General features: G+C 50.5%; 15 protein-coding genes and 1 long non-coding RNA gene across 38 annotated transcripts; 9 read left to right on the top strand and 7 right to left on the bottom strand.

The window, feature by feature from the left end:
* Positions 1-9543: 9543 nt before the first annotated feature.
* Cyc1 (cytochrome c1) lies at positions 9544-11957 on the top strand. The gene is made up of 7 exons (XM_034517363.2): positions 9544-9712; positions 10317-10513; positions 10596-10722; positions 10829-10986; positions 11073-11233; positions 11493-11593; positions 11676-11957. The coding sequence occupies exons 1-7, from the start codon at positions 9584-9586 to the stop codon at positions 11778-11780; spliced, it is 978 nt and encodes a 325-aa protein (XP_034373254.1). The 5' UTR covers positions 9544-9583; the 3' UTR covers positions 11781-11957.
* A 1145-nt stretch (positions 11958-13102) lies between these two features.
* Sharpin (SHANK associated RH domain interactor) lies at positions 13103-17146 on the bottom strand. The gene is made up of 9 exons (XM_034516510.2): positions 16552-17146; positions 16126-16300; positions 14340-14474; positions 14124-14265; positions 13934-14042; positions 13696-13849; positions 13511-13626; positions 13288-13416; positions 13103-13216 (listed from the first exon to the last, which is right to left on the bottom strand). The coding sequence occupies exons 1-8, from the start codon at positions 16747-16749 to the stop codon at positions 13300-13302; spliced, it is 1146 nt and encodes a 381-aa protein (XP_034372401.1). The 5' UTR covers positions 16750-17146; the 3' UTR covers positions 13103-13216; positions 13288-13299.
* A 449-nt stretch (positions 17147-17595) lies between these two features.
* Positions 17596-20532, top strand: Maf1 (MAF1 negative regulator of RNA polymerase III). 2 transcript variants are annotated; one of them, XM_034516511.2, is made up of 9 exons: positions 17596-17739; positions 18076-18173; positions 18572-18704; positions 18811-18939; positions 19012-19177; positions 19290-19411; positions 19492-19611; positions 19740-19874; positions 20001-20532. In XM_034516511.2, exons 3-9 carry the CDS (start codon positions 18622-18624, stop codon positions 20020-20022), a joined length of 777 nt encoding a protein of 258 aa, XP_034372402.1. In that variant the 5' UTR covers positions 17596-17739; positions 18076-18173; positions 18572-18621; the 3' UTR covers positions 20023-20532. The 2 variants fall into 2 exon arrangements, with proteins under 2 accessions (XP_034372402.1, XP_034372403.1); XM_034516512.2 differs by lacking the exon at positions 18076-18173.
* Positions 20533-20666: 134 nt separating this feature from the next.
* On the top strand, positions 20667-29311 carry Wdr97 (WD repeat domain 97). 5 transcript variants are annotated; one of them, XM_076912228.1, is made up of 24 exons: positions 20667-21137; positions 21278-21383; positions 22032-22153; positions 22289-22398; positions 22576-22988; positions 23081-23223; positions 23308-23544; positions 23621-23711; positions 23867-23999; positions 24087-24208; positions 24402-24462; positions 24627-24776; positions 24857-25093; positions 25181-25303; positions 25380-25463; positions 26415-26543; positions 26630-26857; positions 26936-27115; positions 27243-27440; positions 27530-27651; positions 27726-27882; positions 28153-28745; positions 28830-28891; positions 28997-29311. In XM_076912228.1, exons 1-24 carry the CDS (start codon positions 20975-20977, stop codon positions 29206-29208), a joined length of 4176 nt encoding a protein of 1391 aa, XP_076768343.1. In that variant the 5' UTR covers positions 20667-20974; the 3' UTR covers positions 29209-29311. The 5 variants fall into 5 exon arrangements, with proteins under 5 accessions (XP_076768343.1, XP_034371917.1, XP_076768341.1 ...); XM_034516026.2 differs by having other exon boundaries at positions 20667-20825; positions 21001-21137; positions 21278-21906; positions 22289-22988; XM_076912226.1 differs by having other exon boundaries at positions 20667-20825; positions 21001-21137; positions 22289-22988.
* Positions 29312-34896: 5585 nt separating this feature from the next.
* On the top strand, positions 34897-37735 carry Hgh1 (HGH1 cochaperone). 2 transcript variants are annotated; one of them, XM_076912279.1, is made up of 6 exons: positions 34897-35539; positions 35671-35719; positions 35875-35973; positions 36175-36266; positions 36343-36465; positions 36540-37735. In XM_076912279.1, exons 1-6 carry the CDS (start codon positions 34955-34957, stop codon positions 36690-36692), a joined length of 1101 nt encoding a protein of 366 aa, XP_076768394.1. In that variant the 5' UTR covers positions 34897-34954; the 3' UTR covers positions 36693-37735. The 2 variants fall into 2 exon arrangements, with proteins under 2 accessions (XP_076768394.1, XP_034371907.1); XM_034516016.2 differs by having other exon boundaries at positions 34898-35568; positions 35671-35771.
* Positions 37736-37799: 64 nt separating this feature from the next.
* LOC117719345 (testis-specific serine/threonine-protein kinase 5) lies at positions 37800-40894 on the bottom strand. The gene is made up of 8 exons (XM_034517514.2): positions 40311-40894; positions 39902-40009; positions 39504-39706; positions 39365-39420; positions 38919-39051; positions 38724-38839; positions 38220-38348; positions 37800-38133 (listed from the first exon to the last, which is right to left on the bottom strand). The coding sequence occupies exons 1-8, from the start codon at positions 40512-40514 to the stop codon at positions 37967-37969; spliced, it is 1116 nt and encodes a 371-aa protein (XP_034373405.1). The 5' UTR covers positions 40515-40894; the 3' UTR covers positions 37800-37966.
* Positions 40895-45415: 4521 nt separating this feature from the next.
* Mroh1 (maestro heat like repeat family member 1) lies at positions 45416-122252 on the top strand. 6 transcript variants are annotated; one of them, XM_034517310.2, is made up of 44 exons: positions 45416-45534; positions 55045-55146; positions 58125-58203; positions 59543-59688; positions 66737-66868; positions 67282-67444; positions 67622-67720; positions 73113-73264; positions 73608-73748; positions 74091-74183; positions 81407-81485; positions 82691-82804; positions 90741-90814; positions 92843-92962; positions 96379-96492; positions 96779-96923; positions 97175-97215; positions 97507-97648; positions 97909-97961; positions 98407-98514; positions 99070-99189; positions 99439-99561; positions 101315-101461; positions 101546-101572; positions 102424-102546; positions 102758-102837; positions 103031-103145; positions 103237-103332; positions 103862-103966; positions 104964-105099; positions 105199-105311; positions 106399-106551; positions 112834-112988; positions 115953-116118; positions 116600-116796; positions 119380-119517; positions 119793-119907; positions 120252-120398; positions 120521-120709; positions 121004-121159; positions 121258-121392; positions 121467-121569; positions 121640-121705; positions 122050-122252. In XM_034517310.2, exons 3-44 carry the CDS (start codon positions 58182-58184, stop codon positions 122133-122135), a joined length of 4929 nt encoding a protein of 1642 aa, XP_034373201.1. In that variant the 5' UTR covers positions 45416-45534; positions 55045-55146; positions 58125-58181; the 3' UTR covers positions 122136-122252. The 6 variants fall into 6 exon arrangements, with proteins under 6 accessions (XP_034373201.1, XP_034373202.1, XP_034373203.1 ...); XM_034517311.2 differs by having other exon boundaries at positions 96379-96486; XM_076912223.1 differs by lacking the exon at positions 45416-45534 and adding an exon at positions 45563-45705.
* A 112-nt stretch (positions 122253-122364) lies between these two features.
* On the bottom strand, positions 122365-146295 carry Bop1 (BOP1 ribosomal biogenesis factor). 2 transcript variants are annotated; one of them, XM_034517315.2, is made up of 16 exons: positions 146136-146295; positions 143784-143957; positions 136002-136082; positions 125104-125258; positions 124914-125031; positions 124724-124825; positions 124435-124647; positions 124191-124352; positions 124039-124119; positions 123893-123962; positions 123671-123803; positions 123398-123578; positions 123032-123320; positions 122858-122942; positions 122678-122785; positions 122365-122601 (listed from the first exon to the last, which is right to left on the bottom strand). In XM_034517315.2, exons 1-16 carry the CDS (start codon positions 146226-146228, stop codon positions 122448-122450), a joined length of 2199 nt encoding a protein of 732 aa, XP_034373206.1. In that variant the 5' UTR covers positions 146229-146295; the 3' UTR covers positions 122365-122447. The 2 variants fall into 2 exon arrangements, with proteins under 2 accessions (XP_034373206.1, XP_034373207.1); XM_034517316.2 differs by lacking the exons at positions 136002-136082; positions 143784-143957; positions 146136-146295 and adding an exon at positions 125471-125675.
* Positions 125751-128580, top strand: Scx (scleraxis bHLH transcription factor). Of its 2 annotated transcripts, XM_076912283.1 has the most exons (3): positions 125751-127352; positions 127801-127955; positions 128238-128580. In XM_076912283.1, exons 1-2 carry the CDS (start codon positions 126768-126770, stop codon positions 127912-127914), a joined length of 699 nt encoding a protein of 232 aa, XP_076768398.1. In that variant the 5' UTR covers positions 125751-126767; the 3' UTR covers positions 127915-127955; positions 128238-128580. The 2 variants fall into 2 exon arrangements, with proteins under 2 accessions (XP_076768398.1, XP_034373209.1); XM_034517318.2 differs by lacking the exon at positions 127801-127955 and having other exon boundaries at positions 125798-127352; positions 128238-128573.
* Positions 146296-146374: 79 nt separating the features above from the next.
* On the top strand, positions 146375-170693 carry Hsf1 (heat shock transcription factor 1). Of its 7 annotated transcripts, none has more exons than XM_034516115.2 (14): positions 146375-146730; positions 165689-165797; positions 166159-166295; positions 166543-166667; positions 167326-167401; positions 167475-167536; positions 167659-167755; positions 167861-167994; positions 168126-168398; positions 168836-168919; positions 169663-169768; positions 169845-169910; positions 169981-170050; positions 170129-170693. In XM_034516115.2, exons 1-14 carry the CDS (start codon positions 146614-146616, stop codon positions 170332-170334), a joined length of 1662 nt encoding a protein of 553 aa, XP_034372006.1. In that variant the 5' UTR covers positions 146375-146613; the 3' UTR covers positions 170335-170693. The 7 variants fall into 7 exon arrangements, with proteins under 7 accessions (XP_034372006.1, XP_076768378.1, XP_034372007.1 ...); XM_076912263.1 differs by having other exon boundaries at positions 168138-168398; XM_034516116.2 differs by having other exon boundaries at positions 168141-168398.
* Positions 170694-171850: 1157 nt separating this feature from the next.
* Positions 171851-182182, bottom strand: Dgat1 (diacylglycerol O-acyltransferase 1). Of its 2 annotated transcripts, none has more exons than XM_076912273.1 (17): positions 181687-182182; positions 176674-176761; positions 174482-174522; positions 174302-174387; positions 174165-174217; positions 173930-174035; positions 173669-173776; positions 173512-173586; positions 173330-173433; positions 173202-173240; positions 173086-173127; positions 172959-173003; positions 172761-172803; positions 172621-172655; positions 172446-172533; positions 172295-172357; positions 171851-172194 (listed from the first exon to the last, which is right to left on the bottom strand). In XM_076912273.1, the coding sequence occupies exons 1-17, from the start codon at positions 181929-181931 to the stop codon at positions 172061-172063; spliced, it is 1395 nt and encodes a 464-aa protein (XP_076768388.1). In that variant the 5' UTR covers positions 181932-182182; the 3' UTR covers positions 171851-172060. The 2 variants fall into 2 exon arrangements, with proteins under 2 accessions (XP_076768388.1, XP_034372013.1); XM_034516122.2 differs by having other exon boundaries at positions 172621-172686; positions 172761-172873.
* A 4425-nt stretch (positions 182183-186607) lies between these two features.
* On the bottom strand, positions 186608-192104 carry Scrt1 (scratch family transcriptional repressor 1). The gene is made up of 2 exons (XM_034517474.2): positions 191972-192104; positions 186608-190062 (listed from the first exon to the last, which is right to left on the bottom strand). The coding sequence occupies exons 1-2, from the start codon at positions 192084-192086 to the stop codon at positions 189131-189133; spliced, it is 1047 nt and encodes a 348-aa protein (XP_034373365.1). The 5' UTR covers positions 192087-192104; the 3' UTR covers positions 186608-189130.
* Positions 192105-193033: 929 nt separating this feature from the next.
* LOC143434193 (uncharacterized) lies at positions 193034-203249 on the top strand. Its single transcript, XR_013103533.1, has 3 exons — positions 193034-194024; positions 196029-196122; positions 202102-203249. It is a non-coding gene; the product is annotated as an uncharacterized LOC143434193 (long non-coding RNA).
* A 1662-nt stretch (positions 203250-204911) lies between these two features.
* Positions 204912-207145, bottom strand: Catsperq (catsper channel auxiliary subunit theta). 2 transcript variants are annotated; one of them, XM_076912285.1, is made up of 5 exons: positions 206354-207145; positions 206045-206139; positions 205757-205952; positions 205502-205587; positions 204912-205217 (listed from the first exon to the last, which is right to left on the bottom strand). In XM_076912285.1, the coding sequence occupies exons 2-5, from the start codon at positions 206096-206098 to the stop codon at positions 205035-205037; spliced, it is 519 nt and encodes a 172-aa protein (XP_076768400.1). In that variant the 5' UTR covers positions 206099-206139; positions 206354-207145; the 3' UTR covers positions 204912-205034. The 2 variants fall into 2 exon arrangements, with proteins under 2 accessions (XP_076768400.1, XP_076768399.1); XM_076912284.1 differs by lacking the exon at positions 206354-207145 and having other exon boundaries at positions 206045-206308.
* A 150-nt stretch (positions 207146-207295) lies between these two features.
* On the bottom strand, positions 207296-210249 carry Fbxl6 (F-box and leucine rich repeat protein 6). Of its 2 annotated transcripts, none has more exons than XM_034517502.2 (9): positions 209858-210249; positions 209432-209590; positions 209233-209296; positions 208819-208950; positions 208622-208729; positions 208428-208541; positions 208129-208324; positions 207803-208049; positions 207296-207543 (listed from the first exon to the last, which is right to left on the bottom strand). In XM_034517502.2, the coding sequence occupies exons 1-9, from the start codon at positions 210247-210249 to the stop codon at positions 207384-207386; spliced, it is 1572 nt and encodes a 523-aa protein (XP_034373393.1). In that variant the 3' UTR covers positions 207296-207383. The 2 variants fall into 2 exon arrangements, with proteins under 2 accessions (XP_034373393.1, XP_034373392.1); XM_034517501.2 differs by having other exon boundaries at positions 208129-208360.
* Positions 210250-210345: 96 nt separating this feature from the next.
* Positions 210346-212814, top strand: Slc52a2 (solute carrier family 52 member 2). Its single transcript, XM_034517582.2, has 5 exons — positions 210346-210709; positions 210820-211067; positions 211159-212038; positions 212131-212254; positions 212352-212814. Exons 2-5 carry the CDS (start codon positions 210938-210940, stop codon positions 212562-212564), a joined length of 1347 nt encoding a protein of 448 aa, XP_034373473.1. The 5' UTR covers positions 210346-210709; positions 210820-210937; the 3' UTR covers positions 212565-212814.
* The last annotated feature ends 5927 nt before the right edge of the window (positions 212815-218741 follow it).

A 218741-nucleotide genomic window follows, 5' to 3' on the forward strand; every position in this document is an offset into this window, starting at 1 on the left:
GGGGTGTAGCTAAATGGGAAGCTCTACTACCCCAGGAGCCACCCCATGATCACACTGAGTGTCCAGTCAAGACCCCACTTCTGATGTCAACCCATGTATTTCCACTTCTTGAATGTGACAGAGTAGTTTGTCCACTCCTTGTCTTGAATGTCCCCTTCTATCTAGTGCCCTCACAGCTCCCCAGACCTTACGGGGAGCCTCTCCTGTGGAGTCAACACTCCATCTCCTAAGAGTCCACACTTAGTTTGTGGCTATTTCCTCTTGGCTTGATGCAGTCCGTGGCAACTTGAAACAGATTTGAGTGGCTGTGGTGACCTACAAGATCTTGGCCAGCCAGTGAGAGCAGGGGCTGTCCCTGACTCTTTTGTCTGTTTGTAGGACCCTTTTCCTCCTACTGGGTTGCCTCATCCAGACTTGATGTGATGCTGTGTGCCTGGTCTAATTCTAGTTTGTTATGCAATGTTTGGTTGATGACCCTGGGAGGCCTGCTCTTTTCTGAGATGAGCCAGAGGAGGGGTGGGTCTGAGGGAGAAGGGAGATTGCAGGGAGAGCAAGGGAAGGAGGAGGAACTGCAATCAGGATGTAATGTGTCTGTCACACAAGAAGAAAGAAAAAAGATCTTGGCCGACAAACATGACAATGAAGTGAGCAGAAACATACCCAGCAGAAATCTAGGGCTACGGTAATGGGGCAATTTACATTCCCCTTGGAGTAAGAGGGTCCCAATACCCTCAGGGGCGTCTTCTTTGACATTATAGTTATCATCCCCTCATCCCCTCTGCACATTGTGCTAAATTACATGAGAAAAAAGTTGGCAGGCTGGAGCATAATGGCAGCCCTGAAAGTAACCCCAGGCTGCTCACATACTCACCAAGCTGAACTGGCTCAGATGTGAGTGAAGGGGAGGCAGGTGGCAGGTCTCTAAACCCAGAGAGCTTCCCCGGGCCCAAGTCCACATGTGTATTCTCAGAGGGATAGACTTGTTTCATCTGGCTTTGGTGCTTGGGCATTTCGTTTTCTGTGTTAGAGAGAGCCAACTGACAGTGAGAATGGTGGTGTGTTTGATGGATTTTCTCCAGCTGCTGGGCTCCTTCCTGCGTCACTGAAGGTGCTTAGTCTCTGTTGGGCTTTCTCTGGGGTGAACAGACACATATTGTACACACCCATGGGGAGCTATGAAACAATGCCCCTGTCACTTGTCTTTCCTGCTGGCAGCCTCCTGCTTCTTCTCTACCTGCCATTGTGGGGACTCACTGCTCCGATGCTTCCAAACCAGGCTGCCTCCTTATGGGCTTCAGCCATCACAGAAATTTGTCATGGCAACCAGTGCAAAGCTCTTCACTGAACAACTGTTTTCCCCGAGGGACTCAAACGCTCACTTGTCTCCTAAGCCAGCAGTCAGCTCTCACCTGCCTTGAAAGAACATTGTCATCACACCCCAAAAAAATCCATGTACCCCTCAGCACTCACTGCCCACCCTCCCTTCCCCTCCCCCTTCCCCTTCCAGCCACTGGCAGAGTCAGTCTGCTTTTGTGTATTCTCCTGCTTAGGCAAATGGAATCAAATGCATGTGGTCTTTTGTGTCTGACTTGGACTGAATGTGATGAGTTGGAGGTTGATTCATGCTGGGGCTTCTACCATGCCTCACCTCTCATGCTGAAATTAAAGAGCCCACCCATGCCTCTTTGCTCCTCCCTGTTCCAGAGACAGCTGCATCTTCTTTTGTAGTGCCAGCCTTGTCCCATAGACAAAATGGTGAAGGTCCGTGTGAACAGATTTGGCCATATTGGTTACCAGGGCTGCCTTCTGCTCTGCCCTTGGCAAAGTGGAGATTGTTGTCATCATCGACCCCTTCATTGACCTCAACTACATGTTCCAGTCTGACTCCACCCATGGCAAGTTCAGTGGTGTTGCAGTAAATCTCCTGCCCATAGGGAGTCCATAGAATAAAGACACAAGTCAATAAATATCAAATGAATGCTGCATGCCTAGATTGGGCAGATTTACCATTAAACTACACTATTCCCCGGCTAAAAGAGCTCTTAACAACTTGCAGTTTCCTAGGTCAAGGTCTTCTTCGTCTTCTCTCTCTCCACCAACTGCTCTCTGCTTCCACCAACTGCTACTCCTCCCTTCAACGGCTCTCCTGTTCTCCTCTTTCCCTGCCTCTGGCTCCTCCCACTCCTCTTCCACTGCCCAATCACTGGCTGTAGCCTTTATTTAACAAATTTGATTGGACAGAAGGTTTACAAGATTCACTCCTTCGCAGCCCCTCCCAGGAGTGGAATTACCATGACAACAAGAGGCTAGGGCTATCCACCACATTTCCCCCTTTTTGTCCAATAAGTCAAGGCTGAGAGTGGGAAGCTCGTCATCAACAGGAAGCCCATCACCATCTTCCAGGGGCGAGATCCCACTAACATCACATGGGGTGATGCTGATGCTGAGTATGTCATGGAATCTACTGATGTCTTCACCACCATGGAGAAGGCTAGGGCCCACTTGAAGGGTGGGGCCAAAAGGGTCATCATCTCTGCCTCTTCTGCAGATGCCCCATGTTTGTGATGGGTGTAAACCATGAGAAATATGACAACTCACTCAAGATTGTCAGCAATGCATCCTGCCCCACCAACTGCTTAGTCCCGCTGGCCAAGGTCATCCATGACAACTTTGGCATCATGGACATGCTCATGACCCCGGTCCATGCCATCACTGCCACTCAGAGGACTATGTATGGCTCCTCTGGAAAGCTGTGGCATGATGGCTGTGGGGCTGCCCAGAACATCATTCCTTTTTTGTTTGTTTGTTTTTTTGGTTTTTTGAGACAGGGTTTCTCTGTATAGCCTTGGCTGTCCTGGAACTCACTCTGTAGACCAGGCTGGCCTCGAACTCAGAAATCTGCCTGCCTCTGCCTCCCAAGTGCTGGGATTAAAGGCGTGCGCCACCACCGCCTGGCCAGAACATCATTCCTGCGTCCACTGTTGCTGCCAAGGCTGTGGGCAAGGTCATCCCAGAGCTGAACGGGAAGCTCACTGGCATGGCCTTTCATGTTCCTACCTCCAATGTTATCTGTCATGGATCTGACATGCTGCCTGGAGAAACCTGCCAAGTATGATGACATCAAGAAGGTAGTGAAGCAGGCATATGAGGGCCCACTGAAGGGCATCCTGGGCTACCCTGAGGACCAGGTTGTCTGCAACGACTTCAACAACAACTCCTAATCTTCTACCTTTGATGCTCGGGCTGGCATTGCTCTCAATGACAACTTTGTAAAGCTTATTTCCTGGTATGACAATGAATTCGGCTACAGCAACAGGGTCGTGGACCTCATGGCCTACATGGCCTCCAAGGAGTAAGAAACCCTGGACCACCCACCCCAGCGAGGACACTGAGAGCAAGAGAGAGGCCCTTGCTGAGGAGTCCCTGTCCCCAACACTGAGCATCTCCTCACAATTCCCTTCCCATAATAACAGGAGCAGCCAGGGGAGCCCCCCTACTCTCTTAAATACCATCAATAAACGTTTGCTGAACCAAGAAAAAAAAAAAAGCCCACCCATTTGGGTATGCCATATTTTATCTCTCCACTCATCAGCTGATAGACATATACAGGTTATCTATCTTGTCTATTCTGTCTTGAGCTATTAAGAATAATTTTGATGTGAGTATTCATGCTCAAACTTTTGTGTGGATAAACTTCCTTCCTTTCTGAGACAGAGTTTCTCACCTTATAACCAGGTTGGCCTGGAACTCTCGGCAACCCTTCTGCTTCAGCCTTCTGAATGCTGGGATTAAAGGTGCAGGCCACTATGTCTGCCCAGCTTCTGGACATTTTTGTATTTCATGGGAATATGTATCTAGGAATGTCTTCTTCAATTTCTTCAAACTAAAACATTTGTTTGAAAAAGGAGGGAGAGGTCCATGTGATTTGGGAAGTAAACATACTTTATTATGTCTGAGAAAGCTGAACTGTACAAGTTCCTTTTCAGGATTATAGAGGCCAAAAACTGCTTAAGGAGGAGCCCTGTAACAAAAATGTAGCAAGATTCAGGAACCTATTGAGTTGCCTGTGAGAGCTCACCAGAGATACAGCTTTTGTTAGCTGACAGGGTGTTTGGGTAGGCTTTTTAGACATATAGCTGCCTTGTGTCATCCTTGCTCCTGTAAGTGATCCCTTACCTCTACTACTGTTAGAAAATAAAATAATAGGAAATGCAGTAGTTCAATCAGGTGATGGAAGCGCACACCTTTAGTTCCAGCACTTGGGAGGCAGAGGCAGGCAGATTTTTATGAGTTCAAGGCCAGCCTGGTCTGCAGAGGGAGTTCTAGTACAACCAGGGCTGAGCAGAGAAACCCTGTCTACAAAAACAGACAAATACAGTAGTCTACCAAGTTGGATTTTGGTATTAGATCATGAGCTTCCTTTCTTGGGTAAGTAGATGTGTGTGTGTGTGTGTGTGTGTGTGTGTGTGTGTGTGTGTGTGTGTATGTGTGTGTGTTGTGTTGTATCTTACAGGAAAAATTTCTTACATGACTTGTATTTAAGGTTGTGAAAAACTGCCAAACTATTCCCATAGGCTCGTATAATTGAATGCTTGGTCCCTAGTTGGTGGAATTGTTTTGAGAAGGATTAGGAGGAGGTTTGGCCTTGTTAGAGGTGTGTCACTGGAGGTGAGTTTTGAGGTTCTTTCTTTTTTCTTTTTCTTCTTTTTTTGGGGGTTTGTGTTTGTTTGTTTTTTTGGTTTTTTTTTTGTTTGTTTTGTTTTGTTTTTGTTTTTTTTTTTTTTTGGTTTTTCGAGACAGCGTTTCTCTGTGTAGTCCTGGCTGTCCTGGAACTCACTCTGTAGACCAGGCTTGCCTTGAACTCAGAAATCCGCCTGCCTCTGCCTCCCAAGTGCTGGGATTAAAGGCGTGCGCCACCACTGCCCGGCTGTTTGTTTGTTTATTTGTTTTTTCAAGACAGGGATTCTTCATGTAGCCCTGGCTGTCCTGGAATTCTGTAGACCAAGCTGGCCTCAAACTCAAAAAGATCCAATTGCCTCTGCCCCACAAATGCTAGGATTAAAGGTATGAGCCACCACTACCTAGCTGAGTTTTGAGGTTTCAAAAGCCCAGGTCAGGTCCAGTTACTCCCTCTCTGCTTCCAACTTTCAGATTAGGATATAAGGTCTCAGCGACTGCTTTAGTGCCATGCCTGCTCATCTGCTGGCTTGCTTCCTGCCATGATGGTCATGGACTCACCCTCCAGAACTATAAGCAAGCCTCCAATTAAGTGCTTTCTGTTATGAAAATGCCTTGGGCATAGTGTCTCTTCACAGGAATAGAAAACTAAAAAAGGCACTAATCAGCACCTGCTGCTGTCCATCTTGTGGCTCAGAGCACATCTAGTGTGTGTGAAGTTGTGAGGCTGACGCTCTGGCTTGTAGTTCTCTAATAGAGCCAATGGACATCTTCTCATGTATTTATGGCTACTTTCTATCTCTCTGTGTATAGTTTTCTTTCTCTTCTTTTAGTTTTTGTCAAAATAGGGTTTCTCTGTGTATTTCTGACTGTTCTGGAACTTGCTCTGCTGACCGGCTGGCCTCCAGCTCACAAAAACCCACCTGCCACTGCCTCCCAAGTGCAGGACACTGAAAATGCAAGCCACTGCCGTCGTCCAGCTTGCATTTTTCATCTCTAGATCACACCAGAAAATGTTGTCATTTTAGCAACAGTAAGTCAGCCAACCCCTGAGCCATCTAACCCATTTTTCCTTGTTTTTATTAGTTGTAAAAGTTCTGAGCCAGGAGTTGTGGTGCACACCTTTTATCCCAGATCCTCTGGGACTGGAGTTACAAATGGTTATAAGCTGCCATGTGGGTGCTAGGAATTGACTCCAGGTCTCTGGGAAAGTGGCCAGTGCTCTTAGCCTCTTACTGCCCCTCTATCTCCATTGTTGCTCTAGTGCTCTTACTGCCCCTCTATCTCCATCATTGATCTTTACATTTTTGAGTTATTTGATTCGAGAAAAGTGATTTAAGAAGTCTAATTTATTAGACGTTTTTTGTTATTTTTTTCGAGACAGGGTTTCTCTGTGTAGTTCTGGCTGTCCTGGAACTCACTCTGTAGACCAGGCTGGCCTCAAACTCAGAAATCTGCCTGCCTCTGCCTCCCAAGTGCTGGGATTAAAGGCGTGCACCACCACCGCCCGGCTTTATTAAACTTCTTAATGTTTCTTTGGTTATTTATGGCTTTGGTGTCCTGTTTAAGAAACCATTGCCTAAAGCTAGGCTAGGCGGTGGTGCTACATGCCTTGAATCCCAGAACTCGGAAGACAGAGGCAAGAAGATTTCTGTGGGTTCAAGGCCAGTCTGGTCTACAGGATGAGTGTGAGAATAGCTGGGGTGGCACAGAAAGAAACCCTGTCTCAAACAAACAAACAAACAGGAGGAGGAGGAGGAAAGGAATGAAGGAAGGAATGAACAAACCAACTGACCAACCACTGGGACCAGTGAGATTGCCCAGTAAGTGAAAATACCTGTTGTCATGCCTAAACATAGAGGGGCTGGTGAGATGGCTCAGAGCACTGGCTGCTCTTCCAGGGGTACTGAGTTCAATCCCAGCACCCACATGATGGCTTACAACCATCTATAAGAGGGTCTGATGCCCTCTACTGGTGGCATGACTGGCAAGCCATCCAAAAAGGAGAAACATACACATACACACACTCTCTCTCTCTCACAGACACACATATACATCTCTCACACACACTCTCACACTCACACGCTCTCACAGACACACACACACAGACTTGATAAAGCAAAGTGCCAACGTTTCTGTTTCTTCTCCCACAGCTTATATATCTCAGCAGAATCTTTCAAGCAATGTAAAAATTACGATATAGTTATATTCTGTTTTTCTTTAAGTGAATAATTTCAATGGGATTTTTAAAAATGGCATGCTCCTTAATATCTTTACATGATTAAATATTTTACATAGTACAGGTAAAAGAAAAATTATTTCCAAGAACCTACATACAATTGTATCTAAGCCACTTGTTAATACACTAACAAAGTGTAAGCAAGCAAGATATTTTCTTCTCAGTCAGTTTCTCTTACTGGAAGGCTACAGTTTGCTGTTACAAAGAAAGGGTCAATTATTTTATTATTTATCTTAAAAAGCAATCTTATTAACATCTTGAAAGAATCACAAACCTAAATTTTTATATATAAAAAACCATCAGTCATTTCTATTTTAAATCCTCAGGGTACATACCTACTCATTAACAATTTTTTTTTTTTTTATTAAATCGTATCAGGAAGCTTAAGGCAAAAATGGGTACAAGAAATTAATCATCATCTTGCTCACCAGCCCAGACTTAGCAAGAAAGGCAGGTCAGCTAGGTCAGCTAGTGCTCTATGGGCTACCATTGTTCTTGTCCCCTGACTTCAAAACATCCCTGGCTCAACTATTTAGACTGTGCCTTTCTGAAAACTTTAAAAAATTGCTCCCCAAGATTTTCTACATTAAAGCCACTACAAAACAAACAAACATACAAAACCCAAGTGTTGGGATTAAAGGAATATGCCACTATGGTGAGCTTTATTTTATTTCATTTTGTATGCATGGTGTGTGTGTGTGTGTGTGTATGCATGCTGTGGCATATATGTGAAGATCGGAGGATCTACAAGAATCAGTTCTCAGCTTCCATCATGTGGATTCCAGGAACTGAACTCAGGTCCTCAAGTTTGGCTGCAAGCACCCTTACCTGTTTTATGAATCTCACTAGCCTTTTTGTTGTTATCTGTTTTTTTTTTTTTCAAGGCAGGGTTTTTCTGTGTAGCCAGGCTGTGTAGACAAGGGTGGCTTAGAGGTCCGACGGTAATCTGTTTGCTGCTCTCACCATGTTGTCTTGGCTGGCCTGGTATATTTTATGTAGCTCAGTTCTTGGCAGTTTTCCTATTTCAGCTTTCCTGATGCTGGAACTATATGGAGAAGCCACCAGGACAGTTTTGTTTTTACTGTACTTTAAAAGTTAGATTTTTTTTTTTTTAATGTGGGGGAGCATATGTGTGTGTTGGATATGGAACTCAAAGTTTGTGCACACTAGGCAAACACTCAACCAAATTACATAAAGTTAAGTATCCCTCAGTACTTAGAACATTTTGAGAACAGAGGATTTGAGTCTATTGCAGGGCTTCCTCAGAGATAGTTTCTAATAATTTATTCTTCATTTCCAGTTTACAAGTCAGGCTTTCTTGTTTCTTGAAGACTGATATATCAGATAAATTGCTTCATGCGGCCAGGCGGTGGTGGCGCATGCCTTTAATCCCAGCACTTGGGAGGCAGAGGCAGGCGGATTTCTGAGTTCGAGGCCAGCCTGGTCTACAGAGTGAGTTCCAGGACAGCCAGGGCTACACAGAGAAACCCTATCTCAAAAAACCAAAAAAAAAAAAAAAAAAAAAAAAATGCTTCATGCAGCCAGGCAGTGGTGGTCATGCCTTTAATCCCAGCACTTGGGAGGCAGAGGCAGGCGGATTTCTGAGTTTGAGGTCAGCCTGGTCTACAGAGTGAGTTCCAGGACAGCCAGGACTACACAGAGAAACCCTATCTCAAAAAACCAAAAAAAAAAAAAAAAAAAAAAAATTGCTTCATGCGGCTAAACTCATCATTAGAGTCACCCTAAAAGTAATGGCAATGGAGGCATTCCTGCATTGCAGGACTTCAAGCCACCCATACATGCTGTCAATTTAGATTTTAAAAAAAGCAAAAAGTAGCACCAAGGGCCACTGTGATCCATCCCTTACTATAAAAGAGCTTACATCCAGAGGGAGCTGCAGCTTATCTTTGTGACGGACAGGTACCCCCATTTAGATATGTTCTCAGTAAGAAAATTGAATTATGGAGTTTATATGAGGGTTTAAAAAAAATTAGTTAGGGGCTGAAGAGATGGCTCAGCGGTTAAGAGCAGTGATTGCTCTTCCAGAGGTCCTGAGTTCAATTCCTGACAACCACATGGTGGCTCACAACCATTTATGATGGGGTCTGATGCCCTCTTCTGGTGTGTCTGAAGTTAGCTACAGTGAACTCATATAAATAAAATAAATACTTAAAAAAAAAAAAATAACTGAGAGTATGATGGTGGAACTAATTTTAAAAAAATTAGTTAGGGAGAGTTTTCTATGCCTGGTCGCCTGTGCATCAGGGGAGCGACGCAGGGAGCCTCTACTAACCCCACACTGGGCATGGATGGGCAAGTCACTCTTAGCTCTCAGAAGACTGTCCAGTGGCTCAACTGGAGGGGCGGGATTCGCGGGGCCTAGGTGAAAAAAACTGGGAATATAGTAGAGAAGATATATAAAATAAAATTAAAAAAACAAAACAAAAACAAACAAACAAAAAAACAGGTGGTGTTATTGTAATTAGAATTGCGGCCAAGCTCAACCTGGACTAGAGGAGCTGAGCAAGGGACAGCCCTGGTCCACTGATGGACAGCTCCCTATCCAGCTCCGCCTCGGCCCGCCCACTGTGTTGCTCTCGCGTGGTCTGAGTTCTCGTCGGCCCGCAGGGGCCGACGGGAACGGCGGCCGCACTAAAGGGGGCCGACATGGCGGCAGCGGCGGCTTCGCTTCGCCGGTCGGTGCTGGGCCCGCGGGGCGTGGGGCTTTCAGGTGCAAGTGCTCCGGGCCTGCTGGGCGGCGCGCGGCCCCGGCATCTTCCATTGAGGACACCGCAGGTGAGTACTGGCGCGGGCCCTGTCCATCGCGCGCCCCTCAGCCCTGAAGGTCACGGCGGGGAGGCTCAGGGCGCGCGCCGGCATCGGTCTTCTACGTTCCTCCTACGACTCGGCAGGGTCCCCGCTGACAGGCCGGCACACTCGGGAAGCCAGTCTGGGTGCCCACGCCTTGGAACGACAGGGCACGTTGCTCTGAGCTCAGGGTCCGGCTGTGATGGGGTCGGGACGGGAGATGCCTGCGAAGGGCTCACCCAGAACGACTCCCGAAGCCAGCTGTCTTGACCTGGCTGATGCCCTCAGGTGACCCCAGCCTGACCTCAGCGGGCTGCGGGTGACCTTGGTCTGCTGCAGTGCTCGGTCACTTAGGCTTGTCTCCCGGTTTAAGTTCCACGAGCATTCTTCATTTGCCCTACAGAGCCGAGCTATGGCCGAGGAGTCGGCTGCAGTGAGAGATCCAGCAGGCAGTGGGCATAGTGTGCCTTTGGCGCTCTGCGGGCGGTGGCGGCCAGTGCTGGGCGGAGGTTGAGCCTAAGAGATGGGCGTTCATTCAGATCCCCAGGTGGGCTGGTGGGGTCTTGGCAGGTGCTGAGCGGGGCTCTTGCAGGCAGTGTCCTTGTCCTCGAAGTCTGGCCCTTCTCGAGGCCGAAAGGTGATGCTGTCAGCGTTGGGCATGCTGGCAGCAGGGGGTGCAGGGCTAGCTGTGGCCCTTCATTCTGCTGTGAGTGCCAGTGACCTGGAGCTGCACCCCCCCAGCTACCCATGGTCTCACCGTGGCCTCCTCTCCTCCTTGGACCACACCAGGTGGGTGTGTAGCGGCGGGCTGGGGGTGGAAGTTTCTGGGTGAATTGGAATCTTCAGTTCCTTTAATCCTTTCTGTCTTTAGCATTCGTAGGGGTTTCCAGGTATACAAGCAGGTGTGCTCTTCCTGCCACAGCATGGATTATGTGGCTTACCGCCACCTGGTGGGAGTGTGCTACACGGAGGACGAAGCTAAGGCGCTGGCTGAGGAGGTGAGGGGGGGGGGGAGTGTTGGGGATCAAGAGAAGGTGGAGGATATAGGGATTGTGGCTTCAACTGTGAGGGACTGAAGGATTGTGATGGAGTTCTTGGTGGCAGGTGGAGGTCCAGGATGGCCCTAATGAGGATGGAGAGATGTTCATGCGGCCAGGGAAGCTGTCTGACTATTTTCCAAAACCATACCCCAACCCTGAGGCTGCAAGAGCTGCTAACAATGGAGCCTTACCCCCTGACCTCAGCTACATCGTTCGAGCTAGGTACTTGGGCTGCCCAGAGTGTGGGGCTAGAAAATGGAAGGAAGTCAGCTTCGTGTTAAAGACTAAATCCACGGGTCTGGTTCTAGGCATGGTGGTGAGGACTATGTATTTTCCCTGCTCACTGGCTACTGTGAGCCCCCCACTGGGGTGTCATTGCGAGAAGGCCTCTATTTCAACCCTTACTTTCCTGGCCAGGCCATTGGCATGGCTCCTCCCATCTACACAGACGTCTTGGAGTATGATGATGGTGAGTGTCCTTCTCCACGGGCCCTCTCCTACTCTTAGCATGCTTCCCCAATATTTCTGGGTCTGGAGGTCTATCTGCCTTCTCACCTGAAATGCTTGTTAACTGCATATCTAAAAAGACTTTGGGGACAGCTTTCTTAGTCCTGTAAGGTTCCTATCCCTTTGAAGTCGTGGATATGGCTAATTCCTGCGTCTGTGCACTGAGGGTTACCCTGGATTGGCCCAAGCCCCAACAGGTAGCCTATTTTTTCTTGGCCCAGGCACCCCAGCTACTATGTCACAAGTAGCCAAGGACGTTGCCACCTTCCTTCGCTGGGCATCGGAGCCAGAGCATGACCATCGGAAACGAATGGGGCTCAAGGTAAAGGGTTTGGCAAGGGTCACAGTGGGCAGTGAAAAAGGGTCTTTCCTGTGTATCTTTTCTGAGCTTTCTTTGTTCCCAGATGTTGTTGATAATGGGCTTGCTGCTGCCCCTGACCTATGCCATGAAGCGGCATAAGTGGTCAGTCCTGAAGAGTCGAAAGCTGGCTTATCGGCCACCCAAGTGACCCTGTTCAGTATCTGCGTGTCATCTTGCCTGAACAAGCTCTCAGCAGCCCAGGAACAGTCGGAGGCCTTTTCAGGCCTGGCCCCTTTTCGTCAGATATGAGGGCCAGGAGTCCAGACTCTTGCTTCTGATCTTCCTTCAGCCCTCATTGTGGGAATAAATTAAGTTTCTCAACATATACATTTTAGCTGTTCAATGACTGAAACACACATTTCAGTGGGAACCCTGGAACCCATATTTCTCCACAATATTGTTTCCTATACTGCCCAGTATCTGGGACTTATTGAATGGGACAGAATTCAAAAACTGGCTAAGGGCAGCATTGTTTGCATGGGAGAGATGGCTAGGTGGTTAAGAGCACTAGCTGCTCTTCCAGAGGACCTGGGTTCAGTTCCCAGCACTCACACAGTGGCTCAAAACCATCCATAACTCCAGTCCCTGGGGCTCTAACACCCTCTTTTTGGCCTTCAAAGGCACTGCATGAAAATAGTACAAAGGTGTTCATACAGGCAGAACACCCATGTACATTTAAGCAAACATACAAACAAACAAAAAACACCTCAAATTGTTTTTTAAAGGAAAAGGCAGCACCATTCAGCAGAGTGAGTATGCCTTGGGAGAAGTAGAAAGGGGCTGTTAAGTGTGTGAACAAGCCTTTAGCAAGAAGATCTGGAGCAGCAACACTGTCTAGAGAGGATGGGAAAGTTCTCAGACATGTCAAGCAACTGGGAGTAGACAGAAGGTACCTGGATGTCTTTTAGTCTTGGCTGGACAGATAAGAGGGTTGTGCTGGAGATGTATTTGTCAGAGAACAATACCTAGTAGTCTGCAGTGCAGCTACATAGTACATGTAGGCCAAACTGACAGTCACTAGATTCATGAAGCATCTTGGTACCTAGAGCAGTGTGATAGATGATTGTCAGGAAGATCACAAAGGCAGGAGATTCAAGACTCCCACCGATAAAACACGCTAAGTGGGGAAGGAAACATACTCAGTTCTGCTATTGGTATAGTGGCTGAAGCAGCTAAAAATAATGTTGATTGCAATACAGGAGGATTTGAGAAGGGCAACAATAGGGCCAGGGTTGGTAAGAGGAACTCTTAGCAGGTCAGCAGCATGGAGAACCCCCATATGCTCAGAGGCTCTGTAACATGGTCCAGTGTTATGTTCGATGACCACTAGGACTTGATTCTAAGTATACTCTTCAGTAGTCTCCTGGTTGTGGTTTGGGGAACCCCACCAGCTACTGTGGGCAGCACCTTGTTTCCTTGCTCTCAGGGAGCTGGAGTCGTACAACTCTACACCCAAGAATAGAACACGGCCACATCTTACGTGTCTTTAATCACTGCCTCGTGTCCCCGACAAGCAGGGGGTCCCTTGCAAAGTTCCAGTGGTGGTATTTGGGTCTGTGACAGGAGGCCCATATTCTCTGTAACCTGAGGAAGAAGATAGGTTACTCCTGTTTATTCCACACTATATCCCCTCACCCCCACCCAGCCTCTTGTACCTTTGGTAGCTTCTAAGTGGAAGCTGAAGTAAGGGGATCCCAAGCACAGGGCCTTTGGGTGCTACACATCTCACAGCCAGGGCGATTTGAGGCATTGATGAAGGTGCAGGAAGGGCAAGACCAGCCAGGCTAGGAAGGCGGGAAGACCATTGATGCTTCCTAGTTCTTCCAATGCCCACAGCTGCCCATATCTGGCCCACACCCAAACTGGTTATTTGCCCACCTGAGGGGGACCTGGGAGACTGGAACTGGATGGCTGGAGGTTATGAGGCAGCTCCAATGACTGAGGAAACAAGCATCCTAATTTCCTATCCATCTTGGAGTTTTGAAGGCTGTGTCCTATAATAGAAAAGGCTCAGGGCCACCTCAAGACTACACCCCACCTCTCTTACCCTATTAAGTACTAACCTGAAACTTCTCGGGGGGCTGATAGCAAGTAAAGAAAAGCAGGGTCCCCATCTTGAGAGACTCCATAGGAAGCAAGGCTTCGTTCAGGCATACACAGACACCGCCCAATGACCCAGCGCTGCACAGCTGGCGGGAAACCGAACTCTGAGAACACCTGAGGCCAGAACATTAGGGCTAGGCAGTGTCACTCACCCAGGATCCCTGCCGTACATGTGAGATTCCTGATGCCCATGCTTACCTGTTCCTGGAGGGCTGCAATGGAGCAGTGTGGGTGGATCTGCAGTGAGACATGGGCAGACGATGAAGAGGACAATACCGATGTAGCATCTTCAACTGTGACTTGCAGCCTGGGTCAGAATATAGATCAGGGTGTTGGACAGTTAACCTGGGAAGGTCAGGAAGGCAGAGTAAGCAAGACCAGACATTACCTTATGGGACCTGGTGGGAACCAGGCCTCCATGAGCTGGACATTGAGAGCCACATGATGCTGTGCCAGGATTGCTGCCACTTGGGCTGCTGCTTTCTCATCCCCACCTGCAATGGCCTGGGCCAGGCGTGTAGCCAGCTCTTCTACAGGGAGAAAAGACAGCTATCACAACTAGATACCAGCCACAGCCCCCCAAGTCCTTCCAGTCTGTCTTTACCTTTTTTCAAGTTTCCAGAACTTAGAGGAGGATCCACCTCAGGTTGGGTTGCGTTAGGTATTTGAGCCATAGAAGAACATGGTGGAGAAATGGGGCACACTTCTGCAGCTGAAGCTGGGGCTGGGCTGCCACTGCCTAAGAGGGAAGATGTGGATTAGGCTAGTGGTCTCCAACCTCAGATTTTTAGGACCTTTGCTTTCTCTGCCTCATTCCACTACCCTTAGGCCATCATTCAGGCTAAATCTTTCTTTCCAAGCCTTGGCCCTCAAAACAAAACCAACTCTCAGTTAGAGAGAGATGGGGCTTTTTTTTTTATGTCACCTGCGTGTTTTGGAACTCACTCTGTAGACCAAGCTGGCCTCAAACTCAGAGATCCGCCTGCTTCTGCCTCCTGAGTTGCTGGGGTTAAAAGCATACACCACCACTGCCTAGCTTAAAATGCTTTTCATACAGACACAGACCTGAGAGTTCAAATTCCCCCAAACCATATAAAGCCAAGCATGGAAGTGTAGATCTGTAATCCTAATGTTTGTATGAGTTGTGGGTAGAGACAAGAGAATACTCAGAAACTCTGTGGAGATTCAGGAAACTACCCTGGCTTATAAAGAGGCTAAAACAAGTAGAGACTCTCCAACAAGGTGGAAAGTGAGGACTGACACTTGAGGTTGTCCCAAGATTGCCTATGCACATGCATGCCTCTATACAAATGCATGCACACCACAGACACAGACAGACAGACAGACACACACACACACACACACACACGAAAAAGAAAAAAAGTAGTGCCCAGTTGGATGGTACACATCTATAATACCAACACTCTGGGTGCACAGGTAAGAGGCTCACTGACAGTTCAAAGCCAACATGGACTACACAGTGAATTTGAAATTTGAGATCAGCCTGGAATTCACATTGAGACCTTGTCACAAAGAACAGTATTAAGGGCTGGGTATACATTATCTGGCAAATGAATTGCAAGAGAAAGTCTCCTTTCAATGATAAGTTACCCAGGTCTCTCTTATGTCAGTCTCAAGTCTTCCTCAGGTATTTGTAGGCTTTTCTACCTCTTCCCAGGGCACTGTCTACATCGGTGGTTCTCAATCTGTGGATTTCAATGCTTTTGGGAGTCGAATGACCCTTTCATGGGGTCACCTAAGGCCATTGGAAAACAGATACTTACAATTCATAACAGTAGCAAAATTACAGTTTGAAAGTAGCAATAAAAATAAATTTATGGCTGGGGGCATCACCACAACGTGAAGATCTGTATTAATGGATTGAAGCATTAGGAAAGTTGAGAACCACAGGTCTACATCCAAGGCCCTCTTTTCTCTATGCTTCTTCTGGTGACTTTGGGTGACCTCTCCAACCCCCAGCCTTTACCTCTCCAGAGTCCCAGCCATGTCCATGCTTTTCCAAGCAGGCAGTGTGTTAAGCCTCACACTAAGTGGTTCTTCTAGCTCAGTCTTAATCACTAACTCTTCCATTTGAACAACCACAAGACCTATCTAATTCCATCTCCTAAGATCCTCTGGCTTTTGCAGCCTTGTCTACACCACTCCATATAACTGCATAGTCTCTATAAGTCTCTGTTATTTTTCCTCGGAACACAATCCCATTGTTCTAAAACTCTCAGTTCTGCAGCACTACCTGCAGCTCTTTTTTCACTTGTCTGGTACTCCTGGTGTCAGCACTTGAACCTCTTATTTCTCCACTTATCACTACCCCCAACCACGACCAGGAGGCCCGGACTTATTCAAATAAGCATTTATTCCACAACACTGACCATTTTGTCCTTCTACGGTGGCATCTCGCACCAGTGCTGCCCACTGCTGCGCTTCCTCAGAGTCAAGGAAGTGCACACTGAAGGTTCCAGGGCCTCCAGGTGGAGGCTGCAGTTCGTGTTGGTTAGGCCCGCGGACGGTATAGCAAATGTTCTCCAAGGGCCATTCTAAACTGACCTGAACAGGGAAAGAGCACTCAGTCAGTCGTTCCTCTTCATTACCCACACGAACATGAAAAGAAAAGGAAATAGGTAATTTTTACGGTCCTAAAACTTTCTTGCCTGTTATCTTACGAATTCTTCACAAGATTTGTAAGTCGGGTGTCAGCATTATTCCCACTTTTACAGGCAATCAAAGGAAAATAACTGCTTAAGGACTGTCGTCAAGGTAATCGAGAGGTTGATTCCAGCATCCCGGCCCGCACTCACCGCCCCAGGCTCGGTGCCTAACAGTTCCAGCCGGAAGCGTCCAGGCCGCTCAGGGTCGGCTTTCAACTGCAGCTTCCGCAGCTGCGCTTCGGCATCCTGCCCAGCGCCTAGAGGTCTCACCGCGGCGTGCACTGCCAGGAGCACTACAGGTGAGTCAGGGTCTGCAGCCACTGCCGCACCGCCGGCGGGCGGCGACATTTCTGGTCCGGCGGAGTCCTGACTCTCCGAGAGCGCTTCCGTGATTTAGAACTGTTGAGTGCTTCCGCCGTCCAGAAACTCGGACTGTGAGCCTAGGTTCCGGATGCGCCAGAGCGTGGAGAACAAGAAGGACCTAGTGCTCCGCACTACCAGAGCCTGATAGCTCACTAAGCTATAGAGATGGTCCAAGGATCTCCAGGCACAATCCGGCCACGCTAGTCACGTTTCAGCAGGACCCGGGGACAGTGTCACAGACCGATCACCGGTCACAAAAAGAAGGCAAGGATGGACTTTTCTCAAAGGTTCAAACGAACGATAGCTGCTGCCCGACATAAGACAATACCGGTTCTCGGAGCGAACCAGGCGCCAATACACACAAACACACACACACAAACACACTAGAGACGCACTTCGTAACCGTGCACCACTCTAGGAAGAGGGTTGGCACCTGGGGGCGGGGCGGGTATGGCCCTAACCAATGAACACTAAGAGTGGAGGCGGGTTCGTAAGCGAGGGCGAGACAGACAAGCTATACAGCCAGTAGAAGTGGAAGGTAAGGCTGAGTGGCGGAGGACTCCCCCAATAAGATTTCTCGTGGTCTGGACCCTGTGGCTAGAGTGGACCATTCAGAGGAGTGGGGTTGGGCCCGTCGGACGCTTGTTGTTGTCGGGTCGGGGGAGGCGGAGGTCGCTGTTTCGCTCTCTGGCTGGTGCGATCTCGGCGGTCCGCGGCAGGTCGGTCGCGAAAGCGGGCGCTGCAGGGGGGCGAGGCTATGTCGCGGCTGCAGCCCGTCTGGGCCGGCAGGGCCTGGAGTAACGGGACGTCGCCGCGAAGCTTCTTCCCCCGGATACAGTGCGGCCCGAGTGGAGGCCGCGGCGCCGCCCTCCAGTCCTGAGGAACCCGCGCTGCGCAAAGCCCGCGCCGCCGTCATCTCGGCACCGACACTAAGCAACCCGGCTAGCCTGGCTTGATCTAGCCTATTTCTGGCAGGTGGGTGTCCGCCTTGTGCTCCAAGCGGTCCGGGCTTGCGGGAACCACAGTCCCCGGCGGGCCTCGCGCTGCTGCAGTGCCTCATGGGACTTGTAGTTCTAACGCTGCCTGGGGCTGGAGCACCTCTCTTGGTGCACTGCCTCCTGGGGCTTGTAGTTTCCCGCTGCGAATCTGCTGGTGCCTTTAGGCTTGCAGGGCAGCAATGCCAGGAGACCGCTGGCCTGAGCCAGCAAAGGTGGTGTATCCTTCCGTCCTACACACTTCGACATACGAAGTACGAATTAGACGTACTTGCAAATAGAACTGAATAACTCATGGGTTTCCTCTTCTTGCCAGGAAGCAGCAAAGCAACCCATAGAACCAGGGAAGAGCTCCCATACAGGTGACCCTCAAGGCTCGAAACCCCAGATGCCCGGTTCCGAACCGGATAGCAGGTTCTTACCCTATTTAAGAGCCTTTCTACAGTCTAAGGGTGCCTACAGAATGCTGATGTGGGTAGGAATGTCGATAGTGGATGGATGTGGGTAGGAATGTCGATAGTGGATGGATGTGGGTAGGAATGTCGATAGTGGATGGGCCCACCAGCCAGTACTCATAGGTGTGGGAGGATTTGGGATTGAGCTACAACCTGGTCATGCCATCTTCAAGTGACAGGATCATCTCCCTCTCAGCCAATGCTGAGTTTTCAGGGGCAAGTAAGGTGAGGAAGAAGAGCTATGTGATGGACTCAAGGTTAGATCGAGCTGCAGACAGTACTGTGCTATTGGTTGGAAAGGCTGGAAGCAGAGCCCTTTGGAGCTAGGTAGCCATACCTGGCTTCTTACATTCCCAGGTAGTGCTGCACTAGTCCCACTCGCACAAGGAGCTCCCTTCCCAAAGGACATGAAGCTATTGGAGAACTCCAGCTTTGAGGCCATCAACTCACAGTTGACAGTGGAGACTGGAGATGCCCATATTATTGGCAGGTGAGGCTGGAGGCTCTGGGGATCAGTCTTTCAAAGGTTGCTATCTTAGGCCCTGAGTTAAGTCCTCAGGGTTAGCATGCTTCATGATTCTCTCTGCATTCTTTAGGATTGAAAGCTACTCATGTAAGATGGCAGGAGATGATAAACATATGTTCAAGCAGTTCTGCCAGGAGGGCCAGCCACACGTGTTGGAGGCACTGTCCCCACCCCAAACTTCAGGCCTCAGCCCCAGCAGGTAAGCAGAGATGGAGACTCCCTTCTGGGGTATGTGGGACGGTGGGCAAGGCTGACATTTTTCTCTATCTAGACTGAGCAAGAGCCAGGGTGGTGAGGATGAAAGTCCTCTAAGTGACAAGTGCAGCCGCAAGACCCTCTTCTATCTGATCGCCACCCTCAATGAGTCCTTCCGGCCAGACTATGACTTCAGCACAGCCAGAAGTCATGAATTCAGCCGGGAGCCAAGCCTCCGCTGGGTAAGGATGGACAGAAGGGCCCAAAACCATGTGGTCATTATCATTGCCTTCCCCACTTGGGTTCTACCTGCTGCCCTGTACCCTTGTCATCCCTGACTGTAACCTCCTGTAGGTGGTAAATGCAGTCAACTGCAGCCTGTTTTCAGCTGTTCGGGAAGACTTCAAGGCCCTGAAGCCACAGCTGTGGAATGCAGTGGATGAGGAAATCTGCTTGGCTGAATGTGACATCTACAGGTGGGCTCATATCTTTGCAGCTGGACTTGGTAGGTATGAGTGGCAGTGGGAGCCTCATACTTGGCTTTTTTGCTCTTCAGCTATAACCCAGATCTAGACTCAGACCCCTTTGGGGAAGATGGAAGCCTCTGGTCATTCAACTACTTCTTTTACAACAAGCGACTTAAACGAATTGTCTTCTTTAGCTGCCGCTCCATCAGGTTGGTACCATCTTACCTCACCTTCGCCAGCTCCCCTTTCGACTCACACCATTCCTTAACTGGGTCTACTCTCCCTGGGACAGCCTGGGATAGGAGATCCTAAGTCTGGTGTCTCTATCCCCACCCAGTGGCTCCACCTACACACCCTCAGAGGCAGGCAATGCACTGGACTTGGAACTGGGGGCAGAAGAGGTTGATGAAGAGAGTGGAGGTGGAGGCGGTGAGGGCAGGGCAGAGGAGACCAGCACCATGGAGGAAGACAGGTGTGGTGGTAGCTGTGGCCATGGCCCTGTCCTGGGGAGCCTGGAATGGGTGGGACAGATCAGGGTTCCCTCTGCCTGGACTAGGTGCTATCTCTAAAGGCCTACTGTGTGTGAACTTCTGCCTAGGGTTCCAGTGATCTGTATGTGATGAGAAGAAGTGGAGGTCTCAGCTTCATCCAGCTTCGACCAGTGCCTGGACCTGCCTACCTGAGGAGCTCCAGAGCCTTCCCAGATGCCGACTACACCTTGGCACTGCCACCAACCTGGCACTGCCCAAGGCTATACCTGCCTAGCCCTTTGGTTTCAGCCTGTGGATGTCCACTTACCCCTGCAGGCTCCTACTGCCCATGCTGTGGCTGGATTAAACAGCACGGGGTCTGATAGAAAAAGTGACTGCTCTGCACCAACAGTCTGTCACAGACAGGACAGCTGGACCACAGAGTTTATTTTTGTATTTCTTACTGGGCCTGTACACTCCACTCTAAGGGCCAGTGGTTTGAAGCCCTGTAAGTGGTGCCCAGTGTGTATGGGACCTGGTCTTTGACCAGCCCCTCGTGCCCACTTTTGCCCCCCCCCCCCACTTCATCAGGTGGGCCACATGCACTGAGTGTCACTTTGCTGCAGCTCATTTGTTTCCAATAAAAGTTTCTGTGACTTAGATGGAACTTGGGAGTTTGTGGGGGCGGGGCCTGCATCATGGGGCGGGGCCTGCGTCATGGGGCGGGACTGGTAGCTTTTGGTATCTTAGCAACAGCTGCTGCCTTTCCGTTACTTAGTCTCAGAGCTGTTAATCTCTCACCTCTGGGACTGTGATTGAAGACATGGAGGACAAGATAATAGAAACACCCAACCTCTATTCATCAGAGGGTGACAACTTGGCTCTGGATGTAGACTTTTATGATCAGGACATCTATGATATCCCAGATCCTGGGGTGCTCATAGAAAAGAATGGTGAGGGCAACTGGCATTATTCAGGCACCTCTCTAGGAAGCAGACATTTCTCAAGCTTTGTTCAGTCCTGAAGGTGTAACTCCCCTGGGCAGTCCTTGACCCAGCATGTCCCTCAGAGAAGGGCTCCTCGTTGCTTTGGGCACAAGGCCATGGTGACACTGCATCCTCTTTACAGAATTGGGTCTGTTGGGGGGACCAGAGGTCCCACAACTCTTTACCAACAGTCAGAGATGGCGGAATATGTCACTGCATTCCCGAGCCAGGCTGCTGTGGCTGCACCTGCGTGCATACCTCCACGACATCGTGGAAAAGGTGTGCTTCTCCATGAGGTTTCTACTTGGGCTCTTCCCTAGAGATCCTGGGCACCAACTCTACTGGTCCTTACCGGTTTCCCTAGGCAGAAGAGCTCATGCCTCCATTGCTCACATACATCTCTCTACTCTGGCCTGCAGGAAAAGAGAGCAGAGCTGCGAGTCGCTCGCATGACACATGGGCTGGAGCCACTGCGTCACCTCGAAGTGGAAGCTGGACTGTGCTCAGTAGCACAGGATCCAGTGGGTAAACGCTTCATGGTACTAGATGGTGACGGTTACCTGCATCAGCATACCATGGATGGCTGGGAGCAGGCAAAGCTGAAGCCTCCTGTTGTACTTAATGGGCTAGTGACTGTGCCTGGCCCTCTGGGAGAAATAGGCCGCTTTGTCGGCTGGGGCCCAGCTGGACTAAGCATATTAGGCCAAGACTTCCACCTGCTTTGGCTGAGCAAGCCACGGGTGAGCAAGTCACTGGACCAGGAGCCTTTCCGCTGCTTACCAGTGTCCAATATGGGTCTGTTGATTGTGGTCCAGATGGGTGGCAGCCTGGAGCTCTGGAAGTTCCGCTCAGGAGGTCGCCGTCTGGTACCCTGTGGCTCACCTCTGCGGCCACCACCGGGCTTATCTGGCTCCTTCAAGTGTCTGGCCCTAGGGCTGGAACCTGACCACTGCAGTTGGCATTGCTTTGCTGCCTATGGCTCGGCAGTGCTCACTTTTGATCTGGACGACTGGGCTCTCATAAATGTTAGCCAGGATCTGCATAAAACGTGAGGGGAGTCGGGACAGGTGGATGGGAGGCAGATCCCCTAAGGAGAGCCAATTATTGCAGGGGTTATAGGACCCACAGACGGGGCTGTGCTGAGTCCACTGGGCTTCCATTCCCCACCTCTAGCATCATCTCAGATATGGATTACTGTGAGGAGGTAGACGCCATGGTGACAGCTTCCCGGGATAGTACTGTGAAGGTGTGGGAGGCCGACTGGCAGATCCGGATGGTGTTTGTAGGACACACAGGTGTGTCTTGTCTGGCAGCTCTTGCAACCCTTCTCTTTCTCATCCTAAGCTTGCCCCTCTCCAGTGTTGGCTACATCCCAGGAATTCCTCCTTAAACTATGACATGTGCCAAAATGACCAGCACCTTTCCTGCAGGCCCAGTGACAGCTATGACAGTGCTTCCAAACAGCACGCTGGCAGTGTCTGCCTCACAGGACGGGACAATTCGCACATGGGACCTGAGGGCCGCAGCTCAGGTGGGAGAGGTAACTCTGGGTTGCTGGACCGAAGACGTAATCTCTGAGAAAGTGAGCCATTTGCTGGCTCCTGCAAGTCCTGGCTGGCCGGTGCTCTCTCTCTGCTCGAAAAGCATAGAGCTGTGGCGTGTGCGTACCCTCTATTCACCATTAGCGCAGCTATCCGCAACAGTTCTCCATATACAGGTGGCGCCAGTACTGCCAGCGCCAACTGATCCATCTCTGCCTGCTCGCCTTATATGCGCCTGCGCAGATGGGTCGGTCTACCTGGTGTCAGCTACTACAGGACGAACTGTGAGTTCACTGCTGCTGGAGCCGGAGGACTGTGCAGTTGGGGTGGTTTATTGTTTGTCTCGAGAAGCACTGTGGGTGCTAACACAGTCAGGGTACCTAGTGCGCGCCAATGCCGCACGCTGCCCGATGGTGGTAGTGCACCGCCTGCGTCCACCTCCACCCCCAGCGCCACAGCCCTGCTGCCTGCATCTCTATAGCCATCTTACAGACCCTCGTAGTGCATTTGCTTGCTGGGAGATTGTACGCCAGAATCAGGGTGACATGCTCCGCAGTGCCATTGCCTGGGCCTGGAAAAATAAGAATAGGTGGGCACAATCGCCATCTGAGGCTAGTTAAGGCTAACTGTGGCTGACTTCGTGACAGAGCCTTGGCCAACAGGCTCCATCACTTCCCATAGGTTTCTTCCAGTGATGGGGCACTCAGATGGCACACTGTCTGTGTTGGATTGGCGCACATCAGTGACAGTCTTTCATACAGAAGCACACAGCCCAGGACCAGTGACTGCTATTGCATCCACCTGGAGCAGCATTGTGACTTCAGGTTACTACCTTCTCTCCCTCAAAGATAGCCTGGGGGTCCCCCGCACTATCCTGAAGTCCCAGCCCTGACTCCTGCCACCCAAAGGTGGAGATCTGACAGTAAAGATGTGGCGTGTATTCCCATATGCTGAGGAGTGCCTGAGCCTGCTGCGTACCTTTTCCTGTTGCCACCCGGTGGTAATGCTCTGTGTCCTGGGGAAGCGCATCACTGTAGGCTTTGAGGATCCAGAGAGTGCCACCTATGGCCTGGTGCAGTTTGGCCTGGGTGATAAAATGCGTTTTGACCACCGGCCACAGGATGACCCTATGGACCATATCACTGGTGAGCATGAAATGGAGCCAGAGTGAAGCCTGTGCCCTTATTCTCAACTGCTTCCTAACCTTAGTTCTGCCCCTAGGCTTATGCTGCTGCCCCACCCTTAAGATATATGCCTGTTCCAGTCTGGATTGCACCATCCGAATATGGACCAGGGAGAACCACCTGCTGCGGTGGGCTGGGGCTGTATGGTGGGGGGGGCAGCTAGTGGGGGCTCTTCTGACCTCTGCTTGCGAGTAAAGACCAGGGGCTGGGCAGGGTCTTACCCTATCACTGCCTCAGATTCCTACTCTTTGAAACAGTGGCTAGATCTTAGGTACTCTTGCAGGCTCCTGCAGCTCGATGGCCCCCCTCAGGCCCTGGCCTTCTCCAGCAACAATGGAGACCTGGTCTTCTCACTAGGCTCCCGCCTCCACATGGTGTCCTATAAGACCTACTTACCTACATCTTATCTAGTTAAGGTATACAGTGAGGTCAAGGTAGGAGAGGTGGGACTGGCTGCTGCACATGAGCCAGTACTGAGAACAGAGCCCTGTCTGCTTCTTCAGAAATTATGTCTGAAGCCCCCTGATGTGATATATGACCCTCCGCTACCACTGACCAGCAAGAAGCCACTGACATCCAGCCAGCTGCAGAGGCTTGCCAGTCTACATGGAGCAGCCAGCCTCAGGTCTACTTAGCTGCTGTGGCAGCCTGGGGCAGGGTTTGCATAGCTATAGACCCCCAGTATGAGTTCTCTACATTCCCAATTCCCTCTGGTATTCAGCCCCGGAGTCTTTTCTCCTGGCTAGTTCTCACTCTAGCTTCTGACCTATCCCACCAGTAATGCCCAGAGTCCTACCTTTGCCTGTTCCTACCTACAGTGTGGCCTTGCCCTTCGGCTATTACCAGGCAACAGAACTTCAGCAGACAGTGTTGAAAGAGGTAGTGTAGACCCTGACCCTTTGCCAGCCCATTGCCCATCCATGCCCCATGCCCAGTCTCAGGCCACAATCTCTCAGCCTCTGGCCTGGGGCCCTCATGGTTGCTTGGGGAGCACATGGCAAGTCTTCAAAGAAGCATAGGCTGACTGCTGATGTCCACCTCAGGACTTGGAGAGTATCATAGCCCGGGATCAAGACCTTCACGAACTGAGGCAAGGACTGATAGCCCCAGCAACTCGGCCCTCACTCTCCTTTAAGCAGCGCCAGGAAGCCTTTGACAATTACTTACAACTGATCTACGGGTCTGACCTGATGGTAGGTATGAAATCAGTCCCAGGCTCTGTCATGACCTTTACCTTGTCCAACACAAGCTTCTGGTTTTTTTCCTGTACCAGGACATGAAGTCTGAAAGGGAGTGGAGCGCAACAGAGAAGGAGCCGCTGGACACAGAGGTCCAGCCTGGAACTACCGTCATTGCTGGGCAGGCTGCTTTTAGTAGCGATGTTCAGGCAGTGTCCCTACCCTCAGCCTTCCAAACCCCAGGAGCTCCAGGAAGGCGCTTTGCCCGCCCTCCTCGAGTCTCCTTGCCCATCCCACCCACCTACCGGAAGGTGCATAGCCAGGCATCCCAGGTGAGGTCTCCATTACTTCCAATATCCACCCATGCCTGGACGTTGTGGTCCCTGCCTCAAGCCCTTCTAACTCCTTGTATACCCTAGCTTCTAGCACGTTCCTCCCTGAGCTATGAGCTGGGCCTCGGCTTGGATCTTCAGGTGCAGTGGGATCAGTTTGCAGTTAATACCATGAACCTGGACACATCAACTGACTACACGCAGAATAGGGTGAGGGCCCCTGTTCTAGGGCAGTTTCGGGGGCTTTGGTGGTTGTGTTTTATTCTTACTTCCTATCCCTCCCCAGGTTCCACTGTTGCTGCAAAGAAGGCCCTCAGAACCTCTTTCGAAGCTCACGGGCTTCTTTCCTGCAATCATAAAGCCCTACAGGGTGAGACCCGACCCCTCCATCTTTCTAGAGGTGACCTCTCTCGGGGGTCACTTTTTGCATATCCCATCTCCCTTTGCTGTAAAGCCTTTGCGTTCCACTCTGACCCAAGGGCCAAGCTTACCTGGAACCTATAGAGTCAGGGCTGAAGAACCCTGTACCTGCACAGGCACGGTGGTACACACCTTTATTAATCCCCGCACTCAGGAGGCAGACACAGGCAGATCTCTGTGAGTTCAAGGCCAGCTTGGTCTACAAAGCAGGTCTAGGACAGTCAGGGCTCTGTTACACAGAGAAACTCTGTCTCGAAAAAACAAACAAACAAACAAATAAACCCCATACCTCTACAGCCTGGCCAGTTCTGGTGCGGACATGGACTCTTTGTTGCTTTCTAGGATTAGGCCTGAGCCAGACGTCTACTGTCAGTGTTTGTTTCTGCATACCGGTCTCTCCAGCAGGAATGCAATGTTTCCTGTAGACCTTTTCTGGAAGACCAGAGTTCTTGTGCTTCAGGGGAACAAAGCTCAGTGGGGCCAGTCCCTCAAGATTCACCATCTTCCCATACTTAGTCATACTGGCCACCCAGGCAGGCCCTGTGCTTAGCACACCAGGGTCCTGCTCGGTTGTATTATTCGCCCTTCAAGCACATTGACCTCTCTCCGAGTTCCTTTCTTCCTATCCTGCCTCCCTCTCCCAGGTTAAGTTTCATGGAGAGAATGTGCGGTGTGCAGTCAGTGCTCACCAGGAACCAGCCACTTCTTCATTTACAGTTCATAGCCCGCCAGACTACACTTTTCCTGATTTCCCAAGCTAAACTGTCCATTTGCATGTTGAGAACAGAGGCTACCAGTCCGGTCTGGCTTCTGGAGGCCCATGGTTATGGAGCTATTCCCTGGTAATGTCCCAGTTCAGTGATTTCAGACTCTCAGCCCAATTTGTTGCTTTTACATCTAGATACGTTCTCGGCCCATCAAGTTTCCTGGCTGTGTGCCCAACTCCGTGGTACTGAGGCAAATGTGGTTGCATGCGGAGGTCAGCTGCCTTGGCTCCCTAGCAGAGCTTTCCAGCCAGAGCAAACTCAAGGCAAGAAATGGAGTTTGGGGTTCTCTGGGAGGGAGGGCCCTGTTATCCCTACAGCCTGCCATGTGTTCCTTCTTGTCCCTCTGCAGTCTGGAAGCGAAGATGACGAATGGTTGAAGCATCGGAAGCATTCTTCTAGCAGGTGGCGAAGTAAACTGTTCAGTTTGCTCCGTCTGACAAGGAGGAAAGCAGTCGAGGAAGAGGAAGAGGAGAAGGAAGTGGAAGAGGAAAAGGAAAAGGAGGAGTCGGAGATAGAGTGGGTCTCCACTTCCCCACCTTCTGAGGCGGAGCCAGAGCAATGGGAACCGGACACAGAAGTAGGCACTCTAGGTTCTCAGGGGAAGGGTGAGATTGGTGCTCAGAGGTGGGTCTGAAGCTTCAGTCATTTCCCCTAGAGCGACACAGACTTGATCTCAAAACTTTGCAATGAAGCCTCCAAGACTAAGGGCCACTCTCGCCCCCGACAACTTGGACGCTCACTCTTGGAAGAACGCTATGGGCATTTGCCCAGCTTCCTGCATTATTTTGTTGTCCAGAACTGGTTCAAAAAACTGTTCCCTATCTTTACCCTGGAGGTTAGGAGACACTGGGAAGCCTAATTTGGGAGGTGGGAAGTGGGGGAGTAGAAGAGAGAAAGCAGGGGCTAACTTGCATGTTGAGTGGAGTTGGGGGCAGGCATGGAGTGAGTAAATCTCCTCACAGGCCTATCCAGAGATGGGCACAATAGAAGGTTTGGCCTCGATGTTTTTGGACTTCCTGTTACAAGCTTCCTGGGCGGACCGAGTGAACATTCTAAATGCCCTGCTGAGGTTGTTGCCTGATGTAACAGGCGACCTCCGAATCCGGTTGCAGGCCAAACTCTTATACTTGCTCAACCAAGATGATCCTCCCAAGCTCCAGGTGAGTCCCTCCCTCCAGAGTACCCTATATCCTGAGGTAATCCCAGAGCCGACCAGAGTCCCCTACCTGCATCCTACTCCTGAGCATAGGACAAGACTCAGAAGGAGTTTGTGATGCTGGCGCTGCAGCTGCTCCTGGCCTGCAGCCTGGATGTCCTTGACGTGGTGCTGGAAATTATCTCCTATTACCTGTATTCTCCAGTCAGCTGCCGGTGAGCTGGGCTCCGGCTAGGTTTTCCCTCCTAGTTTGGGAGGACTTGAGTTAAGCCTCATCTATCTGTCCTAGGCAAGAGCTCAAGAAGCTGCTGGAGGGGTTGGGACTCCATGACCCAGATGGCGTACTGTTCAAGGAAATTATGACCTGGGTTGAGGAAATGAAACTTGAATCCAAGTCTGAGATACGCACACAGTGTCAACAGAAGCTTGAAGAAATTTATCTCCAGGTCTGGTGGGCCAAGGGCTGGCGGTTCACTTACTGGAAACCTACTTCCTTCAGAGGTCTCCCAGAAGACCATGAGTGGTGCCCACAGGAATTCCCCGAGTTTTTGAAATCAGAATGTTTCTTGAGAGACTCCCTACACGCGGAAGGCTGTACTTGAGTTGGGGTTGGGGGCTGGGTGAGGTACCCTTTCCCTGGGGCTAGGACTCTATAATAGAGGGAGGTTTCAGAGGTCCGGGTGCAAGGGTCCTTACTCAGGGTCACTCCCCTGTAGGTGAATGACGACGTGGAGCAGTCCACAGTCAGTGTTTTTGTGGAGCCTTTCCGGAAAGTCTCACAAACCTCCCTCATTTCTGGGGCAACCTTGCCTGCCTTGAGCACCTCTTGGACATACTCACGAGCATCAGAAATGTCCTTGCATTTTCAAGAGTCGTTTGTGCCTTCACCTGTGCCGTCACCTGTGGAACCTGTGGAGTCTATGGAGAGGGTGGAGTCTATGGTATCCATCCAAGAACTCCAAGCGGCAAGCGCACATGCACATTTGCGCATCCAGAAAACCAAAAAGGTCCTCGCTGATATGCTGCAGACCTTCTGTCTGGACGACTCCGAGTTTGCAACTTTGCGTGATGAACCAAGGAAAGCGTCTCCGCTGGCGCAGACAACATGGTCACAGTCTCAGATGGTGGACCTGTTTCATATTGATATGCTTAATTTCTTCTGTGAGAAGCGGAGGGCACAGCAGCAGAGATCAGTGGAGGAAGAAGAGGAGGAGGAGGAAGAGGAAGGGGAGGAGAAGGAGCACTTACCTGTCTCACAAGACCAAAAACTAAGGCCCAACGCTGTGTTGCGGCCGAGCCGGGAACGCTGGTGCGCATGACAGTGGCTCTGTTGGGCTGACCCTGTATGGGTGCACTGAAGGAAGGTCTTAACTAAATCTTTTCCCTTCTTCAGGCTCTATCCAATCCTCCGTCTGCAGGAGGCCAAGGCACAAGACATTGGTGTGTTTTTCAGGAGTAAGTAGACACGGGCGTAAAAACTAGACTCTAATGCTACCCTGTCTCTCCCATCCCCACCCAACCTCAGCCTATAGCTTCATTTGCCTGGCTTCCCACATCTAGGTCACAAGAAGCAGAGGAAGGAGCTAGCTCCTGATGGTTCTATCCGAATGCTGAAGCTGCCGTTGCCACGAGTGGACTTGCAGCCCTTTCCCCCAGGCTGGCCTGCACCCCCACGGGCACTGCCCCCGCTCCTCCTTCAGCCTTCACTTCAACGCTACTTTCTGTTTAATCATACAGACCCAATGCCTACAGTTGACCTGGGGGACAAATAGCCACGGCTCCATGGCTAAGACCTAGTCCTACCACCTTAGCAAATCACAATACTATGCTTTGCTTAAATTAAGAGATATATAAACACACACATTAATATATTTACTTATTGTGTGTATATGCGTGTTCATTTGTGTGCAAGTACATGTGTGGGCATGCTTGTGGAGACCAAAAATTGATGTCAAGTGTTTATGGTTCTCTACCCTATTTTTATTATTTTTTTGGTTTTATAAAACATTTCTCTATATAGCCCATCCTGGGACTCACTATGCAGACCAGGCTAGCCTCGAAATCACAGGGATCCACTTGCACCTGCCTCCTGAGAGCTGGCATGTGCCACCGCACCTGGCCCTATTTTTATGCTTCAGCTGTTGGAGTGTTTTCCTTTATGTATGTGCCAAGTGGGTCTTGACAGAAGGTTATCTGCAGTAGGTACAACAATGACTGAACCAGTTGACATTTGAGGAAAAAGAGCCAGGTAGGACTTATGCCCAGTTTGGTGCCCTCTTCCCTTCATTCTCCAGGTTGATGGGTGAAAGCTGTTTCTTTTGTTTGTTTTGTTGCTTTTGTTTTGTTTTGCAGGCTGTTGGGGTTTTTGTTTTTGCTTTTTTTCCAGATAGGGTTTCTCTATGTAGCCCTGGCTGTCCTGGACTTGCTTTGTTGACCAGGCTAGCCTGGAACTCACATAGATCTTCCTGACAGGCTGCTGTTTTTATAGGTCATACACCATCCTGATTACCTTTTGTTGTTGTTGGTTTTTGTCAACTTGATACAAGCTAGAGTAATTTGAGAAGAGAGATCCTCAATTGAAAAAATGCCTATCACACTGACCTGTGGGCAAGCGTATTCTTGCTTATGACTGATGTGGAAGAGCTAGCCCACTGTGAGTGGGGCCACCCCTGGGCAGATGGTCTTGGGTTGTGTAAGGAAGTAAGCTGAGCAAGCCATTAGGAACAAGCAGTAGCAACCCTCCATGGCCTCTGCTTCTGTTCCTGATTTCAGATTCCTGCTTTGAATTTCTCTTCTTTCTTCCCTCTGTGATAAATAAACCATCACCTGAAAAGTATAAATGAAAGTTGGTTTTGGTTATAGTGTTTTATCACAGCAAGAAACCTTGCTGTGACACCTGAAGGATAGTTAAATTCTATCCTTCAAAAGGGTAGTCGCATTTCTGCCTTGATCCAGATAGGTACTGGTGAACTGGAAAGTTATTGTTTCCTTTATATGTTAGAATTGTATGTGGTCACTCGTTTCAGATCACTTATTTGTGCAAATGATATCACTTCTATCATGGATTGCCTGAGCAGTCAGCCATAGCATAGGCAAAATTCCTGTTTCCTGTTGCCAAGATAAAAACACCCTAACAAACCCAGCAGTGTTGGTGCATATGTCTTTAATTCCAATACTTGGGAAACAGAGGCAAAGACAGGTGGATTTCTGCATTTGAGGCCAGTCTGGTCTACAGAGTGAGTTCCAGGGAAGCCAGGGCTAAACAAAACAACCAAAAGCAACTAAAGTATTTGACTCACAATTCTGGGTTGCAATCCATCATTGTGGGGGAGTCAAGGTGACAGAAATCTGGAGCTGCTTGTTATGTTCAAGGAAACTGTACAAACCGATGGAACTCTGGTCTCAGTATTAAAGGAATAGTTTAGTGAATGCACACCCAGGACTGATCGATCAATCAGGGATACAACCTAGACTCGGGGAGCTAAGACTGCGACCCCAAATACTTCCCAGGGCCAGTTTATAAAGGCAAAACCCACAATGAGCTCATATGCAGGTATAGAAAGGGCTGCAAGGGGGTGCTGGAAAGATGGCTCAGCATTTAAGAGCACTGACTACTCTTCCAGAGGTCTTGAGTTCAATTCCCAGTAACCACATGGTGGCTCACAACCATCTGTCCATCTGTAATGGGATCTGATGCCCTCTTCTGATGTGACAGAGACAGTGGACTCACATAAATAAAATAAATATTTTTTAAAAAAGAAAGGGCTGCAGGGTGGTTGGTTCTTACTTAAGCTATTTGACAGTTTAGACATAACAGTTCAAATTGATCTTTAATTTGATTGGTCCTAAGTGGAGCCTTTGGTTGTGGAGTTTCTTAAGAATAACAAGCCTTATAACAGGATATGTGGTCAACTTGATCCTGCTCTGAGTCAAACTATTTTCTGTGTCAGGAATAATATGAAATGGTTGGCAGGCACGTAACAGCATGGCTACAGCTGCCCTAGGGAGCAGGCCTCAACATGGCTAGTCACATTCCACCCACAGTCAGGAGAAGACAGGGATGATTCATACATCCGAGTAAAAGTTTACTTTTTCCACTCTTTTTTTTTTTTTCCCCTTCCCTTCTCCCTCTCGCTCCAGCCCTGAATGCTCTGGCCGCCGCTCACTGTAGCTGTCTTCAGATACCCCATAAGAGGGCATCAGATCTCATTTCGGGTAGTTGTGAGCCACCATGTGGTTGCTGGGATTTGAATATATGATCTCCAGAAGAGCAGTCATTGCTCTTAACCACTGAGCCATCTCACCAGCCCCCTGCTTTTTCCATTCTTATAAAGCCCCTTTCCTAGGGAATGGTAACACTTACAGTGGTCAATGTCTTTTCACTAAGATTAGCCCCCACAGACATGCCCATAGGCCAACTTAATTTAGACAGTCACTGAGATTCCCTTTCTAGGCAACTACTTTGTGTCAAGTTAACAAAGTTAACTTTGTTTATAAGAAAAATAAAAATCTGGTGGCACATGCCTTTAATCCCAGCACTTGGGAGGCAGAGGCAGGCAGATTTCTGAGTTTGAGGCCAGCCTGGTCTACTGAGTGAGTTCCAGGACAGCCAAGGCTATACAGAGAAACCCTGTCTCGAAAAACAAAAACAAAAACAAAAAAAAAGAGAGAGAGAGAGAGAGAGAAAGAAAAAAGAAAAAAAGAAAAAAAGAAAAAAGAAAAATCTTTGAGACCATCTCATTTTATAGCTCAGGCTAGCCTCAAACTACACTGACCTTCCTGCCTCAGCCTCTTCAGTTGTGAGGTTAGACAGGAAGGACTATGTCCAGCCGATTTACATTTTTTTCTTTTTAGATTTATTTATTTTATTTACGAGTACACTGTAGCTGTCTTCAGACACACCAGAAGAAGGCATCCAATCTCATTACAGATGGTTGGGAGCTACCATGTGGTTGCTGGGATTTGAACTCAGGACCCCTGGAAGAGCAGTCAGTGCTCTTAACCGCTGAGCCATCTCTCCAGCCCCGCCGATTTACATTTTTGTTTTGTTTTTGTTGAGATATGGTTTATCTGTGTTATAGCTCCTGATGTCCTCTCCGGGCCCATCTATGTTTTTATTGGTATCTAATTATACATAGGTCCTGGGGATATAAACTCCAGTCCTCACACTTGCAGGGCAAGCTCGTTAGCTGCTGGGCCCCTGTGTGATGAAAATGTATTGAAAACGTTATTTCAGAAGATAAAGCTATTCGATCCCCTGGTTGACATCACACTCCCTGGTTCCCTAACATCCTTAAGCAAAGGACTGCATGTCAGGCAGCTGGTTGTGCTACCCTTATGCCCATACTGGCTGTTTCGAACAGTCCACAGATGTGCAGAGCTAAAATATAACCTCATTCTAAGAGGCGTGGCTTCAGCAATGACTGTTTAAACAGTTTTGGGAAGGTCTTTCCCAGCAGCCTCTTGTGCCAAGTTGGAGGAGCACGTCCCTTTACAGTCTAGCAAAGGAGACTGTGACTGGTACAAACAGTGCCTTGGCTGGTGTTACCATCATCCTTCATTTGCATAATGACCTATCCTGATTGGTGCAAACACCGCACGTCTTAGAGGAATATTATATTAGCTGTATTAGGCTGCTTGGCCCACTGTGTAAACAGGCTGGAAAACACCTTTTGAGAGATACATGTGTACAGCAGATTGATCTCAAACATGACCTTGGAATTCTGAATCCCTAACTCAGCTTCCTAAGTGCCGAGATTATATCTGGCAGGAGTTTTTATACCATCCCACTGTAGTAGTCCAGGCTGAATTTGAACTCACTGAGATCTACCTACCTCTGCATCCCAAGTGTTGGTATTAAAGGTATATACCACCACCATGCTCATCCTTTTTCACCTACTTTCTTGGTTGGGATGGGCTGGTATGGCAAAGAAAGAAATGATAGCAGTAGAGACAAGGAGACACTGGGGCAGAGCTGCAACAGAGGCCGAGATGGGGGTGGGGCAGCAGTTGTAGAAACAGAGGCTTTAATGTCTCTTTATTTTATTTTATCTATTTATTTATTTATTTATTTGTTTTTGGTTTTCCTTGTGTAGTCTTGGCTGTCCTGGAACTCACTCTGTAGACCAGGCTGGCCTCGAACTCAGAAATCTTCCTGCCTCTGCCTCCCAAGTGCTGGGATTAAAGGCGTGTGCCACCACTGCCTGGGGAAACAGAGGCTTTAAGAGGCAAGGGTCTTAGCCTTTTCTCAGAAACTATCACTAGCCACTGTCAAAGGCTGGGAAATCTGGACAGTTAGGCCTACACAAGAGCTAACCACTTGCCACTGTAGCCCGAAGGGTCCCAGTCGGTATCTAAGGCTGCACAGGATCTAGAACCGTTGCAGCTCCTCGCTGTCTCCTTTGCTGTCAGAAGTAAAGGGTTACAAAACCTGCCAAGGACCAGCCCTGAAAAAAACTCCTAACTCAAGATTTCTATTTTGAAAGAGCAAGGACCCCAGGCAGCTAATTGCTAACAGAGGCACAAGAAGCACCAAATAGAACACTTTCCCAGAACAGACCCCAATACTGAAATTATCTTCTGCTAGGGTTGTGTAACTAAGAAGGCCAGTGTCCTGCCATCTGTGCTAATAAATGTGCCCGTAGAAGGTAATAATATGGAATCATTGAGGAGTAAAAAACCCCAGAGAGGTATGGGAGAAACCGAACAGCGTTCTACTAGAGAGCTGTGCAGCAGTGTCTGTCGCCAGGGTCTTCAAACTTGCAAACTATAGATTCATTTATCAGTTCCCTTTGCCCAAGCCTGCTTGACTCAGACTTCTGTCACTGGAGAGGTCCTAACACACATGCCCTAAAGTTAGCCCCTCTGCAAAGTCAGAGGCTGGTCCAAAGCTGCCTTCTCACCGCGGAGTCCTGCGCCATCTGGTTCCGCCATCTGGTTCCAGGAAGCAGAAACAGAATCTGAACCCAGGTGGTTTGTTTGTTTGTTTTAGATTTATTTATTTTATGTATATGAGTACACTGTAGTTGTCTTCAGACACACCAGAAGAGGGCGTCAGATCCCATTACACATGGTTGTGAGCCACCATGTGGTTGCTTGGAAACTGAACTCAGGACCTCTGGAAAAGCAGTCAGTGCTCTTAACCACTGATCCATCTCTCCAACTCTGAATCCAAGGTTAAAAGGCAGCAGCAAACACTCTGGACACCAGGAGCACAGGCTTCCGAGTTACGCTCCAAATTTTGCGTGCTAGCCGCGTGGTTCTGATGCCTGACAAAGCAAACACCCAGTAGGCAGCCGGAAAAGTTCTGCAAGGATTTAGTGGTGGTGGTGGTGCTGGTGGTGGTGGTAGTGGTGGGAAGGGAAGACACAACTGCACCAGCTCTGACCCTAGGAGAAAGCCCAATACTGTGGCCCACAATGCCTCGCGCCAAGGCCGGCCCCGCCCCCTTCGGCTGGGTTCTTAACCACTTCCGCTTTTCCGGTAGTAGCTCTCGTTTGAGAAGCGACTGCTGGTGGCATGCGGGGACCGGGAGTAGGTTCGGGGCTCTCTGATGAGCGACGGTTGTCAGAGCAGGAGGCTGGCGCGGACACGGAGGCGGCGGAACTGCTGCCCTTCCTGGTGCCGGGAGCGCGAGCAGATCTGCAGGCGGCCGCGGCGCAGCATGTGCTGGCGCTGACTGGTGCGGGCTCGGGCCGCACGCTGTTGGCAGGACAGACAGCATTGTTGCGGGCTTTGGTCGACCTTGCGGTGGCCCCGGCCCCAGCTCCTTCCCGCGATGCCTCCCGCGCGCTCGTTAACTTGGCTGCTGATCCCGGTCTGCACTGGCAGCTGCTGGCGGCGGACCCGGAGCTGCCTGCCCGCCTGCTGCGTCGCGTGTTGGACCCTCAATGGCCCTGGGCTGAAGAGGCGGCTGCAGTGCTGGCCAACCTGAGTCGCGAGCCTGCTCCGTGTGCTGCGTTAATGGAGAAGCTGATGGCCGCTGAGCCGGAGCGGCTGGGTCTGGAGCGGCTTGTCAACGCACTGTGCATGCCTAGCTACAACGCGGCCGCACCCCTGCATTACCTGGGGCCGCTGCTCTCCAACCTTAGCCAGCAGGCGGAGGTGCGTGCTTTTCTCCTGGACCCGGACAGGTGAAACCCAGTCGCCTGCGCGGGCGGGACGGGACGGGACGGGACGGGACGGGACGGGAGTGGAAGTGAACAAGAACAGCAGTGAATATCCTCTTCCAACAGGTGCGTGGTCCAACGGCTGCTGCCTCTCACCCAGTACACAGACTCCTCGGTGCGCAGGGGCGGGGTGGTGGGAACACTTCGGAATTGCTGTTTCGAACATCGTGAGTGACAAAGAGGGGGTTGTGCCATTGCTAAGGTGGGGGACTGGACCCTAGGAACCCAACGGACCAATCTTCTGAACCTCTTATTTGTCCCCACCTCCAGGACACCACAAGTGGTTACTCGGGCCCCAAGTTGACATTCTCCCCTTCTTGCTACTGCCCTTGGCTGGGCCTGAAGAGTTTTCCGAGGAAGAAATGGACCGTGAGTGACTTGGGTTGTTGCCCTAGGGATGTCTGGGCTAGACGGAAGACTAGAGGAGGAGATGGGAAAATGTGCAAGTCTGGAGTCTCTTCAGCGACCTTTAAGGAGGGGGTCATTACAGACACACATGATGCTCGTCCAGGCAGAGCAGGGCTTGGGTGTCCAGCACAGGGATCAATAGGTTCCTATCCTCACTCCTAGAGCTGCCTGTTGACCTGCAGTACTTGTCACCAGACAAGCAACGGGAGCCGGATGCTGACATCCGGAAGATGCTCATTGAAGCCATCATGTTGGTGAGCAGGGGCCCGTGATGTTAATGCCTCTCCACAATTCCTATCGGCATCTGAGTAACCTTTTCCACCTTCCTAGCTGACAGCCACTGCACCCGGTCGGAAGCAGGTACGGGACCAGGGTGCTTACTTGGTCCTTCGAGAGCTATACAGCTGGGAGCCAGAGCCGGATGTGCGACTGGCTTGTGAGAAGCTTATCCAGGTGAGTGCAGGGTCAGCAAGGCCAGGCAAGTGCCAACAGCTTGTGAGCTGCTCACCTGCCTCCTCTTCTTGCAGGTGCTTATTGGTGATGAGCCAGAGGTTGGCATGGAAAACCTGCTGGAGGTGCAGGTACCTGAAGCCGTGGAACGACAGCTACAAGAGCTAGACCAGCAAGAACAGCAAGAGCTTGCTCAAGAGCTAAGAGGCAAGGGTGCCCCTCGGACCTGAAGTCCTTTGGCCTGTATGCCAGCTTCAGACCCACCTTTGCCAGTGTTGGCACAGGGTTCTAGGGTAAATGCCCAGTAAATGTTGAGAAGCTCAAGGATACTACCTGATCCCGTGCCCTGTTGCAACCAGCAGTAATACACATGGTTCAGAACTGCACTATTGAACCGGAGCTGGCCAGCTCCTGTGTCACAGCTGCCTACAGGTGAGGCAGGATGCCGTTCGTCACTGGAGCTATGAGGAACCTATTCCCAGACAGTGACACAGGACTGAACTGAAAACACTGCAGGCCCTGGGAAGCCAACTAGTTTTTCATTCCTGAAGGCACTGAAGGGTCTGGACACGGTAGGCCTAGAGATGTAAACAGTGCTATGAGCTGGAACCTTTGGAGTCCTTTTGCTTTCCTTGCCCAAGACCTTAAAAGACAGATTACACTTGGATCCTAGGGTCTTCCGAGAATGCTCTGCCCTTCTAGGCCTGTCTTTGGATCACTTGCTGGGTTTGCCATTTGCTATCTCTGTTTCATCTGTCAGCTTCCTTAGTCCCAGGTTGAACTGGGACTTAGCCATTCAGATACAGCCTGCTCCTTGGTTAGCTTTCTTGAGCCTCAGTTGCCTTTCAAGACATCCAGACCCTCTTGCTGGGCACACCGTGCTTACCTCTGCAGAGATTCTTGTGTGTGCTCTTGCGGCATTTACCCCGTACAATCCCCCAACATTTGGAGCCCGCTCCCTGTATGCACCCCTTTCTAATTTTGTAGATACCATGGCAGGTTTCGCCCTACTGTGTCCCCTCTTCTGAGCCACAGATCTTGCTCCACCTGTGTGTGCTGTTTTCCTTAGCGACAGGTCCCTCCAGGTCTCTGAGACCTGTAGTCTCCATGGGAGTTTGCAGTGTTCCAGTTCATACCTCTGAAGCTGGAAGACTGGTGTTATGTGTTGTCATGCGTGGCTAGGTGTTTTCACTGGCTACCAGGAGTCTTTTCCTCTCCATCCCCCCACCGATGGTACTCTCCAGCACTCCTTAAAGCTTTGACACTGTTGGCACATTTGCCGTGTAGACTGGTGTTTTCCCTTTGACCTAGGTCCCCAAGGAGGTACCCAAAGGCCACTGGCCCTCCCTGTGTAGGTAACTGCATCCTTAATTCAACAGAATGAACATTTTTATCTGCACACACCCACCCTCCCTCAATTCACCAGATAGTGCCCAGCCATGTTCCTCTTGGGGAACACGGGACATGGAGAGCAGCCACCTGCCATGGTACGCCCAAGCCCAACCTATTGCTCTGGTGCAGGCTTCCAGGTGCTGCACAGCTGGGCTAGAGACGCTCTTCTCGGAGATATCCTGCCACTGGAGGGGCTGGAGCCTTTGCTTCTGGTATACCTGGTATCTCTGTCAGGCTTTGTGTTGTCTGGTGCTATTGCAGACCAAGGATGCTCCTGTTCTGCTATGGAGCAAAGCAAAGGGTCATGTAGTGTGCTAGAGACACCGCCTGCAGCCCAACCAAATTACCTGTAAGCCATTCCCCACCTCGGGGAGCTCCAAGTACAGACAGCATGTGTTCTGCAGGCAGCATCCAGCAGTGAGCAGCCACCTGCTGTAGGTCCAGGCGTTCGCACGGGTGCAGCTGAAGCAGCCCTCGGATCAGGTCCCGGCACTCTACAGGGGAGGGCTCACTGCTGGAGCCTGCCACAATCCTGACCCACACTCAACTACTGTCAGAAATGTTGGCAACTTGAGAGGAATCATTACTAGTCCTGGCAAAGGTTCAAGGGCCATTATCAAAAAGGGGACTGAGGCACAGCGGAGGGGTGAGGTAATCCGGACAAGTGCCATGTTAGATATTCAGTGGGATTGGTACCCTTCAAGCCAGCCCCACCCTCAGCCCAACTTTTCCAACATACAGTGTGTGGACCGTACTTTTCCAGTATATGGGGCTAGGGTGATACCGTATTCTCTTTGCCGTGGTCCTGGTCTCTCTGGCTGCCCTCCAGGCTCGAGCTGGGCCTTGGGAGGAGTGTGGTGTGTGCTCACCTGGGGACAGCCCTGGCCTGAAGATGGGACCTCGACGAATCAAGTGCAGCATGCGATGGGGCTGGTGTTCCTTGAAGGGCAGCTTCCCAGACACCATGGCATGGAGGATGATCCCTCTGGGGACCCAGCTTCTTCAGGGTGTTGTCCCTCCTAAGCCCACCCACGGGTCCTGCAGGGGTCACCTGGGGTACTCACAGGCTCCACAGATCAGCCTGCTCACCGTTGTACTTCTTGCTCATGAGAATCTCTGGGGCCGTATAGGCCACAGAGCCACAGAAGGTGCTCAGCAGAGAGTTCTTGAGCCCCACCCAGTTGGCAAAGCCAAAATCTGCACACAGTGTACCGGCAGGGCGGGGCAGGGAAACACAGGTGATGAACAGGTTGGGGAGAGTAGGTTCAAGAGGACATCTGTTAGGATAGTGGGGTTTGCGGAAGGAGGGAACTTGGACTGTATGTTGTAAGAATGAGGGAGAAACTAGCCAGGGGCTCTTGTGGACGTAGGTCAGTGGGTTTAGGCTATAGGTAGGAGATGAAGGTCAGGGCTGGGTCATTATTGGGGGCAGGTGTCTGTGTGGGACAGGCAGAAGTTGGGAGGTAGGAGTCCAGAATTAAACTGGATTGATGGAGCAGTGTGAGCTCACCTGTCAGCTTTAGGAAGCCCTGGTCATCCAACAGGATATTTTCACATTTCAAGTCCCTGTGGGAGAACAGAATGTGGGGCTGGGCTCAAGTGGGTCAACAGATACCCAGCTAGGCAGATAGGCCAGATGGCACCCTCACCTGTGCACAATGCCAACATTGTGGCAGTGGGCCACGGCACTGACCAGTTGCCAGAACAGCCTTCGGGCCTCTTCCTCCTCCAGCCCTGGGCAACATCGGAGGTCTGACACTGCATTGATATGCTCCAACAGGTCACCTCTAGCTGCCAACTCTAGTACCAGGTAGGAGCGCTGGCTGTTCTGGTAGGTCTCATACAGCTGAACCTAGCAAACACCCCCCCGATACTCCATGTATACGGTCATCCTGAGGAAGGCTGGGCCAAGAGTTCTGGGAATGTCAGACATGCTAGCTCTCAGGTGCAGGGTGAGAGACGGCTCTTCATGCAAGGACGAAAAAGAGATTCCAAGTGGAAAAGAGGGACATAGGATAGACAGCAGGCATGGTAAGGACCGTCTTACTATGTTCATGTGCTTGTAGGTAGCGTTGAGTGATAAAATTTCCCGGGGCAGGAACTTTCTGGAGTACTCTGCTGGGGCTTCAGCCATGGACACAATCTTAATAGCCACCTGAGGAAGATGTAGTGTTCAACTGTGTGTAGACTCCTTAGAATGGGCCCACTGTTATTTATACACATTGCTCAACGGGCAAGCAATATCCTTGGACGGATAGTGCCTGCCTCACATTGTGTCCTGGGTGCATATATGTTTGAGGGGTTGGGAAGCTGAGAAGAAATGGGACTTAGGAGGGAGGTCCTATAGAGGAAGCTAGGAGAACTAGAAAGTACCTGAAGGAGGTTAGGACAGGCCCACTGGAACCAGGCTAGGGTACCCCGAGGAACCCACAGAGAAGGTGTCAGGCCTGGCTCACCATAGTGTGGCGCTTGCCCCGCAAGTCAGAGGATAGCCTAAGGTTGTGCTTCAAGCGATCACGTGTTGCATAGGCCAGGTAGACCTTGGAGAAAGCACCAGATCCAATCTTCTTTGAGGAGAGCAAGTAGCCATTGTTCATGCATTCTCGAACCTGTTCTATGAACACCTTCTGATCCAACTTGCGCCGGCTGTTGCTCCTCATGGAAGGCAGGGTGCCACAGAAATGGGCTTGGTGGGCCAGCTTACTGCCCGTGAGCCAGGGAAAGGGACACAGCTGAGGTCTAACTTGTTTCTGAGGGCAAGGGACTGGGGAAGCAGAAGGCCAGGAAGGACCTGCTGCCCCTTGGAGAAAAAAGTCAAGTTTCTGAAGACTTAATGGGTTTTAGGCTAAGAGTGTAGGTTGAGAGCCTCAGGAGGAGGCTTCCACAGCTCTGGATTGATTGGAGAGTAAAGACTCCAAAGGACTGGGTGTAGGTTCTAGAATAGAAGGTTCTAGAAATGCACTTGCATTGTGTCCTCAAAGGTATCATCTTAAGCACTGTCATCTCTGAGGCTATCTTACTGGATTCACCCTCTCCAGTGCTGTGTTCTCCTTTTGTGGGATGAGAACACATATGAAGAGCTAGCACCAGGATGAGGCTTCTGTGGGCCACTTTGAATAGAAAGGCCTTTTCATTAGTTTGAGAGAGAATGGTGGTGGGGACACCATGGGGGCTTTGCATCTCCTGGAGCTGAGGCGACAGGTGGCTGTGAACCACCTGATCTGGATGCTGTAAACTAAACTTGGGTCCCTTGCAAGAACAGAATGTGTTCTTAATTCCTGAACCATTTTTTCCAGCTCCTATACAAGGTCTTTAAAGAAACTATGAAGGTTAAGTCTTCTAAGGATATCAAGAGGTCAAAAGAGATCAGCTGTTGTGTCATACTTTGAGGAGATACCAACCAAGGTCATTGCTAAATGAGTCAGGAATGGCAAGAGTCCAGGATCCTCTAATCTGGTCTTCCTCTACTGCAGTGGTTCTCAACCTGTGGGTCTCAACCCCTTTGAGGGTGTCAAACAACCCTTTCATAGGAGTCACCAAAGACCATCAGAAAGCACAGATATTTACATTATGATTCATAACAGTAGTGCAACTACAGTTATGAAGTAGCGATGTAATGTCATTTTTGAGAATTCTAGAATTTTTGTTTCCTTTAAAAAAAAAAACAAAACACAGACATATTACAAGAACACACTCTCTTTTTAGTCCCAGGTGTAGGGATGCAGGACACTTCGACTGTCTGCAGCAGGTGACCATGATTTGCCTCATGCTTTAGCAGAGGCAGGGTTTTGCCAGCTGCAGATAATTTCTGCAATGGTGTGACACTTGGAATTTTGAGAACTTTTCAGAGGGTACATAAATGTGAGGGCCCCCCAAGAGGTGGGGTGACTAGTTGTTGGCCATTTAGGGAGGTTGGTTATGGTTTGTTAGTAACTGTGGTCAAAGAAGAAACAAAAGGGAAGAAATCAGAATCAGGGAATTTCTCTCTCTCTCTCTCTCTCTCTCTCTCTCTCTCTTTCTCTCTCTTCTCTCTCTCTCCCTCCCTCCCTCCCTCCTTCTTCCCTCGTTCCTCCCTCCTCTATCCTAGTTTCTCTCCTAATGTTAGGGGGTGAAACAGGATGGTGGTGGAATAAAGAATGGGAAAAAGAACCCACAAAGTAGTAGACCAGTTACAGCAATGAAAATAATTTTATGGTCTGAGGTCACCATACCACAAGGAACTGCATTAAGTGTCAGCATTAGGAAGGTTGAGAACTGTTGCTCTGCTGGATCTTGATGTTGTTTGTTAGATTTATTTATTTTATGTATGTGAGTACACTGTAGCTGTCTTCAGACACACCAGAAGACACATCAGATCCCATTACAGACGTTGTGAGCCACCATGTGGTTGCTGGGAATTGAACTCAGGACTTCAGGAAGAACAACCAGTGCTCTTAACCAATCAGCCACTTCTCCAGTCCCGTTCTTATTCTTTCTGGATCTTGATTTTTGACCCAGACCAGACCTGCTGCAGGAAGCCTGCCACACCCGGGGCTTCCTGCAGATTTGAGTACATCTTCAGGGGAAGCAAATGCCACTACCCCAGACTACTCTTCAGGACATGGGAACTACTGCTGCTTCTTGTTTTCAACTCCAGAGTCACAGCTGACATTTACTTAGCATGTGACATCTGCCAGTTGCTTTTCTAAGTAGTCAGCTGTATCCTCCTGGTCATGCCTCACTCCCTGAACACACGGAAGTGCCAAAGGGAGTTCATACTCAGAATTCCAAATCTGAATGCAACAGAGCAATGCATGTTTTACAGGTGAATTGAGGTTCCGTAGTGGCAGAGTCCAGGCCAAGTGTGAGATGCCTGGTGGGAACTGGAGGGACCAGCATTGGCTAGTGGGCAAGCTGTCCTGAAAGGACTCAGAAAGGCCTAAAATGTGGTTAGAGGTCTAATGAGCCCCAGAAACTTGTGTCTTCCTGCACTGAGATCTATAGGTAGATGTGGAAGGCTTTACATCAAGGCATTGCAAAATCCTGGCCTGAAATGTCAGGTGTGTCTTCTCATCCACCTCATCTGGTGACTTTTTGGAATAAATAGCCCATAGCTACAGCCCTTGTGTGTGAGAGAGAAGAAATATAGAAAACATGGACACAGTAACTGTCCTGTGGGTAATCTGGGGCTTAAGTAAATTAGGAAATTGCTCCCGGGGACTGAATACAGGTTGGCTATCTGGGAAGCAGGAGGGCTGTGGGGACGTGAGTGACAAGGTGAAGGTGGGTGGCCATTTTACATTTTGTTAGAGAACAAAAGGGAAGATCACATGACTCTACCCTGGCCCAGCAGTGCCACTGAGCTACTGCTGTCTACTCTGAGTCTCTCAGCTGTGAGTGCCCCTTTCACTGTCCCGGCTTCCACCCATGCCAGAACCCAAATGGAAGTTAGCAACTGTTAAGCTGTGTGGTAAGAGTCTGGATCCAGAAAGATCACCTTCCTTTTGCAATATTCTTTAAAAACCTAATGTTTTTATTTTATGAGTGTTCTGTCTGTCTGTCTGTCTGTCTGTCTGTCTGTCCACCATGTGCATGTCTGGTGCCTGTGGAGTTCAGAAGGGTACCAGATCCTCTGGAAATGGTGTTCAGCATGGTTGTCAGCCACCATGTGTGTGTGGGGAACTGGAACTGAACCATCACCCACAGTCGTTTTTTTTTTTTAGATTTTATTCTTGCCAGGCATAGTGGTGCTCATCTTTAATCCCAGCACTCGGGAGGCAGAGGCAGGTGGATCCCTGAGTTTGAGGCCAGCCTGGTCTACAGAGAGTACCAGGGCTATACAGAAAAACAAAAAGTAAAATAAAGATTTTGCGTGTGTGTGTGTGTGTGTGTGTGTGTGTGTGTGTGTTGTGGGGTATATGTGCACTTGTGCGTGGATGCCTGTGGAACTTAGAGGCTTTGGTTCCACCTGGAGATGGAAGTTGGAGCTGACTGTGAGCTGTCCAGCATAGGAGACAGCAGGATGTGTTCCTAACTGCAGAGCCATCTCTCCAGTCCCTTTGCGTTGGTTGTCTTGTCCTTCTTCCTAACTGGCACCCTTACTAGTCCATCAGTCCAGTACCTCATGTGCTGGGCCTTCTGCTGAACGATAAAAGATTGAGTTGGGATACATGCTGGGCAGCTTGTATGTTTGGGGCAGGGGTAGCTGACTGCTGTGGCTCTGGAGGAGCACAGGACCAGCAGGCGTGTTGGACTGCAGCCAGAACATTGCCACTGTCCACTGCAAGGCTTTTCAGGCTGGAGAGAGAGGTGGGGCAGGAGAGGGGAGTGGTCCGGGTGTGAGCATGGAGAAGACCTCCTTCCCTAACAGCTACCCAAGATAGTCCCCTCTCTGCTTCCTAGGCCATGACCGGATGCGCAGAATGCCTCACTCTCTTGCTCAAATATGTCCTGTCTTTCTCTCTCCTCACAAGAGAAATAGGTCCAAGTCCATCTCACCGTGGAAAAAGAATATTGGCTCTCAGTGTTTGCCTCTTGGACCCCCCTCAGCTTGCTGCGCTTCAGGACCCGTTCAACCACAGCTTAATTTGCACATCTAACGGATGCTGTCAGCCTAGATACAAGATACTTAACTGTTTTCCCTTACTCAACAGATTCTGGGCTCTTTTGCTTTCAGAAGTCTACCCACAACTTTCTCTTGTTTACACACATCTGGGTGATTTCAACCTCTGGTTCTTTGCAGCCAAGTCTTCCTGGCATGATCCTCCCCCAACTCTCCCAGGCACAAGCTCTTATCTAACCTTGCTTTCTCGGCAGCAAACCCAAACCCCTTCATAGCATTTCCTACATCCTGTACTGTGGCTTACTTTTACTTTTTTAGTCACCTCTTCCCAGGCTTAGAGGCTTTAGTTGCACCTGGAGCTGGACATACCAGCGAGTAGTGAGCAGCCCAGGATGCTAGGACATGCTCATCTTGATTCCCAATGTCTTGTTGATAGGTTGGACATGTACTCCTAATGAGCATGGCCATGTGTACGTTTAGGGGTCCACAAATTAGGGGCTTTGAGTATGTTTTAGGCGTTTAGTGTGTGACCGATGTAGAACATAACAATACCTGTGTGTGTTCATGACTGCTGCATGAGGTGTGCTGGGGCTGTTTTTTGTTTGCTTGCTTGTTTTTCCCCCAAGATAGGGTCTCACGCTGTAGCCCAAGCTATCATAGAAGACACTATGTAGACCAGGATGGCCTCGAATTCATAGGGATCTACCTGCCTCTGCCTCTCCAGTGCTGGTATTAAAGACGTGCGCCACTGCTCCCGCCTGGTGGAGTTTTCTGCAGTTGGAAGCGAGTCGGAATACTCTCGAGAACGGCGCTTGCGCAGACAGTGTCTGGCGCAGCAGCAGTGCTCACACTTATCTTGTGAAATGGTCACCGGACCGCTCTGGGTACTCGGCAGAGCACAGGAAGGAGTCGGTGTACCTAGGCTCTCTAGGGAGTGGAGCGTGGGCGGAGCTAACGTGAGGGACAGAACTCTGACCAATGAGCGTGGAGATCGTATGGAGGCGGGGCCAAATTGCCTCGCGCCAGGCCGCAATTGGCCAGAGGACTGCGGGGATGGGCTTGGAGTGCTGCTCCGCCTACTCTGGGACGCTTGGGGCATAGAGGGCGGCGCCCGGGCCGTGGCGGTGGCGGCTCCTCAGGTAAACGGCTTGTTAAGGCTCGTCTTTGGTGGCGGGGGCCAGGTACCCTTTGGGGAACTTGGACCGGAGAGCCTAGGGGCCTTCCCATCTGCCAGCAGCAAGAGAAGCTGTATCAAGGCGCGCCTCCCCAAGGTCAGCGGGCCGGTGCCAGGAGGTCCTAGGAGATCTCAGGTGTGCTCAGCAGGCCGGGCTTCGCGTGTAACACCTGGAAGGGATCTAGGAGCTTGCGATTCAATTCTGACTTGTCAGATATCGGCGCGTGGTCCCCGGACCCTGTCCCTGCTGTCTGGTGGCTCGCGTGGTCCATGTCCTAGTCCCTTCCGGGAACTCGGTGACTCAAGATCCTGGTCCTCTGCGGGCTAGGGGACAGTGTTCAGGTCTTTGAGCACAACTGGGCCATTGGCCACTGTCTCTTTCATAAAACTGAGCCTTGATTCAGAGACTTGCAAAGCCGGTGCGCACCACAGCCTCTAGTCTTTCTGTGTTCTCTTTGCCGATTAAAGGAGGCGGTGTAGAGCAGGAAAGTGATTTGTCCAGAGTCACGAGGATTGCTGGCCCCAGGGAGAAGGCCACAAAACTCAAAGAGTATAGAATTCAGGCAAGCTGAGAGCTAGGTGAGGTTGAGCCAGTGCTAGCACTCTAGGTTTGGGGTTCCGATTTCCAGCCAAGTCAGTGTAGTTATGTAGCAATACTTTCCTCTACCGTGTACAGAGCTCAGGGTAGGTAATGGATGGAGCCATAAACTCAAATGCAGTGAGTAAGCATAAGGAGCTGCGGGAGAGGGATAGAGGACGGCTTCTGGAGACCTGGGGCTGTGAGCTGGAGGTGCTGTTGAGGCAAAAGCCAACTCAGAGGGCTTGCTAGTCTTGGTTGGAGGCAGGAAACACTTTGGAAGGGGATGGTAGCAGAAATGGAGGAACTGCCGGTGACCTAGTTAATGAAAAGGTGAAAAATTCAGGAAATAAGGTGGGGCAGGGCTGGGTTGAAGGTGAAGGGTTAAGTCTTAGCTGCTCTGTTGAACTTGATTGGCCATGATCATCTAGACAGAGACCCCCCCCCCCCAGCAGACACAGGGTTGATGGGGCAGGAGAGCAAGAGATCCTATGCAAATCACTGACTGTGGGATATTTCCTTGGAGCATGTGTTTATGACTTGGTTGGCTGTGCAGCCTCTGCACCTGCAGGCCAGGGAGGTGCTCCTGCCAGCAGGCTTTACTCTTAGGCCTTAGGTTGAACCATGTGGCTCAGATGAGGAATGTCTTTCTGGTCTCTAATGTCAAAATCGAATCAGAATGGCTGAGGCCTAGCTGCCTTTGCTAACTTGAAACTGTTGTCCAGGCAACTGTCCTACTCAAACCTGTGTCTTGTCATATTTCTCTCCCTCAGAGTTGACTGTTGAGGGACACTAGAGGCCAGAGGTGGGACCTGTGCCTCATCTCAGTTCACAGTCATCTGTGTGTTTGGTGCGGGGGGATGGGGGGGGGAAGGGGAGCAGCCAGGGGTTGTAGATGTTCTCAGAGGCTCAGGTGAGAGGCAAAGTCACTGCTGTCTGATGAGCAACTCCAGGCCTCCCGATGGCTTTTTACTGGGCTGAGTTGTTTTGAGTCAAAAGACATCCTTACTAGTGTCAGGGTCCACAGCTTGATCCACTTTGGGAGGTAACACCAGGAAGGGTTTCTGTGACTCTTGTAAGTACTTGACTTCTGAATATCATATGGATGGTGCTTTCTTCCCTGACCTACAGGGAACAGTTAAAAACTTTTATATTTATTTTATTTTACGTGTCTAAATGTTTTGTCCACATAAATATATATATATATATACCATGTGGGTGCCTGGTGCCTGTGGAGTTCAGACAGGGCATCCGATCCCCAGGAGCTGGAGTCATGGATGGTTGTGAGCCATGGAGTGGATGCTGGGAATCAAACTCCTGTCCTCTGAAAAAGTGTATGTGCCTTTCACTGTGGAGCATGTCTCTGGAGCCCCAGGAAATGGCCTTTTTGTCTTTTAAAGTTGTGTGTACACTAAGATACAAATCAAAACCTTGACCCTGCTAATTGGGGCACACTGAACACTTAGTGCTGATCCAATTTGTCCGTTCTCTGTGAGCAAAAGGACATGGGACTATCCAGCATAGCTCAGAGATTCCTGAATGGGAAGGACAAGACAGGCTACTGGCTTGGACACAGTGGAGCTTAGCTCAGAACCAAAGCCACCAGCCTAATGCCTAGGCATGAAATGGGCTTAGGGGCAACATTAGGAAATGAATATAGTAGAAATACATATATAGATCTGTTAGAGAAGTATTGGTGTTTTTGAGCAGTATATTTTAGCAGCATTCAATAGTTTTAGTGTGTCCTGAAGCGCATATTTTGTCATTTATCCCTAAAGATGTTTTGTGACATCTTTTTAAAAGATCGATTTATTTATTTATTTATTTATTTATTTTATGTATATGAGTACACTGTTGCTCTCTTTAGACACACCAGAAGAGGGCATCAGCTCCCGTTACAGATGGTTGTGAGCTGGGAATTGAACTCAGGACCTCTGGAAGAGCAGTCAGTGCTTTTAACCGCTGAGCCATCTCTCCAGCCCTATGTTGCATATTTTTGTTATGCTCTCCAGCAAAAGGTCTGACTCTTTCAACTGTTGTTAGTATGTAGAATAGAGTGATACTGTGTAATGCCTCTATACTCTGTGACCTCTGTGAAGGATCTGATTCTGCTCCCAACTGTAGATTCTGTAGGCTTTTTTTTTTTTTTTTTTGCCTGTCAATACAATTTTAAATTTTTCTTCCTCTTCCTCTTCCTCCTCCTCTTCCTCCTCCTCTTCTTCTTCCTTTTCTCTTCTCCTTCTCCTCCTCCTCCTTCCTTTGAGACAGGGTCTCACTATATAGCCCCTGCTGGCCAGGAACTCCCAATGTAGACCAGGTTGGCCTCAAGTTCACAGAGATCCACCTGCCTCTGCTTCCCATAATGCACACCCACACCCTTACTTCTTTTTTTTTTGTTTGTTTGTTTGTTTTTCGAGACAGGGTTTCTCTGTGTAGTCCTGGCTATCCTGGAACTCACTCTATAGACCAGGCTGGCCTCGAACTCAGAAATCCGCCTGCCTCTGCCTCCCAAGTGCTGGGATTAAAGGCGTGCGCCACCACTGCCTGGCACCATACCCTTACTTCTTAATCTAAATGTCTTATGCTGTTTTTTTCCTTGCCTTTTACTATGCCAACCTGACTTTTCAACACGCCCGGCAACATGTCCTTGGACAGAGGTGGTGCAGTGTCAACTCAGTCTTTTTTCTCACCTTAGATACGTGGACATGGTTTCTCACCAGTGATGCTGATGTCTCAGATCCCTTCCCCCCCTTCTCTTTCTCCTCTTCCTTAGATACCAGTAGCCCTGGTTTTAGCCACCCTGGCTAGTTAGGAATTCACTGTTACATCAGTTACTTTTCCATGGCTGTGGTAAAACATCATGACTAAGGCAATGTATAGAAGGGAGGGTTCATCTGGACCAGTGGTTCCAGGGGGTTAGAGTTAATGATGGTGGTGCTGAGGCCTCTGTGGCAGGAGGCTCACATCATGAACTGTAACAAGAAGCTGAGAGAGCCAGCTCGGATGGGCTTGGCTGCTGCGGCACTGATCCTGTTCTTCTGTGCACTGTTGTTGAGTCCTCCTGGCTTCGTCTTGCTGTTCCTTTTCCCATGACTCTAGGTAATGGTATCTCTCATGCTTCTTGTGTGTCTTGTAACCTTTGAACTCTTCATGATGTGTTAAGTTATGCTGCATGAGGATCAGCAGCTCCAGGTCCTGGGCCTCGAATGGGTGTTGGTTCTGAGTTAAGGAGACTGAGGTAGCCACTTGTGTATTAAACGTCCCATCCTTGTCACCCTTGAGCAGCATTTGTGACCGCAGTACCTCCTGTCACTCCAGCTTGATGCAGACATGCCAGCTAGAAGCCCAGCTCTCAGCTTAGCTCCTACTACTGATGTCTTTGTTGTGAGCCTGTGCCCTGTCTCTAGCTGGTCTATCTGTAGTGTGTTGTTGACCTTCTGGAAGAATTGATGGTAGTGCAGGCCTGTGTCTAGGCTCTCAGTGGCATGGCTGACCTCCTAATGGGATGACCTGTGTGTGCTTTAGTAAGTCAGCTAGAATGGTACACCACATCAGAAGTGCTGGTAAGAAGAGAAAGGGCTCTGTGAGGGCACACAGGGAGGCCTGAGGGGGAGATGGCTCTGTGGGGGCACACAGGGAGGCCTGAGGGGGAGATGGCTCTGTGGGAGCACACAGGGAGTCCTGAGGGGGAGATGGCTCTGTGGGGGACACAGGGAGGCCTGAGGGGGAGATGGCTCTGTGGGAGCACACAGGGAGGCCTGAGGGGGAGATGGCTCTGTGGGGGCACACAGGGAGGCCTGAGGGGGAGATGGCTCTGTGGGGGACACAGGGAGGCCTGAGGGGGAGATGGCTCTGTGGGGGCACACAGGGAGGCCTGAGGGGGAGATGGCTCTGTGGGGAGACATAGGGAGGCCTGAGGGGGAGATGGCTCTGTGGGAGCACACAGGGAGTCCTGAGGGGGAGATGGCTCTGTGGGGAGACATAGGGAGGCCTGAGGGGGAGATGGCTCTGTGGGGCCACACAGGGAGGCCTGAGGGGGAGATGGCTCTGTGGGGGACACAGGGAGGCCTGAGGGGGAGATGGCTCTGTGGGGGCACACAGGGAGGCCTGAGGGGGAGATGGCTCTGTGGGAGCACACAGGGAGTCCTGAGGGGGAGATGGCTCTGTGGGGGACACAGGGAGGCCTGAGGGGGAGATGGCTCTGTGGGAGCACACAGGGAGGCCTGAGGGGGAGATGGCTCTGTGGGGGCACACAGGGAGGCCTGAGGGGGAGATGGCTCTGTGGGGGACACAGGGAGGCCTGAGGGGGAGATGGCTCTGTGGGGGGACACAGGGAGTCCTGAGGGGGAGATGGCTCTGTGGGGAGACATAGGGAGGCCTGAGGGGGAGATGGCTCTGTGGGGGCACACAGGGAGTCCTGAGGGGGAGATGGCTCTGTGGGGAGACATAGGGAGGCCTGAGGGGGAGATGGCTCTGTGGGGGCACACAGGGAGGCCTGGGAGAGAGATGGCTCTGTGGGGCCACACAGGGAGGCCTGAGGGGGAGGTGGCTCTGTGGGGGACACAGGGAGGCCTGAGGGGGAGATGGCTCTGTGGGGGCACACAGGGAGGCCTGAGGGGGAGATGGCTCTGTGGGGGCACACAGGGAGGCCTGAGGGGGAGATGGCTCTGTGGGAGCACACAGGGAGGCCTGAGGGGGAGATGGCTCTGTGGGGAGACATAGGGAGGCCTGAGGGGGAGATGGCTCTGTGGGAGCACACAGGGAGTCCTGAGGGGGAGATGGCTCTGTGGGGAGACATAGGGAGGCCTGAGGGGGAGATGGCTCTGTGGGGGCACACAGGGAGGCCTGAGGGGGAGATGGCTCTGTGGGGGACACAGGGAGGCCTGAGGGGGAGATGGCTCTGTGGGGGCACACAGGGAGGCCTGAGGGGGAGATGGCTCTGTGGGAGCACACAGGGAGGCCTGAGGGGGAGATGGCTCTGTGGGGGCACACAGGGAGGCCTGAGGGGGAGATGGCTCTGTGGGGGACACAGGGAGGCCTGAGGGGGAGATGGCTCTGTGGGGAGACATAGGGAGTCCTGAGGGGGAGATGGCTCTGTGGGGAGACATAGGGAGGCCTGAGGGGGAGATGGCTCTGTGGGGGCACACAGGGAGGCCTGAGGGGGAGATGGCTCTGTGGGGAGACATAGGGAGGCCTGAGGGGGAGATGGCTCTGTGGGGTCACACAGGGAGGCCTGGGAGAGAGATGGCTCTGTGGGGCCACACAGGGAGGCCTGAGGGGGAGGTGGCTCTGTGGGGGACACAGGGAGGCCTGAGGGGGAGATGGCTCTGTGGGGGCACACAGGGAGGCCTGAGGGGGAGATGGCTCTGTGGGGGCACACAGGGAGGCCTGAGGGAGAGATGGCTCTGTGGGGGCACACAGGGAGGCCTGAGGGGGAGATGGCTCTGTGGGGAGACATAGGGAGGCCTGAGGGGGAGGTGGCTCTGTGGGGGCACACAGGGAGGCCTGAGGGGGAGATGGCTCTGTGGGGGCACACAGGGAGGCCTGAGGGGGAGATGGCTCTGTGGGGGACACAGGGAGGCCTGAGGGGAAAAGAGCTCTGTAGGCGCACACAGGGAGGCCCAAGAGGGCTGCTTTTTCCTGCCAAAGAATCTCCCTGATCTCCCTGCTCTAGATCTCATCTAGACTAGCCTTATATTTTTTGTGTAGCTAAGGATGACCTTCAGCTCCTGATTCTCCTCCTTCATTTCCCAAGAGCTAGGATTTTTTTTTTTTTTTTTTTTTTTTTTTTTTTTGTCATTTTTTAAGACTGGCTTGGGACTCAATGTATGGCCTGGGCTGGTTCCAAACTCTTGGTTGCTGCTTCTAAATCCTGCTCAGCTGGGATCGAAAGTGCTCCACCATACCTGGTTTATGCACTGTTCAGGGTCAGACCCATGGCTTCGTGCATATTTAAACCTTGTTCATCTTTTTGCCCTTGAACTCCTTTTCTCAATATGACTATCTCCTGTAGTTTCCTGCCTAAATGAGAGGCAGATAGGAGAGCAGTCTGAGCATCCCTGTCTACTAGTTCTTTTCTTCCTGCTATTTCCAGGTCAGTTTGTGTGACTGAGTAGTTTGCATTAGCTCGCTCTTTCTTTCCTTCCTTCCTTCCTTCCTTCCTTCCTTCCTTTCTTTCTTTCTTTCTTTCTTTCTTTCTTTCTTTCTTTCTTTCTTTCTTTCTTTCTTTCTTTCTTTCTTTGTTTTTGATCAGGCTGTCACTATGTAGCTTTTGCTGGCTCCAAACTCAGAGATTTGCCTGTCTCTTCCCCCTAAGCACTGGGCTACCACACCTGGCCATGAGCTGTACTTTGTTTTCCTGCTGGTTTTTGACTGGATGTCTTATCATTTCACCTTGTTGGCTCTGGATACGTTTGTATTCCTATTTTCAGCCTTGAGCCCTGTGACAGGTGACTTGGACATAGTCTGAAGCTTTTCGTCTGCTTAGGTGAGACCTCGGCAGCACTTTAGCTAGGATTACTTTATTCATTATTATCAGGGCGTGAGTGTGTATGAGGTGCCTGTGTGAAACAGGCATGTGACTGCCACGTGCTTGTGGAGGTCAGAGGACAGTTTAGGGGAGTAGCTTCTCTTCTTCCGGTATGGGTTGTGGGTCATCTGGCTTGCATAACAATTGCCCTTATCTTTTGAAGCATCTTGGTAGCCCAGAACTAACTTATTACCAGGGCAAAACCCCTGGGAAAATTCTACCCTGTGTCTGTGAGTTATGACACTTGTCACTCCAGCCTTGAATGGACACTGCTCCTGCCCTGTGTATGCTTCAGATGTCTCTGCTTGCCCTTTTGGGTGGGTGTCTCTTTCCCTGGACTTGGGTAGTTTCTCATACATACAGTACTTGGATTAGGTTTGTTTTCTTTCTTTCTAAAAATATCTTTTAAAATTATATACATACCTGTATATATGTATATATGTCTATGCGTGGGTATGTGCCCATAAGTCCCTGAGGAGGCCATAGGTGTCAGATACCCCTGAAATGGAGTTACAGACAATTGTGAGCTGCCTGCTGTGGGAACCAAACTCAGGCCCTCTGCAAGGTCAGTTCATACTCTAAATTGCTGAGGCATCTCTCCCACCTCGTTTTCTAAGGCTGTAGTAACAGAGATTTTGTGACAAAGTCCTTTGGGTCACAAGTCTAGGACTAGGGGCCTGTACTCCCACTAAAGGCTGTGGAGACGATCCCTTTCCTGTTTTTAAGTTGTTGGCAGAATAGGCACTTTGCACCTATAGAACCAATGTTCCTGTGTGCTAGGTTTTTTGTCAGCTTGGTACAAGCTAGAGTCATCTGGGAAGAGAGACCTCAATTGAGAAAATGCCCCCAGCAGATTGGTCTGTGGGCAAGGGTATGGGCCAGTCCACCCTGAGCTGTGACCTCTGGACAAGTGGTCCTGAGAAGTAGCTGAGCAAATCAGTAAGTAGCGTTTCTCCATGGTTTCTGCTTCAGTTCCTGCCTCCAGGTTCCTGCCTTGTGTTTCTGTCCTGACTGTGATCAGGCTGTATAAGCCAAACAAACCCTTTCCTCTCCAAGTGATTTTGGTCAGTGTTTCATTATAGCAATGGAAAGCAAAGTAAGACACCCGTTTTCTTCTGACTAAACTGAGGCTATTGCAGGACTGCCTCAGACTCGCCAGCTCCCAAATGACATGGAGACTTATTGTTATTTACCAAAGTTTAGGCACTATAGCAAGGCTACCTCCCAGCTAGCTCTAACTTAGCCCTAGTTCTAGTCCATGTCTGCCACGTGGCCTGTTAACCTCTCTCTTGCTCACAACCTCCTCCTTATCACTCTGGCCAACCTTCTTCCTATAGAGCCTCAGAAGTCCTGCCTTTCTTCTTCCTGCCTCAGCTATTGGCAGTCATATCTTTATTAAACCAATCATAAGGTTAGAGAGGTGTATGTTTACAACACTGACGCTGGTAATGATTCCTAAACATAGCCATAGGCTCAACTCTCTGCCTGTACAGAAATCAACGTTTGAACGATACAAAGACGACCTTTACACAGTGTACGAAGAGGTTGCCCCACCAGGAGGCCATCACACTCCTTGTCTTGGACCCTCCTTCCTCCATTGTCAAAGCCTGAAGTGCTGGGTTAAGCCTTTTTCAAGGTTCCAATTTCTTCTTGTGTCTTTCCTGTCTCTCTTTTCTGACCCTGCTGGGAAAAGTTTTCTGTGTTTAAAGACACAGATGACTAGGTTGCTTTCTGACATATGAGGTAATTCTCACCACTTCTAGGGCAGTATCTTTATTTTTTCTTTTTCCTCAAGGCACAGTTTCACTGTGTAGCCCTGGCTATCTTGGAACACTCTGTGTAGATCAGACTGGCTTCGAACTCACAGATCTCCCTCTCCCTCTACCTCATGAGTGCTGGGATTAAAGATGTGTGCCACCACAGCCAACACAAGGTTTTATGTTTTATCCAGGTCTTTGGTTGTTTTGATCAGGAGGCTAAGTTGGTTCCTCTTGTACTCATCCACGCCAGGGACAGGTGACCCGCGGTGGTTATTGACTTTTGTTTGCTCATCGTTGCATAAGTTTGAATACTGCTGTACATGTGTGAATGTGCATCACACACACCAGCTTGAGAGGGATACAGTTGCCTTTCCTTGTAGCTTTTCACAGGGAAGAACAGCCATCCCTGACACCTGTACCTTGTAGGCTTATCGCAGACCTGGGAGGTCAGAGATTGAGGGTCTGTGTCGTTTAAGCCCCTGTGTTTTTCATACTGCCTGACAACTGATGCTATCTCAGCCATCTTGTGTCTTGGGATCATTTGCTTTCTCTTTGCTGGGGCCCAGATGGAACGTGCATGTTTATCTCCTGTCTCTTTGTTCATTTTAGACGCTCTCCTGGACGACAGTGGGGATGCTGTGCTGATGCCGTGGTCCTCGAGGCAGCGCCCTCTGCCTGCCTTCCATCCTCTCTGCCATCTGGGACTTCCTGGTCTGTTGATTTTATCCTGTTTTTAAATCTCAGTTTTCTAAGCTATATTTTATTTTCACTTGTGTGTATAAACTTATGTGTATTTTATTTTTACTTATGTGCACTTGAGTGCAAGTGCCCGTGGAGGTTGGAAGAGGGCATGTGGTTCTCTGGAGCCAGAGTTACAGGCAGCATTGAGCTACCTAATGTGTGTGCTTGGAACTAAATGCCAGTCCTCTGAAAGAGCAGCAAGATCTTAACTCTTGGACCATCTTTCCAGCCTCTTGGTTTATTTATATACTTTTTATTTTTTAAACATTTTTTTATTCTATTCTTTGTGCATATGGGTGGTTTGGTCTGCATGTATGTCTGTATGCCACCTTTGTGCCTGGTAACCACAGAAGCTAGAAAAGGGTGTCAAATCTTCTGAAACTGGAGTTATAGACCGTTATGAGCCACCATAATGAGAGTGCTAATAACTAAACCAGATCGTCTGGAGCAGCAGCCAGTGTTTCTAACCTCTGAGCCACCTCTCCAGTGCCCTCAATTTATTTTTTAAAATATGCTTTTAGGGCTGGATATGGTGGCATAGACCTGTGATTCTTGTGCTTGGGAGGCAGGGGTATGATTATTGCAAATACAAGGCTATCCTGGGGTACATAGTGAACTGGAATCTGTAGGTCTGGATAGGGATGGGGAGACTCAACAATACAGCCTCCACTTAAATCCCCTGCATCTCTTCTGTCATTTCACTGGGGAGAGTGATATATGGAGTCAATCTGTTCTGTTTCTTTAACATTTTTTACTTTATTAAATATGTTATTTTATTTTGTGTGTATGAGTGTTCTGCTTGCATGTGTGTAAGCATACTATGTGCATATCTGATCTGTGGAGGCCAGAAGTAGTTTGTTGAAATCCTCCTCGGACCTGGAGTTACAGAAGATTGATAGATGACATATGGGTGCTGGGGACTAAACCTGGGTTCTCTGCAGTAAGTGTTCCCTCTCCCTCTCCCTCTCCCTCTCCCTCTCCCTCTCCCTCTCCCTCTCCCTCTCCCTCTCCCTCTCCCTCTCCCTCTCCCTCTCCCTCTCCCTCTCCCTCTCCCTCTCCCTCTCCCTCTCCCTCTCCCTCTCCCTCTCTTTTTCCCTCTTCTTCTCCTTCTTCCTTTTTCTCTTTCTCTCTCTCTATAGATATATGTATTCTTTATTTTTTTACTTTATGTATGTGAGTACACTGTAGCTGTCTTCAGACACACCAGAAGAAGGCATTGGATCCCATTACAGACAATTGTGAGCCACCATGCAGTTGCTTGGAATTGAACTCAGGACCTCTGGAAGAGCAGTCAGTGCTCTAACTACTGAGCCATCTCTCCATCTCTTAAGCACTGTATCATCTCTCCAGTCCCTGGCCACATACATATTACATGTGCATATGGGTACTCTTGGAGGCCAGAAGAGTGCATCAGATACCTTGGAGCTGGAGGGGTTTTGTTTTTTGTTTTTTTAAAAACACACACACACACACACACACACACACACACACACACCGTCGCTGTCTTCAGATACACCAGAAGAGGGCATCAGAACCCATTGGTTATGAGCTACCATGTGATGTGGTTGCTGGGAATTGAACTCAGGACATCTGGAAGAGCAACCAGTTCTCTTAGCCACTGAGCCATCCGTCCAGCCCCCTGGACTAGAGTTTACAAGAAGTTTTACGCTAGGTTTAGAGAACAGAACTTGGTCCTCTGCAAGAGCAGCAAGGACTCTTAACTGCTGAGGTATATAACTCCCTGTGTCTTTCTCAAGCATTAGTTTTAGCATTATTCTCTCTCTCTCTCTCTCTCTCTCTCTCTCTCTCTCTCTCTCTCTCTCTCTGTGTGTGTGTGTGTGTGTGTGTGTGTGTGTGTGTGTGTGTGTGGACAATTAGTAGTAGTTACTTTTCTCCCTCCGTGTAGGTTAGGTTCTAGGCTGTCAGGTTTGGCAACCAGCACTTTCTTTACCCACTGAGTCATTGAGTCATCTTGCTGTCCTGCTCAACCTACCTTCCTTCCTCCCTCCCTCCCTCCCTTTCTTCCTTTTTTCCTTCCTTCCTTCCTTCCTTCCTTCCTTCCTTCCTTTCGTGTGTGTGTGTGTGTGTGTGTAGACAGGATATCTTTCTTGCCTGTCCTGGAACTCACAGTGTAGACCAAGCTGGCCTCAAACTCAGAGAGATCTGCCTCTCTGCCTCTCTGCCTCTCTGCCTCTCTGCCTCTCTGCCTCTCTGCCTCTCTGCCTCTCTGCCTCTCTGCCTCTCTGCCTCTCTGCCTCTCTGCCTCTCTCTCTGCCTCTCTGCCTCTCTCTCTGCCTCTCTGCCTCTCTCTCTCTGCCTCTCTGCCTCTCTGCCTCTCCTCTGCCTCTCTGCCTCTCTGCCTCTCTGCCTCTCTGCCTCTCTGCCTCTCTGCCTCTCTGCCTCTCTGCCTCTCTGCCTCTCTGCCTCTCTGCCTCTCTGCCTCTCTGCCTCTCTGCCTCTCTGCCTCTCTGCCTCTGCCTTGGAGTGCTGGGATTAAAGGCATGAGCATGAGACCACATAGTGAAGAGGTGCAGGGCTCGGTTATCTGAGGGTTTACTCTTTGCGACCACCTGTGCAGCTGAGCTGACACAGTGTGCGAGAGCTGTGGTGCCCACTGCTCACCTTAGAGTGAGAGGACGTTGCTTTGGTTGAGAAAGTGATCGTACTTGCCTGGACTATGAAGGTAGAGCCATGTGCCTGCCCTGAATGCACCGTGGGCTACTGCTCTGCTGGTGGGGGCTGGCAGCTTGGGAGTGTAGGAAAGCTGGGGGTTGCTGGGGATCATGGAACTTTCTTCCTTTCTTCCTGAGTGGATTGGCCAGCTGTGATAGAGATCTTTCCTAGGACAAATGAGTCTGAATTGTGTGTTCCGGATGTGAGCAGCAGCTACTCCTGAGCTTATGAACAGTGAAGAAGTTGGATCAAATCCCCTGTTCTCATTATTTTAGGTTGGGGAAGAAGTTATCCATGCTCACACTGGACAGGCGGAAGCCGAGACCACAGAAATGACCAGGCCCTACATAAAGAGTGAGTACACGCGGGAGGCCCCTCCTGCCCACCGGCCCTCCTGCTGTCAGAGCAGCTGAGGCTGCGTTGTGTTGCAGTGGGACTCCATTGCCTTGGCAGCAAAGGCAGAAAGTTGATGTTGGAGGGTGGTATCTACATCCTTGTTGTCCCTGGAGGTCAGGTTCTATATGTTCATGATGGTTTGAGGATGTGCCGGCTTCCATCAAGCTTACAGCCAGAGAGCTGGGGCTGAGATGTACTTTAGAAGGGCCAGGCCTGGTTTATGAGGTCAAACTTGGCCTTAGGTGCAATCAGATCTTAGTAATTGGATCAACCTGTTTGTTCAGCTGTTGAGACTTGGAAATGGAGGGGCCCATCTCAGAGGGGAGGCAGATGCTGCTCTGGTGACTCTCTGTTCTCATGCTGTGAGTGCTTCCAGATACCCAGATATAGCAGTGTGGGTATAGGCCTGGTGTCTGGGGAGGGAGCAGAGACCCAGTCTAGTCTTGTCTCTGGTTTGCCTGTCTTGCCTTTATTACAGAGAGCTACTCTCATTTACTGACTGCTTGATGTATAGCTGGCCTCGACAGGCAGAGTCCTATGGGACAGACACTATGTCCCATTGACTGTTTACTGCCATTGTCTGTACCCTTCTGCCCAGTGCCACCCTCCTACATGTAGAACTTGGGTATGTTCTGTGTCCCAGGACCTCAAGGAACTTTTTTTTTTAAGATTTTATTTATTTAATGTACAAGAGTGCTCTATCCAGAAGAGGGCATCAGATCCCATTACATGGTTGTGAGCCACCATGTGGATGCTGGGAATTGAACTCAGGACCTCTGGAAGAACAGCCGGTCCTCTTAACCACTGAGCCATCTCTCTAGCCCTTAGGGAACTTTCCTGAAGTATCTTGAAGGATCTGCAGATCCTTTGTGGAGCACTATGGGTTTGTGGGTAACTTGGATAAGGTGATGGCCTTGCAGAAGTCCAGGCCTTATGGTAGTTGGAGTAGCTTTGGGACCTCATCCAGGGCCATAGCTTCTCAGTGATAACCAGAGTCTGAGCCCTGTATCATGCAGCCCAGCAGGCTGCACACTGGATGTCCCTGATCCCACAGTATGGGAAGCACTGGAAGGGACAATATGGGAATGTGATCAGTACGGTGGTTTTTATGAGAGAGAACAGCTTCCGGTCAGCAATACTCCTTAGGCAAGTGGCCATGCCTATTGGCCTGGAGACATTGGGTTTGGATGTGCCATCTCCTGTGTGCTAACTGTGTGATCCCAGAAGCTGGTGCCAGTCACAGGGAAGGCAGCTATGGTGTGCTTGGACCTGAACACACTGGACTTTGTCACTGCAGGGCTGTCTTTCACCCTACTGGACTCCATCACTGACAAGGATCCTGTGGTACAGGAACAGGTCTGCAGTGCACTATGCTCCCTTGGAGATGCACAGCCAGACGAGACACTCCACGCCTGTGAGGAATACCTACGGCAGCATGACAAGGTACCTGTCCCCTTGGTGATGGTGAGGTCCTCAAGGAACATCCTTGTCTGTAATGGGTGATGAGCCAGACTGTCAGCAGAAAGTGCCCTGTAGATTCTCTTTAAGGCAGTGTTTAAGGATGAGGATAGATGGGTCTCTACCATATGGAGAGTGGTTGTACCCTATGAACTGGCAGTCCCATTAAGAGGGGACTAGGTTGTCACTTCAGTGGACAGCATTCATTAGCAGAAGCTGTTGGCTCTTCCCTTTTGCACATTGAATGGAGATAATTAATGTGTTTCCCTTGCCTAAGGGAGTACCGTCTAGGGGACCCTGGTAAGGGCTCTTGAGAGTCCATGCCTTCCCTTGGCCTGGGGAGATGCTCCAGGTTTTCAGGCTGCTAGCCTACTCTCCATCCCTTTCCAGAGATGTGCTGTAAGGAGGACACAAGACCTCTGCTACCCCAGAACATCCCAGTCTGTGGGCAAGCATGGCTTAGAGAAAGACACTTAAATTCTGTTTGATGATGTAGAATGTCAAATTGTTAGTCCCAGACGGCTTTTAACTCATGAGTTTTCTTGTTTTGCTTTGAAAAACAGAGTCTAGCTCTATAGTACATGATGGCCATGACCTTGTGACCTTCGTTGCTTAACCTCCGTCGTGGAGGGGTTATAGGCATGTGCCACTATTCCTGCTCTTTGTTACTGCTGAGTGTGTGTTGGGTCACACATGCCATGGCATGCATGAAGAGGCCATTGAACAGCTTTGTGGTTGGTTCTCTCTTTCCTTTTTGTTTTGTTTGTTTATTTTGTTTGGCTTGGTTTTGATTTGAGGCAGGTTTTTTCTGTGTAACAGCCCTGGATATCCTGGAACTCTCTTTGTAGACCAGACTGGCCTTGAATCACAGAGATCTGCCTGCCACTGCCTCTGAGTGCTAGGGTTAAAGGGGGTGCACCTCTATGCCCAACTCACTTTCCATTTTCTTTCTTTCTTTCTTTCTTTCTTTCTTTTTTTTTTTTTTTTTGTTTTTGTTTTTGTTTTGTTTTTTGAGACAGGATTTCTCTGTGTATCTCTGGCTGTCCTGGAACTCACTCTGTAGACCAGGCTGGCCTCGAACTCAGAAATCAGCCTGCCTCTGCCTCCCAAGTGCTGGGATTAAAGGTGTGTGCCACCATTGCCTGGCCCACTTTCCATTTTTCAAAAAGGTTTAGTTTTGTTTATGTGTTTTTCTCTGTGTGTCAGAGGATACCCTTGGAAGCCCGGAAGGGATGTTGAGTCCTCTAGAGCTGAGAGTTAGAAGTAGTTGTGAGCCACCTGTTGTGGGTTCTGGGTTTTCTGGAAGAGCAGCCACAGTCTTAACCACTGAGCTATCCGTCTCTCCAGCATGTCCCCTTCTATCTTTGTGTGGGTTCTGGAGCTTGAATTCGGGTTGTCAGGCTTGTACAGCAAGCGCCTTTTTGCTGAGCCATCTCTTCAGCCCCATGGACATGGTTAAACTCACAGAGGTCCACCTGCATCTGCCTCCCAAGTGCTGGGAGGCTACCACACCCGGCTGTCTTCAAGCTTCTTGAATGGCCATGGGCACAGGTACAAGCGGTCATTCTCCATGGGTTCTTTACTTACACCAACTGTCTCATGGGGAAACCCCTTAGTTCCATGATCATACCCGCTAATCCTGCTGTGCCAGCCTTCTCTGTTTGTCAGGAGGCTGGGTAGAGCTGGGAGTGCTCTGCACTCTAAGAGCTACCATATTTGGCATGGCTTGAGTGTCTGCTGCCCCTACTCTTTGGGTTCTATCCTCTAAGAGCCAAGCATACCACACTGCGTTGCCTAAGGCCCCTTTCTGTGCGGCTGAAAGGCTTCTTGCTCTCAGAGTTTGGTTGTCAGGCAAGAGAGAAAGGCTGTCAGAGCGCTGAAGGGTAAAGGCTCAACATGGCAGCTCACAGCAAACTAAGGTGACTGCGTGCTCCTTGTCTCCTGTATTGTGATTTCACCTCTTTCCTGCCTTTCATGATGCTTTTCACTGAGTTTAAAAAAACAAAGCTAAAAACCTGCTACCTCACCACATCGCTGCAGTGGCTCTCATCCTGATGCTATGGGATGTAGCCTTTCCCTGCCTATCACACTAGCTCCTGCATGCTATTCTAGAGGCTGCTGTTCCAGCAGCTGTCCTGTGCTGTGTTTCTTTGTCACTGTATTTATGTACACATCTCCCCACAGGGTACTTCCCCCGTGCAGCATGCACTTTTTTCCCCCCAGACCTGACTGATACCATGCGTATAACTTTTCTTTCACATTAACAGCTTAACACATTGATAAATCCCGTGGCACTGCTGTGGTCATTATGTTGAGCAGACACAGATCCACAGGAAAACTGTGGGGCCTGAAGTTAGCTCTGCTTTCTGCCAGTCAAATTCAGCATTTGGGGCTGTGAGATGTAGAACCTCGGCAGAGGGCCAGCAGCCATGAGAAGGGCACAGTAGCATAGATGGTGCCATCTTGCCTGGCTGTAGCATGCACCTTTTCAGATCCCACTGAATCCAAGTTGGGCATCAGAGGAAAGTTCTGCCAGTTGCTATTTGGATACACATGGTTGGCTGCAGTCTGGTTGGTTGTTTTCTCTTTTTCTTTTTTGCTTCTCTTCCTCTTCTTCCTTAGTGGTATTTTATACATGGCCTTGAATCTGGATGATTTTAGACCTCTGGTTCTTCCGTTTCCTCCCTACAAGTACTGGAGTCATAGGATTATGCTACTAAGCCTAGCATGTGTGGTTTTGGGGAGAAAACCCAGCACTTGTGTATGCCAGTCGGGTGCTTACCTGTGTTACTGTATTAACTGTGTTACACTCCAGGGCGCAGTGCCAAGGGCACCAGGCTATGGCTCAATTGCTTTCTTGTGCTAGGCCTCATCATTGTAGACATGTCTGCTGTCTTACATCACGACAGACTTCCTGAAAGAGTTAGGCTACAGAAGTGGAGAGGAGAGAAAAAGATAGTATAGTGGCTGAATTTTTTCTCTCTTCACTCCTTGCCACCATTTTCAAAACCATTTCTGTCTGGTATCCATTCTCGGATTTCCATCATGGTATAAGGGGATCCTGCTTTGTCAGTTTGTTATATATACCCAGAGGCTCTGTAGACCATGCTACCATGTTTAGGACAGGCACAATCATATCCCAGTGTGGAGACCAGCCACAACACTGGCTGTGTGAGCACAGCTAGAAATGAAACTGACTGAAGTGAAGACATTAGAGCCCAACATCAAAACATGGATTAGTGTTTGATTCTGGATTGATTCTGTCTCCACTGGGGTAGAGACATGGCTGTGGTCCCTGGTTAGCTCATCAGACAGCAAGAAACACACACCCAGTCTCTTCATCAGCCTCTCCTACTGGCATATCTCTGGGTGACCAAATGCAAGCAAGCAGCCCTGTGAGACATAGCTGGCCATCTTCTGATTCTATCCCGTTCCGACAGCATTCACTGTGAGGTCATGTTAGACTCTAGAGCTGAGGGCTTGGCCCCAAGATAGCCTTGCTTCAACTGCGACCATCAAGCCTCTGGTTGTGACCTGTTTGTTCATTCTGTCAGCAACAAATTGGAGTTCCTCAAACTACCTCCTTGGAGTCTATTAGTTGCTAGGTTGACGCATGCAAGTCACTAAACACGTGAGTCCTCTTTACCCATCAAGGCTGGGAAGAGGATGTGGAGAAACACCAGGGGAGATGCTGAGGGTCAGGCATGTGGGAAGAATGCTGACTCCTGCTGTCTTCCCTGGGTGTGCCACCTTCTGGACCCTCCACATGCTTCACTACCTGGAAGTGCTTGCCACCCTGTCCTGGGATCTTATGTGCTCTTCATTGCGTGGGCATGATTGGTACATCATGGGTCATTAGTTATCACCATCACTCTTAGTTCTGTCCTCCCCAGAGGCGGGGAGGCTGGAAGTCCCTATTGTTTAGCTCTTTCTTCCTTGGTCTTTTTTGTGACCAGGTCCATCCTGAAACTGTAGAGGCTTCAGCTGTCAATCATCTCATTAGCTTGCAAAAGGACACATTGATGAATCTGAGGCTTTTAGGAATCATGATATCAGACAAAAACCAAATATGTATTTGACAATATCACCTTCTACAAGGGATTACAATTGGAATGTTTTAAAGGCCTTTGGAGTTCTCAGCTTTAGGAGTGATACAACTGTTTAGAGGGTAGTGAGGCCATCATTTTGTGATGGTTGTTGTTTGAGACAAAGTCTGTGTAGCCCTGGCTGTCCTGGAACTCACTCTATAGAACAGGCTGGTCTCAAACGCCAGAGATCTGCCTGCCTCTGTCTGCCAAGTGCTGGGATTAAAGGCAGGCACCACCATGTCCAGCTGGATGCAACTGTCTTTGGAGCTTTGAGTCACACGGTGAAAGTCACATGTATAGCTCTGTGGTCATTAGGTCATCAGTTCAGCCTCATTGCAGAGTCATTCAGGTCAGGGACAAGTAGAGGCCGCTCCCTGGTGATCTTCTTAACATGTGAGAACTGTTGGACCAAACCCGGTGACATAGCAGCCTGTGCCCTGCCCTTAGCTGTGTGCTCCTAGCCTTGTGAATTAGATGTGGTCAGCACCGCACTTCAGCTCCTGGGCAGTAGAGCTTGCCTTCTCAGGAGGGCCAAGCCTTCACTCCATCCCTATGTCAGTGCTCAGGACCCTCTCAAGAGCAATGAAAGGTGTTTTGGTTTTTGGTATCTTTTTATTTATGTGTAGGTGTGTATGTGCCTGCTTGTCCATCTGTAGCACATGCAGACCTGTAGAGGCCAGAAGAGGGCATCGGTCCCACTGGAGCGAGCGAGCATTACATGTGTTTGTAAGCCACCTAATGTGGGTGCTGGGAACTGAAGCCTGGTCCTTTACAAGAGCAGCAAGTGCTCCTAACCATCCACCCATCTCTTAAAATGTAGGTTCCTTTGGTATTTTCTTTAGAGAGCCCACCTGCTTCACCTGCTTCACAAGCTTCAGCAGCCTCACCAGCCTCAGGGGCCGCCATGCCTGTTCACTGTCGTGAGCAGGAAGTTGCTAGAGCATCATGACCAGTGGATGTAGATGTAGTGGTGGTGGGAAGAGTGCCATGAGAGGTCAGCTGAGGAAATCATTCTCCCTAGAGGGAAGGCAAGGTCTTCTCCAGAGTACCTTGTGAAGATGAGGAGAATTAGAAGCCTGGGAAGACTATGTAGTGGTCTTTGAAATATCCTTCTAGGACCAAGAGCCTGGAGGAAGCTGGAAAAGGTTTGCTCCAGACAAACTGGAAGAATCTTCCTGTGTCATCAGAGCTGTGCTCCTAGTTAGCTCCTAATAATTTTGATTGAATAAAAGCATACCAACGCATATTAATTTTCCATTCTCCAAAGAAGCATCAGTAACCCTTTCCCCTCCCCTTGGCATGCTGGCCGTGGCTCCTGTCAGGGAGAGACTCTATAGGAACACCGTGTTCCTGGAAAGAGAAATGTGAACCCAGCCAGCTGAAGTGGCTGTCTTCCTCTGTGACTGACCAAGAACCACCATCTCAGAATGTACCACCCCCTTCCCTGGGGCACCAACACGCAAGGATTCAAAAACCTTATCCTGAAGAAACAAAACAGGCCTGAAGCTCTTTCTTTCTTTTTCTTTTTCTTTTCTTTGTTTTTCTTTTTCTTTTCTTTTTTTTTTTTTGTTTTTGTTTTTGTTTTTTGTTTTTTGTTTTTCAAGACAGGGGAGCTTTTCTTTAAACTGGCAGGTTCCTTGGCTCTGGAGCTTTGTGTGATCTATACTGGTTACTTCTTGGAATGAATGTCTCAACCACTGTGGGCTCAGGAATGAAGGGTGATTGTAGCTTATCCAGCAGGTATCAGCAGCCAGCAAACATGCCCTGCTTCTGATCTAGGGAACTTGGATATCATGTGTGATTTCTCCTCCTTCTCCTCCTCCTCCTCTTCCTTTTCCTCTCCTCCTCTTCTTCTTCCTCTTCTTCCTCTTCTTCATCCTCTCCTCCTCTTTCCTTCTGCCTCTTCTTTAAATTATTCTACCTCTATTTATGTATTTTATTTTATATGGATAGGTGTTTCGCCTGCATATATATCTATGTACCATATGTGTGTGGTGCCCAAGGAGGCTAAAAAAAGATCCCCTGGAGCTAGAGTTATAGACAGTTATGAGCTGCCATGTAGGAACCCATGTCTTCTGGAAGAGCAGTCAATGCTCTTAACTGCCGTGCCATCTCTTTAGCCCCATTCTTAACTGAACTGTATCATCTTACATAGGTCTCAGTTGGCATGTTCTCCTGGCCCTCCCCTGCTGTGGTGGGCAGCACGGCTGTGGGAGAGATAGTTCATGGCGTCAGTGAAGAGGTGGTCCCAGTGCCTGTGGAATACTGGCTTATTCTGAGCCTGTCCTTACTAACACCCATGCCTCCCAGTGCAGGCTATTCTGGGTACATCAGGCTATTTGCACTGTGGGCAACTGGAACCCTTCACTAGCACCTCGTCTGTGGCCCTTTATATGGGCATAGACAGTGCCCACCCCAGCCTTCCAGTGCAGGTGGTCAGCTCTTGAGTCCAGGGTGACCTGAGAGCTGCCAAGATAAAGATAGAAGGACTGTGTTGAGGGTTTGTCCAGGACACTGGGTCAGTAGTGCCCCAGGCTGTGAACAGAGAAGGACCATGACTGAAGGAGGGCAGTGGTGGCTGGGTTTGACTTTGAGCACATTTATAGCCTTAGGAGGGGCCTATCAGCAGAAAATGAGGATTCAAGAAGGGGATCCTATCCTCATGCCTGGGAGGCCAAGTGTGGAAGAAGGAGGTGCTCTCTAGGAGACCCTGCTGGCAATACTCAAGTCACCAGCTCATCTGCTTGTGGCTTGCCTCACACAGAAAACCACCATTGCCCTTCCAAAGACACACAGGCGCTTCCACAGGCTGGAGGCTTGGCCAGTGCACTCTCTTTGAGAGCATGGCCTTGCACAGTGCAACCTCAGTAGAGACAACATGCACACAGAGTTCTTGGGTACTCATCCCACCTCTCAGGACATTCCCTGGGAACTTCTCTCCTCAGCTGGCTCATCCATACCGTACGAAGATCCTGAGGGCCATGGAGACAGTACTGGCCAGTCACATCCACGACGTGGACAAGGACACTGCTGGCGCTGTCATCCTCCTGGCTTCCAGTGAGATGACAAGGACGAAGGTGAGGGCTTCTGGCGTGCAGGCTGCTGAGGACAGCTCCGTCTCATGGTATCTGGAACAGGGCTGGAGTTGGACTCTTGACCACTTGATCCTGTGTAGCCCCCAGGGCAGAGAACTAGGCACCTTAACTCTTAGGATGAGGGCAGGGAACCCATGCTCAGACTAATGGCTATGTGCAGCCCTCTTTCTTGCCAGGCCTCACCTCACCAGTCCTCCCTGACACACTTGTGTCTTTTCCCTTAGGCACCAAGGCCCCTACAAGAAGGGAGGTGGCCTGCAGGCTATGCCATGCTGTCTCTGACCTGTGTTCACTAGGAAGGCTGGAACACAGCAGATACTCTGAGGGCCGAGTATCTTACTTGTATCTCCTGAGAGGTTCAGGGAGAGATCAACCTGGTGACTGTTTGGGTGCAGGAGCTGGACTGTGACTGGCAGCAGGCTGCCAGCAGCATCCTGGTGGCTGTGGGGAAGCGATTCACCAACCAGGTGATGGAGGAGGTGCTTAGCAGGTTCCAGCCCGGGACGCTGCCTCACTCCTCAGTGCTGCACACACTTGCCAACCTCTCAGTGTCCAATGGTAAGTGCCATAGTGGTTCTGGTCCCTCAATGTCCCTGAGTAATTCTGGTGGGCCTCTGAGGATGACCTGGGGTTCTGGGCTCATACCTAAGCTGTGGGTCCCTTCCAAGTCCTGAGGAGAAGATAGGCAGGAAGTGGGCTGGGCCTGCAGCCCCTGTAACAGCCTCTCTCTTACAGCATTTGACATGGTTCCCTTTCTGCCGTCCGTCCTGAGTACCATGCTTCCTATGCTGGGCATGGCCAAGCAGGATGCGCTGAAGGTGGTGTTCTGCTGTGGTAAGACAGTGGGCGTTGCCCATCTCCTTCACTTTCTGAACTCAGGCCCCTCTTGCGAGGCTGTGTACGAATGTGTCCTCTGTGGTAGGTGCCTTTGAGGTGGATGTGGGCTGTCTACTAGTAAGGCTGAGCCACAGGTGAGGTAAGGCCTGTACTCATAAACAGAGCCTCTGCCCCGTTACTGCCTCTCTCAGATGTACTGGGGACTTGCCCCTCTTAACCCCTGCAGGGTTTTTCCAGAGGTCTCCATGGTCCTGGGGAGTAGAAAGAATGTTTCTCAGAGCATCACCTCTACTTTTATGCTGTATGTTCCTAACTGGCAGAGTGACTATTCACCTGGTATCTCAGACCCATGGCGGTGAAGGACATATATCCACTGCCTTTCCACCGTTCTCCTGTGACCCGTGTCTGCAGCCTTGGTGTGCTTGAAGGGAACCATGGGAATTTTGTGGTAATGGTGCCTAGTGGTAAGGGAGGCTGTCAGTGGTAGAGGGCCTTCTGTTCTGCTGGAAGGTGTAACACCGCCACCGGGGTAGATCCAAGACCGTGGGTGCCTTGCCAACAGCAGCATTTACTCCACAGGCATGACTGTGGGCTTCCTGGGTCTCTAGAACTGACAGCAAGGCTGTGGTTCTGAAGTCGGGTTGGAAGGGTGCATCTGGGCCTTTTTAGGTCTCAGGAAGACAGGACCCTCAAGCCTCATTCTTCATCCCAGCCCATCCTGGCTCTCATGTTTCCCCTGCCTCTTCTCACAGCAGCAAAGTCCAGGCGGTTCTTCATCTCCTACTTCCTCTCCTCACTGCCACTGCACTCCCGTCTTTCTTGCCCTGCATTCCTTAAGCCACTGTCTGTGGGGTCCCTTCTCCCTAGTTGTTTTCTGCCTATGGTCGAGAGCAGGGCCAGGTCACAGTGCCTGTTGTAGTTTGGGACGAGTAGGAGATGTGTCACAGAGTAGTCACAGTGTGGGCTTCGGTAAACACACATTCAGATGAGAAGGTGCTGGGAACAGGAAAGGGAGCCTCATCCAGATAGAGGCCATAGAGATTCTCCAACATAGAGGAAGGAAACTGTGTACTGAGCATATGGTGTTTATGCTAAGTACTTGCTGCTGTTGCTTTGTGGCTCTCCTGGAAAACATCTGGTGGGGCTGATCCTGGCCTGTAGAAAGATGCCTTCTAATTCCTGCTATGTGGGCACCTCAGTCTGTAGCTGGTGGGCTTGACCAAGATGGATCCTTGTTTTGTATGAGGGTTGGGGGCAGGGTCTTATGTTATATAGACTGTCTGTGATTTTGAATCTCTGATTGCCCTGTTTGAATTACTGACATAGGCAACCGTTGCTTGGTTTATGTGGTAAAAGGGCTTGAACCCAGAGTTTTGTGTATGCTAAGCAAACACTTTACCACCTGAGCTACATCTCCAGCCCTGATTTGTTTCTGGAGACAGGATTTCTGAACTTGAAACCAGTTCTGCTATGTCAGCTTCCCAATTTCTGGGATTATTGGCCTAAGTCACCGAGCTCAGCAGGGGTACTCCAGGGGTAATCCTCCTATCTGCACTGCTCACACTGGGCAGTCTTTGTTTCTATTGGAGGATACAGTAGTTCTGTGGCCAGAACAACCTCAGGCTGGTGTGCTCTCTGTTCTGGGCATCTGCGGCCTGGGTAGCTAGCGTTGACAGTACTGCAGGAGCAGAAAGCGGTGAGCAGTGGTCTAACAGGAGGCCACCACAGAAGAGCTGATAAAAAGGTGCAGAGGGGCAGGATTGCAGCCAGCCTGGCCTGCGGCCCCAAATGGCAGGCAACAGATAAGTCCCACTTCTGAGGAAAGTCAAGTAGGAAGGTGGCAACCAAATAAACAAGAAGTGTGAGCTGGGGATAACAACAGGTTGGGGAAAAAAAAGAATAACCAAAAGAAAGGACCGATGAGTAGCATCCTGGGAAGATGAGAGGGAGGATGAACTCGGGAAGCAAGAGCATGTCACCATCGTGAAGGAGCTACAATCAAGAAGAATAAAGCCAAGCTTTCTAGAAATACTGTGAGAAAAATGAAAAGCATCTTAGAACAGCTGGTGGTTCAAGAAACTTCTGGGGAAAATGGCAGAGTCCAGAATTGTAGGAAGTAGGGGGAAAAAAGACAGAGAAGAAAGGGTTAGTGAGTAAGACCACAGAGCCTGTGTCCCAGTGACAGACCCCTGGAAAAGAGATGGAAGCATGTCTGAAGTCCCACGGCTCCATGACTGGGAGATGCAGCAGACAGACAGAAAGGCCATAGCATAGTATTACGTGCCCTGGACACTGGTAAGGAACTGACGCAGCTGGTCTTTAGGAGTGCCAGTCCACTTGGCAGTTTTCCACAGCTCTGATTGAAGTCTATATACTGGATCCTAACTCTCCCAGTGCCATCTGCCTGTGAGGACAAAGCAGAGGCTCTTCAGAGAAACAGGTCTTGGGTATGCATTTCATCCAGCCTTCCCTAGAGCAGCTGGAGGATGTGGCTCCAAGAGGTAGCTTAGGCAGAGACAGAGAGTGCCCAGGTGATGGCAGTCTTACATGGGGGAAGGAGGCTAGGGTGAGTGGCCAGTGATGTCATTCTTCAAAGCTGTGGGGTATTAGGGCTGCGTGGGTGACACCCACAGAGCCAAGCAGACACCAGTGTAAGAGGATCTGACCACAGGGACAGCAGAGCTGTACTAGAAACATCAGTGGTTGTGAGGGGCCAGCTGAGTGCCGGGCTGCAGGTACAAAAGGAGGGCACACTGCTGTGGGAGAACCTGTGGCACTTACTCAGAAGGCCCAGCTGATGGCTGCTTCCCAGGAAAAGGACATTGGCGTCAGGAGAGTGGACCTCCTTCATCCTGAGTATATGCAGCTCACTAAAAATCAAATCTAACAAGTCGTGAGGGCTTTACATCTGGAAATACGATTACCTGTTACTTGGAAAAACATTCTTGCCCCTGAAGACCATGCTGACTAATATCCTTTGGCTCGGAAGGAAGAACCCTGGGGCTGAGAGGAGCTGAGGAGTCAGATGTCTCCTGCTGCCACGAGACCCTTTGGTCTCAACCTCGGCAGCCAAGAGTGGACGGAGTAGAGACCTTTGCCTACCTGAACCGAACTCCCTGAGGCCCATCTTCAGGAAAAGGGGGGCTAAACAGTGAGCATTTCTCCGGGGGTCCTGTGTTGGGAGGGTGGTTTTCTCTCATTTCAGTTCTCTGTCTTGAGAGTTTTAGCTGTGCTGTATCCCTGCATCAGTGATGGTTCAAGTTTATTTCTCTGATTGGATTAGATAGGAGGCTGTGTCTGAGCTCTGCACAGGGGGCCGAGTCAGGTGTGTCCTCTAGACGCCTGTGGTCAGCCAAGACTGTCCTGGGCACTAGCTGGGGCTGCCACTGACTGTGGGGCTGAAGCCTTAACATAAGCCTGGAACATTTGTATGTCCACTTAGCACAGAGCAGGCTCGATGAGCCATTGCAGGCTATGAGACAACTGAATGAAGGAATAAAAGAAGGAACAAGACAGAAGAAAAAAAAAAGCAAATTCTGTGAGGGGGAAAAAAAGGCCAAATAAAAATATAAGAAATTAAAATTTCAAGTCGGGGGTGGTAGGGACACACTCCTGATCCCAGCACTCAGACAAGTAGAGACGGGTAGATCTCTGAGTTCAAGGCCAGCCTGGTCTACAGAGCAAGTTCCAGGACAGTTTGGAAATCCTGTCTTGAAAAATAAACAAAAACCAACCAAACAAACAAACAAAAAGAAGCTAAATCTTCTACTGAAGAGAAGTGGGTCATGTCGCTATACAGAAGAATGGACATAGGGAGGGTGTAAGGATAGATATCCGGGGGTAGCACCCAGCAAGAGCCTTTGAGATTCAGCGGATCAAGAGGAACAGGATAGGGTGGAGCAGGTGGCAGGCACGTTTGGCAGCCATCTATCTTTATGAAGGATGAAACTCCTCGTACCAGAAAGTACAGCAGATCCAGCGTGGTCCATGCCAACATGTCATGCAGAGTAATGATGCAGCTAAGTACTACTGGAGAAGCTTGAACATCTAGAGTGCCATCTCCTTCCTGTGACTCTAAGCATGCCATGCAGGCTCACACTTGGCTCACACTTGGGACTCACAACTCTGAGGGCTCAGAAGGGTTGGGAAACTCATACCGCTATGGAGCACTCCCAGGCCCACGTGAGGGGCACACACCGCTACAACGTAGCCCCAGCACACTGTTGGTCACTGGGCACAGTAGTGAGGAGAGAGGGGGTCGCTGAGAATCCCGTGGACAAGGCCATGTCTGTACGAAGGCTGCAGACGCATCCTACAGTTTGTCCCTGACATGGGCTGAGCCACTGATGTGCAAAAAGAATAGGGCCAGTTTCCAGGTTCTTCTTAATACTCTGAGAATTAGCATTTACATTAGGATGCCCCATTCACCACTCTGCCTGTGCACCATCAGTCAGGAGGATTGTGCAAAGGTAGCTTTGGCAGGATGCAAGCCTTGACAGGCTGACTGGTTCCAGAGTGTGGGGAGCACAGAGATTTCTGCCTCAGTGCCCACCCCTGCTCCTGTATTTTCCCAAAGCCCAGGCGCAGACCCGTGTCTTGGGCTCTAATCCCAGCCATGTCTTTAGACCTCTCATATGAATGCCCGCGGTGACACAGAGCCTCTGCTCTACCCAGCTGTGTCCCCATTCAGACCCCAGGCGTAGCCAAGGAAGACCCTGAGTAATAGTCCTGCATCCTGTGCCCATCGAGCTAGACCTGGAACCTCTTTTCTGTTTCTTCTTGCCCTCACACTGGGCCTGACAGCCCTTGTGGTGTGTGTAGCAATAGCCTGGGGGAGGGGGCACAGTGCTTCCTTTTTTTTGGTCAGGTAGACACAGGGGCAAGGTTATTTCAGGAATGTTGGGGGGTCTGGGTGTTGGTGGATGGGCACCTTTCTAGGGGCTCAGAGCGAGAATACATTTCTCCCCACTTCCCTCTTGTGATAGTATTGTGGCCTTCCTGAGCTTTGGCTTTCACTCACCCACCATTCTCTTGTTTCTGTCACCCATGGCTGTCCTCTCCCCATCTCTTCTATTTTGAAGAGTTAGGACCACTCTTCTGTATGAGGCCTTGTCCTGACAGACCTGTAGTCATCCTGTTTTCACAGAAGGCTCTATTCTGAGGTTTCAGGGAAGATACAGGTGTGTGTGTGTGTGTGTGTGTGCGCGCGTGCGTGCGTGTGCACACACACGCTCATGCACATGTGCTCTGTTTACCCTAAGTATCCAGGGGTCACCATCTGGCCAGGTGCTGGACTAAGCACCGTGCAGACTGTTTTGAGAGTTCGTGGGCAGTACTGGGAAGCCAGTGTGATTCCTGTCAGGAGTTGCTCACTGTTGGGTGTTCACAGCTCTCCAGCACTTCAGCGAAAGCATCCTGGAATACCTGGCCAACCTGGACCAAGCCCCAGACCCCACAGTCAGGAAGGACACCTTTGGTGCCGACATCTTTGGCGCCTATGATGTTCTTTTCCACCACTGGCTGCAGAGCCGAGATGCCAAGGTATTGCTATGACCCATCAGGGCCCTCCTTCTGCCTTTGCCCTCTGTCCTTTCTCTCTGCCTGGGTGGCCCTAAGGTGAGAAGGGGGCCCAAATTTCCTACCCATGATCAATGCTTTGGAGGTGACAGCCCCTACATCCAACCAGAGCCAACGTGTTCTAAAGCTTGGTCTTGAGGCCTGGTAATTGTAGGTCCCTGTGGTACCCACTCTCTGCCCTGAGACTGTGTCCTACTGGCCAGCGTCTGACCTCTTGGCATAGTTGCCACATAGATGCACTGGCAACTGTAGACATAGGGCTCAGGGTGGGAGTAAGTAGACAGGGAGGCGTTTGCTGTTCTTTCAGCTCCGGCTTGCCGTGGTGGCAGCTCTGGGTCCCATGAGCCACCTGCTTCCCAGCGAGAGGTTGGAAGAGCAGCTCCCTAAGCTCCTCCCTGCAGTACTTGGCCTCTACAAGAAGCATGCAGAGACCTTTCAGATATCAAAGGTATTTATAGGGCAGGAGGGCACAGCAACACTGGACCCCTCAGATCAGACCCTGCAGAAACAACCCTAACTTAAAATATTGTGTTGGGTTATGAGAGGGATGGCCTCCTCTCTACTATGCACTGGATGAGAGCCTGGGAACTCGCCCTCTACCTTCTGTAGTGACCTGTGACCCAGAAAACATGTTTCTTAATGTGCCCCCCAAATTATGGAGGTGAAGGTAGAGCTTCTTCATTTGGGTCTTAAAGGGTATCAGTGTTCTCCTGTACCTCATCCTAGGGCCTCACTTCCCTGTTGGGGGGCAGAAAGTGGACTGAAGCCATCTCCTCCCTGTCTTGAACAGAGCCTGGGCCAAATTCTCGAGGCAGCTGTGAATGTGAGCAGCCGCACACTGGAGGTCCAGCTTGATGCCCTCTTGGTGGCTCTTCATGCTCAGGTAGGCTGGAGATGAGTTCCTGGGGTGCCAGATCTCGTGGGGATGGACTTTTCAAAGTGACTTGCTCAGTGGGAGCACAGGGAGCATGATGTGGAATAGGTGTTTCAGCCACACATCTGTGGAGCGGGCTTCCGGAGCACCACATGGGTGTGGCTTCCAGACATGAGGCACCATCGTCGGTGCAATGCAGTGTATTGGTTTCTTTTCTGTTGCTGTGACAAAATACTATGAGTAAGATACCTTGTAAAAGAAAGTGTGTAATTGGACTTAAAGTTTCAGACAGAGTCCATGATGCTGGGCAAGGGCATGGTGACAGCTGAACGCTCACATCAATCTACAAGGAGGAGGTTGTATTAGGGTTCTCTAAAGAATCAGGACTGTTAGAGTGTGTGTGTGTGTGTGTGCGTGTGTGTGTGTGTGCGTGTGTGCACACATGTTTGTGCAGGTGTCTGTCTGTCTGTCTGTGATTTATTAGCATGGCTTACAGGCTGTGGTCCAAGGAGTCCAACATTGTGTCCTGATAGAAAGGCCAGGGATCCAGCAGTTGCTAAGTCCATGAGACTGGGTGTCCCAGTCTGATGCTGGAGTCAGTCCCAAGGAAGTGCTAGAGGGCGGCCAGTCTTCAGCCTATGCCGGAATTCTGAGGAAGGAGACTCTAATACTAGCAAAGGAATGCTTTGGGGAAAAGACAGGTAAACTTTTTAGTGAGACTGAGGGCAAACAGGTAGAAAGCAAAGCCTCTTTCATCCGTGGCCTTTTATGTAAGTAACCTGCTACCAGAAGGTGTGGCTGGATTCAGTGCAGATCTTCCCACCTCAAATGATATAATCAAGAAAATTCTTCCTAGTCAAATCCAGCTGCTTGCTTTATTTTTTGTTTGCTATATCTATATATCTATATATGTCTGTCTGTCTGTCTGTCTATCTATCTATCTATCTATCTATCTATCTATATGTTTTGCCTGTATGCATGTCTGCACCATGAGTACCTGTGGAGGCCAGAAGAGGATGTCAGATTCCTGAGACCTGGAGTTACTGATGGTTGTGAGCTGCCATGTGGGTGCTGGGAATTGAATCCAGGACCTCTGGAAGAGCAGCCAGTACTCTCAACCACTGAGCCATCTCTCCAGTCCACAGTTGTTCCGAGCCCCTCTGTGTCCCCTTCGCCCGCGAAAGAGACACGTGAGGCGGTGTTCGGGTGGTTACTACAGCAAGGCTTTATTCTTGTATAAGCAGAAGCGGAAAGGCCCAAAGCCCGGAAAAGGCACTGCTTATATATACCCTAGAGTGGTGTGTTCACTTCTGATTGGCTGTTCACTCATCACCATATTACGCCCCAGGATGGGCAGTGACTTTGGCGCGCTTTTTGCCTTTTGCACCTGCACAGTCAGTTGTTTACTAGTGGGAGGACAGGATGCCTGCGCCATCTTGTAATGGCGAATGTTGTCACGCTCACGCGGCTCCTAACACACAGTTTCTTAGGTTTTAGTTGGTTCCAGATGTAGTTAAGTTAACTGGAAATGGACTGAGTCTTTTGAAACCTCAAAGCTCACCGTCATGGACAATACTTGCTCCAACAAGGCCACACCTCCTAATCTTTCCCAAACAGTTCCACCAAGTGGGATAGCATTCAAGCATATGAGCCTATGGGGAGCAGTCTCAGTCAGATCACCGCATACAGGAACTCCTGGATGGAGGCTGTAGACTGTAACACTGAGGCTGCTGCCTCAGAAGGTCCTGAGGAGTTTCAGCATGGCCGCTGAGTGGTAGTGGTAAGCAGAGGCCTGAGGTGCCTTGGTCACCTCAGGAACCAAGCAAGAGAGGGGAGACATGGCACCCCATGTCCTGAGACACAAGACTCCATTGCAGGAAGTACTTCTATGAGAGAGCATCTGGCTAGGCATCTTCCCCGTGGGTCAGGAAGACTGAGAAAGCTGCTGAACACGGTGTGTCCCAGCAAGGGAGCATGACTCTGTGAAACTTTGTGGTTAAAAAGAGTGGGAAGATGGAAAGGGGCTTTGGTAGGTCTCAAGGAGACTTTCTTTTAAAAAAAAAAATCATTGCTTTGTGTGGTGTACATCTTTAGTCTCAGCACTTGAGAGTTTGAGGCCAGCCTGGTCTACAGAGTGAGTTCCAGGACAGCCAGGGCTGCACAGAGAAACCCTGTCTTGAAAAACAAACAACAACTGCAAACCCACAGCAGAACCATGCATTTTGCAGGAAAACGGGCAGATCTTCCTTTGTAAGAAAAGTTTATTGTGTGTGTTTTGAAGGAAAATAGAAACTTTTTCTTGGTATAGTTTGACCAAGAGCAAATTCAGATTTGAATTAAGTACTTTTCCTCTGTGTCTGCTGACTGTTTGTAGTCTGTGGTTACTGGCCTACCCGTTGCGTGTGTTTGACATGGCCCTGACGTGTCTGGTTTTGCCTCTGGTGTGTGTTTCTGTTCTGTGTCTTTCCCTATTAATGTTCTTTGCTTGGTACTTACTGAGCAGCAGAAAAAAATGGTATGGGAAAGGACTGAAGGATTTTTTTTTTTTTCAGAAATCTGTAACAGTTTTACAAGGGAAGAAGTTACTGACACTGAATAGCACCCAAAAATCACAGAGATGTTATCAACCTATATCCACTTTATGGGGTATTTGTCTTGTTTAAGATTACTTCAACCTGTTGGCTGCTTTCAGCAAATGATTACCACAACATACATTATTCTGGGTCAGGAGCATTCTGGGAAGAGTACATAACTCAAGATTAAAGCTATACGTTATCTTGGGTTATAAAAGCTAATGAAATCCAAGATGTAAGGATAGTTGTTACATTGTTCTCTTAAATGCGGGTTACATAGGCTGAGTATAGTTGGTTGAACACAGTGTTTTTGGGTTTTTTGTTTTTTTGTTTTTTTTCTTGTTTTTTTTTTTTGTTTGTTTTTTGTTTTTTGTTTTGTTTTGTTTTTTTTTCGAGACAGGGTTTCTCGGTGTAGTCCTGGCTGTCCTGATACTCACTCTGTAGACTAGGCTGGCCTCGAACTCAGAAATCCACCTGCCTCTGCCTCCCGAGTGCTGGGATTAAAGGCATGCGCCACCACCGCCCGGACAATGTTTTATTTTTTAAGGAGTACGAGTGTTTAAAACATTTTTAAGGTTTATATATTTTGTTTTATGTTTATGAGTGTTTTGCCTGCATGCTTTGTATGTGTACCAGGTTTGTGTAATACCCATACTGGCCAGAAGAGGGCGACGAGTCCCATTAGATTAGAGTTACAGATAGCTAGCTGTAAACCACTGTTTGGGTGCTGGGAATTAAATTTTGTTTTTCTGGAAGAGTCACTGTAGCCTTTAACTGTTGAGCTCTTTCTCTAGCCCCTAAGCACATGGTCTTAAATGATCTCACGGCATGTGAATAGCTCGGCTGCATAGTCTGGCAAAAGTTTAATCTCTTTGGAGGCAAGAGATAATTCCAAAAAAAAATATCATCTTCCTTCCCTCCCTCACCCTCCCCGATTCTCTCCTTCCCTTCTTTCCTTCCTGTCTTTCCTTTGATCCTTCTGTCTTTCTTTCCTTTTTTGAATGGATGAATGCTTTATTCTAGAAGTGACTGGTGTGTAGCATACTTTTCCAGTAATGTGTTCCTTTGTTCTAGTGCTGATAGAATCCCAGATCTGTTTCCTTGAGACCCAAGGACTTAGTTATGTGTTCATATGGTACTGTTCCTCCCTTCCCACCCCCAACAGTGTGGGACTAGAAGCTGGCCTCTAAATCCCCTTCAGTGATAGGGAGGTGACCTGCTGTCAGAATCTGTGCATCCCTGCTCCTGGATGAGGAAGGGCTAGAGAAGATGAACTCTCTGGAGAACCGAGCCCAGACTTCCACTCATGGCTTGTGGGCAAAGGTGTCCTGTTCCAATCAGCTGCCTGGCGTCCTTTTGTTCTACCATGACAGAAATTGTGCATAGGCAAGATGTTTGTTACGTGCTAGGCTCGGGCAGTTCTGTTGTTTGGTTGTTTTTTTGTTTTTTTGGTTTTTTTTGTTTTTTTTTTTTTACGTTTTGAGTTTAAATCACACACACACACACACACACACACACACACACACACACATTTTTTTTCTGAGACAGGGTCTTATACAGATAAGATCGGCCTCCTTGTCTCTGCCTCTGGAATGCCAGAATGCCAGAATTACGAGGGTGTACCACAGCACACCCGACCCTATCGCAGCTTTTGTATCCCTCAGCATTTGACAGAAGCAGGTTACAGCCTCTAACATTGTAGCTCTCATTCAGTCCTTGTGTAGCGGGACCTTACGCAGAGCCAGTGTTGCAGCTCCTGGGCCTGGGCGGAGTGAGACTTTTGGCCCTAAAGGCTGGCCAGCTCTCTAACTCCAGGGCCTGCAGTCGCTCTCCTGTGGCTCTTGCTAGTCTTTCTCAGCTCTGCCCTCCCTGCTAGAGCTGGTGGCTGTGTTCTGGCTCTTGCCCTTCTGCCAGCTGTTGAGCTGCCTGCCTGCCTGCAGCTGTAAGCAGCCAGCTGCCTGGGCAGTTTGAGCTCGGCCACCACTGCTGCTGCTTTGCTGCTTCTGCCCTTGTTGCCGTGATACGTCCTCTGCTATGGCTTCCTGTCACCTTGGCCCAATTACTAAAAGCAAGCTAGAAAAGATCACTCGAGGGAGGCCTTGTATTGGGCCCCATGTTACACAGAGCATTTGGGTGCCTCTCAGCTGACTCATCAAACGACTCAAGCATCTTACTTATCCGTGTAGTATTGCCAGAAGAAAGGCATTTAACCAATCACAGCCAACTTCCCTTGCAAATAAAGGTGTCCCAGGGATCATAGCCTCGGCGCTTTAGCACCGCCACAGCACTTGCTCTCTGAGAGGCCACCAGAGGACATGTTCCTCTCTGACCCAGGGGGAAGTGGTTGCAGGATCATTAGAGTTCTCTAAGCCTTGTTACAACAAAGTCCAGTGTAAGCTTTGAAATAGTTCTGATACGGTCTGTAGCTTCAAGAGCCAGAGCAGGCAACCAGAGTATGTAGTTTCCTCATAGTGTCTGTGGAGGGTGCGTAAGGGTCGGCAGGATGTCTGCCTATTTGGCTGATAATCATTTTTACAGCAGGGGAGGATCTAAAAATTGCCAGTTAGGGAATCCAACTGCCCCATCTTTCAACATCAGGGGGGCTTACAGTAACAACTTAGCACTGGGCTCATGAGCTGACTCTGTGGGTCACACTCATGCTGGAACCCCACACAGAGGTAGAGGAGCTGACTTTGAGGTGTTCTCTGGTCTCTCCCTGGGTACCATAGCATATACCCCCCCCCCCCAGCTCCCAACACACACTAATAATGATAGTAAGTTAATTCTCTGGTCTCTCCCTGGGTACCATAGCATATACCCCTCAGCCCCTAACACACACTAATAATGATAGTAAGTGAATGCTTTTTTTAAAAATAAGAACTTATTGAGCCTGCTGGTAGTGGCACATGCCTTTAGTCCCAACACTTGGGAGGCAGATCTCTCTGAGTTCGAGGTCAGTCTAGTCTATAGAGCGAGTGGCAGGACAGCCAGAAATACACAGAGAAACCATGTCTTGAAAAACCAAAAAAATAAAGAAAAAGAACTTACTGGTGCTGGAGGCTGGAGAGACAGTGGTTTACCTTACCTGCTGCTCTCCCACAGGACCTGAGTTCAATTTCTAGCATCCACATGTTGGCTCATGACTCCAGAAGATCCAATGTTGGCACCAAATACACATTTGGTACGCACACGCACACACACACATGCACGCACACAAAATAAAACTCATATAAAATAAATCCTTTTTTTGCTTTTGTTTTTCAGGACAGGGTTTCTCTGTGTAGTCCTGGCTGTGTAGTCCTTAAAAAAATATTTACCCTGTAGACCAGAAGGCTGGCCTCAAACTGGGATCAAAGGCATGTGACAATGTCACAGGCTGAAAATAAGGAAATCTTTAAAAAAGAATTTACAGCCGGGTGGTGGCGGCGGCGGTGCACACCTTTAATCCCAGCACTTGGGAGGCAGAGGCAGGCGGATTTCTGAGTTCGAGGCCAGCCTGGTCTACAGAGTGAGCTCCAGGACAGCCAGGGCTACACAGAGAAACCGGTCTCGAAAAACCAAAAAAAAAAAAAAAAAAAAAAAAAAACCAACAAACAAAAAAACAAATAAAAAAGAACTTACTAGGCTGAGAATGGTGGGATACTCTTTTAATCTCAGCATTTGGGAGGCAGAGGCAGGCAGATCTCTGTCAATCTGAGGCCAGCCTGATATACATAGTGAGTTCCAGGACAGCCAGGGTTATGCAGAAAGAATCAGTCTCAAAAGACAAACCAAAAGAGGGGGACTGGAGAGATGGCTCAGCAGTTAAGAGCACTGACTGCCGTTCCAGAGGTCCTGAGTTCAAGTCCCAGCAACCACATGGTGGCTCACAACCACCTTCAATGGGGTCCAATGCCCTCTTCTGATGTGTCTGAAGATAACAATGGTGTACTCATACATATAAAACAATCTCAAAAAAATCAAACTGAGGAAAGAAATTACAACTAACACTAACACTGTAGCTGGGATGTGATACTGCTTACCTCTTCAGGTATGGTGGCACATGCTTATAATAGTGAGATAGTGCTTCAAGGCCTGCCTTGGCTACATGAATCATGTCTCAAAAGAAACAAAAACATAGGCTGGAGAGATGGTTCAGTAGTTAGGGATAGTTGTTGCTCTTGCAGACTGACCTGGGTTTGATTCCCAGTTCCCACATGACAGCTCACACCTGTCTAACACTAACTAGCCCACGCTCTCTGGCCTCCAAGTGTTCCAGTAATACATTCAGTCAGGTAAAGCACTCATACACATAAAACCTTTAGATTATTTTATTTTGCATGGTTGGTGTTTAGCCCGCATGTTCATCTGTGCACCGTGTGCATGGTACCCACAGAGATCAGAAGAGCTTCAAGTCCGCTGTCACTCTGGTTACAGCTGTGAGCCACTATGTGGGTGCTGAGACTTGAACCCTGGACCTCTGGAAGAGCAGCTAGACCTCTTAACCACTGAGCCATCACTCCAGCCCCACTTTAAATAATTTTTAAAAAGCAAAAGCAGCAAGGACAAAATCCCTTTCCAGTACCCCAGGTGAGGTAGAGCCACCTACCTGTTGCACAGCAGGGCCCTGACATGACAATGAGTCTGTCACCATAACCGCTGTCTTGTCTCCTGGAGCAGATTTGTGTGCCTGTGGAGTCCTCGAGCCCCCTGGTGATGAACAGCCAGAAGGAGGTGCTTCGCTGCTTCACAGTCCTGGGTGAGTGGTGGCCCCAGTGCTGGCTTCTGTATAAGGAAGCCTCAGAGGACTTGTCTGAGCCAGCTGTCCATTATTATTATTCATTATTAAAAACAACACAAAACAAAAACAGGGTCTCACTGTCCTTTTAGCTCAGCTGGCCTTGAGTTCATGATTCTTCTGCCTTGGACTCCCAAATATCAGCGTTACAGTCGTCTGCCATCAAGCCTGGTCAGCTGTCCTCTTTGAGGGGGATAATGGGTGTTTGGCCCAGGCTGAGGAGGGGTTAGGGCCTCAAGCAGAGTCTTGGTCTTGGTTATGGCCTGCGAGTACCTGATCTTCATTGAAATGCGTGTTATAGCTCTGTGAATCTTGGTCTAGAGGTTTCTGGCTCCCACTCCACACAGTCTTCCTTGACCCTCATCCACATCCACAGTTGCATCCCTGCATGTGGCTGCCTGGCTCTGGCCCTCAGTCTGACACTACCTGACCCCCAGCTACAGCATCTTTCAGTGTGTCACCTGGAGCCTGTTGGTCTAGATCAGTCAGAGCCTGGTCTACCAGATCTGTCCCTGGTGCCTGTATCCTGTCTCAGCCTGCTTGCCAGCTTGAGGGTCAGGACTTGCCAGCCACTGAAGACCAGTGACATCAGCACCCACCTAGAGCCTGGAGGGAGGAAGGCTGGGAGACTGGTTCAGCTGGCCAGAGTGTGGGGGTAGAGGGGCAATTTTTACTGTCATTGACACCGGTTCACAAAGGTGAGAAAACTCACCAAGGTAATTTCCAAAAGGTTCCCATTGGCAATGATATAGGTCCAGGTTAGAGGTCTGTACAGGGTCTCTAGTTGCAGACCAGCCCTGAAGCAGGAGAATCTCTGAGGGGTCCCTTGTGGGCTCCCCATGAATTAAGTTGGAATGAGCCCACTGGTTCTGGTGACCCCAGGTTTGTGTCTCACGTGTGTTGCCAACCCTTTAGTGTTAGAGTCCCCTGTGCTAGTCTGACCCTTCCCTTTATCCAACCACTCAAAGAAACATTGGGAAATTGACGGCCAGGGAGTTCAGTCTCCCGCACTCCCCACGGTGTGTTTTGCCTCCTCTGTCCTGGGAAGCTCCAGCTACAGAACAACCAAGGCGAACAAACTCAGTCCTGGCAAGCGTAGGGTACAAGTGTGGAGCAAGGAGTAAAGAGACTGTCAGACGGTATCTGACGTGCATGTTACCCTGCAGCCTGCTGCTCTCCTGACCGTCTGCTGGCCTTCTTACTGCCCAGGCTGGATACCAACAACGAGCGGCTCCGAGTAGGTACCCTGCAGATCCTGAGACACATCATCAACTCGGCCGGTGAGTGAGTGCCTGCTGTGGCTGCAGGCTGGCCATTGTGGGATAGCACCAGGGTAATGTCCGTCATTTGGATGAGTGTAACATCCTACTTTGAATTCTTGTTAGTGATAATAGTATTTTAGCTTGGTAGTCTTCACAATTGAACCGTGTTTTATTGCTGTGATAAGATTCCATGACCAAGGTAATTGAACAGAAGAAGAGGTTTATTTGGAGGTGGGGGACAATGGAAAGCAAGTGCTCATGGGCAGACATTTGATAACTGGGAGTGGCCTGGGCTTTAGAACCCTCAAAGCCTGCCCCCATTGACACACCTCCTCCAGCAAGGTCCTACCTCCTAATCATTCCAGAACTCTTCCACCAGCTGGGGGCTAAGCATGCAGATATACAAGCCTATCAGGTCATTCCCATACAAACCACCACAGATTTAGGACTTAGAGTTCCACACATGCTGGGCAAGTGTTCTATCTCTGAGTAACACTTTCAACCCCCAGTTTCCTGCTTTTAAGGGAGACATACTTGACTAGCAGTAAGTTTCATAAAGATAATCATAGTTGTACATGTGGGTTTGTGGTTTGGTGAATTCCATTCATACCCTGTCAGAGGTCAGGAAAGAGTGACTGTGGTACCTGTCTTAGGGTTTTACTGCTGTGAACAGACACCATGACCAAGGCAACTCTTGTTTTGTTTTGTTTTGTTTTGTTTTTTTGAGACAGGGTTTCTCTGTATAGCCCTGGAACTCACTTTGTAGACCAGGCTAGCCTCGAACTCAGAAATCCGCCTGCCTCTGCCTCCCAAGTGCGGGGATTAAAGGTGGTGTGCGCCACCACTGCTAAGGCAACTCTTATAAGGACAACATATAATTGGGGCTGGCTTACAGGTTCAGAGATTCAGTCCATTATGTGGGAGCACATAAATGTCCAGGCAGGCATGGTGCAGGCAGAACTGAGAGTTCTACATCTCTATCTGAAGGCTGCTAGCAGAATACTGGCTCCCAGGCAGCTAGGCTTAAAGCCCACACCAACAGTGACACACCTACTCCAACAAGACCACACCTCCAAATAGTGCCTCTCCCTGGGCTAAGCGTACACAAACCATCACATTGGGTGGCCTTAGATAAGAGGTTCAGAAAGGAACATCCTGTTGCCTGGGGCTCTTCCTGGCAGTGGCTTAAGGCACCAGAAGTAGACTCTTGGAAGTGTATTTCTTAGGGTATGTGCATAGGTGCGTGTTTACATTTAAGAGTTCACAAGTGGATTGGAATTCAGGTGAAAGGACACATGAGTCACGCAAGGGCAAATGAAAAGTAAGTTATGTTTCCTAGTTCCAACTCTACCATTGTTTTTTGTTTGGTTGTTTTGTTGTTGGAGGCAGTGGTTTTGATGGATAAGATGGATAAGTATATAAAAATCCATTGATAGTGAAAATATAAAACCACAGCTGAAGCTTCATGGCATCAGATGGCTGTTCTAACTGTGTAGACGTTCACTGAGGTTTGCAGCATTCAGGACTGGGCAAGTGTTTCTTTAACTGGATACCTTTTTCTTTTCTTTTCTTTTTCTTTTTTTTTTTCTTCTCTTTTCTTTTTCTTGAGACAGTCTCTCTATATAGCCCTGATTGTCCTGGAACTCTCTCTGTAGACCAGGCTGGCCTCAAACCCACAGAGATCAACCTGCTTCTGCCTCCTAAATGCTGGGATCAAAGGCGTGCACCACTACAGGCAGCATTTGACTGGATACCTTTATCTAGCTGTGTGATGCTTTTATTGATTTCATTGCAGTAAAATGATTTTTCATTAAAGTTTACTTCAGAAGACACTCTGTGTTTACCTATATTTTATTTTTTCCCCTCTATGTTCTTTCTCTGGGCATATGATATGGAAATGTCTACATATAAGAAACAGAATTTTCTCTCTACCTGAAGACAGTCCATAGCGTGCTTTGTTTCTTCCTGTAATCTGCCTTAGAGAACTTCTCACCTTCATAACTACAGATTCGAGATGCTCTTACATTTTTATCATGAAGTACAGCTCACAGACAGAACCAGTACAGATAGTAACTGTTCTTTTCAGTAAGTGATAACACAACCCATTATTCCCACCTGGATGAGGACTAAAGAGCAGGTGACAGTGCCCAGGGGCCATTGCCAGGTCAGGAAGGGTAGCTTCCTGCACAAGAAGGTGTTACTGTTTTGCACGTTGCATAAAGAAAGAGAAATTGCACAGTATGGAACATGTTATATCTGACTTATTTTTCTATGAAATGTATAGTGAGTTAATCTCCAAGGTACTTATTTGTTATCAAGGGATAAGTGGGTTCTTCTGGTTTCTTACTCCAATGAAGACTGCCGCTGTTTCTATTTTCCCTGTGCACACTTAGGTGGACATGGAACTAGGAGCAGAGTTTCAGGTTATAGATGTGCATTTGTCTCAACACCACTAGGTGAATGCATTCTGTTTTTCCAAGATACCTCGTGAAGCCAGTCCTTTGCATCCTAGCCAGAGTAACTCTTTTTGAGGAAGCCAATATTTAACTGTTATATGTTCCAGATTAACAAACAAGCCATTTTTCCCAAGGTTGCCCAAAATCCCGGAGTAAAATCCCCAGAAGGGCAAGGATGGAACATACAGACATTTTCCTGGAGTCTAGTTTGATCTGTGCCGTATGCTGGCCGAGCCTTTAACACTAGGTAGCGCTCTGAACTCAGGTTTGCATCACTTCTCCTGTGGACTTAAAACCTGCAAGATAGGAGCAGGAACGTAACTCAGGAACATGAAGCTGACCATGGTCTTCTGTTACTCTCTGAGAAACCGAAACCCTAGGAATCTAAAGATGAATTTGAATGGGAGTCTCAGCTAGGACACAGGTTAATTTTAAATTTCTTCACCTTATCAGTCTGACCTTTGTGTCTTCAGCCTCGAGATTCCAGAGGCTAGCTAGCTATGCTTAGTTTGTTTTTTGTTTTTGCTTTTTGTGTCTTTGAGACAGGGTCTCACTATGTAATTTTGGCTGGTCTGGAATTCACTAAGTACAGTAGGCTGACCTTGAACCCAGAGCTGGGACCAGAGGCATGCACCACCCACTGTGCCTACTTTGAAGATTTTGCTTTTTTGGTTTTTAATTATTTTATGTGTGTGAGTGTTTTGTGTGCATGTATGTCTGTGTGGCATGTGCATTCTGGTGCTCAGGGAGCCAGAAGAGTATGTCTGATACTCTGGAACTAGAGTTACAGATGGTTGTGAGCCGCCATGTTGGTACTGGGAATCAAACCCAGGTCCTTTGAAAGTGAAACAGTAGTTCGAGGCCAGCCTGGTCTACAGAGTGAGTTCCAGGACAGCCCGGGCTATACAGAGAAACCCTGTCTCGAAAAACCAAAAAAAAAAAAAAAAAAAAAAAAAGAAAGAAAGTGAAACAGTGCTCTTAACCACTGAATAATTTCTCCAGACCTTTATCTTTAACATGTTTTTTTAAAGACGTATTTATTTTATTTATATGAATACACTGTAGCTATCTTCAGACACACCAGAAGAGGGCATTGGATCCCATTACAGATGGTTGTGAGCCACCATGTGGTTGCTGGGAATTGAACTCAGGTCCTCTGGAAGAGCAGCCTGTGCTCTTAGCCACTGAGCCATCTCTTCAACATGTTTGTATGTAACCATATATGTCTTTATATGTAAATAACAATATATCTATTTGGCTCTCTTACTGAAGGCTGGCCATCAATTTGTTTGTTTTGTTTTCTTTTTTGTTTTTTCTATTTTGTTTTGTTTTGAGATAGGGTCTCTCTACATAGCCCTAGCTGTCCTGGAACTCACTCTTTAGACCAGGCTGGCCTTGAACTCAGACGTTCACCTGCCTCTGCCTCCCGAGTGCTGGGATTAGAGGTGTGAGTCACTCGCTCAGCTGACCGTTGATTTTTGTTGATGTTTGTTTGTTTTTTGTTTCATTTGATTTTTTTTTTTTAAGACAGGAATATCAGGTACCCCAAGCTGGCCCTGAATTTATTTTATACCTGAAAATGCCCTTGAACTCTTCATCCTCCAGCCTCCTCCTCCCTAGTACTGGGATTCCCGGTGTTCACCCCTGTGCTTGTTCTTATTCAGTGCTGGGATCTAACCTTCAGCTTCGTGCATGCACCCTGCCCGCTTGGCTACCCCTCCAGGCCTGGCTTTACATTTACTTTTCTTAGATGACATAACACACAGTGGTGTAATTGAGTGGTGTTAAGCAAGCCACACTCTCTTGGGGCTCTCACCAACTCTCTGTGAAGAGCTCTGTCCTGTAGCATGGAAGCTGCCACTTCCTGGTGTCTTCAGCTTCCGTTCACAGAAATTCCTACCTCAGTTTAAGGTCCTGACTATTACTTTTCAACATCTTGTAAACACTGCATGATTTCCCTTGGGCAGATTTAGAATCTCTGTTGTCTGGGCTTTTACAGACCTCTCATTTTTCTGTATTTTATGTTATTACTGCCAAGATCCTCAACAGGCTTTGTTGTGGTGGCTAGAGAGGAGATAGGGCCTAAGCCAAGGAGTGTTTTAGGACAGGGCTGGCACACAGGGCCAAGGCCCTACCTCTGAGGCCTCCATCCCCAACGGTGGCCTGTTCATTCGTTTGTCTTTGTTTTTTGCTGCAGAGTTTCTCCATGTAATAGCTCTGGCTGGCCTGGAACTCTCTCTGTAGATCAGACTGACCTTGAACTCAGAGAAATCCACCTGCCTCTGCCTCCTGAGCGCCACCACTACCTGGCTGGGATGACATTACCAGACTGTCTCTACAATGAAAGCGTTGCCACGAATAGTTATTACCTGCATTGTGCCCAGTGCCCCCATTTTTCTTCCCTATTTTCTTTCCTTTAAAAAAATTATTTATTATGTATATGTACGTGCGCCTGCACGAGTTTATGCTCAGGTGCCTATGGAGGTCAAAGGCATTTGATGCCCTGCTGGAGTTACAGGTGGTTGTGTGCTGCCTGATGTAAGTTCAGGGGACTGAACCCAGGTCTCTACAAGAACAGTACGAATTCTTACCTGCTGAGCCATCTCTCCAGCCTCTTCACCCTCTATGGTCTAGGGTCTTGCTCTATGGCCTAGGTTGTTTTGAACATTCTAGCTTCCTGTGTCAGCCTCCTCAGCTCTCCTGGAGCTCACAATCCTCCTGCTTCCTCCTGAGTGTTAGGGTTACAGGCACTTATCATATTCGGTGATAGCCACTTCATAACACTCATTTAACATTTCTCACAAAAGGGGAAATCCACTATAGAGACATAGACTAGCTCACAAATTTGAGTGTTCTTATTGCTCAGGGGCCAGGCCAGTGCTCTGGGCGTCATCCCAGGGTTAGCATCTGCTGCCGAGTCAAGCACTTAGTGGCCAGTTTTCAGTCTTCTTTATAGTATTAGGAGCTGAGTCTGGTGGGGGCACACAGCTTTAATCTTTTTTTTTTTTAAATATTTATTTATTTATTTTATGTATATGAGTACACTGTTGCTGTCTTCAGACACACTAGAAGAGGTCATCAGATCCCATTACAGATGGTTGTGAGCCACCATGTGGTTGCTGGGAATTGAACTCAGGACCTTTGGAAGAGCAGTCAGTGCTCTTAACCACTGAGCCATCTCTCCAGCCCCAGCTTTAATCTTTTAAACTTGGGAGAAAGAGGCAGGTGGATTTCTGATTTCAAGGCCAGCCTGGTCTACAGAGCAAGTTCCAGGTCAGCCAGGGCTACACAGAGAAACCCTATATTAGAATACACACACACACACACACACACACACGCACACGCACACGCACACGCACACGCACATGCACGCATGTATGTAAGTACGTGTTAGGCATAGAAGGTTATATTTCTAGTTCTCAGCAAGAGGAGCCCTCAGGGCAGCAGCAGCCGTTCATCTGGACCGTGTGAGGCACACCAGACTTTAAGCAGACTGGTGACTGATACCAGTTCAGTCACAGCGCCCGCCACCAACGTAACTTCCCCAGAATCTGAGCCACTTTTCTACTTATTGCCTCAACTGCCAACCAGTTAGCTTTGTAAAAGATGTGCTCAAATCATGTTTCTTTAATTAATTAATTTTCTTATTATGGGTATGTGAGCGCCATGAAGAGGGGGTGCACATCAGAGGATAACTTCCAAGAATTGGTTCTCTCCTTTTGCCATGTTGGTCCCAGGGATGGGACTCAGCTTACCAGTGCTGATGGCAGGCACTGTTGTGCCAGGGAAATGTTAGTGATCCCAAAACACACTCAGGAGCCAATCTGATGCAACTCACAGCAGGATCTTTATTCTATTTGAGCTAGCTCACCACCCCCACCCCCCACGTACCACCATCACGCAGGATGGTTTTGGTGGGCGGGGACTCTGAATATCTATGGGGCAAGGCTGAATATCTATGGGGTAAGCAGCAAGCAGGGAGTGTGTGTGTGAGCATCGAATTGGACAGCTTCTGTGGCCTTTAACATGATTGGCTGGTGCTGGGAGTTGTATCCTGAACTTAATTTCTGCTCCCCTCTGCATTGGTGGTCGTTAGGCAGGGGGTGGGCTTGTAACCTGGGGTACAGGTTTGTTGGGGGAATAACCTGGAGACTGGAGCTAGGTTTGGGCTTTGTTAGGGGGCAACTTGGAAACTAATGCTAGGTACCAGCCTGTTAGTCTACCTGAGTTCAAACTTAGGTCAGGTTCTCTAGGATGGAGTGCTGGCATCTCAGCACCTTCATTCCCTGAGCTACCAGCTGCACCCCATGCTAGGTTTTACCTTTTTCTTTTTTCTTCATTTTTAATATCTGTGTGTGTCTGCCTAGATATGTACACATGAAAAAACTTAAGTAAGTGCGCACATGAACGTAAGTGCACACATGAACATAAATGCACACATGAATGTAAATGCCCGCAAAGACCAGAGGCACCTGGTTTCCATGGAGCTGGCTGTGAGCCACCTGAAGTGGGTTTTGGGAAATGAACTCATCTTCCTCTGGAAGAACAGTATTTGCTCTTAACCACTGAGCCATCCCTCCAGCACCCCCTAACCACTGAGCCATCCCTCCAGCACCCTCTAACCACTGAGCCATCTCTCCAGTACCCCCTAACCACTGAGCCATCTCTCCAGCACTCCCATCCCCTTTAAATTCATCATCCTATTCATTGTTCGCTTAGGCCAGGGGTTGAGAAATGAACCTTGAGTGTCTATGCAACTGTAAGATGCTGTGATGTAATGCTTTGTAGGAAAGAGGGGTGGGATTTGCCGAAAACACTGAGTTTCTGTTTCTAGGGGCCTCGGTGTTCTACATTACAGCTGCCCCTTAGGTGCTGGTTTGGGGCTCACCCAGAGCCCCTCCTACAGCTCTGACTGGTAGTGTGCTTTCATGGTGACCTCTTTTTGAATGAGCTAGAGAACAATTCTTTTCTTAAAAAGCCAGCTACAAAAGGCAAGGCATCGTAGTGAAGGCAAGTGGGCATGCAATACAAGGAGCTTTGCCTAAATTCACTTACACAGAACTGGGCGCTCTCAGAGTGGGGCCACCAGTTAGCAGTGGATAAAAGACAGGACAGGTCTCTCAGCTGGCTTTGTCTGGGGCTCCTGTTTAACAGGCATTTCCCTGGTCCCTTCAATCTGCAGGGCTCTGCCCTGTGCCTCCCCTAGCCTTGCAAGGTTTGCAGTATACTGCATTTTAGCCTCGCTGCATTAGAGAGCATAGTTCTTCATGCACAAGGACCCCAAAGAGAATTTAAATCCTTCTTAGCTTTTGGATTAGGTAAAATGTTATTTGGGGACTTTTTTTTCTCCCTCAGAGCAGTGGGTTTGTGCCCATTTCTCCTTCTACATGAGGACCAAATGAGGCCAGATCCTTTGAGGCCGAGTCTTCAAAGTAGATGTAGATAGGATGACTGGCCTTGGTTAGCAGGGACTAAAGCATCTTGCTTGTTTCTTGCAGCTGTCCAGATGGAAGCTAAGAAGCCCTTTATCCTCTCTTCCATGAGGCCGCCTCTCCTGGACACCAACGATAAGGTACAGTGGGAGGTTAGCCTGGGTCATTGTTGGAGTAGACCAGGTGGTTGCTCGTCGTGAGCCGCCGCAGATGGAGGAGCTCCCAGAGCACAGGAAGTTCCTGTCCTACTGTCTCTGGTCGCACGCAGTCGGAGACAGGCACACACGCAGTGTGAGCAGACTATATTTCCACATTGTCTTAGTGAACTGTTAATGAACCCAAGCCACTTCAGGGCTGGCGCCTGTCATGGGCCCGAGTGCTCCAGCACCACCCTGAGGTTCACCATTCACAACAAGGACTCAGAAAACTCAGGCAGCAGGTGTACTCACCACTTCAAACTCGGGGATGGTTTAAATCTGCTGGGAAGCTTATGACTATAATCTGAGCACTTGGGAGTCTGAGATAGGAGTTCCTGGCTATCCTGGGCTACATAATTGGACCTTATCTCAAAACCAGCAATCAGCTGGGAAAGAGCACTTGGGACAGAGTTCAGGAGGGACAAACCTGAAGCTTCTCATTACCTTTTGTGAGCAGGCCAGTGTTAGCACCACACATAGGAGTATTGCCAACCAAGGTCATCCTTTAGTCTTAGAGTTCTGAACTGATGACCCTGTCACATGGATGTGCTGGACTGTCTATGGCTACACTCAGCCTCCAGCCCCTATGAAGATGGCCTGCAGGTTCCCACCTGAGGGCTAGCCTTTGACTATGAGAAATGACCCTAGACCCAGATCATGACATACTCTTACCAAGTAGAATATCTCAAGGGCTCCCAGGAGCCCAGGAAGCAGGTTAGACTCCTCTTTGGGCAAAGTAGGCCCCCCTAGCCTTCTGAGCACCACTGTGTTAGCAGGGCCTGCTTGCTCAGAGGCATCGGAATCCTAACCCTTCCTGAGAGCCACTGCAGCATCCGTGATGGCCCTGGCTGCTTCCAGGGACCTCCTGTGTATCCTACTGTTATTTTCTTCGGGAGCTTCTGACACAAACTCCAAATCCCAGCTTTCTAACCTGTATATCCATCCTCATTGTGGGTCCAAACAAAGAGATGGGCACAATATGGAGTGAGCACACACATGCTCAGCCTGGGCAGATGGCTACCTACCCTGACCTACCCTGTTCCCACAGCCTCATTAAATGATTAGGTGTGGGGTTATCAGGAGGTGAGAATCTCAGGAAGCTTGCTTGGAGCAGCTGTGCTTGACGTGACATTCCAGGAAGCAAAAGCATTCTCAGGATGGAACTGAAGGCTCCTGGGAGACCTGTGCAAAAGGCTGGGTCAAGGGCCAGGGATCAAAGGCCAGTGCCTGTTAGGGCAGGTGGGCTAGAGGAGACATCGGTTCTGAGTAAACCTCACTGGTTTGGGCTGACCAGGCTGGCCATGCAGCCTCAGAACCAGGAACACTTGGGCCTGGGAAACATTCCCTGGGTGAGGAGTCAAGCAACCAGGTCTGTAACATATCATAGGAAACATGGGTGTCACCCAAGAGAGCCAGTCCTGAAGGATACCAGTGCTGTAGCTTAGGTCCAGATGAACAGTGCAGATGGGATAGGTCGGTTAGGCACCAAGACTCTGTGAGTGTAGAGTGGGAGGTGAAGCTGGGGATCTGAGTGCTTTGGAGCAGACCTTTCTGAGCCGTTTGCATAGACTTGAGGATGAAGCTTGGTAAAAGCCCATAGAAGATGCAGTTGGTGAGATAAGGTGACTTCTGAAGGGCCGGGAGGAAGGGAGGAGCTGTGTGGGATAGCAGGAAAGGAGGCCTTCCCTTGCAGAGCTGCACGTGTCACAAGTGACTAAAGGGCTGCTAGCTGAGAGCTGAGTAAGCTTCCATGAAGCCAGGCGTTAGGTACTGCAGCAGCTGTGGGTGCAGGTGTAGGGTAGGTGTGCAAACACATGTGTGTGAGTGTGGGTGCAGGCGGTAATGTGGGTACAGATGTGGTGTAGGTGTATCTGGGCATGGGTATGGTGCTGACACAGATGTGGGTGCAGGTGTGGGTGCAAATGTGGCTCCTGTGGCCCTGCCTGACTTTCTCTTGGTTCTGTCTGGCAGGTGAAACGGGCTGTGGTGCAGGTGATCAGCGCCATGGCCCACCACGGCTACCTGGAGCAGCCCGGGGGTGAGGTGATGGTTGATTACATTGTGCAGCAGTGTGCTCTGCCCGCAGAGGAGGTAAGGACCCGGTTGTCTCTGGATCTGTTGGCTGTCAGGCTCTTCGGCCCATGTTTCTCGTGAGCACTGTCGGCACTGGTTACCAAGAGCATCTGGCCTGGTAGCAGGTGGTTGTGTGGCCATGTGGGCTGAGGTTCCCTTTGGTTTCTGAGTCAGGGCCACTGAAGCTTGTGAGTCAGCCCAACAGATACCCAACTCCAGCAGAGGAAAGGACGGAAACTTTGACTTTGACTTTTATTTAAAGTTACTAAACACCAGTTTCTTTTGAAGGAGAGTTAAGGTAAGACGTGGTCACGTAGACTGTAAGTAGTGGGTGGGTGGAGCTAAGTGTCATTGTGCTTGCTTAGTATGCTCTGGGCACTGGGGTTCCTTAGTACAGAACCGAGTGTTGGCGGAGTGGGCAGTCTAGTCCTACAGTAAACAGTGAGAGCTCCACTTCTTGGGCTGTGAGCTCTGGATCCGGCTTCTTGGAATGAGAAAAGCTAGGTCAGCTCTGAATCTGTTACTATGATAAAACACCATGACCAAGGCAACTTATAGAAGGAAGGGTTTGTTTGGGTTTCTGGTTCCAGAAGGATAGGAGTCCATCATGAGAGAGACATAGCAGCGAGTAGCTGGCCTGGGAGGAACGGAAATCGGAGTGCTCATACCTTCAAATGCAAGCATGCAGCAGAGAGCGAACAGAGTGGGCAAGCCCAGTCAAAGCCTGCTCCAGTGGCATCCTTCCTTTGGCAAGGCTCCACCTCCTAAGATTCCATAACCTCCCCCAAACAACACTAGTAACTTGGGACTGAGTGTTCAAATATCTGAGCCTATAGGCAACATTTCTCCCTCAGACCACCACGAGTGGTCTTCTAGTGCTTCTGTCAGTGAGCTATACACAGTGCCCAAACAGGACTCAGACTCTGTCTATCCTTTAAAACATAATTTAAAAAATTTAGATCTCTTTTTTATTCTGTGTGTATGAATACTTGCCTGCATGTATGTATGCACATCACATGTATGCTTGGTGCCTACAGAGACCAGAAAAGGGCAGTTGATTCCCTGGCACTGGAGTTCCAGGATGGATGATTGTGAGCCACCATGTGGGTACTGGGAATCAAACCAGGTCCTCTGTAAGAACAATGTTCTGGTTTGCTGGCCCATCTCTTTTGTTTGTTTGTTTGTTTGTTTGTTGTTTTTTATTTTTGTTTTTCGAGACAGGGTTTCTCTGTGTAGTCCTTGGCTGTCCTGGAACTCACTCTGTAGACCAGGCTGGCCTTGAACTCAGAAATCCGCCTGCCTCTGCCTCCCAAGTGCTGGGATTAAAGGCGTGCGCCACCACCGCCCATCTCTTGAGCCTCATATTGTTTTAGTCTTTGACAAGTTCATATAATGCGCGCTGCTCATATTTACCCTGCCCTCCTAACTCCTCCCAGATCTACCTGCTTTTTCTTAGAAAATCACATTTACTTACTTGTGTGTGTGTGTGTGTGTGTGTGTGTGCGTGTGTGTGCGTGCTCACACATGTCACAGCACATGTATGAAGCCAGAGGACCACATTTGGGAGTTGATTGTCTCCACCATGTGGGTCTTTGGGATAGAACTCAGGGTATCAGGCTTGGTGGTAAATGTATTTACCCACTGAGCCATCTTGCAGGCCCATCCTGCCTCTGTCTTAAAGGTCATAACATTGACTAGAGGTCATGGGTAACAACCCACCTTTGGAGGAAGCCTGGCCACAGGTCAATTCCTTCTGAAGAGAGGGGGGAGGGAGGGGAGAGGAGGAGGGAGGGAGAGAGAGGGGGGTTCACATGGAGCAGTAGATGCAGGAGGGTGTGAATTGCTCAGCTTTGGTTGTGGGAACCAACCTCAGGTCTTCTGCAAGCCCAGCGTACATTCTTAACCTCTGAAGCATCTCTCTAGCTGCTAATTTCCTTGACACTTTATTTGCTTGTGTGTGTATATAGATGTGTGTAAGTGCACATGCTAGTGTACTTGTGGAAGTCAGGGGACAGCCTATGGGAAGTGTTTTTCTTCTCCCACCATATGGGCCCTAGAGCGTGCTCTCACACGTGGGGCCATTGCCAGCCAGGCGCCTGCTTTGCCCTCTGCACCTTCCCAGGAGCTTGTAGGTTATTAGACAAGAACTGAAGAAGGCCAAGTCCTCTGCTTGAGTCTGTAGTCCCAGTAAGCTGCTATCTGAAGGTTTGGTTTTTAATATTGGAAAAGTTGAAGAGACTCCCCTAGTAGGTACTGTAAAGTCGTTGTTGTTGTTGTTAACAACTTGATATGCCATATTTGGTTAATATCCACGGGAGGCCTGCAGTTTCTGAAGAGAAATGGAGGAAGAGCAGGTGGAGAGTGGAGAGGACTGGGAGGGAGGAGGGAGAGAAACTGCATTCAGAATTGGATATATGAGAGAAGAAATTTTTAAAACATTTATTTTATGTATGTGAGCACACTGTCACTGTCTTCAGACACACCAGAAGAGGGCGTCAGATCCCATTACATATGGTTGTGAGCCACCATGTGGTTGCTAGGAATTGAACTCAGGTCCTCTGGAAGAGCAGTCAGTGCTCTTAACCACTGAGCCATCTCTCCAGCCCGAGAGAAAAAAAAATTTAAAAGTCTATATTCTACCTCTTCCCCCCAAATTAAAAATATTTACTTATTTTATGCACAAGCATGTATGTATGGAACACCTTTTTGAAGGTCAGAGGACAGTTGGTAGAAGTTGGTTCTCTCCTTCCACCATGTAAATTCTGGGGATCAACATCAGGCTTGACAGCAAGTGTCTTGGCACCTTGACTTGCTGAGCCATCTATGAAGGCTTATAGGAAACAAAGAACAGAGGTGGGGACAGACCAAGGGAGAGATGGAGGGAGAGGAAAAGAGAGATTTTGTGTGTTTGTGTGTGTCTGTGTGTGTCTGTGTGTCTATGTGTATGTGTGTGTGTCTGTGTGTGCTCGTGTTTGTGTGTATGTGTGTGTGTCCATGTGTGTCTGTGTGTCTCTGTGTGTCTGTGTGTGTCTGTGTGTATCTGTGTGTGTCTGTGTGTGTCCATGTGTGTGTGTGTCTGTGTGTGTCCGTGTGTGTGTGTATGTGTGTGTGTGTATGTGTGTGTGTGCAGGCAGACACACGCCATGGACTACATACAGAGCTTAGAGGGCAACTTTAGGTCTCTCCTTGTCCATTGGATCCAGAAATCAAACTCAGCTTGTCAGTCTCACACAAGAAAGCACTTTACTGAGCCATCCCACCAGCTTTTCTTGAGTGATGTTGGTGTGCTTGCCTGTGGGAGCTGACAGACATGCTCTCAGGGGCAGGGTCAGTGAGTCTGCCGTGTTTCCTTTTCTGCCAGCCTTTCCCCTTCTCATGCTAACCCTGGTGCGTGGACCGTCATCCACGTGTGCTCTCTTTTGCCTCTCCCCCAGCCTGAGAAGCCTGGCCCTGACGGGGAGGAGCTGGCGGCAGACAGTGTGCGGGCAGTCAGTATCCGCACCCTCTACCTAGTCAGCACCACAGTGGACAGGATGAACAGCGTGAGTGTGCGTGTCTTTGACCTGAGGCGGGCTGCCTGAGCCTTCCCTTTCTGAGATTTCCTGCCCTCCTTGTCCCTGGCCTGGAGCAGGGAGTGTGGCCTCCAGAGGACAGTGGCTGGGCAGTGCTCAGACAAGCTCTCAGCAATGGCGGGACACACTGTCTGTCATAGCGTGGGCCCCTCTAAAGTTGCCCCACTCCTGTACAGCTGTGGAGATCAAGTTCTCAGCTCTACTGCCCTGGAGGCCGTCCCACCTGCTTGCAGTCCACCAACCGTGGCCCTCTGTCCTTCAGGTTCTCTGGCCCTACCTCCTCGAGTTCCTCACCCCGGTGCGCTTCACTGCGGCCCTCACCCCACTCTGCAGGAGCCTTGTGCATCTAGCCCTGAAGAGACAGGAGGCAGGAGCAGATGATTCCCTCATTCAGTACAACTCGAACGGTGTGGAGGCCCTACCGCCATGCCCCTGGCTGACCCCACCAATGCCATGCCCTTATTCCTTATCCTCTCTCTGCTCTCTGGCCTGGCCCTGGCCCTGGCCCTGCCCCTGCTGCTGACCCCACCCCCACCCCCACTCCCCAGCCCCCGGCTGCTGCTTTTGCCTGCTCTCCCACCCCAGCTGCCTGCTTGTGCGTATGATCCCAGCCTTTACTTGACCCTGCCTTGTAACTGTTTCCATGTTTCTTGTATAGCAAACCTCCCGTCTCCTTTCGCTCTGACCACACGACTGCTGGTAAGCAGAGGGTCTGTTACTGTGTCCCAGCACAAGGGCTGACACATCCTTCATGGGCTATTCTCATGGGTGTCAGCTTGACCGTGCTTACTTTGATAGAAGAGTGGGCTTTCAGCTCTGTGGCAGGCTGTGACCCTTGCCACCATCTCACTGCATTCCTTCCCCCACCCCCACCACCGTGTTTGCTGGTTTTCCTTCACTCCTGGGAAGCTGGTCCCCAGGTTGGGCACTGTGGCTGGCAGGTGCAGGCAGGTCCATGCTTTGGCAGCCCCCTTTCTTCCCCTCCTTCAGGTTGTGTCTTCTAATCCCTACCTGGGAGATGGCCGTGGGGCAGCCTCCTTGCGCCTCCTGAAGGTTATGCATCAGAATATCCACCCTTTACTGGGCCAGCGGTGGGAGACGACCATGCCTGTGCTGCTGGAGTACCTGGACGGTAAGGCCAGTGAGCCTAAGGGGCCCGTTAGCCACCCCTGACCCCACTTGCACCCAGTATGTCATCAGGGCTGGAAGAAATAATTCAAGCTGTAATCTAAGAAAGGGCCTGGAGATATGAGGGAAGGGGGTACAGACTGTGGCATGATTGGTTTCTGCATTCCTCCTGGGAATTCCCTAAGACAAGGAGGGCCCACTCATGCATGTTGGAATGAGCCTGCCTGGCAGGACCCCAGCCAATGGGCTTATTGGTCATTTCAGAGCACACTGAGGAAACCCTGTCACTGAAGGAATGGGAAGAAAAGCTTCTAGTGGTGAGAGATGGGATAGAAGGCCAAGAGCCTGTCTGTGCCTTTCTGGGGCGTTCTGGGCCTGGGTACAGAGGGCTGGGGCAGCAAATGTGGGACCGGTGAATTGTGCTGTCCCAGGAACTTGCTACCCAGCTTCATCTGGTGGTGTGACGAGGGCATGGGCTCAGCGGTGTGGGAGTCTGGGGTGAGGAGGGTGGCTGGGCTCAGATTTCCATCACAGGATAGTCACCCTCCACCCAGGACCAAATTTGAGGGGCTTTTGCTCATTCTGGACACAGAACGTGCTTTTCCCTCTTTCCTCTGTCCCCAGCCTAGATCAGAGCCATCTGTGCCTCATAGCTACCCACCTTCAAAGATCACTCACCAACAGGAGTCACCATAAGGTGCTCATGTGACAAGACTGTGCCTGGGGGCCCCAGCCAGCCCTCACTAACTCTCTCACTCGCAGTTCTTACGAGACACTCTGGCCGTGGTATCTGACAACATATGGATCTGCCAGCTGAGCCAGGAGATGTGCAAGCAACTACCCTCTTACAGCGGGACTCCTCAGGAGAAGGTGCCCAAGACAAGCTAGCTGGGGTCAGGGATCTCTGCACAGTCCCCAGTCCCCAGCTCCCAGTCCCCAGCCCCCAGCTCCTGTGCTTTGGGTCTTTGATCTTTCCTGTCTGTGTCTTTGTCTCCTGACTCTGGCAACCCTGGCCAAGCCAGGAAAAGCAAGCAGGATTAGGAGCTTCTTCACTGCAGTTAACAGTGGGGAGATGGGGGTTTGCTGCCTGCTACCTGTTCCTCAGACACAGCCTGGGGCTCACCCCTCCGTCCTCATGGAGGACCCTTCCTATGTCCTGCTTAAAATACAGCTCTCCAAGGGGCCGGGCATAATGGTGCACATGTTTAACCCCAGTACTTGAGAGGCAGGCAGATCTATGAGATCAAATCCAACCTGGTCTACAGAGCTAGTTCCAGGACAGCTGGGACCACACAGTGAAACTGTATCTCAGAAAACAAAAAGAAAGAAGAAAGACTAGAGCTCTCCATGAGCAGTACCCACCAAAGTACAGGAGTCCGTCTGCTCAGGAGTCAGCTTCGTCTGTGTTCTCTACCTTTGTTCCAGAACTTCCTGTATAAGTGCATAGGAACCACGCTGGGTGCTGCTTCAAGTAAGGAGGTGGTGCGGAAACACCTCCGAGAGCTGTTGGAGACAGCCAGATACCAAGAAGAGGTGGAGCAGGAGGTGGGTAGTCCCTAGTGCCCAGGGCTGTCAGGTGATGTCATCTGCCTCTCAGGCAGCTAGCCACATGTACTGTGAGCATATAGATACATGCCTGCATGTGTGGCACACTGCTTGTTTCTATACGTATGCTCGCATGTATTCAGTGTGCGTGGTACTTTGTGTACATGTGAACGTGCATTCCTCCCCACACAGCATGTAGGCAGGTGGGCCACTATGCCCGAGTGTGAGCCCACCTGTGCCCCTTCCCAGGGCCTTGCCTGTTGCTTTGGGATCTGTGCCATTACCCACCTCGAGGACACTCTAGCACAGCTGGAGGACTTTGTGAGGTCAGACGTGTTTAGGAAGTCCACCAGCATCTTTAGCATTTTTAAGGTAAGACGGGCAATTACCCAGAACTGCGTCCTTGTGAGTAGTTACCTGTCTGTGGCTGCCTCACGGTTCATGTCTGCGGTACAGTGGGTTCTCTGCTCTTTCTCAGGATGAAGGCTAGGGCTGGGCTCTCTCAGAGTCAACCAAGAAAGCACCTTGCTTTGCAGCCCTTTGTATCCTCCATTTCCTCCTCTGGGCCTGGGCTCCCCTCCCGCAGAGGGCCTCCCAGAAGCCCTAGCTGGTTGGAGTGCTGTACCTCTAGTGTGGCTAATGAGAGGAGTTCTAAGTGGCAAGGTTCTGTGGTGATCAGTTTTCTGTTGCTATGACAAAATACTTGAGGAAACCAACATTAAGGAGGAAGATTTATTCTGTCCCCTGGTTTCAGAGGCTCCGGTCCCTTGGCATCTGGCCTATGCAGGCCAGGCGTGGTGGGCAGGCAAGAGGGCTGCTCACCCCACAGGGGCCAAGAAACGCACTCCCCTCTAACCCCATGACGCTTTGAATCTGTCAAAGGGTTAATTTCTGTGCTTCTCAGCCTCCCTCATGCTGTGACACTTTAATACAATTCCTTATGCTGTGATGACCCCTAACCATAAAGTTGTTTTCATTGCTACTTCAGAACTGTAATTTTGCCACTGTTATAAATTGTAATGGGTTAGTCCATTGATGAACCAGTCACTTCCCAAAGGTTTCTGTCTTTGAACACTGCTACTCTAGGGACACGTGAACTTTAGGGACATTTTCAAACGTTTCTCCTCTAACCCCTGCAGCACTGGGGATACCTGAGCTCTAGGGACATTTCCTATCTGAACCACAACAGCAGGGGAACTCAAAGCTGTCCCCATCTGTGTGGCCAGGCTGGCTGCCCCTGCCCTAAGTGCTTGGATCCTAAGCATCACCGCTCACACCCGACTCTGACCATTTGCTCTGTGTCTAGTGACAGCTTGTTCATGGAACCTGAGGGCTGGCCCAGGTGTGCAAGGACCCACACACCTCTTCTTTCTCTTTCTCTTCTTTCTCATCCTCTATCTCTACCTTTTAAAGTGCTTCTAGATTTATTTTTTCATTTCATGTGTATGTGTACCAGTGTTTTGCCTGCATGTATGTCCATGCACCTGATACCCACTGAGGTCAGAAGAGGGCATTAGATCCCCGGGAACTGGAATAGTAAATGGATGTAAGCCACTGTGTGAATGCTGGGAATTGAACCTTGGATCCTCTGTAAGAACAACTGCTCTTAACCACTGAGCCATTTCTCCAGCCCCCTCTATTTCTATCTTGAGACAGGGCCTCACGGTGTAGGTGTAGCCTTGGCTAGCATAGACCTTGATGTGTAGACCAGGTTGACCTCAAATTCAAAGAGATCTGCCTCTGCCTCCAGAGTGCTGGGATTAAAGGTGTGTGACCACACTCACTGCTTGGATTTGAAGACTCCCGTCCCCCCTCCCTTCCCCACTCCCACCCGCACTACCTTTTCTGCTGTTGGTCCTAGTTCTCAGGTTGTTGGGCTTCCCTCTCTTTCCACTGTTGCTTGGTCCCACTGCCTCAGCCCTTTATTGAAACCAAAGGGTTCTCAGTGGGCATGTGTGGGCACCTAGGCTGCCCTTCTGCCATCCCTGGATGCTACCTCTGGTGTTCTGAGCTGGCTCTGTCTATTCCAGGAGTCTCAGAGTATAAAAAGCACACTGTGAGGCAAGGCTCCCTGGGAGAGCAGCTCACTGAGCCCCTGCTGTCCTGCTGATTTCCCGCCTCACAGGATCGCAGTGAGCACGAAGTGGAAAGAATGAAGAGCTCTCTGATCCTGTGCTACGGGCACGTGGCTGCACAGGCCCCTCGGGAACTGGTGCTGGCCAGAGTTGAGTCTGATATCCTCCGCAGCATGTTTCAGTGCTTCAATACCAAGGTGGGCGCCGCAGCTGTCTGTGTGGGCCAGTCACACAACGCCAGAGTCTTAATTATTTAATTTCTTTCACTCTTTGTTGTTTAGGTTCTGGGAATAAAGGTAGAGACCAAGGTACAGTGTATGGCAACTATGTGTGAACTGTGCTTTCTCTCTCCTCTGGGCTGGGCTTTGGGGCAGAGCCAAACCTAGAGCTGCAGGGCTTCCTGGCCACGATGGCCTTGGGGAGGTGTCCTGGAGTACAGCTCTGAGACTCCTGCCCACTTCCCTCTGGAGCAGCACTTCAGGGAACCTCCACTGAGGGCAGAGCAAGGCTTCTCTGCCTCTGGGTACTTGGTCCTAGGCTATACATCCTTAGAGTCAGCTGATAGGCCGCTTACATCTGCATCCCCTACAGCCCAGTGATAGCTCTGGGCTCCTTTGGCTCTGTTCCCAATGCTTTTGGGGCTGCCTTTCTCTAGACCCCAGAGAGCACCTAGGGGAGGGCTAGTTAAGCCCAGAACCATTGAAAAGGGCCAGAGGCTCCCTTGGTCTCATTAACATACTTCCTCTGTGATGTCCTTGATTCTAACCTAACAGGCTTTTGTGAGAGACAATTGTTTCTTCCTGAGGAGTGGGGAGCCTTGTGGGGTGAGGGGGTGGCTGGATTGGTGAGGTTCTTTTAGTTTCTTATTTCCCTGCCCATGGGAGTAGGGGAGTTGGCACTCTGTCTCAGAATGGCCTCTCCCATGTCTCCTATGAAGCTGTTACATCACATAGAAGGTCCCTTGTGGGCCAAGGCCCTGGGACTTCCCCAGGTCCTAGCTTCCTCCTTGGTCAGGAGGCTGCTTGGTCGGGTGTCTCTGGCTGTTCAAAAAAGGGCACGTACTCCAGCTTCTGAGGCTGGGCTCTGCTCAGTGGCTACTCTGAGTACAGCAGTTCTGGGGACAGGTGTGCAAACCTCCTGCAGCCAGTTGTTCCCCCAGGACCCAGCCCTGAAGCTCTGCCTCGTCCAGAGCCTGTGCATGGTCAGCCAGGCCATGTGTAGCAGCGCACAAGCCAGCTCCTTCCACTTCTCCAGGAAAGCAGAGCTGGTGGCACAGATGATGGTGAGTTCCGGGCGGGTGCTGCAGGCGGGCAGTGGAGGTGGAACCTGGGGAGGCCAGAGGCATGCGTGCAGTGGTGCAGCCTGGGGTTGAATGGTTACAGACACAGCCCTGCACCTCAGAGGCCCCAACCACCCACTTCATGGGAGAGACAGAGGGAGCAGGGAGGAGGCTAATGCCTCCTCTGAGGCCTGTTATGTGCTGCCTCCCCAAGGAATTCATCAGAGCAGAACCCCCAGACTGCCTGAGAACACCCATTCGGAAGAAAGCCATGCTTGCCTGCACATACCTGGTGTATCCTTTCCTGCCTCTCTGCACTGAGTGGGCCTGTGGGTCTGTATGCAGATGTATAGACAGCATTATGTATCTGAAATATTCTGAATGTAATGGTAGCTGGACCATCCATGTGGGACCAGTGGTTTCTGGGAGGTCAGGGTGGAGAAGATACCATGGGATCATTTACTGGTGCCCTTGACCTGCTGCTCAGCAACTTGGAGCCTGCACTGGAGGAGCAGGCACAGGCAGACGTGATCCACAGCTGCTTACACAGTGTCATGGCCCTGCCACCTGAGCCTGAGGGAGAAGATGGTGTCTGCCAGGAGGTATTGCATGTCCAAGGAGGGCAGGAGCGAGGGGTCTGCCTCTGAGAGAAGCGGGATCATGCATGGGCTGGTGTCCTGCCTCTCCTTGCAGTCTCTGTATCTGGACACGGTGCGTGCCCTTGAAGACTTGTTAACAAGCCTGCTGCAGCAGAACATGACCCCCCAAGGCCTGCAGATCATGGTAGAGGTGTGCTGTGGGTGTATACTGCTGGGGGTGGTGGAGTTTGAGTATCCTACCTAGTTCCTGGCCCCTTTCCTGCCCCCCTCCCCCACTGTGGTTAGGTACTATGGAAACAGTTTGATAGTCCCTCTAGGGGAGGGGCGTCTGAACACGTTCCCTCTGCCTGGGCAACTCTGACCAGACAGTGCCTGTGCAGCATTTCCCTTGACTACAAGTGTCGGGACGGACCACATGAGTCCTACTAACCATCTACTAACCACCTGAGGCAAGCAAGATGACAACATGCACACCCTGCCGTGGTGCTTTCCCCACTCCTTCCATGGTTACAGTGGGCTGGGGCAGCACCAATCCCTAGCCTAGGCATCCAGTGCCTAATAGACCTGTATCATTCTCAGCCATCTCCAGTGGGCAGGGGTGAGCTACAGCAGACAGATCCTAATGTGGGAGCCACCCTGGATCCCACTTGGGATGTGGGCTTCTGCCCTCCTGGGTTGCTCCCCCAGCAGGCACCTGTGTCAGGTCCATTCTTGTACAGCACCTGAGCCCATGGATCAAGTCCCCGAGGGGTCATGAGCGGGCACGAGCACTTGGCTTGGGCGCCTGCCTGCTGGAGTTCTTCCTGGAGCACTTGCATGTCAGCGTGAGTACTGGACTCCTGACCTCACCCTCCCTCAGACCTCACCCGTCCATCACTCCTCTGCTTGGCCCCAGGACAGCCTGCAGGCTCCCTGGATTCCCGCAGCATTCCTCCCTAGTCTCTGACAAGGACCAAGGACCTACCATGGATAGGGCTCCACTAGACTCAGACCAGGGTGAAGCAGCCACTCCCAGGAGGCTGTGCTTGGCTCTTTGTTGCTGACCACTTAGTTTTGATTGGCACTGGCTGTGTTAATCAGAACTCTATCAGGAACAGAGAGTGGACTTTTACAAACATCTTTTTGTCCTCTACTGGAATCATCATGAGCGTTTTCTCCTGATAATCTTGTTATGTTTTGGGGTGTGTGTTTGTGTGGTATATATGACTGTGGTCTCTTTCAGTTTATGTTGACATGAATTTAACCATACTATGAATAGCAGCCACCTGTTCCCAGGTCTGCATCTTGCCTTAACTTTTCTCTGCTGACCTGAAATTCCCCTTTTTTGTCTGGTGGCTTTTGAGATATGGAGTTTCAGGGGCATCTAGGCCTGCTTTGAACTGGGCACAGCTGAGGGGACCAGGGGTATATGTCCTGGGGACAGGGGTGGGGATGTTTGCAGCCTCTGGCAGGCAGGAGACAAGGCTGCTCTGAGGAGGGAGAGAGGCTCATGATATATGGCGAGCCAAACTTGAGAGATGGATTGAGGCCCACTCAGGATAAAAGACTACACTGTTTCCTTCCCCTGCCCACAGACTTACCGTCTGGGGAGTCATTTCACTGGTGGTGGTAGGGTCAGCAGAGTCCTTGTGCTTTTCCACAGCTCAAATAGAAGTGCCCCACTCTGTGCGTAGGGAGCCAGGTGGACTAGACATGAAGAGGAAAAGTTTGCTGGAGGGTCCAGGCCACATCGCTCCCCTCTAGGTGCTATTGATAAAGGCTGTGCTTGGCTATTCCAGACTCCCTCTAGCCCCGCCCCCTCCACTTTCCATCTCCCCACAGATGTTGGTACCTTTCCACAACCTGGGTCTCCTGGTCGGTCTCTTTGCTCCACGGTGTGCCGACACATGGACTACCACCCGCCAGGAAGCTGTGGGCTGTGTCTACTCCCTGCTGTACTTACAGCTGGGCTATGAGGGTGAGCCCTGCTGGGGATGTGGGGACTGTGGAAGCAGAAGTTGGGTATGGGGTCAGCCTGGAATCACTGGGGAAGGCTTCAGTCAGCTCTGGCCCTTAGGCTTTTCCCGAGACCATCGTGATGATGTGGCTGAGCGGCTCCTCACCCTGAAAGACGGCCTTGTGCACGCTGACCCCACCATCCTCTTCCACACTTGCCACAGCATAGCCCAGGTACTTACGGGATTCGGGATTCCAGTAACAAGAAGGAGGGGCTGCAGTGCCTGGGGCTAAGGCTGCCAAGAAAGCACTTGGCACCTCTCCCTCAGCAGGCCCTGAGGGGCAGCTGTGAGCAGGTTTCATTCAAGGAATTGGTGTGTGGGGCCCCATTTGGTCCACACTGCCTGCTTTAGGATACCACAGTTTGGGCAGGATCAAGGTGTGCTCAATCGCAAGGTCTTGGAGAATGCCCAAGAGGAATGTGAGTACTTTGAGATTCATCTGGCTCTACAGCTGCCTGCTGCCTGCTCCCAGCTTCCTTACTGAAGATGTGGGTTTCTAGAGTTGGAGGACATGGTGCTGGTGTTTAGTGACAGCTGCTCAGAGCCACGTGCACAGTCCAGTATGGGTCCTGTCTTTGACTCCAGGAGGCTGAAGCTCTGTCCACAGCATTTGGAAGTGCAGCACTAGACTAAAACGCCTCTTTGATGTCCTATATACTGCACTCCCTGGGTGCCATATCCAGTCTGAACCGCCCAGCCTGATGTCTCATCTTGGAGCTCTGCGAGGCTCCAAGGATAGCCAAATTAGCCCCTCCCTCAGTCAGTCCTCTTTTGTAACCCTGTCTGCGATCATTTCTGTTCGTCTTGGTATGGTCAGGGTTCTGGCAGAGGCTGATAGGAAGGACCCCTGGGCCCTTTCTGGTCACACTCAGTGTTAGGGAGCAAAGACTCAGCCCTGGATGGGTCAGAAGGGGCTGGGGTCTGTAGCTGGGGCTTGGCACCGTGGTGCTCTTGAGTATTTCCTGTGTTGGGAGAAAAGAAGAGGAGGCTGAGCAGGAGGGTCCCTTCAGAGCTCACTGAGGTGGGAAAGCTGCAGACTTGTCCTAAAATTCCTGTATTCTGGAGAATTCCAGAGCAGCTCCACACAGGTCACTTTCCTGTCCCCTGTGTGATCCTGACCCTGCAGCTGCACAAGGACCACCTTTCTGGAATAGTTCCAGACCCAGAAGGGTGAAGAAGGCAGAGCTAGACCCTGAGGTTTCCCTCAGGAGGCCGCTGGGGGCTGATCCTAATGTCTCTGTTCTGGCACCGCCTTGCAGGTTATTGCCAAGCGCCTCCCGTCAGAGCAGCTCATCAGCCTCCTGCTCACCATGTTTGAGAGCCTGGGAGACCCAGACAGGAACTGCTCCCGTGCGGCCACCGTCATGATCAACTGCCTGTTGAAGGAGCGGGGCAACGTGCTGCTGGAAAAGGTGAGGGGAGCGTGGAGGGGACTGGGGTGAGGCTGAGGGCAAGGCGAGGGCTGGCGCCCTGACTCTCCTGTTCAGGTGCTCCCTGCTGACGCTTACAGTTCTGACTGCGTCTGTTCTGGGTCTGATATGGACAAATCTTTTTTTTATCTGAAGACCACTTAAAAGCAAGTCTATGGAGAATTTAAGCTGGGCAGTAATTGTGCACGCCTTTAATTCCAGCACTCAGGAGGCAGAGGCAGGTGGATCTCAGAGTTACAGGACAGCCTGGTCTACAGAGTGAGTTCCAGGACAGCCAGGGCTACACAGAGAAACCGTGTTTCAAGGGGGCAGAGTGGGGGAAGAATTTAAAAGGAACAAGGAAGGTGCAAGCCTGGTTTGTACTCTCTGTTCTTATAGTTCTAGCCATTTGGGAGACTGAAGCAGGGGGATCACTTGTACCTAGGAGCTGAGGAGAGAAAGGCAGCCAAGCATGGTCATACATACCTTTAATCCCAGCACTTTGGAAGTGGAGATAAGGAAGACCAGGGGCTCAAGGGCAGCCTCAGCTGTAGAGGTAGTTTGGGATCAGTCTGAGGTACATGTTCCACCCCCCCATGTCCAAAGCCACAAACACTAACATCGGGCTGCCACCTGCTGAGCCCCTGACCCTGTTACCAAAGAAGACAAACATGTGTGCAGTGCATCACCAGGTCCCAGGGAGATTGCCAACCATGGGACTTCAGGCTCCCATACAGAAACTCTGGGCTCATGCCCAGAACTGGTGCTCTGCCCCACTGCCTGCTTTGTACAGCCTGTTCACCATGCCTAGAGGGCTGCAGCCCACAGCCGTCTTCTACTGGTAGTTTCCAAACAGGTCTTGGAAGCACCTGCGGCTGGACTTGGTGTGCAGTGAGAGTGAAGGGTGTCCTGCACTCAGTCCCTTTGGATCTGTTCAGCTTTAACCGGCTGGGCAGCTGTAGAGTAGATTTACGGTCCTGGACGCTGTGGGCTCAACTCCTTTGCTGGAGGGGATTTTGAGGTTCTATATTGAAGTATCCCAGAAGAGGAGCCGGAGTGTCAGTTTCCACAGTCATCTGCAGGCAGAGTCACCTGCCAGCTTCCAAGTCTTCCCTGACCCCTGTTGACACCCCAGGCTACCTCCTTGCAAATGGTGTAAAAGTGAGATCACTCACACTCTCTGTGCTAACCCACCGCTTGCTCCTTGTATGGCCATCACATGGGTTCATCTCCCATCCCAGAGCCCTTAGCCATAGGCTGTGCTGTCTGTAACAGGTGTCTGAGGACACCTTCCATTGTGACCTCCCTGGAGAGTGGTGGTGGTTCTTCCAAGCTTCCATTTTCTTTTTGGTGATGGGCTTGTGACAGTCCATGCTAATTTGCATTTTCTGGTGACTGAGGAATAGTTTGATGACTTCTTTTTGAGGACACTAGTTTTTTGCCCAGTTCCACGTTGGGTTGTCTGTGCTTTCCTTATGGTCTATAGGAATACCGTGAGTATTCTGCCAGTGAGTGTACATACATGAGGCAGGAACTATGCAGTGAAGAATAGAGCATCTAACAAAAGGAGCCTGAGACCAGGGAGCTTCCCACAGTGTGCCCTCTAGACAGGGGTGGTATCCATGTGCCATTGGGTAGCTGATGAAGAAGCCGGTGCTGTGACGTCCTGCCTGGTGGGGTCCTGGAGGGGACCAGAGCAGGAGGGTGGAGGGCACAGTGTGACACTTGGATCTCCCTGGGGAGGTCTGGGCTTTCCAAAGCCACAAAGCTCCCTGGGACAGACATCAAGGAACATCCTGGTAGTTGTACAGACAGAAGGGGACAAGTTGAGCAGAAGGTAGAAGTCACCAGGTACATGTGGCTCGTCCATGTGCAGTTCACATTTTGCTTAGCTGTTATCCAGAGGTGAACATTTGTGCTGTCTCTGCCTCTTGGCTGACAGGAGGGAGGAGCCAGTGAGCACACCTGCACAAAGATCCTAAGTCCTTGCTTCTTACTTTCTGTGGGTGTATGACCAAACTGAACAATTACTTAGGGAGGGAGAGATGGCTCAGCTGTTAAGAGCCCTGGCTGTTCTTCCTGATTTCAGATTCCCAGGACCCACATGGTGGTCACAACCATCTATCGCTTCAGTTCCAGGGTCTGACTCACTCTTCCCATCTCTTTGGACATCAGACATACATGTGTGCCAAGCACTCATACACATAAATAACAAATCTTGTTTTTAAATTAAATTAAAATTTATTTTATGTGTATGACTGTTTTGCACGCATGTATGTATGTATGTGTCCCATGCATGTGGAAGCCAGAAAATGCCAATAGATCTTCTGGAACTGGAGTGGGGGACAGTTGCTAACCATCATGTGGCGCTGAGGACTGAACTTGGGGCCCTGACAGGAACAGCTGAGCTCTCACTAATCTTGATTTTTTTTTCTTTTCTTTTCTTTGTGTGTGTGTGTGTGTGTGTGTGTGTGTGTGTGTGACATGTGTGAATGCCTGTGGAGGACAGAAGAGAGGGTTGGATCTTCTGGAGCAGTAGGTATAAGTAGTTGTAAGCCACCCAGAGTTAAGTGCTAGGAACCCATCTCTAGGTCATTTGGAAGAGCAGGATGCGCTGATGGTGTACGTGTTTAATTATTTAGGAGTACTCATGCCATAGCACACATGTTGAGTTCAGAAGATACCATAGGGTAATTCACTGTGTGACACTGGGGACATCCAATTCCAGTCCTCAGGCTTGACAGAAGGCACCTTTATCTGTTGAGCCATCTCATCAGCCCACATCATGGTTTTGTTCTGAATTGTGTATGTGCATATGTGTGTGTGTCCACAAGAATGCAGGTGCCTGCGGAGGCCACAGGCATTGGAGCTAGAGCTGCCTAGTGTGGGTGCCGGGGACCAAACTCAGGACCTCTGAAAGAGCGGTAGACACTCTTAGCCACTGAGCTATTTTTCCAGCTCCATCATTGTGATTCTGACATGCATTACTCTGGCGGTTAATGAAGCTAAGCATCTTTGTATATAGATTGGCCATTTGTGTATTGTCTTTGGAAAATGTCTGTTCCAGCCAGTTTTTGTTGTTACTGTTGTTATTTTAGACTTTATTATTAGTGTGAATGAGACAACTTGAGTCTGTTCTTTCCTTCCATCATTTATGAGGGTTCTGAAGATAGAATTCAGGTCACCAGGCAAGTGTCTTTAGCTACTGAGCCATCTTGCTGGCCCTCAGAGATTTCTAATGGGTTTGTTACCTTTATACATTTTGGATACTAATCCCTTATCCAGTATATGATTTTCAAATATGGGATTCATTTGGTAGTAACTTACTATGTCGATTTGTCCCTTGGTATGCCAACGTTTTGAAGTTGGTGTCACCTGCTTCTCTCTTTTATTGCCTGTGCTTTGGGTGTCATGTCCAAAAAATCATTGTCAGACCCTTTGCAGAGCTTTATGGTTTTGGGTCTCCTTTTTTTTTCTAATAGAGCTAGGTGTCCTTGCATGGCTGAATTACTGAGCCCAGTTAAGAGATTAGACTTCGGTCTGTACCTGGCATCTCAGTTATCTTGTAATCTGGTCTGACTTCTTGGCCCATCAGGGTCATGAGAAACCTCTCAACCCTGAGAGACTCCAAGAGGAGCTTCTCACAGACAGGCTGCTGCTGTTGGACTTCTGGCCACTGAGGTTCCAGGGGAGGCATGCAGCTGGAGCAAGGTCCCACCGGGTATATCACAATTGTGAATGAGGCACACTGCCAAGCTGCAAAGGAGGCAAGGTGGGAGGGTGGTTAGAGCAGACCTTTAGCACCTGTGCCAGGCAATGGGAAGAGGGTCTTCCATGGCTTAAAAGGGAACACAGGAAAAAGGACACATATGCAAGTGGCTAGGGGACAGAGGCCATCATGTGAAAACAGTCAGGAATGTGCTCAAGAAGTCAGCATGTGGCCCCTAGGAAAACCCCTAGGAACACTGCAGGATGCACAATGCACGCAGAAATTCACACACCGGTGTTCACAGCAGCATCGTGCAAACTCTACCGGTCTGTGACTGAGAAAAGAAAATGTGGCACCCCTGTGCAAGGACGGCTAGTTCATCATATGGAGGAATGAAGTTCTAACACATCTGCAGTGTAGATGAGCCCAGAGAAACACTGCACCCAGTGAAAGCCAGAAGAAGAAGAAGCACTATGCACTCTGTGATCCATTTATATGAAATATTCAGAACAGGCAGTCTATAGAGAAGAATATAGATTTGAGGTTTGAAGGGCTGGGAGAGGTGGGACAGAATTCCTTTGGGGGTGGTGGAAGGTTCTGGAATTGGGTTTATGATTGTTTGCATGACTGTCAGTACTAGAACCACCACAGTGGGACCACACCTTCATGAAGCCCTTGTGAACAGATGACCTAGATCAAGCTGATAGATAAGGCAAGAATATTCCCAGGTGCTGAGGACAGAGGGAAGGGACCACAGAGACCAGACGGAGCCTGCCTATGTGGTCAGGAAGTGAGTTCTGGGCAGAACTTAGATGTGAAGGTGGGCTTCAGAGTCAGAATGAGAAGGAAACAGCTCCCACTACCAGGCCTCCACACCTGGTCACTGCTGTCACAGTAGGTAAAAGAGTACACTTTTCAGAGTTGGTAGAAATCACTACCCTGAGCAGTAGGCCAGGAACAAAGACCAATGCTAAAATATCTCTAGAGACCCAGTAACTCTTGTCACAACTTCAGAGAGGAGCCAGGAGTGTGGCTCAGTCCTAACAAGAGCCCAACAAACATAACTTCCCCCACAGAGACAACAAGCAAACTTTCTTTCTTTCTTTCTTTCTTTCTTTCTTTCTTTCTTTCTTTATTTATTTATTTATTTATTTTATTTGTTTTTTCAAGACAGGGTTTCTCTGTGTAGTCCTGGCTGTCCTGGAACTCACTCTGTAGACCAGGCTGGCCTCGAACTCAGAAATCTGCATGCCTCTGCCTCCCAAGTACTGGGATTAAAGGCGTACGCCACCACCGCCCAGCTCAAGCAAACTTTCTAGAAGCCAGAGACATCAAGAAAGCTTTCAGGTGCCAGTGGCCAAATGCCACAGGCCTGTTAAGGCCACAGCTGGGGCAGGACATAGATTCAGAAGATAAAGGCACAGATGAACAGATGGACAGAAAGAGGCTGCCCCATGAGTGACTCATGAGGGATACTTCTTGTACCCAAGGAAGGTCATCCAATGACTTGCGTGTCATGCTCGCTCACACCCCTGAGCCCTGTAGATTCCAAGGACACTGCCATATGTAGTCTATACTTCAGTCTACATTTTCAGCTTCCTGTACCCTTCTTGGATTCACCAAGGAGAGGGCACCATCCCCACTGGACCCAGAATCTTTCCAATGCTGGGGAACTTTCTGGTTCTATCTAATGGTTCCCTTGCAATGGGGAGAGGGGTGGAAATGACTAACTCTGGTCAGGGTGTTCACTATCCTCAGGGGCTAAATGACATTTACTTCTATAATCTGTATGTGCAGCTTTGGCTGAATGTGTTGGGGGAGAGGGTACTGTTCATGTCTAGAACCAGAGAGGAGGTGCATAGGCCAAGCTGTGCATGACTGCCTAGAGTAGGCAGCGTTTTGAAGAACAGCTGAGGCTACAGATCACCCACTACATCATGTAGTTCTAAAGGGAGTTCCTGGAGACCTGAGCTTTCCCTGTTCCCCAGTGTTTGTGTTACCCGCTTTGTACAGCAGCAAGACACCCACAAGCTGAGGTAGGCGTTGCTTCAGGCCCCGCCCCTCCTCTTGATCACAAGTCCATTGCTCCTGTTTTGTCCTCCCTCTCTGCCTCCAGCCTGATTTCTCATATGAGTTCTGCCCTGGCAGACAGTGGCTGAGTTACAGGAACACTGCGGAGGCTCCTTGATCCCCTCCTCTGGACAGCCCTGAGCAGATGTACTTCTCTATCCTCCCTTCCCCATAGTGCTGGGAATCTAAACCAGGGTTGTCTCCTACAGATTGGTAAATGCGCTACCACTGGGCCATGGCCTCCTTGTCTCTTCTCATGTGGAATCTAGGTTCTCGTTCTTAGCTACTCATACCCATGGGAGGAATGTCTTAGACCTTCCTGCTATGAGCCTGCAGCCTGTAGTCAAGAGCTCCGCATTTCTAAGGACTTTCCTTCTCATCGCTAAGGCTATGGAACTTACTAGCGATATCTGTGTGTGTGCCCAGCCCATCCCTGTCATGCCTGGATGTGTGCCAAGTTTCAAAGCCTGACTGCAACATCCCACTTGAGCCTGTCCTGTCTGCAGGTACCTGAGATTGTGAGTGTGTTGCGAGCCAAGCTGCGGGATACCCAGGAGGAACACGTCCTACCAGCTGCCCAGCACAGCGTGTACCTCCTAGCATCTCAGCACTGCGAGGCTGTGGTATCCAGTCTCCTGGGGAGCCCCCTGCCCTTTGACAGGTACTCAGTGCCCTGAGCTTGTTTGGTGGAAGCCATATTCCAACTTTGGGGCTTTTTTTTTTTTCCTGCATGGCATAGTGTGTGCTCCTTCAGCACCTCTCCCCTACTTCTGCACCCTAAATTTTCTTCATGGGTCCCCTAGGCTTGTGAACAAAATAATCAAATTGAAAACAGCCCTAGCTCTCAGGTACCCAAGGCATCTGTCCCTCTCCATATGTCTTGGGATCCTGGTTAAGACCTTTCTTGGATAATGCTGCTAAGCCAGACTTCCTAAAGCTCTCCGTGGTGGCCACTGTCCTTAACCTCCTCTCTGGCACCAGGACTGCCTGGCTGCAGTGCTGCAGTGACTCACTAACACAGCACTGTAGTGTCACTACACTCAGTGCCTGTCAGCAGAACCTCACCAAGACCACTGTGGACCCCTGGAGAAGAAGCCTAGGAACCTACCCTGTATGGATGCATCTCCCTAAATCATCTCTCACCCCAACAAATAGTCCCTTTCTTCTTGCCAAGCCTTTCTTTTTTCCCTGTCTTGAGGGTATAGGTCTGTTGGTCTCATCTTTCTTTGTAGTCTTAGTTGGGGCCAGAGGTTTTCCTTAGGCTACTACTGAGCCAGATGGTATGGCCCCTACCCATGCAGGTGCTGTCCCTGCTGTTAAGGTCATGATGCATGTATCACTGCCAGCTCTTCTTATCAAGCTTGGAGGCTGTACATTGGTAGTGACTTCGTGTGTTTGTCTATCTGTCTCTCTTCTCTGTCTCTCCTGTGTGTGTGTGTATCTGTGTCTCTTTTCTCTGTCTCATTTGCATATGCACGTGTGTGATGGGAGTGTCCCTGGAGGCCAGAATAGACTGTAGTAGTATCCTTCAGAGTTATAGGTGTTGGGATCTGAACTCTTGAAGACCAGCAAACAGCCTCAGCTGCAGAGCCACCTCTGCAGCTCCTCCTTTGTTACTAGAGTGTAGAGTTGTCACTTAAGTGAACTTCCTTACATAGCCCCATGGGATCTTCTGCAGTCATTTCCCTTCCCATTGAGACATGGATGTGCATAGGAAGCTCGGCAAATGCTGGCACCCTACAGGGTTCTCTGTGCTTGCAGACACCGCTTGCATGGAGGCAGAAGAGGCATCCAGCCTCCAGGTCCCCTCCACTCTTCAGCTGAGCCCTCAGTCTGCCACCAGTGCCCTTCTGCTGCTCCAGGGGAGTGAGGGGGTCACCTTATCCTGAGTCCTGTGAGTGGACTGAAGACTCCTTCTGACTTACTTGCTTAGTATACTGCTCTTGAGATACAATGAGATGGCTTGCTCTTACTGCTGGATGGTATGGCTGTGTCTTATCTACACTGTACAGTCCCAGGGGATGTTCATGGCCTTTCTAGTCTGGGCTGTTAAGTAGTAGTGATATTTTAGCACTCTTCTCTAGAGCATAAAGAGCCTGTCACATGCGTGTGGGAGTAGGGTAGGTCAGTGAGTTATACCAAGCCTGTGTGCCACGATGGGACTTCATGCTTATAAATGGTTGGAAATGATGAAGACCACTTCCTGACATACAAGGGGATAGAAGATGCAGATTTGTGACCCACCACCACACCCATCCACTACATTTGTGATGTGCTGCTCTAAATATAAAGCATTGCAAGAAAGGGTATGAAGTCCAGAGAATCTGAACTGTTTGTGCTTATGGGTGGTGTGCAGCTCTCCCATCAGGGGAGCTGAGCCTGGCTTCAAGGCACTTAGGTGCTGGTGTGACTCCTTCTCAGCACTAGATAAGGCTTTGCCATGGCAGGGTGTTCTGCATACAGTAGTGTTGCGCAGTGTCATTTTGTTTTGAGATAGGCTGACCTTCAGTTTGCTCTGTAGTTGAGGCTGCCTTGAATTCTTGACTCTCTTGCCTCCACTTCTGGTGTGCTGGGATGACAGGCATGTACTTGATCTCATCAATTGCAGACAAAACCTCAGTCTTTTTCCCCCAGATATTTGTTCTCTATTTCCGAGCTGCTAACTTTGCTGTCTGTCTCATTCTGTCTTCTGAACTTCTCTTTGCTCTGTCTACTGTTAAATCCTAGGTAGTGTCCCTCCCTTTCCCACTGGCTGGCCTAAAACTTAGAGCTTTGCCTCCTGGGTACTGGGATAAAAGGCATGCACCAAAGTGCCTAGCTCTACCCCTGCCCCCCAACTTACCTGTTCTCTTACCTGCGTTATCGGGGCTGATACCAGTATGTCTAACAAGTGTGATATGTGCTTGATTTCCAGTCTTTGGTTCTCTTAATTTCATTTTTTATATTTATTTTTGTATGTATGTGCATGCCACAGAAACGAGGACACAGGACTAGTTTTGGAAGCTGTTTCTTTCCTTCTGCTGTATGAGTCCCAGGGATTGACCTCAGATCATGGGGCTTGCTGGCAAACCCCTTATTCACTAAGCCATTTTGCAGGCATCAGTTCTCCTAGAGTTGCTATTTGTAGTTTCTGATTTCTATCAGAACTCAGAAGTTTGTCGTACGTTCTGCAGATATATGGGCATAACTGCCCCCCCCCCCAGTGTTTTGGGCATTGCCATGAGATAGACAGGTTATCCTGCCACCTGTAATGCCTGAGTACTCTCCTCATGCCTCTTCCTGTGTCCTTGGTCCTCTGACTTTGTTGTCCCTGCCTGGGATTGATGCTTCCTCTGGAGAAACCTAATTTTTACTTCCGGCAGCTCCTTAGAGACCCTATGCTTCCTGCCTCAGGTCCTCTCAGGCCAGCAGTTTTCTTTCTGCCCTCTATTGCCAGCTGTTTCCAGACCCTGGGGTCAGAGGAATGGGCAAGTTCAGATCTGACATCAGGGCACCATCTCTCTCCCAGCAAGATCTGAGTCTGGCATGTCTGAGCTTGGAACTGGGGACAACTGCAGCATCAGGCAGTGGCAAGCAGGGTGCTGCAGCCAGCAGTGACTTAAGATGCATTTCCTTCTTGTTCCAGTCACACCTGCGCCCTGTGGCGGGCACTGGCTGTGGAGCCCAGCCTCACTGCTCAGGTCTTAGAGCTGCTCCTGGAGAAGATGAGCAAAGACGTCCCGTTCAAGGAGAGCCGGGCTTTCCTTCTGGGCAGCACTGCAGACAGAGTAGCTACAATGCTTCCCCTTGCGGTGAGTAGGGACTCAGAGGCTACCTTACATGCTGCCCCTGCCCCCACATGAGGCCTGGGTACCCCAAAGGCACCTGGCAGCTGTGCTGGGGCTCATAAAGACCAGCAGGTGTTAGCTCCCAAGGGAGCACACTTCACATTTTATCCTGTGGAAAAAAAAATAAAGGCAGTCCAGCCACACTTTAAGCAATAAAGCAGCTGTGAGAATTTCCTCTCCTTTCTAAGGAACCAAGAACAGATGGTCTGAAGTTTGTCCCCACACTGTTCCTCTCTCCTGCCTAATGCCCAGAGGACTGACCTACACAGGGTCCTATCTACTCTGTGGCTTTTTGGGTTCCTCCTACCTCTCCCTAGAGAGACTCAAAACTTCAAGTGTATATGGGGTTCATGTTAAGGCTTGGACTCCTTTGAATCCTGGAGTAGGGGTGCAGGAATTGCTATGGTCTAGAGGGAGATATGACTTTGTAGTGGCTCTGCCCCAGGCCACCTGTGCACTGTATGAAGTCCTGTCTGCCCCATCTTCTGGAACTGCGGTGCTGGAGCTCTACCCTCAGCTATTTGTAGCACTCCTACTACGAGTTAGCTGTACTGTGGGTGTCCAACTGCCCCGCAACCTGCAAGCCAAGGAGAGGAAAAGCACCAGCCCAGCCAGAGCAGCCAGGAATCTTGATCCCTGCAGGTAATGGGGTTCTCACTTGTCATCTGTACTTACTTTGTGTGTGTGTGTTTGTTTGTGTGTGATGTCAGCTGCCTGCCCCCGAAGAAGACATGAAAGACCTTGTCTGAAGAATGGTGGGCTTGGGAGTGATTTTGCTTCCAAGAACCAAGATCTCTCCCTGGTATAGGTTGGGATGGTCATGTGTGACACCGTTGATAAGTTTTCAGGTCTGGACATTTCCTGGGTTTCTTCTCACCTCTGCAGGTAGCTCCAGGCTGGGGTAGTAAGGTATCAGCTGGCTGGGGCCAGGGAGCATTCAAATGAGGTCAGACTAGCACCCTGAGTTTTTGATTGGGCTGAACCTGTACTGTCCAGTACCGTAACCTTGAGTGTTTGAAGCTCAGAGCAGCAGTTGCTAACGTGCCTGGGCCTCTTGCTATCCACGGCTGAGTTCTTACTGTCTTGTCCTGGCTCCTTAGGGCAATTGGGGCAGGGTACTTGCTTATGATTGGGGAGCCTTGGTGCGCCATGGTATCTGACTCCTGCATGCTGGTGCTGGCCTTGCTCCATGCAGCTCCCGGGCCACAGTTTAAAGAGTTGAGACCTCTAAGAGAGGCATAGCAGTGCCATCTAAACCATAGGCTAAGAGCACCATCTTCCCAGTCCCTGACTGCCCTAGGTCCTTTCTATCCAGGTTACCTGGCTTTGGTTCTATACTTTAGCCAGGGACCCTTGGGGTTAAACAGCCTCAGTTTACCCCACTATTGCCGTCACTCCTGCACAGATTCTTCTATCTGTGAAGATTCCTGGGCTGAGAGCTCTCTGCAGCACATAGCTGATGGGGTCACCAGCCATGCCCCAGTGCTTTACAAATGCCATCCTTGTATGCAGATAGGTACCAGAGGTATCTCAATTACCAGAGGTGTCTCAATTGCTCATATATCCCTAAGCCAAGTATACGCCTCCCTTCATAAATGCAGTAGTGGCCTGAGAAAAACTGTGAGCAGTTCTCCTTGGGCTATAGGCCCTGGTCCATTCATACTGTGACCAGCAGTGGCTCTTCAGGTCTGGGCTAGGACCACACTCAGTCCTCATTTAGCTTGTGGTTGGCCCTGCCCACACTGAGGATGTTTCTTACAGGTATACTGTTGATATCTACCAGTCACCACAGCGGATGTTGTGCCATTTTCTCTGTCTGTAGTCAGTGTAGACTATCCTAAAGCAATTAGATCTTTCCCTGGAGCATGGGATTCACCTAAAAATACTCATGGGAGGTGAAGTCACTCTCTACCTCCTACCTATCCCCTCAGGCTGCAGGCCTCTAGCCTCTCTAGCCCTGTGGAGGGTCCTGTTTCCTAGGACTAAAACTGCTTGCTGCCATATCTGAGTACCAGAGGTCCCACACTTACGTCACTAGATTCCAGACGGTGCTGTGTAGTCCTGCCCATCATGCCTTCCACTGAATGCTACCAGCTAAGGTCTTACATGGTATGCAGGCCCACAAGGCCTGCCTAGACGAGCGCTGTATGAGCCAGACTCTACCTTCCCTCCCATCCCGTCCCACTTGGCAGTCAGTCTTTCCTACCAAACCCATGTAGGAAGTAACCACTGCACTTATGGGCTCCACTGTAGCCACTGCCATCACCTCTTGTCTTGTGCTACCCCTAACCCCCAGACCTCAGGATCCACCTTCCAGGATTCTCTGCATACAGGACACTGCAACTGCCATCAGGGCTATGGTACAAGAGGGACATGCATTTTTGCAAGGGGAGTTACCCATTTTTGATAAGCCACATTGGTATAGCAATCTGTTTAACATCTTCCCCATAGGGGAAGGGTATATCTTAGCAGGAGCCAAATTCTAATTCTAGCTAAGCCTAGGAAGCAAGACCATTAGCCCTCCTGCAAGAGACTAGAGTTAGATGCTTGCCACAGGAACTTACAGAATGAGGCAATAGGGAATAGCCCTGTCTCACAATGCCCCCTCCCCACTCCCCAGCTGAGCTGATGTTTCATTGTGGCCTCACTTTAAGGATCTATTTCAAAAAAAAAAAAAAAAAAAACATAGCCGGGCAGTGGTGGCGCACACCTTTAATCCCAGCACTTGGGAGGCAGAGGCAGGTGGATTTCTGAGTTCGAGGCCAGCCTGGTCTACAGAGTGAGTTCCAGGACAGCCAAGGCTACACAGAGAAACCCTGTCTCGAAAAACCAAAAAAAAAAAAAAAAAAAAAAAGCTAAATTTGTAGCCTTTGTGTATATCTTAATGATTCTGTATATTTTCCTAAAGACTGGTAAAGATCAATCTTGCCAGCTCACCTCCAGGTCAACAGCCTGGTCTTTCCTTTCCTTGAGTCCATTATCAGTCCTAATGAGCACCCACAGGCTTCTCTTGAGTCGGCTCTTTGAAGGGTACGAGCAAGGCTAGGCCTGGGTAGCATAGGAATCCTTTCCTGAATGTGCATGCACGGGAGCTACACTCCCAAGTGATGTGCCAGCATTTGCTGGTCTTGGTGGAAGGGAACAAGTCAGAGAGCCTGTGCGTAGCCCAGGAAAGGGCACCCATGGCAGACGGGTCATCAGATATCACCTATTCTACACCAACAGCTCTGCAGTGGACGCCCTTCAGGCCTTGCTGCTCCGAAGTGGCAGTCAGGATGTGCTGCGTTACGTTGAACTTGAGGGAGGCTGGGAGCTGCTTAGGACCTCAGCAGGGCATGAAGATGGAGTTGCCCAGCTGGCAAGGTAAGCAAACCACATCCTGTCCGGGGGGTGGGTGGGAGACACCTGAAGGCATGGGACACATACTTGTCAACAGGCACAGAGAAGGAGTATCCTGTGGGCAGGAAAAGGGAAAATGCCTGAGAAGCCCCCACAGGGCCTGGAATAGAATGCCTAGGGTTCTAGTCATGTAGAGCAGGAGGTCAAGTGTCCTTAGGGCAACACAGGAGCTGGTCTGGGAGGTTGCCTGCCAACATCCAGGGTGGCCAGCTCCTGCCTTTTGGGGTCTCCTTCCCTAGTTCCATGGCAAAGTATGCAGGCCCCCGACTTCCTCTGGTGATGAAGGCACTCGGGTGCACACAGAACAGCGTGTATGAGGTCCAGAGGATTACTTCTACAGCTTTTCTGGCTGAGGTAGGACCTTGGGGAGGCAACATCATCGTAAGCCTTGTTTTGGAATGAAGATGCTTTTGTCTTGGATCAGTGGGATGGAACATGGGCAGATGCACCCTTATCGACAAGCTCGGCCTCCCCAGTCCTTGCCAGAGCTTCTTCAGCCTCACCTGGTAAAGCCCTGGCTGCAGCTAGGCCCTAGGTCAGGTCTGGCTGTTGCCAGAACTTGATAAGCCTCTGAAGAGTGGGAGCCCAGGGTAGGCACAGGCCCTCAGCGTCCCCTTTCAGGAAACCTGAGCTAAGTGGTCGGACCTAAGCTGGTGAGGGTCGATTGGCACAAATGGTCAGAGCAGCTCTGCCTCCAGCTACTCAGCAGTAACGTGGTCAATGACCTGATGCTCCTGGAACCACTGCTGGACAACCTGACAGCCCGGCTGAAGGACTCAAGTGCCAGTGTACGACGTCTAGTGCTCCGAGGGCTGGCCAACATGGCCTCTGGATCACCTGACAAGGTGGGCTGGCCCCCCAGCAGGCAGAGTATGCTGGGAGGCCTGGGGAAGCTCATCTAGCTTACCACTGCTAAGGGAAAGGGGTTGTCTGGAGGGCAGGTCACCTGAGGACAGTTGTCTCCTAGGTGCGAGCTCATGGCCCACAGCTCTTGACAGCCATGGTCAGTGGACTGGATGATGGTGATGAACCACACAGTCTAGTGGCTTTGGAAGCCATGGTGGGCCTTTCACGGCTGCTGGATCTAGTGGAGCCATGGGACCTACGCTTGGTGCTGCTGCACACAACCATTCGTATCCGGCCCTTCTTTGACAGTGTAAGCTGTATGACAACCGAAGGTCTATCTCAACCCTCAGCCAGGCCTGTAACTGACGGCAGACAGATCCGAGTGCTGAGGTTGACGACGTGTATTCCCATCAGCACTGCTTTGCTGGTCTAGCTCCCCAACCCCAATGACCGTGCCATCTGTTAGCCTACAGCCTCCTATGCTCACTATTGCATGTCCACCGCAATCCACCTTCAAGTCCGCAGCACAAAGGCAGGGGGCTAAGGATGCAGCGAGGCCTACCTAGAAAAGAGGGCCTGTGCTTACATGGCTGCACCCCGCTAGGAGAAAGTGGAGTTCAGGACAGCATCCATCCGCCTTTTTGGACACCTCAACAAGGCCTGCCATGGGGACTGTGAGGATGTCTTCCTGGAGCAGGTCGTGGGTGGGTTGGTGCCACTCCTACTACATCTGCGGGACCCTCAGGTTCCAGTGGCCAGTGTGAGTGACCATTGGGTTTAAAGGAAAGGGTGCTGGGTTCAGCCTAATCTCCTTCAGCCCTGAGAGGATCTTGGGCTCAGCACTCCATTGTATCACAGGCCTGCAAGTTTGCCCTGTGCATGTGTGTCCCCCACCTGGAGTGTGCTGAGCTGGCCGCTGCTTTCTGCAAGTACCTTCAGGAGGGCCGCAGTGTGCACTTTGGGGAATTCCTCAATTCCACGTGCAAGCACCTGGTGAGCAGTGTTTGTGGGAGCCCCTCCCTGGGGTGGGCTGAGGACCCTGACCCCCTGACCCTAGTGTTCTACAGATGCACCACTTCCCTGACTTGCTGGGCCGTTTGGTGAGCACTAACTTGTTCTACTTCAAAAGCAGCTGGGATGACGTCAGAGCTGCTGCCCCCATGTTCACAGGTAAGCAGGCCTTTCCCTACCCTGCACACGCCCAGTTGATCCAGCACACAGCTTATCCCACCTGCTTCAGGGTTCCTGGTGCTGCATGCAGAGCCTGAACAAAGGACTCAGGTGGACCTGGAGCAGCTCATTGTAGGTGAGCACACCCCCCACCCAGGACACATGGCTCCCTCCCTACCTGATCCCAGCCTTCCCAACTGGTGGGGCTCTGCTGACCCTGTAGGCACCCACAGGGACTAAGTGATTTTCCTGGATTTCAGGATTTTTTTTCCCCTGTCACTGGTGACCTCATCGTCTCTAGTAATTCACGGAAACTTCTTAACTGTTCCAAAAGAGCTTAAAAAACACTAAAAAAGGAAAAACTATCTTTCCGTTGGCTCCCGAGCCCTCCCAGCAGAGGCCCGTCTGTTAGAAAGGCAGTGGGCCGCCCCACGCACAGGCCCAGGCATGTGCACAACTGGCCTGTTCCTCTGCCCATAGCCCTGCAGCTCCTCCTAAAGGACCCAGTTCCTGGGGTACGGGAGAAAGCTGCTGAGACGCTGGGCCGCCTGGTGAAGTTTGCCTGAGGCTGACTGCACTCCTGTGAGCAAGACACAGCTTGTCCTGCCTAGAGGACTCTGCTGCCAGACAGGACCAAGACGGTGGTGCCCCAATTTATTGCCCAATAAAGCCAGTTACACCTCGGTGGGTGAGTGTATCAATACCACCTTTCCTTCTGGCTTAAGCTAGGTTCTGGGGTGCCGTGTAAGGTCAGGGCTGGGCAGCTGTCGGAGGTTCCAATCATGAAGGCAGGAACAAGGGGAATCAAAGATTCTATTGATGATTCTGTGAGGAGGCACACCCGCCCTCTTCCAGACCACCCGCAGTAGTGTGTCAGCCTAGCTGAAGAGTCGAATGGTGCCGTCTGCCCCAGAGGAGAAGATCCACGGCTGTGTGGGGTGGAAGGCCACATCCAGAACACCCAAATCTCGGGTCAGGGTGTGTCCCTTAAGCACCTTGACGGGCACCAGCAATGGGTTCTGCAGTAGGTCACTGTGGAAGAGAAAGGCTCAGGACCCAGTGGGATGGTCCCCCGGGAAGGGCGGGCTGGGTAAGGGTCAGCACTCACTTGTATACCATGCCGTGGCAAACGATAACACTGCCGTCGTCTGAGCCGGATGCAAAGAGTGGGTATCGGGGGTGGAAGGCCACAGCTCGCAAGGCCTTCTTGTGGTGCCTGTGGACGAGTGTGTTCATAGGGGGCTCCAGGTGAAGGAGCCTTCTACCTACCTCACACAATCCACCTTACCTCAGCACTTTGTATGGCTTGGTGGAAAGATCCAGGTCAAACCACACCAGTTTGCTGTCGTAGCTGCCACAGATAATGTTGTCACCTAGGGCCAAAAGCAGTGCCTGTAATTCTCATAAGACGTACAGGGTTCTTTCCCCCTTCCCTGACTTGGAGAATACACATTCCCCTCACCTGCTGGATGCACAGCCATGCTAGACACCCACTTGCAGTTGGGCATCAGCTTCTTGGTGAGCTCCTGGCGCAGCAGGTGGTAGATGCGAACGCTGCGCTGCGAGGCCACGAGCAGGAAGGGCCGGGTGGGATGGAAAGACACACACTGCACCTGCCCGTGGCTGCGGCGGAACGGGCTCTGGCTGCGCCTCCTGCTCAGCTGGTGGAGCAGCACTTGGGTGTGCCCTTGGCTGGACAGCACCACAGCCAGGTAGTCCCCTCGCCCATGCCAGGTCACCTGTGTCACTGGCTAGAGAAGAGCAATGCTGGCTGATTGTGATTGCCTGATCAGGCCTCGCACGTTCCCCTCCCCTTCCCGCCACATACTTTACTGTGGCAGATACGTAGTCGCAGGCCTCTCTGGCGTTCCTCCTCCGAGACCTCTAGCCAGCGGGCAGGCTGCAAAGTTGGCTCTTCAGGTGGAGTGAAGGCTTCCAGCAGCTGGTCTGTGCTGCCCACCAACAGCCGGTCCCCCAGGGCTGGGTTCAGCAGCAACACTGCATCATCCCTACAAGGCAGGCCCAGACACAGCCCCTGCTCAGCATCGTCCTCACTTTTCTCTGCCCCTCCCGGCCCTCACCCCCAGGGTCTTAAACTCACATGGCTGCAGCTACCAGGCATATGGCAGGATTGGGGTTCCAGGCAATGCTCCGGACCACAGCTCCAACACGCACAGTCTTCATACAGCGGGCAGTGGACACCTCCCAAAGCCTTAATGTGCCATCATCTGAACCTGAGTAGAGCAGAGAAGGCTCTCAGCACCTGAGCTTCTTACCCAGGTCCCTGTCTCCCAGCTCAGGGCAGCTCCCACCTCAGGCTCACCTGAAGCTAGCCACTGGCCCCCTGGGGAGACAGTGAGGCAACGGACAAGGTCGCTGTGGCCCCTGTAGACCTATAGAAGAGGAAGAGTGAGAAGACAGACACACAGACACCTGAGGGCATTTGCCCACCTCTGATTCCACACTTACAAGGGCCTGGCACACAGGGAAAGGCTGAAGGTCTCTTGGCCGAGGGAGCTTGGGGATGAGGTCTTCAGGATCCACATTCACCTGGGGCAAAAAAGCATTTAGCATCCCTTCATCCTACACATTCCCGGGACCTGTGTGGCTACCTCACATACCCTCATCTTGCGTTGCCGTGGGCACAGATACAAATCAAGGCAGCGCTCAAAACGCTCCTGGATGAAGCGGCCATAAGCAGGCACTGTTCTCAGGCTGGGGAACTTCTGTGGCAAGAAGTTAAGCTTCCTCTCAATAGGTTCCTGCTGCATCCATGCCAAGCGCTGGGGAGACAGGAGACAGGTGAGACGGGATCAGGAAACATGGCTGGGGCCCGGGCCCACGCCCACCTCAGTGCAGGCCCACCTCCTCCTCAGTGGGCAGGTACTCAGGAGGTGGGTTGTAAGACTCAGCATGGCCAGGCAAGGCCAGCTTGGGTGCAGGCACATGCATCTTGTGGCGCCCCAACACAGCATTTGGATCCTCCTGGGCCCATAGGTCATAGAAGCTAGGAGTGGAGTCTTGGGGCCGTCGAGGCTTGATCCAACCCATCTTGATGGCATGCACCATTCGAGACACCTGCACACAAAGCTAAGGTCAGGTGGCAGCACGAGACCTTACAAAGTGTGCTGGAGGATGATGCCGGGGGTCCCACCTTCTCCTTCTCAACTAGGGACGGGATGAAACTACGTTTGTCAGCTGGGCGGTTGGTCACAGGATGGATCATGATGTCACCGCTGAAGAAGTCCACGGCTGGCTATGGAGAGAGGCACAGATGTTAGTAGGTTGGGGGTCGGGGGGAGCTGCATGTACTTCAGACCCTAGGGCCAACTGCTGTTACCTACCTCATAGGGGTTGAAGCCTGAATCTCCAAACTGGCCTCTCTGAAGCCGATGTACCAGGGCAATCTGCTCATCAGTCAGCCGCAGATCACGCCCTGTCATCTTGTCTTGCACAGTGCGCCTGAGGGAAAGCCAGTCAGGGCCATACTCCAGACTTAAGGAACCACAGGTCCTGACCCTAGGCCCAACTCACCAGAAATCTGGGTCGTCCATTTTGTCCAGAAACTGGTCCAGCTCATCTCGTGTCCGCAGGGGCTTGTAGATACGTTTTCCATCCAGGTCATAACCCACATGTGGGAAGTCATCGTACCATGCCAGGGGCACATTGCCCACGGTGTTCCGAATGTCCTGTAGCATAGTCACCACGTCAGCACCTGTCCCTATCATCCTTGGTCCTCTTCAAGCCACCCAAGGACAGAAGAGCCACTCTAGATCAGCCTCAAGTGCCCAGAGGCCAAGTGACCCAAAATCTGCCCTAGCCTTGGCCCCAGGGTCTGACGTGGCATGGCAGGGGTGCTATACCCCCTTCCCCCAAGCCCTTGGAGGCGCCAGAGCTTTACCTTCACATTTTCCACTGAAGTGATGCCAACTCTAGCCTCCCCCCTCATTGGATTCCTTGGCCAAGGCTCTGGGCAGCCACAGACAGGGATGACCTCATCGCCTATGGGCTCCCTCCCCTGGCAGAAGCCTTAGGTAGAAGTGGGTAGTTTACAAGGCAGAAACCATGGGAAGACCCCATCCCAACCACAAGGAGACAAACCTGTTTTGCTCGGCAGGTGGTCAAGGACCCCCCCCCCTTCCTGCACCACTGATCTTCCCCCTCCCATTTCAGTGGGCAGAGAAGCCACATTCCTGGACACACATTCCTGGTTTCAGCCCCTGCCAGCCACCACCCTCACTCCTCCCAGCCTGGGGACTGCTGCCCAGGCGGCCACTTCCTGCAACAGTAGCCACAGGGAGGAGGGGCCCAGACATAAACTAGCACAGCTGAGTGCCAGCAGCCCCTCAGCAAGACCCCTTGGGCCCTGTCCCGCTGCACCTGTCCATACCAGCCCAGAAATGCCCTGTGCTCTTGCTGTGCGTTCTCCACCTAGAGGACCACTTCCAAACTGGAGGGATGGAGAGGTGTTGATCTTATCCACGTGTGCATTGGCTTTGAGAAGCCCCATGAAGCATACAGCAAGGATGGAGGTGGGGCCCCCAGGCAGGATGGGTCAAAGGGGTAAGACTCTGGCACAAGGCACAGGCCATACAGTCAAGTCATGCCAACCCCACACACCCATTTCTAGACTGCCACTACTGGAGTCACCTCCCATGCACACGCGTGAACGAACACACACACACACACACACACACAAAAAGACCCAAGTGCACATGGAAGGAGAGTCAGATAGGGTGTGGCCAGGCACTCAGGGCCAGGGCAGCTGGGTGAATTTAGGCATGCCAGGAGAGAAAGCCTTTTGATTCTTGATTTATTCTCTTTTTCCCTGCAAAATGGATGGGGTGGGCACCATGGTCTTGGGGCATTAGTAGCACCCCAGAAACTCCCCAATCAGAAAGCTGCTCAGGACCCTCTAGGCACAGCTTTTAAAAGGGAAAAGGTGCACGCACAGGCTCTGAGTAAACTCCTCCAGGCCAGAAAGGGAGGCGGAGGCCAGGCGCGGGGGAGGAGCCCACTGCTATAAAGGCACTGCTCGGCTGGCGGCCCCACTCCAGTCCGAACACATGTGCCCGCCTCGCCCGGCAGCCGCCACCGAGGGGCGCAGCGGAGACCCCTGGCCCGGCGGCCTGTGGGGACCTAAAGAGGCGGCATGAGCAGCGCACCGTGGAGCTGACGCCGCGCCCCCTGCCCGGCCCATGTCCTTCGCCATGCTGCGTTCAGCGCCGCCGCCGGGTCGCTACCTGTACCCTGAGGTGAGCCCGCTGTCGGAGGATGAGGATCGCGGAAGCGAGAGCTCGGGCTCCGACGAAAAACCCTGCCGTGTGCATGCGGCGCGCTGCGGCCTCCAGGGCGCCCGGCGGCGGGCAGGAGGACGGAGGGCCGCGGGTAGCGGGCCAGGACCCGGGGGGCGGCCAGGCCGCGAGCCCCGGCAGCGGCACACAGCGAATGCGCGCGAGCGGGACCGCACCAACAGCGTGAACACGGCCTTCACCGCGCTGCGCACACTCATCCCTACCGAGCCAGCGGATCGCAAGCTCTCCAAGATTGAGACGCTGCGCCTGGCCTCCAGCTACATTTCTCACCTGGGCAATGTGCTGCTGGTGGGTGAGGCCTGCGGCGACGGGCAACCATGCCACTCGGGACCCGCTTTCTTTCACAGCGGTCGTGCAGGCAGCCCACTGCCACCGCCGCCGCCACCACCACCACTGTCCAGGGACGGCGGCGAGAACACTCAGCCCAAACAGATCTGCACCTTCTGCCTCAGCAACCAGAGAAAGTTGGTGAGCAGGGCTGGGAGCACCGAGGGGCCCCAATGTACTCACCAGCCCAAGCCTGCCAGGCAGAGAGGTGCCGGGCAGGGGCAGCATTCCCTAGCATCTACACCTGCCACCAAAGCTGCGTCCAAAGGAGGGAAGGGCACGTAAGGAGCCATACCTTGGGACACTGACTCCCATTGGTAGTGGTCATAGGGACCTGCAAATATAGGATCAAGAAGTAATGCTGAGAAGGGTCACCCAGAAGTTCCAGGAGGGAGGGCAGGCAGCAGGAACCTGGCAGGGCTCAGAGGCTTTACTTCCCATCAAGCTGAGAAGTGAAAGGAGGTGAATTCAAGAAGTAAGAAGTATATCCATACACTCCCATCCAAAGGGGAATTATGCGAAGCAGTGAGGCAATCAAAAAAAAATCCCCCCACTAGGCTGATGTGGCACTACCCCTCCACCCCTGCAGCCCACCTCCACCCCAAGGCTTATGGGCACCTGCTACCTCTCCCCTGGTCTACTGAGACCTGCAGGAGATGGGCTAGGGGAGAAGGCTGAACTGAGAGATGCTGGCCAGCCATGATTTACTGCTCTGGCCGCACTTGGTGGCACCGGAAAAGCAGGGTGAGCAGGGAAAAAATACAACGGCTCTCCCCAATCCCCATTTCCTCTCCAGACAGCACACGCAAGCTCCTGGGGCCTGAACATCTGGGAAATTTAATTTTACAGTTTCGGCTGTGCAGCAGTATACTCCCCTCCCCAAAATGCACTGTGGGGGTGGTAGGAGCGTGGGATGGGGTGCCCTAGCACAGGCAGTGCCCCAACAAGAAGCCAGGAAGGTTCGGGCAGTGCTGGGTGACACTAAGTCTCCACCCAGACCCTGACACACCCCCATCCCCTCTGCAGAGCAAAGACCGTGACAGAAAGACGGCGATTCGAAGTTAGAAGGAGGAGGGCCCACGCAGCCAAGAGGTGATGCCACTAGTGAAGGTGGATGCCACTGAAGAGTCACGGAGAGCCCCACCTTGGACCTGATCTGAGCACAGGTCCCCAAGATCACGCTCACCGGGCCAGACCTGCCCCAGCTATGAGCAGGGCCTATGAACAGAGAGATGGACAGGCGGGCTATGGCTTGACTCTAAGTAGCCGAACACTCACCCAGGCCCACTGGAACTTTCCATGCTGGCTTTCTACCTGGGCCAAGTGTTGGCATCTTGTGTCTTTAATATGATAATATAAAGTCTGGAAATTTTGTATAATTAAAAATGAAACAGTATCTTCCAAATTGAGGCAGACTATCCTCTTGAAAGGATCTGTACTCACTATGACCCCAACTCTCTCACCCCATCTTCCCAGAGTGAGGCCAGGGTTAGATACCAAGAGTCTGTACCAGGGATCTGTGATATATGTGTGTGGATGTGTGTGGGTGTGTGTGTGTGTGTGTGTGTGTGTGTGTGTAGCAGGGAGGAGGGAGAAGGGAGAGGTGCTGTGTGGTAAGATAGGAGAGAAGAGGGCAAGTCCACTTGGCTCATAGTACACAACCCCAAGCAACACAACAGCCTTGCCTCCCCCCAAGGAGTAGGGTGAGGAGGGACCAGATGGGGCCCTGGGCATGTGGATGTTTGGTTTCATCAGCAGTGTTCCATTAAAAATGGGTATAGGAACTAAGAAGCAGTGCTGTCCAGCCAAGTAGGCTAGCAAGCCTAGATGGGCCTGAGGACACCATCTGAGGAGCAGTTACCTAAATGTCCCCACTGGTACATTTAGGTAACTAAATGTACCCACTGGTACGTAGTAGGCCCAGAGACTCTGGGTCCACCAACTGCCAGAGCCTCTGCTCTCCTGGCTCCAGCTGCACACTGGAAAGATTCCTGTTCATCCAACACTCTGTCCTACCCAACTCCCCCAAAGATCCCACTGGCCTCTGAGATTGATTCAGACTCTCAGCAGGCTCCGAGCACAGCTGGCCGATCATTAAAACCCTGCAGGTGACAATTAGTTGAGTGGTACAACAGAGAAGAAAGGCCAGGCCTGACTTCTGGCTAGGTAGTGGGTGGAGAATGGCAGAGGGCACCAGGTGCTGGCACTGGCAGGTCTCCTGGTCCCTGGCTGGGGGGAGACCAGGTGTTGAGGCCTATGTGGGCATCCTCATAGGGCAGGGACAACATGGCCCCTCCTCTGCACTGATGGGCTCCAGGGAATGCTAGTGCAGGAAACAAAGGTGTAATTTTGGAGGAAATTCTCAAAGCCAGGCCATTAAGGCAGGGGTAGGGGGCTGTGTCCAATCTGATAGAAATATAACGGGATAAAGAGTCACAGCGGCAGGTTTCGTTCAGAAAGAAACCCAACCCCAAATTTCCTCCCCTTAATCCTGTAGGAGCTCACAGCTGCTCAGAGGAGGGAGAGAGGGCACACTCAGTCACCGCAGAGCTTCTGCAGCCCAGGAAGCCAGAACCTGGAGATGCAGCTGGGGTTGGAGGAGGCCACCTTCCTTTCTCATGCATTCCCCATGCAAGGCTCTGCCCAGCTTCACTTCCAAGCTACAAGGACTCTGTGACAGACGCTGGGTTGAATCCAGAGTCACAACATGGCAAGGTATGCCTGTATCAGGCAGATGGGCACCAAACCCCACCCAAGGACCCCAGCTAGCATTCCTACTCTGCTGGACACAGCCCTCCTCCCCGTCACCTAGAGTCCTCACATTTCAAGACCTGGGTGCCTCTCCCTCACAAACCCCAAAAGGACCAATGACTGAGTGGTACCTATTTCCATGGTCAAATGGCTGGGCCAATGTTAGAGATAAACCAGAGGTCCACACACCCAGAAGGTTCAGAGAAAGTCCCCAAATACAGGTGGGTACATTTCTCCATGTGTAGAGGCTGCCAGTCTGAGTAGCTAGCATGGCTGGGGGCTATGGGGCCAGACAAAGGCCAGACCACGCCCAGCTAGCTCCACTAGGCATCTTAAATAAAGCTCAGTAGAGGAGAAAGGAGCCAACTAAGGGATTGGGGCAAATCAGGAGAAGGTAGGGAAGCCCAGGAGCTAGCACATTCTTACTGAGCTTCAGTAAGAATGACTGGTAGGCCAGAGTCAACTAGACAAGAGCTGGAGGCTTGGGTGTCAAGAGGGGTCAGATGAAAGGGAACGGGCTGTAGGGCTGGAAGGCTCTCTAGAGGCCTGGATAGTTGGGGTGCGGCACGCGCCCAGCCAAGGCCTCCACTGCAGGGCCTGACTCTGAAGCGGCTGCAGCTTGGCCAGCCTCAGGCCTGGGCAGGCAGCCCAGCCACTCCCTGAGCTGCACCGGTAGCAGTGGCTGAGGGCTTGGCCCGACAGCCAGCAGGAGGACGGGAGGGGAGAGGAGGGGAGAGGAGAGGAGGGGAGGGGAGGGGCGGGAAGAACACTCCGTCACCCTCCAATGCTCCAGATTCAAACCAGACCGGGGGTGGCATGGTCCATTCCCATCCTGTGGCTCCACGTGAGTCCACGACAGCTTATGGCCAAAGAGTGGCAGGTGCTCTGTACCCACCACAGTTCCTGGCATCCTTCCCAGAGGGCAACGTTACCCTCTACCACACCGAGGAGCTGTGGGACAAAACCCAGGGGCGCCCTTAGTGTGTGCCCCACAGAGGCAGCTGGGGTGGGGGGGCTGGCCCACACCATGGGCCAGCAGCCACCCTTTCGAGCTGAGCTGGGCTGGAAACATTCGGCTCAGCCTCAGCTGTCAGCTCCCTGTCCCCAGCCTGGGGAATGAGCCGCTGGCGGCACCACATGATTCATCACCAGGCTGCCTGCACCCCAGGCCAGCCGCCCCCGCCCTGCTCAGCACCTGCGGGCTGCCAGGAAACACATGTGACCTCTTTGGGTCAGTCCCAGCACTGAGACCCCAGGCCAGGCTGATGGAGGGCAGACAGACCCAAGGGCCATGCTTTCCTGGGGGGCTACCCAGCTCCCTAGGAAAAGGGTATAGGATGAGGTTGGTAGGTCCACATGTATCCCTCCATCCTATCCCATCTCCTTCCCCCACTCCCCCCACTGCACCGGACACAATGTCGGCTGGGACTTTTCCGCTCTCTCTCGATGAGCCCCCTCCCCTCCCCCTCCCCAAAGTGGCTGCAGCTGTCAGGACCGCAGATTGGAACTGCAGGTACAGGGCTGGCCCGCTGCCCACCTCCCTCCCGTGTCTGTCTGCGAGAGAGGAAGCCAGCCCACCTCTGGAATCCTTCACTCTCTCCTCGTTCTGCCTCTCCCACCTGTCCCCCGGGAGCATGGGGTCAGCCGCCTCGCTCGGTCTCTCTCTTCCCCAGCCCCTCTCCGATTACAATGCGGGTAGTGTTCACTGTTGCTCAGCTCCCCTGCACCAACCCTCTTGTCTCAGAGCTCATGGCCTTCCTGCGCTGCCACCTCCCCCTCATGGGGTGTCTTATCTCTGAGTGTTCAGCACTAGCCAGCTGCCTTGGCCTCACATGCCACACTGACCAACAGAAGGTTCCAGATGGAATGCTAGGCTCTGAAGCATACACTAGAGGCTGTGCGACAGACCAGAGGGAGACAGTCTTTTCCTGTTCTGAGGCCAAACGAGCTGAGACCCAACAGGGGCTGACTAGGCAGGTACCAACTTTGATTCTACCATCTCCTTACCAGACTGCTTCCAGTCCCCTACTCCCCTCTACATGCCAAGCATCCCTTGAGGGGCTGGCCTAGCCCACCTGAGCTGCTGCAGCTCCCTAGCAAGAGAACAGAGAGGCAGAGTCTTTGAGATGTGTGGAGGACACTGGGGAGAAAAATAGCTGCCCTAGACTTAACTTCCATGTCTCTCCCCTGGGGTCATTCAGATTTAAATGGTGTTCTCCCTCCTGTAAGCAGGAGACCCCAGATGTCCCTGCACAGGTACTGAGCTGGACACAGGCTTTTAACCACAGCCTTTATCTCTAAGCTGAGGGTAAAGGTCTTTCTGAATCTCATTAGTCAGACTCAGTTGATGCTTAAGTAGGGAGGTGGGTCCAGGGCACCACGTATACAGGGCTGCTGAGTGTGAACCCTTCCCCAGAGAGGTAGCCCTGGCCCTGCATAGCCTCCTCAAAGGCCACCTGTTTAGTGCCTCCAGCAGTCACGATGATCAGCGCTCCCTGCCTTTCAAACATTTGCCCCTACTGCACTCTCTAGCTGTCCGCCAGGCCCAGCAAAAAGACATCTGAAGTAGCCCTACCTTTACCTGCTAGCCACAGCCAGGACCAACTCTAACCCACATAAGAGACACTGACTTCCTCCACTTGCTCCTCCCCCACCTTTCCCAAGACCTTCTCCCTGCCAACTGGGGCTCTCTGATGCAGTGTGGCTCTCAGAGCCACAGGCCATACACAGTCAAAGAATGGCACAAAGTCTACCTGTCCGGTACTGTAAACAGTAGTTACAGACACATGCCCAACCCACTCAGTAGTTACTGCTGTCCCTACGTTGGGCAGCCCCAGTGGGATGGAGCTAGACCTGAAGGATTGGTCTGAGTCTGGCCAAAGGCCCCATTTGGAGGCAGGCATAAAAGCTAGCCTCAAGTGGATGGCCGCCAGAGCAGTCTGCACAGACCCGGGTGCCTTCTACAAACAGCAGGGAGGGTCACTCACTCGATGGAAACCTGAGCCCACAGGCTCCCCTGCCAGCAGTAACACAAGCAAGCATGGAGAGAGTAGAGTGCACACAGGGAGGCGGCCAGGACACTGCCGGCAGGCGGGGGTGGCCCCGGAGGAGCAGAGACCGCCAGCGCACTGGAGGCAGCTGCCGGTTCAGTAGCTGGGAGAAGCCATTAACTGTGTTTGGCGAGAGAGCAGAGGGGATCACAGGTTCTGGATGCAGACAGGCCAGGCCATGTCCCTGTGGGATCCTGAGTTATAGATTGGGCAAGGTGGTGGGGGTGGGATGTGTGTGTGTGTGTGGGGGGGGTGTTAAGACAGTAACAAAGTCCCCAGACTCAACCCTCTCTTGGCCAGAGGTCACACAATGGATGGTCCTAGGCCCACTGCCTTTGGGGACGGGAAGAATATGGGACCAGCACTTCCCAGACTTTCCAGGCCAGAAAGCATGGCTTCCCTGAGACCCTTATACTGGCCACAAGTCTTGAAGAACAGGGCTCTAGGCCTGCTGAGCAGATGCATAGGCTTCTCTACCTAACCAGGCCTGGCCTTGGTTTCTCCCAGTTGCTTGACATACAGAGAAAGGGAAGACTGGCCACTCCGCCGCCCTTCTATCCCAGTCCACATCCCGGGGGTCCCAACTACTGGATGAGATCACGTCTATGAAGCCCCACTGCTGTAGGAAGGAGGTGAAGTGGCCATGTGGGGGCGGGGCAGCCACAGCACAGCTGCTTCTCAGTCACCCCCACCCCACTCCATCCCCACTATGCCTAGCAACTCATCTGGGGGCTCTACCCCCCCTCAGCTGAGCACGTCTGTGAATCTAGGGGAGGAGAAGGAGGAGCCAGAACACAATCAGAAAAAGCGCTCTGGGCTGCTTAGTTTAAGGCCACACTGGCAAATAACAACAGGGCTCAGAGCTCCCATGTCCCCAACCCAAGCCCTAGACGCAGATCCAAGAATGGTCAAGAGAAGAGGACAGGGCTATCATGGGGCACGTCTACCTTCAAACAGCAACAGCAGGGCACACAGGCCACTCCCAGTCCACAAGGCTGCCATCTCTCTAGGCTCCTGTTGAGGTCACTACCACTAAGACACATCAACACCTTTCCAGTATCCCTGTCCAGAATCCAGTAGGATATCTCATGCTATAATATAGCCTACGCAGCTAGTTCTGTCAGGTGGCTCAGGTTAGCCCAAAATCCTGAGGTTGGTATCACTGACCCCACCAAAGACACTTCCAGCTGTCCCTCCCGAGGCCCAAGTAGCTTGTGCCCTTTTATAGGGGCTGAGCGACTAGGGCACAGCTACAGACAGTACAGGCCTTAGAGTGTGGAGGACTCTAGACATTCCTGGAGCTGGTCTGTTGTCACAGGCTTCTCCACCAGGCAGCCTGAGGTAGGCTGTGCTCTTCTCTCCTGACCTGACCCGTAGCCAGGCACTGATGGCCATGCCCCACCCCCTCCCAGGCCTATCCTCTCAGCTACAGCCACCTTGCTCTGAGAATAAGAAAGCTAATTGCAGCCCCTGGTGGGGACCAAGTCCCCTGAGCAGCCTCTGGGAAGAGATGCGTATGTCCAGACTGGCCTGGCTCCTGAAAGCTAAGCTCTGTGGGTCCTTCCAGCTGCTGGTCAGCTAAAATTGCAGGAACTCAGCAGACAGCCGTCTCTACTACTGCAGAACTGTCACTCATGTCAGAATGACACGTGAGACTGATCACATCACAGGAGAAAGGAAAGGCTCTTGCACATATCACACACAGCACGAGGCCGCCCAGCCTTCTCAGAGGGCCACCAGACAGGCCCAGTGGAGCCTACCTCCCTGAGGGCAGGCAGGGTCTCACAGACCTCTTTCAAGGCACTGACCGGTTCCGGACGCCCCTCCCCCGACTCCTATTCTCCATATACAATCATCATTGATTTCTCAAAATACCAAGCATAAAAAAGTAGCCGACAGGATGTGGCTGCCGACAGCCAGGGCCCCTTGGGGGGGGAGGGGAGACAGGCAGGGAGCCGTGCTGTGCGGCCCCCCTCGCCGGTGCGCCCGCTGCTCCGGCCAGGAAACCAATTTATTTTGTTTTGTCTCTGTTCTCTGAACACGCAGCAGAGACTGGATCGGGCTGTCGGCCAAAGCTCCTGTAGACACTGCCAAGAGAGCTTGAAGGTGGGGAGGAAGCCCAGCCAGAGAGGGGGCGCGTGTCTCCCCTAGGCCTCAGGGACAGCCCCTGACAGGCAAGCAGGAAGCGCTCCCGAGAAGAGGATCCATCCCTTTAGGCCCCACACCAAAGCCAAGAAGAGGCTCCTAGGCTCACATCCTGAGGTATAACAGTGGCCACTACTCAGCCCCGGGACCAGGCTTCACCAGGGAGGAACAAGCTGCCAGGCCTGTGTGCATAGCTTCCAGACCCTGCTGGCCTTCTGGCTACAGTCCATAGGCTCTCAATGCCTCTACTCCCTGAGGATCCAAGGAAACCCCAGCCTAGCGCGACATTTTCTTCTTCACTATGTTATTCTCCATCCTAGATGGGAAAGTCAGGAAGGTACCAAGGTCACCACTGCCAGAGAAGGGAACAGACAAAGCCAACGAGGAGAATAGGATATGGCAGTCCTGCCCTTGGTATTACTGTGGCCACCCCTCAGCTACAGAACACAGGTGGACTCACGTCAACCCAGACCCGACCCCCTCCGCTCTAAGTACTAACAGTCTACAACAGTGGAGGGCTACCTCTGGCCCCTTTATGCCCACAGACAGACAAGGTACTGCTAAGCCATATGCAGCCTCTCATCTTCAACCTGGCAAGGACACACATGTGCTGCTTCAGTCATCTGTCTCAGACCCCCAGATTGTTCTTCCAGATGGGGGGAGAGCCTAAGCCAGGCCGCCTACTCAGGGCTCAGCAGCCTCCTGAGAACCTGGCTCCCATGACAAGCAGCAGCACAGCCCCTGCAGGACGGCTGATACCACCCCAGGGCTCTCCCAGTCTGAGGGGCAGGACGGCTCTCATCTCACACAGCAAGAATGGAGTGCCGTCCGCACCGAGCCCTACCTCCTCATCGGAGCTGTCCTCTTCGTACTCGTCTCTGCTCGGAGCACTTACGTCTGCTGTCCTCGGGCAAGGCGGGGCAGCCTGCAGAGACAAAGGGAGAGAGTTACTCTGAAGGTCCCTAGGTCCCCTGATGATCAGAAGGTCCTAGCCTACAGCTTAGCCCCATTCCCCTGGTCAACTATGTAGGGAGAACCACTCTCCCAACACTGGAACCTAGATCCAAAGACCACATGAAACACTGTGTCACCCCAAGTCTCTGAGCAGCCTCACCTAGTCCAATGCCTCAGCACAGAATAAAAGCTGTCCCAGATCTTAATGTACTTCAAGACCTCAGCCCCTGTCCACTGTACCATAGAACCTACCCAGGGATGTTCCCTCAAGGCCGAACCAACCTTTGCTGTCTAGTAGCCCAGACAGTGGGTGACACTCAGTACCAGGCTGCTAAGAGCAGCAGGAGGCAACCCAGTTGTGGGGCTGGCTCCCAGTCACCCACACCACCACACTAATGATAAAACCAGCCGCAGTGGCCCTGGGCCAATGGTCCCACAGGGCCCAGATCTGGCAGAGGAGGCTATGTTCAAACCTGTCAGACCTACGGGCAAGGAACACAAGGAGAGGGGCGAGTGAGCAGAGCTGAGGGCAGGGCATTGCCAGTGTAGATGCATGAAATAAGCCATGGGCCTTTGTTATAAGGGCCATCTAGAATCACTAAGAACCACATTCAGGGCAGACCCACTGGCCAAGGGCCTGGAGAGATGTCCTGGCCTCTCAAAATGCCTTGAGGTCCAGACCCCAGGCACCTTCCACACCCACCATAGCTGCAACAATAGGTTGACCTTGTCCCCTAGGTCAGCGTGGGTGCCACAGAGGATTCACAACCTGGAAAATAGATTCTCCCTTGACTGGGGAGGCGGATGGCTCAGACCAGATCGGGTTTATTGGCAGAACCAAAACTGATGGGGAAAACAGGCCCACCTCTCACCCCAGAGGGCAGTAAAGTGCTTGGATCAGGAACCCCGGTGTGTGGGCGCCCCCGCCTACAGCCCCAGTCCCTCTTACCCAGGCAAGAGCCAAAGGCCTACTCTTCTCTGGCCTGTTTTTCCCTTCAGTATAAAGAGGATGGAAGAATAAGTTTTTCTCCAGGCTTGGAACAAGGAAGGATTCAGTTTCTCTATCTCCCCCACTTCCTTGCTGTACACCAAAAATGGGTTGCAAACCCCAGCTCAGAAGAGGCCCCAGAAACACAACTGGCAGGCACATCTGACTCTGCCTGAGCTCAGCAGGCCCCTGGGACAGTGGTATTACCACACCAAGCTCTAGTCAGCCACTGTTCCCAAGCAGGTGTCATAGCCCTGGCCCCAGGCAGGGCCCATAACACACCAAATCTCCTTCCAATGTTCTCTGCCAGGGACTACACAACAGCAGTGCTTACAAGCCACGATCAGAGTCCTGCAGGAAACAAACTCAGCCGTGAGCATTGCATGTCCCCACTTTTCCAGCGCAGGATAATGAAGGATATGTCTGGGGAGCCAAATGCGGGTAGGCCTTTGACAAGGGTTGGGATCTCCAATGGTGAGGCTCAGGAATTCCCTCCACATGTATGTTATTTCCAGGCAACCGGGGTTCTAAGAACAGCAACTTTATTCTGGATTCAACAGCTGCAGAGCAGTCGCTATCCACCAGAGGGCAGCACTGACACAGAGCATCAACCCAGGGACCGTCTCCCCCTAGGGGAAATGAATGCCCTGGGCCTGTGAAGGGTAGACATTCACTTCGGGAACAGCCTAGGAAAGCACATTTCCTCAAATTCTCTGTCCCCCCTTTTGAGTCAAGTATTGCTCTGTAGCCTAGGATTGTCTCAAACTATCCCCAAGATTCGGCCTCCTGAGTACTGGGGTTTACAAGTATACATCTGTTCTTCAACTTAAAACTTAAAGACAACCACTAAAACATCCAAAGCACAGACAACAGAATATAAGTACTGGACACCCTTACAGCTGCCAGCTTTCATTAGGTCAGGGGTCCTCAGCAGCCTGGCTATCTACACATCTCACTCTCCCAACACAGAGAGAAGGTGGTGAGGTCTGCCACTCCTACAGGCAGCTAGCACCCACTGGGTAAAAAAAGGACATACCCTTAAAAAGCTCATAGCCCCAGCCTCGCTCCAGAAGCCTTAGCCAGTTTGGGGAAATGGGCAGGTGCCTCTTGGAAGGGACTGAGATATCAGGCCTGAAACCCTCCCCAGGCAGCACCAGGAGGACAGAATGCAGCCTCTTACCATGGCAACACTGCCACCCAAGGAGAGGCCAAATGACTGGTAAAAGAGCAGGGTTTTAGGTGAAAGAAGGGCCCACAGAGGTCAAGGAGGCATTAAAATGCCAGGGCTGGTGGCGCACACCTTTGATCTCATCGATTGAGAGGTGGTGAGCTTGAACTCTCTGAGTTCAAGGCCAGACTGACCTACACTGCAGTTCCAGGACAGCCGGGGCTACACAGTAAGAACTTGTCTCAAAAGGGGAAGGGGTAAACAGTAAGGTATACACAACTTGAGGAGACGCAGAACAGGACTAGAGGGGGCTGTATATAAGAAGCCACCCCTGCCGGGCAGTGATGACACACGCCTTTAATCCCAGCACTTGGGAAGCAGAGGCAGGCGGATTTCTGAGTTTGAGGCCAGCCTGGTCTACAGAGTGAGTTCCAGGACAGCCAGGATACCCTACACAGATACCCTGTCTCAAAAAAACCAAAAAAAGGAGAAAAAAAAAAAAAAGAAGAAGCCACTCCAACAGAAGCCAGCAGAAGTGGTCAGGGCAGCTACAGTCCAAGACAGGTGCTGGGAGAGCCACAGGAGGAAGCACTCACCAGGTACTGCAAAATGGGTGGCAAAGAGGCCCCCAGAAGGAACCAGCAAACCACCAAAGGCGAAGAAGTGCGTGCCCAAGGGAAAGCCTCCAGAAAGACAGCTCCTTTCTTCCTCCAGAGCCTGACTTCTGGGGGGCAGGAATCCCTCTGCCCTGTTCAGGCTGAGAATGTACTGTAAGGACCAAAGACAAGAGACAGGAGGGTTCTGAGAGCCTAGAATGGCATCCAAATGAACAAGCTTCTTTTTTCTTTAATTTTTTATATTACTGTTTACTTACAGTGTGTGTGTGGTGCACACATGACTGTAGGTACACGTGTGCCACAACTCACATGGAAAGAGGACAGCTTGTGGGAGCTGGTTCTCCACTATGTGGGTTTTGGGGATCGAACTTTGGTCATCAGACTTGGTGGCAAGCCCCTGTACTGGCTGAGCCACCACAATGGTCCCAAACAAACCTTCTTAAAGTGCCAGCAACAGATTCTCCTCTGTCTTGTCTGGCCACATTCCACTGCCACCACCAACCAGGTATAGAACAAGGGCATGCTACCTCTCCCAGGAAGCAGGCCAGGCAGGTATAGAACAAGGGCATGCTACCTCTCCCAGGAAGCAGGCCAGGTCCAGCCAAGTCAACTTCACATCCCTTCCCTGTGATACAATAGAGCAGGGCCCTTCCAGCATGCCATGCCCTAAATCCAGTGCACGGTGTGGCCAAGACTGCCTGTCCTCCTTCCCTTTCCCACATGCATGCATGCATGCATACACGCACACACACACACCCCAAACCCCCAACACACAAAAATCAAATCCAGCATAGTAACAAAATTATGCACAAAGGAGACTAAAGAACCCGCTTTTTCCAGCAAAGGCCCTATGCTGGACAGCAACAGGATCCTAAGCCGCTCTCAACATCAGTCTCCAGGGCCAACCCAGAGAACAGTGGAAGGAACTTTGGAAGTTCCTGAGTATGGTCCCAGTGAGAAGAGACTGACAAAAGGTACCTAGTTCTAAAGACAACGTGTCAGCAAACTGAAGAGGCCAGGGATAACATAGGATAAAAAACTGTTCTTGCTTCTCAAAAGAAAAATAACTACAGCTGGATATGATGGCGCACACCTTTAATCTGAAGCACTTGAGAGGCAGAGGCAGGTGGATCTCTCAGAGGAGTTTGAAGCCAGCCTGGTCTACAGAGTGAGTCCCAGGACACAGAAAATACACAGAGAAACCCTGCTCCCTTGTCCCCGAAAAAGAAGAGTAACTCAGAAGTGCCTGAGGGAGGCTAGAGAGATAGCTCCATCAAAAGGCATGAGAACCTGAATTTAGATTCTAACACCCACATAAAAATCTAGGCATGAGCTAGGCAGACCTCTGTGAGTTCAAGCCCAGCCTGGTCTACTTAGTAAGTCCCAGGACAACCAGAGATACAAAGTGAGATCCTGTCTCAAAAATAAAACAAAGCGAAGCATGGTGGTGCATACCTGCAATCCTACAGCTGAGGAACAGGAAGATCTAAGTGGGACAGGAAGATCTAGTCTTGTCAATGAGACCCAGGTTCTCTAAGAGCCTCTGTCTCAGAACAACAACATGAGGGTCTCAGGAGGCAGAGGTTGGGAGATCAGTGTGAGTTTCAGGTCAGTTAGGACTACACAGTGAGACCCTGCCTCAAGGAAAGGAAAAGGTAAGGGCTGAAGGGACAGCTCAGCATTTAAGAGCACTTATATAACAGAGGACACTGGTCCAGTTTCCAGTACCAACCTCGTGTAGTTCATAACTGCCTGCTAACTCCAGCTCCAGAGGACTGAACACCCTCTGACCTCTGTGGGCCCAAGCATGAACATGGAACATGGTGCACATAAATTAATGCAAGCACACACACATACACATAAAAACAAAAACAAAAATAAATGTGGTAAATATAAGGGAAGATACCCAACATCAATCTCCAGCATACATACATACATACATACACACACACACACACACACACACCCCAAAAGGGATCTAGCGAGGTGCCTCAGTGGTTAAGAGCAAAGAACCTTAGTTCAATTTCCAGCATCCGCATGGCGGCTCACAACTGTCTGTAACTACAGGTCCAGGGGCTCTGATGCCCTCACACAGACAAACATGCAGGCAAAACATCAATGCACATAGAATAAAATCTAAAAAACAAACAAAAGGGCCAGAGGATAGTGAGGTCTTTCCAACGACCTTGGTCTCTGCCAAGCTCACCAACACTGGGGCCTGGCTGCACCATGACCAGACATTCCATGTGGAGCTATGTGAGAAGCTCAGGGCTGACAGAAAGAAGACAGGGCTAGCCCAGGGTTGACATAGCACATGACACAAGCAAGGTCAAGGTGCTCATTAGGAAGGGACCTGGGAAAAGAGTATTTCCACGTTGGGAAAGGTGACTGCAGACATGTTAAAACATGACAAGGTCAGTAAGTCAGATCAACCAATAAAATACTTGCCATGCAACCCCGACAGCCTAAGTCTGATCCCCAAACCCACAGTGGAAGGGTGACCCCTGACCTCCACACACATGCTGTGGCACAAGCACACCTGTACTCATACACGTAATAGTAATAACTAAAACACAACTCGGAATCTTTATGCTCCTCCTATCCCAGCACAGAAGGCTGCCCTTCTTAAACCTGCAAGGGCTGTGACTGCTTTACCCAGCAAAGCAAAGCGGCCCATGGAGACATTACACGGGGCCTGGAAACAGGCTTTGACAGCCATGAACTGCCCATCTCAGGACCAAACACAAGTGACAGTGCTATGCGTGCTCTCACCAGGACCAACATCCAAGACTCAATATATAGCTTCCTAGGGCAGAATGTACCAGACCCTGTAGAATACACATCCCCCTGCCTTATCCTGCCTCACCTCTGACTCCCATGTGATTACTGTTTGACAGAACACAGCTCTGAGACAGGTAGGAAACACCTGCTCCCTCCTCCTTCACAGAGTCTATGAGAGAAGACAGGTAAGGGGAGCAGGGAGGCAGGGGAAGGGTGGGCTTCAGGAAGCTGAGAGAATTCCTGGATTTTCCCTCCCTAGTCCCAGACACCCACAGCTCCAACTCCACACTCCACCAGATGGCGCTAACACCTGGTCCCCAAGCCTGCCAAGATACTTCCAAGGCACTTCCGAGCAGAGTATACTGTGACCCCAGCAAGGCATTCTTGCTAGAGGTAGCACTAAGTCAGAACTCAGAACTCTCCAGTTAATGTCAAGACTATTACCTTTTCTTACATTCTTACATGTCAAGATAGAAACAAACCCTTGGACATGAAACAGTAAGCAAATGGGGCTGGGGTTGTGGGTGGAGGGGATATGCCACACAGGCCGGACAACACACCATACATATACCCCAACATAAACATTTTAAAATGTGTTTTCTTTTATGTGTACGAATGTTTGCCTGCATGCACATCTGTGTGCATGCACATGCCTGCTTGGTCCTTGTAGAGGCTAAAAGAGGACACTGGATCTAGAACTGAAGTTACAGATGGTTGTGTGGCCATTACCGGTACTGGCAACCAAACCCAGGTCCTCTGGAAGAACAGACTGTGTTCTGAACCACTGAGCCATCTCTCCAGGCTTTTTAAAAAGCAAAACTCCCAGTCATAGTGGCACACCCCTTTAATATCAGCTCTTAGGAGGCAGAGATAGGTGGATCTCTTGAGTCCAAGGCCAGCCTGGTCTCCAGAGTAAGCTCCAAAGCTAAATAATGAGACCCTGTCAAAAAAAAAAAAAAAAAAAAAAAAAAAAAAAAAAAAAAAGCAAAATCAAGTATGGGGGTTGGGGGGGAGGCAACGAACACTCACAGGAAGAAACGGCCACACAGAGAAATCTACTCAACACCAAACTAAGGACAAGACAGCACCACCTGAGATGTGCCTCCCTTGAAAGATGTCCTGGGATCAAATCCCTAGAACCCACAATAAGAACAAGGGAGACAGAGAAAGGAGAGGTAAGGAACAGGAAAGAGGAGGGAGGGGGACAGGAGGTCACTGATGAAGCTGGCTCCGGGCTCAGAGAGAGACCCTGACTCAGTCAAATCAAGTGGACAGGAATCTAGGAAGACACCCAGTATGAAGCCTGGGCTCCACATGCCCACCCACACACGTGAACAATGACTCTACTTATACACCAGCCACACAAAAACAAACAAACAAGAAACCCACAAAAACAAAAGCTTAAAAAAGAGAATGGTAAGCCCCCAATCTTACAAACACCATGGTCAACATTTCTTCAACCGACCATAACCGAGACAAACTAGGCCTGGTTTCTTGGTTTCCAACCTGAGAGCAGACATGATTAACCAAAGCCATGATTTCCAGAACACCAGAACCACTGGAGTGTAAACCATTACAAACTAGTTTGCAGAAAGCTTTAAACCGCTATATTTTAATCAAATTAAGCTTTTCCTTCATTTTTATTGAACAAAGAAAAGAGTACAGTCTTCCATCAGTGCAGCAAGCACTGCCTCAGACTCCAAGGCCCACAGGCAGCTACGCTGGCCTCCAGTCCCTCCTGCCTTTTCTGCCGAACATCCTCCCTTGCAACCACGTACTGCTAGCTCCCCTAGCAGTGGTATCCCCATCTTGGGCTCTGCCTCTAGAAAACTCAGTCTATCCCTAGACCAGTGTCAGTCCATTGTCCCATAGAGGTGGTCTGAGAATTGTCTGACGGGCAAAGACATAAGCATGTGGACCTTCATAGTTCTCAGGAGAGGCACAGACAACTGAGGTTACAAACTAATACCCTGGAGCTCAGATGCGTGATAAGGGCTAGAGGACTAGGTTCCTGAGAATACCATGAAGAGGACAGTGTAGTGCAGCTCCCAGGGCAGGCACTTCCTTTCTGGCCATCTTCATGCACAGGAGAACCACAGAGGTTCGTCCCTCACCCACCTGTGCCTGTTCCTCAGAGGTCTCCTCTGCTCTACCGTTGTCTTCCTCACAGCCAGCTCCAGCTACTCCTTCAGAGTCCTCCTCACTAGTGTCACTGCCAGAATCTTCAAGGCCTGAAAACACACTCTCCTCGCTGTCAGAGAGACTGGAATCAGGGTCGCTGAGAAGAGGAGGCTGCAAGGAATCACAGTGTTTAATAACTGCCACCTGGAAACAGGTCGTCACATGCTTCCATGTGCACCAAAACCATCCACCCAGCCTGGGCCCTCCTCTCCTGCCTCTGTTGACAGAACCTGCCCTCAGAGCAGACACATCAATCCCCAGAGTCTTGCAACAGAGAGACCCTTTCAAGAACATACTGGCTTTGTGGAGCCCAGTTTCCACTCACTGTGTCACCAAAACCAATTGTCCTCTACTGACGAACTCCACACCATACTCTGGCACCTAAGGGTCCTGGAACTGGAAAGATACCAGCTAGGAATGGGGCCCTGGGTCTGGGAAGATTAGAACTCCCTGAAGGCTTGGACCAGCCTTGAAGACTGGGACCAACCACTGATGGACAAGCTGGAAAGTCGAAGAGTAGCAAGCTAAACCTACATGGTGGTTTGAATGAGAAGGGCCCCCATACACTCACATATTTGAATGTTTGGTTCCCAGGTGGTGGACTGTTGAAGAAAAATTAGTAGGTACAGCTTTGTGGAGGAGGTAGGTCACTAGGAGTGGGCTGAGGTTTCAAACCTCCACATCAGGCCCAGAATCCCTCTCTCTTTCTCTCTCCCTGCTCATCAAGATGTAAGAAAACATTAACTGCTACTCTAGCACAATGTTCCTGCCAGGATGATCAAGGACCAACCCTCTAAAACTGTAAGCAAGTTTCCAATTACTGCTTTCTTTTATAAGTTGCCTTGTCTTGGTGTTTCATTAGGGCACTAGAACAGTAACTAAGACAAACCAACCATCTGCTGTCCTTTTTTAGAACAGAGAGAATCCCCTGAGCATAGCCCTAGAGGCCATTTTACAACTAACACAATATGACATTCATGTATTGTGAACAGGTTTCTATCACTGACTTCCAAAAGTTGAACAAGAACTTCAACACCTGAGGAAGCATGTGACTGCACCTAGAACTCAGTCTGCAGAATAAGCTGGCCTTGAACTAACGGAGATCATCTGCCTCTGTCTTCTGAGTGCTGGGATTAAAGATGGGTGCCACTGTCACTGGCTAATTCTTGCCTACTTGAGTGGCCTTCCCTGCCAACTACTCCAGTGTTCATCTGAGTTTCCATAGAAGTCATACTGACATCCTTATTATTGACATCTCTAAAACTACGTTAGCTACATGTCATACTAACAAGTAAAAGTAATGCAGACGGTTAGAACACGAACAACTGACTACTAAGGTTTACTACCTGGGAAGCAGAGGCAGGTGGATTTCTGAGTTCGAGGCCAGCCTGGTCTACAGAGTGAGTTCCAGGACAGCCAGGGCTACACAGAGAAACCCTGTCTCGAAAAACAAAACAAAAAAACAACAACAACAACAACAACAAAAAAAGGTTTACTACCTAAAACTACATGTAGGAAAAAGAGGTATATTTCACAAAACAAAGGGGCAGCTTACGTAGTGGTTCTCAACCTATGGGTTGCAACCCCTCTGGGACGAGCGACCCTTTCACAGACTATCCTGCATATCAGATAATTACGATTCATAACAGTAGCAAAATTACAGCTATGAAGTAGCAGCGAAAATAATTTTTGTAGTTGGGAAATCACCATGACATGAGGAAACGTATTAAAAGGGCCGTGGCATTAGGAAAGTTGAGAACTTAAGAGGATCCAATTAAGTGGAGTCAGCTGTAAGACACAGCCCTCTACCACCTAGATTTGATGAAGCCCCACAAGCAAGCCTACTGAGCTCAGCAACTTGGAGTAGCAATGATTCCATGACAACCAGTTCTGGATGCTCTGGGTTCCATTCAGGCTTCTATAACCTCATGTCCTGTTTGTTTGTTTGTTTGTTTGTTTGTTTCACAACACACCTAATATACCGGCCTGATTGCACAGCACGAGCGCAATTACAACCTTTTCCAGGACAGGAAGCACAGATGGAAGGTGCAGAGACTGTGGGGATGGGACTCGTAAAAAAAGGTCTCTCCCTTAACACGGTTTAGGTCTCAGCGCTCCTCGGCGCAGGTAGTGTTCTGTTGAGAGTTCCAAAGCCCAGACAGGATGAGCTTCTTCCGGGCTCTAAGAGACCCACAAGGCACTACACACCGCGCCACGGCCCGGCCTCCCTGGTCTTGCCACGTGCCTACATGGTTCACAGAGGGATGCAATCCGCTACTTCGAAGTTACCTCTTGTATCTGCAGCTCCTGATCAGGTTCCAAACGCCGTTTCCCTGGCAGCGATCCCGGTGACATGTGGGGCTTACCACACGCCCCCGCCATGCTGCGCCGCGCCGGCTACCGATTTACTGCCGCTTCCGGCAGCGGGAGCGCCTCGTGTGCACTCAGCCGGGCCCCGCCCAACCAGGCTCTGATTGGTGAGCAGCCCGGCGGAAGCCATCTTGCGCAGGCGTATGGTGCGGAGGGCCACCCAAGGGCAGGGCCTGTAAAGTAGGCAGGGAAGATCACGGCGCCTGCGCACAGGGGATACAGGTCCAGCCCTAGCGAGAGCGCGCCGGTCGCAAGATGGCTGCGGCCATGCGAGGCCTTGCTGTGTGTGCGCAGCGGGCGGCGGAGCGGCCCGGACAGAAGGGGCAGCGACGACACTAGCTCAGCCTTCAGCCAATCTTCTAGAACGCCACCCCAGCCTCTGCCTGCTTCGTCCGAGATGGATCTGGCCGTGGTCCCCGGTGCAGCGGGGCCCAGCAACGTCCCGGCCTTCCTAACCAAGCTGTGGACCCTCGTGAGCGACCCGGACACAGACGCGCTCATCTGCTGGAGCCCGGTAGGAGCTGGCATGGGCCGGAGCGGCCTTCAAGGGAGGGTCCTGTTGCGGGAGGGGCCCTTGCTGAGGAGAAGCGGCCTGCGAGTAGTAGGGCTTACTCAGGTTCAGCCATCCTGGCATCCAAGAGGGAGAACGCCGCTGTCTGGGGAGGAAGTGCGCCCCGCCCCCAGAGCCGCTCGCGGAGAGTAGGCCGAGACCCAAAATCCTACATTTCACTGGGACGATGATAAGGACGGGGCTTCCAGTTCAGGGTCTTTGCTCACAGAGAAATAGTTCCCAGAGGCCGTCTGCCTTTCTGCTTTTAGGCAATCATTCAGAGTAAGTAGAAGGCCTAACGATGCATGGAAGAAGAGCGAGAGTAGGAGGATATGAAGCCTAAGCTCGTCCCTGATAGTCTCCAGGCGCCAGAACAGTTTTGCCCGGCCCTCAAAGGGCGGTGTCGGACCCTATTCTGTTGCCTGGCAGCGGGCTGTGTACACCGCAGACCCTGCTGGACCTGCATCTCTGGCTTGCTTGCAGAGGCGGTCCCGCGTTTGTGTCTCAAGTTGGAAAGTAGAATCTGCTGTTCACATATGGGTTCTGAGGGCCAGAGCACAGAGCTAGCAAATGGTGGTGACCTGAAGATAGGCCGTCCTGATCCAGAGGGAGCCTTTGGAGGGATGGAGGCAGCAAGATGCCACCTACTTGACCTCCTGCAAGCCAAATCTGGCAGGCCTCTCCAACTCTGCTGAGCACTGCCCCCTCACACTAGTTTTTTAAGCTGGCAAGAATGAAGACAAGCTTGGGTGGCAAGTAGAGGCCAAGGCTTCTGCCTCTCAGTTGCTTGTTTGTTTAAACTCTGCTCTGCCTAAAGAGTACTTGGGAATAAAGAGAAGACTAGAAAGCCCAGAACTTCACTTTTCACCAGACCTTCTTTGTGGTTATCCCATGGGCTATGTGTGGGCCTTTCTCTCACCATAGCCCTAGAAAGGAGCAGCATGTTTTCCAGAATGCCATCTTGAGTTCACAACCTCTCCTAGACTTTATACTCCTGGGCAGAGAATATGACCTTACAGTTCTATCTTTCCCCAACTTCCCCCCTCTGTTTTCTTTGACTGAAAGAGAGCTTTCTTACTTAGATCCAGTAGGAATACCAGATATCCTCTGAAACAGTCTGAGCTTAATCCTATTAGGAAGACCATCCTGTCTGGTAGTGTGCCTGCTGTGTCTGCTTATAGATTGGTACAAACGTGGGTGAGGTGTCAGTGAACATTCTTCTAGGACAGGATGTTCTGATGAGGTCCTCTCAGTATGAAGATGGATCTCATCTGCCCTGTGACCTCCCCTCAGCCACACAGCTGCATGTCGTCTGTGAGCCTTGTTAGCACGTTGGAAGGGATGGGCAAGTAGTCTGTGCAGAGCAGCGGTGGAATGGCAGTCAGTGGGGGCTGGCGTGACCACGAGTGTACAAACCAAGCTCTGGCATCGAAATGGAGAAAGGAAATCCTCGTCTTGGCCACATAAAGACAGCAGAACCTCTTGGATCTGGCTGGCTGGCCCACAGATAGGACATAATGCTCCTGACCCATGTCCTGTGGGGCACTTACATTGTCTTGGTAGCCTCTTAACATCATTCCACTGCAAGAGGTTTGGGGTCCACATTCTTATTCTGAGTGGCTTCCAGATAAAAATTGTCTTACCCTTCTCAGACATATCCTCCTCCTTGAGGGAACAGGGAGCCTGTCAAGCCCCCAAAATCTTTTTTGTTTTCAAGACAGGGTTTCTCTGTATAGCCCAGGCTGGCCTGGAACTCAGAAATCCGCCTGCCTCTGCCTCCCGAATTTTGGGATTAAAGGCGTGCGCCACCACTGCCCAGTGAGCCCCAAAAATCTTTAACTGAGCTTTTCTAGGTCTGGCTTCTCATTCCTACTACATGGAGACAAGATAGGTCACTACCTTTCTCCAGTTCTATGGTATTCCAGTCCCCATTGCTGGCCTTCCTTCAGTTACAGTTGCTCCACAAGAACAAGGACCTCAGGAGAGCCAAGGGTTTCCTACAGATCCTGGGGAACAGCACACCCTTGACCAGATTTAGGATCCTAGTAAGATCCATGCAAGCATATAACCATAGATGTGGATTGTCCTCACTCAGTAGGCTTCTCTTTACCTTGTACCAAAATTGCCTCCAGATCTAGTGCCCAGAGATGAGTAGGCCAGAATACTTACAGTTAATCCATGGGGTCATTTCTCAACCCCAGCTTTTTCTCCTTTGTGCTGTGGTTCCTGTGTTTCCTGAGTAAGACTTTTGCTAGGATTGTTGGCAGAGCCACTTAGGTGCATTTGAAACGGGAAACGAAGCCTAAATAAAAAAGCAAAAGCTTAGAACCTTTATCCCGATTTTGTAAGGTCATTTGTCCCACCTGTTTTAGAAATGTTAAAAAGAAACATGAGAAATAAGTTTGCCTAACTTGAGAGAATACAGGTGGTGGTGGTGGTTTGTGCTTAATTTTTTTTTTATTTTCTTCTAGTTTTTAGAAGGTGAATGTGCATTTGTGTGTGTGTGTGTGTGTGTGTGTGTGTGCGCGCGTGTGCAAATGCATGGTATATAAAGTCCAGAGAGGAACATCCGATGTCCTCACTATCCCTCTGCTCTGTTCCCTTAAAACAGTGTCTCTCACTGAACCTGGAACTTGCCTGTTGTCAGCTGGACTGGCTGGTCAGCAAACCCCAACAATCCTGCCTACTCCACCCCGTGTTGGGCTTGCCAGCGCACACAGCCACACCCAGCTTTGCATGAGTACTAGGAAATCCAAATTCATGCTTGTGCAGCAAGCTCTCTTTCCTACTTAACCATCTCTTCGTCTCCTGAACGTGTTTTTAACCTACTAACCAACCCAAGCATTGTTGTCCTACTAGGTCTAAAGAGATCTAAACTCGGCTCCATTTGCCCTTTGTGCTGACTTCGGTGTGCTAGCCCCAGGAGCTGCCTGAGGGGCTTGAGAAGCAGGAAGAGGGCCACGTGATTTGTGCCAAATAAGTGCCAGAGCTAGTGGAGAATGAGCCAGAGGGGAACTGAAGCCTTAAATATTCAGGGAGTTTAAAAACAATGGACTGAAGTCTCATTTTTAAGACATCCTGCTTTTTTATAGCCTTTACAATGAAGGGTCTTCTTGAATTTTGTTGCTAGGTGCCTCTCTAGTCTCACCCTAATCCCAGCCTAATGATGTGGTTCTCTTTGAGAACAGCAATGACTATGGGTTGAGCATCTGGGAGAACCCTGTAATTGAAGAAACTGGATCCACTGAGCAAGGTCTCTTGAATTCCAGTGCTCACTCAGACAGCCACTGTGGAGGAGCTGGGTCCCAGGGTAGGCTGTTGGAGACCGAGTAGTTTGTGTAGTAATACAGGGGCAAGGTGCCCATCCACCTCAGTATTCTTCATGGGATCACATGAAGCATTTTAAAACAGAGTCTCAGCCATGGTTGATATCCAGAACTCCTAGCACAAGCAGGGCCACTCCCGTTATCCAAGCTCTGACAGTCAGATGAGCTTACTCGCAGATGGACAGCAGGAACTAACAAGCCCAGTGACCCCACCCTTACATACCTGGCAGCAGACTTAAAATGTCAGAGGTCATGTATAGCAGAGGTAAGTTGTGATGTGTGCTGCAGGTTCTGGAGGCTCTGGTGCTTCTAGCAATAACAGTCAGGCAGTGTGTTGCACAACAGTCTTCATCCAGTACTTCTAGTATGGAGGGAAACTAAGGCCAAAAGGATTGGCTTGGAGCAAAAAAAAAAAAAAAAATCAAATCCATCAGGTACTGTGTCTGTCTGTCTGTCTACCTATCTAGTGTGTGTAGTGTATATGTCAAATATCATCACTGCTCCACCTTGGGGGGGGTGTGTATTTTTAATGTATATATATGTTTTGCCTGAGTGTACTTCTATATACCATGTACCTGGTCTCTGCAGAGGCCAGATGGTGTCATATCCCCTGGAATTTGGGTTACAGGTGATTGATTGTGAGCTGCCATGTAGGTACTAGCAATCAAACCCAGGTCCTCTGGAAAAGTAGCCAGTAAGGTAGTCTGCTCTCCAGTCCCTCAACCTTGTTTTCTGAGACAGGATTTTTCACTGGCCAAGAGAGCTCACTGATTGTAATAGGCTAGCTAACCAGGGGCTCCAGGGCTCCTGCCTCTGCCTCTTCAGTGTTGGGATTACATATGCTCACCGCTGTGCCACCATTTGTGTATGTGCTAATTCTTTTTCTGATTTGTTTTGGGTTTGGGTTTGGAACAGGGTCCCTCTGTGTAGCCCTGTCCTGGAACTCATGTAGACCAACCAGGTTGACCTCAAACTAAAAGAGATCCTCCTACCTCTGCCTCCCAACTGCTGGTATTAAAGATATGCACCATGCCTGGCCCTTGTCTTTCATTTCAAGATTTATTGCTGGGCATGGTGGTTCATGCCTTTAATCCCAGTATTCAGGAGGCAGGTAGATCTCTGTGAGTTTGAGGCCAGCCTGGTCTACATAATGAGTTCCAGGACAGCCAGAGCTACACAAAAAGGACCGCTACCCCCAACCCCCTCCCCCCAAAATATTATTTTATGTGTATGGGTATTTTGTTAGCACTCAAGTAACTATGGAAGCCAGAAGAGGTTATCAGGGTCTATGGAGCTGGAATACAGACAATTGTTAGCCACCAAGTATATCTGGGACTGAACTGGGTCTTCTGCAAAAACAAGTGCTCTGACTGCCGAATGGGTGCTAGAGTTATGCAGGCACTTTACTAACTAGTCACTGAGCTAATGCTTCAGCAGTGTGTGTGTGTGTGTGTGTGTGTATACCATTCCTGTGGCACAATGTACAGGCAGATGTCAAATGACAACTTTAGGGAATCAGTTCTCTTCCACCACCATGTGAGTGTCAGGGATCAAACTCAACTCTTCAGGCTTGGTGGCAAGTGCCTTTGTGCATAGAGCCATCTCACCAGCCCTCCTTTGACCTTTTTAAAGCAGGGTCTCGCTAATTGACCAAACTGACATTGAATTTGTAATCCTCCTGTCTCAGTCTCTCAAGCAGCTAGGATTGCAGGCCTGCACCCAAGTCTTCCCTAGTCACTTGCTTTTTTTCAGAATGTCATTTTGGATTTGTACCTGAGGGTCCCTCCTTACCTCTGCACAGAGAAAAGAACCAGCAGAGATCTTTATACTGATGGACTCTGTGATCTGACCTGCATACTTCTTCCTGCCGCACAGAGGAAGGAGGTAGGGATACAGAGAGATCCAGGAGCCAGAGGTCATTGCAGGCCTCCTTGGAAGAACAGATACTCTGTGTTCTAGTATGCTTGCTAGAGGACTGCAGACATGCTAGAAGACAGTTGTTAACTGAAAGTTTATCCAGCCTGGGGTTAGATCATTTAGGTAAGAGTAGGTATGTATACAGGGAAAACCAGAGTTTGGGGGCTATGGATGTGCTACTCTAGAGGGAAGAAACAGCTCTCTTTGGATCATAATGACTAGGCTAGCACCTGCCTCTGGCAGCAGACTTTCTTCAAGTTATAGCAGGAGGAGGAGGCTAGCCTCACAGACTGTTAGAGAAGAGATACTCAGCCCCTGAATTTGGTGCCGACAAGTACTGCCAGGCTCCCGATTCCAACTTTCTACACCTCATGGTAAACAAAGTTGACTGGGCCGTGTGTGTGGTGACAGTGGAGGTTGGAGTTGCTGGTGGCTGGGCATGAAAAGGAATGTGCTGGTTCTGACACTTGTTTCAATTCTCTAGCTTGCTGCTCCTAAAGCCCTAGCTTCTGGGACCCAGAAAATGGCCAGGCAGCTAAGCTCAAGAGAGGGGGCAAATACATCATCAGCCTCATCTGTGGAGATACAGAGAAACTAAAATGGCAAGGACTGTGACTGGCAGATACTCAGAGAGCAGGTGACACACTTCATGGAACACCATGGCTGTTAAGCTTCTGGAATCATGGAACCTTTGAGAAAATATGCATAGCTTCAGGTTGGCTCTGTATAAAATGTATTCAGACAGAATTCTGTATGTATTTCAAGTTGTTGGTCTGTAGAAAATAAGATCACAGACTAGAAATAAGAGTCACTGTTTACTGACAACTGTATTTCAGTTTACTAGCCGTGTTAGACAACTACTTCTGCCTGGTCATGGCTCCCTTAATTCCACTGACAGATTTTCATTATATACAATTATAAGTTATAACACCCCCTTCCTAAAACTGCTTATGGTCAGCAAAAGAGGATCCATAAGCCACTGAGGCTCAAAGATAAACATTGGCTTCATCACAACTTCACCAGCCCTAGAAAATCATGATAGCTGTTAAGGAGTTAAAACCATTGAGCAGCACTCGGGCATTAGAAAGTAGATAAAAACTGAAGAAAGCCCATGTGTAAGACTTAATACAGCACAAATCAGGATGCAGTAAGACTGACTGTTCAAAGATAGCCGGATAATTTACTTAGGAAATCCTAAAGAACCTATACAAGTTTGTTAGATCACAGATCCATGGTCAATACACAGAAGTGAATTATATATCTACATATGAACAATGAATTATTATTGAGCTGTGGTAGGGCTAAAGAGAAGGCTCAGCAGTTAAATGCTTCCTGATCTCACAGAGGACCCAATTCCCAATTCAGTCCCAGTACCCATGACAGGGCGGCTGACAACCACCTGTCACTCTCTACTCCAGGGGATCTGATACCCTCGTCTGGCCTCTTCAGACATATACACACGCACATAATCTTTTTTTGTCTTTTAGTTGAAATATTTGTAATAGTATCAGAAAACACAAGTCTTTGGTAGCCACTGTGAGCAGGTAAGAGCTCCATCCTAAGGTGGAGTGGGTTGTGTTCTGAGTTTTGAGGGCGGATGATAAATGTCACCCAGAGAGCACTTCCGTTGTACAAAGAGAGCCTGCGGAGGATGCCCTTCTGTGCGATTCCCACTTGTGGTGGTTGCTGTTACTCTGTGGTTATTCCTTGGTTTATAGCTGCATGACTCCAGTCTGTCTTTGTCATTGCTTGGCATTCTCCCTGAGTGACTAACTTTATTTGGCTTTCTTCTTGTAAGAACATTAGTCCATTCAAATTAAGGATCCACTGTTTTCCAATATGGCATCACATCTGCAGCGGCCCAATTTACAGATAGTTACATTCCCAGGTATGGAGGTTAGGGCCGGAATGTATCTCTCTCCCCCCTTTTTTTTAAACCCCTTATTCCTCTCTTCTCCCTTCCTATTCCCGCTGCAGCCCCTCTTCCCACTGTTGCACCATTGCACAAATCTTTTCTTCCTTCTTTCATTTATTTTTTCCATTAAAACCCACTGAGTTCAATCAGTCGTGTTTGGACGTGCACAGGTGTGAGGTATTATTGGATTATGGGTAACTTACCATTGGCTATGCCCCTTAAGAACAATGACTCTACCCTCTCCTCCTCCCCCAGCAGCCACTACCAATTAGTAGTGCCTCAGCCTTAGTGCCTCCTGAGCCTCCTCCCTGTGTGTGCTGGAATGTTAGCAGTCTCTGTTGATTACAGGCCAGCACCAGCTGCCCTTCGTTCATCAGTGCCATAACCAAGCCCTGTCCCATCTGCCCATTTGTACATTCTTTCAGCTCTTTGACCAGTGACCTTCCCTGAGCCTTGGTGTGGAGTAGAGTGGTCTAGATGTCCCTCTTAGGCCTGGCGGGCACTGAAAGTCATTCATTGAGTCTACCTTAACTACTGCCCATTGCAAAAATAGATTTTTTTTTTTTAAGCAAAGGTTGAGAATAGCACTAATCTATGGATATAAATATAAATATTTAGAAGACCATTTGACAACATGTCCAATTTGCAAACATCAGTAGTAGATTCCCCCAGGGACTCAAATTTCAGTCATGGGCTTTTGACCAGGTTTACAGTATCAGGTATAAATTTGAGTAGACTTCAAACTCAGCAGGGTTGCTTACTGCTGTATATTCATGTCACTACTATACCATGGGACAAATCTTGCTCAGCAAGTCAGTATTGTAGAATATAGGGTCTTTCTAAGCAGCTTTCATAAATGAGGCGTGGAAGCTTGCTAGCTGGAATAAATTTCTAGATAAACTCCAACTTGGTTTCTCTCTGTCTTGTAACCAAAGTGTGTGGTATATTGAACAATAAAGATGTTTTGGGTTATTTGTTGTTTGCTGTGTTTTGTTTTTTGGTTTTTCAACACAGGGTTTCTCTATGTAGCCCTGGCTGCCCTGGACCTAACTCTGTAGACTAGGCTGACCTTGAACTCAAAGAAATCCACCTTCCTCTGCTTCCTGAGTGGTGGGATTAAAGATGTGTGCTACCACCACCTGGCTGGGATGGCATTACCAAACTGTCTCTACAATAAAAGCATTGTCAGAAGCAGTTATTACCTGCATTGTGCCCAGTGCCCCCATTTTTCTTCCCTATTTTATTTTCTTTAAAAAAAAAAAATTACTTATTTTGTGTATGTACGTGTGCCTGCATGAGTTTATGCTCAGGTGCCCATGGAGGTGGAAAGGCATTTGATGCTCTACTGGAATTAGGGTGCTTGTGTGCTGCTTCAGACTCAGACAGCCTGCCGCTGTCTCCTGAGGGCACACCCTACCCCCACCGTCCCCAGCTTTGATTTTGTTTTGGGTGGTGGTAGTGGTTGTGGTGGGGGGTTCGGGGTGGGGGTTTTGTTTGGTCGGTTTCTTTGAGATAGGGTCTCACCGTGTCATCTCACAGACTTATTTGTCAGATGTATAGCTAGCAAAGATTTTTTTCCAGTTCTGAAAGCTGCTTCTTTACTCATTTAACAGTTTCCTTTGCTATTTAAAACCTCTGAAATTTCATGAGGTCCTAGTCAATTATTGACCTTATATCCTGAGCCACTGACTCCCTTCCTCTTCAAGAAGTCCGTACCTAAAGTACAGCCAGCTTGCTTATGGTGAATGATCTTTTAAATGTGTTCTTAAATTCAGTTCACAAGAATTTTTGCATCTATATTCATCACTGAAATCGGTGTGTAATTATTTTGAGGGGAGGAGGGGTACAAGACAGGGTTTCTCTGTGTAGCCCTGGATGTCCAGGAACTCACTCTGTAAACCAGACTGGCCTTGAACTCCCAAGTGCTGGAACTGAAGGCATACACCACCACTGCCTGGCTCTGATTTTATTTATTTATTTATTTATTTTTTACTTATTTTTACACAATAATTTCAATCTCAGCCTCCCCTCCTTCCACTCCTCCCAGTCTCCCCCACCTCCCTTCTCCCCCAGATCTACTGTTCCTCCATTTCCTTTCAGAAAAGAGCAAGCCTCCCAGTAATATCATCTGAACATAACAAAGCATGGTCACAGTAAGACTAGGCACAAAACCACATATCAAGGCTCAGTGAGGCAACCCAGTGGGAGGAAAAGGGTCCTAGAAGAAGAAAAAGACAGACACTCCTACTCCCACTATTAGAAGTCACAAAAACAAGCTAAACAACCACAGTGTGTTTACAGGGGTCCTAGTGCAGACCCATGCAGGCTCCGTGATGCCCCTTCAGTCTGTGTAAGCACCTTTGGGCCCTTCTTAGTTGATTCTGTGTGCTGTGTTCTGGTGTCCTTGACCTCTGTGACCCCTAGAATCCTTCCTCCTCTTCCGAGGACTTCCTCAAGCGCCACCTAATGTTTTCATCTATCAGCTGCCTGGGAAAGCCTTTCTGATGATGATTGCACAGAATATCATTAGGAATAATTTCATTGGCTTTTTTTTTTTTTTGTAAATCATGGCCATCCTGGAAATGTCAGGCATGGGCTCCCTTTCATGGTTTGGACATCAAGTTAGATCAGTCATTGGTTGGCCACTCCCATGTGCTTTGAGCCCCAGCACACCTTGCAAGCAGGACAGGCGTCATAGCACCAAAACTGGCAGGCTTACCTGGTGTCTTAGGGTGTCATTGCTTTGAACAGACACCATGACCATGGCAACTCTTATGAAGGACAACAGTTCATTGGGGCTGACTTACAGGTTCAGAGGTTCCGTCCATTACCATTATGGTGGGAAGCTAAGAGTTCTACCTCTTGTTCTGAAGGTATCTAGAAGATTGGCTTCCAGGCAGCAGGGAGGGTCTCAAAGCCTCAGTGACACACTTCCTCTAACAAGGCCACTCCATGAGTGTGCCGAGCATATTCAAACCACCACATCTGGTAACAGGACATGGCTGGGCCAGGCTCCATACCCTCCATTGCTAGGAGTCCTTGCTAGGGTCAGCGTCATTAGTGCCAAGAAGTTTTAACTGCTGTGTTTCCACATTGCCCTAAACCTCCCAGAGTCCAGTCAGCTCTTCTTCAGACCCTCCTTCCCCAACCTGAGTCCTCCTCATATGCACACACACCCCTAGTCCACCCACAAATCTCTCTCTGCCTCCCAGGGAGACTCAGGTGTGCCCCTTGAGCCCTCCTAGTTACTTAGTCTCCCTGGGTCTCTGGATTCTATTGTGATTGTCCTTAACAGCTAATATCCACTTGTAGGTGGGTCTGGATTGCTTTGCTCAGAATGATTTTTTTCCCTAGTTTCATCCATTGCCTGCAAGTTTGATGATGTCATTTTTTTCTAACAGCTGCATAATATTCCATTATATAAATAGACCACATTTTCTTTATCCATTCTTCAGTTGAGGGACATCTAGGTTGTTTCCAGATTCTGGCTTTTACGAATAAAGCTGCTATGAACATAGTTGAGCAAGTGTCCTTGTGGGTGGTAGTGCATCTTTTGGGTATATGCCCAGGAATGGTATAGATGGGTCTTGAAGTAGAACTATTCCCAGTTTTCAGAGAAACCGCTAAATTGATTTCCAAAGTGGTTGTACAAGTTTGTACTCCATCAGCAATGGAGGAGTGTTCCCCTTGCTCCACATCCTTGCCAGCATGTGCTATCACTTGAGTTTTTGATCTTAGCTATTCTGACCAGTATAAGATGGAATTGTTTTGATTTGCATTTCCCTGATGAACTGAGGACTTTGAACATTTCTTTAAGTGCTTCTCTACCATTGAGATTCCTTTGTTGAGAATTCTGTTTAGCTCTGTACCCCATTTTTTTAAAGAGTTATTTGTGTTGTTGGTGTCTAACTTCTTGAGTTCTTTATAAATTTTGGACATTAGCCCTCTGTCAGATGTAGGGTTGAAGACCCTTTCCCAATCTGTAGGCTGCCGTTTTGTCCTTTGCCTTACAGAAGCTCTTTAGTTTCATGAGGTCCCGTTTATCAATTAATTGATCTTAGAGCCTGAGCCACTAGTGTTCTGTTCAGGAAGTTGTCTCCTGTACCAGCGAGTTCAAGGCTGCTCTCCTCTTTCTGTTCTATCAGATTTAGCGTATCCAGTTTTATGTTGAGGTTCTTGATCCACTTGGACTTGGGTTTTGTGCAGGGCGATAGATAAGGATCTCTTAGCAATCTTCTACATGTGGGCATCCAGTTAGACCAGCGCCATTTGTCGGAGATGATTTCTTTTTTCCATTGTATGGTTTTGCCTTTTGTTAAAAATCAACTGTCCAAATGTGTGTGCGTTTATTTCAGGGTCTTTGATTCGATTCCATTGGTTAACATGCCTATTTCTGTACCAGTGCTATGCAGTGTTTATTACTATTCTGTAGTACAGCTTGAGGTTAGAAATGGTAATACCTCCGGAAGTTCTTTTATTGTTCAGGATTGCTTTAGCTATTCTGGGTTAGATTTTTGGTTTTTTGGTTTGTTTTTCCATATGAAATTGAAAATTGTCCTTTCAAGGACTGTAAAGAATTGTGTTGGAATTTTGATGGGGATTGTATTGAATCTGTAAATTGCTTTTAGTAGGAAGGCCATTTTTACTATGTTAATTCTACTGATCCATGAGCATGGAAGAGCTTTCCATATTTCCTTCAATTTCTTTCTTTAAAGATTTAAAGTTTTTGTTATATAAGTCTTTCACTTGGTTGGTTAGGGTTATCCCAACAAATTTTGTATTTTTTTGTGGCTCCTGGGAAGGGTGTTGTTTCCCTGGCTAATTTCTTTTTTTGTTTGTTTGGGCTTTTTTGTTTTGTTTTGTTTTGTTTTTTCGAGACAGGGTTTCTCTGTGTAATCTTGGCTGTCCTGGAACTCACTCTGTAGACCAGGCTGGCCTCGAACTCAGAAATCCACTTGCCTCTGCCTCCCAAGTGCTGGGATTAAAGGCGTGCGCCACCACTGCCCGGCTCCTGACTTCTTTCTTAGTCTGTCATTTGTATATAGGAGGGCTACTGTTTTGGTTTGTTTTTTAGGTAATCTCGTATCCAAAGATGGATTGTTTGTTTGTTTATTTGTTTGTTTTTTTTTCAAGGCGGGGTTTCTCTCTGTAGCCCTGTCTGGAACTCACAAAGGTTGCTGCCTGTGCCTCTCTTCTGGTGCTGAGATTAAAGGCACTTGGCTTTATCTGTGCTTTTATCTGCGTTGGGTATCAGGGTAATACTTTACTAACAAGAGTTTGGTTAGGGCTGGAGAAACAGCTCAGTGGCTTACGCTAAGAGTGTGCACTCCTCTTACAGGGGGTCCAAGTTCAGTTCCCAGCACGCACATCACACAGCTCGTAACTGCCCATAACTCTAGCTCCAGAGGGATCCAATATCCCTAGCCTTCATGTGTGCTCATGTGCACATACTCAGAGACCCACATCATTAAGAGAAAAGTGTAGTTGGGTGGTGCTCCTTCCTTTGATGTTTTCTAGAATACTCTGAAAAGCTTTGGTGTCAGTTCTTTGTAGATCTGGTAAAATGTACTAATAAACCCATCAAGACCTGGACATTCAGGCTGGAGAGATGGCTCAGTGGTTAAGAGCACTGACTGCTCTTCCAGAGGTCCTGAGTTCAATTCCCAGCAACCACATGGTGGCTCACAACCATCTCTAATGGGATTTGATGCCCTCTTCTGGTGTGTCTGAAGACAGCCACAGTGTCCTCATATAAATAAAATAAATAAATCTTTAAAAAAAAAAAAAAAAAAGCCTGAACATTCTGTATCTTTTGGAAGTTTAATTACTGCTTGAATTTCACTTTTTGTTATAGATCTAAATTACTTAACTTGATTTAACTCATATGGGTGGTATATGTCTCAAAATGATGGTCCATCTTTTCCTTTTAGCTAGTTTGGTCAGAGATTTGTCAATCCTTTTGTTTGTTTTGTTTTATTTTGTATAGACAGGGTCTCTCTATATAACCCTGTCATCTTTGATATTCACTATATGTACTAGGCTGGCCTTGAACTGACAGACTACCTGCCTCTGCCTCCCACCCAAGTACTCAGATTAAAGGTATGTGCCACCATGCCTAGCAATGGGTTTGTCTTCCTTATCCTTTCAAAGAACCTCCTCTCTCTTTTTTTTTTCCTTTCTATTCTTTGTAATCAAGTTTTTTGTTTTTTGTTTCTTTTTTTTTTTTTTTTTTTTTTTTTTTTGACTTTTTGGATTTTTTTTCTCCATTTCACTAATTTCTACACTAAGATTCAATAAAGATTTTGGGTTTGGCCTATTCTTTTTCTGGGGCTCTAAGATATGATATCATTAAGTTACTTATTTGAGGTGTATACTAATGCCTGGCATCTTGTTGGTTTTGTGGTATTTGGGGTTTTTCCTTTCTGTCTTGCTTAACTGCTATTCTATTCTACTATGATTTATTCCTGCCTTTGGCTTCGTGGGTGGTCTCCTTTTCAGTGGAAAAGTGGAATCCTGAAGGATTCCTTGAAGTATGTTCTGTAGATCTTACTGATTATGACCTCCTTTACACAGTTTTTGTTTCTCCTTCCATTGTGCCAGATATCTTTGCTGGATAGAACAGTCTGTACTGACTTGAAAACTTCAAAACTTGAAATACATCCTTCTTACTGGGTGGTGGTACACACCTTTAGTCCCAGCATTAGGCAGGTCTCTGTGAGGTCAGGTCCAGCCTGGTCTACAGAGTGAGTTCTAGGACAGCCAGGGCTATACAGAGAAATCTTATCTTGAACTCCCTCCCCCCCCAGAAAACAAAATACAACAACAAAAATAACTCCTTTTACAGTTGCTCAAGTGAGTTAAGTATTAAATACAGTCCTCCGTTGATATTCTAGAGTAGTATTTTCATGGAACCTACACATATTTTCCCATGTAGTTTAAGTTATTCCTGGATGATTTATAGTAACTACTGTGACATAAATCCTGTATGGATACTTTATGATGATTTGCATAGTTCATAATGGAAAACCAAAAAGCCGCCGGGCAGTGGTGGCGCACGCCTTTAATCCCAGCACTTGGGAGGCAGAGGCAGGCGGATTTCTGAGTTCGAGGCCAGCCTGGTCTACAGAGTGAGTTCCAGGACAGCCAGGGCTACACAGAGAAACCCTGTCTAAAAAAAAAAAAAAAAGCCTGTACATGTGAAGTGCTGAGATAGTTTCTTTAGTACCTTAAGTCTGCAGAGGGTTTTTTTTCAAAAGTAATTCCCAGTCATATCTTTTTCTCCTATTTCCCTGTTTTCTTTCATCTATTTTTTTTAAGTTTCCTTATTTTGTTGTTGTTGCATTCAAATGTACTGTGCTTACTGATCAGCGTTCTGTGGTGGGTTTGAAGCAGAGTCTCCCTTGGGACATTTTCTATTAGTAACGCTCTGTTCAATGGCTCTTCTTTTGCTGCTTCAAACATTACTTCCTTGTTTCTCTGAGCGTATTTATTATTTCACATGTATGAGTGTTTTACCTACACATATATGCACTGTATCCATGCCTGGTGCCCATGGAGGCCAGAAGAGGGTGTTCAATCCCCTGGAACTGGAGATACAGACTTGTAAGCTACTCTGTAGGTGCTACAGACTGAACCTTGTCCTTTGCAGAACAGCGGCTGCTCTTAACTGCTGAGCCATCTCTCTGTCCCTTCAGCATGTTTACAGCAACACTGTATCTTTTGTTAAGTTTATTGTCTTGTCCTTGGTGGGCAGTCTCTGCTGTTCCTCCTTGTCCACTATGTGTGAGTCACACTTCAGTTTCTGTTGGTCTTGCATTTTCTGTCATTAGTATATTATAGGACTCAATGGTGGCTAAATCATCTTGCTTCCTTACTGCTTGTGACTTGGCCAGGCTGCTTCAGAAAGACTGCTTCTCCTTGATGACATTCACTGCCTTGAAGTTGTCGCATTCAGCATTGAAACACCAGCAATTACTGCCTGGTCTTGCTGCTGTTTTATGTGATGCTCTGAGACATGGGTTATTAGGCAGTCAGATCCAGTTAAATTTGTGAGCATTAGTGAGGTTGTCAGACTGCTTTTCTTGGGGTATTTTAGTGGGTTCGTTGAGCAAAAGCAGGTTTGAGTTAGTCTTACATTCTAATCCCAAAGGCTCTTTCGCTTACTTTTTCCCATCAGGCAGACTGCCTGGAGCTCAGCTCACATTGTTGGCTCATACTGGGGCTTGAGCTCTCCAATACTGTTTGACCTCAAGTGAGCTAGAGCCCCTTCCTTATGGACTATAGCTACTACACTTCCCAGCTGAACACTCTTAACTGTGCATCTTCTGTCCTTCCTGCCAACTAAGGTGAGGGTGGTTGGACTGGTCTTCTCTGCCCCTGGAACTAGGGTCTCTTATCTGGGAACACTGTGAGGTGGAAGACATGTCCAAGCAGTAATGTGATCTCTTCAACCTATAGATAGAAAAGACACATCCTTCCAGAAGTATCCTTAAACCTTGACAAAACTAAGGAGAAGGAGTCCTACAATTTAGCCACACCTTCCAGAGTGCAGCATGTGATATGGGGGTTAGTGCCAGGGATAGTAGACTGTAGTTTGTGAAAGACACTCAGTGATCCAGTGGGTTCTAGTGGTTTCATTGGTCGCTCTTTTTCCTTGATGCATGTGGAACAATTTCAGGGACTTTAATTGATCTAAACAAACTTTGTGTTACTGGAGAGGAAGCACTGTCCCAAAGCTCCACAGTCCCAGTCCAATGAGACTTTCCTTCCATCTTCAAGGATATGAATTCCTGATTCATCCTGCAGCTGATCAGTGGGTCATCTACCATCTGTGTTGATATGGCTGTGAGTTGGCTGTTTGCAAGGCCCCTCTTCCCTGGTCCTGAGTTTGGCAGTTGGATTATGGAGTGACCGTGTATGACTCCCTTTTAGTTTTTTTTCTGTTTGAAGTTCATTTAGTTTCTTGGATGTTTTTCATCAGATTTGGTGTGTTATTGATCAATTTTTCTAAATTATAGTCATTTGTCCAGTCTCATCTTCTGAGACACCCATTAAGTATTGAAGGTCTGATGATGCCTTACAGGTCTTTCTCAGTTCTGTTCATTGTATTCACTTAGTCACTGTTTTATTGCTGTGAAGAGACTCCAGAACCGCAACTCTTATAAAACATTTCACTAGGGGTTTGCTTACGGTTTTAGAGAATCTGTTATCATCAAAGCAGAGAGCATAGTGGCATGCATAGTACTAGAGTAATTGAAAGCTATGTCCTGATCCAGAGACTGACTGACTGGGTCTGGAATAGGCTTTTTAAATGTGGAAGCCCACTCCCAATGGCTGTCTTCAGTCCATAGCCTCAGTTGTCTCTTCTCCCTGTTCTCATCTTCTTGAGTCCCCAGGTGAATTTTTAACCTGAGTTGTGCTTTACAAATCCAGAATATCAACTTGGTGTTTCTTTTTCACTTTTTATTGCTTTGCTGAGATTCCCCATTAGTAGGACATCATCCTTATACCTAGGCCTTCATGTAGTTCTTCGGGTCTTTGGCCATACTAAAAGTTAGAATCTATATACTCCAACATAGGGGGTATATCAGTTGCTCTTTTCTTTTCTTTTCTTTTCTTTTCTTTTCTTTTCCTTTCCTTTCCTTTCCTTTCCTTTCCTTTCTTTTCTTTTCTTTTCTTTTCTCTTTTCTTTTCTTTTCTTTCCTACTAGAAGCTATAGCTTCTCTTTTTGATTAAATTTATCTTTAAAAAAATTAAAGGGTATTCATAATGGTTACTTCATAATTCAACTGCAAACTCAAGACCAGGGAAAGACCTTGCAGTCAGCAAAGTCATTCCACACTAGTTTAAGTATACACATACATGTGTGTAGAGGTTAGAGGACAACTTGTGAAGTCGGCTCTCTCCTACTGTGTACCTGGGTACCATGGATTGAACTTAGGCTGCCAGGCTTAGCAGTGGTTGCCTGCCGAGACATTGCACCAGTCCCAGCCGCAGCTTCTTGTTTAAATGCCTCATTGGTTCTGACTCTCTGCTGGTATGTGGTGGTTACTGTGAAAGTGCAACATCCCCTGCATCTCTCACTTTCATCATTATGCCATTCATTGTTGGTTCTGGTGAGTTCCCTGGACTAATTATGTCATGTTTGTGTTCTTGGTAGCCATTGCACTTTGTCCAGCTGACTTAATTGAGTGAGTTGAACTGAAATTTCCTTTAAAAAGCTGGATCCAGTGAGTTTGCTGTCTTTCCTGAACCTAGAGAGGCCCCATCTTTTTATGCAGATTCCCGTCGTGAACACATAGCCTAGGAGTGACAACCCAACTTTCTATCCTACTTTACCTTTGTGCCAGAGGGAGAGCTTATGGCCTTCATAGGTCTTCCTGAGTATGTGCACAGCTCTAACGTCTGCATAGCATTTGAATTCCCAGGAATATTTCAGAATCCATAATGATCCCTCATTCACAACCTTTTAAGGTTTCTGGCTAGCCTGTGCTATACATTATCTCAGCAACTGAGAACAAGCTTCCTCCATCTGCTCCTTTATGTCTCTTGATTGGTCTCAGGTCCAGCAAAGCTAACCTTACTTTGAGAGTCTTCTAGCACCAAGCCCTTGAGTGCTCTCGCCCATGTTCTCAGTGCTATTGCTGCCACTGGTCCACAGCTGAGGGAAGAATGGGGACTACACAGTTAGTATAAAGGGCCTCTTGCTCTCACTGATATCACACTCCTACCCGTGCTTTCCCTGCTGCTTAGGAGTCTCCTCCTCCTGTGTTCACTTCCCCTACTGTTTCTGTTTAAGCCTGTTTCACTGCTCTGCATGTTGGAAAGCAGCCTTGGTGGTAATTCCAACACCTTGGGATCCTTTTGATTTATTTTTAAATGTCAGTATTATAGTCCTCCCACTCCAATGAAGACACCGGTTCCTTAGTTGATTTGTCTTGCACATCCATGAAAATACTGTCCCCTACCCACTGTCCCCCCTCCTCCCCCCCCACTCCAGAATTAAATGCCTCTGAGTTGCCATGGCCCTTCAGCCCCTCCTAGTGGTTCTGGACTGTGTTCAGGAAAGCACTAGTACAGAAGTACAGCCCCAGTATTCAACAATCTCAGGTTTTCATCTTAGGTTGAAAAATAAGGTGTTATTTCTGATCAAGACTGTCTTCCAGAGCAGCAACAACTTCATGCCTGTTTTGACTGCCACAGTTTGGAGCTGTGTGTGTGTGTGTGTGTGTGTGTGTGTGTGTGTGTGTGTGTGTGTCTGTTCTTATATATATTATTTAGCATATATATGTGTGCCACATGTATGCAAGAGCCCATGAAGAACAGACCTTGGAATTACCAGCAGTTGTGAGTTGCCATATAAGTGCAGGGAAACAAATCCAGCTCCTCTATTAGACCAGTAAGCACTCAAACCACTGGACTATGTCTCCAGCTGATCTTAGCTATTCTTAAAGTTTGCTGATTAAGACTAAATTCTAGTCAATCCCTAAAGATGACCAGAATGCTGTGGGTAATTTATGAGTCTAAACCTAGCAACTGAAAACTGCCAGGGAGTTAAGATCCTATCTCTGGCTACATGGTCCTCACTGATCAGACCTAGGTTCCATGGCTTGGATACCAGCCAGTCCTAAGGTTGAGCTCACCTTCTGCTACTTCTATGGAAGGAGAATGTACAGTGCCCACCACACATGGAGAGACGCTTCAGGACACAATGGAAATGTTATGGCACATGCTACATATGATCTGCCCATGTGTCTCCTGACAGAGTGGGAACAGCTTCCACGTGTTTGACCAGGGCCAGTTTGCCAAGGAGGTGCTGCCCAAGTACTTCAAGCACAACAACATGGCAAGCTTCGTGCGGCAGCTCAACATGTGTGAGTACCTCCTGCAGGATGGTATGCCTGCTTCCCTAGGTGTGGAGAAACAGACCCCAGCATATTGCTAAGGGATGGAGGCCTGGGTTGGCTAAGGAAGGGTCCTCGTGAGTTTGAGCCTGAATTCTCCAGAGAAGAGTATAGGATATGAGGCCCTGACCTAATAATCACACTTCCATTTGCAAGAGGGGAAGCTGTGCCGGGACAAGGTCTTTCCAACCAAGACTAACTTGCTATGGTAAATGGACACCAGTCAGAATTTCAGTTTTCTAGGAGGCCCCTTGCCTGCCCTAGGCCATGGTTCGGCTGTTGAAGGTCTGGTCCCTGGCCCTCAGAACTCCTCCCACCCCTATATGCACAGATGGCTTCCGAAAAGTAGTCCACATTGAGCAGGGTGGCCTGGTCAAGCCTGAGAGAGATGACACCGAGTTCCAGCATCCTTGTTTCCTACGTGGCCAGGAACAGCTCCTTGAGAACATCAAGAGGAAAGTGACCAGCGTGAGTCACCAGTCCTGAGTACAGCCCCTCCCTGTCCTCAGATATCCCTGTAGGCTATGGGCTGGGAGCAGTATCTAGTAGTGCTGCAGGGCTAGCCTAAAAGCATAGCCTGTGCTTATCTATCTCTGACCACCTCCCTCTTCCCAGTGTTTCCCAGATCCTCCTCATTCCCTGGATGCCTAGGTGAAGCACAGGAGCCTACCACACTCCAGAGCCACTTTGGACTCTTGTATGCCCCACCTCTTAGGTGTCCACCCTGAAGAGTGAGGACATAAAAATACGCCAGGACAGTGTCACCAGGCTGTTGACAGATGTGCAGCTGATGAAGGGGAAACAGGAGTGTATGGACTCCAAGCTCCTGGCCATGAAGCAGTAGGTCCCCAGGCTCAGGAGGGTGGCCAGGTTGCTTTGGGTCTCCTACCCCACCCACCCTGCCATTCAAGCCTCCTTCCTGCTTCCCAGCCTGCCTTGTTTCTATGGCAAAACCTTGTCCTGTACATCTCCAAACATAAAATGGGGTTAGAGGTCTCCCACTGCACCCACTTCTCACTCCGTTGCCGGGCTTCCCATTTTTAGGATCTGAGCATACAAAGCCTATTTCCAGGTGCCTCCCTGAAAACCAGGGCTGGCAGGAGCTGACCACAACAGTCCTTGGGCCAGCCCCACTGTTCTCTATTCACAGTGACTCCAACTCCCCCTTTATCACTCAGTACACGGCATCACAGTTCACAGCTGCCTTTTACCCCCAAACTGAGGGTAAGCTGCAGTTTAGTATCTTTCCCAGAGTCCTGCCCTGTGTGTCTAGCCAGTATGTGATAAGTCCCCCATTTTGGATAGGATCCTAAGGTGTGCCATCAGATTCTATCTATGCCCCCCTCAGTCCTGGTTGACACTTGAATCCTGCCCTGTAAGTAGAGCGGAGTTAGGGAATCAGTGGTGCAGTGAGCCCTCATCTGGTCCAGCCCTGTCCGTCAACAGCCTGACTCTGGCTCTTCTAATGTGACCCAATTGACCCAGCAATGTGTTGCAGCGAAAACGAGGCCCTGTGGCGGGAGGTAGCCAGCCTTCGACAGAAGCATGCCCAGCAGCAAAAAGTTGTCAACAAGGTGGGCAGGGCTGGTGGTAGGTGGGTCCCCTGCATGACTGGGCCAGGGTGACTATATCCTTTCTTCCCCACAGCTCATTCAGTTCCTGATCTCACTGGTGCAGTCGAACCGGATCCTGGGGGTGAAGAGAAAGATGTGAGGCTCTGGGAATGTCTACACTGTCCACTCTGACCCTGCGCTTTGGTGTCCTCTGCTTGCTGTATATCCTGGGCACCACCAAGGTCTGTGTAGACAGTTGACCTGTCTCTTCCCTGCAGCCCTCTGATGTTGAGTGACAGCAGCTCAGCACACTCTGTGCCCAAGTATGGTCGACAGTACTCCCTGGAGCATGTCCATGGTCCTGGCCCATACTCAGTAAGCACCAAGCTCCATGGGACTGCCAGTAAGTGTGTAGTGGGTGCTGGGTGGCCCAGGCTACCACGGGTATGCCTTGCATGTGGCCTTTGTCTTTAATTGCAGGCTCAATCTCCAGCCTACAGCAGCTCTAGCCTTTACCCTGATGCTGTCACCAGCTCTGGACCCATAATCTCCGATATCACTGAGCTGGCCCCCAGCAGCCCTTTGGCCTCCCCAGGCAGGAGCATAGATGAGAGGTGGGGCTGCAGTACCTTTGTCCCTCCTATCACCTGAGTGGGTCAGCCTTTATGGACTTTGGGCAGGTTAGAAATGGGTGGAACTAACTTAGGCTCCTTCTAACATGTCTGTCATTGTCTAACATGTTCAGGCCTCTGTCCAGCAGCACCCTGATTCGTGTCAAGGAAGAGCCCCCCAGCCCACCTCACAGCCCTCGGGTACTACTAGAGACGAGCCCCGGGCGCCCATCCTCCGTGGATACTCCTTTGTCCCCAACTGCCTTCATTGACTCCATCCTTCGAGAGAGCGAGCCTACCCCTGCTGCCTCAAACACAGCCCCTATGGACACAGCCGGAGCCCAAGCCCCCGCACTCCCAACCCCCTCCACCCCTGAGAAGTGCCTCAGCGTAGCCTGCCTAGACAAGTGAGTGCTATGCCCACCCTGCCTCCCTATAGCCTCTGAACCCCAACAGCATGGGATTTCCTCAGGCTGGACACAGGGTAACTATGTTTTAGCAAGGCACAATCCCTGCAGTTTGCTGGGAGTGATGGGTTGGATCTGTTCCCCCAGACCTGAGTGAGGTTGAAGCTGGGGAGGGAGACCAACCACATTACTAGAAATGGGATATGCCCCTGCCTCCTGGGCCACCTTGACTACTGCCATCAACTTCTCTTATGGCAAGCCCCAAGATCTTTGGATCTGTCATTCTCCCTAGTCCTGACACCAGAAATGATGAGTCAAAGCCCTTGACCACCACCCCTCAGACACATCCCAAAAGCTGAGTGAGCGAGGACGGTGGGCGTAGAAACCCCCCCGTCCCCCGCCTGCAATGGGGGGGCTCTTGTCTTTGTATCTTGCAGTTTGGCTCGCGCTCCACAGATGTCTGGGGTCGCCCGCCTCTTCCCCTGCCCCTCTTCCTTTCTGCATGGCCGAGTCCAGCCAGGGTTAGCGCTGCCCCCACTTGGGAGGGAGGAGGACTCCGCCAGGCCCCCTCCCACAGCCATGGACCAGTTCCCAACCTGGGCATAGCACTTGCCCTCCCTGGCGAAGAGCACCAGGGGCTGGTCTCACAGGCTCTGACTGTGACATCTCCACTGACTACCCTTTGCACAAGCCAATGGCTGTAATAGAGACAAGTTTCCTGCCTGCCCCAGCTGCCAGTACAAGCTGCTACAATGAGCTTCCTGTCAGAGTAGGGCAGGCCCCATGGCACCTACAGAGCTATTTTAACTGCCTTGCCCATGGCTCAGGTGTGTCCATGGCCTAAGGCTTTCTGGTCTAAAGGAGTTCTACCCATGCCAAGTACAGTCCTGTTGCCTCTCCTTACTCTCTTCCGGGTACAGTGGCAAGACTGTCAAACCTGAAAAATGTGCCCTCCTATCCATTTCCAGAGCCAACGCCCCTTGTCCTTTTTTTCCACCTCCTTCTTGGCCCAGCCTCAGTAATTACTAAAGCCTCCTAGGATGTCCTGCCCATGGGCCTTGCTATATTAGCAAGCCATGATGGGCAAGCTTGTCCTTTCGGCAGCTTCCCAGAGATATACACACACAGTCCTCCCAGCATATGCTGGCTATGCAGAAGGACCTTGCTTGGGGGACTGCAAACAAAGGAGAGCCCTTCTCTAGCATGAGTGCGGCTGGGTGGGAGCCTGGGGCACTAGTTCACCTGCCCACTTGCCCTGGGCCAGGAACGAGCTAAGTGATCACCTGGATGCCATGGACTCCAACCTGGACAACCTACAGACCATGCTGACCAGCCACGGCTTCAGTGTGGACACCAGCGCCCTGCTGGACGTGAGTCTGGTCATCCCTACCCACCCTGCTCCATCCTGCCCACAAGCCAACCCTGACTTCCTCCCTCCTCCTGCAGCTGTTCAGCCCCTCGGTGACCATGCCCGACATGAGCCTGCCTGACCTGGACAGCAGCCTGGCCAGCGTGCGTAGGCGGGCAGGGTGGGGGGCAGAGGGGGCCATCAACAACCCTCACTGTGTTCTCTGTCCCACAGATTCAGGAGCTTCTCTCTCCACAAGAGCCTCCCAGGCCTATTGAGGCAGAGAACAGTAACCCCGACTCAGGTAAACTAAGTTTCTGTGCTACTCCCAACCCTCACTTCCAACTTGCCCACCCCCACCATCCTGACCCATTCCCCACAGGAAAGCAGCTGGTGCACTACACGGCTCAGCCACTGTTCCTGCTGGACCCTGATGCTGTGGACACAGGGAGCAGTGAACTGCCTGTGCTCTTTGAGCTGGGGGAGAGCTCCTACTTTTCTGAGGGAGATGACTACACAGATGATCCTACCATCTCTCTTCTGACGGGCACTGAACCCCACAAAGCCAAGGACCCCACTGTCTCCTAGAGGTCTCAGGAGTTGTCAGGCTGGCTAATGCCTGGCCCCCAACCTATCCCTAGGACATGGCTAGTCCTGGGGAGACAAAACAGTTGGGCAGTCCAGGGGATCCTAGGTCAAGCCACAACAACCCCAGTGGAGCACAGATGGAACTCAGGCCTGGGCAGTACCTTGAAGCAAGAGGAAGGTCCTGAGGGATGCATACCTGCTGCCTTCACCCCCGCCCCAGGTCTACTCTCTGATCAGAGCTTCACAGCCACTTGGACTGACCCTGAAGGTTGTTGTTCATAAAATTGTATTTTGGATTTTTACATGAGAGTCCCCTTTAACCCTTCATAAATAAATAAACAAACAAACATATATACATACATATACACCCAGAGATGGGCAGATGATAAACAGACAGGTTCTACTGTGGCCTGTGTGTTTCCTCCTGCACTGAGGGATCTGGTAGCTGGAGATGTAGGCAAGTTCAGAACTCACTACATGTCTCTTTGGAAAACTACAGATACCTGTGATACTCCCTAGGCCAAACTTGATGTCACAGAACTAGTATCTGCTCACAGCTTTTTCTTTAGGGGACCAAAAAAGACAATCTGCCCCATGTTGTCAGCAAGAGTGGTCTGCATGGTCATGCTGGACATAGTGGCAGAGCCAGAACCCGTATCTATCAGGTACTGGACTGGTTCTGAATTTGTTCCTGCTGTCTTGGACTGGGGAAAAACAAGTGGAAATGCCCTCACGGGTGGCCTAGGGCAGGCTGTAGTGCACACCTTGAGTTCTGAGGCAGGTGAGTTTACTGCCCACCCTGCCTAGCACCTGATAACCACCTAACTGCAGGTTAGGGTCTGTAGCCTGGCAGAATCTAGCAGTTGACAAGCACAAACCTCACCAAGGCAAGGATAAGGACCTTAGATTGTCAAAAGACTCTTATGTAAAAGTCTTTTAATTTGGCAGCTACTAGAACTTGGGGGCAAAGTATTCCTCTGTTCAGAGACAAGGGTGGTTTGGAAGAGTGGGCCAAGCCCAGTCAGGTTTGGCCTCTGTGCAGCATAGCCTAGAGCCACTAGCCCAACTTGTTGAACAGCCCGATCCCAAGGAGTTGAGACATATCCTAAAGGTACAGTATGTATAATTCCTGGGCCCCAGGCAGTGTACAAATGTCCTCTCTGTGGATGGCTCTACCTCTAAAAATGTGGATTTACATTCCTACTGGTGACACTAGAATCAGGGTGTTTACCTCTGTTGAGTCTATATAGCTCTGAACCCTGATCCTGCATGAATTAACAGGGTAGGATAAGAACTCACTGGGCTTTCCTGAGCAATGACACTGCTGCACCCCTACATGCTGCTGCCTCCTACTGTGTCCTGTTCTGCAGCTCAACAGTTCTGTCTACACAGTTGTAAACAGTAACCATGTAACCCCAATCCTTCCAGCTCCACCTGAGATGGCCTGAGAATTTCAGTCCCTAAAATAGCACATATGGGTGTAGGTCATCCTCAGCAGCCTCCACAACCCCTGTAGGAAGGTTTTTAGACAGCACTTTATTGATACCCTCAGCCCTGGACAGCACAGACTCCCAACACTGGCTGATACCAGCTGGACTCAGGTGCCATCCCCAAGAGCAGGAGTAGGCCCCATAGGGGCAGAGAGGCCTCCCAGACTAGGAGGAGTGTGCAGGCAGCCAGGAACCCCTCCAGAACTTTGGCAGTAGCTCAGACCCCCACTGGGGCATCATAGTTGAGCACGTAGTAGTCGTGGACATACATGAGCACAGCCACCGGCTGCCCAATGATGAGTGTCACCCACACAGCTGCATTGCCATAGTTCCCTTGGAAGAAGCGGCCCACAAACCAGGCCAGTGGGACCTGAGAACACATGAGGCTACAGTCAGGTGACTACAATGGCCATAGGATATGGGGTTCACAGATTTAGGCTAAGAGAGAGAAGCATCACAGATTTCCTCACCTGAGCCATCATGGCTGTGAATGCCCAGAGGCGGAACATCCGCAGGGGAATGCTCACTAGGTACTGGAGTATAGGAATAAGAGAGATCAGTGTTTTCAACTGGTGGCCACAGCCCTGCCCAGAGGTAAAGTGGGGTGTGCAGAGCACTGACCTCGTGGAAGAAGGCTGAGGCAAAAAATACCCCTGTCCTGGCTACCCATCTGTTGCTGCCCAGTCTGAGCAAAGGCTTGTAGAAGTGTCTGCAGAGCAAGCAAGCCATAGGATGAGGCTAATACCATAGGGCCCAGGTCCACAACCACATTCCACAGGTGCATACATCATCCTACCTGTTGCACCACTTGTGCACGGGGATATTCCAATTCTGCCAAAAGTAGGTGACAGACTCAGCATTCCTTGGGGTCAAGAAACAATGGGATAAGCAGAACATGCTATGACCTACCCAGATCCCCAGAAACACACCACTCACCACCAGTCCCTGTAGAACTCGCGGTCTCCAAACTGCATAAGCTCTGCCACAGCATTGAGACAGGAGTGGAAAAGCCAATAGAAGAAGATAAGCCAGATCAGATGGTTGGGGACCTTTGGGAGACAAAGCTCCAGGTTGCAAACTTACAGACTCCACCTATCCTTCACACTCAATCCCATTGGCGTCTCTGACACTCACCGCCAGCTTTAAGAGACGCTCGATGATGCGTGAATAGTCCATATCCTGTGGAGATAAGGCTGCCTCAGCTAGCTATGTCATCTACCCTATCTGCCCCCTGCCATAACATAAGGGAGCCTAACCTCACCTTGAAGGGCTTCATGGAGTTCTGGATAGTAGGGACCATCCACTGCAAAGGAGAGTACCACATCAGTTTCCCTCAGCTACACTGAGCCATACCATACACCCACTCACACCACTTACCTGTTGGATCAGCCCCACTTGAAGCTGGGTGAAAAAGAGCTGGGAGAAGAACAAAGCAGTCAGCTGAGACTTGAGTTGCACACACACCCAAGCCCTGCCCATACCAACCCTCAAAGTCCAAACCTCACCATCTCAAGAACCCGTCGTAGCAGAAAGCGCTTTCGTATTCGTGGGGATCGAGGAAAGTTGAGTTCATAACACAAAGTAGGAGCAAAGATGAAGTAATAGAGATCTAGAAGGAAAGGGTGGGTGCTTGGACCACACGTCCCTGAACCTGACTACAGTCTTGCCTCTGAGAGTCCCAACTCACCTCGGTAGGTCAGGTTGTCTGGATAGCTCACAGTTTTCTGGGCAGCAGCCCCACTGACCTTCTTCACTGTAGAAACTGCCAGCAAAACAAGACTAGTGTGAGCCATGTAGCCCAGGCTCAGTCCTATAGGTGAATCCCAATCCTGACAGCCTCTTACCAGCTTTGGCCTTGGCCCTTCCCTGGCGGCACCACAGGTTGACATCCCGGTAGGAAAAAAGTTTGAGGAAGATGATGGAGTATGATGCCAGAGCAAACAGGGAACCCACTGCAAGACAGGTGACTCAGCCATGTCTGCCCATACACCACAGTTATATTAACACAGGAAAGGTGGGCTCAGATGTGACCACCCACATCCCATCAACAACCTGGGGTCAGCTCAACATGGGAGGGGATGGTTGGGATTGGGATGGAGGCGCACCTGGAGTGATAGATTCAACCAGTAAGGCCACAGCTGCTGGGAAGCAGATGATTGTGGCCAGGTTAACCACATGTAGCAGCAGCCCCATCTGCTCTGTCAGGGCACCCTGGAGGAGGAAGAGAGCATTCAACCAGGTCCTCTGCCCTGGGAGATAACTTTCAGGCCTAGTAAGAAGAGCCTATCTCAAGCAAGCCACTAGTAACTGTTAACAAGGTTGGGCATAGGCACCACTTACCACTGCCAGGCGCTTCTCAATCTGAAATGCAGCCACAACAAAAATATTGGATGCTGAGGACAGAAGCATCACAGGACAGGTTCAGGCCCTGGTCAGCCTGTTCCCCCACCCATGGCCCTTGTTGGACTGCAGCTCACCAATTATCAGGCATGGGGCAGGCCAGCTGTAGGGGTCCTTCAGAAACAGAGACACCACCTGGATGGGATCCACCAGGATGCCATACCTGAGAGTGAGGCAATGGAGGCCTGAGTAGAGGTGGGCCTCAGGGCCTAAGCAGGCTGGGGTGGGGTAAGAGGGGGCCTGAAAAAGGTACTCACTTGATTAGGTTCTCTAAAAATAACCTTGCATTACTCAGGATCTGCAAGAGACAATCAGGCGGGTTCAGCCCTGGTGGTGCTATCACAGCTCACATTACCCCAGCACCTCTACCCTTGGCCAGGAAAACAGCTGTAGCACTCTTAGCAAGGGACCAGTCCCTCTTGACAGCACAGACCAACTGGGGGGTTGAGAGGAGGGCTGCCTACCCTTGCCCAAGTACTGGTCCCTTCAGAGAGACAAGAGGCTACAGCAAACAACAGAAAGACCCATCAAAGCAAAAAAGGGCAGGTGTAGGTTTTTCTGTACCTGAGTCAATTACTCTAGCAATACTCAAAACTCCCAAGAATGTGGCCCCAATGTAACTCAACTAAAGAGTGGGCCTCTAGACTCTAGCCTGAGACTCAGTGTGTGGCCTCCATCCTCATCCATCTCATAAGCCTAGATAAAGGCCTGGTGCCACCAACTTGTCCAACTACCCAAACAGATAGAAGCAGTGGATAATACTAACAAGGAAATACTGGCGAGGTTCCTTGCCTGGATGTTCAGAGAAGGGACCATAGAGGTGGAAAGTTCAGGGACACCATATTCCAGCTTGGCACTGAAAAACACACTGCTCTATACTACCTTCTGATTGCCCACTGCAGGTAGCTGGAGCCAGGATTCATATATCCTGGAAGGGAAGAATAAAAGGGCCAAAGGCCAGATGGGTCCTGAAGAGATGGCCCAGTAGTTAGAAACACTGGCTGCTCTTCCAGAGGACTTGGTTCAATTCCTACCATTCAAATAGTTGATCACAACTATCTGTTAACTCCAGTTTCAGGTATCTTCTGGCCTCCATGTACACTGCATGTACATGGTACAGAAACACCTATGAAGGTAAAACCCCAAACACGTTTTAAAAATGAAAAGCTGGGTGGGTACAGAAAGTTCCAAGAGAAGAGACTGCTATCTGGACCAGCCAAGCACTCCCCTGCCCAAAAAGTTCTTTATTCACCAGGCTTGGCCAAGAATAGTGTGCCAAGTCCCACGGGCAAAGCTGACCTTGAACCCACTGGCCCCCACTGCTCACTTCTCACTCATCAAGCCTTATAGCCTCATAGCTAACCAAGGCCTGAAGCTCTCTCCAGGGAAAAGGTGTTGTAGGCCCCAGAAACCTTTCAGAGCATGATAGGGTAGAGTCCCTTCCATACTGATAGCCAAAGAAGCCATGCCTAAAGCAGGAACAGACAACTTCTGGGTGAGGGCAATAGGTATCAGACCATATCCAAGTATTAGAAACTGGGTGATGAAGCCGGGCAGTGGTGGCTCACGCCTTTAATCCCAGCACTTGGGAGGCAGAGGCAGGCAGATTTCTGAGTTCGAGGCCAGCCTGGTCTACAGAGTGAGTTCCAGGATAGCTAGAACTACACAGAGAAACCCTGTCTCAAAAAAAAAGAAACTGGGTGATGATAACCCTTTGTCCCTGACCCACCCATCAGGTTGTCCTTTTGAGCTTTGGACTCCAACAGCTTCTGGGGTGCAGATGCATAGCACCAGTAAGAACCAGATCCTATAAGCAGCAAGTTTGGACATAGCATAGCAATCCACCAATACTCGAAGCCAAAGAAAACAGACTAGAAGGCCTGTAACACTGTGGCTGGTTCTGTCAAGGGCTCTATATCCATGAATCCACATGACATAGGACATACATCCTCAAGATTCTTTTTTTTTTTTTTTTAATTTATTTATATATGTGAGTACACTGTCACTGTCTTCAGACACACCAGAAGAGGGCACTGGATCCCATTACAGATGGTTGCTGCAAAATGAACTCAGGGCCTCTGACGACTTGGACCCAGAGTGCTCCCTTTTCAGCCTCTTGGCCACCCAGCCTGGGGAGCAACCAGTACACCCCACCATCTCCTTGCTCTTCTATACCACACCTACACAGCCAAGGGGGACCTGAGGCACAGAGTATTCAAGATACTCACTGTCTCTACTACCACTGAGCCATCCACAGAACTAGCCTGGGATCCTAGAGAAAGCCAGTCCCACTGCAGGCCCCAACCCTGCTTCCCTCTCAACCAGCCTAGTGCTAGCAACCACATGGAGCTATAGTCTTCAAAAGGCAGAGCCTCTGCCCAGGGAAAGGTCACCCTTGAAGGTTCTGCCACACCTGGCCACAGTGAGCCTGCTCCCACACCCCACTCACCAGCATCACCACACACCAGTTCAGGATACCACGGTAATTGCTGAAACCACTGTTGGAGCTGAACAAAGAATCTTGCAGACGATGGCACCTGGCAAAAAGGAGACAGGATGCTGCCCAGTAAGCAAACACAAGCAGGACAAGGATAAACCCACTCCTGCCCAGGTATCTTTTCTGCCAAGAGTTCACTACCCATTTTCAAACAGGAAGAGGACTCAGACAAGGCCATTCCAGTGGTTATATAGCTACCGGAGGGAAGGGTCTCAGAACCACACGGACACCCTTCCCTCTAGGCAGCAGAAGCTAGACGGGACTCCATGGAGCTTGAGTTCCCCAGAAACCAATGCAATCAGGCTCTCGGGTCACAAAGATAATCCCATTTGGGTATCTGTGGACCTATGTAGACCGACCCAGTGCTACTGCAGCTTGCCCCATCTGTTCATCCCATCTACCAAACCACTCAGAGGAGTCCCCACCACAGTCAGTAAGAGCATTCTCCTGACATTTAGACACATAGACCAATATAATAGCTGGCCAAGTGCCCACCCTTAATGTACATTTCTTACAAGCAATGATTTGGCCCTCTATTTGCATGTCAAGTCTGTGTCCCTGACTTTGTTCAGGGACCATGAGGAGACTACTCAGGCTGACGACAAGGAAACCCTCAAAGCTCCTACCCAGTGGTAGGATACAGGGCATCCAAATAGACTCTGTATGTGAATACCACCAAGCCTGGCAGAGGAGGACTGTGTGACAAAGATAAAGCCTAGATTCAGCTCCTGGCAAAGACAACAGGAAAAATCCAGAGCCCTAGTCCTGATAACTAATGCCCTCACTCACACCAACTGTGACTCTACCTTGCTCTCCAGCTGCTGTGCCACCAGGAAGCCACATAGAATTGAGCAAGACCTAGATTTTGTAAGCAAAGAGGCTAGGGCCTCCCCTTCCCTCTCACCACATACACCTCTACCCTGAGGCATCTGAGGAGGAGCAGGTCAGGAAATCTACTATAGGTACCATCCTATAAAAGCCCTTTTAGAATTGACTTTGTTAGTGACCCTCAATAACAAGGGGCAAGGCCTAGCTTTGGTTAGGGTTGAAAGTCTGACAGCCCTCTCCAGAAGACAGGTTAAAGAGATTGAGAGGCAGTGCCAACAAATTCAATCTTTGTTGTCAAGGACTTTGAGGACAGCCTGGTCTACAGAGTTCTAGGATAGCCAGGGCTACAAGAGAAACCCTATCTATAAACAAACAAACAGGATTGCTGTCTACTTGGCACCTAGTTGCATCTACACTAGCTTCTGGTTAGAAGGAGGGTAGTCACACCCTTCTTACTGCCCATGCCATGCTACAGCATCAAAGTAAGACAGACACCCCAGTTCCAGGCCAACACCTCTTCCAACTGTCCATGTCCTCAGGACTAGGCTTCGAGCATCTACACTAGGCCCACATGATACAAGCCATGTGATATGACTGTGCTGTCTCTACCTTGAGTCCCTTTTCTCCCCAGATCAGAGCCTGCCTCCTGATGGCTGCCCTTGTTTGGGGTATTCCCCCACCCCTACCCTGACTGGTTTCCCTGACTTGACGTGGCTGGCCTTTAAGAGGCAACACCATGAGACAAGGAGGAAGGCATCTCCCAGTCTGTCTACTCAACCTCAGCATCAGTCCCCCTACCCCACGCTGAAGCCCTGTGCTTGCAGCACAACTACCCCAAAGCCTCCTGCCCCCAAAACCTCATAGCTGGTCTCTGTGGCACAACCCAGCAACAACTGCCTGAATATAACCAAAGCTGTTTCACAAGACTGACCTCTCTCTCCTTTGAGTAACCAAGGAAACCATGCTGCTTTTTCTATGGCCATCTCCAGAATGAAAGACAAAACTAGAGAATGGGTCCTGCTTTCCAGAGCTAACAGCAAGCAGATAATTTTTGTTTTATTTTGTTTTGTTTTGTTTTTAGGAGATATGACCTTTGTAGGCCAGGCTGGCCTTGATTTTCCTGCCTTAACCTCCCAAGTGCTGGTATTGCAAGCATGTACCACCTGATGGGACACCTGGCCTAGTTTAGCAGACAAGGTCTTAGAGGGTTTTTTTGGTTGGTTGGTTTTGTTTTTTTTTTGTTGTTGTTGTTGTTGGTTTTTTTTTTTTTTCAGGATTCTTCTGTTGAGCTTCTAATTCCTTCCTCAATTGTCCACACTGGTGTCTTGGGTCCTCTCTGGCTCTCCCATCCAGCATCTTGAAGGCAGCGTTCCCACACTGCCTTGCCTCCACCCATGCCACTCCCCCTCCCTCCCTAGGTCAGAGACATCTGTCCCAGTGGAGGAAGCCCCCATCAACCAATGCCTGCAAAGATCCAAGCCTGCCACTGTGACCAGAAGCTAGTAGGCTGAAGGGCAGGCTGCAGAAATGGCCAACAGGGAAAAGAGGACTGGCTACATGATACAGCTGTTTCTGCCACCCTCTCACCTACTAAAGAGCCTGCCCATGTCCTGTGCCTTCCAACTGTCCTACACCCATTCTGAGACCAAAAGGACATAGGATAGCTGGCTTTCCTTCCTATGTCTTTTATGGTAAGTCTTTTACCCAGGCCTACTCAGGTAAACCACACAGAACAAGGAAGAGGTGGCATCCTCTCTTGACTCTCCTTCAACCCCACATAAGCACTGTAAAAACAAGAACAAGCCCATCCCCACACGCATGCCAAGATCTGTGTTACACCCAAAGGACCAACCTCTAAGTATGAGTTTCATCTAGGGATCACACAGTTCAGATCTGACACCAAACAGAAAGAGAAGGGAACAGAGTGCCCGATCCTCTTCCAGCTGACACCTGACACTTCCCTGTGCTGCTCTCTGAGCCAAGCCCTGGGGTATAAGATGGAAGCAAGCTACTTACAATTCTTAGACCCTGCTATAGAGATATACAAAAGATAGGCAAAGACAAGAACCACCACCATAAGGTCTTGCCTTGGGTGCGCATTCAGTAGATAAAATGTACAGCCTCACCTTGCCATAGGGTAGAAGAAATGACCTGACATCCAGAACCTGGCTCAATGGCCCAGCTTAAAGTGAGCAGGAAGTACGAGGGAGGGGAAGATACAGAAGCTCGAGGAGTCAAGAGGAAGGGTGAGAAGAGAGTTGGGCTGCCAAGAGCAACAACAGAGGGAGGGGGGCTGGCACAAGAAGAGTGGCAATGGGGTGAGTTCCAGGCCAACTCCATGAGTGCAGGCAGAGCCTGACCCACCAACACTGAGGAGTGGAGTCTAGCTCAGCTAGGAGGCCTCAAGCCCTGTGGCATCCCCAAACTGGAATGAGGCCCACTGCCCACTGGGGGATGACAAACTCCCCATGCCCATTCCTGCAATGCAACATCCATCTATGGAGGACAAGGGGACACAGCAGAGACCTTTCCACACATGCATATACATCTTTCTTAGCTTTGTACAGGCCTCACACCAGAGGACACTGAAAAAGTTCAATGGTCATCTGAACATGTAATTGTTCTCTCTTGCTTATCCCTGAATGGTAACTTGGCCTACAACTGAGACCTCAGATAAAAAGATACTTTCCCCACCCCTCTAGAGATACTAGCCAAACTCCTGATTGCTAAAGGAAAGGACAATGAGGGGAGTCAGCATAGGGGACTCTTAGGATCATAGGACCTTAGGTCTTGGGATCCTTAACATCTTTTCTGATGGAGCAGGCACCTCTAATCCCACCACTTGGGAGACAGAGACAGGCGGACCTGTTTGAGGCCAGCCTGATTTATAGAGCTAGTTCCAGGACAACCAGGGTTACACAGAGAAACCATGTTTGCGAGAGAGAGAGAGAGAGAGAGAGAGAGAGAGAGAGAGAGAGAGAGAAGAAAGAAAACACGAGAACACAACATCTTTTCAGATGGAAAATGGGAGGCCAATCTCTCTCAAGACCAGCTTTGAATTGCAGAAAATCACCAACCCTCTAAGGAGAGCCAACCTCCTCCCCCATTCTTGCCTCCCTGGCTTCCTTACCTGACCTTTGTCCATACTATGCCATGCCTGCCTCACACTGAAGTTATCTTATCTCCCAGGTGAACTGTGAACACCCTAGAGCAGCTGGGGGGAAGGCTCTCCACAGTGCCCACTAGAAAAAGACTCGGTTGATACAAAGAGAACAAGGCTTTGCCAGCCTAGATAGATATCCACTTCCTCCAAGCCCCTCAGTTACTTTCTAACCCAGAGCTATTAAAGGGTCCCATGATGATCACCAGAAAGGGTCTCGGAGCCAACACGGAGGAGACAGTCAATGCCAAAGAACATGGTGCATGTCTCCATTTCTTCAGTCATTCAGCTAAGCAAGGCCTCTCCCATAGGTGTGTCCACACCAAACCTCTCTCCAGTACTCCAACCAGGAGATGAAAGTCTCAATTAGTAGTCAGCTCTGTCCCTATAGCCTGCAGTCATTCTGGTAACATAAGCAGGGCTTCAGGCCCTCCTACTTGCTGGAAGAGGGGTGAATAAGCCGTGCAGCCTGTTTGTACGAGAAAGCTTCCTGTACTGTCCCGTGCCCTGAGCAAAAGCCCATACTCATCTCCTAAAACAGGCTTGAGTCCTCTGGAGTCTCTAGTAGCTTTCTCTACCCACAGGACACCTCTCCTAGTTTTGCAAAGGTAACTTCATCATAACCCTCTCTGGAAAACATCTACCTCTTTCCATTGAAGAAAGCGCATTCATCTCCAACCCCCAGGGGTCAGATTTCCAGCTACCCACCCCTCAGAAAGGACTTCAGGGGACTTTGCCTCAAGGTGTGCTTACTTCCCTAAGAAATATGGAAAAGGGGCTGCTGCCTACTCCTCTACCCAGGCTCCCTGGTGGGCTACTCGACCCCACCTGGATGACCTTGGCAAGTGACCCTCTCCCCAAAGCCCGTGTCCCAGTGTAGCCCAAGGAACGCGGAACTCGCAAAGCAGTGGCCAACTTTTAAGAACTGGGAGCGACGCTGGAGAGATCGGATGTAAGGGGATCAGGCACTCCGCTACCTCAGGTCCCTGTGGCCGTCGCCCACGCCGGTCTTCCCGTCTTTGTCCCGAGTGTGGGCTGGAGCTGGAGCCGGAGCCGAAGCGGGAGCCGGAGCCGGCGCGTCACCCCCGGCGCCCAAATCCGGGCCCACAGCCGCGTCTCGCACCTCCTCTTCGTCTACCGTGGGCCCACTACCACCCTGGACGGAAACCCGCGAGCCGGTCCTCCGACGCCGAGAGCTTCCCGCACCTCCGCGGTCGCCCATGGCTTCGGCCCGCACCTCGCCGCGGCCCAGTGTCCTGCTCCGCCGGCTCTCAGCGCCTGGAGCCCGCGGCCCCGCCTCTGGACCCTGAGCAACGGCCTCCGCCTCCGCCACCGCCCCCTGCCGGCCTCCGTAGCCGGCGCAGGGCACTACTACCTCTGCGACACTGAGACTCCGATGCTGCCGAGCAGCTGACTGGCTGTGGCGTCAACTGAGAGTCCATTTGTAGTCCGAGGCCAAGCTGAGGCGGGGCCTAATCGAGGACGCGGAGCACGCCGGGAATTGCGGGGGCAGAGCGCGGAGCCTCCTGGGAGTTGAAGGCACCGTGAACTGGCGACGTATAGAACTCTGGGAACTGTAGTTGCAGGCTGACGGAAGCAACTAGTGCTCAGCTTGGCTGTGAACTTCGGTGGAAGAGGTCCAAGGTGCTGTCTCACTGCCAGGAGCAAGCTGGAGCAGTACTGCCCCGGCTCCTGGCTCCCTGGGAGCTACGCACTTCCCCTGACCTCTTGCTCGACCCTTGTCCCACTTCTGTAAAAACATAGTTTCGTCATCCCCAGTAGCAGTTTAACTGTAGGTCATTTATGAAACTGCGCTGACGTCTTGCAGCCCCAAATCCGTTTTTGAAAGCACAACCGACAGACCTATTTGTCCTGGCAGCGTCGTTCTCAGAAAGATCCCTAGCTGCTAGGCAGGAACTGCTTTAAATGGATCTTGGAGGACATACCCTGACAAAGGATCAAACTAGAGAAATACCCAGACTCACATCACAGCAAATGTGTGCAACCGCCCAGTTGTTTGTTAGATGAAGCAACTCATTAGACACAATGGCCTCTTCCTCCACCGTCCCACAATGCCGTCGAGGGCCCGACAAGCAACCTGCCTGACTTAGACACCTCAGTGCATGCATTCTGGACCTCAGGAAGCACTTGATTTCCTTCAGAAACACTATAAGGACCAAGGAGAATAGTGACTTTCTCTTTTGGGGGATAGCAGACCTAAGAAGCACAAGGTTAGCAGCCTCTCCTACAGGGTACCACCAGTCTTCCTTTTTATTTTTTTTTGTTTTTTTGTTTTTTGTTTTTGTTGTTGTTTTTGTTTTTGTTTTTTCGAGACAGGGTTTCTCTGTGTAGCCCTGGCTATCCTGGAACTCACTCTGTAGACCAGGCTGGCCTCGAACTCAGAAATCCGCCTGCCTCTGCCTCCCAAGTGCTGGGATTAAAGGCGTGTGCCACCACCGCCCGTCCACTTTCTTCCTCTTAATCATTCTTTTTTAAAAAATTAATTTTGAGGCTGGGAAAACAGCTTAGTCAGTGGAGTGCTTGTCCAAGCAAGGATGAAGACTTGAAATCCATCTCCAGTACCTACATTGCCGGTGCCACCAGACTTCCTACTAAGCGCATCCCACCTCCGTTGTATCCACGGACTCCTTCCCTCAGGTCGCTCTTTCTTCATTTCACACCTCATGATGAGCAATCTAGACTACAGGTGTCTTTCTGTACATATACAGAGAAAAGCAGACCCGGGCATGGACTTCTGTGGATCAGAGCCAACCTGGTCAGTGTCTCAGAACATTCCTTTGTTGCTGGTTCACCATGTCTTTCAGCTGGGCCTTGGCAAGGCAAGGGCAAGGTTTTTGTGAATAGTGACCCCCAAAGGAAGCAGAGTGAAAGAAAATATCTCTTTGGGAGCCTGAAATAAGGGTAAGTCACGTGAGCTCTGCCATCCCTTTCCCAGTCTGTGAGGTGAATATGAGGCCTCCACATGTTCCTGGGCTAGCGCTTTGGCTACACCAACTTCCAGTATGCAACCAAAAACTAAAAGTAGAAGGTTGGGGCCTAGGCTGCCACTAAAGCCAGAGATGAATTCACACCGTCCAATCGAATGAAAGTTCTCCTAGAAGACAGATATTCATTGACATTCAGGCTTAAAACTGTCAGCCTACAAGAGACTATGGGAGTGAAGGGACTAGAGAATGGACCGGAGCCATCAGGAAGGATGGTTCTATGGAGACATGTAGCAAAGCAGTGGAACCAATGTCAGAGTCTAAGGGCCTGATTCAAGGACTAACCCAGGGTGCCAAGAGAAAAGAAGAAGTACCGTTGAGATTGTCTGGAGATAAAGGTGTGGATGAATGAATGCCTGGGCAAGGAAATCAGGATGCAGCCCTGCTGAGGTGGTAACAAAATGGGTTCAGGCCCTAGAGTAAGGAGCCTTGCAAGCCTGAGGGAGTAAGAGGGACAGGATGGTTTTAGACACATGTAGACAGGGCTGGTGAGATGGCTCAGCGGTTATGAGCCCTGGCTGCTCTTCTGAGAGGTACTGAGTTCAATTCCCAGCAACCACATGGTATCTCACAACCATCTTTAAGGGGAACTGATGCCCTCTTCTGGCATGTGGATGTATATACAGCAGAGCACTCATACAATAAATTCTTTAAAAATTTAATTATTAACAACAAAAAAAGAAATTCACAAACAGCTTCAGGCTGAACCCAGCACCCGATAGGGTTATAAGCAGGCCAAGGAAAGCCTGCTTTGAAGAGTTTGCAGCCGTGGAGAAGTAGGCTCATCTCAACCCTCCAGGAAGCTGTTTCCATCCTTTTGGCCTGCCACCCCAAAGAAACAGAAGCAATCAAGACCCTGAAACTGTGGGGTCTTCTAGAAAGTGGGAAGATAAGAGACTTCCTGTGTGTCTTTGCTACTGCCAAAGTGCTGTTTGGGTGAATGAAGACAGAGCTATGTAAAGGCAGTCCTGGGCTATTTATCCAATCCACAGCTGTTTATCTGAGCCCTGGGTTCCCCTTTTACAAATAGGAAATCTCTTACTGAGCAGTGGTGGTGCATGCCTTTAATCCCAGCACTGAGGAGTCAAAGGCAGGTGAATCTCTGAGTTCCAGGACACCCAGAGAAAGCTTGTCAATCTCTTTCCAGCTAGGGACAGTGACAGTTAAGATTCTTCTGCGGAGCCCGGTGGTGGTGGTGGTGGCGGCGGCGGCGCACGCCTTTAATCTCAGCACTTGGGAGGCAGAGGCAGGCAGATTTCTGAGTTCAAGGCCAGCCTGGTCTACAGAGTGAGTTCCAGGACAGCCAGGACTACACAGAGAAACCCTGTCTCAAAAAATAAAAAAAAAATAAAAAAAAAGATTCTTCTGCAGAGAACCTGATTAACCGCTTCTCCCAGTGCCAGATGTGCCTTCATTCCTGTTGTTACCGCTGTCCAAGCTTCCCAGAGAGCATGCCCTCCACCACTAAAATATTCTCCAAACTGCTGGCACATAGGCTGTGACTTGCTACAGACACATCTCTCCCTTTTTGACACTGGATGGAATCTGAGTGAGTCTGGCTCCTGTTCTTGCCAGGATGTGGGCAGTTAAGTTGGTTCTGACCTAAGACTGACATAGTTTGGTCACATCAAAGTATTTGAGCCACTCAACTCACACCTGCTGACTTTCTTGCCAGGGATCATTGCTAGGCAAGCCTTCCACCCTCACTCCTGGGCTGTGTTGACTCTCTCTACCCAGCACAACCTTGCCTCCTATTCCCTCTGTTTTCCTTGAATCTGAGGGCTATGTATGGTTACAGAAGTGTCTCTCCCCCTGGAAATCTTCATACTGGCCCAGCCTAGCTGGCTAGCAGTACAGGAGCACACACCCACAGTTTAGGGGGCTGTAAGAGACCAACTCTTTTAAGCTCGGACTGCATTTTAGAGCACCTGACCTAAGTTTCAACTCAGTTAAACTAGCAGGCTGGTACCTAGCATTAATTTCCAAGTTACCCCCCACCCCCAACAAGACCCATGTCTCCAGGTTATACTCCAACAAGACCTGCATCTAACTCCAGTTTCCAGGTTACCTCCTCCCAACATATCTGCACCCCTAGGTTACAAGCCCATCCCTGCCTCACAACAACCAATGCAGGAGGAAACAGAAGTTTGTGGTTTGACTCCCAGCACCAGCCAATTATGCTAAAGGCTATAGTAGCACTCCAGTTAGATGCTTGCTAGGTTAGAAACACTTACCACCACCACTGGCCCTGCCTGCTGCTTTCCACAAAACCTTGCCCCATAGATGTTCGGGACTCCTCTCCATCAATACTATCCTGTGTGTTGGTGCTGGGCTGAACCTGAGCTAACTTAATGAAAGCTCCGGTGTGATTGCAACTGTGGCTGGTCTTTTGAAATTCACTTAACACTTCCTTAGCACTTACATCTGGATGAGAACAGCAGGCCTTCAGGAGAGGGGCTACACCCAGTAGGGGCTTCTACTGTCCCATTTGCTCCAATACCAAAGAATGAGGGAGCCAGAGCTATTGATGCGGCTGCAGAAATACGAAGGAAAATAGACTAGAGGGATTCCAGGCCAGAGAGCGCTTCTAGATCAGCTTGGGCAGGACCTAACTTCAGGCCATCCGCCCAGAAGCTACGAGGTCCCTGAATACCTGAGACAGAGCAGAGTCAATTGCCCCAGGGTAATTGTCAATGGCTCCGCCTTCAGACCCATGCTCCTCTGGCTCAGCTGGCCTGACTGACCCTCTCCAGAAGGAGAAAGGCCAAGACCCGTGCTTTACTTGGGATTTCAGCACTGATCCGAGCCTGAAGAACCAGAAATTCTCCCCTTTAGACACCCTCCAATACCCCCTAGCAGCACCCCAACAGGACACGCCAATCAACACTCCAAATTCTATCAAGAGTGGCATTTATTCTCCTCGTGGAGGTGCGGCGCTCCGAGGAGCTGGTGCTATTGTGCTTAGGAAGGAGGTCTGTCCGTCCGTCCGTCTGTCCGGCCGGCCCGGCCCCAAATGGGGGCGGAAGAGGGACACGGCCCGAGTAAAAATCCTGGCCTGTTGCGGGCCAGGAGTATGTACAAGGTGGCGGGGCGCAGGCGGGGGTGGGGGCGGGGCGGGCCGGCAGCCACAGCCCCCACCCGAGGGCCCCCGCACCTCGGGCCCTACTTGTAGAATCAGTACAAAATAGGTGCTACCTAAACGTTCCTTCTACCTGAATTCGCTAAGTCGATTATTGTGCTGCTTAGTTATGGGGGCGGGAGGGGGCCCATGGCTTTCCACGGCGGCAGGGTGTGGGCGAAGCGGGAGATCCTGGCGGGCCCACAGCCCTTCCAGCCTTCTCCATAGGTAGGTAGACAGGAGTAAAGAGTGGGGCAGGGTGGGCGCCTCTGTGTGCGTGTGCATGCGGCACAGGCTGGCAGGCCCAGGCTAGGAAATGTGGGCATTTAGCCAGGTGGAGTAAGGGGATTAGATATGGGCACTGCTATGCTAGGCCTGCGGGTCCGCACCAGGAGGGTAGCCAAGCTTGGTGCTGGGTTGAGGCTGGCCATATCATATACTCCAGCATGTTGCACCTTAGCGGCACAGAGACAGCAGAGCCTCGTATCTCAGGGAATCAGAAAATGGGTACCTGTTTGGTGGCCCTGGTGAAGCTGGGCCCCAGAGACCCTGGGACCTGTCCAATTTGAGCTGGGAACATAAGGCCCAAGTCAAAGGCAGAGCCTGACTACACCCAGCGTATTCTAGGACTGAGGTGGGCAGGAGAGGCCACAGGGGCTCAGGGATTCAGCCCTCTGCATGTCTTCCACCCTGGCCTACCCATGCTTATTGGGCCCTGTCACTGACAGGCACCTCCCAGAAGGTTGCCACATCTCTGAGGGATTCAGGAATGGGCCTGGCATATCGTAGGTACCCAATGATGGGTCGGTGAGTGATGAAGGACTGACAAGAGAGGCCTTAGGTGATCTTTCCATCCCAGCCTCTGGAATCATGACGCCTGCCGGGCTCTGCCCTGGGGTAGGGTATGGGGAAAGAAAGTCTGCGTGGCCGGCCCCGCGCAGCATCCCTGATCTAGGGGCCTATGGGATGGGTAGGGCAGGGGATACCTGATTCTCAGTAACTCTAGAGGCTGCGGCAGCTTCACATGCAGTGCGCATTATTGCTCTATAGTCTGCATCGGACTAACTAAGAGGAAGGGGAGCGGGCAGCCCCGGGAAGGGTTGGGAAGAAGGGTGGGACTGCATGCAGTGATGTCACAAAGGCGGCGGCCAATGGAGCGGGGCCCTTGGGGTAGGGTCACCGCAGAGGCTTTGGCATAGACGGGTGAAAGTTGGCAACCGAGTGGGGGTGGGGCCTGGGCCTCCGGGAAAGGGCCGGCCTCAGGGGCAGAGGAAGTGGTCCTGGACAACCTAAGCCCCGGGCGTCGGCGGGAAGGATGAGGGTTCGGCGCCCCCTCCCTGACCCGAGTGCAATCCGTTCATAAATAAAACGTATAAATACAGAAAGAAAGAAACCCGACGCGTCCGCAACCCCCCCAGGGGGCTTTACCCGCAAAGCAAATACAGAGGTGTGTAGAGGGCAGTGGCACGCCAGCCTGCCGGCCCGGGTATCCGTCCTCCAACACCCGAAGCCTGGGGAGCGAGGGAGGGGGCCCCGGGGCAGGGCGGGATCGGGGTCTGAGTAGGTCGGATAAGTTCATGCGATTCCGATATGCGTCATTATTATTCGTTATGGAGGACAGAGCCCCGGAAGCCGGGCTGGAAGAATTAGGATTTGGCAGAGGATGCGAGGCGTGGGTTGGAGGGAGGCTCGGACTGAGGCCCCAGAAAGAACCAGAGGGAGAGGGTTGCCGCCGTCCGCGCCCCTCCCCATCCCCAAATCGTCTAGCACTCCCGGGAGGTTTGCAAAGCCTGCGGAACAGAACGCCTCTGTGGCCCGCCTGATATCCTGCTCCTCCTCCGGCCAGCTGCCCGAGTGGAGCTGACTCCCTGGACGCCGGGCTGAAGGCTTGGCCTGGAAGGCTTGGGAAGGGGTGGGGAAGACCTGAGTCTCTGCAACGCGATCCAGGGGCGCAGAGAAGGGAGGAGGGCGCTCCTTACCTCACCTCACCCCTGTCTTCAGAGACCCAACTAAGAGATGAGGTTCGGTTCTGGGTCTGGTCGACCCTATTGCTGGGAGAAAGCCTGGGGCACCCTGGAGGAGAGGGGAGGGTTTTCGGGGTGGGTCTCCCCTCGGGACCCTATTGCTTGAAGGGGCTGGCAAGGCTCCTGGCGAGCGGGGCGGGGTGGGGCCGGCTCCCTGCCCCTATTGCTGTGAGGAGAGGCCCGCCCTCCAGCCCCTCCGCCCGGACGCCAGCAGAGACTTCCCTGGGGGCCCGTATTGCTGAGAGCCGACCTGGCTGGCGGAGGCCCCGCTGCCCTAGGCTTGAACCGGGCTGAGCTGCGGCGGCGCAGGGGTTGCGGGGCCGCTGGCGCCGCCCTTGAAGCAGGCTGACTCGTAGTGCTTGTTGAGATAAGACTTGAGCGCGAAGCTCTTCTTGCAGCGCTTGCACTGGAAGTGCTTGAAGGCGGAATGCGTCTGCATGTGTGCGCGCAGGTTGGAGCGGTCTGCGAAGGCCTTGCCGCAGTGCGCACAGCCGAAGGGTTTCTCGCCCGTGTGCGAGCGCATATGGCCCTGCAGCAGCCAGGGCCGAGAGAAGGCTTTGCCGCACACGCCGCACTTGTGGCGCAGGTCGTGCGTGAGCAGGTGCATAGCCATGGCCGGCATGGACACGTACACCTTGCCACACGTTGGGCAACGCCTTGCCAGCTGGCTGTCCAAGCTGCGGTGCGTTTGCTTGTGGCGGCTCAGGTTCGACGACGTGGCGTAAGTTTTGCCACACTCTCCGCACGCGTGCCGGCCACCAGCGCCCGTGGCTCCCGGCCCCGCACGCGCCTCGGTGCCCGCCCCCACGCGCGTGCCACCCCGACTAGCGGACCCTGATCCAGAGCCTCGCGTGCCCGGCCCGCCCCCACCTCCAGCGTCGCTGTCGGGGGCTGCCACCGAGGCTGTCGAGGGGGCCGCGGCAGCGTTGGCATTAGCAGCCTTACGGCGTGAGCGCCCGTCAGTGATGAAGAAGGCGTCGGCCGCGTAGCCTTCGCTGACCGCCGCGTCGCCGTTGATGTAGCCGCCAGCAGCAGTAGCCAGCTCTGGGCGAGGGGTGGGCGGCGGTGCTGAGCCAGAGGCCGCGGGACCCAGCTCTCCCCGCACAGCCGCAGCATACATAGGCTCCGGGGATGGCCCTTTGAGCAACGCCGCCTCAGCGTCGCCATCGTAGACCGACGCAGGCCCCACGTAGTCACTGAGGTATCCTGAGGGCGGAGGCGGACAGACAGACAGCGGGAGGGGAACGGAGCAGCGGGCAAGACACACGCAAAGCGGGCGGCGGGAGATCGAGGAGACACAGCGGGAGACGTCGGGGTCCGAAAGGAAGGCGAACGGGGATTAGGACAAAGGAGAAGGAGCCGGGGACCACAGGGCAGAGAGGATGGAGACCGTGGGGAGGGGAAGAGAGGAGAGAAGAGAGACAGCAGAGGATGAGACAGGGCCAGGCAGGGCTCCTCCCCCGCCTCCCAAGCGCCCCGCCCCCGCGCGGGGAGGAGAGAGATGCATCTTCGGGCGCGGCTGCCCCCCTTCAGCGAGCCTCAAGGTCAGGGGGGAGGGGCGGCGCTCCTCTCTTTCTCCTCCCCCTTCCCCTCCCCCTCGGGTTCTCCCCACTTCAGCAGTTTTCCCTGATTATGCAACACACTGCAGACCCGCCGCGCACAAAGCCAGGGCCTCCAGCCCAAAGACCCCGACGGTCCTGCCTCTTTGGGATCCCCCGAGGCCTTCTTCAGGCCCCAGAATCTGCTTCCAGACTTGGTGCCGTCCCTCTTGCTCCTTAGGTGTGCCAACAAAACCCTAGCGACTCCTACCTAGTCAGCATCCCTGGCCATCGTCAGTACTCCTGCATCTTCCATCTCTAACCACTCACTGGACTTGAGGCTCCAACTCACCTACCTCTCCACTCACTACTTTTCATTATCCTGAGTCCTACTTTGTTCCAGGTTCTTGTTTTCTCCCCATGCCGTAACCCTACTGGGGACCTTCTCAAGTCACCAACAGGGGACTAGGAAAGCTGCCAGGGCACCCATTAGGGGACACCATAACAGAGACAAGCTGCAGATGGACATCGTTCATGCCAGTAACTGCAGTTGTTCCCAAGGTACAAGATGGATCTCCATCTCAGAATCATAAATGCATACTCTTCACGAGTCAGGCTCTGGCTTGTTCAGGGTTACACTGGGGCTCTCAGCAACCATCGGGCCTGGTGGCGTCTCCCAGGGTATGCTGTACACTGACCCTAGCACTGGAACCCAACTCCTACACATGCAGGGTCACATATGCAATCATCCAGACACACTCTCAGTCACATGGTGCACAGCGGCCTCAGAGTCACGTGGTCTCATGTAGTGGCACACAGACAGGCACACACACAGGGTCACACACAAGCGCACAAAGTCACATGGCCACACGCAGTCACATGGGCCCACACAGGCTTATGCTCTTGCAGGTCACACTTGCTCTGCCACCCCACACTGCTGGCACTCCTGTTCCCCTTGCCTGCATGCTAACAGTTGTCCTTGAACTTGGGCATCCTTACACAAAGAGCCTTCCCTGACTCCAATGCCTTGGCTTCCCTTGCTCATCTCTTCCTCCCTAATCCTGAGTCCAGGGAAGATACTGCTGTTGCATCTTCTGGTACCTAGGCCCTGACAGGTGGGTGGCCCTAACAGACCCCAAGCCTACTCCCTAGAGTTCCCAGAATTCCCTAGCTGGCCCTAACCAGGTGGAGCCAAAGAAAAGTGAAACAGATCCAGATTTCTGGGTGTGGGTTTGCATGCGCCCATTTAGCTGGGTCCTGTTATGTCAGCAGGTGTCTGTGCAGCTGTGTAGATCTCAACACAAAGTCTGTGTGTGGGGTCAGTGTGTGCCTTTACTGCTTCCTGTCCCTAATCCCTCTTTCCTACCTCTCCTCTACCCATACTCTGTCCTATCTTGAAAGCTGTCTGGCCTTACTCTCTGCTACCCTTTCCTCAGCCTTCATTCTCTGTTCCAGCCTCAGGCTGCTTCCGTTGGATCTACATCCCCTCCTACCTTGCCACTCCACCCCCACACTTTGGCCACCCACCCCTTCCTGCAAAGCCCTGGGCCCTGCCCCAGCTGCAGTCCAGAGCGCACCTTTATCTTGCAGTCGCACTCCGAGATCGCTGCGGGCGCGCCCGTAGGAGCTGTCGAGGTCTGCCGAAGAGAATGTGTCAAGTTTGACCTTCTTAACCAGGAAGGACCTGGGCATGATTCCTGCGGGGCTCCGGCAGTGATGGCCTGCAGAGCCGGGGCTCAGGGGGACTGCGTCCGCGGCGAGGCCCCGTCACCATCCGAGGAGCGGTGGAAGCAGCACTGTCCCCAGTCTGGCCTGTAGATGCTGCTGGGCGAGTGTGGTCCTCTCTCTTCTTTCTGCCCTGCGTCTTTTCTTCTTCCTCTCCGGATCCCTCCTCTCTTTCTCTCTCTCTCTCTCTCTCTCTCTCTCTCTCTCCTTCCTTCCTTCCTTCCTTCCTCCTCTTCTCTTCTTTTCTCTTCTTTCCTTCCTTCCTTCCCTCCTCTGGTCCCGGCTTCCCAGCCCGCAGTGCCGCCCCTGGACAGGCGGGGGAGGAGGCTGGGGGGGGCGGAGAGGGGGGGAGCGGCTCCGTCCCGGGCCCGGAGGCTGCGAATGGGTGCAGGGCTGGCCCGGCCCCACGGCCCCCTTCCCCTCCCCCCCCCGCCGCGGCGGCGGAGCCTCAGTCAGCGGCGCCCCATGCCCCCGGGGGCGGCAGCGCCGGGCCAAGAGAACACGACAGTAGCAGCGGCAGGAGCACCAGCAGCTTCAGCACCGCGGCCAGCGCTGGCTAGGGCAGCACCGCGGCCAGCGCCCGGGCGCGCTCAGCTGGCGTTGCCGGAGAGGGGCGGGCCACCCGGGCCTGGTCGCGGGGCGGGGGTCCTCGGCGGGGGTCTCTGGGAGGCTGGCTTTATTGTTCTGCAGTCGGAGCGGGCGGCGGCGACAGCGGCGGGCGGGGGTCCTCAGGGGGAGGGGTGCTCAGGGAGGGCGGGCCGAGGGAGGGAAGGAGAGAGGGAGGGACGGGGGTCCGGGGGCGGGGCTCCGCTCTCGGACAGCTCTGGGGCAGGCCTCCTGAGCCCGCAAGCCTCTTCTGCCTACCGCCGAGCGCAGCCTCTGGCTTTTAAAGCCAAGCGCTGGGGGAGGGGGTGGGCGGGGAGGGGAAAAGGCCGGCGGAAATGGCTGCGCCGGGCTGGGTCGGGCCAGGGTCTCCTGGGAGGGGTCCTGGGGATGCCTCGCCTGGACTTGTGCGGAGTTCCCCCGTGCGACTCGGGGAATGGCGACCTGATACTTGGTGGCATAGTCGGGCGTGTGGAGAGAGGTTGGGAATGGGCCTGGCGCTCTCCCACCTCAGACTCTCGTTCTTTTGGGGAGAACGCAAGCGGACCTCAGTCGAGTCCACGTTGCCTCCTATAAGGTCTGGAGGCTAGATGCGGGATGTGTGGAGGCGGGGAGAGGCGGGAGACCAAAGGAGTGAATGCTGAGGCAGCGAAAACGCAGTGTGGAAGCCTATGTGCGCCCTGTGCCGCAGTGCCTCTTGCCACTCTGTCACCTCGGCTGACCCTGTACCCGCTGGAGGGACCTTTCTGCCCCCGCCTCTCCCGAGGGACAGATGTCCAGCACAGTGGCGTCGGCGCAAGATGAGTGGGCATGGCAAGAGGGGCTGCCATGCCCCTGTTCCAGAAATTCCGCTTCATTGGTGGTTTCCGCCCTTCCGCGCGTCTGCAGCTTCTCCAGGAGGCCCGCAACCAGGCGGATAACCCTTCCCGTGGCCGCCCGCCCGGAGTTTGCAGCCCCCATGACGTCAGGCCCAACGGCCAATGGCGGGGCACTGGGGGTTGGGGGCCTCACAATGGCAGCGCGCGGGTGCATATGTCCCCAATTAGGGCCGGGCGCCGCCATTGTCCCTTCCTCGCCCCCTCCTCGCGTTGGGGTCTCTGAGCTGAGCTCTCCCCACGCAGCCGGTTCCGGCAATCGACTATGCTCGCGGAGCGGCAAGCAGAGACTGCAGCGTGGTGACCTTATACGGACTGGCCCGGCGGGCGCAGCTGCCAGGGCGGCACAGCAGTGCTGAGCTCAGCTCCCTTCCTCCTGCTGCGTGCTGGGCTGCTACCGGCATCCACTGCCTCGCGTCCGGCCACGGTGTGTGTAAGCTACCTGCCCTACACTGAGCGTGGAGACCACTCTCCTGCTTTATGCTAGCGGCCCAGCTCCTCAGCGGCGGGACATTCATCTTGCGTGGCAGGCGCTCCCGAGGGGCAGGACGGGTGCGGCCTCCCCCTTATCGCTGAACAGCAGCCGGCGAAGCTCTCAGTGGGGGGTGGGGGGCGAGGGTTCCCCCGTCAGCCACACCACTAGTCCGGGCTCCTTCCCAGAGGGGAATGGCTGAGGCGCAGCCGGAGGCATCAGGCCAATTAGCATTTTGATTGCTGGACGGAGGTGGGGGGTTCATCTGGAACAAGGTCTAATTACCAGACGGACCCTCAGGCTCAGGCAGGCTCGATTCCCACCCCCCACTCTGTTTGCTCCCTTCTCCTGGACATTGTCCCCGTTTCTAAACCTATACCCCCACTTCTTCTAGATCCCCTCACAGGCCCAGTCATCCTGTCTAGTTCTGTCCCCCTACTTTGCCTCTCCGAGTCTCTTCTTTCTTAGTCGTGGTTCTTTGCTCATCTAGTCTTTCCTGGATCTGTTTTGAGTCTTGTTCTGCCTCTCTGTCCTCAGCCCTCTTTACTCCACCTCTTCATACAATCTCAGTCCTTATGTTGTGTACACATCCCTTCCCCTTCTTTGTCCCTCTCCTACTTCCTTTGGCCCCTAACCTCCTTGATACTCCGGAGATACCATGGTCAAAAATGTGTGCTTGGGTCTTGGGGCCAGGCAATACAGAATGAGTCATTCAAACAGGCCTTGCTCTGGCTATGGTGGATCCCTCAGGACTCCCCGCCCCCGACGGGGAGGGGGGGTGGAGGGGCACACTGGAGGGGCAGCTGGGTCCAGGCCATGGCCATCAGTCCCCACCAGCCCAGGTGCACGGTGCACATGGGACCTGTGCAATTACTCGTGCTTTCCGAATGGCCTCCTTGTGAACCTGACTCCCTCCCTCCACTTTCCCTTTCACATCTAGAGGTTCCCAGTCCCTTGGCCAAGCCAGAGAGATTGAGAAACGGTTGACCACTCATTTTGACAAGTTGTAGGCTCCTTTACCCAAGGCCCCATTGAGTCTCTGAGAGTCTCAATGACTCCTCTGAGTGTTATGTAGAGAGTCAAGTTAGCCCCCCAGCCAGTGGATAACTGCAGGCCTATTATGTTAACTTTCGAGCAACTCCCACAAAATCTCTTGCTATTCTGGCCCAACTTGCTCTGCCCTCATCCCTTTTCTATGAATGTTTGGTCTATAAATGATTGGTTTATGACTGTCTTACTCTACTTTTGTTGCTGTCACCCTGCCTAGGTCCTGTCTTACAAAAAGGTTTAAGGGGTGGTGTTCCCATTGTTGTACTGCCAACAACTCACTGAGTTGGACAACAACTCACTCAGTGGACAGCCTTAATGGAGGGTTCACCCCTTCTGCTGGGCTGAGAGGTGATTGGCAAAGAATGGGAAGTTGTCTTGAAATTACTGGTGGGGACAGCTTCTGTGGTGCCTGGGTGGGTGAGATCATTAGCAAGAACAGGTCAAGGCTGTGGTAGGGAACTGCAGGCTAGTCCTTAATTCAGCCACAGTGATGGTGGCAGCCGGGCTATGCAGCTAATGACATAGTCTGAGCTAGGAATCCTGGAAGAGAATGAAACGGGGCTTTGCAAATTCAGTAAGGAAAAGCTACCCTCCTTCCATGCCAGGGCATCTGTGGTGAGAGAGAAATGACAGCCTCCATAAAGGGCTGCCGAGTTAGGGGGTAGCATAAAGGAAAGTTATGTGTCCTGACTCACTGGTGACAGACAGGTAGAAGGCCTGGGGAAGGCCTACTTCAAAAGGCCTAAAGAGCAAAACACACTTGGTCCCCACCGAGGCAGAACATTGGAAGCTATGTTAGCTACTTCACCACTGTAATGTATCCCAAGGAGAGATGAAATGTTTATTTTTATTCTATGGTTTTTGAGGTTCCAACACCTATTTTCCCTTTTGTTTCTGGGCCCTTCTCAGGCAGAGCACCCTGACAGAAAAGAGTAGCAGAACCAAGGCACTCCCTGCAGAGCAGCCAGGAAGCAGAGAGGGATGCAGGAGAGTGTCGGACAAGGTATTTATTTCCAAATCACAACTCAGTATTCTGTTTCCTCCAGCCAGGCCCACCTACCAGTCTCTAGCACTGTCTGAAAATACTATAATCTGGTTCCATTAATGGATTAGTGAGGCCTGGTAACCAATCAGGTTCCAAATGTTCCACCTCTGAACTTGGCTGCATTAGGAACCTAGGCCTTTAACATGCAAGCCTTTTGGAGGAATACTTTATATTTAAACAATGACAAAAGCCAAGGTTACAGGGGAGGAAACCATAAGAGTCTGAATCACAGCACAACCACAGCTATACCCATATAAAATAAGAAAAGCACAAGGTACCGAGTTCAAGCCCCAGGATCCCATAGAAAAAAGCCAGAAATGGTGGCATGTACTGTAATCCCAGCACTGGGAGAATAAGAGCCAGGCAGATCCCTAACCCTCATTGGCCACTCCCTAGCCCACTTGGTGAGTTCTTGGTCAATAAGAAACCTTGTCTCAAAAAATAAAAATGAATAATGTTTCTGTAGTAAAATACCAGAGGACGTCCTGTGGTCACAACATGCACATATACACATGTCTGTACACATGGCCACTTGCACAGGAACACACACACAAAGAGCAGATATCAAAGTAGTAAATGTTTTCATTAAATATAACATCAGTTTAGTAGTCTATAAAAAGTACCTGATAATGAGTGAACTTTTAGTTTAGTTTTTTTTTTTGAGACAGAGTTTCTCTGTGTAACAGCCCTGGCTATTCTGGAACTCGCTTTGTAGACCAGGCTAGCCTTAAATTCAACAGAAATCTGCCTGCCTCTACCCCCTTGAGTGCTTGGATAAAAGGCATGCACCACCACCTGGCCATGAATGAACTTTTATAGAACAAAGATGCTTAGACCACAAAGAAGTTAACAGGTAATTGGTACAGAATAACTTACTAGGATCCCAAAACATGCCAGTTTGGTCCCAGCACTGGGGAGGCAGAGGTAGGTGGATCTCTGAGTTCAAGGTCAGCTGGTATACAGATCAAGTTCTAGGATGGCCAGGGCTATACAGAAAAACCCTGTCTCGAAAAAGAAAAAGAAAAAAGAAAAAAAAAAAAAAAAAAAAAAAGAAAACAAACTAAAAAAAAGAAAGAAAGAAAGAAAGAAATATTTTTCATAAAAGCAGAGAGAGCCAGTTCTTGAGGAAGCCTATACCTATGATTATATTCTCTGTTAACTGAAGGCATTTTAGAATATGATATCTGGGGTTTACCTCAGAATAACAAAGAGGAAGGGCTGTGCGTGATCCGTTTTTTGGTGAACATGGTGATGGGTACAGACTCTCAAACTCACCCTGATTTAATGCATAATTTGATGTTTTCTACGGGAAAAGAAAAAATCCTGAAATTCACATTTTGTAATTAAATTGGTGTGCTTTTAAAAAAAGAAAAGAAGGTGGCCAAATTTCCACAAATCTAATGAACCTTAATAACCCGCAGACTCTTCAGCACTCAGAAGGCAAAAGTTCAAGTCAAACCTAGTGTATCAAGTTCTAGGACAGCCAGAGCTACATAGTGGCTGCCTCGAAATAAAACAAAACCATAGACACATGTTCAAACTCCACACATAAAACAAGGAGAGTGCCTAGACATATAATTGACATATCAAAAATTGTTTAAAAATCCATTGATAAAGCTAGGTGGCTCATGCCTTTAATCCCAACATTCAGGAAGCAGAGCCAGACAGATCTCTCTGAGTTTAAGGACAGCCTTGTCTACAGAGGGAGTTCCAAGACAGCCAGGGTTACAAAGAGAAACCCTGTCTCAAAAGAAAAAACAATTTCAAAAGTTCAGTCATGGTAGGGACATTTCTTTAATCCTAGTGCATAGGAGCAGAGGCAGGTGACTCTGTTTGAGGCTAGCCTGGTCTAGGTATGGAGCTCCATGCCAGTCAAGGTTTTACAGTAAGAACCTTTCTGAAAACCAATAATAAAAAGAGGAAGAAGAAGAAATAAAAAGAAGTCAGCCAGCCTGGGTGATGTATGACTATAATACCAGCACTCGAGAGGATCCAGTGAGCTCAGGGTCAGCCTGAATTGTTATTGAACCCAGGAGACTGTTCAAAAAAAAAAAAAAAAAAGAGGTGGGGAGGGTTCCTGTATAGCTCAGAAAATAAAGGCTTCCTGTATAGCTCAGAAAATAAAGGCGTTCCCTGCCAGGCCTGGCAGCCTCGGCTTTGATTCTAGAACTGATCCAAGGAGAGAACTGATTCCCCAAAGTTGTTGTTCTTCGTGTCATGGAATGCACATGTTAGCACTCAACACACATACACACTCTCTCACACACACACAAATAAGTACTCCTCCCAACCCCTCCCCCAAGACAGGGTTTCTCTGTGTAGCCTTGGCTGTCCTAGAACTCACTCTGTAGACCAGGCTGGGCACGAACTCACATCAACATGCCTCTGCCTCCCAAGTGCTTTGCTTTTTACCTGCTTGTCTCTTTGTCTCACTGGCAAGTTCATCTACTCTGTTGCTGCTGCATTTCTTTACTAGTATCAAAACTCAGCTTCTTGCTAGGCATGATAGCACACACCTTCAGCCCCAGGGCTGAGAAGGTAGAGGCAGGTGGATCTCTGTGAGTTCAAGGCGAGCTTGGTCTACATAGTTCCAGAACAGCCAGGGCTATGTAAAGAGATTCTGTCTTTAAAAAAGTGTCTACCATGATTGCAGCTTCTTTTTTGTTTGTTTGTTTGTTTTTGGGTTTTTGTTGTTGCTGTTGTTGGTTTTTTGTTTGTTTGTTTGTTTGTTTTTTTTGTTTTTGAGACAGGGTTTCTCTATGTAGCCCTGGCTGTCCTGGAACTCACTCTGTAGACCAGGCTAGCCTCAAACTCAGAAATCCACCTGCCTCTGCCTCCCAAGTGCTGGGATTAAAGGTGTGTGCCACCACTGCCCGACAGTGATTGCAGCTTCTCAAACGCGTAGAGAGCTATTCTCTCTCTCTCTCTCTCTCTCTCTCTCTCTCTCTCTGTCACCCAAATGAATACAGCATGGGTACAAAAATGTCAAGATGAAACCCATTATTATGGATAATTGATATATATGCTAATAAAGACAGTGCCCATCACAGATGAATGGATAAACAGAGATTGCTGGTGATACAGGTTAACAAGAAGACATTCTGTGTGGGGGAGGTCTTGGGTTCAATTCCCAGTATTTTAAATGAATGAATAAATAATAAACAATTGATAAGTAAAAGTTAAAGGTTGCCATTAGCCACCAAAAGTTAGGAGTGGGATGTTCCTTGGAGATCACAAACTCTGGTCTCCAGAGCTATGAGAAGAAAGTATGGCTGATGGTATTCCTTGGTACTTTGCTGTCCCAGGAAACCAATACTGTTCTACTTAGAGCAGAGCTGGTTTGTTTGTAGCGGAGCTGGAGGTGGGAAGCCACAGCTTCCCACTTGGCAAGCAAGCATCCCCTGAGCTGTATCCCTACCCCTAAATTCTTTTAGCCTTGAGGGATGTTGCAAGGGAGGCTTCAGATGAAGAGAGAACTTTTCCACTCATGAACTGAATCTGAAGAAAATATTTCCTATCAAGAACTCACAAGGTTGAAAAGTTAAACCTTTTTCTTTGTTCATAGTCACCAGCTTACAAAATATTATGGGGGGGGGGCATTTTCAGATAGGGTTTTATGAAGCCCACAGCGGTCTTAAGATTCAATGTAGCTGGGCGGTGGTGGCGCACGCCTTTAATCCCAGCACTTGGGAGGCAGAGACAGGCGGATTTCTGAGTTCGAGGCCAGCCTGGTCTACAGAGTGAGTTCCAGGACAGCCAGGACTAAACAGAGAAACCCTGTCTCAAAAAACCAAAAAAAAAAAAAAAAAAAAAAAAAAAAAAAAGAAAAAAAGATTCAATGTAGCTACGGATAAATTTGAACTTGATCCTCCTTGTGGTACGACAGGCACGTGCCACCAAACCTGGTTTTATGCAGGGCTTGAGACTGAACTCATAACTTTGTATAAGCGAGGCAAACACTGTGCCAAATAAGTCACACTCCAAGCCATGCTCAGGGTTTCGTTTTAAGGAATAGCCTCTGGGTATAGAATAAAATGTAGGGTGCCACCTGTGAAATGTTTTTGGTGTTGAGGTTAAGTCCAGAGTATAAGAGTTAAGGTTTCCCATTTGGTGAGCTCAAGGATTGGAGGCAATATTCAAGAATGTTTGATTTTTGTTTTTTTGGTTTTTGGTTTGGGGGGTTTTGTTTGATTTTTTTGTGACAAGGTGGTCCTTCTGGAATCCAGGCTGCTGTCCTTGTACTTTGTGGCTGGTATCCTGTCTTAGCCTCCTACACACTGACACCAGAGGCATGAGCCACCATGGCCAGCTAGCTCTTCCAACAATCTTACCATTGGTGGCAACACTTTGTCCTAGAGGCTACCTTGAAGAAATTCCTGGGTGTGAATCTTTCTTAATGGATCGGATTGTTATCTAAACTGTTGAAACCTGGTGTTTAGAGACATCGTACTGGCTTGGACTAAATAAGCGAAACCATTCAAAACAAAAAGTGATCCTTGAGCGTCAACAGTCTTGCAGGTACCGACAACACAAGTCCATAAGGATGGTTATAGGACAAAGCGAAAGTTGAGATCAAACCAGGGGATGGTGGTGGCACATGCCTTTAATCCCAGCTGTAGAGAGGCAAAGGCAGGTGGATCTCTGAGCTGGAAGCCAGCCTGATCTATAGAGCTTCTTCTAGGACAGCCAGGGCTACACAGAGAGGCCCACAAAAACAAACAAAACCACCCCCTACTGCTCTATACAACTAAAACCAGTAATCTAGCTGTTTGTGGTGTGCAAGTCTGTAATGCTAGCACCTGAGAGGAAGGAGGAGCCAGGTCTTCCTTAAACTTGAGAGGAACTTAGATCTTATAGTAAAGCCATCATCTTATTGTTAGGATCTAGCTTGGCAGCAAAAGTTGCAGAACTCCAAACAATAGTTTATGCCACAGGTCTCTTTTCCACACAAGTAGTGCCCACTGATAGCCACCAGCATCATCAATGGCGCGCCATGAGCCACAAGCTCTCCAGGCCCAAGTTCTTGCACATAGGAAACGTGAGGAGGATCATGATATTCAGGTCAGCCTCGACCACATAGCAAGTTTGAAGCTAGCCTAGAGTACATGACACAATTTAGTTTTGTTTTGTTTTGTTTTGGGTCTTTTTTGGGTTTTTCTTTTTTTGTGGGGTTGTTGTTGTTTTTCTAGACAGGGTTTCTCTGTAGCCCTGGCTGCCCTGGAACTAGATCTGTAGACCAGGCTGGCCTCAAATGCAAGATCCACCTGCTTCTACCTCCTGAGTGCTGGGATTAAAGAAAGGTGTGCACCATCACAGTATGGTAACAGTTTCTTCTTTTTGGGGGGGAGGGGTGTTGAGACAGGGTTTCTCTGTGTAGCCCTGGCTCTCCTGGAACTAGCTCTGTAGACCAGGCTGGCCTCAAATGCAGAGATCCATCTGCCTCTGCCTCCTGAGTGCTGGGATTAAAGGTGCTCACCATCACCACCTGGGGACAGTTTCTTTAAAAGTTAAAAATAAATAATGAAGCCCGTCTGAACTCCAGTAATTGTTGGGCGTATTGCTCCAACAAAAAGAAATGGCAAAAAATGGAAAATGCTTATCTGTCAGATCGGTTTCAGATATCAAATTCATCAACTGTTATATTGTTTTATCCAGGAGTTACTCAAATAATCTCCCAAATGCTATGCACTGCAGGCCAACAATGTATTCCATTCTGTGTGACTGTATGTCTGACCAGTTATCTTCTAGGGCAGAAGCCGAGGATGGGAATAGATCCTACTCCCAATCCACTCATAGCCCTAATCTTCCTTTTCTGCCCACCATGGTTCCTACAAATAGTCAATCACCTGCCTCATAATGAATCTGTTGGAACCATCCTATCTGTACATTGGTATTCTTTTTAAAAATAGTGTTTGTCTGTGTCCTTGTGCCCCCCAGAGACGCTAGATCCCTTGGAGCCAGCGTTGCGGGTGGCTGTGAGCCACTTTGTGTGGATGCTGCAGGCCAACGCTGGATCCTCTACAAGAGCAGTGTGCACTCTCAACCACCAAGCCTCACCCCCAGCCCCCTATGTGCCCTAAATGTACTCAAACAAGACCTACATCTCGTAGGCTGCCATCTCTTTATCTTGAGTTTCACTATTTTCCGCCCTCTCCTCACATGTATGGAGCTGATGAACCCCTTCTCCAGAGTTCCCACCTTACTTGATGTAGGTTCCTTCTCCTCTCATTCTTGGTTCCCCGTCTCTGAAGATTTTTCCTCTGCCTCTATGTCACATACCAGGCTGGCGCGCGCACACACACACATGTACTTTTTCTCATCTGCTACCACTTCTGAGCTGCCAGAGACATCTTACCCAGGCCCTTGGCTGTGGAGACACATCTGGAAATTGTAATGACAAATTCCGTCAACCTGACTGAACCTAGCAGCACCACGGAAACACGTGGCTAGGTATGTCTATGAGACCCAGCTTGGAGTCACAACATCTTGAGGGCTAAAACACTGGATTCTCTAAAAAGGAGAAGGTGAGCTGAGCACCAGTGTTTGTCCCTCTCGGCTTCCCGTATGTGGAAACAAATGAGACCAGCTTCTTTATGCTCCTGCTTGTTCCCCATACCTTCCCCACCGTGACAGACAGGCTGCATCCCATCACATAAACCCTTCCTCCCTTAAGTCATTTCTCCTCAGATATTTGGGTAGAGCAACAAGTAGCTGATAGCGACTCAGACCTGGGCATTTAGCTCCTTCCTTCTCCCCATGCCTTCCTGATTTAAAAATAAAAACCTGTGCAGGGATAAAAGTACAGCTCAGTAGGATACCATGTGCCTAGCACCAGTGAGTCCCTGGGTTCAATCCTCTGATCTGTAAAATAAGAAATACCAATTAGAGCTGGAGAGATGGCTCAGTGGTTAGAGCACTGACTGCTCTTCCAGGGGTCCTGAGTTCAATTCCCAGCAACCACGTGGTGGCTCACAACCATCTGTAATGGGATCCAATGCCCTCTTTTGGTGTGTCTGAAGACATCGACAGTGTACTCACATGAAATAAATAAATAAATCTTTTTTTAAAATGTAAGAACATCTTATTAAAAAAAAAACACCAATTAATTCTTTTTTTTGTTTTGTTTTGTTTTGCGACAGGGTTTCTCTGTATAGCCTTGGCTGTCCTGGAACTCACTCTGTAGACCAGGCTGGTCTCAGAAATCTACCTGCCTCTGCCTCCCAAGTGCTGGGATTAAAGGCGTGTGCTACCACTGCCTGGCACACCAATTAATTCTTGCTAGCAACCTCAGTCCTAACTCACAGCAGAACTCTTATGCACATCCTGGTCATGTTTCTTCAAGCTTCTTCCAAAGACAATCAAAGACCAGGTTATCTAGGTATACGCTCAGCCCTTCAGAGCCAGATTGGGACTACTGAGTCACCTGACTTTGTGCACTGAGTACCTACCAGGATCGAAGCTTTGTGAACATGCAGGTACTCATGCCATGCCACTGTTGGCTCTCTGTTCTGTTCCTCTAGTGAACCCAGATGAACCCCAGCACCCAGGCAAGAAGCCCTGGGCCTCACAAGAAATGGCTTTGCCTCCCAGTCTGTCCCTAGCCAGGAGATCCTGCAGCTGCCTCAGCTCTCCTCTTTGCAGTTCTTGTGACATCAGTGTTCCCATGAGCTTTCCAGCCACTTTCTGTGGTCATAATTGACAATTTGGATCTTTCTAAAGATGTTTCCTGTCCATCATCCTTTCTTGCCCTCTTCCTCCTCCTCCACTTTTTCTTTGTCCTTTCGGATCGATGGAGCCCATGCCTTCCACATGCCAGACAAGCATCCCACTGTGAGCTCCGTCTAGTGCTCCAGTTCCCTTATTAATGTTCCTGACGACAAACAGAATCTCACTAGCACTGACCCTCTGGCCTTCACCTTTTGGGTGCTGGGATTAAAGGTATTCCACTATGCCTAGCCCCTTAATAACCTTTGCTGTTATTGTTGAGACAGGGTCTTGAATTTACTATAGACTGGCCCAGAATTTACTATAAATCAGAGGATGACCTTGAACTTCTGATCTTGCTGCTTCTGTCTCCCCAGAGCTGGGATTATAGGTATATTCTACCAAATCCAGCTCCTTGACAACATTTTAGCAAGGGCTCTATATTTTCATCTTGTGGCTCTGCAAATTATGTAATTAGTCCTGGTACCAGGGACACATGTTGACCATAGAGACAGGTGGACAGTGGTGCTCTGCTCCCATGACAGCCCCAGGTACCAGGAGGCCTCTAGTGTAGGAGCTAGAGTGTTCTACTAGACAAGGGAGTTCATTGTAGATACAAAGCATACACTATGGTGGGCCTGGTAACCTGACTGAGGACTCTGGAAGCCAAGTGTTCAAAAGCAACATTGGGGTACACAGTCTTGGATATACCCAAAGGCCCAAGGCACATCATCTGACTGTGCTCCATATCACTGTTGGCTGGACCAGGGACAGGTGCCTAAGTCAGAAAGACTAATCATAGTCTGACTCCTGGCCTTCACTGGTTAGCCCCAGTTTATTGGCTCAGATCGGCAGAAAGTCCTGAGTCTGGTGAGTTCAGACACTCAGGGGCCCTCCCCTGATATTCTCCCATCCTCTTCCAACCCAAACTCTGGGATTTGCTCCAGCAGCTAGAGAAGATGCAGTTCCCCAGGCCCTGGAAGGTCTGTGCTAGGGGAAGACCATGAAAGGAAGTCCCTTCAAAAACAAACCAACAAACCTGGTTAGAGGCTAAAGTGGCTTTAGTTAGAGGAAGGGCAGTGTCGTGGGGCTGACTGTCAGTCCCTCCAGGATGGGGAAAAGGGACACAGGGTAGGCAAAAGGAGGCCAGGGTTCATGCCCCAGGGTTACACATCCAGGTCGTTGACACTTGACTTAGTATAGACTTGTGTTTTTCGCTGCACAATGCCAGGGCTAAAAGTGGCTCCCAGTGGCCAGTGGCGGACTACATGACGGTAGGAAGAGGCCAGGTAGTCAAAGTAGTTGATGTTGAGTTTCCGTGCAATGTACCGGCCCAAGAATTCCATTTGCTGTGAAGAAGGGAGTGACAGCCAGTTCTCCGTTCTCCGGATAAGAGGACCCCCACCAGCATGTTCTTTAGGTACCCCTTCCCCTTACGGGGGAGGACAGTATCCCCACCCCACCCCTGCCCAGAATTCCCAGCGCTCTTGCCACCCTTAACATAGTGGAGATCTCAGGAGTGCTATATTTACCCTCTGAGTGCAAAACAGCCCCATCTAACAACTGCAAACAGTAGTATCTTTTTGTCCGGGGTGAGGGGATGGGGTGGGGCAGGGTTTGGGGCAGGACCCACCTCATAGCGATCTGACAGTTGCACCAGCACAAGTGGCTCTAGCTTGTGGCCACAAAGGACCAGCTGGAAGAAGCGACCTCCATAGGCTGCCAACAGATGAGCAACTGAGCCAGGAACCCCAACCTCCTTAGAGCCTAGGGGTAGGACGGTAGGGGTGGGGCTTCCAAGGTGGGAGTGTCCAGGTGGACTGTAGGCCCCTCCCAGCTCTGAATCCATGCCCCTCCCCCTCTGGCCCTCTCCTATCCCAGGCATCACCATCAGAGCTGAGTGCCAGGCGCACGTAGACCAGATGCATTGGCCCCTGACATACAGTTCGGCCCCGGATCGAGAAGTGGTACATGCCGCGTGTGTGGTTCAACACTAGGCGGCGCTGGGACATTGAGGAAACGATGAGCCACAGGCCTATAACCATGCCATAGGCAGGAAAGCACCAGGTCTCCTGATTCTTCACCTGTGGGTACCAGGGATTAATGGAGTTCTGGCAAGAGGCTCCCATGTGGCCCTATGCAAAGAGGTCGTGGGGTGGGGTGCAGGAGCTCTGACCTGTCTCAGGACATTACAGGAAATGAAGACAAGGCAGATGACAAAGAGCAGCATCCCCTTCCAGAGCGTGTCCAAGTAGTACTCAAGCACAAAGACTGAGGGCAGCATGATCCAGCACATGAGGACAGCTGGGAGCTGCCCATTGCCACAGGACAGTGCCAGGGATTTGGGGAAAGGGCCCACCCAGTGGAGGTTCTCCATGGTACTACCCTGTCTACTCCCGCAAGTATACCTGCCTACCCCCACCCCCTCAACCCAGCCAACCTCCCCAATAATGGGAACCTAACCACACCCAGTCCCCCGGCCCACCATCCGGCTGCTGCTGCTTGAAGGGGTAAAAGCTGTTGTTCTTGAGGTGATTGGCTAACTTGCGCTCAGTAGAGAAGAATCCTACAGCCCAGAGTTGGAAGCACTTAGCAAAGATGGATGTGGGGGAGGCACTGGCCTGCTGCTCCTTGGGGACCTAGTTAGGTAGATCTGGTCAGCATACAGCTTGCCCCCTGACACTGCCCCACTGTCTTTATCCAGGGCTCCCACCCGAGACAATTCCAGGGTTGCAGCTGAGGGAAGAAGCAAGAACTGCCAGACAACAGCAGGGCAGGGAAGCAGGCAGCAGTCCAGGCTGGGCTGCCTGGGTTCTAGAAGCTCAGGGTAAAGGGTTCTAGAAGGGGCTTTTCTATTGACCACACCTTTCTAGTGGGTGAGCATGCACTCCCTGGTCAGTCTCTACTACCTGGAAGGTATAGCCTGGCTCCCTCATGGCTGAACAATCTGAGACAATGCTGCCAACACTGTCGCATCATGGATTCTGGTAGCTGAAAAAGGTCTTTCTTTTCCCTCCACTATCTTACACCTCACTGCCTATCCTATCTTCAGACAACTGTGTCCCAAGGGTGGAATTCACACAGTCCAAGGGTTAACCCAAAATGAAGAGAGACAGCAAACTCTTGGGTTAACACACGGGCGCATACACAGGCACACACACAGACACACACACACACGTGCACACACACAGACACACAGGTTCAGGCCTGCTGTAGCCTACTCCATCGTGTATAACCCTGTTCCTCACTCAACAATTTACTCTAAGGACCGTACAAGTCTAGTCTGACGTGTTGATTCCTGCTTGTAAGCCTACCACATGGGAGGCAGAGATGGGTGGATTCTATGAGTCAGCCTGGGCTACCCTGTGAATTCCAAGCCAGCCTAGATTACTGTGAGAAGAATCTCCAATAAAATAACAAAGGACTGTACAGAGTGGCTAAAAATACTTTATTGTAACAAAATCTCGAACATTTTAAAGTAAAAAAGGGCAGGGTAAAGCTGGTAGCCGTCTGAGTTAAGTGGAGTCTCTGGAAGAGGGAGGGCTTGTAAGTAGCTGCTCTAGACACCACTGGACTTCCTCTGGGCCCCGGTAGGCGCGCTTCAGACCTCGGGGGAGGCAGCGGCAGGACTCCAGATTGAGATACAGCAGCCCTGGGCAACTGCTAATCACAGAACTGTGGAACAGGCAGGCCATGGGAAAGTGAGCTGTTGGCCAGAGAGCCCTGTCTGCCTTCACTATACACCAGGCCTACCAACTATAACCACCCAAGCCCAAGCCTAGTACTCTTGGTGTCCCCAAGTCGGAGTGTGAATAGTGTCTACACCCCTCTTGACCTCTGGAAATGTGGAGTGAGGGAGCACACCTCTGGTCCCCAAGTCAGACATGGCAGCAAGCAGTACAAGATTCACAGAACTAGAGAATGGGGCACTGACCTGACTGTGCTTGGTGTAACTCGGGTACCCCTTAGGTTGAGGGAGCACAAAGCTGGGTGTACGCCCCCAGAGGTGCCTGAGAAAACACCCAGGGCCTGTTCCAAGTCTTCCTCGATGAAGCCTTGGCCACTGAAGTCCAGCTCCCGCAGGGTGTGATACCACTTCTGGGTCAACAGAGGGCTGCCATTCTTAGCTAGAGTCAACCCATCAGACATGCCATAGAGGCCCAGGTAGAGTTGCTCCAGCTCTGAGATGAAAGAACTCAGTGTGACTTAGTAGGACAGGCAGTGATCCCACACCCCACCTACCAAGCAAAGCCAGCTGACCTTGACATGGTAAATGACACAGACCAGTAGGAGTGATCCTCGCACAGCCCCGAAGATCCAGCAGGCGAAGTTTTGGGGAGCAATGGAGCAAGCGGCCCAGAACCTCATTGCTCACAAAGTTGCAGGTGGAGCCAGCCAAGCAGAGCTCCTCAAGACTGGGGAAGCCTGGTCCCTGGGGCACTCCTCGGCCACACGGCTTGGGAAGCCAAATCAGATTCAGCAGCCGTAGCACCTGGGAGTAGGGACAGGCTGCAGATACGTAGAGGGGTGACAGGTGGCAGAGAGTAGGGTATAAATACCTGCAGCTGGGGGCAGCCTCTCTGCAGAGCTTCCACGGGCAGCTGCAGGGGTGTGCTGTTGCAGTTTATGCCCGTGCTGACCTGGAGGACTTGGAGCTGGGGGCAGCAGTTGCCCTGTAATGGTGGGGAAACACAGTAGGTCCAAAGGCCTGGCGGTTCCCACTGAGCCCCTTTCCTGCCCGTCACCAACCTACCAGCAGTGCACCCAAGATGGTTGTTGTCTGGGAACTGTAGGTCAGCCACAGTTTACGCATTCGGGACCCCGCCTCCTCCAAGAAGCTCACCACAGCTGTGGACTCCACCTGGGGGATCCAACACAAAGGTGTGGCTCATGTCACAAGGGGCCCAGGCGATTTCAGGGTCCCTCCCCTCCTCGTGGCAAAGGACTCACCATGGAATGATGTAGGTCCAGGCTGTGGAGCTGGCAGCAGGCTTTCGCTAACATGACCAGAGTCTCAGCAGTCACATTGTGGCAGTCTGAAAGCTTGAGGAAGGTGAGCCGAGGACAGAACTTGCTAACCAGCTGTAGCAAGAGAGAGAGGCCATCAAGGGTTTGTGGAGGGCAGGTAAAGGTCTATCTACAGAGACACTGGTAGTCATGACGAGCCCATCCTATGGTCCCAGCTATGACTTCATTCTGTCCATGCCAGGCCTACTTGGGTGTCTCCTCCAGCAACTTAAGATGCCAGCAAGATGAAACTGGGCAGGCAGGCAGGCATCTCTGTGGGACATCACCAGGGCACTCTCCCGATAGTAGACAACTCAAATGTTACAGCTGGTGTGCCGGGCAGTCTCAAACTCTCACCTCCAACACAGAGTGTACTTGAGATTTCCAGTGGATGAGGGTCAACCTCTGGAGCTGTGAGAACCTGGCGACAGCAAGGCCCAGCTGTGGTTGTGCTTGAGTCCTTACGCTGCCCCCTCCTGGCCAGAATCCTCCCTACTCAACACTGATGCAGGGAGACACAAGCAGAGCAAGGAATAAGATGACAAGAAGCTCTCACCGATTGGGTATGAGCCACTCCAGGCAAGCAAGGAGCTTCTTCTCTCCCTTAAGGTTGCCCTTGGCAGCCCGGCCAATCAGCGGGGGTGACAGGGTCACAGTATGCCAGAGTGAAGGATGGGAGGTGGCTTCATGCCAATGACGGCAAACGCGCGCAGCCCTAGGAGAAGAAACTTCGCTGAGAGTGCGTGGCCTTTTGTGGGTAATGCCTACAGTGAATTGTCTTAGGAGCAGCACAGTTGCCCTCGCAACTCGCAGCGCAGCGGTCTCAAAGCCTGCTGTCGCCCGCTCTCAAAGCTAAGCTTTGAGCTCCAAGTGAAGACCGGTGCTGGAGCACTTGTGTACGCCCGTTGAGATGCTCTGCCCTCTGCCCTGCACCCCCGGCTCAGTGGGCCAGTCTATACCCCAGCAGGAGCTGTTAGTGTACCTGCCAAGAAACGGCATGGGCCCATGAGCCGCAACCAACAACCCGAAAATATGCACCAGGACTTCTAAGGGAATACGGTCTCCCCAACCAGAGTCCAGGCCCTGATCGAGCGACGGCTCCGGTCGGGGTTTGGTCCTGGGCTTGGCGACAGCCGTGGGGCCACGAGCCTGTGACCTCGGAGCGCGGCGAGGGGCGCGCCTGTGCGCACGAGCGCGGGTAGGCTCCAGGTCCGGCAGCACGAGCAGCATGCTGTCCGCTTGCAGCAGGTGGTACCCAGAACCGCGAGGTGCCAGCCGATCCCACCACCAGTCCTCGGCAGAGCGGCCCCGCGCATCGGGCCGTCTGGAGCTTCGAACTCGACGCCTAACTCGCCCAGAGGCCACAAGAGCCATAGCCCCGGGAGCTTTACTAAAGCGGAAGGCCGGTGGACTGAGAGGAAGGGGCGTGGCACGCCTCACGCCTTGCACTACACTTAGCTTCCGGGGGTGGGACTTCCGCCGCGAGTCTTAGCGCATTAGCCGGCGTCTTTTTACAGCCCTTGGGCTGGGGTTTGGCTGCCTTCCGGGATAAGGGACGTGCTTCTGATGCTGGGCGGGCTGCTCCGGCCCCACGCCCCTGATGCACAGCCCTCAGCGGAGGAGCCCTGAATAAAGTCAGCCAGCCACGCCCCTCGCCGACCCACGCCGGCTGCCTGAAGTTCGCTGTCATCCAGTTTGGTTTCGTCGCGCCGAGACTTGGTCCTCCGCAAGCATCAAGGACTGCTCTTTCGCTGGTCCTCCTCCCCGGAGCCACGCTTTAGGCCAGCCTCTTGCTCCCCCGCTTGTTCTGAGGGGTCCCGGTGCAGGCTTCTTGGTAAATACAGCTCCTGATCTAGCTGCCGCCTCCCTCCAGGTGCCTTGGTTTTGCAATCTGTCCACCTCAGGCCCCGGCTCTGTCCACTCGCATTTTTTGTCTCCCTCCAGGTGAAAGAAGCTTGACTCTTTTCTCCAGACTAGCTAGAGAAGCTTTGGACCTACGTGGGGATAGAGCGGACTGTTACCTTCGATTTGTCCTGGAGGGCCCGCTTTGACCTTTGACTTAATGGCAGCACCTCCACTGGGCCGACTGGTGCTGACCCATCTGCTGGTGGCCCTTTTCGGCATGGGCTCCTGGGCTGCGGTCAATGGGATCTGGGTAGAGCTGCCTGTAGTGGTGAAGGAGCTCCCGGAGGGTGAGTGAAGAGAAGTGGGCAGAGGTGGGTTGCTGTTGCTGCATTGTTCCTTAGCCTGGTGCTTTTACACGATCTCTTCCTTCCACTGCAGGTTGGAGCCTCCCTTCTTACCTCTCTGTGCTTGTGGCGCTGGGGAACGTGGGTCTGCTGCTGGTGACCCTGTGGAGGCGTCTGGCTCGCGGCAAGGGCGAGCGGGTCCCCATCCAAGTGGTTCAGGGGCTAAGTATAGTGGGCACAGGACTGCTGGCCCCTCTGTGGAACCAGAGACCTACAGTGGCAGGACAGCCCCACTCTGTGGCCTTCCTAACTCTGGCGTTTGTGCTGGCATTGTCCTGTTGTGCCTCTAATGTCACTTTCTTGCCCTTCCTGAGCCACCTACCACCTCCCTTTTTACGGTCTTTCTTCCTGGGGCAGGGCCTGAGTGCCCTCCTGCCCTGTGTGCTAGCCCTGGTGCAGGGGGTGGGCCGCCTTGAGTGCCTGCATGTGCCTGCCAACGGCACCACTGGGCCTCCGATCAAGGTGTCTCCCATCAATTTCCCCGAACGCTTTTCTGCCACCACGTTCTTCTGGGTGTTGACCGCCCTCCTGGGCACTTCAGCTGCTGCCTTCCAAGGCCTTCTGTTACTACTGCCATCCCCGACATCTGAACCCACACTGGGTACTGGGCTTCGGGTAGAAACACCAGGAACAGAGGAGGAAGAGGAAGAGGCCTCACCATTGCAGGAGCCACCAGGCCAGGTGTCGGGCGTTATTTCCAGCCCAGACCCTAAGGCCCACCGTCTGTTCTCTTCCCGAAGTGCCTGTCTACTGGGGCTGCTGGCTGTCACCAATGCTCTGACCAACGGTGTGCTGCCTGCTATACAGAGCTTTTCCTGCCTCCCCTATGGGCGCCTGGCCTACCACTTGGCTGTCGTACTGGGTAGCTCTGCCAACCCCCTTGCCTGCTTTCTGGCCATGGCGGTGCTGTGCAGGTGCACATGAACCCCAAGCCCCTGTGGGGAGGAGATCGGGGTGGGCCAGGGCCTGGCACAGCCAGTCCTGAATCTCAGCCCATCCTTGGCAGGTCTCTGGCAGGGCTGTATGGTCTGTTTCTGCTGGGCATGTTCTTTGCCACCTACCTGATGACACTGGCAGTCCTAAGTCCCTGTCCTCCTCTGATGGGCACCTCTGCAGGTGTGGTCCTCGTGGTAAGTATAAAGGGGAGGTGAAGCAGGAGCAGAGCCTATCTCACAGCAGGGGAGTTTCGTGCTCAGCCTCTCCTCTACACCCCCCTCCCACTTTCAGGTGCTTTCATGGGTATTGTGTGCTGGTGTGTTCTCGTACATCAAGGTGGCAATCAGTTCCATGCTTCACAGTGGAGGCCGGCCAGCATTGCTGGCAGCTGGTGTGGCTATTCAGGTGGGCTCTCTGCTGGGCGCCGTCGCCATGTTCCCTCCCACCAGCATCTACCGAGTATTTAACAGCGGAGAGGACTGTGTGGACCAGTGTAGCACTTGAACCTGGACTTAGGAGAGTTATTTCACACTTGTCTCCACCTGGAGGGGGCCACAGTGGCTGGGTCCTGTGGCCCAAGGTGGCCTCTCTATGCACAGATAATACGGATATTTCACACTCCATAAGAGACCTGGCTTTTGAGAAAAGACCAGGGTGAGGACCAAAGAGCAGGCCCAGACCCGGGGATGGTTGGTGCTGCGGCCTTCACCCTGGGACCTCTGTGGGATTTGCACAATAAAACATCTTCATCCAATGGCTTGTTATTCCCATAAGCACAGCTCACTATGCCAGGCCTCCTCCCCTCTGTAGGCAGCCCCTCTTCCCCAAGATCCTGGTTGTAGCTTCTGGGCAGACATTCTTCCACTTGCCTAGTTGCTCTTGTGGGGCCTTGGATGACCACGGGACTCTTACGCCATTGCTTTTCTGGAACTGCTGTGGGAGATGAAGGCCCCAGGGCCTGTGTGGGGCTGACACAGGATAATGCCTCTGGTCAGCTGGACAAGCAACAGGGTCATTGCCCCACAGCACGTCCTGATGGTGTAAGGGACTGGCATGAACCGGAAGTCAGCCAATGAGGGAACCTGGGGGTGGTGGTAGGGCCCCCTGGTTACACACAAGACCCTCCTGCCAAGATCTTCATGTCAAAATTTGGTGCAAGGTCCAGGTCCAAAAGGAGTTCAGTGAAGCTGGTTTTTTGTTTGCTTGCTTTACTTTTTTACTTTACGTGCATGGGTGTTTGGCTTGAGGAGGTCAGAACTGAATGTCCAGTCCTCTGGAACTGGAGCTACAGACTGCTGTAAGCTGCCATGTGAGTACTAGGAATGGAACCCAGGTCCTCTGAAGTAAGTCAGTGCTTTTAACCACTGAGCCTTCAAGAGCTAGTTTTTAAGGTTCTGACCCTCTCAGGACCTTTCAACTTGAGAGCATTGCTTACCAGCCCTCCAGATCCCAGAGCCAGTTTCCAGCTTCTGTAATCAAAGCCCCACAATGTGTCCATTCAGGTAGACACGTAGCTGTTTTCCACCCAAACTCCTGGCAGAGTCTGCTTATAATCACCTGGGCCTTTACCTTGTGGCATCTGTAGGTTGTTCCTGGGCTGAGTGGATCTAAGGCTCTCACACAAAGGCTGGAGTGTCAGAACCGGAAAGATCCTTTGAACCAGGAAAGGGCTATGAGGATTTAGAGGCCACGCCAGGGAAACGGCCTGAGTTTATGCCTTCTTTGTCTTATGGCAGACTGGAGAGAGAAGCCTGTGGGGGAGGCAGGACATCAAGTGTGTCCTATTGTGACTTAGAATAGCATGAAGCTTCACTTTCAAAGGAGTTGAGTGGGAGGAGGGGATTCCCACCCTTGCTGCCCCTTTCTTCCAGATGATCTTTCTAACTTAACACTTCCGTCCTTGACTAGGCCACCTGGCTTTGTTTTCCTTCCGGCCCCTATACCTAGTCAGGATCACCTGAGCAGAGCAGGGGGAGCTCCCTGATTTCCTAGGAGTTTCTGTAGCTCAGGTATTGGCTCAGAGGAGCAGGAGTGGTTTGGCCAAGTAGGCAGGCACTGAGTGGCCTGCAGAGGTAAGGGTGGCATGCAGGAGTAAAGCAAGTGAGAAGAGTATTCAGGTTGAACTCTGCAGGAGTCTTGTTTCTTGTTCCAATGACCCTCTTCCCCTCTGTACTCTGCCCTTGTCCCTGGTCAGCACCCTTGCCTGGGGCCCCTCCCTCTGCTGGCTCCTGAGGCTAGAGACTGGTCGAGCTGCCTCCCAGCTCCCTCTCTTGGCGTCCTCAGGTCAGTGATCTGACCTCAGCCTCTGCCTTATGCTCACGTGTGGATTTGTGCAAGGTGTGTTACTTCCAAGGGCCACGGGGCAGCATAGCCCTTCAGATCTGTATGGTCTCCTGAAAAGAAGGGAGCAGGTTCTCCAGATCCTGGCCAGCCTGTGCTAGAAGTGGGTGATTTGAGGAAGCCACTACTCTTTGAAGTTGTAGTGCCTTCCTGTCCTGCCACAAAAAAACTCGGGCAAGGGTCAAAATAACACAGGGTGGAAAACAAAGATCCAGGATGGAGGTAAGGCTGTCTACCAAGTCCATGGGTATTTATGACATCCAGGTCTCTGAGTCCTGGGCTGTGCGGGGAGAGTGTTGGAGGGCACCCCACAGGAAGGTAGTTGCTGAAGCAGCACTTCTTGTCCCAAAAGGCAGTCCCTTGAGTGCTGAGCCACACTGCACAGTTTTCTGTGTCACCACCATGAATGTCCCCTTGGCTCCTAGAAATCGGAAAAGGGCCATTCATGGGTAGCCTCTTTTCCAGATAGAAGCCAGCCTATGATACAGCTTGTCTTTTGGGGATGGAAATACATTCATGTCTTTGCTTCCCTGGGTTCTCAGTCCTCTGAGTCCCCAGTGGCTGTGGGTTCCGATGTAACCACAGATGTTACAAGCTTTCAACCCTGCTCAGAGACTCGACCTGATTTGGAGACATAGGATAATCCTTTAAGGGTCACTACACGTGAATTCAAAGGGATTTTCCTAATTTCTATGATGCTGGAAGACAAGAGCAGTTCCAAGAAATAACCACTTTTTGGCTCCTCCTACTCCTTCCTCCAAGGGAACCATTTACTGCAGGGCTCTAAGAGCTTCCAGGGTCCAAGTCTGGTGTTCATTGTCTTTTTCTCTCCCTTCCTTCCTCTCTACTCCTCCTGTCTGTCTGTCTGTCTTCCTTTCCCTTCCCTTCTCTTTTCTTTCCTGCCCTCCTTTCTTTCCTTGACAAGATTTCAAGTAGCCCAGGCTGGCTTCAAACTTACTGTGTAGCCAGGGAGCCTCCTGCCTTGACTTCTGGGACAGCAGATGAGCACCACCATTCCAGTCTCCTCAGCGCCAGGGACTGGATTCAGGGCATTGGATTTGTTAGACAAACAGTTGAAGAATTGCATTACATCCTTAGCCCCTTATGTATATTTTTCTCCTTAATTCTTTTTATTATCCTATTTGATTCAAACTACAGGAACAGGACTGGGTTGTAGCTCAGTGGTAGAGTACTTGTCTAGAACATGCAAGACTCTGGGTTCCATCTCCAGCACTGCAAGACAAAAACAAAACACAATTGTATAGAAAGTACAGAGATGGTAGGGGGGCGTCAAAGATGCTTAATGGGTCCAAAGTTTGTCTTGTAAGACGAAAGAGTAGGGCTGGGTGATGGTAAGCTGGTTACACAACGTTCTGAATGCTTTTAAAGTCATTGCCCTATACTCTGAAAGTGATTTGTTCCCAGCACCTGAGAGGCAGGGGCAAGTGGGTCTCTGTCAAGTTTAAACCAATTTGATCTACACAGCTCTAGGACACCCAGGGCTACATAGAGAGATCCTGTCTTACAAATAAAACAAAGGGGCTGGAGAGATGGCTCAGTGGTTAAGAGCACTGACTGCTCTTCTAGAGGTCCTGAGTTCAATTCCCAGCAACCACACTGGGGGCTCACAACCATCTGTAACGGGATCTGATTCCCTCTTCTTGTGTGTCTGAAGACAGCAACAGGGTACTCACATTATGTAAAATAAATAAATCTTTAAAAAAAATAAAACAAAGACAAGAAAAGTGGTTAAGATAGAACAGGGTGTTGTTGTTGTTTTGAGACAATCTCCTGTAGCCTAACCTGATCTTTTTTGTTTGTTTGTGAGCTAGGAAAGGTCTCACTATGTAGACCAGGCTGGCTTAGGACCCACAGAGATCTGTCTGTCTCTGCTTCAGTCCTGGGATCAAAGGCATGCACCACCAGACTTTGTAAAAGAATTATCTTGTAGTGCTACCAAATCCTTACTGATGAAAGAACACAGTGGATGTCGTTCTCAAAGGAATCTGGCAGAGTGTGGGGGCCATGCCTGGTGTAGGGTAGGCCTCAGCTGTTGAAACTGGAAATGTACACATTCAAGGTCTTCGACTATTTGACCTGATTTTGTGTTTTGTGTGTGTTGAAAATCCCACATAATAATCCAAGCAATGGTGGTGTACACTTTTAATCCCAGTACCTGGGAGGCAGAGGCAGCCAGATCTCTGGATTCAAGGCCAGCCTCCTCTATACAGCAAATTCCAGGGCAGCCAGGGCTACACAGAGAAACCTTGTCTTAAAAAAAATTTTTAAAAAGTCACGTAATAAAATGTTGAGCAGAAAAATAAAAATAGTACAAAACAGTAATTGATGATTTATGATTTAACATGTAGTTGTTATTTTTGTGAAAGTTAAGGGGTTTTTTTGGTTTTGTTTTGGTGTTTTTTTTTTTTTTTTTTTTTTGGTTTTTCAAGACAGGGTTTCTCTGTGTAGTCCTGGCTGTCTTGGAACTCACTCTGTAGACCAGGCTGGCCTCGAACTCAGAAATCCGCCTGCCTCTGCCTCCCGAGTGCTGGGATCAAAGGCGTGCGCCACCACCGCCTGGCTTATTTTAAGTTTTTCATTTTTTTTTTTTTTTAATTTCCTATATAGGGTGCCTGGTACTTACAAAGGCATGAATCGTCTCGTTGGCCTCTGTGTGACAGTCATGATAGGAAAGAAGGAAGAGATGCAGTTACATAGGAGAAAAGCTTCTGTAGGTTGTTGAATTAATAGAAACGGAAATCCTACTTTGCGGGCCATGGTAACACACTGCTTGAACCCCAGCACTTGGGAAGTAGATGCAAGTGGATTTCTGTGAATTCAAGAGTTCAAGCCCAGCTTGGTCTACACAGTGAATTACAGGCTAACCAGGAATACTCAGAGAGACTCTGACACACACATATTACAAACACACACACACACACACACACACACATATATATGTTAGGGGATGTTAAGTTTAATCCAGAAATTTTCATTTATTTTTAATCTTAATTATGTTAATTTAATTAAATATTTAAAATTTTAATCTAGAAAGCTTAATCCAGAGATTTACTAGGAAAATATCTTTAGAAATGCAGAAAAAATAACAGAAGAATTAAAATGGTACAGTTGAGCTGGATGTAGTGGCATATTCCCATAATCCTCAACACAGTAGGCCCAGAGGCCAACCAGAGCTAAAGATGAGACTCTCTGTCAAGAAATAACTAAGCAAAATACACAGCTGGAAACATCTATCCACCATACAAGACAGTATTGGGAGACCAGATGTAAGGGACACATTATAGCAGGCAGGACTCTCCTTGTCATTAGCTATTCTAAGTGCAAATGAACCCTGTAGTCCAGCTCGACCTAACACAATGCCCTCTCCACCAGCTTTATGCAATGCCTCCAGGACAGACTGTCAGGCTATGGGGCAGGTCTCACCAAGTTTAGATTCAGATTGGATTCCTAGAAAGAGCAGTACAGAGGAGCACAACAGGTTGAGCCTGTCTTGAAGTCCACACCCATGTCCTCTGGTTAGTCTTATCTTTGTCCCTCCTGCTTTTCTTAACCTTTGTGCTTAGCAGGCTTGTCTTCAAAGTATTAATTAAAACAACAACAACAGAAAGCCCAGACATCCTTCTAGTCTAGTTCTCACCCCTGAGCAAGGAAACTTATTTTTTTTTTGTAATGCACGGAGATCGTTACAGACAACCACAGCCAATGAAAATGCAGAGTGTGGAGCTCAATCCTGGTGGATATATAAACATAACTCCTCACCTAAGGCCAAGGGAACACTGCAGATTGGTGTGAGCCACCACATGGTCTTGGGAACCAAACCCAGGTAAATGTTCCAACCCCATGAGATCCTTTCTTTAAAAAGGCAGGATAGTTAAAGCCAACATAAGGGTATCATATGGGTCAGCTGTTTCATTCTCAAACCATGCAACTGAATGTTGAGAAGAAAGAAAGCCCTTACATTTATGTCAAAGAACTCTTTAAAAAAAAAAATAGGTCTGGGGCTGGAGAGATGGCTCAGCACTGACTGCTCTTCCAGAGGTCCTGAGTTCAATTCCCAGCAACCACATGGTGGCTCACAACCATCTGTAATGGCATCTGATGCTCTCTTCTGGTATGTCCGAGGACAGCGACAGTGTACTCAAATATATAAAATAAATCCTTTAAAAAAAAAAAAAAAGATTTATTTCTGGGCAGTGGTGACACACGCCTTTAATCCTAGCACTTGGGAGGCAGAGACAGGTGGATCTCTGAGTTTGAGGCCAGCCTGGTCTACAAAGTGAGTTCCAGGACAGCCAGGGCTACACAGAGAAACCCTGTCTT

Source organism: Arvicanthis niloticus, chromosome 13 (genome assembly GCF_011762505.2).
Source record: "Arvicanthis niloticus isolate mArvNil1 chromosome 13, mArvNil1.pat.X, whole genome shotgun sequence".
NCBI lineage: Eukaryota > Metazoa > Chordata > Mammalia > Rodentia > Muridae > Arvicanthis > Arvicanthis niloticus.

Excerpts from the sequence above, each read along its gene's own strand:
- Scrt1 (XM_034517474.2), bottom strand. The coding sequence starts at position 192,086 with ATGCCCAGGTCCTTCCTGGTTAAGAAGGTCAAACTTGACACATTCTCT. Across the intron at positions 190,063-191,971 it reads AGTGCGACTGCAAGATAAAG|GATACCTCAGTGACTACGTG; the intron begins GTGCGCTCTGGA and ends CTCCGCCCTCAG.
- Catsperq (XM_076912284.1), bottom strand. The coding sequence starts at position 206,245 with ATGGAGAACCTCCACTGGGTGGGCCCTTTCCCCAAATCCCTGGCACTG. Across the intron at positions 205,953-206,044 it reads CCTGTAATGTCCTGAGACAG|GTGAAGAATCAGGAGACCTG; the intron begins GTCAGAGCTCCT and ends TGGTACCCACAG. Across the intron at positions 205,218-205,501 it reads AACTGTCAGATCGCTATGAG|CAAATGGAATTCTTGGGCCG; the intron begins GTGGGTCCTGCC and ends CCTTCTTCACAG.
- Hgh1 (XM_034516016.2), top strand. The coding sequence starts at position 34,955 with ATGCGGGGACCGGGAGTAGGTTCGGGGCTCTCTGATGAGCGACGGTTG. Across the intron at positions 36,267-36,342 it reads TCATTGAAGCCATCATGTTG|CTGACAGCCACTGCACCCGG; the intron begins GTGAGCAGGGGC and ends CCACCTTCCTAG. Across the intron at positions 36,466-36,539 it reads CTTGTGAGAAGCTTATCCAG|GTGCTTATTGGTGATGAGCC; the intron begins GTGAGTGCAGGG and ends CTCTTCTTGCAG.
- Slc52a2 (XM_034517582.2), top strand. The coding sequence starts at position 210,938 with ATGGCAGCACCTCCACTGGGCCGACTGGTGCTGACCCATCTGCTGGTG. Across the intron at positions 212,039-212,130 it reads GCCATGGCGGTGCTGTGCAG|GTCTCTGGCAGGGCTGTATG; the intron begins GTGCACATGAAC and ends CATCCTTGGCAG. Across the intron at positions 212,255-212,351 it reads CTGCAGGTGTGGTCCTCGTG|GTGCTTTCATGGGTATTGTG; the intron begins GTAAGTATAAAG and ends TCCCACTTTCAG.
- Wdr97 (XM_034516026.2), top strand. The coding sequence starts at position 20,696 with ATGGAGGACAAGATAATAGAAACACCCAACCTCTATTCATCAGAGGGT. Across the intron at positions 20,826-21,000 it reads GGTGCTCATAGAAAAGAATG|AATTGGGTCTGTTGGGGGGA; the intron begins GTGAGGGCAACT and ends TCCTCTTTACAG. Across the intron at positions 22,989-23,080 it reads GCCTGGAAAAATAAGAATAG|GTTTCTTCCAGTGATGGGGC; the intron begins GTGGGCACAATC and ends CACTTCCCATAG.
- Scx (XM_076912283.1), top strand. The coding sequence starts at position 126,768 with ATGTCCTTCGCCATGCTGCGTTCAGCGCCGCCGCCGGGTCGCTACCTG. Across the intron at positions 127,353-127,800 it reads TCAGCAACCAGAGAAAGTTG|CCCACCTCCACCCCAAGGCT; the intron begins GTGAGCAGGGCT and ends CCACCCCTGCAG.
- Sharpin (XM_034516510.2), bottom strand. The coding sequence starts at position 16,749 with ATGTCGCCGCCCGCCGGCGGTGCGGCAGTGGCTGCAGACCCTGACTCA. Across the intron at positions 16,301-16,551 it reads TAGGCACCGAGCCTGGGGCG|GTCAGTTTAGAATGGCCCTT; the intron begins GTGAGTGCGGGC and ends TTCCCTGTTCAG. Across the intron at positions 13,850-13,933 it reads TTGCAGCCCTCCAGGAACAG|GTGTTCTCAGAGTTCGGTTT; the intron begins GTAAGCATGGGC and ends TTCTGGCCTCAG.
- Cyc1 (XM_034517363.2), top strand. The coding sequence starts at position 9,584 with ATGGCGGCAGCGGCGGCTTCGCTTCGCCGGTCGGTGCTGGGCCCGCGG. Across the intron at positions 9,713-10,316 it reads TTCCATTGAGGACACCGCAG|GCAGTGTCCTTGTCCTCGAA; the intron begins GTGAGTACTGGC and ends GGGCTCTTGCAG. Across the intron at positions 11,594-11,675 it reads GGAAACGAATGGGGCTCAAG|ATGTTGTTGATAATGGGCTT; the intron begins GTAAAGGGTTTG and ends CTTTGTTCCCAG.
- Dgat1 (XM_034516122.2), bottom strand. The coding sequence starts at position 181,931 with ATGGGCGACCGCGGAGGTGCGGGAAGCTCTCGGCGTCGGAGGACCGGC. Across the intron at positions 173,004-173,085 it reads ACTCCATGAAGCCCTTCAAG|GATATGGACTATTCACGCAT; the intron begins GTGAGGTTAGGC and ends TTATCTCCACAG. Across the intron at positions 172,358-172,445 it reads CCTCAGCCTTCTTCCACGAG|TACCTAGTGAGCATTCCCCT; the intron begins GTCAGTGCTCTG and ends CCTATACTCCAG.
- LOC117719345 (XM_034517514.2), bottom strand. The coding sequence starts at position 40,514 with ATGAGGAGCAACAGCCGGCGCAAGTTGGATCAGAAGGTGTTCATAGAA. Across the intron at positions 39,421-39,503 it reads AATGTTGGCATTGTGCACAG|GGACTTGAAATGTGAAAATA; the intron begins GTGAGGGTGCCA and ends GTTCTCCCACAG. Across the intron at positions 38,840-38,918 it reads CAGGCTGATCTGTGGAGCCT|AGGGATCATCCTCCATGCCA; the intron begins GTGAGTACCCCA and ends CTGGGTCCCCAG.
- Maf1 (XM_034516511.2), top strand. The coding sequence starts at position 18,622 with ATGAAGCTATTGGAGAACTCCAGCTTTGAGGCCATCAACTCACAGTTG. Across the intron at positions 18,705-18,810 it reads GATGCCCATATTATTGGCAG|GATTGAAAGCTACTCATGTA; the intron begins GTGAGGCTGGAG and ends TGCATTCTTTAG. Across the intron at positions 19,412-19,491 it reads GCTGAATGTGACATCTACAG|CTATAACCCAGATCTAGACT; the intron begins GTGGGCTCATAT and ends TTTGCTCTTCAG.
- Fbxl6 (XM_034517501.2), bottom strand. The coding sequence starts at position 210,249 with ATGGCTCTTGTGGCCTCTGGGCGAGTTAGGCGTCGAGTTCGAAGCTCC. Across the intron at positions 208,951-209,232 it reads AAGTACACTCTGTGTTGGAG|CTGGTTAGCAAGTTCTGTCC; the intron begins GTGAGAGTTTGA and ends CTCTTGCTACAG. Across the intron at positions 208,361-208,427 it reads GAGGCTGCCCCCAGCTGCAG|GTGCTACGGCTGCTGAATCT; the intron begins GTATTTATACCC and ends CCCTACTCCCAG.
- Hsf1 (XM_034516115.2), top strand. The coding sequence starts at position 146,614 with ATGGATCTGGCCGTGGTCCCCGGTGCAGCGGGGCCCAGCAACGTCCCG. Across the intron at positions 146,731-165,688 it reads CGCTCATCTGCTGGAGCCCG|AGTGGGAACAGCTTCCACGT; the intron begins GTAGGAGCTGGC and ends GTCTCCTGACAG. Across the intron at positions 167,537-167,658 it reads CTGGGGGTGAAGAGAAAGAT|CCCTCTGATGTTGAGTGACA; the intron begins GTGAGGCTCTGG and ends TCTTCCCTGCAG.
- Mroh1 (XM_034517310.2), top strand. The coding sequence starts at position 58,182 with ATGACCAGGCCCTACATAAAGA. Across the intron at positions 116,119-116,599 it reads CTACAATGCTTCCCCTTGCG|GCCACCTGTGCACTGTATGA; the intron begins GTGAGTAGGGAC and ends GCTCTGCCCCAG. Across the intron at positions 121,160-121,257 it reads CTCAGGTTCCAGTGGCCAGT|GCCTGCAAGTTTGCCCTGTG; the intron begins GTGAGTGACCAT and ends ATTGTATCACAG.
- Bop1 (XM_034517315.2), bottom strand. The coding sequence starts at position 146,228 with ATGGCGGGGGCGTGTGGTAAGCCCCACATGTCACCGGGATCGCTGCCA. Across the intron at positions 123,963-124,038 it reads TCCCTGTGTGCCAGGCCCTT|GTCTACAGGGGCCACAGCGA; the intron begins GTAAGTGTGGAA and ends CCTCTTCTATAG. Across the intron at positions 123,579-123,670 it reads TGCCTGGTAGCTGCAGCCAT|GGATGATGCAGTGTTGCTGC; the intron begins GTGAGTTTAAGA and ends CCTGCCTTGTAG.